The sequence below is a fragment of the Lampetra planeri genome, chromosome 29 (assembly GCF_965212315.1).
Source record: "Lampetra planeri chromosome 29, kcLamPlan1.2.h2, whole genome shotgun sequence".
NCBI classification, from domain to species: domain Eukaryota; kingdom Metazoa; phylum Chordata; class Hyperoartia; order Petromyzontiformes; family Petromyzontidae; genus Lampetra; species Lampetra planeri.
The window spans coordinates 3,062,904-3,351,261 of NC_136135.1; the positions used below are offsets into that span (position 1 = coordinate 3,062,904).

At 51.1% G+C, this 288,358-nt stretch overlaps 7 protein-coding genes and 1 long non-coding RNA gene across 13 annotated transcripts; 3 read left to right on the forward strand and 5 right to left on the reverse strand.

Annotated features, from left to right (window-relative positions):
* Positions 1-1,335: 1,335 nt before the first annotated feature.
* LOC144728583 (uncharacterized) lies at positions 1,336-5,284 on the reverse strand. The gene is made up of 3 exons (XM_078608113.1): positions 5,210-5,284; positions 2,704-3,134; positions 1,336-1,922 (listed from the first exon to the last, which is right to left on the reverse strand). Exons 1-3 carry the CDS (start codon positions 5,216-5,218, stop codon positions 1,676-1,678), a joined length of 687 nt encoding a protein of 228 aa, XP_078464239.1. The 5' UTR covers positions 5,219-5,284; the 3' UTR covers positions 1,336-1,675.
* Positions 5,285-36,001: 30,717 nt separating this feature from the next.
* On the forward strand, positions 36,002-157,339 carry LOC144728584 (pleckstrin homology-like domain family B member 1). Its single transcript, XM_078608114.1, is given in 28 exon segments — positions 36,002-36,521; positions 36,818-37,001; positions 63,290-63,391; positions 68,119-68,242; positions 70,246-70,431; positions 97,786-97,884; positions 99,317-101,298; positions 114,099-114,282; positions 122,196-122,356; positions 122,671-122,775; positions 122,777-122,986; positions 124,201-124,338; positions 126,385-126,513; positions 128,279-128,434; positions 128,989-129,099; positions 131,170-131,259; positions 132,206-132,346; positions 133,185-133,328; positions 133,592-133,705; positions 137,939-138,085; positions 138,551-138,662; positions 140,064-140,078; positions 143,282-143,441; positions 144,364-144,454; positions 145,295-145,441; positions 146,300-146,519; positions 148,129-148,214; positions 148,816-157,339. Coding segments are annotated over 26 exon segments (5,265 nt in total). The 5' UTR covers positions 36,002-36,521; positions 36,818-37,001; positions 63,290-63,313; the 3' UTR covers positions 148,951-157,339.
* Positions 157,340-160,093: 2,754 nt separating this feature from the next.
* LOC144728585 (dixin-like) lies at positions 160,094-186,514 on the forward strand. 3 transcript variants are annotated; one of them, XM_078608116.1, is made up of 16 exons: positions 160,094-160,459; positions 161,650-161,695; positions 168,644-168,773; positions 170,994-171,116; positions 171,883-172,078; positions 173,553-173,717; positions 175,487-175,620; positions 176,002-176,072; positions 176,264-176,350; positions 176,865-176,918; positions 177,382-177,432; positions 178,002-178,106; positions 178,683-178,736; positions 180,223-180,378; positions 180,772-180,876; positions 181,312-186,514. In XM_078608116.1, the coding sequence occupies exons 2-16, from the start codon at positions 161,663-161,665 to the stop codon at positions 181,441-181,443; spliced, it is 1,596 nt and encodes a 531-aa protein (XP_078464242.1). In that variant the 5' UTR covers positions 160,094-160,459; positions 161,650-161,662; the 3' UTR covers positions 181,444-186,514. The 3 variants fall into 3 exon arrangements, with proteins under 3 accessions (XP_078464242.1, XP_078464241.1, XP_078464243.1); XM_078608115.1 differs by lacking the exons at positions 160,094-160,459; positions 161,650-161,695 and adding an exon at positions 164,088-164,302; XM_078608117.1 differs by lacking the exons at positions 160,094-160,459; positions 161,650-161,695; positions 173,553-173,717 and adding an exon at positions 164,088-164,302.
* On the reverse strand, positions 174,643-177,324 carry LOC144728587 (uncharacterized). The gene is made up of 2 exons (XR_013587539.1): positions 177,114-177,324; positions 174,643-176,337 (listed from the first exon to the last, which is right to left on the reverse strand). It is a non-coding gene; the product is annotated as an uncharacterized LOC144728587 (long non-coding RNA).
* Positions 186,515-186,869: 355 nt separating the features above from the next.
* On the reverse strand, positions 186,870-192,652 carry RPS19 (ribosomal protein S19). Its single transcript, XM_078608119.1, has 6 exons — positions 192,544-192,652; positions 191,361-191,431; positions 190,317-190,417; positions 189,652-189,835; positions 188,076-188,130; positions 186,870-186,957 (listed from the first exon to the last, which is right to left on the reverse strand). The coding sequence occupies exons 2-6, from the start codon at positions 191,429-191,431 to the stop codon at positions 186,928-186,930; spliced, it is 441 nt and encodes a 146-aa protein (XP_078464245.1). The 5' UTR covers positions 192,544-192,652; the 3' UTR covers positions 186,870-186,927.
* Positions 192,653-194,416: 1,764 nt separating this feature from the next.
* Positions 194,417-198,179, reverse strand: LOC144728588 (PIH1 domain-containing protein 2-like). Its single transcript, XM_078608120.1, has 4 exons — positions 198,025-198,179; positions 196,704-197,148; positions 196,184-196,300; positions 194,417-195,789 (listed from the first exon to the last, which is right to left on the reverse strand). Exons 2-4 carry the CDS (start codon positions 197,127-197,129, stop codon positions 195,640-195,642), a joined length of 693 nt encoding a protein of 230 aa, XP_078464246.1. The 5' UTR covers positions 197,130-197,148; positions 198,025-198,179; the 3' UTR covers positions 194,417-195,639.
* A 262-nt stretch (positions 198,180-198,441) lies between these two features.
* Positions 198,442-226,719, forward strand: NKAPD1 (NKAP domain containing 1). Of its 4 annotated transcripts, XM_078608122.1 has the most exons (7): positions 198,442-198,659; positions 201,272-201,422; positions 203,020-203,099; positions 207,218-207,324; positions 209,296-209,433; positions 213,267-213,320; positions 220,590-222,430. In XM_078608122.1, exons 3-7 carry the CDS (start codon positions 203,028-203,030, stop codon positions 221,002-221,004), a joined length of 786 nt encoding a protein of 261 aa, XP_078464248.1. In that variant the 5' UTR covers positions 198,442-198,659; positions 201,272-201,422; positions 203,020-203,027; the 3' UTR covers positions 221,005-222,430. The 4 variants fall into 4 exon arrangements, with proteins under 4 accessions (XP_078464248.1, XP_078464249.1, XP_078464250.1 ...); XM_078608123.1 differs by lacking the exons at positions 201,272-201,422; positions 220,590-222,430 and adding an exon at positions 226,175-226,719; XM_078608121.1 differs by lacking the exon at positions 201,272-201,422 and having other exon boundaries at positions 198,443-198,659.
* Positions 226,720-247,059: 20,340 nt separating this feature from the next.
* Positions 247,060-256,202, reverse strand: LOC144728494 (immunoglobulin superfamily member 11-like). The gene is made up of 8 exons (XM_078607983.1): positions 256,065-256,202; positions 254,563-254,745; positions 253,437-253,725; positions 253,143-253,265; positions 252,368-252,516; positions 250,793-250,927; positions 250,559-250,699; positions 247,060-247,197 (listed from the first exon to the last, which is right to left on the reverse strand). The coding sequence occupies exons 1-8, from the start codon at positions 256,200-256,202 to the stop codon at positions 247,060-247,062; spliced, it is 1,296 nt and encodes a 431-aa protein (XP_078464109.1).
* Between the last annotated feature and the right edge of the window lie 32,156 nt (positions 256,203-288,358).

Consider the following 288,358-nt stretch of genomic DNA (forward strand, 5'->3'; position numbering starts at 1 on the left):
GTTTGGAACCCTTCCCGGAAGGGGCCGCACAGTCGTGCAGTGCCGGATGAAGCGAGTGCGGGGCCTGTAGCATATTATGTTATTAAGGGACCCTAAATAAAAATACACGTAAATATTAAAAACATAAATTTAGAACTTGCTTTGTAAAGTAATTGTATTTTTTCATTTGCTATACGGCTAGATAATACGACAAATCGCTAACCTTAAACACCCGGTCGTTCAAGAAAGTTGAAGGCAGTCTAGTACTATAGTTATTGGGCAAGTGCAGAATTGATAGCTTGAAAGCATTTAGCGCGGGAGCCTTGAAAGTGTCGCATATGTAGCTACTTTTGCTACTAGGATCACCCGGCACTGCAGCCGCGTGTCGCTGTTCGTCACGTGGCGATCTTAACCAAACGTCTGTTCAGTATTTTACACCAAAGATTCGCCCGATGAAATGAGCATCGAATGTAACATCGTGCCTTTATTTCGTGCAGTTCTCAGCGACAAGGCTGAGGATCGTAAAATCACTGCACTTGGGAATCCGGTTTTTAAATAATAATTTTAAAAAAAATTTGCGGCTGGAATAAGAAGAATCAAGATTCAGGATCTGAGTAGGGCCTGCCTGGCATCTCCGACACGGCCATCACGGGCAGCATCTTTGGAGGCACCTTGTCACCCGAAACCTTACATTCCTATTCGAAGATAAATACATCTAGCAATGAAATAAATATGAAGACGGACGTTAATGCTGAGGCGCAACAACTCAGCACCACAGTGATCGTCAACGCAGCGTATAAAATGAGCACCAAGACACGAACTAGATTCAGTGGGCTTTGCTCGCTCAAACTCGGCTGAACGTTCAACAATGCCACGATGGGAATTTCAGGTTCCCCCTATCAGAGCAACGTGGAATTTCCACCTCTTGCTCAGAGCCAGCGGCAAATATGAGCACCAATTATGACTGTTAAGAAAACTGCTCTCATAAAACGAGCAGCTGCATGGATGACGTAACGCCTCCCAAGGTGCGTTCATCGTCGGAGGGATTCGATTCAATGCACGGATGATTACACTGGTCAACACACTTTTTCTGGCATAAGGTATTCTAACGGGTTTAAAGTAATTTTGGGGTGCTGATTCCAAATCTGGCATTAGTTTGTGTCTATCACATCAGGTTTTTGAGATATCAAATATTGCATTTTCAATAAAAACTGCAGAAGAAAAATATTAAATAAATGTGGATATCTACGTAAAATTATATTATAAACACTCTATCCTAAAAATGCAGCACCATATTTTAACGCTAAAGTAGTCACTGACTCGCAACAACTTGCAATCATAAGTGACAGAGTTAATTTCGGGTCAAATCAATGAAAATGGGGTATGCCGACAGCATAAAAATGCGATGTGATAGAGCAAATCTGAGATCAGATTTGGAATCAGCACCCTGAAATTAGTCTAAACCAGCTGCAAAAGTCCAGGCCAGAATTTTTTTTTTGTTGACCAGTGTTATTTAGGACGTGGAAACGTCCAGATTTAGCCAGTTACCCCAGCGAGTTCACGAGGGATATCCGCTGTGAATCGGCCGTACAGATGCTGATGGGTGGTTCTCTGGTAGGGTTAAGACAACCGGTGGTTCTCTGGTAGGGCGAAGACAACCGGTGGTTCCCTGGTAGGGCAGGTTTCTTCGGCAGGACTAAGACGGGGCCGTCTTGGCGACGACGCAGGTGCAGGCGAGCGGCACGTCCACCCAGCGGCGCTCGTAGTCGTAGAGTCGCGACGCGGGGTCGCAGGCGCGCCGGTAGAGGGCGCGCATGCGGTACACGACGGGAACGGAGACGAGGGAGCGCTCGAACGCCCCTTTGCCCGGCTCCACGCAACCCGAGCAGAGGCACTCGGCCATGGCGATGCGCGACGGGTAGCGGTTCGGGTCGTGGTCCACGCTGAGCGATGGATGACGCGCAGGGAGGGAGGGAGGAAGGGAGGGAGGGAGGGGAGAGATTGAGGCATGCGGAGAGAGGTGCGGAAGAACGGAGATGATGCGGTCTCTTTTGCGTTATGTGAATTGGTTACGACGCAATGAATGTATTACGGGGAACGTGTTTTTTTTTATACCGAGAATGCGAATTGGATGCAATGCGGTCGAGCGAACGTAGTAACTACGTCGCGCGAGTAGGAACAAGCGGTCGTACGGCCTGCCTAGTCGTGGCGTCATCACGCGAAGTCGTTGGGATGCTGCTGGATGTTTCTAGATGTTAACCCACGCGCCTCAGTCTTCGTCCAGCCTGCGTTACGCATCTATATTCTATATTGTATTATTTATGATAACGACGTTGACTTATGAGAATGACATGCTTCGTCAGGAACGCAACAACCGCCGCGTTATGGGAGAACAGACGGCACAGATTCCACCGGTGCCCATCAGTTTATCATGTACACCAGGCGAGGTAGTTAACATCTCCTAGCCACCGTGATGATGATGAGAGAGTGAGAGAGAGACACGCAAACTCCAAATACACAGCAGCAAGCGTCAAGGTCGGAATCGAGCCCACGACCTCCTGTACACCAGGCGATGTAGTTAACATCTAGCCACAGTGATGATGAGAGAGAGAGAGAGACACGCAAACTCCAAATACACAGCAGCAGGCGTCAGGGTCGGAATCGAGCCCACGACCTCCTGTACACCAGGCGACGTAGTTAACATCTCGGCGCAACTTTGCTCACCGGATAGTCCACGGTGCCAGCGCCCGGGCCTCCAGCTCAGTGGAGGCGACGAGCCCTTGCCACGAGGGGCAACGCGACCCGCTCCCGTTCCTGCCCGCAACGCCGTGCCCGCGTCCGGCGACCCTGACCCCGGCGGTGAGCGGCGCGTCTGAGCGCGCGGCCTCGGCTTCGCTCAGCCGCTCCACGAGGTGTTCGTTGAGCAGCGCGCGACGTCGTGAGCCTCGGCAGCCGTGCAACTCGCGTCTCAGGAAGCTCTCGGAGCGGTCGCGGCACGCGGAGGCGCGCGGCGATGCCCTGGCGTGGCCAGGCGGGCGGCTACGCGCCTCTGCGGGCACCGTCGCCGCCGTGGTCGCGATGATGATGATGAGGACGGCGGCGAGCAGAAGGCGAGGAAGCCGCGGAGGTCCGCTGGTGCGGAGGGGGGTGCGTGTCTGTGGACGGCGAAGTTTGTGATGAAACACAACAACAACAGCAGCAGCAGAAATGTCACGAGCGAATGAGATGAAATGTGGCTTGGGTCTAACGTTAGGCGTCAGCGTCGCATGAGGACGTGTTGGCCGTGTGAATCGCTCATTTGGTTTCTGATGTATCGATCGAGGTGATGTCGCCTACACGCACATCCACACGGAGGCAGGGCGGACGCGTCAAGCGTTGTCAAGACGAGAAGCAGAAGATTGTATTTGTACTGCAGGAGGAATCCCATAAGCTGTGAAGCTCTTTATCTCGGATGTCCAGGAGGGTACGGGGTCAGAACGTTACAACAACTAATACAAACACACGTTGGGACTGCAGCGTATAGGAAAGGTAAATAAATTACGTTTTAAAAATAAAAATTACGTGTAAAACGAAACAATGTGTTATTATATATTTACGCGATCGAACACCTCCAAAAATCCCCTCTATTAGGACAGATAACAATGATTGTAATAATGTATCTATTTATCTATGTAGCTATGTATCCATGAGAGCCGCACTGAGTGGTAGGGCTCATATGTATTTATTTATTTAGAGGCGTTGTCAGCCACAACGTAGGAAGAATCAGAGAGGAGCAACCGAATGTGAACCCGGAGAAAATCCACGCGACGATCGTCGCCTTCTGCTGGCGAGGCAGGGCACTGCACCCCATCGACGCTCAGCCCACGTGAACAAGGGGAGTTTCGCAACTATTTCATTTTATTTTTTTTACCAGGTAAGCTATGTCGCTCTTTTTCAGAAGCGACCTGGCCACAAACGACAGCTCGACGAAGCGGCTTCTCATCGTGTGGACATTTAGAGCAGCCAGGTCCTCTGCGCACGCGTGATGTCGATACCAAATGTGGGAACACCGGAGGACCCGGAGAAAAAATTCCACGCGACCACGGGGAGAACACGCAAACTCCAAATATACAGCAGGCGTCAAGGTTGGGATCGAATTCACGCCCTCCTGCAGAACAGACTAGGTAGTCAACATCTCCTAGCCACCGTGATGATGATGAGAGAGAGAAACACACAAACTCGAAATATACAGTAAATGTCAGGGTCGGGATCGAACCCACGGCCTCCTGCATACCAGGCGAGGTAGTCAACATCTCCTAGCCACCGTGATGATGATGACAGAGAGGCATGCGCACTCCAAACATACAGCAGGTGTCAGGGTCGGGATCAAACCCACGACATCCTGCATACCAGGCGAGGTAGTCAACATCTCCTAGTCACCGTCATGATGATGAGAGAGAGACATGTACACTCCAAACATACAGCAGGTGTCAGGGTCGGGATCGAATCCACGACCTCCTGCATACCAGGCGAGGTAGTCAACATCTCCTAGCCACCGTGATGATGATGAGAAAGAGAGAAACACACAAACTCCAAATATACAGTAGATGTCAGGGTTGGGATTGAACCCACGTCCTCCTGCATACCAGGCGAGGTAGTCAACATCTCCTAGCCACCGTGATAATGATGAGAGAGAGACATGTACACTCCAAACATACAGCAGGTGTCAGGGTCGGGATCGAACCCACGCCCTCCTGCATAACAGACAAGGTAGTCAACATCTCCTAGCCACCGTGATGATGATGATAGAGAGGCACGCAAACTCCAAATATACAGCAGGCGTCAAGGTCGGGATCGAACCCACGCCCTCCTGCATACCAGGCGAGGTAGTTGACATCTCCTAGCCACCGTGCCCCCCACAAAAAGATGAGTTACGCTGATCCACCAACCCTCGCTTCTGTCTCCACCACAGTGTTGGATTACAGGCGGCAGCCGCGTGCAGAGCCACCGCACAGAGCACACTAAGTGGCGTTAACGTCACCACGACGCTTGTACCAGGCCAGGTGCACTCTGAGGCCACGTGAAGTGTCGAACGCCCGCTGGCAGGAGGTCACGGGGCAGACGCAGGTGCCGTGGGTTGACTGACTGAGATGCCTGGCAGATGCACACCAGCTGTGGCACCACCTTTCCGTACAAGCGCACAGCACACACACACACACCACACTCGCAGGGCGCTCCAATGCGATCTCACCTCTGCCATGGGAGAACGATCCAGGAGCTGGCGGAATTCTTCTCGGAGACTTTGTCGTGCGAGCCCCGTCTCTGTCCGCACGTCTCAACTCTGATTGTTGATCCGCGGCGCTTCGCGTGTTTTATAGCTCGCGCTACGGCGGGCGAACATATCCGCCCGCCCACTCACTCATCGACTCAATCCTCTTGGCCCTCTTTGCTTTAGCCCCAGCCACACACGCATACCACGTGGCTCGCGCCACAACAACAACACAAAATATCCACGACGCCCAAGGTCGTGGTTGGCCAGCTTGCAAATTCACCAACGCGATTTGTAATTTCCAGCCCCGCCTGCTTTTTTGCTGCTTTCCTGCTTGCTGCTGCTGCTGCTGGGGTCACGGGGAAGAGGCGTGGGTCATAAAAAAAATCCCACCACCACCCCCCGTGGTATGAAACCCACATTGAGATAAAAAGACCCCAAAGAGAATATTTTTGTTTGTTTAACAAACAAAACTAAAATATCTAACGGGAATTTTGACTTGTTCCTGAACTTGACTGCGAAGATATCGCAAGCGTTCAAGTATGCGCTTGATGTCACTCGAGGCTTCCTAGTTTCAGAAGCATAGCGAACACACACACAGACACGCGCGCGCGTGCACCCACGACACGCACGCGCGCGCGCGCGATCCGTGGGCTTTACCTCGGTATTTGCATAACGAGAAGGTAGGTTGCAAGTGGAGGTGTCGCCTCGTGACGTGGCCAAAAGGAAACGGTGGAGTGTGCGGGGGATACAAAGGGCACGCGGTGGGCTCCGGCTGAGTGTCCACGTTTATTTTTGGTGCCGTGAAGTGAGAACGACTGCGTGGAGAAGGCGATGGGGGGGTGGAGTGGGGGTAGGAGGGGTTTTCTTGCGCGCAGTCGTAGGAACGACTCTTCGCCTGCACCACGGCGCAGACCTGATCGGGTGTAAGACGAGGAGTTGGCATGGGTTTTGAGAGCGTGAGATGATGGGAGAGAACACGAGATGGACACGCAAAGAGACAGAGAGAGAGAGAGACAGCCAGACACGGAGAGAGACACACAGAGAGAGAGAGGGACACGGAGACACGCGGAGATAGACGCGGGGAGATGTATGCGGGGAGACAGAGACGGAGATTCGGAGATAGAGGGGAAGACAAGGCAGTTACAGAGACACGGAGAGAGAAAGACTAGCGGAGACAGACACGGGGACATGCAGAGAGAGAGAGAGACTAGCGGAGACAGACACGGGGACATGCAGAGAGACAGAGAGAGAGAGGCAGGGACATTGAGATCGTCACGAAGAGACAATTGGAGACATGCAAATACACTTCGATTACTACGGAGATAGAGAGACAGAACGGAGGGCGGACACGAACAGACGGAGAGACACGTGGAGAGAGACACAGAGAGAGAGAGACAGAGAGTGAGAGATTAAAAGGGAGACCTTGTCCTGATCTCGGGAGCTAAGCGGGCTTTCACAGCCTGGTCGGCACTTGGACTGTGCGATCACCAGCCGCGGCTTGCCAGGTGCTGTAGGAGTTGGAGCCGCGAGGTTTGGCCGCGAGGTGGCAGTACGTCAGCGCGTGCCAGTTCCTGCGATGATTGCGTTGGGTTGGGTCTCTCTGTGTGTGTGTGTCTGGGTCGAATCTATCTGTGCGGAGTTTCAGAGCCTCACTCGCTCGTGCGCGATGAGCGTTCACCCTCCCCCCCCAAAAAAACTCAATTTCTTTCGCACCGTACGTAGCCAACCGTGTTAATAGGAGCTGCGGATTGTATGTATGGATGTTGAACTTCTTTCGTACCGTACGTAGCCAACCGTGCTAATCGCGCCAAACTAGCGGAAGGTATCAGGATACGGGTGAAGTTTTTCTCCCTGGCTAAATCCCACGATACACTTGCAGCCCCTTGAGTAATCCACTGCTGGATGAACAAACCATCCCCTCGCTCGCATGAGCGCCTCGGGGATCCGCTTTACCATACTTCACCACGCTGCTCAGTACGGGCTGGTGAAGATGAATGCCGCCGATTTGGGTCACGTGTTCATAGCCGTGGCACAGGAATCAACAACGCAATGCGCTAACCAATGCACCACCGCTCCACCGCCCTGGGTGAATAAGTGGAAAACTTGAATGATTATTCTCAGGTCGTGAGATCACCTAAATGTGGGGATAACGAGTATTAACTCGTGTGAGTTGTGCATTATATTATCTTGCATCGAACTTGGACCCGTGTATTAAAGTGGTGGGTCCTTGTCGATAACATTTTGCGGGCTATACTCGTTTGCTTTTTCGGTAAAGTCACGTAGGTGATTTTTATTTATATAACTAAAGCGAAACGTCGTGATTTAATTTACTGATTTCTATTTTTTCTTTTTATTCTTATTTTTTTTACCTACGTGACTTTACCGAAAGAACCAACGGGTATGCATTGTTGACATGTTCACCACACGTCCTGTGTGTGTGGTTAATGCAGCAACACGATCCCATGCGAAATGTATCATCTAGTTGCTGTTCGACCATCTTAACACAACTCCTGTTTTATTACCAGAAAGGGTAAAAAAAACACCTATTCCTAATGGATCCTTGCAATCACGAAAACCTCAAATCTAGAATTTTGCGGGCTCACCACCGTTGATTCGAGCAAGCCTGACTGCTGATGAGAAACTTGACGTTGAAACCGGTCAAGCGTTTGCTCGCACCGAATCAATGCCTGCTGAAACAATCAAAGCCGCGGGGCCAATCGATAGTGTGAAGAACACTTTAAAAAAGTATTTTTACATTCATATTCTCGCTCACAGCCAACACCAGTAACGATAATTATTTGAACGGGTCGCAGGACCCGGTCCTGGCGATATGATGTGCGGCCGGGCGTGGTGCCGGCCACCCACCCACCCTCTCGTGCGCCGTGCCGGCCTTCAGAGGTGCTACTCGTTCACGGCGCTTGCGCCCAACGATCTGTTCAAAGGCTACACGGGGTCATCTTTCTCTCTGTCGCATCACGGAGAGGCTCGGCACGGCGTAACGCGACGCGGAGGCTGATTTGCATCCAGACGCACCCCGCCCCGCCCTACGCGTGCGGCGCGTCGTCGCCGGATCTCTGACCTCACCGCCGTTTTCTCTATCCCCGTGGGAAACGGAGCAGAGGGCAACTCGAGATGCGCTCATAGGAAACCCACAAACATCCTCACATTGCCCCTCCCCCCGCCTCGCTCTGCCCACCCCCTCATCCCGGTCAGTCACCTCGCTCTCCCCACGCTCTCCCCACGCTCTCCCCACCCTCTACCCTCGCTCTCCCCACCCTCTCCCCCCGCTCTCCCCACGCTCTCCCCTCGCTCTCCCCACGCTCTCCAATCGCTCTCCCCACGCTCTCCCCACGCTCTCCCCACGCTCTCCCCTCGCTCTCCCCACGCTCTTCCCCCTCTCCCCTCGCTCTCCCCCCCCCCTCTCCCCTCGCTCTCCCCACGCTCTCCCCCCCCTCGCTCTGCCCTCGCTCTCCCCACGCTCTCCCCTCGCTCTCCCCACGCTCTCCCCCCGCTCTCCCCACGCTCTCCCCTCTCTCTCCCCCCGCTCTCCCACCCTCTCCCCCCGCTCTCCCCCCGCTCCCCCCACGCTCTCCCGCTCCCCCTCGGCGCGTCATTTGACTAAGGGAGTGGTTCTCATCCGCGTTGGTTAAGGCGACCCTCCTCCCGCCCAACCCCCTCCAATTGGAGCCCCTGATGCACGAATTTCAAAAAAAACTCTCCCAGTAGTGGTTCGACTGTGGTGGTCCAGGACAGACCGTGGTAGAACGTGTAACGATTTCGATTTAAAGCTTTCGTGACTGCAGGGATTCATCTTCTTGGTTCTTTCGGTAAAGTCACGTAAGATGGAAATAATAAAATATTATTTCCATAATAAAATATTCTTTCCATGCTCTATATAAAGTCACGTAGAATGGAAATAATAAAATATTATAATAAAATATTATTTCCATTCTACGTGACTTTACCGATAGAACCAAGAAGATGAACGTGTAACGACGCATTGCCCCGACCGACACAAATAACGACGAGGGAGACATCACAGCGATGATGACACACTGCTACTCCGCAGGCAAAGACCGCCCGAATGTGAAGTTGTAGTCTTTGCTCTGCAACTCCATCATAAGCCGCCATGCGACAAGACGTGACCCTCCCCTCCTCCTCCTCCACCTCTTTTCCAGCCCCCCCTCCACCTCCAAAAAGAAGACGACTGTTACATATTACTCTTTGGTTCTTTCGGTAAAGTCAGGTGGATAAAAATGAAAATAAAGAATAAACATAAAAGCTTTTATTTTAAGTTTTATTTTCCATTTAATAAAATTTCCATTTGTATCTACGTATACTTTACCGTAAGAACCAACGAATATGAATTCCTGCAGTCACGAAAGTTTTAAGTCACGATTGTTACAATGGCTATCAGTTACACGGGGCATCCCAATGCCGTGCTAGTGAGACATCTGCGTCGCGAGCGTGATTCGTCGCCGCAGCGTTTGCGTTAAAGTTCCCCGCACGCTTTCCACGTTTGTCCTGCACGGTGTCCGTGCCTCAGCCTGCGCTGTCTTCCTGAGAGGCTACACGGGGGGCTGTGACTATCCACTGGTTGAGAACCCGCTGGAATTATGTACTGGCCGTGTGAATGTGACGGTGGTTGTGGTGATGATGGCTTCACGGCCAACACCAGTGACGATTATATCTGAACCGTTCCTGGGCCTCCTCTAAGTCGACTCGGCCTCAAATGAGTACCTGGCGCCGTGTGCGAAAACTTTGCCACTGGGGAGACAAAGGCGGCCGGGCGTGGCGCTGGCCACACCACCCCCTTCGTGTGCCGTGCCGGCCTTCATAGGTGATGCTCGCGGACAGCACTTGCCCCAACAGTCTGTTAAGGCTATACGGGGGACCTTTGTCTTTGTGGAGGGGAAATCCCTGCACAGATGGGACTCGTCTAAATCTTCACTCAACACCTCCCCGCCGCCACCGTTTCATGTCACGTGGCCTCATTCGTAGATCTGCGAGGTTCTGAACTTTCCATCGGTGACCTGTCATACAAATACCCGCGGGGCTTTTGTGAATACTCAACCACGAATAGCATTAGCACTTCCCCCCCTCCCCACCCCCCTACTCTCCTCCCCGTGTACTCCCGATGTCCAATAGCAATACCCGCCATTCGCACACGAAGTGACGGTGACATCACCACGGCGCCTGTGCCAGGCCAGGTGCACTATGATGCTATCGCGTGAGGCGTCGAAGGCTCGCTGACAAGAGGTCTCGGGACAGACCCAGCAGGTGCCGTGGGTTGGCTGACTGAGCTGATCGGTAGATGCACCACCAGCTGTATCCCCGACTGTGCCAACTTGCTGTATTTTATCCGCCCGGCGCTGCGCCCGTTGTTGTGAGCGTCGCTCCTCTGCTCTACCGATGTCCACCCACATGTATGCGCTTACACACTCATGAATGGAGTTGGCCGAATATCCAAATATAGGACGCCAGAGCTGTCGGTGCCGGCTCCTCCCACCTCGACATCCCACGGGGAGAAGGGAATTTCCCAGGCCCATCTGTGTGTGATCCACCAACTACAAAACACACATTCGGGTCAAACAATGTAGCAGAGGAGTCTTGCGAAAAACAAAAACACCGTCAGGAAAATGAAACCTAGACTCTCCTGGATTAGACAATAACAAAAGAAGCAAAGTAATCGACTGCTCGGGTGAAAAATGTAGCTTACACGTACATACACATTGGGCAGGTATGTTTTGCTTCACATTGTATGATTGCGTAGCCTGCATACATCACCTTGGGGGGATGATGTAATCCCCCCCCCCACTCCGCTTTATTACCACACGCGCCATCAATTAAATAACCAGGGTGGGGGGGGGGACTTTTCGCGCAAAATGCAAACAATAGAAAAAAAATCCCATTCAAAAGTGTAACGTTAGTCAAACATTGACGCGCTCGGATTCGAGTTCAGCGTTATCGTAATAAAACACAAGCACGCTTGCGCTCGCGGAAGAATGCGCGTGCTATGTTTAGCCGCAGAGAGGGCAAAGTTAAGTGCATGCTAAAAACCGAGAATGGTGCAAAAATATACACGGAGGGGGTGGGGGGGGGGCAAGGGGCGGCCTATTTTTAGGTCCGCTCGAATCGCGGCAGATTCAAACGGCGAGAGGAGCAAGGGGCCGTCCATAAATGACGTCACGCACCTAGAGCGGGGGGGGGGGGGGGGTCAGACATTTGTGACGATGTGTGACGAGGGGGGGGGGTGTGAGAAATGTGACGTCACATCAAAATGCGAAACTTTAAATAAATATAGACAACACGTTCTACTTAATTAAATCGACTTTTTTTTATAAATGTTTTTTCCTACAACATCAGAGTGCAGCGCCACATTAAATACGCAACTACAATGACAATAGTTTAAAGCGATTTGAAGCATGTGTTTTTTTTTTGGGGGGGGGGGGGCAGAGCTTTGTGACGTCATATTTGAGGGGGGGTCTGACTTTTGTGACGTCGTGTGACGAAGGGGGGGGGGGTCAAAAATCGTCAAAAATCGCGTGACGTCATTTATGGACGGCCCCCAAGTGGGTTGCAGTGGAATGCGACCGTGACACTTTTAACGGTGAATCAACTCGAATGGTAATGAAGAGTTGTATTGGCAGTGGGGGGGGGGAGGAGGGGGGGGGGGGAAGATTTTACATGTCAGAGAGCAACAGACACGCTAAGGAGGAGTGCAACAATTTGGTAAAATAATGAGAAAAGAAAGCGGACAAGACAACACTTAATTAAAAGTTAACGTTCTTTTTTTATTTTACCAGGTAAAGCCCGCTGAGCTTTACAGCTATTTTTTCAGAAGCGACCTGGCCACACATTATACCGCAACGAAGTGGGCTTATCGTCACGGGGACATTTATAGCAGCCAAATACTCTGAACGGGTGATGTTGATTCTCAACGTGGACGGGAAAACCCCGAGGACGCGGAGAAAAATCCACGCGACCACGGGGAGAGAGATAGAGAGAGAGAGACACCGCAAACTCCAAATATACAGCAGCAGGCGCCAGGGTTGGGATCGAACCCACGAACCTCCTGCAAACCAGGCGAGGGAGTTAACATCTCCATGCATTGAGACAGTGGAGCACGTTCAGGAGGAGACACACGCAGCTTAAAGACGCCATTCAAACTGAACACCGGATGGGCTTGGGCAGGACACACGTCACGGCCAGAGGGGGCAATCGACGATGATCACGAATCATAACGGAGTTGGTGACCAAGGAGTGCAACGCGTCTCGAGAAGGGCGCACGTCCGGGAGATGGAGCGACGAAAGCGTTTCGTGTGCAGTGGGCGCTCTGTGGATCGTGGCATTGCAGGACCGCTGTAGCTGGCGGCGGCTTTGGGGAGGCGTTCATTCAGCAGTGGACTGACCATGGCTGATGAAGATACTGACATATACGGGGGAGTGTGGTTTCATTTATTTTTTACACGTGTTCGAACTGACCGCCATGAACTTTAATGCACGATGCATGGATTATCTTTTGAAATTAATGTAGGGATTTGTTTTTTAAGGAGGACTTTTTTTTTTAAACATCTAATAAAAAGTCCTACCCGCTCTCCTCAGCATACAAACGAACTGAGCTCGTTTCGTCGTCGGTAAAATTAACTTTCCATCTTAAAATGCCACCTGAATGTGAAGAAGTAAAATTGATATTAATGTTGATAATGGCTAAAACATTAACTTGAAGAATACGCAATTGAAACGTTTCGATGCCAGTGTTAAAATTAAATTAATAACCCTGCATCCTGCCTTTGGGGGCCACCCTGTATACGTATACAAAGTTCTATAAATAGTCGCGTTTGTATTTGCGACTATATTTAGTTTCAAGGGTAATTCCGACTGAATGGAAAGTGCGAATGGCTGTGTATATGAATGGCAGTGTTCAAATGGATGAAGTCGCCCTATGTGGCAAGACTTCAGGGGCCGCCCTCTGTGGGAATACAGAGTTCTATTTATAGCCGCGCTTTTAATTTTTGTCAAATCTTCGGTTATATTCAGGTTCAAGGGTACTCAATGGAAAATACGCGAATGGCTGTTAATTTGAAGAGTTTGTAAACTTCGATTTAAAGCTTTTGTGACCGCATGGGTTCATATTCTTGGTTCTTTCGGTAAAGTCACGTAGAAGGGAAATAATATTAGTTTGTAAACTCACACGCGCGGTTTGTTCCAAACTGCTTTAGAGTTTAGACCGTCCCAAAGTTCGTGCGATGATGATGATGGTGATGACGATTTGCGTGCAAGTCGCGGTAGACGATGACGCCTTGGGTTGTCCCTTGATGGTTCAGGGAGCCGGCAGTCTGTTGCTCAACACATTTGTCAACAACACGGCGTGACCTTAAATGAAGAGAAACAAAAAAACACAGCCGACGTTTTGGAACAATGGCCTACAGGAGTGACGCAGCGAGTTTCCTTTCAATGCCGTCTTCACCTGTGCAGACGCTTATGCAACACTCAACGATGAGCGGACGCGATTAGGTGATCACGTGTACATTATATAGATTCACTCCTCATTACAGAACCAGAATATTAATGTCTACTGGAGGAATCCGATGAGCTAGAAAGCATTTTTTTTCACAGATGTCCAGTAAGGTGCAGGTCAGAACGTTATTGCGCTGGACCAGAGCGTTACTGAGTTGAACACACATCGTAGGCTTTCGCGATCAATATCATCCATAATAGAGGATTTGTTTGAGGTGAGATCGCGTAAATATATAAATGTGTCGCCTGTTGAAGCTAGTTGTAATTACTGGCGAAGCGTCGTACTCAGATTGTAAATGTTGTGGCTTGGCTCTCCAACACACCGGTGTTGCTGTACTAGTGACGAATTGGCACGTTCTGTTTACGTGACAACCCTTATTGTTTTATATTTGTATTATTTTATTGTTTCCCTTCTACGTGACTTTAACGAAAGAACCAAGAATATGAACCCTCACTAGTTGGCCGTGTCGGGTGGTGGCGGGATTTTAGCGACACATTTATATATTTACGCGATTTAAACCCAAAAAAAACCTCTATCACAGAACGCTACTGCACTGAGTCGCAATCCAATCTCGCGTAAAAAAAATGATATCTTACAAGATCGCACTCGCCATCCTCCACTGATGTTATCCGTGAGCGGGAATGAAACTCAGGCGAACATCGCGGAGAGAAGCCATCACGAAGAGGATGGGGCGAAACTCATCACGGCCATCTCCTGGCCACACCTTGCACGCCTACAACACCTGGCAAGCCCTGGTGGTCGCCTGCTCAGGTACATAACCAGGCAGAGACAAAGATCCCCCGTATAGCCTTAACAGACTGTTGGGGCAAGTGCTGTTAGCGAGCACCTATGAAGGCCGGCACAGCACACGAGGGGGTGGGTGGCCAGCCCCACGCCCGGCCGCCTTTGTCTCCCCAGTGGCGATGTTTACACATCGCACCGGGTACTCATTTGAGGCTCAGTCCAGGCTCAACCCTGCACACCTGAAATTGTATTTGACATACTGGAGTGGACATCCTCGTTGCGTTTACACATTCGTACTGTACCCGCCGCACAGCTGGAAAATGTAAAGAACTAATTATATTGCTTGTTTTTTTTTTGTAGTTTATGCTGAGTTCGATCCGGAGCTTATCTGCCCGAGACGATTTGCACTGCAGGGAAATTTTGTTTGCGGTAAAAAAAAATGTCCAATTCCTCGTGTTTTGGCACGGTTGGCTAGATACGGTGCGAAATAAATTCAAGGTGTCATTCTTATCATTTAACTTTTTGACTTTTTTTGTTGGTCACTCTTTGCAAATGAGACTTGGCCTGCTCTCTTGAGTATTGCACTCAACCTGGTTAAACAAAACAAAACAAAAAGCAAATACACCTGCAACTTGAACTGCTTCACCTTCTGAGATCCGACGCGATCGCGGAACGCATTGACAATGATTTAGGGTTGCCATGGGAGCCCCATGCCAACGTGGGCACCGCTGTCCTCTGTCCCACATTGATGCGGCGATTTAAACAATGACACTTTCATTTTATATAGCGTCATTCGTGCTAATGACATCCCATAACGCTGGACATTAATTGCTCATGGTAGAAGGACCAAATCCCATGTACAGTCACTGCCAAGCAAATGAAGACCTTACTACCGGGCCAATACAAACACGAATGGACACATTCAGAAATGGCACCACAACAATAAGCACAAACAGCAATCGAGTTTCGATATAAAGCTTTCGTGACTGCAGGGATTCATCTTCTTGGTTCTTTCGGTAAAGTCACGTAGAATGGAAATAATAAAATAATAAAAATAAAACATAATAAAATTCTTAATTTTATTATTTTATTATGTTTTATTTTTGGAATAATAAAAATAAACATAATAAAAGACTTATTTGAATTATTTTATTACGTGTTATTTTTTATTATTTTACTATTTCCATTCTACGTGACTTTACCGAAAGAACCAAGAAGAGCAATCGAGTTGTCACACCAAATAAATTAGTCCCCTCCCCCCTCCCGCCACCACCATTCGATTAACTGTTGCGATTTGTATTCAATAATCGACGATTTGTATGGCACTGCCGTGAATGTATTGGCCTTATAACGATAGCAGGGGTCACGTGAACCCATAACCAGAGGCTTCAATAACACTGGTCAACACACTTTTTCTGGCATAAGGTATTCCAACGCTTTCAAGGTAATTTTGGGGTGCTGATTCCAAATCTGAAATCAGTTTTTGTCTATCACATCAGGTTTTTGAGATATCAAATATTGCATTTTCAATAAAAACTGCAGAAGAAAAATATTAAATAAATGCGGATATCTACATAAAATGATATTATAAACACACTATCCTAAAAATACAGCACCATATTTTAACACTAAAGCAGTCACTGACTCGCAACAACTTGCAATCATAAGTGACAGAGTTAATTTGGGGTAAAATCTATGAAAATGGGGTATGCCGACAGCATACAAATTTGATGTGATAGAGCAAATCTGAGATCAGATTTGGAATCAGCACCCTGAAATTAGTCTAAAACAGCTGCAAAAGTCCAGGCCAGAAAAAAATGTTTTTTTTTTGTTGACCAGTGTAATTCATGCCCGCCCTGGAGTTTCATTGAATTCGATTCCATTGAATAATACTCTCGATTTGTCGTCGTTGTAGTTTTTGTTGCAGTCTCGTTTGTATTGTTCCTCGCTTATTCTGTCTCGTTTGTAACATGTATTTGCTCACACCCATGCGTCAAACAGTAACGTTAGCACCGTACACCATTTGCATATCATTTGCATACTAGTTCAAATATGACGCATGCATCGTGAGACGCGAGGATGTTTATCAGTCTTCACAATGGATGCATCGTCGCACACCGTAACTACTTAAGACAAAATTACGAATCCGCCAGATTATCTAAACGATGGTTATGTAGCAAGTTTGGTTATACGTAGAAAATCTATTTAATTATATTAATGGCTAGATAAATAAATATTGCTACACGTATACCTATGACATAGAACATATACGAATACTTCGATTGTCTTAACGTCTGCAGTAATCGGGTAGTTACCGAAAAGATAACGAATCGAAGCTATAGTTGATTCCAGGCAAGCTTCCGCGCGCACATCTCTCCGATGAAACGTCGGTTTCAATCCGTGAAATTTCCGTGATTTCTCACGTAGAAAAATACACGGTTTTAAAATCGTGCCGTGCTTGCATGCATCCAAGCATTTGACGACGCGCATGCGACATCGTTTATCCGAATAATCGGCGTTAAGAGATTTGTTCGAAGAGTAGTAACACCCCCACCCACCCTCGCACGAGTTGTCACAGTGATTAGCGATGCGCGCATGTGGGATGAAGAAGGCGGTTCGCGCCCGGCGGCCGCCCTGGTTAACAGTGATTAATACTGCGGAGGCGATGTTGCCCATTGAGACGAGAGATGCTCAAGATCCCGTGACGTCATTCGCAAAAAAAGTAGTTGTCATTGTGTGCGCCGGAGATACCCGGTACAACATTGGTCAAAAGTATTTACGAAAAAAACCCCACGACATTTTCTAAATTGGGAGTTTGGTATAGCAATCGTCGCCCACCCGCGAAAACTTGGCAGGCGTCTCCTGAAAACGAGTCGTGAGACTCAGCGGGGGTTTTCGTCGGTAAATTAGCGTCGTCACCGTCATCATCATACTAATCAATGTTGATCAATACATCGTACACACTGTGGATTAATAGCGTGTCCCGCATGTTGTAATATTGATTCCACCATCACCGTCACCACCACAAGCACCTTGGATTGTGTTGAAGAGGGTAAGGGAAGGGCATGCTCCAGAAGCATTTAAGAGTTTCCACTCTTACGCAATTAACCCCGCAGTCATTTTACGTTTTATCTAATCTCTTCTATAATATAGGGGTTTTTTGGGGGGTTAGATCGCGTAAATATAAATGTGTCGTTGAACCCGCCACAACCCTACACGATCAATTAGTGTGGTTTGTCACGTAAACAGAGCATGGCAATTCGTTACGAGTACAGCACACCGGTGTGTTGGAGAGTAAACCCACGACAACATTTACAATTCGGTGTTGCTGTACTAGCAACGAATTGGCACGTTCTGTTTACGTGATAAACCTCACTAATTTCGATTTAAAGCTTTCGTGACTGCAGGGATTCATCTTCTTGGTTCTTTCGGTAAAGTCACGTAGAAGGGAAGTAATATTTTTTTTTACTACTTCCCTTCTACGTGACTTTTCCCAAATGCACCAAGAAGATAAACCTCACTAATTGGCTGTGTCGGGCGGTGGCGGGTTTAACGACACATTTATATATTAACGCGATCTAACCCCAACAAAACAACCTGTATTACGGATGATATTGGTCGCGACAGCCTACTGCGTGTTAAACATTCGTCTTCTGTTGTTCGGATTATGAGACCCTCTCCCTCCCGTCCCCGCTCATATGAATGTCAAACTAAAAGTTGAATAATGCGTCGTATAACTCGGATGTTGCGCATGTGTGTGTCTGAGATCAGATTTGCATGAGATTATTTTGATTAAGCAGGTGAGGAGAGACCAGGAGTTGACCTGGGAGGTCACCAATAATGAGGAAAGAAACATTCATATTAAAATTAATCTACGACAACAAAGGGAATGTAAATCAGAAACAACAACAAAAAGCCGTACTTTGTGGCAATTGATGCCACGGTGGCTAGGAGATGTTAACTACCTCGCCTGGTGAAACAGTAGGTCGTCGGTTCGATCCCGACCCTGATGTTTGTATACTTGGAGTTTGCGTGTCTCTCTCTCGCTCCCCCTGGTCGCGTCGATTTTCTCCGGGTCCTCTTTTAGAATCAACATCCACGCGTTTAGAGTAATTTGGCTGTTATAAATTTCCACGTGATGATAAGCAACTTCTTTGAGCACTCGTTTGTGGTAAGGTCGCCTCTGAAAAAGAGCTCCATAGCTCAGTGGGCCTTACCTGGTAAAATAAAGAAAATAGTTTAAATAGTTTTCTCGTGGTGCGTCCAATTTTCCGAAGCGTCTAATAATCGGTAGTCGTTGTGTTTTCTTTTTTGGGGGGTGGGGGAGGGGGGGGTGATTAAGGGAGCCGTCAGAATTTCCCAACACACTTCAAAAGGCTCGGTGTGATTCATGGCACAAGTTCGCGGTGATACACAGCCACGGCCCTCCTGTTTCCTGTGCTCGTGTTTAACGGGGGGGGGGGGGAGGAGGGGGGGGGGGAGCCTCCGGTGTGAACATTTACCCGGCTCGAGACGACGCAACGCAGTGAAAATTCCTCCCGCACTCGTAATCCACAGCATCCACGCTCCCCACTCCCCAGAGGTCGCAAACGGGTTTTGATTCCTTACCCGTACCCGGCCGCACCAGGGTCGCAAATGGGTAACCGTACCCGTACCCTGCCGGGTACGGGTACCCGTTCCCCACCCGTACCCTACCCGAAATGAGTGACAAACGGTTACTCACCAGTGACTCACGGCCTACCCGTACCCGGACGCACCAGGGTCGCAAACGGGTACCCGTACCCGGCCGGGTACGGGTAGCCGGGTATCGGGTAGGGTACGGGTATCGGGTACCCGGTTGCGACCTCTGCCACTCCCGACTCCCCCCTCTCCCCCACCCTTACCCCCCCCCCCCGATCCCCTACTCAGGTATGGGATTGTAACTCAGTGACAGTGGCCAAGAGTAACGAGGGAGCGGATGTAGCCGTGGGATGAGACGCGTCTTCGAGCGCGCACATCGGGGAGATGGAGCGATGGAATCACCTCGTGCTGCGCAGGTGCCGTGTGGATTCAGAATCAATAAGAAAATGTATTTGTATGTTTATATTAGTATTTATTTATATTTACACGTATACAATTTTTCCTGGAGGAACCAGATGAGCTATGAAGCTACTTTTTCACAGATTTTTATTAGGGGCAGGTCAGGACGTTATAATGTTTGGCTGCTATGAAATATTAATATATTTGGCTGCTATAGATGTTCACGTGATAAGCCCCTTCGTTGAGCTATCAGCCAGTTTTGCTTCTGAAAAATCAGCTCATAGCTCAGTGGGCTTTACCTGGCAACATGAAAATAGTTAAATTGTATTTTTATTTTTGTGGCAATTTGATTATCTTTGCACTGCTTTCGTGCTTTTGTAGCGGTCGTTGTTGTTGTTTTAACGTTCTGACCCGACCCTGCTGGACATCTGCAAAAAAGAGCTTTATAGCGCATCGGATTCCGCCAATATTAATCAATACTCCGATTGTAATTCTGCATTATTTCATGGCACGACCTATGAGAAACAAGGCCTAGGGAGAACAGACGGTAGTGCCAATTTATTTATTTATTGACCTCAGAGGGGATGATGTACTGAGTCGACACCCGACCTGGATTTGAACTCGAAACTTGCTGAGATTCAAGTACTCACTGCAGTGTCACCCGGACGCAGGGAGAGAGATGACCTTTGGTATCCTCTATAAAATATAAAGTCAGCGTCAAAGGTCAGAGCACTGAGCCGGTACGCATGAGAGCTTGAGTTTTGAATTCTACTTTCGTTCGTCTGCAATTGAAACCGCATTCTCTGGGATGTGACTTAATGTACTCATTTCTCTACCTGTGCTCACTTGTTCGTGCCTTTTATTCTAGTGACATTTCTTCATTTGTGTATTCATTTTCATTTTCTGAGTGGTCTCATTTGCTTGGTAGGTGCCATATATATATCGATGATTTGGCATTTCTATATAATTAACTAGCTTTACTACCCGGCTTTGCCCGAGACTTGGATTATTTTCTTGGATTAATAGACGGCCTACTCTGAGGGTAGGGGGTGCGTGACGTCAGCAGACACACTGCGTGACGCTGCCGCATGCGGGTGACATCACAGATGTGACGTCACCGCTCACTTGCCGTGCACAATATATGCATTATTGCGCCCCCCCCCCCAAAATACAAAAGTCTATTTTTATACATTTTGCATTGTGTACAGTCTGGAAGCTACACACATGCCAAATTTAAAGTTTGTTGCATGTCGAGAAGTATGCTAAACATTTCGAAAAGACACACATATTTAAAAAAATTCCGTTTTATATATATATAAAAGTACAGCTTTGTGGGATGCAATTATATTATTATCATAAATGACGCTACTCTCTAAAATAGAATGATTATTATGATAACGAGCTTATTATCATTAGCAATGAGAACACACAAAAAACTCACTCCAGTTCACGACAGTCGCTCACTTTCAGATGCGCTTCTGCGGCCGTCTGGAACGCTCTTCTTTCCGAAATGAGGAAGCCACTGGAGCCATGCAACTTTTAAATCATCTGGGTTGACAACTCGTTTATTTGGAATTAGATTTGTTTGCGTTTAGTTTGTTGTCCTTCCCGATTAGCCACGGTTGGTTATGCACGGTACGTACGTACATATGAACGCACTTTTCCAAATTTAATTTGGCAAATCCCAACTCTCAGAGTTTTCAATACATTTCGATTTAAAGCTTTCGTGACTGCAGGGATTCATCTTCTTGGTTCTTTCGGTAAAGTCACGTAGAAGGGAAGTAATAAAATAATAAAAATAAAAATAATAAAAATAATGTTTTATTTTTATTATTTTATTACTTCCCTTCTACGTGACTTTACCGAAAGAACCAAGAAGATTTTCAATACATGTTATTGTCACGTGGTGAGGGGGTTGGGGGGGGGGGTGATCCGTGAGAAAGCGTTAAAGGTGTCCAGGCAGTGGAGAGCAGTTGTTACTCTACTCCTGCGTATGATGGCAATGCGTTAAGATATATTCACTCAGGAGCTAAAATGTTAATGCTGAGATGTTACTGCTACGTCTCCTGCGAGCCACGAGAGGGCTTCAGGAGCTCAGTATCAGCGTAGGAATAGATGTTCATCCTTAGGGGCCGTCCATAAGGGGCCGTCCATAAATGACGTCACGCACCTAGGGGGGGGGGTTAGACATTTGTGACGATGTGTGACGAGGGGGGGGGGGTGAGAAATGTGACGTCACATCAAAATGCGCAACTTTAAATCAATATAGATGACACGTTCTACTTAATTAAATAGACGTTTAATAAATGTTTTCTCCTACAACATCAGAGTGCAGCGCCACATTAAATATGCACTACAATGACAATAGTTTAAAGCGATTTTAACCATGTTTTATTTTCTAAATGGAAATATGGTTTGGGGGGGGCAAAGCTTTGTGACGTCATATTTGAGGGGGGGTCTGTCTTTTTATGACGGCGTGTGACGAGGGAGGGGGGGTCAAAAATCGTCAAAAATCGTCCAAAATCGCGTGACGTCATTTATGAACGGCCCCTTACTCGTACTAATACAGGAGGTGTTAAGACGTTCACACACCAAATGGAAACATTTTGCAAGTAATCAAGTCTGCATTAACCCCAAGTACCTGTGCTGAACATGCAAACCAAACATGATAATATACGGGAATTGTCTTTGAAGTTCATTGGCCTACAACAGAGACGACAGCACCAATGTCAGACCAGAAAACGCCAAAAATACGAGCAGCACAAGGACAATGCCACGCGTATCAGATCATTTATAGGTCGGGGTGAGCAGCTGTATCATGGGACACCTTTTTTGCCGAACAGTACAGAGACAATGCACGTATCAGCTCGCTTCGTTTTGCTTTTCTTGCGTTCAAGATGCGCATGCGACAGGGGTTCGCCATATGGCGGTAGATGTAATGAGAGAGGTCATTTGACATGCTGGCCCGTGTGTGCACGTGTTCGCGTGTGGCAAACGTAACGCACACTACGATGGTGAAAGCTAAATATACACATGCCGCATGCGTACATGGTGGTGTGCAGAGGAGCGACGCTCACAACAAGGAGCGGAGCGTCGGGTGGATAAAACGCAGCGAGTTGGCACGGCGGGGAGCACGTGGTGGTGCATCTGCGAGTCATCTCAGTGAGTCAACCCACGGCTCTTGGGTCTGCCCCGTGACCTACCGCCAGCAAGACCTCGACACTTCGCGTGGCCTTAAAGTGCACATAGCCTGGCACAAACGCCGTGGTGGCGTCACCGCCACTTAGTGGCGAATGGCGGTTGTTATTACTGTACACTACACGACTATATACTGCACGATGATAGGTTTTTCCACTTTTTTCTGGCAACAAAACAGGTGTTAAGATGTTAAAACACCAAACTGAAACCTTTATCAAGGAAGTCTGCATTAACCACAATACTTGTGGTCAGAATGCAAAGATAAAACATATTCTGATAATATATGCATTGTCTTTGAAACTGATTGGTCCGCACCAGAGACAGCTTTCTTTTGAGCCTCGTCTCAAAACGGTGTTAGACCAGAGGACGCCTTTTAGTGTGACACGATTCCTTGTAAAAGGTTTTAGTTTGGTGGCGGTCACCGCATCATCATCATCATCATCGTCGTCATCGTCGTCATCATCATCATCTTCATCGTCATCATCATCATCATTGTCATCATCATCATCATCGTCTTCATCGTCGTCATCGTCATCATCATCGTCGTCATCGTCATCATCGTCGTCATCATAGTCATCACCATCATCGTCGTCATCGTCATCGTCATCATCATCGTCGTCATCATCATCATCGTCGTCATCATCATCGTCGTCATCGTCATCATCGTCGTCATCATCGTCATCATCATCATCGTCATCATCATCGTCGTCGTCATCATCATCGTCGTCATCATCATCGTCGTCATCATCGTCATCACCATCATCATCATCGTCGTCATCATCATCGTCGTCATCACGTGGCGCTTTCAGATGCGCTGCATCTGCGGCCGTCTGGAACGCTCTTCCTGTCCGATGTCAGGAAGCCACTGGGGAGCCGTGCTGCACTTTTCGATCGTCATCATCATCATCCAGATTGATGAGCTCATTTCCTTAGAACTGATTTTGTGTGTGTGTGCTTTAGTTTTGTTGTCTTTCCCTCCCCCGCACCTCCGATTAGCACGGTTGGGTACGTGCGGTGTTCGACATACGCACGGTACGCGGTTGGGTACGTGCGGTCACAAGGAGCGGAGTTTTGAAACCTCCTGGATTCACGCGAGACAAGGCGAGGTGACGTCGTGGGAAAGAGAAAACAAAATATCTCGCGTGAGACCCTGGACATCTTGAAAAATATACATGAAGAATACACAAAACAACTTGGAACGCTCTGGATTTTGGAATGGCCGAGGCTGTTAATGAGTTGTTGACACTGGCACCGTTCCAATGTTGCAGTTGTCCAACCCTTACAGGGAATGCTTTAACAAGGCTTAGAGTGTTTAATAATGTTTTCATTTTTAAGTGGTAAGTTACGAGTGACATTACGTCGGCCTCGAGTTCACCCAAATGGCAGCTGTATGCGTTATTTAGCAGTGGCTCAATCTTTACTGTAGCCTTGCACCCCTTCGATACTCAATCGTTAAAAAAATGTACAATTTCGATGTAAAGCTTTCGTGACTGCAGGGATTCATCTTCTTGGTTCTTTCGGTAAAATCACGTAGAAGGGAAATAATAAAATAATACAAATAAAACATAATAAGGGGGGCGTGACCTCGTGTCGGTATATAAGGGCGATGTTGCGGTGGGGGTCTCCGTCTGTGTCACGTGAGCGTGTCTTCAATAAAGTGCCATCTCAAGAGAAGCGTGTCAATTCGTTATTACGCTTGTAACGAATTGGCACGTTTTGTTTACGTGACAAACCTTACTAATTGGCTGTGTCGGGTGGTGGCGGGTTTAAAGACACACTGATGTTTACGCGATCAAACCCCCCCAAAAAAAGCCTCTACTGTGGATGGTCAAACAACCCCCGCACGCGGTGACACGGCATCGAGGGTGGGGGGAGGGGACTTTACGATATCGCAGCTGTGGCTTGACAAGGGGCTGAAAGTTGACGTGTTAATTATGATAATTAGAACAGCAATTAGCTGCTGCTGATGGCTGTTATTATTATTTCTAAACTGGGTGCGGGGATTTCTAAATTATATACGAGAGAGCACTGTGTCTCGAGTCGGTGTTTTTTCTCGTTAGAATGTCCTTGCAACTGTTGTTCATCCATACTCCATACAGCAACGCGTCAGCAGAGTAGACAAACACATTGTTGTCTTGCACTATGCTTCCACGTCTATGCTGCACACTTATTCTAGTCGTATGGCCGATGATAGACGCAGAGCACCGACCACAGTGTCACCACCTTCAGGTGGTCAAGCCAGCAGACAGCTGGCGTCAGGAGTAGGCGGAGGGCATCGTCATCGCCGGAGGAGTTTTGAACTTTCCTTTTTGTGCATCGGGGTTTGTGCGGTGGATCGCGGCTTAGGGGTTGGACCGTGAGCAGCTTTCGTGGGGTGATCAAACCCGTTGGGTCTTTCACGACAGGGTGTTTGTGAATTCTTTAGAACTCCATTCAGCTCTCCAAGCCTCATCGGGGGTTGGACTCGCATCGTTGATGGCAGCACTTCTTGAAAGTGAGTGCTGCACGCGTTCCACTCGTTCAGAGATGTTGGCCGGTTTAACCGATGCCGCTCGAACGCACTGGGATGAAATGCACATTAGGCTGATGGACAAAAACACACTCACGCATACAAACACACGTCTCGCGGTCTAGCTGGTGTGGAGGGAAGTTGATTACGCACTGGCTACAACGACTGCCCTACGAACTCGCCTTATCTGAGTTCAAATCCCGGCCGAGGGAAACACAATTGGCGCGTGATATCTTAACCAGTCTTGGGCAGGGGTTGCCAACTCTGACTGAAGATATTGCGAGAGGTGTCTTATTCAGTTGTCTTCTTAAAATATGCAATTATTAAAATCTCCCGCGTTGCTTTTAACGGTCACCGGGAGATCGATGCCAATTCCGATGGACACTCCTGGCCAATCCGGTTAGCGTTGGCAGTACCTCGCGCTGGGCCTATCGGCATGCTCATCAACTCACCTGAAACTACAAACTACGTTAGCTGCCCAATAGCGCCCTTCACGAGCCTTCTCCACAGAGGCCGATCTTGACACCAATCAGCTCCACGTCCTTCTGTACCACATCACTCCATCTCCTCTCTCGCCCCTGCCGCGCCCTTTTAAGTCCCCTCTGCTCGGCGAAATAGAAGCTGCTTTGGCATGCGGTGGCTGGGCATGCGGTCTGCATGACCCAGCCAACGCAAGCCTGCCCGTACGAGTTAACTGATGGGACCGTGTCCAGATTCTTTCAAGGATCTGTGAGCTCACACAATGCAGTCTGGTTAAACCCAGGATGGATAGTTGGCAGTCACACACACACTGGCACACACACATGCGCAATCTCTATCTGAACAGTAATCGGCGCTTGCCTGCATTGCATGGGCAGTACGTGCCAGCTATTGAACGCGTGTGCCACTTTCTTGCAACGACTGTGATGTGTGCGCTTGATTGGAGAGGTTTGGGGAACGTCAGTCTTCTCTGCTGCCCCAAAGCAGACTCCGCCCGCCCCTCTCCCTGACCCAAGAGTCCAGCCCCAATGCTCAATGCCCTCCCCATTGCTTCTTGCTGGCCGTCGATAAATGACGTCACGCGATTTTGGACTATTTTTGACCCCCCCCCCCCATAGCCACACGGCGTCACAAAAAGTCAGACCCCCCCCTCAAATATGACGTCACAAAGCTCTGCCCCCCCCCCAAAAAAAAACATGCTTCAAATCGCTTTAAACTATTGTCATTGTAGTGCGTATTTAATGTGGCGCTGCACTCTGATGTTGTAGGAGGAAACATTTATTAAAAAGTCTATTTGATTAAGTAGAACGTGTTGTTCATATTTATTTAAAGTTGCGCATTTTGATGTGACGTCACATTTCTCAAACATAAATGTCTGACCCCTCCCCCCCCACAGGTGCGTGACGTCATTTATGGACGGCCCCTTGCCGGTGACAGGCCGCGCTGTTCCTTCGGACGCCACACAGACCCCGCGTGGTGTCGTACACTGGTCAACAGCTGCCCCCTTTCTCCCGTGACATTTCGCGAATCGCGTTGATGAAATCGCCGAGGATGTACACAGCACAGCCCCCGTGTATCTCCCCTAGATCCCCTCTGGCCGGAGAAACCTCAATCGCAGCCTCCACAGCCACATTCTCTACGCGCCGTTCATCAGGAACTCGTAAACACACACTGTATGGATTTTTTTTCTCCCTCCTGTTTCCCTACACAGTCGAATGACCTTCCCAACTTCCCCATTCCAACAAAGACAAAGAAACCCCGTATAGCCTTCACTGGCTGTTGTTGGGGGCAAGTGCCGTTAGCGATGAGCACCTATAAAGGCCGGCTCTGTTGCACACGAGGAGGCGGAGATGGGTGGCAAGCACCACACCCGGCAGCCTTTGTCTCCCCAGTGGTGATGTTTACAACACACCGCACCCCAGGTACTCGCTTGGGTCTGAGTCGACCTAGAGGAGGAGGCTAATCGGACAATGGTCACCGGCGTCGACCGTGAGCGGGAATCGGACTCGGGTCGACGGTGTCCGTAGGGCAGCGCGCTCACCGCTGCACCGCCGCTCAACCAATTCCACGCCAACCCCCTTGGACCGACAATTATCGTGGGCCCCCCGCCCGCCCGCCCACCCCGTGTCCTCCTTCGCCCGACAAACGCCGCAGCCACAACTCGCGGGCAACCCCGCCACGTGACCACCCCCCTCGAGCATGACCGACGCTCACGGCAAATCTGACCCCCCCCCCACGCATCGCGGGAAGCAACGGCAATGCGGAATCAACGCGAGACGTTTGCGAAGCGGCAAAGTTACGGACTGAAAAAAATTAGGCGAACGCAAGTTTCACTTCAGGGTCGAGAGGAGGTCACATCTTCCAAGAAGTTCTTCTTGGTTCTTTCGGGAAAGTCACGTAGAAGGGAAATAATAAAATAATAAAAATAAAACATGATAAAATAATTCTCACGACGTGGCGGCCACAACGCAAGCAGCCGTCCTCAGGTGAAGAACAGGTCTGTTTTATTTTTTATTATTTTATTATTTCCCTTCTACGTGACTTTACCGAAAGAACCAAGAAGATGAATCCCTGCAGTCACGAAAGCTTTAAATCAAAATTCCAAGAAGTTGTTGTACCTACACGTGACATTCGCCTCTGACAATCTTGGGAACAAACAACCGCGTCGGTTACCCCGAAAGTCTACGAGTTTGACCCAACACGCCCTTGCCAAATACCCGCAACGCACTTTCCAGATAGGCAAGAGCACACTTGCAGGATACCCACAGTGCACCTGTGCACACACCCTGGCCTCAGTCTCTAACCACGTGCCCCGCTAAACCCCCCCCCCCCCCACCTAGGTTATGCTGTTTCAAGTTTTGGACATGATCTCTTCGGCTGCCATGCAACCCAGACTGACCTTCTGACCTTGAGTTGCAACACTAAACCCAGCTCACTTAAAACGTAGGTTTTCGTAGCCGATGCATCGATCCGTATTGATTATTTTGGTAAAGCCAAATGGTAGTGTTACGCCGACATCCTTGCCATTGATTATTCACCAGCTGACTAGATTGTCAGATTTTATACTTACAAGTGCAGATACAGCTGATGAGACCCGCTCAATTTGACGCGTTTGCTAATCAATGTCTGCTAAAAGGAAACTAGTCAGGTCAACTTCTTGGTTCTTTCGGTAAAGTCACGTAGAATGCAAATAATACAATGATAAAATATAACATTAGAAAATAATTCTCACGACGTTTCGGCCACAACGCAATTTGAGTACTCAAATTGTAAATGTTGTGGCTTCAACACACCGGTGGGCTAAAGCAGTGAACTATTTGTCTTTTGTCAACGTGACACATTTTTACTGATTTGCCTTGTCGGGTGGTGGAGGGTTACGACACATTTATAAATAACGCGATCTAAACCCAAAAACGTTGAAGATGAATCCCTGCAGTCACGAAAGCTTTAAATCGAAATTTAGTCAGGTCAACTCAAAACTATTGAGTTGGGGTGCCACGGTGGCGAGATGTTAACTCCATCGCCAGGTATGCAATGAGGACGTGGGTTCCATCCCGGCCCAGACGCCTGTATAATTTGAAATTTGCGGTGTCTCTCTCCCCGCGGTCGCGTGGATTTTTCTCCGGGTCCTCCCGGTTTTGCCCTACACACTCAAAATCAACACGCGTTCAGAGTGTTTGGCTGGCTAGAAATGTCCACGTGATAAGCCACTCCTGTGAGATTTCATTTATGATAGCCAGATCGCTTCTGAAAAAAAGAGCTTTGTAGCTGAATGGAGCCTTACCTGGTAAAATAAAATAAAAAGTTTCGTTCAAAGTTAATAGTTGTTTCTCAACCTTCTGAACACCCAGTGCAATCTCTAACTCCGAATCGGTCTCCGTGCCCTCTCTACTCTGAAAAAGGACCATCGCCCGAAACGTCAGCCCATTATTTATATATGCATTCTCTTATAAGGCAGTGGTGCTAACGGTGAGATTGCTCAGGTTTTGTTTTCGCCTGCGCACCGCAACCCAACGCAGTCCCATGTATTCGTTGATATGTTTGTTGTTGTAGTTGTTGTTGTAGATTGTCTTCCTCTGTGACCTTGGCGCGCGGTCTCGTTGCCACAGCTGCGCCCGTATCTTAGCCTTGTCCAATCATCAGACGCACAATATTTATTTATACTGTAGGAGGAGGAGGAATCCGATGAGCTAGAAAGCTCTTTTATTTTTCAAAGATGTGACCATCCACACGCTCCACGCGTTGCTTACAAACAGCCACCACCGTGTCAAGGGGTAACTTTTTAAAAATGTGTTTGACCCTTTCTGACAATAAAAAAAAACCAATTATCATTTTTCATGCTTTGATACAGCTGCTCATCCCGAGCTGTCAATGCTCTGATGCGTGTGGCATTGTCCTTGTGCTGTTCGCGTTTTGGCGTTGTCGTCTGGTCTGACACTGGTGGTGAGACTTGGCCCTAATGAAGACTGGTGAAGGCCAATCCGTTTCAAAGACAATACATCATTTTTTTATCAGAGCATTGTTTGCATCTAGATTTGAAGTTTTCGTGACTGCAAGGTTCCATACTCTTTTGGTTCTTTCGGTAAAGTCACGTAGGTAGAAAATAAAATAAAATTAACTCACGACGTTTCGGGCGCAACACAAGCGTCCGTCATCAGGTGGGACCCCCCCCCCCTCTCTATCTCTCCCCCTTGCTCCTCCCCCCTCTCTTACCTATATAGCCTCTTGCCACGGCAGCTCCTTTGCCCACTTCAGCAATTGTTTCTTGCTGTGGTTGTCCCACCTGATGACGGACGCTTGTGTTGCGCCCGAAACGTCGTGAGTTAATTTTATTTTCTACCTACGTGACTTTACCGAAAGAACAAAAGAGTATGCATTGTTTACATGTTCACCACACGTCCTGTGTGTGTGGTTAATGCAGCAACACGATTCCATGCGAAAGGTATCATCTATTTGGTGTTCGACCATCTTAACACAGCTCCTGTTTTATTTCGATTTAAAGCTTTCTTGACTGCAGGGATTCATCTTCTTGGTTCTTTCGGTAAAGTCACGTAGAAGGGAAATAATAAAATAATCAAAATAAAACATAATACAATAATTCTCACGACGTGTCGGCCACAACGCAAGCAGCCGTCCTCAGGTGAGTGGTAGTAAGAGACTTGCAGCGGAGCAAAGAATCCATTCCCTGCGGAGAATACAGGATATATAGTCAATGCCAGTGAGGGCATTGACTATACTGCTTATCGCAGTCCACTGACTGGCATTGACTATATGTCCTGTTCTAGATTTGAAGCTTTCGTGACTGCAAGGAATCATATTCTTAGGTTGTTTCGGTAAAGTCACGTAGGTAAAACATCAAAATGAATGAAAATAAAATAAAACATTTTGTTTTTGCTTTTATTTTATTTTATTTTCATTAATTTTGATGTTTTACCTACGTGACTTTACCGAAAAAACCTAAGAATATATATCCTGTTTTATTGCCAGAAAGGGTTAAAAAAACACCTATTCTTAATTCTTTGTCGTAGCCACTGCCGTGTTCTGCATTCCAAGTGGCAGCGATTAGAGGCACACTTTTTAGGGTCCTTGCAGCCCAGAGTTAAGTGCTTCCTCTCTCTTACTTCGGGGGCCGCTCATTGACCACGCGCGCGCCTACTCGTGGTTTTCTTGTTCAACGTCTGCCGACGGCATTTCTTTAAGTACAGTGCGTTATTGAGTTGTTTATTTTGGTTTTGTTAATTAATGTTACGGACGGTTTTTTTGTGGGGGGGGGGAGGTTGGGGGTTGAGAATTTAAACGTGGCGCTCACTGGGCCATGGAGTGAAATTATCCCAACTACGCAGCAAAAGCTTCCCTGCATTTTTTCCTTTGCTTTGTCCGTTTAAATTCACTTCTCTTTAAGGTCAATGTAAGGAATAAGAGTATTACACTAAGCATGAATGGTGTGTGTCAGTGAGGAGCGGTGGTGCAGAGGTAAGCACGCTGCGCTACGAGCCTGCCGATCCGGGTTCGATTCTCGTTAACAGCCAACACCAGCGACGATTATATGAAGCGGTCCTGGACCTCCCCTAGGTCGACTCAGCATCAAATGAGTACCTGGTACGGTGTGTAAACATTGCTACCGGGGAGACAAATGCGGCCGGGCGTGGTGCTGGCTACCCACCCCCTCGTGTGCCGTGCCGTGCCGGCCTTCATAGGCTGCTTGCTAACAGCACTTGCCCCAGCAGTCTGTTAAGGCTATGCGGGGGATCTTTGTCTTTTGTGTGTGTGGGTTCCCAGCCTGTGGAATGCACACTTAAGAAGCGAATAAGTTAAATTCCGAAGTGTTGCATGAAATACCTTTGGCGTCCTGTGTCAATTCGGAGACATACCGAGATGTGTGAATGCGGTGGAATTCTTTTTGACCGGGGCAAGTCGGGCGACCTGGAGAAAGGTCAACTCTGTGGTCAACTGAGTACCTGGTGGAGTAAAGGAGTCGGTCGGCCGGCTCTATCGCAGGTGAGAGAGAAAGCCAGGTGAGCTGGATCGGCGTCGCTGAGATCCTGGGTTTGATGCCGGGTTTAAGCCGCCCGTGTCAGCGAGATGATGGGATCAGGGCGGTCACTGATGACAAACAAAGACAAAGATCCCCCGTATAGCCTGAACATACTGTTGGGGCAAGTGCTGTCAGCGAGCACATATGAAGGCCGGCATGGCACACGAGGGGGTGGGTTGCCAGCACCACGCCCGGCCGCCTTTGTCTCCCCCAGTGGCGATGTTTACACATCGCACCAGGTACTCATTTGAGGCTTAGTCGACCTAGGGGAGGCCCAGGGCCAGTTCAGATAATCGTCATCAGTGTTGGTCGTGAGCGGGAATCGAACCCGGGTCGCCGGGTTCATAGCGCAGCGTAGCGCTAACCGCTACACCACCGCTCCCCTCACTGCTGAACACCAACACACAAACCACGATGACTTTAAAAGAAAATTACAAAAATCACCTAATTGTATTAATAAATTAATGTCCTCAGTATAATTCACGTAGGCATTTACCAACACGCTCTGAACGTTACTGGCGATTCCAGCGAGTGTGGGACAGTGAAAGCACCCCCCCCAGCCCCCTCCCCCCAGCTAGCCGGAGGCTGCAGGTGATTGAGATATCTACGGCACTCGCCCAGAGCTGGCTTCACCGTGAGAAATGAATCACTCCCCCCGCCCCCCTCGACAGAGCTGAGTGGGGGTATAGTCTGAGTGTGACCCACACTCATCCCCGTGTGAATATCCAGCCCGCGTGTGCGTGTCAGCGCCTGCCAAAGTCTGCCCTTGCCACGGCATTTATTTACTTGTGGCCAAATGGAACATCGATGTGTGTCTGTGTGGTGGCTTCGTTCGATGTGGTTTTTTTTCGTGGTTTAGTAGTACTTGGCATAGTAGGGGGCGCAGGTGGTGCATCGGCCGGTCATCTCAGTCAGTCGACCCGTGGCACCAGGGTCTGACCCGTGACCTCCTGCCAGCGGGCGTTCGACACTTCACGTGGCCTCAACGTGCACGTAGCCTGGCACAAGCGTCGTGGTGACGTCACCGCCACTTAGTGGCGAAAGGCGCTTGTTGTTGTTGTTGGTGTTGTTGTTGTTGTGTGGTGGCGAGGTGGTTGACGTGCTGCGCTACGAACCCGGCGACCCGAGTTCGATTTACGCTCACGGCTAACACCAATTGACGATGATCTGAACTGGTCATGGGCCTCCCCTATTTATCTCGACGGATATCTATGCAACTCTATAGACTCTCTGCAACTCTATGGATGTCTATGAGTCTTTATGTAACTCTATGGGTCACTCTCTGACTATGGATCTCTAGGAGTATTTAAGTAACTCAATGGGTCTCTATCTAATTCTATGTGTCTCTCTGAGTCTCTATGTAACTCTATGGGTCTCTATGAGCCTCTCTGTAAACTCTATGGATCTCTCTGAGGCTCTATGTAACTCTATGGATCTCTCTGAGTCTCTCTGTAAACTCTATGGATCTCTCTGAGTCTCTATGTAACTCTATGGATCTCTATGAGCCTCTCTGTAAACTCTATGGATCTCTCTGAGTCTCTATGTAACTCTATGGATCTCTCTGAGTCTCTCTGTAAACTCTATGAGTATCTATGGGTATCTCTGTAACCCTGTCTCTCAGTAACTCTATGGATCTCTGTGAGTCTCTATGTAACTATGTTGATCTCTGTGAGTCTCTATGCATCTCTGTGGCAACTCTATGGATCTCTACGAGTCTCTGTGTAAGTGCGATGCTCTCGTAACTGCGTGGTTTGCTGAAAGCCAGTCCGGCTTGCTTCATCAGCCGTGAATTGAAAGTTTCATTTTTTTTATTTTCCCAGCCCAGTGGCCCAGTTTTAGTGCAACGTGGCATCTGGAGGAGAAATAAAGAAAGGGGAATAAGAAGAAGAATAAAAATCGTGGTGAAAAAAATTATTTGCGAGAGGGAGTGTGTGAAAGGAGAGAGAGAGAAAGCTACAGAGAGAGAGTGTGTGCGCGTGTGTCAGCTGACTTTGTCCGGAGGGCATTCGCTTCAGACGGGTGGCTCCGCTGTGCGTGAGTGCTGCAGCAGCAGCAGCAGAGGCGGCGCTGCGTGGAGGTGGTGGCGGGGGGAGCATTCCAGGCGCGGAGAGTTGAGCAACGACTTCCCCGTCCGTCTCGTGCGTTCCTGCGTGAGTGGAGCGTTGCTCTCTACACACTCACTCACTGCTCTCTTACACACTCACTCACTGCTCTCTTACACACTCACTCACTGCTCTCTTACACACTCACTCACTGCTCTCTTACACACTCACTCACTGCTCTCTTACACACTCACTCACTGATCTCTGGCGCACTCACTCACTGCTCTCTACACACTCACTCACTGCTCTCTTACACACTCACTCACTGCTCTCTTACACACTCACTCACTGATCTCTTACACACTCACTCACTGCTCTCTTACACACTCACTCACTGCTCTCTTACACACTCACTCACTGCTCTCTAACACACTCACTCACTGCTCTCTTACACACTCACTCACTGCTCTCTTACACACTCACTCACTGCTCTCTTACACACTCACTCACTGCTCTCTTACACACTCACTCACTGCTCTCTTACACACTCACTCACTGATCTCTTACACACTCACTCACTGCTCTCTTACACACTCACTCACTGCTCTCTTACACACTCACTCACTGCTCTCTAACACACTCACTCACTGCTCTCTTACACACTCACTCACTGCTCTCTTACACACTCACTCACTGCTCTCTTACACACTCACTCACTGCTCTCTTACACACTCACTCACTGCTCTCTTACACACTCACTCACTGCTCTCTTACACACTCACTCACTGCTCTCTACACACTCACTCACTGCTCTCTTACACACTCACTCACTGCTCTCTAACACACTCACTCACTGCTCTCTTACACACTCACTCACTGCTCTCTTACACACTCACTCACTGCTCTCTTACACACTCACTCACTGCTCTCTTACACACTCACTCACTGCTCTCTTACACACTCACTCACTGATCTCTTACACACTCACTCACTGCTCTCTTACACACTCACTCACTGCTCTCTTACACACTCACTCACTGCTCTCTTACACACTCACTCACTGCTCTCTTACACACTCACTCACTGCTCTCTTACACACTCACTCACTGCTCTCTTACACACTCACTCACTGCTCTCTTACACACTCACTCACTGCTCTCTTACACACTCACTCACTGCTCTCTTACACACTCACTCACTGCTCTCTTACACACTCACTCACTGCTCTCTTACACACTCACTCACTGATCTCTGGCGCACTCACTCACTGCTCTCTTACACACTCACTCACTGCTCTCTGGAGCACTCACTCACTGTTCTCTTACACACTCACTCACTGCTCTCTTACACACTCACTCACTGCTCTCTTACACACTCACTCACTGCTCTCTTACACACTCACTCACTGCTCTCTTACACACTCACTCACTGCTCTCTTACACACTCACTCACTGCTCTCTTACACACTCACTCACTGCTCTCTTACACACTCACTCACTGATCTCTGGCGCACTCACTCACTGCTCTCTTACACACTCACTCACTGCTCTCTTACACACTCACTCACTGCTCTCTGGAGCACTCACTCACTGATCTCTGGCGCACTCACTCACTGCTCTCTTACACACTCACTCACTGCTCTCTTACACACTCACTCACTGCTCTCTACACACTCACTCACTGTTCTCTTACACACTCACTCACTGCTCTCTTACACACTCACTCACTGCTCTCTTACACACTCACTCACTGCTCTCTTACACACTCACTCACTGCTCTCTCACACACTCACTCACTGCTCTCTTACACACTCACTCACTGCTCTCTTACACACTCACTCACTGCTCTTTTACACACTCACTCACTGCTCTCTTACACACTCACTCACTGCTCTCTTACACACTCACTCATTGCTCTCTTACACACTCACTCACTGCTCTCTTACACACTCACTCACTGTTCACTTACACACTCACTCACTGCTCTCTTACACACTCACTCACTGATATCTGGCGCACTCACTCACTGCTCTCTTACACACTCACTCACTGCTCTCTGGAGCACTCACTCACTGCTCTCTTACACACTCACTCACTGCTCTCTTACACACTCACTCACTGCTTTCTTACACACTCACTCACTGCTCTCTTACACACTCACTCACTGCTCTCTTACACACTCACTCACTGCTCTCTTACACACTCACTCACTGCTCTCTTACACACTCACTCACTGCTCTCTTACACACTCACTCACTGCTCTCTTACACACTCACTCACGACCCCCTACCCACTGTCCACTCACGCACTGCCCACTCATTGCCCACTCACGCACTGCCCACTCACTCACTGCCCCCTGCCCACTCACTACCCCCTGCCCACTCACTCACTACCCACTGCCCACTCACTGCCCACTCACTCACTGCCCACTCACTGCCCACTCACTACCCACTGCCCACTCACTGCCCACTCACTCACTGCCCACTCACTACCCACTGCCCACTCACTGCCCACTCACTCACTGCCCACTCACTACCCACTGCCCACTCACTGCCCACTCACTCACTGCCCACTCACTACCCCCTGCCCATTCACGCACTGCCCTCTGCCTCCTCGCCTGTCTCTCCTCCTCCTTCTCGAGCGACGCTCCTCGGCACCCGCCTCTCATCTTTACCGCCGGACGCGAGAGTTGACGCCGAGTGGATCACGTCAAGGCAGACAAGACTCCCCGCACCACGGCAAAGTGTACGACCGAAAACAGTTTATAAATATGTGATGTATATTGACGTAAACGTATAGGGCTCCTCTAGCAACGTGGAACAGTCAAGACTAAAATGCGTCGTTGTTAGAAGATGCTAAATTGATTTGCCAACTTGTTGTTGTTGTTGTTCCTGGCCTCCGCGTTGCCACTGCTGTCTTCTCAAATCTACAGCGTCCTTGACCATCATCTGCGCCGATGCCCACGGCAGTTGCCTCCGTGAGCTCTGCTGTTGTGTTTTTGTCAGAAGCCGGCTGAGGGATTTCCCGTTGTCGCCTCGCAGTGACTTTGCCCTCGCTGCTGCTGCTGCTGCTGTTTGAGCCACATGGCCAAACGCCACCGCCGATTGGCGCGGTCGGCTACGTGCGGCGCGATTGAAGTTCAACGTCTTGGCCGAGATCGTCCGCGGATATAACCCCGGAGTCGCCTTGCGCGGATTCCTTCCTGCGTCCCGCGACCGCTCCGAGGTGAGTGGTCTTCCTCTGCTCGCCGTCACGCGTCACCCACCAAGTCGCGACGAATGAAAAAAAGCAACAACCGGCTCGGCGAGTTCACTTTCGCACGCGGTTTTTTTTGTGTGCGCACAGAGTGTGCGCTCAAACAACAGGGTCAGGCTTTGCAATGCGGCGGCGTTTCGTTCGCAAATCCCCGGCGTCCCGAGTTCGATTCGCGCTCACGGCCGACACCCACTGACGATTATCTGAACCGCTCCTTGGGCCTCCCCTAGGTCGACTCAGCCTCACATGAGTACCTGGTGCGGTGTGTAGTAAACATCGCCACTCGGGAGACAAAGGCGGTCGGGCGTGGTGCTGGCCATCCACCCCCTCGCGTGCCGTGCTGCCCTGCAAAGGTGCTACTCGCTAACAGCACTTGCCCAAACAGTCTGTTAAAACTATACGGGGGATCTTTGTCTTTTCTTTTTGGTGGAAAGTGGGGAGCGGCAGCGTGGCGGGAATGGAACCCGGCGACCCGAGTTCGCTTCCCGCTCACGGCCAACACCCAGTGGCGATTAGTTGCACCGGTCCTGGGCCTCCCCTAGGTCGACTCAGCCTCAAACGAGTACCCGGTGCGGTGTGTAAACATCGCCACTGGGGAGACAAAGGCGGCCGGGTGTGGTGTTAGCCACGAACCCGGCCACCGGAGTTCGTTCCGGCTCACGGCCAACACCGCTACGCGATCATCTGAATCGCTCCTGGGCCTCCTCCCCTAGGTCGACTCAGCCTCAAAATTAGTAGCTGTTGCGACGTGTAGTGAACATCGCCACTGGGGAGACAAAGGCGGCCGGGCGTGGTGTTTGCCACAAACCCCCTCGCGTGCCGTGCCGGCCTTCATAGCTGCTGCTCGCGAACGGCGCTTGCGCCCAACGGTTCGTTCAGGCTTTAGGGGGTGGATATCGTGTCTTTGATGGTGACGACAGCTTGACAAGAGAGGAGTTGTCCACCTTCAATGGGAAATCTCCGGCCGTGGCCCTCCACGGCTTGTCCTGACAGGGCCCATTCGCGTTCGCCCTCCGCTCTGTGGCTCAGAGTGGTGGCATTCTGCTCGAGCGGCGCTCGCGAGAGAAACTCGCCGACACCATACGCACAAAGGGTTCCCTTTATCGAGTCGTCGTGCGGCTAGCGGTGTAATTATCTACTTACTCTGCAATGTGCGTGCGTACGTACATCACTCGCCGGGGGTCTTAGGATAGAAACGCTCGTGCTTTTTATGAAATTCAAATCGGTTGTCGGTGCGTAACAAGATATTCTTTGGGGTGAGTTTTTTTTTTGATGGTCGAAAAGTTAATTTCACAGCCGGGTCGCGTTGACTTAATCAACTCTATCCCACGATGACAACTTGGAAAACTTGCTTAAAGTAGAATTGTTATCGTGGATAAAGGAGATGCTGCTGCTGCTGATGATGATAGTAACTTTCTTGTTGTTCCACGCGGCATCGCTAGCTCGAGGAAACTGTTCCCGTGAGCCCCAGGCATTGAAATTGAGCCTTGTGCATTGACACCTCCGATTAGCACGTTGGGCTCCGCACTGTGCAAAGGAATCTCAACGTACATGCACACGGAGCACGCACACGTGTGTCTGAGGCTCTCTGTGATGTCACTCGGTATCAGTGTGTGCTCGCGGATGGATTGCTCTTCAAAAAGCGCGTGCTCCTTTAAAATGTGAACGTCAGCTACAAGTGTATAAATGTGACTGTATTATAACGTGTTGTATTACGTACGCATGTTGACATTCTTTCGCACGCAGCCTACGTAGCCAGTCGGAGATGTTCACGGGGGTGTGTCAACGAAGGTCATAAAGAAGTCAGGAGTCAATGACTTCATCTGTTTGAATGCGTCGCGTCTATCGTGGGACGTTCAACGGCGGGAGGGGTGTTAAATTAAAACAGATGAAGGTCGTTGCCTATTTATTTATTTATCTAATCACCTGTCCAGGGAAGCCTCGAAACTTTGCACATTGACGGTCCCGCATCACCATCGGGCACGTTTGACCAATTCATCCTCACGAGGAATTGTCATCTTCTTGGTTCTTTCGGTAAAGTCACGTAGAATGGAAATAATAAAATAATACAGATAAAACATAATAAAATAATTCTCACGACGTTTCGGCCACAACGCAAGCAGCCGGCTACTTTCGTTGTGGCCGAAACGTCGTGAGAATTATTTTATTATGTTTTATTTTGATTATTTTATTATTTCCATTCTACGTGACTTTTCCGAAAGAACCAAGAAGATGAATCCCTGCAGTCACGAAAGCCTTAAATAGAGGAATTGTAATTTTATATATATATATTTTTAAATTATTTAAAATGTAGCGTCGCCGGAGCGAACGGCGACCTGAGCGAGGCCGCCCCCCCCTCCTTCTCGTTTCTGTAAGAGCCTGGCGAGTCGATGAGACGGAGGCCAGGGGGCTAGGGGGCCACTCTCTGCCTCGCGCGCCACTCGTGATTGCTCCCAGCAGGGCCACGTTGTTGTGACTTCGTGAATTCCGCATGCGGTGATTTGTTTTCTTTGAGGGTGGGGGGGGGTGTGCATGGGGGGGGGGCTGGATGAAGGTGAGAGCCGAGGCAAAGCCTCCAACCTTCCTTCCGCCCCACCCACCGCCCTCACACAGACAACAAAGACAAAGATCACCCGTGTAGCCTTAATAAACTGTTGGGGCAAGTGCTGTGAGCGAGCAGCACCTATGAATGCCGGTACGGCGCACGAGGGGGTTGGTGGCCAACACCACGCCCGGCTAATTTAAGGCTGAGTCGACCTAGAGGAGGCCCACGACCAATTCAGATATTTGTCACCGCTCGCAGCCAATATTCGTTACCGAATATTGGCTGTGAGCGGGAATCGAACTCGGGTCCTCGAGGTTCGCAAAGCAGCCTGCTAGCAACTACACTGCCCACACCCACGCATGCACACGCATATGCAGGCGCATGCGTATGGGGAGCGGTAGTGTAGCGGTTAGCGCGCTGCGCTACGAACCAAGCAGCCCCGATTCGATTCCCGATCACGGCTAACACCGGCGACGATTATCTGAACCGGTCCTGGGCTTCCCCTAGGTCGACTCAGCCTCAAATGAGTACCTGGTGCGGTGTGTAAACATCACCACTGGGGAGACAAAGGCGGACCGGGCGTGGTGCTGGCCACCCACCACATTTGTGTGTCGTTGCCGGCCTTCATAGGGTGGTGCTCGCTAACAGCACTTGCCCCAACATACTGTTCAGGCTATACTGGGGATCTTTGTCATTCCACGTGTGCGCACGACTGTATCCGTTGTTTTATACCCAGCCCAAAACTGTACCAAAAGGGGCCCCTTTTTCTGGTTGTTATTTTTTTCTCTCTCTCCCTCTCGTGCTCTGTTGGCAGCAGCGTGCTCCGCAGAGAATCACTGCGGCGTGGTGGAGGTGCGTTCGCCCCCCCTCACCCTTGTGAGCGGAGGCCGGTTCCTTAGCCCAGTAGCAAAACAAGAAGTCGGCTGCGAGAGAGAAAACTTCAGCCGCGGATTATTTTTTTGTACGCCACGAAAACGTGATGGAATTTTTTTTTTGGGAGGTCAACTAAAAAAATATTAAGCCGTGATGTCACGACGCAGAGGAGAACTGAGAGGTTTATTTAATACGAAACAAAAATACGGGCTATGTGGAGCTGGCCGGATGATTCAGACGTTGCAGGCGGCTGCTTAAATGTCCCAATTCAGGACTCGAATAAGATTTCTTGAGGCTCAGTGAGGCTCTCAAATCGAAATAAATGACACAATTGTAATCTTGATTTGAAGCTTTCGTGACTGCAGGAGTCCATACTCTTTGGTTCCATTATTATTTTTCAACCTACGTGACTTCACCGACATAATAGTAATTATATTATTATTATTTTAAAATCGGCAACGTCTTTATGGTGTCACCGCTGCTAATGCATTTGCGGAGAGCGCTGGTGGCCAGGTGGAACACGGGGCCAGAGCGTTGAGCCGGCGCTGATGAGAACCTGGGTTCGAATCCAGGTTTCAGCCGCCTCGGAGTAAGCTGAGTTCTCAGGCGTAGCGAGTTGGTGTCCCACTATTTGGTTCTGCACTTACCTTAACTAACCTGTCCAGCTCCCAAGCTTTGGAACGTTTTTGCCTTTGCAAATAAGATACAATCAGAATCGTCAGATATGTATGTAAGTCCATCTTGAAAACTCACCTCTTTACACCGACCTTTACCCCCCACCTAGTTCTTAGCCGTTTACCTTCGTTCTGAGTGAGCGAGTGAGTGGGTGGGTGCGTGAGTCGCTGAGTGAGTGGGTGGGTGAGTGAGCGAGCGAGTGGGTGAGTAAGTAGCTGAGTGAGCGAGTGGGTGAGCGAGTGGATTAGTGAGTGAGCCATGAGTGAGTGGCTGAGTGAGCGAGTGGGTGTGTGAGCGAGCACGTGGGTGAGTGGGTGAGTGAGTGGGTTAGTGAGTGGCTGACCGGGTGGGTGAGTGAGTGGGTAAGTGAGCGAGTGGGTGAGTGGCTGAGTGAGCGAGTGGGTGATTGAGCGAGCGAGTGGGTGGGTGAGCATATCTGTCAACCCCTTGTCAGTGCCTACCTTGTTACAGACCAATTCACACCTTATTGGTTACCCCATGCCCTTATACATCTCAACGTTCATCTTACAAAGTCCCATCACACGGGAGAAACACAAACAAATAGACCAGAAAATGTTTACTCAAATCCCCTGTACAAAAATACGGGTAAACCGTATGGGTTCACAGGTATGGGAAAGTGAGCGAGTGGATTCGTGGGTGGGTGGGTAGGTAGGTGAGTGAGTGGCTAGGTGAGTGAGTTTGGAAGTGAATGGCTGAGCGGGTGAGTGCATGAGTGGGTGAGCGAGTGCGTAAGTGGGTGAGCGAGTGGGTGAGTGAGTGAATGGCTGAGCGGGTGAGTGGGTGCGTGAGTGGGTGAGCGAGTGCGTGAGCGAGTGGGTGAGCAAGTGAGCTACCGAGTGGCTTAGTGAGCGAGTGGGTGAGTTGCTGGATGGGTGAGTGGCTAGGTAAGTGATTGGCTGAGCAGGTAAGTGGGTGCGTGAGTGAGTGGGTTAGTGAGTGGCTGAGCGAGTGGGTGAGTGGCTGAGCGAGTGGGTGAGTGAGCGAGTGGGTGGGTGGATGAGTGAATGGCTGAGCGGGTGAGTGGGTGCGTGAGTGGGTGAGCGAGTTTGTGAGTGTGTGAGCGAGTGGGTGAGCAAGTGAGCTACTGAGTGGCTGAGTGAGCGAGTGGGTGAGTTGCTGGATGGGTGAGTGTCTAGGTAAGTGATTGGCTGAGCAGGTGAGTGGGTGCGTGAGTGAGTGGGTTAGTGAGTGGCTGAGCGAGTGGGTGAGTGAGTGAGCGAGTGGGTGGGTGGATGAGTGAATGGCTGAGCAGGTGAGTTGGTGCGTGAGTGAGTGGGTTAGTGAGTGGCTGAGCGAGTGGGTGAGTGAGTGAGCGAGTGGGTGGGTGGATGAGTGAATGGCTGAGCAGGTGAGTGGGTGCGTGAGTGAGTGGGTTAGTGAGTGGCTGAGCGAGTGGGTGAGTGGCTGAGCGAGTGGGTGAGTGAGTGAGCGAGTGGGTGAGTTGCTGGATGGGTGAGTGTCTAGGTAAGTGATTGGCTGAGCGAGTGGGTGAGTGGCTGAGCGAGTGGGTGAGTGGCTGAGCGAGTGAGTGAGTGAGTGAGCGAGTGGGTGAGTGAGTGAGCGAGTGGGTGAGTTGCTGGATGGGTGAGTGTCTAGGTAAGTGATTGGCTGAGCGAGTGGGTGAGTGGCTGAGCGAGTGGGTGAGTGGCTGAGCGAGTGGGTGAGTGAGCGAGTGGGTGAGTGGCTGAGCGAGTGGGTGAGTGAGTGGGTAAATGGGCCTTTACCCTGCAGGTTCTGTTTATTTCCAGCTTTGCATACACGGTGGCCCTTTGGGATCTATGGATGAAATGCGCCTTTACAAATGCATATTGTTGTTAAATACACTTCATGCTCACTAGGCAAGGGTTCGCATCTGCACGCTATTTTTTTACTCCCAGATGACGCCTTTTGGCCAACCCATGTGAGACTAGGCTCTAAGGAAAGCTGTCTCGTGTGTGGACCAATCGACTTCAAGGACAGTGCATATATTATCAGAGTTATGTTTTTTGTTTGCATTATGGCTGCAGGTATTGTGGTCTATGCAAACATGACTCCTTGTAAAAAAAGGTGTCAGTTTTGTTGCCAGATAGAAGGGTAAAAAAACAATTATCATATTTTTTACTGGCAAATGAGGTTCCATTGGCAGTACGGTACATTTCATAAAAGCGTGTTTAAATTTTTTTTATATTACTAATTTGTTACACATCCCATCGGCCATAGATCCACCTGGGAGCGCGTAATTCATTGCTTCGACGCACGCAAACTCTGGGCAGACTTTCGACGTTCAGTTTCTCATCGGCAGAGCCAGGCGTGCGTGCATCAATGCTGGTTAGCTGCCCGACGTTTGTGGGCAAAGATGTTCCATTCAAATCATGGATCACAGTTCGACAACAAAAATATTCAGTGAGAAACGAATCTCTGTGGCGACATTGATGAGTGTAGATTATTGATTCGCGTGGCGATGAGGCTAATGAACTGAACTGAGCTGTAACAATACGAGTCAAAATTCACGAGACACAATACAAAAGAGATGAAATAGGTGAGAGAGAAAACACACTCTTACCATGCACAATACCAATTAACCCTGGAGGCCCCGCGTGCCTCCCTTCGGTTGACTCAGCCGTAAGTAAATCCCTGGCGCGGTGTGTAAATATGAACAATGGTTGTGGACAAAGGTGGTTGGGCGTGTACCGCTCTGATCCTCGGTAGGTGCTCGGCTAGCAGCACTTGCCCCTGGGGAGATCGTGGCTGTGCGTCTGTTACTGCTCTCCGTTCAAGGTCCCAGCGTGAGCGCTCAGGGACGCTTGCACACAAAGATTCCCATTGAACCATGGGTGGAAAAAACCCGATTTTTCCAGCGGCAGGCATCGGGGTTTTTCTTGAATACTGTACAATTAAACCCGATTTCGGGGGATTAAAACCTGGTTTAATGAATACGAAACTCTGATCCAAGGCTTAGGCTGCTTCCTCGTCGGTGCTGCTATCATCGTACTCGGGGGGCCGTCGGGCACGGGGTAGTCGTAGAATGCGGTGGGCAGGTTGGTCTTGATGAACACGAGCTTCTCCTCCACAATCGTGGGCGCCAGTGAGTTCCTTAGCTTGGAATGGATGAAGCCCATCGTTGAGAAGTGCGGTTCTGCAATTAGAACCAATTAAACCGGATTTCTCCCAATCTCAGATGATCGGGTTTAATATAAAAAGACAATTAAACCCGATTGTAAAAAACCCGACTGTGCCACCCTGGCATTGAGCACGGCAGCACATCTGGCAATGCCCGATGCGGACGGGAGATGACAGATAACAACACGCGCCTGCACACATAGAAAGATGCCCCGTATAGCCCTTTAACAGACCGTTCGGGGCAAGTGCTGTTCGCGAGCAGACACATGTGAAGGCCGGTACGGCACGCGAAGGGGGGGGGGGGGTTGTGGCAGGGACCACGCCCGGCCGCCTTTGTCTCCCCAGTCGGGTTCGTGGCGCGGCGTAGCGCTAACCGCCACACCACCACACATTCGCACGCATTCTCTCACACATTCTTACAGGGAAAATTCCCACACACATTATCGCACACGTTATCACACACACACATATTTTCACGCACGCATCCTCACACGCACGTTCTCACAGCAAGAATCGACATTCGCCACCACGTTGCGGTGACGTCACCACGGCGCTTGTGCCAGTCTAGGTGCACTTAGAGGCCGTGTGAAGTGTCGAAGGCTCGCTGCCTGGCACTTTCACACGCAAAAAAGACGAAGATCCCCCGCATAGATTTAACCAGACTGTTGGGACAAGTGCTGTTAGTGAGCACCTATGAAGGCCGGCACGGCACACGAAGGGGTGGGTGGCCAGCACCACGTCCGGCCGCCTTTGTCTCCCGTAGTTACGATGTTATAACACCGAACCAGATACTCATTTGAGGCTGAGTCGATCTAGAGGAGGCCCAGGACCGGTTCAGATAATCGTCACCGGTATTGGCCGTGAGCGGGAATCGAACCCGGGTCAGCGTAGCGCAAACCGCTACGCTACCGCACCCCACACGCCCACACAGACACACATTCACACTCGCGCACACACACACTCATTCACACTCGCACACACACATTCACACTCGCACACACACATTCACACTCGCACACCACACACACACTCATTCACACATACACACACATTCACACTCGCACACACACACACGCATTTACACACACACACTCATTCACACACACTCACACACACACACGCACTCATTCACACTCAGACACACTCACTCACACTCGCACACACACATGCATTCGCCCACACACACACACCCATTCACACTCCCTCAACAACTCAACAACCGCCATTCGCCACTAAGTGGCGGTGACGTCACCACGACGCTTGTGCCAGGCCATGTGCACCCTGAGGCCACGTGAAGTGTCGAACGCCCGCTGGCAGGAGGTCACGGGGCAGACCCAGGTGACACGGGTCGACTGACCGAGATGACCGAGATGACTGGCTGATGCACCACCTGTGCCCCCTACTGTGCCGACTTGCTGTGCTTTAGCCACCCGGCGCTCCGCTCGTTGTTGTGAGCGTCGCTCCTCCGCCCTCCGTTGTTGTTGGAGGGCGACTGCCTCCAACTGCCCAGTAGCGTCCTTCACGAGCCTCCTCCACTGAGGCCGATCTTGACACCGCTGGTACCAGTCATAGGCAAGTCCACTCAGCTCCACGTCCTCCTGTACCACATCACTCCATCTCTTCTCTAGCCCGTGCCGCGCCCGTTTAGCCCCCTGGATCCGGCCGAACAAAAGCTGTTTAGGCATGCGGTGGCTGGGCATGCGGGCTACATGACCCAGCCAACGCAGCCTTGCCTGCCGGAGGAGCTCACTGATGGGACTTTGCCCAGATCTTTCAAGGACTTGTGAGCTCCTCACACAATCCAGCCTGGTTAAACCCAGGATGGATCGTAGGCAGGCCAGCCTAAATGTTTCCAACCGGCGAAGATGCTCCACTAGGGGGGTCCACGTTTCGCAAGCGTAGAGAAGGGAGGGAATGACCGTGGCCGAGAAGACCTGAAGCTTCGTGCGGAGCGACAGACCAGGTAGCTTCCACACAGCGTTACGCAACCGATGAAAAGATATTGCCTCTCGACTGATTCGGAGTGAGACCTCTGCTGATAAACTGGAGCCGGTCATGAGCACACTGCCCAGGTATGGGAAACTCTCCACTCTCTCCACTACTGCCCCATCACCGATTGGGAGTTGTGGGGGTGGAGTGTCCGATGGTACAAAATACCCAGGCAGGTGCTTAGTTTTGGTGGGGCTGATGGTAAGGCCCCACCTCTTAGTGGCACACTCCAGTCTCAGCAGCAGCGTCTCCAACTCCTCTTCTGAATGAGCAGCTATTACCAAATCATCGGCATACATAACGTGGTTGACCAATAGGGAGCCATCCCTTGATCGCACCGGGCGTCGATCAGCCTCCCATTATATCTGTACCAAATGGTAATTCCCCCGGTACAGCTATTGAAGGCTTCACGAACTACGCAGTCGAAATAGATGTTAAATAATGTGGGAGCCAGAGGACATCCCTGTCGCACCCCAAGGTGTACAGGGAAAGGCTCCGACTCCCGGCCAAGAAGTTTTACCCGGGCCCGCTCACCATCATGAAGGTCCTTAATGATCGTGAGCAGAGGGTCAGGGACTCCGAAAGCACGAAGAACAACCCAGAGCCCAGTCCTACTGATGGTATCATAGGCCTTGACCAGGTCAATAAAGCAGAGATGTAGGTCTTTTTGGAATTCCCTACACCTCTGCTGTAGCAAACGGACAGAAAATATGGCATCTGTGCAGGACCGCCCTTTCCTGAAACCGCATTGGGGCTCCGCAAGCCTCTCCTCAGCATGCCTAGCAAGGCGATGATGAATAATCCTTGCCAGGACCTTACCCGGCACACTGAGGAGTGAGATGCCCCTGTAGTTGTTACAGTCGGTACGGTCCCCCTTCTTAAAGAGGGGGACCACCAGGGCATCCTTCCAGTCCTGCGGAACCCGTCCAGTGGTCCAGACTGTTGTTATGATGTCATATAGGGCAGTCTGTGCACAAACGCCACCCTCCCTCAGCATTTCGCTTGGGAGATCATCTCTGCCCGGTGCCTTCCCTGGTCTCAGACTCCGGATCGCCCTCAGTACTTCCTCAACAGCTGGTACCTCAGCCAGCCACTCACAGGGGGTGACCTCTTCCAATATTTGAGGCACCGCAGCCTCAGCAGGGTTATCCCCACTTTGTGCCATGATGTTTTCCTGGCTGAGAGATTTTCCCTCCCCCAGGACCTCACAGAAATGCTCAGCAAATCTGCAAACCTGTTCCTGGGGGTCGGAGATTGGATCACCGTTTTTTCCTCTAATGATGGTAATAGGTGTGGCGCTACAGGTTACTTTTTTGATGGAGTTAAATAGTGATTTGTGATCGCGGGCTACTGAGGCAGACTCCATCTCCTCAGCAACCCGCGACCACCACCCATCCTTGCAGCGCCTCACGGCTCTCCGAACCTCCGAGCGAAGACTGCGGTAAACCTCCTCATTCTCTGACGTGGGATGCTGTAGGCGATGAGAGTGGGCCTGTCGCTTTTTCTCAATTAACCTGAACACCTCCTCCGTCAGCCAGGGTTCCCGGGGAGGTCTGGACCGCGTACCCAAAGCAGCCATTGCAGCTGCATGAGTCACAGTCTTAAACCTCGCCCATTTACCCTCGACATCAGGTGGAGTGGGGGACGATGCCAACCCCAGCTGCAAGCGATGATGAAATTCTCGCTTGCAACTGTCATCAGCTAACTTAGACCAGGCCACTTTTGGTTGGAATGGGATCCTGGGTGTACACCCACCACCGGAGTGGAAGAATGGCAGGCGCATCTTACAGATGACTAGTCGATGGTCAGAGGTCAGATCAGCTCCACGGTAGGTCCTGGTGTCAAGGACATGGGCTCGCATCCGCTGGTCCGTCACTATGTAGTCCAGCAGATGTTCTTGCTTAGACCCGGCATGCATCCATGATGTTGTGTGGATGCGCCGATGCCGGAAGAGCGTGTTGGTAATTACAAGCCCATGGGCTGCACAAAAATCTAGCAGCCTCCTACCGTTATTATTGAGCTGATCTGGCCCATGCCTTCCAATCACTCCAGACCAGGTGCCAGCATCATGACCAACTCGGGCATTGAAGTCACCCAACAAGATGACTCTGTCCCGAGTGGCCACTTTAGCCAGCACCTGTGACAGGAGGTCATAGAAAGCGGCTTTGCCTGCATCCCTCCACGGATGTTCGTCTTCGGTGGGGGCATAAGTAACCACGACCACCATTCCTCGCCTCTGGTTGATGGGAAGGCGAGCCCAAAGTATCCTGGGGCTTACAGCTTCCCACACCTCACCGCCACGCTCCCACGCCCCCTTCATTCTTTTGTTCAGAAGAAGAGCCACACCCTGTTGTTTGGCAGTCTCCTGCCCCGAGTAGAGGACTGTCCACCCCTCATGGTGGCAGGAGCCAGAACCGGTCCACCGGACCTCCTGAATGCCACAGAGATCCAGGGGGTACCGGTCCAGCTCCCGACAGAGGAGTGGCAGCCTCTCCTCCGCAGTGAGCGTTCGAACATTCCACGTGGCCATCCGCAATGGTTTTTCGTTGTTTCTCACACACTCACTCACACACACACGCACACACTCACACACACTCACACACACACTCACACACACACACCCATTCACACTCACTCACACACACATTCACACTCGTACACACCCATGCACACTCGCACACACACACACCCATTCACACTCGCACACACACACACCCATTCACACTCGCACACACACACCCATTCACACTCGCACACACACACACTGACTCACACACACACGCACACATTCACTCACACACACATTCACTCACACACACACTCATTCACACTCGAACACACACACCCATTCACACTCGCACACACACACACACCCATTCACACTCACACGCACGCATCTGCCCACCACTTGCCACGCCAGGCTAGAGCGGCTGCTGCTGCTGTTGCCGCTTGCGAAGTTTTTTTTTGTAGCCGCAGCGGCCAACAGCCGACCTCCCACGCAGCTCCCCCCCCCCCTTCAAAGCGTCGCATCCGACAGGACGTTCCCGTGGAAGCCCCCCGCTGCCCCGGGCACATCGCCTTGAAAGAGAGGCGAGGAGGAGGAAGAAGAGGGAAGGAAATGGGTTGGGGGTGGTGATGCAAAGTTAAAGTTCTAGATTTGAAGTTTTCGTGACTGCAAGGATTTATACTCTTTGTTTTTTTCGGTAAAGTCACGTAGGTGATTTTTTAAAAAATCAATTAAATCACGACGTTTCGGGCGCAACACAAGCGTCCATCTTCAGGTGGGGACAACTTAGCGAAAGCACAACTGCTTAAAAGTGTGTTATTTAATTTGTTTACCTACGTGACTTTACTGATAAAACCAAAAAGTATAAAGTTGCAGCTGGCTAGACTGTGACAAAGAATAACAAGAAGAAACGAAAAAGAAGAAGAAGATACATGATGACATCTTCTTGATCCTAAATCCTGACCACCTTGATGAAAACAGGTGTTACCCTTGATGGCAGTCAAACAGGCGGTGTCAAGATGTTCAAACACCAAGCGGAGACCTTTTGCAATTAACCACACGCGCTTGCGGCAAAAAACATGTGAACAAACATGCTCTGATCATGTGGCACTGTTTTTGGCACTGATATAACTGCTCACCCCGAGCTTGAAATGCTTGCATCGTCTGTGTACTGTTTGCCTCGACGTTCTCTGCTCTGTCGCTCCGAGCTTTGCTTAGAGCGACAGACCAGGTAGCTTCCACACAGCGTTACGCAGCTGATGGAAAGATAATGCCGCTCGGCTTATTCGGAGTGAGACCTCTGCTGTCAATCCGGAGCCGGTCATGAGCAACACTGCCCAGGTATGAGAAACTCTCCACTCTCTCCACAACTGTCCCATCACCGATTGGGAGTTGTGAGGGTGGAGTGTCCGATGGTACAAAATACCCAGGCAGATGCTTTGTTTTGGTGGGGCTGATGGTTAGGCCCCACCTCTTAGTGGCAAGCTCCAGGTTCAGAAGCAGCGCCTCCAAATCCTCATCTGAGTGAGCAGAAATCACCAAATCATCGGCATACATAACGTGGTTGACCAATAGGGAGCCATCCCTTGACCGCACCCGGGCATCGATCAGCCTCCGATTGTATCTGTACCAGATGGAAATTCCTCCGGTACAGCCGTCGCAGGCTTCACGAACTATGTGGTCGAAATAGACGTTAAATAATTCGGGAGCCAGAGGACATCCCTCTCGCACCCCAAGGTGAACATGGCATGGCTCCGACTCCACATTTCACACACCCACACACATTCACACACGTCCGCACACAAAACCACACACACACATCCAATCGCAGTTGATGCTCCTTCCATCCAATCCGCCCACCGGATCGGTGCCCGCGATCTCAGACGAGTTGGCGGCGAAATTTCGATTTAAAGCTTTCGTGACGGCAGGGATTCATCTTCTTGGTTCTTTCGGTAAAGTCACGTAGAATGGAAACAATAAAAAATAATAAAATAAAACATAATATAATAATTCTCACGACGTTTCGGTCACAACGCAAGCAGCCGTCATCAGGTGATGGCTGCTTGCGTTGTGGCCGAAACGTCATCAGGTGATGGCTGCTTGCGTTGTGGCCGAAACGTCGTGAGAATTATTTTATTATGTTTTATTTTATTATTTTTATTCTTTCCATTCTACGTGACTTTACCGAAAGAACCAAGAAGAGTTGGCGGCGGTCTCACGCGATGGTTCCAGAAAGCCGTGCCAACGGACCCAGCGACCCGAATTTCGATCGCTCCGTTGGGCGGTCAACATTGATGACGGGTATCTCAAATCTCTCCCTGCGCGTCCAACCCTACCCCCGATGCGCCGTTTTGGAGAAACAAAACAAATATATAAATCGGCGACGGGGAGAGACAAAGGCGGCCGCGGCGTCGTCCTGATCGCATCAACGTCTCCCTGGACTTGTGCCAACAGTCTTGCGTCTAATCTGGGATCTGCGTGTTGTGTGTGTTGTGTGTGTTGTGTGGGTGTCTGCAGGCGTCTGTGTCGTTTATAGCGGGAGATGCAGACCGGTGATAAGCGGCTCCCTTTGATGCGCGGGTGATTGTGGGTTGTCCCCTTGGCAGCTTGCACGCCAATGTTTGTTATTCTACCGTGGGTTAGTGAGCTGCAGTTTTAACACGTGGCAGGCTTTCGCGACCAATGTTATTCATAGTCAAGGTTTGTTTGGGTTGGATCGCGTAAGTATGAATGTTGTGTCGTAACCCTCCACCACCCGACACAGCCAATTAGTAAGGGATTTGTGACGTAAACATAACGCCAATTAGTTACTACTTCAGCCCACCGGTGTGTTGGAGAGTAAATCCACAACATTTACAATTTGAGTAGAACGACGTTTCGCTGGTAACTACACGCAGCATCATCGGGCGATTTGCCAGAATAGTGGACGATAATTGGGTTGTTATGTTTTTTGTTCCCCATATTTTGACTGAACGATGCTTTGTGTCTGAAGACTGAGTCATTCAGACTCTGTCTTCTCGACAGACCTGTTCTTCACCTGAGGACGGCTGCTTGCGTTGTGGCCGAAACGTCGTGAGAATTATTTTATTATGTTTTATTTGTATTATTTTATTATTTCCATTCTACGTGACTTTACCGAAATAACCAAGAAGATGAATCCCTGCAGTCACGAAAGCTTTAAATCGAAATTTAGTTTTAACTTGTATAAACTAGATTTTTTAAAATATTATTTGGGTCTTTCGGTAAAGCCACCTTAGATAGAAAAATAATAATAACAAATAAAAAAAAATCACGACGTTTCGATCGCAATATTTGTTTCCTGCCTCAGCAGCTCTCCCGCTATATTTTTTTCACCTGATGACGATTGCTTGTGTTGCGATCGAAACGTCGTGATATTTTTTATTAAAAATGTTCTTCTATCTACGTGGCTTTACCGAAAGACCCAAAAAATGTGAATTCCTGCAGTCACGAAAGCTTTAAGTCAAGATTTAGAATTGTTTATTTTACCAGGTAATGCCCCACTGAGCTATGTAGCTTTTTTTAAAGAAGCGACCCAGCCACAAATGATAGCCCATCGACAAGACTTATCATCGTCCACCACCATCATCATCATCATCTCGTGGAAATGTCTAGCAGCAGCCGAACACTCTGAACGCGTGACGTTGATTTTGAATGTGGAGGGAGAAATAACCGGAGGAGTAGAAAAATCCACGCGACCACGGGGAGGGAGATCATGCAAACTCCGACATTTCATCCTACATTTAAAGCAGCTAAATACTCGAAATGCGTGATGTTGATTCTAGATGTGGAGGGGAAAACCGGAGGACCAGGATAAAACTTTAAACGGAGAGAGAATATGCAAACTCCAACATTTATAGCAGCAAAATGCTCTAAACGGAGGATGTTGATTCTAAATGTGGAGGGGAAAACCGGAGGACCAGGATAAAGCTTTAAACGCGGAGAGAACATGCAAACTCCAACATTTATAGCAGCCAAAGACTCTAAAACGAAGGATGTTGGTTCTAAATGTGGAGGGAAAACCCAGCGCTGTAGAGAAGGAAGGGCGGTATGAGTGATGACGTGGGGGCTTGAGAGGCGGGGTGGAGGGTGGAGGGGCGGGGTGGAGGGTGGGGGTGGAGGAGGGGGTTGGGGTGGAGGGGCGGGGTGGAGGGTGGAAGAGGTGGTGGGGGGGGGAGTGCACAGACGTCGTGAGCTTTTTGCTTTAAATTTTGATTTTAGTTTTCTATCTCCGTGACTTTGCCCAAAGAACCAGGAACATGAACGAGACGCGATGTCCCCACGTGTGGCTGTCACAGTTCCACTGTGTTCTACCTTCACTCGCTGTCGACGATCCGCTGACCTTACCTGCGCCCGAGCGAGTGACCCCGAAACGAGGCGCTGCTGACGTTGAGCGAATGCGCGTGGCATGCAGAGGCCGTCCATAAATGACGTCACGCACCTAGGGGGTGGGGGGGCGTCCAACATTTGTGACGATGTGTGACGAGGGGGTGGGGGGGGGGGAGAAATGTGACGTCACATCGAAATACGCAACTTTAAGTTAATATAGAATTAATTCTAGATTTGAAGCTTTCGTGACTGCAAGGATTCATACTCTTAGGGTTTTTCGGTAAAGTCACGTGTTTACAAACCGCAACAGGTATCCATTTCAGGCTGAGTCGACCTAGGGGAGGCCCAGGACCGGTTCAGATAATCGTCACTGGTGATGGCCGTGAGCGGGAATCGAACCTGGGTCGCCGGGTTCATAGCGCAGCGCGCTAACCGCTACACTACCGCTCCCCACAGGGCCACACTCACTCACGCACACACACACATTTTTAGCCAATTGTCAGACCGTGCGTCGATAAAAAAAATATATAATCGCACGTTCGCTGGGTAACTTCATCCCACACGCAAACCACAATCATATTTAAAGACTGGGCCAAGTTGAGCTCCGATTGCATTCCCCGAGACCCGGCTAGCGTTCGGAGCACGAGCTTGGACAGGGGAGAGACTCACTTTCATACTCTTAGTACTTTCGGTAAAGTCACGTAGGTAAAAAATGAAATAAAAATTCTTTGTATTAAATTTTTATTAATTTTATTAATTTTAATTTCATTTTTTACCTACGTGACTTTACCGAAAGTACTAAGAGTATGAATCCTTGCAGTCACGAAAGCTTCAAATCTAGACCCACTTTCGTTTCTTTTTAAAATCAGACCCAGGCGACTGTTTCCACCTCCTCCACCCGTTACGGGTTTGTGCCCCTGTAGACTCTGGCCCTGTAGACTCTGGCCCTGTAGACTCTGGCCCTGGCCCTCGTGTGTTTAGTCTGCGGGTCGCAGCTGTTGTCGTTGCGATGTCCGTGCTCGGAGCGCGTCGTTTAGAACTCGGCGAGCGCCACACGTGGAGCCGCCGTCACTCGCTCACAAAGCGCCGGCAGAGTTTTTCCGCTACCCCTCTCTCCACCCCCCTCCACCTGCAGACGTCTGGAATTTTAAATAAAACATTTTCTCTCTCTTTTTCGGTGCCTTCTGGAGCCATAAATAAAGAGGTGGAGAGGTAGCTGGTGAGACACGCAGGAAGAGAGAGACAGAATAAGAGAGACACAGAGTCAGAGAGACTTTTGACTTTTAAACAACTTTTATTGCCGCCAGCGGCAACAGCACTGGAGGCGATTCCGATACGAAATACACAAAGTCACCAGCAAACACAAATAACAAACACTATAAATCCACGCGCTGTGGCGCTAATGCACCGCGCACAACACAATATAAAAGCCACGTGGTGGTGGTTGTGGTGGTGGTTGTGGTGGTGGTGGTCATCGCGCACGCCACGGTGACGAGCGAGCGCTTCAGAAGGTGAACACCACGAGGGTGCCGTGCACGCTGGTGCTGAGAGGGGCTTGTCCGGCTCCCCAGCGTTCGAAGAAGACGTGCACATCACCGACATGTGTGTGGTACATGGCGTGCTCCAGCCGGAGCCGTGCCTTGAGCAGGCCCCTGAACACTGGAAGCACAGAGCAGCCGTCAGTGTCACCTTCTAACAGGCGAAGTTGGCGAGGTCACAAGAGAGAGAGAGAGAGACGCACACAGAGTAAGAGAAATACACAGTTAGAGAAAGACACAGAGAGACAGAGTAAGACAAAGCCACACCCAGAGTAAGACACACAGAGATAGAGACACAGTAAGAGTCACACAGAGGAAGAGAGTGATTGAGGATCGGACAATTACGCAGTGGAAGTTTTAATTCTTTTTGGATGGAAATCATCGCTCCTACACCGCCAACCCAACCCCGGGGTGGAGTGGGGGTTGGAGTGGGAGGGTGGGGGGTGGAGTGGGGGGGGGGTGGAGGGGGGTAATGGAAATCATCGCCCTCCTCAAAAACGGCCGCGGCTCGTTCCACTGTTTTAGGAAACAATCGCAGGCGGTGCCAGTGGAGGTGGCGCTGCGCTAGAAAGTCTCTCTGGGGGGCTGGAGGGGTTAGGAGGTTGAGGGGGGTAGGGGGGGCTGGGGGTTAGGGGGGGGTTGGAGGGGTTGAGGGGGGTATGGGGGGCTGATCTCCCCACCAAAAACAAAGACCCCCCCCCCAGTATAGCCTCAGCAAGTGCTGTTAGCGAGTAGAAACACCTACGAAGGCCAGAACGGTACATTGAGGGGGTGGGTGGCCAGCACCACGCCCGGACGCCTTTGTCTCTCCCCCAGTGGCGATGTTTACACACCGCACCGCCTACTCATTTTGAGGCTGCAGTCGACCTGGGGGAGGCCCAGGACCGGTTCAGATAATCGTCACTGGTGGTGTTGGTGGCCGTGAGCAGGAATCGAACTTGGGTAGCCTGGTTTGTTGCACAGCGTAGCGCTAACCGCTGCACCACCGCTCCCCAAAGACAAAGCTCCCCCGTGTAGCCTTAACAGAATGTAGGGGCAAGTGCTGTTAGCGAGCACCTATAAAGGCCGACACGGCACACGAGGAGGTGGGTGGCCAACACCGATTATCTGAACCGGCTCTGGGCCTCCCCTAGGTCGACTCAGCCTCAAATGAGTACCTGGTGCGGTGTGTAGTAAACTACGCCACTGAGTAGACAAAGGCGGCCGGGCGTGGCCCACCCACCCCCTCGTGTGCCGTTGCCGGCCTTCATATGCGCTACTCGCTGACAGCACTTGCCCCTGCAGTCTGTTGCAGGCTACACGGGGTGAGGTCTTTTTGTCTTTGTGTTTTTTTGTTGTTGTAACGCGACGTCGTTGATGCGAACCGCGAGTCCACGACGCCGGTTTATCAAAAACCCGGAGAAAAATCAGCGTCTGGGCTCGAGGGGGGACAAAACTGCTGTGATTCCCCGGACAACAGAGGTGGGGAACCATTTTTCTGCCAAGGGCCATTTGGATATGTATAACATCATTCGCGGGCCATACAAAATCATCAACTTAAAAATTAGCCCGTTATATTTGGTCAAACATTTAATTAACTCGCCCCTAATGCGATGGGCTGGGACTGCTTCTCTTTGGTGAGGCGTGTGATGTGAGCTGGTATTGATGATGTTGCTACTCGCAACTGCTTTTCCAGGTTTGCGCCTAGATTTATTGAATTTCGAGTCCCGCCTGCGGTTGCCTTGGCAGGGCCACACCAAATGATTTCGCGGGCCTTATATGGCCTCGCGGGCCGGACGTTCCCCACCCCTGCCGTACAAGAAGGGGCCGATGTAAAGTCGCACTCTGCCGTACCGCCGTCTCCTGGCAAGCCTGGGTAATGGCACTCTCCATCGCCTTCATCACCTCCATCTCATCCATCTCGACGGCATCTCCGCGAGGAAGTTTCGCAACGCTCGTGCCATCCAACAAACCCTCGCCTCCACGAGCGCGCACACACACACACGTACTGTGATCACGCGTGTGTGTGTGTGTGTGTGCGCGTATATATTTGAATCCATTAAATAAAAATAAATATCGTGACGTAAATCTTTCGTGACTGCAGGAATTCATATACTTTGGTTCTTTCGGCAAAGTCACGGAGATGATGACGATCGCTTGTGTTGTGATCGAAACGTCGTAGTTTTGATTTGATTTACTTTCATGTTTCCTATTTACGTGACTTTACCGAAAGAACCAAAACATATAATATATATCATTTAAATAAACAATATACATCAATCAACGCACGCACACCACGTTAGGTGTCACGTGTCTGTGTGTGTGTGCGTAGAAGCTCACGAAGCGGGCCGCGTGATACGAGTGCGTTGCGTAGCGCGCCCGGTGGCCCCAGGGCGAGCCTCGTTTCAATCGATCGACCCAACACCTCCTTATTACTCCTCCGGCTACTGCTGCTGCTCATGTAGTCTCTCTCTCCCCCCTGGTATGCGTGAACTTTTTTCGCACCGTACGTAGCCAACCGTGTTGACCGGAGGATGCGTGGCTGTTGAAAATGGGCATAGGTGGGCAGACGTGACAGGGTTACTCGCACAAAGCGTCGCTCCGCGTGTGCGTGGGTGTTATTGCAATGATCAGCAGCAGCAGTTGTGCTATCATCATTATTACTGATGTCATCATCAATGTCATCAACAGCATCGTCATTAGCAGCAACAGCAGCAGGTATTAACAGTGGCAGCGTTAACAATTGCCATTGCCATCACAATCACAGTTTTGGCGTCATCATCGTTAGCAGTAGCACCAGCGGCAGGGGTATCATTGTCATCGTGATCGTCTCCCTCTGCGTTCCTCCTGTGTTCTCCCGTTTCCTCCTGGACGAAGCACACACTCAACATGTGTTCTTGAAACGAATTGACCGAACGTCCCAATGTAGCAGGACCCTTTTGAAAACATTTTTTTTAAAAACCCACACAAGACCTCGAGACTCATTGAGACTTTGCTGCATTAAAAAAAAATTAACCCGTAAAAACAAAGTTTTTCACTATAAATCCTTTATATGCGTGGCGGCTAAAGTCCTCTCGTCCTCTGGCTTGAGATGGCTGCCACCTATGGGTCAGATGATTGCCTCTGGCTTGAGATGGCTGCCACCTATGGGTCAGATGATTGCCTGCCACCATTAAGCAATTGGTAATTAAATATAAAAAAAAATCCTAAAAAGTGTAAAGTTATGGAAAAAAATTTTCACGAAAATACATTGTCACGCACAACGAGTCTGTGTGCAAAATGTCAGCTCGATTGGATCACGGGAAGTGGGTTAAAAAACGACCGAAAGATTTGCACGGTCGTAAGCGTGCAAGCAAGCAAGCAAATGAACTTAATATAAAGGATTTAAAAAGGAAACACGACAAGGCACCGCTGAGCGTGCTGCACAGCGCATTCGCGTCACATTTCTTCTTTCCTGGACGACGACGACGCACATCAGAGCAGATGGGCCACTTACCGCTCGCTGCACGTGTTAGCAGGGCGCTTGGCTCGCCATCCAGAGGTCGCCGGTTCCATTCCGCCTCCTGGGAGTCGCACTTCCGACACGGGCACGTTTCTCAATCGCCCCCTCTCCCTTCCAGCCTCTGTCCACCCACGAGTAGTAGTAGAGTTTGCTCGAGTGGAGGGATGCCCTTCCGCCAGCAGTGGCATGAGCAAGCAATTGCAGGGCTGCCCCCTTTATCTCTACAGATGGTGAAATTTTAACTAACTCGCCTCATATACAGGGGGTTCGTGAGTTCGATTCTGACCTTTGATCCCTGTATGCATGCAGTTTTTGGTGTCTCCCGCTCTCCCCGTGGTAACGTGGATTTTTCTCTGGGTCCTCTGGTTTTTCCCTCCACGTTAAGTATCAACATCAGCCGCTCAGAGTCTCTGGCTGCTATAGATGTCCACACGATGGAGCACTTCGTTGAGCTATCTTCGTGGCAAGGTCGCTTTATGAAAAAGAGCTATGTAGCTCAGTGGGGCTTACCTGGAAAAATACAAATAATATATATAAGTTTCGTTATTTGGTTTTACTCAGAGGGTGTTCTCATCCCCCACTGAACACTGTGGTGAATGGCTCCGTGACGGTGATTGTGCCCTCCACAAGGCATATCAAAACAGCCATTTGTGTGGCACCGACCGGGCTGATCAAATTTTCAGATTTCGTTTTCAACGCTCCACAGTAACCCACGCACACGCAGAGCCGCAAAGGCAGCCACTCTCCCGCGTCGGTGTGCAGAGCGAGCGACTCACGGCTGGCGAGACACGGTGTCACCAACTCCTTAAGATCCTCACAAACGTCACGAGATGCGCAACTTCTAAATTTGTCCCAAAAACAATTGTCACGAGGCAATGTAGCGAGTGTCACGCAGAATCCACCGACATAGAGCCCGTTCGCACCAAACCTGCGACCGCCGATAAATCCGCATTTTCTTCTCGTGCCAGAAACTCGCTCGACGTTGGGTTCCGTGGCGTGTCCGGCACGAGCCCCTGGCGAGAGGCATGTAAATGCCCTCTCTCCCTAACCTGGCACCTGGGCCACGCCAACGCATGGTGTCACTGCCGATGTAACTCAACAGCCACTCAAACCGCTTCCCCCCTTTGGGCAAATTGCGTGTGCCCATTTCTCGCCATCAGCAACGATGTTTGCTGCAGACGTGGCGTGTTTTGGCTTTTCCCGCAAGATTTAAAAAACTTTTGTGGCCGTTAGCGTGCACATGTGAAGGTTGGCACGGCACACGATGGAGTGGGGGGGGGGGTCAGCACCACGCCCGGCCGTCTTTGTTTTTCCCGATGCTGATGTTCATACACCGCAGCAGGCGCTAAAATTAAAGGGAGGCCCAGGACCGTTTAGAATTAGATGTTTGTCGTCGATGTTGGCTGTGAGTGGGAATCGAACTCGTGTCGCCGGGTTCCTATCAACAATGCAAAACTCACACGCGCATACACAAACACACATCGAAAACTCGCACGTACACACACTCACACACGCGCTGACGCGACACATACTCCACTTTTAAATTCCAGGCCTGTCAACAGCTGTCCTATTCAAAATCAAGGTCACATTCTGGCGGAAGCCAGAACCACGCGTCCCCGTCCTGTTGTTGTTCAGTGTTGCCCAATATATTTTAAAAACTGAAAGCACGTTGGAATATAATTTGCATAATTTACAGCCGGGTTGAATGCTGGCGCAGTGGTTTGCACATTGGGTCCGTGCACCACGGATAGCACTGTTGGAGGGTAACATCTAATAAAATAATAAAAATAAAACATAATAAAATACAATTCTCACGACGTTTCGGCCACAACGCAAGCAGCCGTCCTCAGGTGAAGAACAGGTCATCAGACGCTGTCTTTCCGACAGACCTGTTCTTCACCTGAGGACGGCTGCTTGCGTTGTGGCCGAAACGTCGTGAGAATTGTATTTTATTATGTTTTATTTTTATTCTTTTAATATTCCCCTTCTACGTGACTTTACCGAAATAACCAAGAAGACGAATCCCCGCAGTCACGAAAGCTTTAAATCGAAATTTGTATCACCCTCCCCCAGCCCTGCCCTTCACCAAACCCCCGGTGAGGTATGGTCAAACAACCCCCCCATGACCAACACGGCATGGGGAGGCCTTCATCCAGAAGTGGACTCACAAATTATTGTCAATGATGTTTGCATTATTAACATACAGAGCACTACAGAGAACACACCAGCCTGCATAGACTGCAGGCTAAACGGGTGTGTTTGCGAGCACCTATTAAGGCCGGCACAACGCTTGTATGAATAGGCGAGTACCATGGATGTCCAGCCACCTTTGTCTCCCCAGCTGCTGACGATAACACTGCTTTACCGAGTGCTTGTTTTAGGCTGAGTTAACCTCGGGGAGACCAGAATTGACCTTAGATATCATTTGACAGTGCAATCCGCAAGTTCAGCAAAAACATATTCCCCAATAGCAAAAAATATATTTTAAACTACAAATATCTCCCTTGTAGCCATTCAAACCACAAGGGCCAGTGCTGTTAGCGAGTGCTGACGTCCCCTATGCACCACACCAGGTTCTCATTTAAGGCTGAGTCGACCTAGGGGGGAAGCCTACGGCTGGTTCAGATTATTGTCACCGATGTTGGTCGTGAGTGCAAATCAAACCCAGGTGGCCGGGGTGCGTAGCGCAGTGCGCTACACACTGTGCGTGCCGCTCCCCAGACACAAAGACAAAGCTCAACCCGGATAGCCTTTGACATACTGTTTAGGGCAAGTGCTGTTAGCGAGCACTGATGAAGGCTGGAACGGCGCACGAGGGGGTGGGTGGGCCAGCAACCACGTCCGGCCGCCTTTGTCTCCCCAGTGGCGATGTTTACACACCGCACTAGGGGACTCATTTGCAGCTGAGTCGACCTAGGGGAGGCCCAGGACCGGTTTCGAACAATCTTCATTGATGTTGATCGTGAGTCGAAGTCAAACCCAGGTGGCTTGGGTGTGCGGAGCAGTGCGCTAACCGCAACGCTACCGCTCCCCATGCACACACACACGCACACGAGTACAGTACACACATCCACAGAGTCCTGCTCGTGTGATTGATCCAGCTATGTGCACAATATATCCTCCCACTTGTGTCTCCGCTAACAGGAAATTACTTCCACATTTATTTCCGAATGGACATCGTTCAACCAACCAACCAACGTATCCCCCCCCCAGTTCTCCACTGGGGCCCTCATTCGGTTAAAGTTTTTGGTCAGCAACCCGTTTCAAATTCGAGACGCCCCCATGCAAGCTGGGGATATTTTCCTAATTGTTTTGGGAAAGAAATAATATTTAACTTTCCACACCACCACCCAAAAAAAAATATTTACGCGATGGAAAACAGTTTGTAACGTCGGTCTAATTTGTTTATAAGTCGCCGTCCATAAATGACGTCACGCACCTAGGGGGGGGGGTCAGACATTTGTGACGATGTGTGATGAGAGGGGGGGGGGGTTGATAAATGTGACGTCACATCAAAATGCGCAACTTTAAATAAATATAGACAACACGTTCTAATTAATTAAATAGACTTTTTAATAAAGGCAGCGCCACATTAAATACGCACCACAATGACAATAGTTTAAAGCGATTTGAAGCATGTTTTATTTTCGGGGGGCGGGGGGCAGAGCTTTGTGACGTCATATTTGAGGGGGGGGGTCTGACTTTTTGTGACGCCGTGTGACGTGGGGGGGGGGGGAGTGAAAAATCCTCCAAAATCGCGTGACGTCATTTATGGACGATCCCCTAAGATACAGCACGTGCTTTTGGTAGCTCGCTGGCACAAGAGGTCAGAGCGTTGAGCCGGCGGCGCTGAGAATTCGCGGATTCGTGTCCACGTGTCAGCCACTGCTCGTTGTTAAACGGGGTTGTCGATTTTGGTGAGTTTGATGGGTCTCGGCCAGGCCGTGTAACAACGCACGCGAAAGATATCATTACATTCGGTTTAACGATAACTTTGGCTCAACGTCCGGTTCTGAGAATTACAATAATGCCCTCTACGGGGAGGAATTCCACCTATCTGTTACAGTTTTTAACAGACAAAGAGACAAGAAGTCACAGCTTCTCGAGACGCTGGCCTTCCTAAAGAGATGCCGAGATAACAAGGTAATACCCATCGCTTTCACACTCACATCCGCTGCTGTGTCCTCTTTTAAGGGATTACATCTTGAATCATTGCCTCACTTGATACAGCTAATCTGGCTGTGACGGTCCCACCTGATGACGGAGACTTGTGTTGCCTCCGAAACGTCGTGATTTTTGTTTTTATTTTATTTTACTTTCTACGTGACTTTACCGAAAAAACCTAAGAAGAAGAATTACAAAAACGTCCGTGTGTCATGCGGTGCCAAATGTCTCGCCGTAGCAGGGCGTGAGAGAAAGTGAATCTGATCAAGTGGCCTCTGCTCTCAGATGTGAGAAGGGATCTCAAAAGTGGCTCTGTGAAATCCACTTCCGAGGGCCCTTCTTTCACGTGCAGTGATGCGCTGCTTCCTCAGGGAGATTGATTCTTTATCTCACGCCTGACGCTCATAGCACAATCGTGATTATATTTGGGGAAAACACGCAGTCGAATGACTGGGCCATCGCCCGGCTATTTATAGGTGTGCGCGTGTGCGCACACGATTCTTTTGTCATTCCAATTCTGGAGGAGGGCCTGACGGTTGGGGTTTTTTTTCCCCCCCACATACTTCACCATGACGTGGACCCACAGAAGTATAATACAACAATTCGCTCGGATCTACTGGACCGCCCTCTGATGCCCACCCACCACGTAGCATCGCAGCCGCCCGCAGCAGTGCGGCGGTGAGCGAGCGCAGCGCTAATAACCAGGTGGCCCGAGTTTTATTCAGCGACCGATATCTCAACCGGTCCTGAGCCTTCCCTAGGTCGACTCAGCCGTAAGTGTGCTGTGTAAATATCAACAGCACTGGGGGAGGCAAAGGCGGTCCGGGCGTGGTGCTGACCTACTTACCCCCATTTGTGTGCCACGCCGGCCTTCATAGGTGCTCACTAACATCACTCGCCCCAAAAAGTCTGTTAAGGCTATACGGGGAATCCTTGTCTTTGTCACGAGTATACGTAATGTACGTGCGTGTGCTTACACGTGTGTGTGTGCGCGCGCGTGTTTGTTTTACTTCCACTCAGCCTGACTCTCCAGGCCTGCGGAGGATGGACGGGGTTGCCATGGACACCACGGAGAGTGTCAGCACCGTCCAGAAGAAATCGCAGCAAGTGGTTCAGATGCAGGTACCCAGGCACGGCACGAGCAAGGCAAAGACCCCCCCCTCTCCCCCGTAGCCTTCGGCAGACCGCCGAGGCAAGAGGTCGCGCGAAGGGTCAAAGCGGCACGCGACAGGGTGTTGGGGTGGTCAGCAACCACGCCCAACCGCACTTGCCCCAACAGCCCGTCTCAGACTATACAGGGCATCTTTGTTGTGTGTGTATGTGTGTGACTGTGTGTGTATGTGTGTGGGGAGCGGTGGTGTAGCGGTTAGCGTGCTGCGCTTTAAACCCGGCAGCCCGAGTTTGATTCCCGCTCACGGCCAACACCAGCCCATTCGCACTGCAGGCTGACTCCCCTGCCATTACCTCCCGCGGCCACCATTCCACTCACACTGCAGGCTGACTCCTCTGTCATTACCTCCCGTGGCCATTAGTCCATTCGCACTGCAGGCTGACTCCTCTGTCATTACCTCCCGTGGCCACCAGTCCACTCACACTGCAGGCTGACTCCTCCGTCATTACACTAGTACAGCACACCGGTGTGTTGGAGAGCAAATCCGCAACATTTACCATCTGAGTACGACGTTGCACGTGCAATGTACATACAGTAGGTGCCTGTGTATGTCGACGAATCCTGCAACAACAACAAACCTTCTGTGAAGGGTGCGTGCGCCAGGCTAGGTTCACAAACACCGTTTGCCACTTTGTTTGCGTGGCCAAGAGCGAGACGCGTGGATCGGCTTGCCAGGATTGCGACACGGGCCCCCGTGCTCCGAGCCTCCCTGTTCAGGGCTAAAAATGGGATCTTTGTGTGACGCTGACCGCAGCTCGTACAACTTCGTTCCAAAAACACGCAATGACTCAGGGTGGCTTCAGTTGAACCGCCAAACAAGGTGGTGAATGTTAGAACGTAGAATCAACATTTTTTTTTTTACCGAAAATTTAGTGGCCGTGGTGGTGGGAGGGGAGGGAGGGTTCCACAGTCGTTTAGAGGCACAGTAAATCATTGATGATGATGACCAGATTTTTGTAAATCCACTGCTGGATGTACACAACCTCTTTCACGCCGTGTCGGTCAAAGGGGTTGTTTGACCATACTTCACCTCACTGGTCAGGGGGAGGAGCCCAGGACAAGTTAGTTAACGTATGTCCCACCACGTCTTCGCAAATGTATTGTATTTATTTTAATATAACGGGATGATGTGCTTCTCTCGCGCTGTTACACGTGTCGTGTTGCTGTGACCAAACAGATCATCATCCCCCAGCCATTCTCTATCAACTGGCACTGTGCCCCCTGCCAGGTGAATGTCACACACACAGAAAGACAAAGATCCCCCGTATAGCCTTCAACAGACTCTTGGGGCAAGTGCTGTTAGCGAGCACACACACCAGTCAACAGCAGAAACTAAATGAACCGCTCTCTCTTCTCTCTCAATTGAAGCTAATTTCAGCTCGCTCACCGCCTCTTGCTTTCGTCTCCTTTCATCCTCCCCTCGGTGAAATATATTTGAATCCATTTAAATAAACAATATACATCAATCAACACACGCACACCACGTGCTGCTGGTGTCACGTGTCTGTGTGTGTGTGCGTAGAAGCTCACGAAGCGGGCCGCGTGATACGAGTGCGGTGCGTAGCGCACCCGGCGACCCCAGGGCGAACCTCGTTTCGATCGATCGACCCAACACCTCTTTCGTACTCCTCCTCCGGCTACTGCTGCTGCTCATGTAGTCTCTCTCGCTCTCTCTCCCCTGGTATGCATGTACGTTGAATTTCTTTCTCACCGTACGTGGCCAACCGTGCTGATCGGAGGTGCGGTTTGTATGATAATTTCTTTTTTTAAACTCCGTTCGCAACATACAGTAACCAGCTGTAATAACAACAACGACGGTACGATTAAACACATCAACAAAAGCTAGCGGGGGGGGGGGGGTGTGGGATGGGGTGGGGTTGGTAGCAAAGGTTAATCATGGTGCAGGTTTTTTTTTCTCTCAAAAGCTTTAATAAAGCCCAGAGACCCCATTGCCCGGGCAATTAGAAGAGATTTAATGAATTCATTACCACGCTGGCTGAGGTCACAATCAGAGAGCCTCCATTGGGGCCACGAAAGAGGCCCCCGAGAGAGAGCGAGAGAGCGGCCAGGGAGAGCAGATGGCCGAATGGGGGAAAAAAAACAACGGCACGTGCCACGTGGCAGATTTCGCACGCAATTTGGATCAAAGGCATTTATTGTAGCTGCCCCCAAAGGGGGTTGGAACCACGTGAGTTTCGTCTCTTGGCCATCTCCATTCTGGGTCTCTGTGTGGGTCTCTGTGGGAGTCTAGGGCTCTCTGAGTCTATGGGTCTCTGTGTGAGTATATGGGTCTCTGTGTGAGTCTATGACTCTCTGTGTGAGTCTAGGGCTCTCTGAGTCTATGGGTCTTTGTGTGAGTTTATGGGTATCTGTGTGAGTCTATGGGTCTCTGTGTGAGTCTATGACTCTCTGTGTGAGTCTAGGGCTCTCTGAGTCTATGGGTCTCTGTGTGAGTTTATGGGTATCTGTGTGAGTCTATGGCTCTCTGTGTGGGTCTATGTGTCTCCGTGTGAGTCTATGGCTCTCTGTGTGAGCCTAGGGCTCTCTAAGTCTTTGGGTCTCTATGTGAGTCTATGAGTCTCTGTGTGAGTCTTTGGGTCTCTGTGTGAGTCTATGGCTCTCTGTGTGAGTCTTTGGGTCTCTGTGTGAGTCTATGGGTCTCTGTGTGAGCCTAGGGCTCTCTGAGTCTATGCGTCTCTGTGTGAGTCTATGAGTCTCTGTGTGAGTCTATGAGTCTCTGTGTGAGTCTATGGCTCTCTGTGTGAGCCTAGTTCTCTTTGAGTCTATGGGTCTCTGTGTGAGTCTATGAGTCTCTGTGTGAGATTTTGGGTCTCTGTGAGTCTAGGGCTCTCTGAGTCTATGGGTCTCTGTGTGAGTTTATGGGTCTCTGTATGGGTCTATGGGTCTCTGCGTGTGCCTATGGCTATCTGTCCTCATTTAAACTGACTCTGTTATTAACATCACTTAAGTTGAAGTGTCAATGTCATTTAGCAACATAATTGCTCGGACTTTTAAGTTTGTTTTTCAAATCCCTAATTGTGGAATGCTTTCATGATGTCTCCTGGCCGAGTCGCCCACTTGTTAACAGAGCTTCTTAGCTCAATGGGTTTTACTCGCTGGGAGGGGGGGGGGTAGAGGGGTTAGGGGGGGCTCCATCGGACACTGGTGGGCATGACAACAGCGTGGTGGTGCAGTAGACTCGGGGTTTAATCTCTTACACCTATTTTGAACTTTACCAGGTAAGGCCCACTGAGCTATGTAACTCTTTTTTCAGAAGCGACTTGGCCACAAATGATAGCCCAATGAAGTGGCAAATCACGTGGAAAGGTATAGTAGCCAGATATTGTAAAACGAGTGATGCTGGGAGAGAGAGAAACATGCAAACTCCAAATATACAGCAGGCGTCAGTGTCGGGATCGAACCCACGACCTCCTGCATACCAGGCGAGGTAGTAAACATCTCACCACGGAGAGAGAGAGACACGCAAACTCCAAATATATAGCAGGTGTCAAGGTCGAGATGGAACCCATGACCTGTATACCAGGCGAGGTAGTTAACATCTCACCATGGAGCGAGAGAGACACGCAAACTCCAAATATACAGCAGCAGGCGTCAGGTTCGGGGATCGAACCCACGACCTCCTGCATACCAGGCGAGGCAGTAAACATCTCCCAGCCACCGTGGGACCCTGAAAATCCAGCTGCCCCTCTAAATGCCGCGCGACAAGCAGTGGGGCGCGCGCACTGCAGGTCAGCGGCACGAAGACTCCGTCCGTCCGTCTGTAGACTTCAGGTTCAAGGTTCCTCGGATGTTTTAATGGACGGAGAAAGTCCACTAAACACCGCTCTCGGGTGTCATCTCATGCCCGCGGCTCGGATGACGACGCCAACGATCGGTGGTGGAAGAAAGCCACCCCCGACCCTCCAACCACCCTCGGTTGGGAAGAGGGTGACAGGCTCCATGCGTGTGCGTGATTGTTCTTCCTTGTGTGTGTTTTGTTTTCTAGGCGCAGCGATGGCACCCCTAGCGCCGATTTTTTTTGTTTTCATATCCTTTGAACAATTTGGCCGGTTATCTGAAAGGGGTAATCCCCCGGAACTGCTCTTCCAAATGTTTACTACAACAACAACAGCAACACACACCAAGAAACTGCATCAAATCATTTCTCTTGGGTTGTCTTCCGGGCGATTCTGTCGGCCAAACCTCCACCTTGTACTTTTTCTCCGCCATGTACTTTGAGATTAATTTACTTTGAGCGACTTTGCTTAATTCTTCTTGGTTCTTTCGGTAAAGTCACGTAGAAGGGAAGTAATAAAATAATAAAAATAAAACATAATAAAAAGAAGGGAAGTAATAAAATAATGAACATAATAAAATAATGATTATGTTTTATTTTTATTATTGTATTACTTCCCTTCTACGTGACTTTACCGAAAGAACCAAGAAGATGAATCCCTGCAGTCACGAAAGCTTTAAATCGAAATTTAATTTGCGTAACTCGTTCTCTGACTCGCAGTTGTTCATTGTCACGGCGTCACCGTCCAATGCTTAGGATCCTGGCTCGTGATGAAACCGCACCTCCGATCGGCACGGTTGGCTATTGTACGGTGCGAAAGAAGTCCAGCGTACGTGGCCTCCAGCCTGCGCTTTCCTAGTGTTTGTTTGTGTTTGTCATCAGAGCACGTCTCTGGACGTGAGCGAGGTGGGCAAGGGGCTCAAGGTGCAGACGGAGAAGCCTCACCTGGTGAGCCTCGGCGGAGGGCGATGGAGCGTGGCAGTTACCCTGCTGCCCCTGGACCAAGGTGAGCAGCGTCAACAACAACAACAACAATGATTATAACAAGTGGCAACACGCGACAATAGTGACGACGGCAAGGAAGAACAACAACAACAACAACAACAACTAATGGCAACACACAACAACAATGAACAATAAACAGCAACACAACAACAACATTCACGACAACAATGAACAACAACAAACAACAACACGCGACAACAATGATCACGACAACGAACAACAAACTAATGACAACACAACAACAATGAACAACAACAATTTACAACACACGACAACAATGACTATGACAACGAAGAACAGAAACAAACGACAACACAACAACAACAACAAACAGCGCGAGGTCTCCATGAATATGTGAATATGTTACTAGTTTTACAATCTATGTAAGCGAGGTCGTATTAAGTAGTTGCCCACTGAACGAGGCATGGCCCTGGTGCGGTGATGGGCGTTGAATTCTTCACTGAATATTTTCCGGGTCAGCGTGCGCGACTATCGGCCACAGCGAGAGTAAGAGCCACACTCCATGTGGCGTGCAGAAGCAAGTGGACTTATCGGAATGTGTTTCGCCGTCTGTACGGGGATCGAGCGTTGCCCCCTCGCATAAGGCAGTGTGGGTTTTCGGTTTCCTCCCCACGTGCACAATAGCTCTCATCAATTCGCTGAAAGCACCTTGACACGCTGTTTGTTCTCCATCGTAAGGCCCCGCGGGACACTGCCGACCCTCTTTGGTGGCATTCACGGAAGTAATAAATGCGTCGTTAACCCTCCAGCACCCTAGATTGTCAATTAGTAAGGGTTGTCACGTAAACACAACGCGCCAATTAGTGCAACTACTTCTGCCCATCGCTGTGTTGGAGAGTAAATCCACAACATTCACAATTTGAGTAGAACGACGCTTCGCTGGTAACTACATCCAACATCATCGACCGATTTTTCCAGTGCTGTCAGGTGGCGGCGGGTTCACGACGACACGTTTATACTTACGCGATCTAACCCAAACAACCTTTATTAGGAATACTATTGGGGCGCGAAAGCCCTACGCGAGAAACAGCTGTATAGCTCAGTGGGGCCTCACCTGGTGAAATACATTTTAAACAAAAATCCTTCAGTAATTAGTTTAAATTTCGATTTAAAGCTTTCGTGACTGCAGGGATTCATCTTCTTGGTTCTTTCGGTAAAGTCACGTAGAAGGGAAATAATAAAATAATAAAAATTAAACATAATAAGATACAATTCTCACGACATTTCGGCCACAACGCAAGCAGCCGTCCTCAGTTGAAGAACAGGGCTATCGGAAAGACAGCATCTGAATGAGACGCTGTCTTTCCGACAGACCTGTTCATCTGAATGAGACGCTGTCTTTCCGACAGCCCTGTTCTTCCCTGTTCTTCACCTGAGGACGGCTGCTTGCGTTGTGGCCGAAACGTCGTGAGAATTGTACTTTATTATGTTTAATTTTTATTATTTTATCATTTCCCTTCTACGTGACTTTACCGAAAGAACCAAGATGATTATTTGGTTGACTCAAAATAGGATGATCTCACCCACCCCCACCACACCCCACTGGACACCCTGGTAAACCCTGCTCCCGTTGCTTGTCTCCGTGTCTGGAGATCTTTTTGGCCACGCCTGCAACGTGATAGTTTTTATCCGAGTTTCAAGTGGCTGTTTCTGTATGATGGGAGAAACAGCTTGGCGGATGGTGCAGTCATAGAGTATCCGTTCATCATGAGGGCCCGATGTACATGTCTTAATTCACTGGCCAGGTGGTGTTGGTCACAAATGCCATGAGCTCTGCGGTATAGTCTTTTGATGAGAGAATTATTTTGAGACGGGTGGTGGTGGAAATCAGGTTTCAAGTAGGAATCTGTGTGGGTGGCTTTCCTGTAGACAGAATGTCCCAAAGATCCATCAGGTCTCCTCTCAAACAGAATATCTAAGAATGGTAGTTTGCCATCTTTTTCCACTTCCATGTTTGTCTCCGTGTGTGCCTGGTGGCGTCAGCCCGCACCACGTTCGGCCGGCCGGGCGGTCAGCCCGCCGTCGACGTCGCTCTGCACGGCCGCGGGGTGGCGGCCGACCACTGCCACATCGAGAACAGCGCCGGCAGCACCTTCACGCTGCACCCACAGGGGAACGCCTGCTCCGTGGACGGGCAGGACATCTCCAAGCCCACCGTGCTGTCCCAGGGTGAGTGCGCGATGACACCCCCCCACTCACCCAATGTGACCCATGTAAAGGTCATTAGCAAACACAAAATATATACAGCACACACAGCACACGCACGCACACATCAATCAATGCATTGTTAAACGTTTGTAGTCACTTGCCAAGGCTTGGTTTACTTGGCACAATCATCAAAATGTACACGCAATATATTCGCATGAAACATTATCGAGCGAGCGCCACTGGCCTCACAAACATCGCATCTGCGCTGCGATGCCCCCAACGTGGTTTAACGCACCGCTTATGCATGAATGATCAAACAGGCCGAACGTTCAGTGCGATAAAGCGACACACTTTCTCCCTAAAAAGCCACTTGACCGCCCTTTGAGCGCAAGCTATATTTACGACGCGTACCAGACAGGAAAATGAAGGGGGGGGGGGGGAGGAATAAAAAGGCCACACTTGTTCGCGTGCCCTGGGATGAAAGGGTCGTTTTGAGATGTACATCTCTAAGCACGGGGATGACGTCTCGGCCTCAAAGAAGAAGTAATTCACTACTGCCCCGCCGGATCCCGGGTCCGTGACCCGTGCCGCCGCTGGTCGTGGGACGAGACGAGATGCATCTTCTTGGTTCTTTCGGTAAAGTCACGTAGAAGGGAAATAATAAAATAAAAAAAATAAAACATCATAAAATACAATTCTCACGACGTCTCGGCCACAACGCAAGCAGCCGTCCTCAGGTGAAGAACAGGTCTGTCGGAAAGACAGCGTCTGAATGAACACCACCAAGCTTGGCAGCGTATATTTAAGCTGGGTTAGGGGAGGAGGGGCGCCTTGACAAAGGAATTTGCAACCCAGCTTAAATATACGCTGCCAAGCTTGGTGGTGTTCATTCAGACGCTGTCTTTCCGACAGACCTGTTCTTCACCTGAGGACGGCTGCTTGCGTTGTGGCCGAAACGTCGTGAGAATTGTATTTTATGATGTTTTATTTTTATTATTTCATTATTTCCCTTCTACGTGATGACTTTACCGAAAGAACCAAGAAGATTAATCCCTGCAGTCACGAAAGCTTTAAATCGAGACGAGATGCGTCAACTCGCGCCGCCACGCGTCCGCGACCCTGATCCGTGGCTTTTAAAGTTTATTTTCCACCTCTGTGACGCTGCACCGCATGTGCGTTGAACTTCTTTCGCGCCGTACGCAGCCAGCCGTGCTAATCGGAGGTGCTGGATAACACCCTCTGGAAGGTGATATCATAGAACTACTTTTTAGATACATTTATCGACACGGTGAGGTGGGGGTGCGGGGGGAAGCTGCACTCTCCCGCGCGTTTCGCTGCCTCGCTGTCGATGTTCATGGCATGGCAATGCGAACCGAAAAATAAAAAAAACTTTTTTTTCTAGATTTGAAGCTTTCGTGACTGCAAGGATTCATACTCTTAGTTTTTTCGGTAAAGTCACGTAGGTAGAAAATGAAATTAAAATTATTTTATTTTTATTAATTTAAATTTAAATTTTTACCTACGTGACTTTACCAAAAAAACTAAGAGTATTTTTTTTTAAGATCCACTCAATTTAGTAAAATGTTTCTTACATTGCACACGGGGTTATGGGGACCTACTTTCTCTACTGCCATCTCCTCGGGCTCCCCTCAGCAGGCACGGGAATTTCACAAGCCTGCGTGACCCGTCAGCCTCTCCCCTGCGGGGAAAAATGCGGACCTCTGGTTGGCGCGCGCTAACACGCCCGGCCGCGAAGATTTTGGAGAAATGCAACGACGCCGTTGGCGATGTCTGACAAAAAAATAATGTGCGCCCACGAGACGCTTTACGGCCGAGTAAATTGAGTGAATCCCAGAATTTATTGCTGCAGCGTGGATTTTAATTGCATAGTTAGTGTGCACCATAGGCCAGCTTAGGTCACGGCCAAAAAACAAAAGCGGGCTATGAGAGTTTCGCAGTTTTTTCCCAATATCAAACGCGTCGTATATGCAAGGCTTTATAATCGGTGGGTGGTGTCTGTCTGGACCGGAGCAGGTGCTGTTGATCAGTGGTCTACCAACCAGTGCCGGAATCTCTTAGTAGCCAAAGTAGCTACTACATATGTAGGAGCTACTACGACATATGTAGCTACTTTTGTAGTAGCTACATATGTAGTAGTAGCTACGACTACATATGTAGCTACTTTTTGCTACTAGTAGTGGCTACGGGCCCCGCACTAAATGCTTTCAAGCTAGCAATCAGGTGAGACTGTGTTGATCTCACCTGGTGACGGTTGCTTGTGTTGCGATTGAAACGTCGTGATCTATTATTTTCTACCCACGTGACTTTACCGAAATAACCAAAGAGTATCGATTTAAAGCTTTCGTGACTGCAGGGATTCATCTTCTTGGTTCTTTCGGTAAAGTCACGTAGAAAGGAAATAATAAAATAATAAAAATAAAACATAATAATATAATAATATTTGTAATTATTATTATTTCCATTCTACGTGACTTTACCGAAAGAACCAAGAAGAACCAAAGAGTACACAACAAATTCCTCGTCATCACCCCACCCACCACCACCCCGCGTCTCCACCACTCCATCCCGGGAAGCCCTCTGACCGCCGGCCACTGACTGCGTTGGGCAACGCTGCGACGCGCGCAAGCCTTGCCGCCCGTTGCCAATGGGCGGACGGACGGCTGCCCGCGAGACAAAGGGGCCCCTTTGAGAGTGGCCACGTGGGCACGAAGCCCCGGGACGGACCGCGGTGAACCGGCCACGGGACTCGCGCGGAAGAGAGCCGCCAACCCGTCTCGCTCGCGCGACCTCTGGCACTGAATTGAAATGCGTTCGTCGGCGATGGAGCGAGTGGGTGTTGCGGTGATGGGTGGCGGAGAGCGGTGGTGCAGCAGTTAGCGCGCTACGCTGGGCTACGAACCCAGCGACCCGAGTTGGATTGCCTGCTCACGGCCAACACCGGTGACGATTATCTGAACCGGTCCTGGGCCTCTCCCTAGGTCGACTCAGCCTCAAATGAGTACATGGTGCGGTGTGTAAACATCGCCACTAGGGGAGGCAAAGGCGGTCGGGCGTGGTGCTGGCCACCCACCCCCTCGTGTGCCGTGCCGGTCTTCATAAGTGCTCGCTGACAGCACTTGCCCCTACAGTCTGTTAAGGCTATACGGGGGATCTTTGCCTTTTTTGGTGTGGGGTATGAGCGGTTAGCACCAGTGACGGTTTTATCTGAGTCGGTCGTTGGGCCTCCGCTAGGTCGACTCAGCCTCAAATGAGTGCCCGGTGCGATGTGTTAAACAATCGACGCTGGGGAAGACAAAGGCGGCCGGGCGTGGTTGCTGGCCACCCCCACCTCGTGTGCCGTGAGCGTCTCTCGCTGACAGCTCTTGCCCCAATAGTCTGTTCCAGGCTACGGGCGTGCTGGGGGAGGCTGTGTGCGTGAAGGCTGCACGATTTGACGACCACATTCTCCGTAGTAAACGCGCACCCTCGTTCCGTCTCACCTCCCCCCACCGCCGCCTGCTCGCCTCTCTCTCTCTCCACGTTAACACAATTTTCTTGACGTTCTGGCAACGTTGTTTTTTCTCAACGACAAAAAAAACCCAGATTCGATTTTGTGATTTAAATAAGAGTACAGTACATTTATTCATTCCCTTCACCTCTGTCCTTGGGTTTGTTTGGCTGCAGACATTTGCACGATCTGAATGCCACTGTTTGCTGTGTACATTCAAATTGGTAATTGTGGTCGCTGTTAAACTGTTGTCAGCATTGCATTATTATAATGGGCAGCCACGCTAGGGCCCCGAGTGATCATCGCTCCATCTCCACAGTGACCGTGCCTCTTGGACTTTCCCCCCACTGGTCTGCCTTGCCACTCGCATCACCGCAGGCTATACAGCAGCGCCCACAAATGTCCGTCTCTCTCTCTCTCTCCTAATGCGTCGTTTCGCATATGCGTCGATGCTTCGATGCTTCGCGACTCGATGTGCGTCTCCCAAAGTCACCCAAGCGCGCGTTCCTTTCTCGTGATCCGTCGCTTCGCCACCACCGCCGCAGCCACCACCCACCACCACCCACCACCCACCGCCACCGCCACCCACCACCACCACCCACCGCCACCGCCACCACCCACCGCCACCACCACCCACCGCCACCACCACCATCACCACCCACCACCACCACCCCACCCACCACCACCCCACCCACCACCACCACCACCCCACCCACCGCCACCGCCACCCACCGCCACCACCACCATCATCACCACCCATCACCACCCACCATCACCACCACCACCACCACTACCCACCACCCACCACCACCATCACCCACTACCACCACCGCCACTACCCACCACCCACCACCACCCACCACCACCATCACCCACCGCCACCACCATCACCCACCACCACCGCCACCACCCACCACCACCTACCCCGTAAACCGCTTCGATTTTTTTACGTTATCCTCGACGTAAACCGAGGTATTGCTGTGTGTGCCTATGTTATGCTTACAACGAATGCATTGGTTTAGATAGATATATATATGCTAATGTATGTGTTCCATTCATAATTTATTTTTGTGACAGGTCACCCAATGGTCTGGCCTAATTTGCATCCTTAATTAGGGCAGACATTTTACCACGTAAATGCAAAAATCGAATATGAATCATATTGGCTGCGCAAATTCTACGTGTTAACTTATGTATGACTACATATGTGTGTGTGTATATGTATCTTGTGTCTGGTATGTGTTTATGAATGAATGTGTGTGTGTGTGTTTTGAAACAATCATTAACGCGTGGATTTTATCTCGGCAATAATGCAATGATGTAATCTCGTGCGTGCAGCGGCGTGTGTGTCGGGTAATACGTGGTGTGATGTAGTGGTAATTCAACAATGTACCGTCAGTTATCACTCCAGCTCAGGATTAAGGTCTTCCCATGGCGTGCCAGGGGCTATTTGACCATACTTCACCACAATAATCAGTGAAGATGCGAACCTCACTCGGCTCAGATCTCACTCGCCGCTGATGTGCAGTGGTGCTGCCAATATCAGATACAGTATTCTTTCTTAACACAGAGACACATTCTAGATTTGAAGCTTTCGTGACTGCAAGGATTCATATTCTGAGGTTTTTTCGGTAAAGTCACGTAGGTAAAAAATGTAAATTAATAAAAGTAAAATAAAATAAAAATCACGACGTTTCGGAGGCAACACAAGCTTCCGTCTTCAGGTGGACCCGTCACAGCACGATAGCTGCATCAAGTATCAAGTGAGATACAGCTATCGTGCTGTGACGGTTCCACCTGAAGACGGAAGCTTGTGTTGCCTCCGAAACGTCGTGATTTTTATTTTATTTTTGTTTTACTTTTATTAATTTAATTTTTTTACCTACGTGACTTTTTCCGAAAAAACCTAAGAATACAGACACACATTGCCAGTTGACTTTTAAATGCTATGCATTGAAGCAGAAACTATCCATATGTAAACAAAGATCACCTGCTCAGCCTTTAGCTTGTGAGAGCCAGTGACTGTTACGAAGCACACATTAAGGCCAGCACTGAGTCCAGTACCGCTCTCATTGCTGATAGACTCACACACCACACCGGCTACTCATTCAAGGCTGAGTCGAGCTAGAGGTGGCCCAAACCGGGCTCACGCAGCACGTCTCCCACCGATGTTATCCAACGCCGATCGGCGCAGGCTTGCGGCGCAATTACACAAGCTACTGTTGCACACCCACCCACCCCAATCCGCACACACACACTGCGCGTTCGCTAAAAGCCAGTGGGTATCAACGTTGACATTATTGCAAGGCGCACGAATCTGGGAGTATATGCGCGTCTGGCGGGGCCATTGTACATCAGTGAATAGGGTAACAGTCTCCACCCCCACCACTCCTCCTCCTCCTCTCTCGCTCACTGCTCCGGCAACATGAGCCAACCCCCGTCGCCGTCACCCCCACCACCGCCGCCGCCGCTGCCACATACTTTCCACGCAGACTCATTCTGCGAGATTCTTTTTTCTGCCACCAAAGATGTGAGCCAGACAAAGAGTGGCGCGCGGTCTCTCTCTGCCTCTCTCTCTCCCTTATCGCTCTCCCTCTCTCTCGTCTCTGTGCCTGGCCCTGCCTGCCGCCAATGTGCTGCGTGGCTCATTCAGAAAGCGGCGTCTTTCGTCTAGGTTTTTTTTTGGAGGGGTCGGGGGGGTGATCTGGGGTATTTCTCTGGACCGGTCCGCTTACCGACGCAACACCAACCTAGCCAACAATCCTTCTTCCCCCGTCTCTCCGCGGATTTCATCAACGCTTGCCCAGCGGGAGACGTGTGGGGTTGAACACTGCCCCCCCCCGCCCCCCCTGGACTCAGCTCACCTCTGAAGGGGAGGAAAACAACAACTCCAACCTCAACCCCGGACCGGCCCGCTCATCCACCACCTCCACCCCCAACCATCCTCCAACCCCAACCACCTCCTCCTGGAAGCATTTCCACTGCATCTCCGCCCGTCGTGACGTCTCGGGGTCTCCGAAGACGCGGAAGACGCTCCGGGGAAGGGAATCAAGCGAAACAAAGAATGCGTTCTCGTTGCATCAACGGCGGCGCTGAGACCCCCGCGGGGACAACCCAGAACGTGATTCGGTTCTCCCGAGGTGCTGTTTGATTTTGTTCGCCCTACCGAGGGGTGGGAGGAAGTAGGAAGAGAAGAACGAGACAAGAGTTTCCAGTCGCCGATCGATTTTGGCGTGCGGGCTTCCGTGCAGGTAAGCGCTCCCGCTCTCACTCACCCCCTCTCTTTCTTACTCACTCTCACTCAGTCACTCTCACTACCTCTCTGTTTTTTTTACGATCAGAGGATACAAGAAGATGCTCGGTGTAGTCGGCACTTTGCTTCGTTCATCATTTCGTTGTTTTAGTTTTTTTTTCAATGCTTTTTTAAACGAAAGATTTCACGAAAGATTTCTACCTCCCTCTCTCTCTCTCACCCGCTCACTCTCTCTCTCTCACTACCTCTCTCACGACCTCTCCCCGCCGTGTTGCCCGTTTGTTTTACCGGTGGCAATTGGGAAGCGACACGTCGTCACTGCCGCGCGGATTTGTTCCGGCAGACGGAAGGGCGGGCGGGTTGATTTCCACCAGAACCGCCCGCCACCAACTCACTCCACCCCCTGGCACCGTGACCCAAGTCCACGCGCTGCAACGTGGCCAAGAGGCCTCGTGATTTATAAAGTGACAGCGTAGATCGGCGGGCAATGCGCCCCCCGTCACGCGTCGTCCGTCCGTCTCGTCTGTCTCCTGTGCAGGATGAAGCTAGTGCGGGGCCTGTAGCAATATGTTATAAAGGGGCCCTAAATAAAAAAAACACGTAAATATTAAAACACAAATGTTTTACTTGCATAGTAAAGTAATTGTATTTTTTTCATTTGCCAGATAATACGACAAATCGCTAACCTTAAACCCCCGGTCGTTCGTAAAAGTTGAAGGCGGTATAGTACTGTAGTAATAGAGCAAGTGCAGAATCACTGAAGCGGAATTGATAGCTTGAAAGCATTTAGCGCGGGGCCCTTGAAAGTGCGGGGCCCGTAGCATATGTAGCTACTTTTGCTCCTAGGTTAATCCGGCACTGTCTGTCTCCACGCGATAAATTAAAGTATCCCTTCCAACGCAACCCTGAGCGCGCACACGCGGCCCTGTGGAAGCGAATTAGTCGAGGAGCTTTTTGATATCGGTGCATGAGAAAAAAACCCATCCGGAGCCGGTTTTTCGACACGCAGCGGTCTCTCCATCTTCACTGAAATCGATGCTGGTGATAACTGCCAGATGCCATCGGCTAAAGGGCCCTCTCTCTCTCTCTTTAAGACGTCGCTCCTCGTTCGATGCGGAATGATGACATCGACCTGTACATATTATTTGTTTATATTACTGCAACGGTCAAATCTTTTTTAAATTAACATTTCGATCATTATTTCAATGATGCGGCGGCCTCTCTCCGTGCAGCAGATCGGCCTCTGCGATGGGATGTCCAGCTGGGACGGGTGGGGAGGTGTCGTGAGAGTGAAATTTGGGTGGAATTTTTCCTCCAGTGGAGGAGGCGTTAATGAACGCAAGCTGCGGGGTGAAATGAGGTTCCCTTCCTCCCCCGCCACCCCGCGATTTAAATAATAATAATGTAACATCCGTGATGCAGCTGTTGTCACTCGCGAAATTTGTATTCTCTCATCTGTCACTCCCTCGGCCTACATCGTGTTGATGTTGGCTACGTAAGCACGGTTAGCTACGTGCAGCGTGCTCGTCGGGGCCCACATCATCGCGGTGATCTCTCTCCACCACCGCTCGGTCCCTCTCTGCGGCCTTCAACTGAAGACGGCTTCCATCCTCGGTCCAGCGTTTTGACCTTTTACGTCCGTCCACTTCGCGCCGCCCTTTCCTCTTTGATCTTCCCCGAGGCACCTCTGGCCGTCGCCTCCGTCGCCCTCCGCTCCTGCCGCAGAACGATCCCTGGGCCTTTTTGATCTTCCGCAAAAAACCGCATTCGCCGCACAAACCACGGCAGCGGATGCGGGCGGATGCCCGATGCACAAAATTTTAAGTAAAAACTCCGGCGGTGTGCGACTGCTGCGGTCATCCAGAAGAGAGACCGTAACGCCGTTTCAATTTCAATTTCATTTATTTGGTATAGCCCTGTGAGCCATGTGGCTCTTGACTCGGGTGCAACCGCAACAAACAAAAACACGAACAAAGAACATCTTAAAGTCACTACGCGCAACAGAAAAATCCAGAAAAAACCCGCAAAGTAACGACGCAACGGCCCCGATCCACAAACACGAAGGAGACATCGCGACGATGATGCACTCCGCTCACTCCTGACGCCGGCTGTCTGCTGGCTTGACCACGTGAACGTGAAATTGTAGTTCGTCGCTCTGCATCTACCATCAGCAGCCCCGCGGAGGAACGACCGCCGCGGTCACCATTTATCGCCGGGTTGATTTGGCGGCTTCATTTCGCCAGATCTTTGTCAGAAGAGAGGCAGCCTGCAAGCCCTTGGTCGTTTAACCCCCGCCTACAACCCCAGCAAGGCCTACGCGTGAGATGATCAGACCACGCCGTACACACGTTAGACTTCTTTCGCACCGTACGTGGCCAACCGTGCTAATCGGAGGTGCGGTGTTGGCCGCGTAGCGAACGTTTTGGCGGACGTTTTCTTTTTTGCCGTACGAGCATCGGACCCGTTGTGCGCCAGTATTCTCGCTCACGTGACACAACCCCGCTCTCTCTCTAATAGAGGGGGGTCGCTTCTTCTCCTCTGCTGCCCTCGTCCAATGGAGCTCCCGTTCCCCCAGCCGTCCATGCTGCCGACTCCATGCAACCCCTGTTGGGAGTCCACTCCACTTCGACCGTGACGGGAGTGCCTTGTTTGAAAACCCGTTCTCACGTTGCGCGACAGCCCCCCGGTTATACTCTTAATTCTTTCGGTAAAGTCACGTGGGTAAAAAATGAAATCAAAATTAATAAAAAAAACAATAAAATCGCTTATTAATTTCATTTTTTTACCTACGTGACTTTTACCGAAAGAACTAAGAGTATGAATCCTTGCAGTCACGAAATGCTTCAAATCTAGAAGCCACCGGTTAGCCATTGCTGGATGAAGGCCTTCGTCGGCCACGAGGGTTAAATTAACCATCCTTCACCGTGCCGGTCGGTGAAGGGGGAGCCGAGAACGCAGTTGTATTTCGCTCGCCGCCGACGTTAAGAATCCGTGAGCGAGAATTGACCCCGGGTCGGGCCGTGGTTCATCGTGCAGTGCAGCGCTAACCCAGTCCACCGCCGCTCACCACTGTTGCATTGCAGATGCCCTGTTCATCCAACTGTAATCGATTTGAAACGCGCGTGCGGTCACGGGGGAGTTACTGCAGTCGGCTCGAGGAGTCGGGGCTTTTTCTTCGCTAGAAGGCCAGTTAAAACAACAACAACAACGGATTGTTATTGTTTTGGGAGGCAGGGTGACGCGGTGGTGGCACCCGTGCCCCACGATAATAAGGGCATGTGTTCGATTCCCGACTCGGGTGACTTTCTGTGCGGAGTTTGTATGTTCTCTCGCTGGTCTGCAGAGTGTGAGTGCAGTTTGTATGATCGCCCTCTGTTCTGCAGAGTGTGAGTGAGTGGAGTTTGTTTGTTCTCACTCTGTTCTGCAGAGTGAGTGGAGTTTGTATGATCTCCCCCTGTTCTACAGGCTGAGTGAGTGAAGTTTGTATGTTCTGCCTCTGTTCTGCAGAGTGTGAGTGAGTGGAGTTTGTATGATCTTCCCCTGTTCTGCAGAGTGAGTAAGTGAGTGGAGTTTGTATGTTTTCCCTCTGTTCTGCAGAATGAGTGGAGTTTGTATGATCTCACCCAGTTCTACGGACTGAGTGAGTGAAGCTGGTATGTTCTCCCACTGTTCTGCAGAGTGAGTGAGTGAGTGGAGTTTGTATGTTCTCCCTCTGTTCTGCAGAGTGAGTGGAGTTTGTATGATCTCCCCCTGTTCTACAGACTGAGTGAGTGAAGTTTGTATGTTCTCCCACTGTTCTGCAGAGTGAGTGAGTGAGTGGAGTTTGTATGTTGGATATGTAACGGTCCTGGGCCTCCCTGAGGCTCGACGCAGTCATTTTGTGAAATGTTCCTCAGTTCAGTTGGCTTTCATTAGAGTTTAATTTCATACGCCAGCTCTTTGGCACTCACTCTCTCCTCACCAGTGAAATAGCTCTTCTAACCCTGAACCTCCAACATGAACAAATTACTGTTCTTATGGGAGTTCAAATAATAATGGGGGGGGGGACAAATGTTGCACCGGCAGTAGGAACATTTATTCAAATTAAGAACGAAAACGCGAAACTATTTTTATTTTAACAGGCAAGGCCCTACTGAGCTGTGTAGATTTTATCAGAAGGAACCAAGCCATCGAAAATGATAGCCCAACGAAGTGGCTTATCATCGTGTGGAAATGTACAGCTTGCCAAATACTCTGAACGCGTGATGTTGATTGGAAATGAGGAGGGGAAAAAACCGGAGGACCCGGAGCAAAAATCCACGCGACCACCACGGTGAGAGAGAGAGAGACACCGTGATGATGATGATGAGATAGAGACACGCAAACTCCAAATATACAGCAGCAGGCGTCAGGGTCGGGATTGAACCCACGACTTACTGCATACCAGGCGAGGTAGTCAACATCTCCTCGCCACCGTGATGATGATGAGAGAGAGAGAAACACGCAAACTCCAAATATACAGCAGCAGGCGTCAGGGTCGGGATTGAACCCACGACTTACTGCATACCAGGCGAGGTAGTTAACATCTCCTCGCCACCGTGATGATGATGAGAGAGAGAGAGACACGCAAACTCCAAATATACAGCAGCAGGCGTCAGGGTCGGGATTGAACCCACGACTTACTGCATACCAGGCGAGGTAGTTAACATCTCCTCGCCACCGTGATGATGATGAGAGAGAGAGAGACACGCAAACTCCAAATATACAGCAGCAGGCGTCAGGGTCGGTTTTGAACCCACGACTTACTGCATACCAGGCGAGGTAGTCAACATCTCATAGCCACCGTGATGATAATGAGAGAGACACCGCAAACGCCAAATATACAGCAGGCGTCAGAGTCGGTTTTGAACCCACGACTTACTGCATACCATGAGAGGTAGTTAACATCTCATAGCCACCGTGATGATGATGAGAGAGAGAGACACGCAAACTCCAAATATACAGCAGTAGGCGTCAGGGTCTGGATTGAACCCACGACTTACTGCATACCAGGCGAGGTAGTTAACATCTCATAGCCACCGTGATGATAATGAGAGAGACACCGCAAATTCAAAATATACAGCAGGCGTCAGGGTCGGTTTTGAACCCACGACTTACTGCATACCAGGCGAGGTAGTTAACACCTCCTAGCCACCGTGGCACCCTCGTGGGCGTGGGAGGGTTGTTGGGGGGGGGTGGAGGGAGGGCGGCTACAAATATTTACCCAATGTCTCTTCCTGCTTGTGTCGGCAACATCGTTTACTCCGCCAGGAATCATGAGCCATCTGGCCAGCTGGGCCAGACCCGGTTGCGCTGGGATTGCTTGAAATTGTTTAAAACGTTGTACATCCACTTGTACACAGAATCAACCTGGCCACAATACACCAGTCAGTCACAGAGCCAGGCCCAGACGCATTTGTATCGCTCTTGCTCGGGCTAAAACTGGGATTTGGCCCAAGAAAGGATGACACGGAACGGCTGGAGACAAACAGCGCTGTCGCTCACAAGCGAGGAGGTTTAATTGCATTGAGGGAGGGGTGGGGGGGTGCCACACGAACAATGTTTGCTGACGCTGCTTCCTAAAAGGGAAGGAATCGGGGAAGAAACGTCCTTTTGAGTGTGTTTGCCGCGTGTCTTGTGTCTGTGTGTGTCACCGTGTGTGTGTGTGTCTCTGTGTGTGGGGAGCGGTCGTGTAGCGGTTAGCGCGCTGCGCTACGAACTTGGCGACCCGGGTTCGATTCCCGCTAACGGCAAACACCAGTGACGATTATCTGAACCGGTCCTGGGCCTCCCCTAGGTCGACTCAGCATCAAATGAGTACCTGGTGCGGTGTGTAAACATCGCCGCTAGGGAGACAAAGGCGGTCGGGCGTGGTGCTGGTCACCCACCCCCTCATGTACCGTTCCGACCTTCATAGGTGCTCGCTAACAGCACTTGCACCTACAGTCTATTAAGGCTATACGGGGGATCTTTGTCTTTGTCTCTCTGTGCTACGAACCTGGCCACCAGGGTTCGATTCCCACTCAAGGCCACCAACACCAGCGACGATTATCCGAACCGGTTCTGGGCCTCCCCTAGGTCGACTCAGCCTCAAATGACTAATTGGTGCAGTGGTGTGTAAACATCGCCACGAGGGAGACAAAGGCGGTCGGGCGTTTTGCTGACCCCCCCCCCCCCCTAGGTGCTGCTCACGAAACAGCACTTGACCCAACAATCCGTGAAGGCTACACCGGGGGAAGGGGGGTATTTGTCTTTGTGCGCCCTCGTGGTGCCTTGCCCGTGCGTGTGCAATAGCCCAGTTCACTGCGAGGTGCTCACTAAACAACACTTGCCTCCGACCAGTCAATGAAGCCCCTTTGTCTCTCTGTGTGTGTGTGCAACCTATTAAGCTCTGCTTGGAGGGATGGCGTGGTCAGTACAGTGCCCATTCATTGTCTTGGCCTCTCTGCTACCGATCATTATCATGACAAAGACAAAGATCCCCCGTGTAGCCTCAACAGACTGTAGGGGCAAGTGCCGTTAGAAAGCACCTACGAAGGCCGGAACGGCACACGAGGGGGTGGGTGGCCAGCAACCACGCCCGACCGCCTTTGTCTCCCGAGTGGCGATGTTTACACACCGCAGCAGGGGGTACTCATTTGAGGCTGAGTCGACCTAGGGGAGGCCCAGGACCGGGTCAGATAATCGTCACCGGTGTTGGCCGTGAGCGGGATTCGAACTCGGGTCGTCGGGTTCATAGCTACGACCACCACCACCAGCACAGCGTAACGCCACCTTGGATTGGTTAATGCAGTGAGTGCATTTATCGGCTGCACCACTGCCACTCCCTTCTGCGCTGATTAAAAGCAGGCCCGCGCGGGGAACCCGTTGGTGCTTTGTGGATCAAATGGAACGCGCTCAGAAGCTTCCAAGTGAAAGCATCAGAAAGGCCCTCGTGGGTATCTCAGTGGTGCACTGTGCACGCACGCCTCACCGTGTGCGTACGGCGGATTTATTTTTCTATACATTTATGGTAAAAAAAATTGTCAGTAAATTATCAAATATGTGAGAGGGGAAAAAAAGAAATCGAACTTACACATCGTCTGTGTTTTTTTTGCATTCTGACCAAAAGTGTTGTGGTTAATGCAGACATGATTCCTTGTAAAAGGTTTCAGTTTGGTGTTTTAACATCTTAACACAGCTGTTTTGTTGCCAGAAAAAAGGGGAAAAACTATTCTCATCGTCTGTATTTCTTCATTTTTTTTTTACGTGAACTGTGAGGGCGATTTTTTTTGTTTTGACTCCGGTACATGTTGAGACGAGTGCAGACCCAAAGCCCCAAACACAGCAACCCAGTGGATACGTTGGCAACGTCACGCCAACGTTGGCCAACGTTGCACCCGGGCTAGGCGCAACGTTTACAGGCCATCAGCGTAATCGATGAGAGTGAACGCGACTCTTGAACCGAGCCAGGCCACAAAGAGCTGGGGGGACGAGGGGACGCATTGGAGGGAATTCCAAAGTGGGGCAAGTTGGAGGGGTCGACTTACAAAAGGCAAAGGTCCCCCGTGTAGCTGCTTGACAGGAGTGTTGGGGCAAGTGCTGTTCACAAACAGCACCTTAGAAGGCCGCCACGGCACACGAGGGGGGTTGGGTGGCCAGCAACCACGCCCGGCCGCCTTTGTCTCACCCGGTACCGCACCGGGTACTCAATTTTGAGGCTGAGTCGACCTAGGGCAGGCCCATCGACCGGTTCAGATCATCGTCACCGGTGTTGACCGTGAGCAGGGAATCGAACCCGGGTCGCCCGAACGCCACACGGGGGTGGGGTGGCCAGCACCACGACACGCACCCACCGGCGGTGCCATCTCTACGTGATCCGTCAACCCCTGTCTCAGGGCTGCGTCGGTTCGCTATGCACCAGGGAGCGCCGCTCGCTCGCCCCGCGTCTGTAAGTCATTAGCGATGAGAGACGCTTTCCATGACTGGCACGAAGAGAGATGGGGGAGGGAAAGGGGAGGGAGTGGGGAATGGGAGGGGGAGAGAGGACAGTGAGACTCGACAATTTTACAGGGTGCGCCAGATGTCTTGTGACACCCCCCCCCACCCATTTAATTATCTAAAACCTTATGGTTTTTTTGAGTAAGGTTTATTTCCAACATAACTTAATATGCAAAGGGAAAAAACGATTTGGGGGTAAATTATAACTGAGGGGGCACAAGACATCTGGACCACCCTGAATATTGACCCAAATCGTTGCAAGATTCCTTTTTCCAGCGGTGTTACAAGTTGTCAGTCCCACGGTATTGCATCTTAACACTTCAGGCACTTTGAAGATGTGGGTAGTGTGAGCAGTCATTGCTACAATCGTGATGTGGCTTTTTTTGTTTGCTTGGGCATGTCGGGACATTGAACTAAAAACGATGAAAGTATTTCAACTTTTTTCTTTTTAAGGCCCCACTGATCTATGTAGCTCTTTTTCAGAAGCGACCTGGCCACAAATGATAGCTCAACGAAGTGCCTTGTCATCATGCGGAAATTGATAGCAGCCAAATACTCTAAACGCGTCACGTTGATTCTAAATGTGGAGGGGGGGGAAAAAACCGTAGGACCTGGTGAAAAAATCCACGCGACCACGGGGAGAGAGAGACACCGCAAATTCCAAATATACAGCAACCAGGCGTCAAAGGGTCGGGATCGAACCCACGACCTCCTGCACACCAGGCGAGGGAGATGACATCTCCTAGCCACCTCGTTGACCAATTGGGGGACGTGATTCAAGCACCCTTGGGCATTCCAGGACGTCGTCGACGCTTGGGGTGACGACGCTGGACTCGGATTTGCGTCCGCATCAACCCATTTAATGACTCCGTAAATCAGCCGTTGGTTTATAAACAGAATATTTACGTGTGTCTACCTTCCAAGGCCGTAGCCATGGAGTCAACATTGGGGGCCACCAAATCTTCCAGGGTGTCTGGTGGTCCCCCCCCCAGAAAAAAAAAATTCGCTAACACATGGGATGGACTTTTTATTTTATTTTTTACAATAATGTCTAATCGTGTGTTGTATTACATTGCTCTGTGTTTTCTTCAATGTAGATTTCTGTTTTTTCTGTTTTACCTTTTCTTGTTTCATTGTTTGTAATGGCAGAGATTAGGGATTAATAAAGTACAACCATAATCACAATAATATAAACAGAAATCTATTTTATAGCAATATATTGGGGGGGGGGGGGCATTTTGAGCGTATTTGAATATTTGGGGGGATATGTGCCCCCCCCCAATATGTATTATAATTACGGCCTTGCTCCCTTCACACGGGTACCAACTGCGTTCCGTTGTTATTCGTGTTGACGGACGGTCCTCCATAACGGGGAGGATGACTCTGAACTTCGGACCACGTGGGTTGCCCCACATCTGTAGATGTTTCCAAGCAAAAAAACAGACCACACGTGGTCGCCACGTTCCTCTTTCATACGGCGCAGCGGTGAAGTTGAGCAACGTAATTACCAGCGAAGCCTCGTACGCAAAAAATTGCAAATGTTGTGGATTCACTCTTCAACACACCGGTGGGCTGAAGTAGTGAACTATTTTGTCTTTTGTCAACGTGACACGTTTTTTTACTGATTGGCCGTGTCAGGTGGTGGAGGGTTACGACACATTTATAAATAACGCGATCTAACCCCAAAACATTTATTATGAACTCTCTGTCTGCGTGGATATCGCAGTGAGGGAAGAGCTATTGCGCTGGGCTCAGCGTTGGCTCGGTGGATTGCCGGTGAATTGCCCGCAAATCGACGGCCCGGGGCACCGTTAGATGCAAATGTTGTCATTGACGTCCCACCTGACGACGGGGACGAGCGCAGCAAGCGGCTGACGTTTTGGGCAATGGTCCTTTTTCAGCGCGTAGAGAGGGTGGAGATTAACCTACTCTCTTTTAAAAATGAAACGTTATTTCACTCTTCCTTTTAAGATTTGTCTCTCAGCAGTGACGACACTCGGGAGACAAAGGCGGTCGGGCGTGGTGTTGGCCACGCACCAATTCGTGTGCAGTTCCCGGCCTTCATAGGTGCTCGCTAACAGCACTTGCCCCAACAGTGTGTTGAGGCTATACGGGGAATCGTTGTTCTTTGTGTGTGCTCGCTAACAGCGCTTGCCCCAACAGTCCTGTTAAAGCTATACGGGGGTGGAGGAGGGGATCTTTGTTCTTAGTCAAGACACACAGACGGAGGTGGTGGTGGTGCATGCAGCACGTTGGCTGTGGGTCTGTGGGCAGGGTGATGTTTGTCTCTCCGAGGCTCTGTGTCTCCTCTGTCCTCAGCCTGGTTGATGGTCGCACGCGTTTCCCTCCGGAGCAAGCTGCTGCTCGAGTGTGAACCGAAATACGTACAATTTAGAATTGATGGAAACCGAATATGAGAGTGGCGATGCTGATGAGGTTCTTGGAATCCCATTGATGAGGATGATGATGATGGTAACAGCGAGCCGAAACATTCTCACGGTAACGATTACGACGACAAGAAAACAGCCCCAATGTGGACCATTAAACAACGACGCTCGTGACCAGCGGCGGTGTTGCCGCACCCGTGACCTCCCGTGGCGAAGTTTTTCAAGCGCGAAATGAGAAAAGCAAAAATAAAAAAAAACACAATTGGGGAGTACGGCTAGGATGCAAGTTCGGTAGTCGAAATTCAAGAGGCGAAGCAAACGCGTCACGTGACAAATGGGAAATATTGCAACAATGACATCAAGCCAATGGTCGAAAATTAATTCCCCAATAGCGCCTCCGATTAGCACGGTTCGCTACGTACGGTGCGAGAGAAGATCAACATACATAGCTATGTAAGTCTGCTCGGCGAGATTAGGATTTTTTTTTAAGGCTCACTTCACTCACCGACTACGCTTGGCCCAGCTTGCTTTTTCCGTCAGCACGGGCCGGTGCGTTCTGGGGCTAGATGACCCCAGTAACTTAACGACGCTCACTGCAGCGCGTGCTTTCCGATGTGCTGCGGCCGTCTGGAACGCTCTTTCTTCCGATGTGAGGAAGCCGCTGGAGAGATGCAACTTTGAATCGTCCAGATCGAAAACTCATTTCGTGAGGACTGCTTTTTGTGTGTCAGTTTGTTGTCCTTTCCCCGCACTTACAATGAACGAGCGCGGTTGGCTACGTACGGAGCGAAAGAGAGAGAGGGGGTAGAGAGGGAGGGGGGGGTAGAGAGGTGGGGGGGGTAGAGAGGTGGGGGTAGAGAGGGGGGGGGGATAGGGAGAGAGGGGGTAGAGAGGGGGGGGGTAGGGAGAGAGGGGGTAGAGAGGGAGGGGGGGTAGAGAGAGAGGGGGTAGAGAGGGAGGGGGGGGGTAGAGAGAGAGGGGGTAGAGAGGGGGGGGGAGAGAGGGGGTAGAGAGGGGGGGGGGTAGGGAGAGAGGGGGAAGGGGTAAGAAAGAGGAGCAGAGAGCATTCATCTTGATGTTTGTGTCTACGAAAGAAAGTAGCACAGATTGATTTTGTTTCACAAGTGGAAAATGCGTAAAATATTTCATTAAAAAAGGGGGGGAGGACATAAAGCAAAGCAATGGAAATTTTTTTAAATGATGAACGAAGCAAAGTGCCGACTAAACCAAGCATCTTCTTGTTTCCTCTGATCCTAAAGAGCAGCATCGGAGGCCGTCGGACTGCAAGAAGGGCTGCGTGCAGAACGAGAGAGAGAACGAGAGAGAGAGCGAGAGAGTGAGCGAGAGAGTGAGCGAGAGGTGGGGGTTTTACATAAAGCTAAGTTTACAAAAAAAAATTACGAAATGATGAACGAAGCAAAGGGCCGAATACACCGAGCATCTTCTTGTTTCCACTGATCCTAGAGACTAGAGAAGGAACGAAGGAGAGAGCGAGAGGAGGGGGGGGATCGAGTGGAGCGGTGTGGCCACGTGGGGGCGTGGACCCCCCCCCACCCACCCCCCCGGGTATTGCCTCGGAGCGCCTCCGTGGGTTATTTTAGGCAGCTTATTGAGTCGTGTCGTTGGCTCTCCCCTCTCCTCTCTCTCCACTCTCCCCTCTCTCCTCCCCTCTATCCTCTCTCTCCCCTCTCTCTCCCTTCTCTCTCTCTTTTTTACGATCAGTGGAAACAAGAAGATGCTCGGTGTAGTCGGCACTTTGCTTCGTTCATCATTGCGTAATTTTATTTTTTACATTTTTAAACTGCTGCTGCTGCTGCTGAGGCTGCTGCTGCTGCTGAGGCTGCTGCTGCTGCTGAGGCTGCTGCTGCTGCTGCTGAGGCTGCTGCTGCTGCTGCTGAGGCTGCTGCTGCTGCTGCTGATGCTGCTGCTGCTGAGGCTGCTGCTGCTGCTGCTGCTGAGGCTGCTGCTGCTGCTGAGGCTGCTGCTGCTGCTGCTGAGGCTGCTGCTGCTGCTGCTGAGGCTGCTGCTGCTGCTGCTGAGGCTGCTGCTGCTGCTGAGGCTGCTGCTGCTGCTGCTGAGGCTGCTGCTGCTGCTGCTGAGGCTGCTGCTGCTGAGGCTGCTGCTGCTGCTGAGGCTGCTGCTGAGGCTGCTGCTGCTGTGGCTGCTGCTGCTGCTGAGGCTGCTGCTGAGGCTGCTGCTGCTGCTGCTGAGGCTGCTGCTGCTGCTGCTGAGGCTGCTGCTGCTGCTGCTGAGGCTGCTGCTGCTGAGGCTGCTGCTGCTGAGGCTGCTGCTGCTGCTGCTGAGGCTGCTGCTGCTGAGGCTGCTGCTGCTGCTGATGCTGCACGCTGCTGCTGCTGGACGCTGTTGCTGCTGCGGATGCTGCTGATGATGCTGCTACTGCTGCTGCACACTGCTGCTGCTGCTGCTACTGCTGCTGCTGCAGATGCTGATGGACGCTGCTGCACGCTGCTGCTGTGGCTACTGCTGCTGCTGCTACTGCTGCTACTGCTGCAGATGCTGCTGCAGATGCTGCTGCTTCTACAGCTGCTGCTGCTACTGCTGCTGCTGCACGCTGCTACAGCTGCTGCTGCAGCTGCATGCTGCTGCTCATGCTGCTGCTGATGCTGCTGCTGCTCACTGCTGCAGATGCTGGCCGCTGCTGCTGCTGCTCAATGCTGCTGCTGCTGCTGATGCACGCTGCTGCTGCTGCACGCTGCTGCTGCTCCAATCAAGGGGTCAATGTCTCGTTCGGTGAAAGGTTGGGGGTGTTGCCATGTTACGTGTGTTGAACTTTTTTCGCAAATTACGTAGCCAACGGTGCAAAAATCGGCAGGTGCTAATTGCAATTGGCAGAAATAACCTGTCGGTGATGTTCATTGCAATAGGTCGATTGTACACCTACTGCACGCGTTTGCAATAATGTGGTGTGCGTGTGTGTTAGTCGGGAGCGGTGGTGCAGTGGCAAATATCTCAATCTGCCCTGGGTCTCCTCTAGATCGACTCAGCCTTAAATGAATACCTTCTGCTGTGTGTATGTGAACATACAGCAGTGGGAAGACAAAGGTGGTCGGGCATGGTGTTCATGTGCTGTTTCAAGCCTTCACAGGCACTTGCGAAAAGCACTTGCCCCAACAGTCTGGTGAAGGCTGCACGGGAGATTCTAGATTTGAAATTTTCGTGACTGCAAGGATCCATACTCTTTGTTTTTTTCGGTAAAGTCACGTAGGTAAAAAATAAAATAAAATAAAAATATTATTTTTTTTGTGATTTTATTTTATTTAGTTTTCACCTACGTGACTTTACCGAATAAAAAAAAAACCAAAGAGTATGCACGGGAGATCTTTGTCTTTTGGGGTTTGTTTTTATGTTGTCAAGCAGATTGAGGGCAATTAACACTTCTAATGAAGTCAACGTCTGCAGAAATTCTGAGAAAAAAGTTTGTAAGAAACTATTTCTTGAATAATTCTGGACATCATTATTCACCAGCGGAACATCACGTTACTCGAATTGCAAACGTTGCGGATTTACACTCCAACACACCGGTGTGACTAATTCACGCGTTTTGTTTAAGTGACAAACCTTACTAATTGGCTGTGTGTCCGGTGGTGGTGGTGGTTGCGGGTCGAACGACACGTTTCTATTTACGCGATCTAATCCAGAAAATACGTGTTTTTTTGTCAGCCTCTGCCATCTCCCTTGCGAGAAGAACTCCTGATCTCAATGAGCTCTCACCTGATGCATTGCAGAGATCATCAATGAGTCGATGATGACGATGTCGGTGGTGGGGAGGTTGTTTTAGCCAATGCAATGAATTCACTATGGGCGCCAAAGGTGGCGAGATGTTAACCACCTCGCCTGGTATACAGGAGGTCATGGATTCGATCCCGACTCTGATGCCTGATATATATTTGGAGTTTGCATGTCTCTCTCTCTCCGTGGTCAGATGTTAACTACCTCGCCTGGTATGCAGGAGGTCGTGGGTTCGATCCCGACCCTGACGCCTGCCGTATATTTGGAGTTTGCGTGTCTCTCTTCCCGTGGTCACGTGGATTTTTATCCGGGTCCTTCAGTTTTCCCCTCCACATTTAGAATCGACATCACGCGTTGCAGAGTATTTGGCTGCTAGAAATGTCCACGCAATGATAAACCACTTCGTTGAGCTATCATTTGTGGCATGGTCCCTTCTGAAAAAAGAGCTACACAGCTCAGTGGGTCTTACCTGGCGAAATAAAAAAAAATAGATCGTTATTTCGCAGAACGTGGCAGTTGTGGTGGCTGCTGGGTTATTTGGATGCCCACATTTCACTCCGCGCGCAGTCGCTCCCACCTCTTCCCATTGTCTTGCACTCCCACCTCTTCCCATTGTCTTGTATTCCCAATTTGGGCCTCGCGCTGAGCGTTTCCACCCTCCGCGGGCGTTGCTAAAACACAAAACATAGCCACGGAGGACTTCGTAGGTTGTTGCGATCGTATCCGATTCAGCGTTTACATGGTCCATTCGAAAATAAAGAAACCCCCTTTTGTCTGGCCATTGTCGTCCCACGCACGCAAAGACAAAGGCCCTTTCCTTAAAAGTCCCGAGCCAGAGCTGGACACGTAGCCCCAGGCAGAGGTCGCAAATGGGTTTTGATTCCGTACCCGTACCTGGCCGCACCAGGGTCGCAAACGGGTACCCGTACCCGGCCGTACCCGTACCCTACCCATACCCGGCCGGGTATGGGTAGGGTACGGGTATCGGGTACCTGATTGCGACCTCTGGGATGAAGCCATGTTGCAGGCGCGGGTGGGTTGATTCTAGGAACTTGAATTGTGAGAAGAGACAAGACGTTGGGAAATGAGTGACAAACGGTTACTCACCAGTGACTCACGGCCTACCCGTACCCGTACCCGGCCGCACCAGGGTCGCAAACGGGTACCCGTACCCAGCCGGGTACGGGTAGCCGGGTATCGGGTAGGGTACGGGTATCGGGTACCCGGTTGCGACCTCTGGCCCCAGGATTCCGAGGCACCGAGGTAGCACCGCTGAGACCCTGGGCTGACATCCAGGTATCGGCCACGCGTTATTGAACTGGGTCCACGTGTTTTGTGAGTTGATGGCTTCAACCCAGTCGTCGTCAGTGGACGCACAGAAGAATCGTAAAATTTGGTCTTGAATTTTTTTTTACAATTTGGTGAAAATTCCCTCGAAATGAGAATCGCCGACGCCTGTTTGGCTACTGCGTGACACATTCTTCTAAAGTGGGTGCACATGGGAAAGTGCAGTGAGTGCAGTGTGGATGAGGGTTAATCGAAGGGACTTCACAATGTCATCTTCCACAGGTCATTTCTCTAACAGTGTGGGATGGAAGGGGGGGGGGGGTGATGTTACTAATCTGACAAATTGCTTAAACATTATTATAGACTGGTGGGATTCTACTGAATATATAACTGTGCTTCTCAAGGAAGACTTGAGTGACAAATTAAATAAAAACACACAGCACGATTTAATTCAGCTTCTCTCAATGCCTTTTAGGTTTTCCTTGAAAACGAGACTCCTGCTTTCATTCCGTCGTTAAGTCTCGCTCACCGTCCATCATACCTTCGAGCGACACGCCCTGCCCTAGCCCACGTTCACTTCCCTTCACAATCGGCACGATGTCTGTCACTTTGCGTGCGTCCTCTCCTCCATACACAACCCGTTCTGTCTAACGGTGCAAATTCTGCGCTTCTTTGCAGACTTTCGTGACTAGCATTACATTGTCTTTGTCAACGCCCGCGCCTCTGATCCGCATGTCATCGCGGGTCATATGCACCGATTAAACACATTCCTCCGTAGGCAACGTTGCGTGGTAGGCTTACATCAGAGTACGCATACCACGGGCGGCTATTGAAGGCGGACCACGATCAAATGATCAATGGGCGAGGCAAACAATTGGAATAGTTGTGCAAAAAATATAAAATATTAATTCCATGCCAAATGCGTTTAGGCGGGGCCTATCTCAAGGCTGGCACGTCCCAAATGTTGGCCTGGCTTTGTAGCCGGCACCAACGCAAGCCCACCGTCGCTACCGTCACCGCACCAAGCGATCGATTTCTGGCTGAGTCCACCGAGATGGAGGTCCACACGCCGCGCTCGATCGCCAATCCTGCTACCGCCGCCGCTACCGCTACCGCGGCTGCCGCTGCTGCTGATGATGACGGCGATGATAATGCGTGCGGGCAGGAATCGAGCTGTGGGGGGGCTGCTTGTGCGTAAGTGGCGACCGGCGTTCCGTCGAATCTGCCGTCCGGTAATGTGACCATTAGCGCCGCGCGCACTCTGCCAATTCCGCAATTGACCCACGTGGCGAGATTGCCCTGACTCGGCTCTCTCGCGCTCTCCAGGCAGGCAAATTGACGCACGTGCCCAGGGCCGCGCTTTTTTGTCTGACCGCAGAGTCAGCCGGCGCGGGGGGTTTCTGGGAAAAGCGCCCGAAAGCCGCCGCTGTTGGTTAGTACCGCGTGCGGTGTGGCGCGGTTGGCATTGGTCCCCGCTGCAAGGAATGGAATGTGCCCGCGCATGCCCCCCCCTCCTCTGCCCTCAGCCAAGCTCCTGCCCAGTGAAGCGTCCAACGTCGAGCCCCAACGTTGGCCCGACGTAATGTGTTCACTGGGCCGGGGTGGGGGGGTTCTTGGGCTGTCTGCAACGCTTGGAAGCTACGCCGCCAATTGCTGCTCGCCGCCACTCAGACAAACGGAGACAAAGACCCCCCCCCCCCGCCCCCCGCGTAGCCTGTGACAGACTGTCTGTCAAGTGCTGTTAGCGAGCGCCTATGAAGGCCGTCACGGCGCACGAGGGGGTGGGTGGCCAGCACCACGCGCGGCCGCCTTTGTCTCCCCAGTGGCGATGTTTACACACCGCACCGGGTACTCATTTGAGGCTGAGTCGACCTAGGGGAGGCCCAGGACCGGTACAGATAATTATCACCACTGGGTGTTGGTGGCCGTGAGCGGGAATCGAACTCGGGTCGACGGATTCGTAGCGCAGCGCGCTAACCGTTACACTGCCGCTCCCCACTCAGACACGCGCATAGACACACACATTATAAATGTTGGTTTTTTACCCTTTTATCTGGCAACAAAACTGACACCTTTTTTACAAGGAGTCATGTTTGCATTGACCACAATACCTGCGGTCGGAATGCAAACAAAAAACATAACTCTGATAATGTATGCACTGTCCTTGAAATTGATTGGTCCACATCCGAGACAGCTTTCCTTAGAGCCTAGTCTCACATGGTGTTGGACCAGATGACGCCAAAAGGCGCACTGCTACTGGCAAAGGAGGTTCCAATTATGATCATTGTTTTGATTTGTTTGTTGCTCTTTGTTTTGGTGCCATTTCTTCATTTGTCAATCCATGTTTTATTTTACTTGGCGTAGTAGGGTTTTTATTTGCCTGGTGAGCGTGGGTGTGTTGGGCTTCTGTCGCTCCGTGCATAGCCAATCGCATATATGGGATATGGTCCTCATATATATAATCAACATACAGCGTTGTGGGATGCTGTTGGTATATATAAAATGAAAAGATTATTATAATCTACCACTCATAGCGCGCCGAAATGCGATCAAAATGGACTGCGGCCAAATCACCAATCGCCCACAAGGCCATATGCCAGCAGCTCCACGCCTTCTTTCTTCCACATATGGCCGACGGCTGATCAGTGATTTTAACCGCTGCCCGATGTTACTGGAGTGTTACAGCGCCGCCACCGCCGTGCGGCATTCGCTCGCCCTCTTAGGGAGAGAGGCGCGAGCGGGAGGCACAGAAAGTGCTCGCCACGAATGAACCACGATACCTCGCCGGTGTCGTCAACGAGCGTAGACCATCGCGCGACACTCCGGTCATCCTCGCAGCAGCAGCATCAGCGGTGGCGGCGGCGGCTGTTGGCTAGACAATCGAACCAAAAGGACGATCGCCGTGCCGTGCGCTTTCGGATGCACGTCTGCGGCCCACTGGAACGCTCTTCCTCCCGACATTGGGAAGCCACTTGGGAGCTACGTTCTTTTAAAGCATCGTCCAGATGGACAAACTCGTTTCTCTAGAACGGCCTTTTTATTGTGTTTGGTTCGTTGTCCTTACCCACCCGCGCCTCCGATTTAGCCCGGTTGGCTACGTACGGTGCGAAAGAAGTTCAACGTGCACACGTGCCGCTGGCGAGCGGGGTAGGCAGCGCCGACCGTGCGTTCGCATGGTCGGCCACTTCCCCGCTTGCGTGTGGGAGGGAGGGAAAACAGAGGGCCCAGGGGATACCCCGTGCATGCGAAGGGGTGGGCGGCTCTCAATAGGGGCCGCACAGATGGATTCACCACGAAATGCCGCCTCCATCTCCCTCGTGGGTTTGGCCGCACCGCGGTTCTCTGCTGCGATACGCCAACCCTTTGCCTCGCCGAGCACCGGATTACCAGATTACAACCTGCAGGGGGTGGCGTGGATGCTTACAATACCCCATGCGCTCTTGACTGCCCGGTGCTGATATTTGCACAATAAGCCAAGCGCTTATTTTAGGCTGCGTCAACCTAGAGAAAACCAAGAACACCCTGAAATGTCACCTATTTTTTTAAGGCCACAGTTTCATTGGTGAATGTGTTTGCGCCTTTTGTTATTCGTATCCTTAAAAGGCTGTTGGAGCAATTGCCGTTAGCGAGTAGCACCCATGAAGGCCGGCACGGCGCACGAGGGGGTGGGTGGCCAGCACCGCGCCCGACCGCCTTTGTCTCCCCCAGTGGCGATGTTTACACACCGCACCAGGGGGTACTCATTTGAGACTGAGTGGACCTCGGGGAGGTCCAGGACCGGTTCAGACAATCGTCACCGGTGTTGGTGGCCGTGAGCGGGAATCGAACTCGGGCCGCCGGGTCCGTAGCTCGGTGCGCTCTAACCGCTGCACCACCGCTCCCCATCACACACACACACCATGCACCAGCCCTTGGATCCCCACTAAACCAGGCCATTGTGTTCCCTCCTTCACTGATTGTATGGCTCTCACTAACCCCCACCCCTCCCCTCCCCTCCCCACTGGACCCGGCACCCCCCAGCCCAGCCCCCCAGCCCCCCAGCTCCCCAGCCCCCCAGCCCCCCAGCCCCCCAGCCACCCAGCCCCCCAGCTCCCCAGCCCCCCAGCCAAGTGGAAATGACTCAGAAGCTTCACACGGATGGGGGCTCCCTTTGTTAAAGGTCGTCGTCATGGCAACGGGCAAAATAATTCCTACGGCGGCGGCAGAGGAGGAGGCTGTTATTAGAAAGGGATTTCGCCTCCCTTACCCCAGGTGGTGTGCGGAGGAATACGACGATGATGATTGTGATTATTTTATTTGTGCGTCGGATTAGGCCGTGAGCTGGGCTATTGTTTGTTTTTGGTGACCCGTGTATCATAGATCCATTGCGGGAGTGTGTCTCTGTGTGTGTGTGTGGTGTATTTATCAGGAACCGGTCTTGGGCCTCCCCTAGGTCGACTCAGCCTCAAATGAGTACCCGGTTGCGGTGTGTAAACATCGCCACTGGGGGGAGACAAAGGCGGCCGGGCGTGGTGTGTTGGCCACCCACCCCCTCGTGTGCCGTGCCGGCCTTCTAAGGTGCTGCTCGCTAACAGCACTTGCCCCAACGGTCTGTTAAGGCTACACGGGGGATCTTTGTCTTTGTGCATGCCAAGGGAAGCCAAAAAATCTGCGCGGACGTACAAAGGAACGAGTGAACACGCTGGTTTACATTAATAATAGCAGCAAGCCGCTCTTACGCTACGAGTTGTCTTTCACGACGTCTCAAGGCATCGACCGGGCACGCAAAAAGAACAAAGGGTAATAAAGTCGGTGCCAAAGTGAAAGCAGGGGAGAAACGAAGCTGATTATAGAAGAAAGATCTTTCCCCAGAGCCTGATCTCCAGTGGTAGGGGTGGTACCACAATATGGGTGGGGGGGGTCCCACAACCTCGTGGGGGTTAGTGGTAGGGCTGGACTCTTCTCAGCTGGTGTGGTTGGTGTTAGTGGTAGGGCTGGACTCTTCTCAGCTGGTGTGGTTGGTGTTAGTGGTGGGGCTGGGATCTTCTCTGAGTTGGTGTGGTCGGGGTTACAGGTCCAGCTAGCGACAGGCTCACGCTGCCAATGACCGAACTTTGCTCTCTTTCCCCAACCGCCAGGTGTGGCCTCTTCCCCCACCGTTCTCCGTGTGTGCTCACGTCTCCCCGCTCTGTGCGCCCACTGTGTGCCCGCAGGGTGTATGCTGTGCCTGGGGGAGTCGAACTTCTTCCGGTTCAACCACCCGGCGCAAGCGATCCGTCTGCGAAGTGGACTGCAGCCCGCTGTCGCACAGGGTGAGCAGAGACCGGCCTACCGGTATCTAAATCATCACGAATACACGTCTAGCGGTACTGCACGTGATGCAATAGCATCTTATTACATATCCATGGTTTTTTTTAACAGGTAAGGCCCACTGAGCTACGTAGCCATTTTTTCAGAAGATACCTGGCCACAAAAGATAGCTCAACGAAGTGGCTCGTCATCACGTGGACATTTGGAGCGGCCACATACTCCGAACGCGCGGACGTCGATTCTAAATGTGGAGGGAAAAACCGGAGGACCCGGAGTAAAATCCACGTGGACCACGGGGGAGAGAGACACGCGGACTTCAAATATACAGCAGGCATCATCAGGGTCGGGATCGAACCCACGAACTCCTGTATACCAGGCGAGGTAGTCAACCTCGCCTGGTATACAGGCTGACATGAAATAGAAGCGGGAACTTTGGAAGTCAGCGTGTCTTTGCCCATGTATGGTGTCATGGCGGTGAAGGTGGCGTGTTTCAGGCGTTTTGGATCGCTAATTGGACACTTTAATACACGAACGGACATCAAATAAAGCGAAAAGCAAGTACTTAGACTTGTTTTATACCTGTGTAAGAGCAGGAAAGTATTTCAATCCATAATAGAGTTTTTTTTTGGGGTTATTGGTCGGTAGAGCCTATGTGTCCAAAGTATTTAAACTTATAATATATATGTGTATAAGAGCAAGAGTTTTTTAATTTGCATGTCATCAGTGCGAACGAATCATTTGTGGATCGTGGTCAAGCGGCACGCCCCCCTGAACTCCCTTCCCTGGGATTGGCTAAGGCGCCGTTTTCTTTGACGCCGTTATATGGGCAAAGACACACGCCCGCTTCCAAGTGTCCGCTTTTATTTCGTGTCACGGCTTTTATCGTGTTACAGCGCGTCACCTCCCCCCCTCCCCCCACCAGCCGTGGGGTAATGGTGAGCAGCCCTACTGGACTTGCAATCCAGAGGTTGCCGGTCCGATTCTATCTCCCGGTGCGGCAGTTGAAACAACGGTGCAACCAACCGCCCCGCTCGCCGCCACTGTCCGCCGTACAGTGTAAAATGGGTACAGCACAGTCGATCGGCAGGGTGTAAACTACGGGTTAGGGCCCACCTCTTCCGACACCTCTGGTCAACATGGAAGAGTAGAACAGTTATCATCTAGAATTCTCCCTGTTGGAGGTCCTTCCACGGACAGAGGCGTGCGTGCGTGTGTTCAATTTCCTTCGCGTCGTACGTAGCCGACCGTGCTAATCGGAGGTGCGGGATTAGAAGAGCATTAAAATGATTAGAATTGCACCGTGCTCGTATGAGAATCGCACCGCGCGCTCACGTGTAAGCATGTTGGAGAACACGAGCGGCCACGTGCCTTTTAAAACCACCACGGTGTCGTAAATGCCACGGATGTCTGTTTGTGTTCCTTGTGCCGCGGCAGATTTAAGCAACATGATGAATGGCAACCACAAGTCTAAGCCCAAGAGCCAGACTACCTCACCCGGCGTCCTAGCGGGTACCAAAGCCAGTTCCTCGCCCGGCCGCTCCTTCATGTGCCCTCCCACTGTCCCTCCATCACCCGGCGTCGACTCGAGCCCCTCCCCCGCCGTCCACCGGGGGCCAACGACCGCGTCCAACGCGCAGTACCAGACGAACCTCAAGCTGTACATGGGCTCGCTGGGCAAGCACTCGCCGGCCGCCAACTCTCCCGTGACCAAGTCGGCGCCGGCCGACGCGACTCCCGGCGTCGCGGGCAACTCGCGCTTCTCCTCCTCGTCCTCCTCCTCCTTCGCGACGGTCGCCACGACGACGGCCGCGACGCCGTCTCCCACGAGCCCCGGCAACATGTCGGTGGGCTCCTCCAGCTTCCGCGGGGACCCCGACAACTCCGCCTCGCCGCTCTCGACCGCCTCCCCGCTCTCGTCGCCGTCGGCGACCGGCAGCTCCAACGGCCGCTCGGACGCCGTCCCCGTGCCGGCCCCGCGGTCGTCGAGCTACTCCCACGGCGTCGCCGCGCCGCCAGCAGCGGCGGCGTACGGCGCGAGTGGAACGCCCTCGGCCCTCGCAGGGTACGGGGACGACGACGAGGAGGAGGAGGAGGCGTCGCGGTCGAGGGGCGCCGGAGGCCGAGCGGGCGGCAGGGGCTCGTCCGATGGTTACTGGAGCAAGAGCGGCCGCGACTCGGACTCGTACGGCTTGACTGCCGCCGGAGGAGGAGGAGGCGGAGGATCCCAGTACCTCCCCCCATCCTCTTACGACGGCGGGAGGTACGAGCGCGGCCGCAAAGAGCCGTGGGATGTCCTCTCTCCGGGCGACCGTGACGGCCGTCGGGACGCGTGGGAGGGCTGCCCCTCGTCGGACGGCGGTGGCCGGCGTGCCTGGGACCACCGCCTGCTCGCCGGCGCGGGCGGCGACTTCGACCTGGCGTCGCTCCGCGGCGGCCCGCTGGGCTCCTCCAGCGTCGACGTGAGCCGCTTCAGCCCCGTCGGGCCGTGCCGCCAATCTTCGAGCGTCCCCTCCAGCCCTCGCCTGCCGTCCAAATTCCAGCACCAGCAGCAGCAGCAGCAGCAGCCTCCGACGCCGGGCCAGAGGTCCAGGGCCCTGCAGGAGTACTCCCAGAACCAGTGGCGCGAGCAGTACCTGCAGGACGCGAGCGTGCTGGCGCGCTACGGCATCGCCATGAGCGACTTCGGCGACGGGCACGCGCTCGCGAGCTACGGCGGCCGCCGCTCGCCCGCGGGGCCGGGCCGGGCGGCCGACAACTGCCGCGGCGCGAGGGAGCCCCCGCCGGCAAGCCCCTCGTCCGCCCGCCGTGCCCTCGCCTACCACTCGCCGCTCAAGCCCACGCAGTCGACGCCCGCGCTCAACTGGCTGCCCTCCTCCGCCGCCTACCCGCCGGACGTCACGGCGCCGCCGTCGGGACACCACTACCACAAGCGGATGGGCCGCGCCGGCGGCGGCGGCCTCGACAGCCCGCTGCTCTCCCGCCGGGCCCAGCAGGCGGGCGCGTTCGAGCGGAGCCCCTCCCCCGGCTCACCCTCCGACGCCCGCCGCGGCCGCCCCTACGACCCCGAGCCTCCGCCGTCGCCGTCCGTCCTGGGCGCCCTCCCTCCCAGGCCGAGGCCTCAGCCCCGGGCAGGCGCCGGCAGGAGCCCGAGCCCGGCGCAGGCGTACGCGCCGGCGGCGCCGCAGCCGCGGCAGAGGACGAGCTCGCTGGGTGGGCAGGGAGTGTCGCGGGCGCTCGCCAGGGCCGCCGCCGCCTCCTCCCCGGGCGTCGCGCCGGCGCTGTCGCCGCTGATGGGGGGGGGGTTCCGCCCACGCAAAAACAGCATCTCGGAGATCGGCGCGGACGAGGGAGAGCTGATGGACTACCACCGGCGCCAGCGCGAGGAGCGGCTGCGCGAGCAGGAGATGGAGCGGCTGGTGAGTGAGTGCGTGCGTGCGTGGGCGGGCGGGTGGGTGCGTCGGTGAGTGGGTGAGTGGGTAGCTCGGTCAGTGGGTGTGTGGGTGAGTGGGTGGGTGGGTGGGTAGCTGGGTTAGTGGGTGCGTGGGTGAGTGGGTGAGTGGGTAGCTCGGTCAGTGGGTGTGTAGGTGAGTGGGTGGGTGGGTGGGTAGCTGGGTTAGTGGGTGCGTGGGTGAATGGACGCGTGGGTGAGTGCGTGCGTGCGCGGGCGGGCGGGTGCGTCGGTGAGTAGGTAAGTGGGTAGCTCGGTCAGTGGGTGTGTAGGTGAGTGGGTGGGTAGCTGGATTAGTGGGTGCGTGGGTGAGTGGGTGAGTAGCTGGGTCAGTGGGTGCGTGGTTGAGTGGGTCGGTGGGAAACTGGGTGGGTGTGTGGGTGGGTGAGTGGGTGGGTGAGTGCGTGGGCTAGATTAAGCAGGACGATGAAGCAAGTAGAAATCTGCGCAAAAACAGCTGCGTCAAAAGTGATAAATCGAAAACATTGAGTGTAATGAATTCCCCGAAGCACAAGTCGGCTCAGGCAGATTATTTACAGTATGATCAGAGCACGATTACAGCTAAGTAACAGAAACATTAAACAGTTACAGCGTGGCGATTGTACTAATTTTTTTTTTACCAGGTAAGGCCCACTGGGCTATATAGCTCTTTGTCAGAAGCAACCTGGCCACAAATGAGAGCTTAACGAAGTTATTACGGGCAAATACTCGAAACGCTTGTTATTTATAAATGTGGAGGGAAAAACTGGAGAACCCGGAGAAAAATCCACGCGACCACGGGGAGAACGTGCACATTCCAAATATACAGCAGGCGTCAGCGTCGGGATCGAACCCACAACCTCCTGTATAGCAGGCGAGGGAGTTATCATCCTGCCACCGTGGTGCCCCGGTCAGCCACAGGCAGAGGAGAGGGGGAGGGTCACCCTGATCCGGCCTTGGCCAGGGCCAGGGAGCCAACAGCGTGGATGGCCAGGAGGGATGAGAGGGCCATTCCACACACACGGAGGCAGCGGATGACCTCCCTCCCGTTGGTCAGGCGAGTAGCGTGAGCGGTCAAGCAAGCGCGCTGTCACCCGTGCCGTGGACCCCTCTATGCGGGATTACGTTGCTCGACAATGGACGTTCGGTGTGAAAACCAAAAAAAACACATCCTGCCGAGCTTCCGAAATAGCCGCTTGGGGGCACTTGGGGACACGGACGATGGGGTCGCTCGGAAGTCGTCGCCGGTGCGCGGTGCTCCGGTGCGCGGCTCGCATTACGGGCGCACGCGCACGGTGGCGGCGGGGGGGGGGGCAGCGACTCGTCACACGCGTGACCCTGTCCCGTGTGGCCCTAACAACTATGAGCTATTTTTACTTGAACCAGGTAAGGCCCACTGAGCTGTACAGATCTTTTTTCAGAAGCGACGTGGCCACTAATGATAGCTCAACGAAGCGTGGGTGCGTGTATGTTGAACTTCAATTCGCACCGTACGTTGCCGACGTGCCAATCGGAGGTGCGGGTGAAGGACGACAAACTTAAACACAAAAGTCAGTTTTAAAGAAATGCGTTTTCAATCTAGATTTGAAAGTGCATAGCTCCGGACAGACGATGCGGCGACACACACACACACACACACGTCAGTACGTGTGTACTTAGGTGTGTGTGTGCGTACGTGCGTACAGACGCGCACAGGCCGAGGGTGTGTGAGACAGCTGCTGCCCGGCCAGTATCAGCTTCGCGGGATAAATAATGCATCGGAATTGGCAGCGGATGTGCGCACGTGTCCGCTCTCGCTTTCCTTGAGCTGGGATTTCTCTCCCCTCGCTCGCTCGCTCGCTCTCCCTCTCTCTCTCTCACCGGTGCTGTAATGTGCGATCTGTTTATTTGTGAAGGTAATGTTGCTGCGGAGAGACCGACCGGTCTGTCTGTCAGTCCGTGATCATTATTGTTGACTCGACATTCCATCACAGATCTGTTATCTACAACATCCCATCAGATCGAGGTTCTGACAGTCTGCTCTCCTGAGACCCCATCATCATCAGTGACCGGTCTGCCTGGCCGTTCTCTAAATTTCAGCTGTGTAGCCCATCTAGAACACCGTAACATTGTACATCGGTGAGTCAGGCCGGCCAGCCACGATGCTCTACAAAAACAAACACCGAGACCACGGCGTCCACGGAGCAACACAAACCCCTCGGCTTCCGATTCCGGGAGAGAGAGAGAGAGCCCAGAGCTGCGCGCAGTATTCCGGCTCGGATGTCCGCAACCCGGGGGGTGGGTGGCTCGCGTAGTCTGCCCCCGTCCCTGGCGTGCCGCTGCTGCCCGACCCCCCCCACCCACCACCCCCCCTCCCTCCTTCTTCGATTCGCGAGCACCGATCCGCCGCGCGACGCTCCACGGCTCCACGGCTCGCCGCGTCAACGAGCCGCCTCGGCGTCGAGTGGCGACGACTCCTGTACACGGAGCGAGCGAGCGTCGGTCAGCGCTCGTTTCTGTTGGCCGCTGGCGGAAATTCCACGTTCCTATGGAGGGAGCTGAGGCTAAGCGCCCCCCGGTACAGGAGTTAACTCGGCTGTGGAGTATTCCGCGCATGTCCTCTGTCAATCCGCTGCTGGATGAGAGAGTTCCGATGTTGTGTGGGTCATGGGAGGTTTGTTGACCACGTAAGAATGGGTTTTACCCTTTCTGGCAATACAACCGTTGTGTTAAGATGTTAAAACGCCAAACAGAAACCGTTTTCCAAGGAATCATGTCTGCATTAACCACACGTACTTGTGGTGAACATGCAAACAAAAACAAACCCATGCTCTGATAGTATATGATGATGCATTGTCTTTGAAACTGATTGGTCCACACCAGAGACGGCTTTCTTCAGAGCCTAGACTCACACAGTGTTAGAACCAGAGGACGCGAAAAAGCGAATCGCATTTTGTCTGTCCGGCTGGCTAGGGAGGTTCCGTGATGAAGTTGACCATACTTCACCACGCTGCTCACTGTGGGATGCTGTGGAGGCAGGGAAGCGTAGATGTGGGAAGGAATAGAAGTGCAGTACAACGGTGGATTTGTGCGATCTCTGCTGCCGGCTGTCGTGGCACACGATGAGATGGCGCCACCATCGGGGGCGGGGGGGGCTTGCACCGCGCAGCGAATGGTCGCTCCTCTAGTGGCTGCAGGCCTCACGCAAACCAATTATGTCCACAACATAGAAATCAATAAAAATTATTTACAGCCCTGTTTCACGCCAACGGATGAACGCCTCCCATCGCCACGTCGATCACGGGAGTTGTTTTGACCAAGCGGGTTGGTGAAGTTGGTTGGAGCGTCGGGGATGTGTAGGCCCAGTTCAAATATCACTCGCCACCGACGTCGGCCGTGGTCGGGAATCGAACTCGGGCAGCGCGCCGTGGTCATGGCATGGCACGCTGACCACTGCGCCACCGCTCCGTACGAATCGACAAACACCGGTGCTCGCTCGCGCAATCCGATCCATGATCCGTGAGCTCAGCGAATCGATATCAATTGGCAAAAGCGGGGCATCGTAAGGCCTCTTGCTGGGTAAGGCGGAGTTATCAGCGTGTGGATTAAACACCCCGGCCAGTGTAAATTACTTCACATACATCCTCCTCCCTCCCTCCCCCGGGCGGGAGCGGGTAAGCGATGAGGGTCGCTCGATGCGCCGCTAACCTGGAGAGCCGAGATGAAGTCCGAGCCACGGCGAGCGATTCTCTGCATCGATCCTCGGCTCCAGCCTCAGCAACCCCATCACCAGAGGTCGCAACCGGGTACCCGATACCCGTACCCTACCCGATACCCGGCTACCCGTACCCGACCGGGTACGGGTACGGGTACCCGTTTGCGACCCTGGTGCGGCCGGGTACGGGTACGGGTAGGCCGTGAGTCACTGGTGAGTCACCATTTGTCACTCATTTCCCAACGTCTTGTCTCTTCTCACAATTCACGTTTCTAGAATCAACCCACCCGCGCCTGCAACATGGCGTCATCCCAGAGGTCGCAATCGGGTACTCGATACCCGTACCCTACCCGTACCCGGCCGGGTATCGGGTAGGGTACGGGTACGGCCGGGTACGGGTACGGGTACCCGTTTGCGACCCTGGTGCGGCCGGGTACGGGTAAGGAATCAAAACCCGTTTGCGACCTCTGCCCGTCACTGAGCAGCCTGTTGAAGTATGGTCAAATGACCGGCACCGCAATCGAGCATGAAGTCTATTTTGTTTAATGGGGAGAGAACTCAAAGAGAGCGGGGACAGTCTCATGCGCAAGAGTGACCTGGGAGGCCTCCGTCCAGCAGTGGAGAAACAAATTACTGCAGGGATTCCACAGTTAAATAACTATTTTTATTTTAACGAGGTAAGGCCCACTGAGCTATGTAGCTCTTTTCAGAAGCGCCCTGGCTATCACAAATTATAGCTCAACGAAGTGGCTCATCGCGTGGAAATGTATAGCAGCCAAATACTCTAAATGTGGAGAGTAAAACCGGAGGGCCCGGAGAAAAATCCTAGCGATCACGGGGAGAGAGAGACATGCAAACTCCAAATATACAGCAGGCATCGTCAGGGTCGGGATCGAACCCACGACCTCCTGTGTACCAGGCGAGGTAGTCAACACCTCCTAGCCACCGTGGTGATGACAATGATGAGAGAGAGAAATACGTAAACTCCAAATACACAGCAGGCATCGTCAGGGTCGGGCTCGAACCCACGACCTCCTGTACACCAGGCGAGGTAGTCAACATCTCCTCGCCACCGCGGCTCCCTTTTTAATGAATGAATGTGACGCGACACATCCCCCCGCTTCTAATTGGCGTCCGCGTTGATCTTTGCGACTTTCCTGGAAAACTCCCCAGGGCGCGCGCGGACACCCGGCCCTGTCGGTTTAACTTTTCACCTTCTTCTCTTTAATTATTTCCCCTTGTTTATTTTCCCCCCCCCTCTCGGACGGACCCTCCTGGCCCGCCTCCCGGCGCTCAAGTTTCCCCCTCCGTGGCCCTGGGCTCACAGAGCTCGAGAGCAGCTGTCTTACCACCCCCCCCCCCACGTCTTACCAAGCCCCCCCTCACCCCACCAAGACCCCTGCTCCCCCACACCCGCCCCCACCCCACCTCCTCCACCCACCTCGCTGCACACAGCCCCTGTGAATAAAAGACACTCTGCAACTCGGGAATCGTGCAGCAAACATCTCGGAGGGTCGTCTGCCCCCCTCCGAGCTGTCACCCGTCCCCCTTCGCTCGACGACTTCCCCTCGAGCAACGGACCTTCTTCTTCGACCTCGACGACGACGACGCGGAGTCGCGGCAGTGGCCGTCGTTTCCGCCGTCGTCGTTTTTTTTCCTTTCCCCAAACGGCCCCGGTACCCCCCCCCCCCGCCCCACATGGGCGCGTTCGCCTGGAACGTCACCGTGTCGGCCGCGCGGAAGCTCAACCCGTGCAGCTTTTACCGGCGCTTGCGGCGGTCGCTCGCCATGGTCGTGGTGCTGCCCCACGCGACGCGCCTCTCCGTGGTGAGTCTGGCCGGACGTCGTTCGTTCGTTCGTTCGTCGTTCGTGCTCTAGCCGCTGCTGGATGCGCGTGTGTATGTTGAACTTCTTTCGCGCCGTATGTAGCCAAGCGTGTTGATCGGAGGTGGCGGGGTAATGGAAACAAACTAAACACAAAAAGCAGTTCTGAAGAAATTAGTTTTCAATCTAGACGATGATGATTTAAAAGTTGCATAGCTCCGGTGGCTTCCTAATATCGGAAGGAAGAGCGTTCCAGACGGCCGCAGAAGCTGCATCTGAAAGCGCCGCGCGATGCGGTGACCACCGTCATTGATCGATGCTGAGCTAAAAGCCGCTGCGGCGAGGACGACCGGAGGTCGCGTGACGATGGTTTACGCTGCTTGACGAGATCACCGAGGTATTGTGGTTCACCAGCGGCAAGCACTTTGTGTGTCACGAGCGCGACCGCGTGACGTATTCGTTCGACAACCGGATGCGTCTTTCGCGAGCACTGGACGGACACGGTCGGAGCGCGCGGTGCCCGTCGCCGCTGGGCGCGAGATATAACTCGGAACGCAGCTGGCCTGGGCAAGGGCCGAGAAGAATAGGGGGAGAGCTCCATGGTTCCAGCGAGTCGCAGACACAGAGAGAGAGAGGGGAGAGAAAGTCGACAGCGACGGTAATCGAACGGAGATATCGCGAGTACGGCGGTTGGAGTTTTCCGGTTCGCGTCAACGCTGTGCGGCCACTTCACGTGAAAGGCGATTCGAATTACACTGGTCAACAAAAAAAAAAAAATTTCTGGCCTGGACTTTTGCAGCTGTTCTAGACTAATTTCAGGGTGCTGATTCCAAATCTGATCTCAGATTTGCTCTATCACGTCATTTTTATGCTATCGGCATACCCCATTTTCATTGATTTTACCCGAAATTAACTCTGTCACTTATGATTGCAAGTTGTTGCGAGTCAGTGACTGCTTTAGTGTTAAAATATGGTGCTGTATTTTTAGGATAGTGTGTTTATAATATCATTTTATGTAGATATCCACATTTATTTAATATTTTTCTTCCGCAGTTTTTATTGAAAATGCAATATTTGATATCTCAAAAACCTGATGTAATAGACAAAATCTGAAGCCAGATTTGGAATCAGCACCCCAAAATTACCTTAAAACCGTTGGAATACCTTATGCCAGAAAAAGTGTGTTGAGCAGTGCTATTCGCGCCGTGCCAAACAAAGCGAGGCCGTGGGGGAGTCGACCGAATGTCTTCCGATAACTCGACCAAGCTGCCGGGGTGAGACGCGGAATTGTAACGGGCGATTGGAACGATTTGGGAAGTTTGGCGTCGTGAGTGAGGAATCCGAAGGGCGTCTTTGAGAGCTCACAGCCCGGCGGGGACACGAGCCGAATGAATTCGGTTTCAACGCTTTCGCGAGCAGTGGTATTCATAATAAAGGATTTATTTGGGTAAAGTCACGTAGAAGGGAAATAATAAAATAATAAAAATAAAACATAATAAAATTATTCTTCACCTGAGGACGGCTGCTTGCGTTGTGGCCGAAACGTCGTGAGAATTATTTTATTATGTTTTATTTTCATTATCTTATTATTTCCCTTCTACGTGACTTTACCGAAAGAACCAAGAAGATGAATCCCTGCAGTCACGAAAGCTTTATTTGGATTAGATCGTGTAAGTACAAGCGAGAAGCTCCTCATCAAGCGGGTGAAACTGGTGGCTTATCGCCTGCGAAACGTCGGACTCGAATTGTAAATGTCGTGGGTTTACCCTGCAACACACCGGGTGTGCTGAAGCAGTAGCTAATTGCCACGGCTTGTTTTGCGTGACAAACCTTACTCATTAGCTGTGTCGCATGGTGGTGGTTCTAGCGGGTTTAACGACACATTTGTATTTACGCGACTCCCCCCACCAAAAAAAAACCCTTTGGTACGGCGAATTAATTTTATCTGCTCAGAAGAGAAAATAATCCGCGATGCCATTATGTTACGCGCCATATTCCCACCTGCCCTTTGTCTGCGAGCCTCATCCTCTGGGGAGCGCGGTGGTGTTGCGCTTAGCGCGCCTACGAACCCGGCGACCCCAATTTTATTCCCTCTCATGGCCCACGCCAGTGACGATTATCTGAACCAGTCCCGGGACTCGCTCTAAATGTCGTGGTGCTGTGTACAAAAGAGACAAAGGTAATACGTAATACATGCAAAGACAAAGACCCCCTGCATAGCCTTCACAGACTTGTTGGGGCAAGTGCTGTTGGCGAGCACCTTTGAAGGCCGAAACGGCACACGAGGGGGTGGGTAGCCAGCAACACGCCCGGCCGCCTTTGTCTCCCCAGTGGCGATGCTTACACACCGCACCAGGTACTCATTTGAACACTTTGTTATTCAACACAATCAATTCAATTTGCTCCAGCTGACCGAAACATTAAAGCCCCTTTTGTTGCCGTGAGAAAGTTAATGCCACTATTTATTATCTTTCCTTTGTATTTTCTGCATGTAAGTAAATGTTGCATTTTGCCATGCAGCGATTATGCTCATGATTAATGCACATCAATGCCCTAATGTTTTATTTAAATCCCTCTTGCGAAAGTGCTACGGTATATTTTATCTTCACGGGAGTTTCTTATTTTTTTTAACCCATTTGCAAATTAGCGGTGTGATTGATGATGCATATTTCACATCGTACGGCGAGACGCGATGATATTTAGACGGCCCAGCAACGGGTTCTATTAGCACAGCGCTGTATCACGACCAGAGGTCGCAAACGGATTTTGATTCCTTACCCGTACCCGTACCCGGCCGCACCAGGGTCGCAAATGGGTACCCGTACCCGGCCGGGTACGGGTACCCGTTCCCTACCCGTACCCGTACCCTACCCGAAATGAGTGACAAACGGTTACTCACCAGTGACTCACGGCCTACCCGTACCCGGCCGCACCAGGGTCGCAAACGGGTACCCGTACCCGGCCGGGTACGGCTAGCCGGGTATCGGGTAGGGTACGGGTATCGGATACCCGGTTGCGACCTCTGATCACGACGCATTGTTCTACATTGCCGTCCGAAATTCACACTCTCGCGTTCGGTCTCTTTCGCTACTATCTCAGCCGCTCCGTGGACCGTGAGCTTCGTGGAAGGTCAAACGCGGAAGATCCCTGGGGGGTTTGATCACCCACGGAGCTGTTCACGGTCCACCCCTAAACCGAAATTGTAGTCGTTTCTCTTGCATCTACATCAGCCGCCGTGCGACAAGAGGGAGAATCTCAGCCCCCTAAGGAGGAGGCCCCATTGAGCTGAGCGGCTCTGTCGCCGGGACGATAATAGGCGACGTTTCAAGCCATGGGCCTTGCACTGAAGAAGGGCCATTGCCCGGAACGTCGCCTTTTTTTTTTAAGACCACGGTGTTATTGACGAATGTAACGGGTTTAATTTTTTCTATCAGTAACTAATCGTGATCATTATTAACGTATTATTTTCCAAAATCTTTGTTTCTTTTTACCAGCTGCGACGATTGCATTGTTCTGACGGAGAGCGTCCTCTCCGTGATTGGATGTAATCGATCACGTGCAGACTATGTCACAGAAACCCTGTTTGGTTGGTTCGAATTTGTGGAGATGATGATGATGACGATGCGCTACCTTCGAGTGACCCTTTGAGTCACGATGTTGTGAACTTGACTTTGCCCACAAACACTGCGACAGAGAATTGTTCATCGCATGGAAAAGTGAAATATGTATTTATTCTGATTCCAATTTTAGCATCTCGCCACCGTGTGCGCCAGTGGTAGCTAGGAGATGTTGACTACCTCGCTTGGTATGCAGGAGGTCGTGGGTTCGATCTCGACCCTGATGCCTGCTGTGTATTTGGAGTTTGATTGTCTCTCTCCCCGTGGTCGAGTAGATTTTTATCCAGGTCCACTGACTTTTCCTTCCACATTTAGAAACACGAATGGCTACGTACGGTGAGAAAGAAGTTCAACATACACAGGACAGTTGGACAGTTGAGCTATCATTTGTGGCCAAGTCACTTCTAAAAAAGAGCTACATAGCTTAGTGGGCATTACCTGGTAAAATAATAGTTTTTACATTTATTTTAGTTTACGGGTCTCTATGTGTCTCTACGTGTCTCTATTGGTCTCTATGGGTCTCTCCATTCGTGCGGAGTATTTGGCTGCTATAAATGTCCACGTGATGAGCCACTTCGTCGAGCTATCATTTGTGGCCAGGTTGCTTCTCAAACACAAAAATTAACCCGTAAAAACAACGTTTCTCACTATAAATCCTTTATATGCGTGGCGGCTAGAGTCCTCTCGTCCTCTGGCTTGAGATGGCTGCCACCTATGGGTCAGATGATTGCCTGCCACCATTAAGCAATTGGTAATTAAATATAAAAAAAAAATCCTAAAAAGTGTAAAATTATGGAAAAAAATTTTCACGAAAATAAATTGTCACACACAACGAGTCTGTATGCAAAATGTCAGCTCGATTGGATCACGGGAAGTGGGTTAAAAAACGACCGAAAGATGTGCACGGTCGTAAGCGGGCAAGCAAGCAAGCAAGTGAACTTAATATAAAGGATTTAAAAAAGAGCTACACAGCTCATGGGGCCTTAACTGCGAAAATAAAAGACAATTTTAGTTTAGTTGGCTGCCTCGTCAGACTCAGGGCTCCCTGCGAAAGACTCAAACCCCCTTCCCCCTGAAAACATCGTCGTGTCCCTGACCCCTCTACCCTGCCCTGCCCAGGCGTCGGCTGGGCCACTTCTTGCAACTGAAGTCAAAACACCCGACGCTGTAAACCACACACACACACGCCGCCGCGCTGTAAAAAAAGACTTCTGAGAGATGACATCCCCTTGGAGGGAGGCTCTCTCTCTCACACACACAGCATTGAGAGAGAGGAGAGAGATAGGATTCGGACGCAAGTGAGATTTCCGCTTTGCACGGAAGTGGCAAACAAGGACCCTTTGGAGTTTTGGTATCGTAATCCCCCCCGGCTGCGTGCCCCCCACCCCCTCTCTCACCCCTCAACAGCTCCCCGCCTCCCTCCCCCCACGCTGGGGGTCAGCTTGCCCACGCTGGGGGTCACATGGCTCACAGAGCCATCGGCGCAGGCGGGGTGACGGGTGGCACTCGAGTACAAGCGGAGACGCCGAACTCCCGCCGCGGTGTTGAATTCTCGGTCAGGCGGTTTGGCGGGGGTGACGCTGATTCTGCTGCTGCTGCTGCTGCTGCGTTGGCAGCAGTGCACAAGCGCAGTGGACAACAACAACAACAACAACAAACAAACAACTCAGCCATGTTCCGTGTCAATAACGACTGCTGTGGCCTTATAAGGGGAAACAAATGTGTGTTTATATCAAGGGCAGCGTTCATGAAGAAGATGGGTCATTGCCCGGAACGTCACATGTCATGAATGTTTTGGCTCCCTTTAAGGCCACGGGTGTTATTGACGAATGTGTTGTGTTGTTTGTAGCCTTCTCTAGACTGGTGGGGTGAGTGCTGTTAGCGAGCACCTATTAAGGCACACGGGGGGGTGGGTGGCCAGTACCGCGCCTGGCCACCTTTGTCTCCCAAGTGGCGATGTTTACCCACCGCACCGGGTACTCATTTGAGGCTGAGTCGACCTAGGGGAGGGGCCAGGACCAGTTCAAATAACCATCGCCACTGTTATCGGTCGCGGGCGGGAATCGAACTCGGGCCACCGGGATGCGCGGAGGCAAGCGCGCTCACCGCCCCACTCGCCAAAACCTCACACGAAAGATAACGGAGGGTCCCCCGGTGTAGCCTCAACACGCTGTTGGGGCGAGCAGCAGCAGCACCTATGAAGGCCCGGCACCGTGGCCGCGGGGGGGTTGGTGGCCACAGCGCCACGGCCGCACGCCCACCGCTCGCTCAGGAATAGTTGGTGCCTCCTGCCCTGTCGCGCATTCCACATTCCTTTGGTTCGGGTTACGGGCGGCGGAGCGGGAGGGGAGGCAGTCAACGCAGCTCGTGCCACTGGCGGTGTGGGGTAGAGGGAGGAGGAGGAGGAGGTCTAGTCGCATTTCGGCAGCGACCGCTCCGTCGACCTCTTGAGCCCGTAGCGCTGCACCCGCCGCCCCCGTCGCCTCCTTAAGCAGCGGACCGGCAAATCCAAAGGCGAAATCGTGTTGGTGGAACCTGCGTTCAGGCGCGGCGGTGGAGGTGGTTTTTCTTTCGTTTTTTTGTTTACTTCTTCTGTGAAACGATGATGATGGTGGTGGCGGTGGCGGTGGCGACGACGACGGTGCTTTGTGTAGCTTTGTCACTGCGGTGGAGTTGCCGTTGATGGCGATCGTGGGAAATGCGGCCGGGGACTTTGAGTCGCGACGCAGTAGCAGCTGCGCTCATGTGTGTGCACGCTCGTTGTGTGTGTGTGAGTGTATGCGCGTTGTTGTGTGTGTGTGTGAGTGTATGCGCGTTGTTGTGTGTGTGTGTGAGTGTATGCGCGTTGTTGTGTGTGTGTTTGTCAGTGTGCATGTGTGTGTGCCGTGTCGGCCTTCATAGGTGTTCGCTTACAGCACTTGCCCCCGCAGTCTGTGCAGGCTATACGGGGGATCTTTATCTTTGTGTCTTTGTCTTTTTGCATGTTGGTGTGTCCATGTCCGTTTGTCCATGTGTGTCTGTATACGTGTGTGTGTGTCTGTGTATGTCTGTGTGCTTGTGTTTACGTGAGTCTCAGTGTTCCGCTCACGGCCAACACCATTGGCGATTATCTGAACCGGTCCTGGGCCTCCCCTAGGTCGACTCGGCCTCAAATGAGTACCTGGTGCGGTGTGTGTAAACATCGCCAGTGGGGAGACGAAGGGGGGTCGGGCGCGATGCTGGCCACCCACCCCCTCTTGCGTCGTGCCGGCCTTCATAGGGTGTGCCAGTGGTGAGGTGTAGATTACCTCGCCTGCTATACAGGAGGTCGTGGGCTCGATGCCGACCCTGACGCCGGTATATTTGTGTCTCTCTCCCCGTGGACGTGTGGATATTTATCAGTCTTCCGGTTTTTCCCTCCACGTTTAGAATCAACGTCGCGCGTTCAGAGCATTTGGCTCCTGTCCACACGACGATGATGAGACACTTTCGTCGAGCTATCATTTGCGAACGTCAGCCCGCTTCTGAAAAAAGAGCTACGCAGCTTCAGTGGGTGCTTACCCGGTCGAAATACAAATCGCAGTTTTTATTTAGGCGCTACTCGCGAACAGCACTTGCCCCAACAGTCTGTTACAGCTACGCGTTGAGGGATCTCTGTCGTCTTTGTTGTTGCAGGAACGGGAGAGGCTGGAGACCATCCTGAACCTGTACACGGGCGTGGGCCTGGGCCCTGAGCGCGGAGCCCCCCTCTCGACGGACAGCTCCGCCGGGGGGGGGCCGCAGGCCCACCACGGGGACGGTGCGGGGGCCGCACGCCTCCACGGAGAGATGTCTCGGCTGCGGCTCGGAGACGACGCTCGTGAGATACGCCATCACCACCGCTGTCACCACTGTCACCACCACCGCCACCACCGTCACCGCCACTGCTGCCACCACCACTGTCACCACCACCACCGTCACCACCGCCACCGCCACCGTCACCACTGTCACCACCACCGCCACCACCGTCACCGCCACTGCTGCCACCGCCACCACCACTGTCACCACCACCACCGTCACCACCGCCACCGCCACCGTCACCACCGCCACCACCACCACCACCACCGCTGCCACCACCACCACCGCCGCCACCACCGTCACCGCCACTGCTGCCACCACCGTCACCACCGTCACCACCACCACCACCACCACCACCACCGTCACTACCACCGTCACCACCACCGTCACCACCGTCACCACCACCGCCGCCACCACCGTCACCACCGTCACCACCACCACCACCACCACCGTCACTACCACCGTCACCACCACCGTCACCACCACCACCGCCGCCACCGCCGCCACCACCACCGCCACCACCGTCACCACCACCGCCGCCACCACCGTCGCCACCACCGCCGCCACCGCCGTCACCACCGCTGCCACCGCCGCCAGCACCACTGTTACCACCGTCATTACCACCGCCATCACCACCACCGTCACAACCACCATGACCGCCACCACCACGACAACCGCCCCCCCCCCGCTCCTGAGTCTGCCTCATCATTCGTTCGTTCATTCTCTCACTTATTCAGTCATTCAGTCATTCGGCTCTGATCATTGTCTTGCTCGGCCCGTCACTTGCCTTGTCCACTCATCGCCGTCCGTGGGCAGACAGCCCGTAGCTGACCACTGCACATTTCGTGTCATTTGTTTCCACATTCCTCTCCTTCTTGTGCCAATGTGCTCAAGTACGTCCACTCAGCAACTCGTTAATTCAGTCATTGTCCATGGGACACTCTTTGTCAGTATCAATAGAATGAAAACATAAGAATAGGCTTCAACCGCGATAATACAGGAGGTGTTAAGACGTTCAAACACCACATCGGTACAGTAATGTTCGCAGTTTGGCGTTCTCTGGTCAAATAATGGCGAGGCAATGGCTGCCTCTGGTGTAGGCCAAACAGTATCAGAGATAATGCATCGATTACGAGGGCATGCTGGTTTGCATGTTTTTGCCACGAGTATATGTGGCGAATGCAGACTCAATTTCTTGCAAAAGGTGTCTATTTTTGTTTCTTTTTTTTGGCAGAAAGGGTAAAGTCCATTCTTATTTTTGCAAAATGTATGAATTCAATCACTCGTTTAATTATTCACTCACTCCATCAATCGTGTGCCATCTCATCTTCCCCTTAAACCGCTCACTCACTCAATGAATCATTCATTTTTTTACTCGATCAACCAATCACTTGTTAATAAGTGAAATGCATCAATTAATACATTCCCTTAGTCATTTACTTGCTCAGACGAAGACTCGCTCGCTCACTCAGCAGCCACCCAATCACTCACCGACTCGCTCACTCATCCATCCACTCGTTCACTCACTCACCAGCTACCCACCCACTCACCAAACTCACTCACTCACCGACTCACTCACTCACCCATCCACTCGGTCACTCACTCACCAGCCACCCACTCACTCACTCACCAACTCACTGACTCGCTCACTCACCAGCCACTCACTCACCCACCCACTCATCCACCCACCCACTCACCCACTCACTCACCCATCCACTCAGTCGCTCACTCACCAGCCACCCACTCACTCACCCACTCACTCACCCCACTCACTCACCCACTCACTCACCCCCTCACTCACCCACTCGCTCACTGACTCACTCACTCACCCACTCACTCACTCACCCACCCGCTCACTGACTCTCTCTGTCTCACTCACGCCCTCCATCCATCCCAACGACCCAAGCACGCCCATTCTCTCATCCCCTCGCTTGCCGATACGTTCACATGCGCCCGCGTGTTCAGCCACATTCCGTGCGTACGCAACCACCCCCGTGCACGTACACGCACGGTGGTGGTGGTGGGGGGGGGGTAACAGCTGAGCACATATTGCTTCCAAACACACGCTTGCTCGCGCGCAACACCGCAGACCGTGACGCTTGGTCGGGGATCGCCCGGAGGGACGGTGGAACACGTCTCGGCATAGCCCGCGAATCAGCGGCTCGCGAGGTCCGCAATAGCCGTGTCGGGAGACATTTGTGAAGCGCACGCATCTCGCCGACTTAGCGAAGGGAGCGTCGGCCACTCCGGTGTCACGCTCGCAGCGGCAGCAGCGGCGGCGGCGGCTTTTGGCGAACCATCGAACAAAGACGGTGGTCACCGTATCGCTTGCTTCCGGCACTTGACCGTGTGTAGGTGGGGCGCGAGGAATGCTCGGTGTCCACCCTGAAGGGGTCTTCAGTTTGTGGGAGCTTCCATCAGGGGCGCCGCGGTGGCTAGATGTTAACTACCTCGCCTGGTATACAGGAGGTCGCGAGTTCGATCCCAACCCTGACGTCTGCTGCTGTATATTTGGAGTTTGCGTGTCTCTCCCTCTCATCATCATCACGGTGGCTAGGGGATGTTAACTACCTCGCCTGGCATACAGGAGGTCGCGAGTTCGATCCCAACCCTGATGTCTGCTGCTGTATATTTGGAGTTTGTGTGTCTCTCTCTCTTTCTCTCATCATCATCACGGTGGCTAGGAGATGTTAACTACCTCGCCTGGTATACAGGAGGTCGCGAGTTCGATCCCAGCCCTGACGCCTGCTGCTGTATATTCGGAGTTTGCGTCTCTCGCTCTGCGCGTGGTCGAGAGGATTGTTCTCCGGGGCCTCCGGTTTTTCCTCCACATTTAGAATCGACAAACCTTCAGAGCGCTTGGCAGCAATACATTTCCACGTGACAAGCCACTCCGTTGGGCTATCATTTGTGGCCAGATCGCTTCGGAAAAAGTGCGACATAGCTCAGTGGACTTACCTGGTAAAATAAAAAAAAACTAGTTTAGGTTTAGTTGAGCATTCTAACGGGAGATTTGGTGTGCGAAGATACACACACACACTTGATCGTATTGCAATTGTGTTGTAATAATTTCAGACTCGCCATGCTCACTGGTTGTTGACAGCATCACTACAAACACACAAACAAAATCTTTCTCTCCCGTGTGAAAAAATCGATAGCAGCAGCAGCAGCCGGCACCAGGAAAGCAACACACCATGATGACTCTGTCTCGCGTCTAACCACCAGATGACTCTGTCTCGCGTCTAACCACCAGATGACTCTGTCTCGCGTCTAACCACCAGATGTCCGTGGTTGTTTAAACGCCAAAAAAACGCCCTTCAGATCTCCGCAGGAGACCTTTGATCTGAGTGATGTTGGGCCGCCAGCCTGTCCGCTGCTGTGCCTGGTCTGACGCGCTACTCGCAGGTGCGTGCGTGCGTTTGATCTCGTGGGGAGCGGTGGTGTAGTGGTTAGCGCTACGCTGCGCCATGAACCCGGGGAGCCGAGTTCGATTCCCGCTCGCGGCCAACAACACCGGTGACGATTATTCGAACCGGTCCTGGGCCTCCCCTGGGTCGACTCAGCCTCAAATGAGTACCTGGTGTGGTGTGTGTGTGTGTGAGTGTATGCGCGTTGTTGTGTGTTTGTCAGTGTGTCGGCCTTCATAGGTGTTCGCAGACAGCACTTGCCCCCGCAGTCTGTTCAGGCTATACGGGGGATCTTTGTCTTTGTGTCTTTGTCTGTTTGCATGTTGGTGTGTCCATGTCCGTTTGTCCATGTGTGTCTGTATACATGTGTGTCTGTATGTGTATGTCTGTGTGCTTGTGTTTACGTAAGTCTCAGTGTCCCGCGCTGCGCTACGATCCCGGCGACCCGAGTTCGATTCCCGCTCACGGCCAACACCAGTGGCGATTATCTGAACCGGTCCTGGGCCTCCCCTGGGTCGACTCAGCCTCAAATGAGTACCCTGTGCGGTGTGTAAGCATCGCCATTGGGGAGACAAAGGCGGCCGAGCGTGGTGCTGGCCACCCGCCCCCCTCGTGTGTCGTGCCGGTGCTTTGTAGGTGCTACTCGCTAACAGCGCTTGACCCTACAGACTGTTAAGGCTGAGCAGAAAGATCCACAGGGCTCCAGGCTCCGTTCCCCATCTGGGAGTCTCCGGATCGTATTCTTGTCTTCGCATCGAGGTCTGCGATGTAAAAGCCAATCGGTTGATGATCGTCATTGTCACTCCTAGCGGCGTCGTCGTCGTCGATTTTGCCATCATTATCGTAACAATTATCAATATCATCATTATCATTATTGGGATAAATTACTCTTGTTGTCTTCATTGTTATCATCATTGTAATCATAATTATGCCGTCATCATTATGGTCATAATTATCATGATTGCCATAATTGAAATTATCATTATTGATCTCATCATTGACACGATTATCATAGTTAGTATTGTTGTTATTCGTATTGTTATCATCATTGTCCTCATAATCACGATCATGTCTTTATCATCGGTATCATCATCAATTTGATCATTAACATCACGACTCCCATTTTTATCATCATCATTACCATTGTCATCATCAGCTGTGCTCTCTCCACTGCTGGAGGAAATCCTTTCCATGCCACCGCCATTCATCAAAAAGACACCTTCAATACCACACTCCTGCACGAGAGGGTGGGAGCGTGGGGGGGTGCGGGTGCTGGAACGGTTTCACAAACCTGCCCCATCGTTTCAAGCGCCGTGGTGGGAGATCCCAGAGCCGGCGACCTCTGCACGGGAAGTTTTACCGCGCCGCGCGTTGACGGTGCTGCGACAGCCGGTAACGGGCTGCATGTACCCACAAAGACAGCGCGCTAACCGCTGCACTCCCGCTCCCCGCAAAGAAGGCCCCCCTCCATATAGCCTTCAATAGACTGTTGGGGCAAGTGCTGTTAGCGAGCACCTATTAAGGCCGCAACGGTACACGAGGGGGTGGGTGGCCAGCACCACGGCCAGCCGCCTTTGTCGCCCCAGTGGCGATGTTTACACACCGCACCGGGTACTCATTTGAGGCCGAGTCGACCTAGGGGAGGCCCATGACCGGTTCAGATAATCGTCACCGGTGTTGGCCGTGAGCGGGAATTGATCCCGGGTCACTGGGGTTCGTAACGCAGCGCGCTACCCGCTACACTACCGCTCCCCTCCCGACACATGCGCGCACACACACACACGTGCACGCACGTACGCACACACACACACGTGCACGCACGCACGCACACACAAGCGTGCGCACACGCCGGAGCAAAGCAACGCTCAGCGTAATATTCCCCGCAGGGCTCCGTGGGACTCGTTAAATCAGTTCGTACTATTTTCCGCATTTCGGGTAAACGCTAATTGGAAGCGCTCAGAGCGAACGGTCACGGGGGAGCAGAGAATTCACTTCCCGTTTTATAAAACCCAAAAATAAATAAATCGCACCCACACATCGCACGCACTCTCTCGCTCGCTCTTGCGCCCGCAGCCTTGATTAACGTTCACACGCAAATAGCACAGCCACCGGTTAAGCGCCCGTACGTGGCGCTGTAAGTCGGAAAGCGGTCGTCGCACGCATAATATAAGTGGGCGCCACGGTGGCTAGGAGATGTTAACTACCTCGGCCGGTATGCAGGAGGTCGTGGGTTCGATCCCGACCCTGACACCTGCTGCTGTATATTTGGAGTTTCACGGTGTTTCTCTCTCCCCGTAGTTGCGTGGATTTTTCTCCGGGTCCTCCGGTTTCCCCTCCCCCCCCCTCCTCCACATTTCGAATCAACGCCGCGTGTTTGGTTTGGTGGAAGGGTGAGGGATGGCGGGCACCTCAGGATGGGTCGTCGTCATTTCGCTGTCCACCCGTGGTCGGGTTCAGAGAGCGCAGCGCGCTACTCACTGTGCCACCACTCCCGTCGCTCGCACGCTCACTCGCTCGCTCGTACGCCCAGCTCGCACGCTCGCACACGACACGTGCAACACGCACACGTTACGCGTGTAGCCGGCGCGCGAGGCTCACGTCACGAAAGGCCTCGTCGATGCTCCGGTGCCCAATTGCGCGGCCGGATTTTTCGCGTGAAAATTAATAAGAGCTTTATTGCCCTTTCTCGCAGTCAAAAACAGGAGGTGTCAAGATGTTGAAACGCCAACTAAAGAGAGACCTCTTTCGCATTAACCGCTCGTGCCAACAAACGCGCTCCGACAATGATGCGCGTCGTCGTCTTTCGCAACTGATTGGCCTCCACCAGAGAGGGACTTGCGGCTTCTCCACGGTGTCTCACCGCCGGTGTCACGCCAGAGAACGACGCTGAAGGGCGAACGGTGCGGAGGCAGCGCGCGTTACCGGAGCATTCACAGCTCGGGTTGGGGTTGTAACGCGCGCACGTGCAGCATCTTGGCGGCAGGGGGGAGGTGTGGGTAACTGGGCTCTCTCTCGAAGGCCCCCCCCCAACCCCGCGCCCGCGCGCTCCGGAGTCAATCAATCGCGCTAACGAACCTCTTCCTCGCTCCGCTCCGCAGAGGCGCGAGCCCGAGAGCGTTCTTTATTTTATTTTTTATTATTTTTTGATAGAACATTTCTACCCCGGTTGAGACTCTCGAGGCTTTGAGGAGGGGGGGGGGCACGGAGCACACGGAGCACTCCCCCCCTTCCCCCCCCCCCCCCAAAAACAATCCACACCATGCCCACCGCTGCCGTGCCAGAGAAACCAGCTACGGGAAAAAAAAACTTTTTTTCATTACATTTTTTTTCATTTGCCATGCGGTTTCTCCTAGCGGCTTGGGGGGGGGGTGGTCGCCGCTCGGTTTTCGTCTCAATCTTGCCGGCAGCTGTTGCCGTATTCAGTTGTTTTTGTGCGCGTCTCTCTTGACGGCGCTCTCTCAGGGGTTCGCGTGGCGCGCGGTGGGAACGCGGGAATGGATGACGACGCGAGTCCCAGTCTGTGGTGGTCTCCAGCGGGGCGTGGGGGGACGTTTTCGCACAGCCCAGCGCAGCTGTGGGTCGGTGATGGCCCCCCGGCGTGCGAGGAGTGAAGTGGGGGGCAGGACCCCCCCCCCCTCCTCTTACTAAAACTATTTTTACGTTACTAACTGGAAGCGACCTGGCTATCGCGAACGATGGCTCAAACGAAGTGGCTTATCATCACGCGGACATTTGTAGCGGCCGAATGTTCTCCAGACGCGTGGTGACGTCGATTATAAACGTGGAGGGAAGTGACCGGAGGAGCCGGAGAAAAATCCACGCGACCACGGGGAGAGAGAGAGACGCGCAAACTCGAAATGTACAGCAGCAGGCGTCAGGGTCGGGATTGAACCCACGACCTCCTGTATACCAGGCGAGGTAGTTAACATCTCCTAGCCACCGTGATGATGATGAGAGAGAGAGAGACACGCAAATTCCAGATATACAGCAGCAGGCATCATTAGGGTCAGGATCGAACCCACGACCTTCTGCACACCAGGCGAGGTAGTTAACATCTCCTAGCCACCGTGATGATGAGAGAGAGACGCGCAAACTCGAAATGTACAGCAGCAGGCGTCAGGGTCGGGATCGAACCCACGACCTCCTGTACACCAGGCGAGGTAGTTAACATCTCACCAGCTGGCACCTGCTCCCCGCCCCCGCAGCCAATGCCTGCACACTCGATAGCTACGGTATCGGGGGGGGGGGGTTTCATGAAATTGTCACAGGACTCTTTCCATAGGAATGTGGAATTGACACAACTGGCTCTGGGCTGACAATGAACGTGAATATATATTTTTTTCACCTAGATTTGAAACTAATTTCGCTAGAACTTGCTCTTCGCGTTGAGTTTATTGTCCTTCCTCCGTGCCTCCAATTGCCGCGGTTGCGAAATAATTTCGACATACAGCAACGTCCACGCACGACGCGCGGTGGTCACGATCGCCGTCGTGACGAGCGATCGACCCCTCTCTGCCGCACGGCGCAGGCTCCGCACGGCTGCTGCTGGCGCCGACCGCGGGAGCGGCGCGAGGCTCCGGCGCGGACGGCGCGGAGATGGAACGCTCGGCGGGGCGAGCGACGGAGCGGGAATCCGGCGGGGGCTCCGGCGTGGCCGGGGAGAGCAGCAGCACGGAGAGCGCGCACCTCGTGAGCACGGAAGCCGCACCCCGCAAACCTGCACCCGACTCTTCTAACCTCTCGCCTCGAACCCTGAATCCGTAAAATTGACTCCCCGCCTACCCCCCGCAGCACGAACCCCCAACGCTAATCTTTAACCCTTGACATGAACCCTAACCTCTGAACCTTAACCCTAACCCTCAAACGCCTAAACAACCGACCCTCAACCATCTCGGTCTCTGTCGGCATCGTCGACGCTCGTGTGAGAAGTAACGCCGCTCTCGTTAGCGACGTAACGAAGTGACGCCGCTCTCGTTAACGACGCGACGCCTCTCTCCGCCCAGGACGACGACTCGTCGGAGGAGAACCGCCACCTCCGCTCGCCGCCCGCGCGCCGCGACCCCGGGGGGGAGGGCGACGCGGCGATGTTGCCGCCGCCGCCGCCGCCCCCCCGCCGCGTCTCTGGCGCGAGAGTCCCGCTCCCCCGGCTCGGCGGGGGGGGCCACCCCCCCGCGGGCGACGCGCTCCCCGGGCGACGCCCACGCGCGCCACGAGCTCGGGCGCCTGGGCCGCGAGCGCGCACAGACGCTCGCCAGCGTGGAGGAGCTCAAGCAGCGCTTGGGCGAGATGCAGAGTCAGCTGGACGAGTCGAACCGCGAGGTGGGCAACGCTGACACCCCCCCTCCATCCCTCCTCCCCCCTGCATCCCTCCCCCCCATCCCTCACCCCCCCATCCATCTTCCTCCATCCCCCCCATCCCTCCTCCCCCTCCATCACTTCCCCCCCTATCCCTTCTCCCCCTCCATCCTCTCCCCCCCTATCCCTCCTCCTCCTCCCTCCATCCCTCAGTCAGTGCTGCTGAACTGATGCACTCCCAGAAGGCCGTGGGGCCGGTTGGTTGTGTACATCTCCTAGCCACCGTGATGATGATGAGAGAGAGAGACACACACAAACGCCAAATACACAGCAGCAGGCATCAGGGTTGGTATCGAACCCGCGACCTCCTGTATACCAGGCGAGGTAGTTAACATCTCCTAGCCACTGTGGCGTTGTGGGGGGGGGGGGGTGCTGTACTGTAATGCCGTTATGTGGGGGAGGACACACGTCAAGGGGGACACGTTGGGTGCCCATCGATGTTGATTCTTCAGCACGGGGTATTCACTTCACCTCTTCGCTGGCTGCTGACTCAAAACAGACGCTCACCTCTCTCATTCCTCACCGCAGCTCCACATTTCCCAGTCCGCTGCTGCTGCTGCTTCCACCACTGCCCCTGCTCCTCAACGAATGGACGCACGCACACGCGCACACACACACAAAGATCCCCCATATAGCCTGAACAGACTGTTGGGGCAAGTGCTGTTAGCGAGCACCCTACGAAGGCCGGCACGGCACACGAGTGTTTGGGTGGCTAACACCACGCCCGGCCGCCTTTGTCTCCCCAGTGTTTACACACCACACCAGGTACTCATTTGAGGCTGAGTCAACCTCGGGGAGGCCCATGACCGGTTCAGATAATCGTCGCCGGTCTTGGCCATGAGCGGGAATCGAACTCGGGTTTGCCGGGTTCGTAGCGCAGCGCGCACACCGCTACAACAAAAACAAACGCCATTCGCCACTAAGTGGCGGTGACATCACCACGATGTTTGTGCCAGGCCATGTGCACCTTGAGCCCACGTGAAGTGTCGAACGCCCACTGGCAGAAGATCACGGGGCAGACTCAGGTGCCACGGATCGACTGACTGAGATGACTAACGATGCTAACCGCTACACTACCGCACACGCACGCACACACACGCACGCATGCACGCACGCACACACGCGCACGCACACATGCACGGACCTTCCCCTCTGCCTCTCTCCGTGTGGACGGGCAGCTGGAGCTGGAGAGAGCTCTGCTACAGGGCGAGAGGGACTCGGAGCTCTCCCTGCAGGCGCAGGAGGAGCGAGCGGTGATGCAGCTGCGAGACCGTGTCTCGCAGCTCGACCTGGGGGTCAAGCTGGACAAGGAGAAGGTGAGGATGGCGCGCCGGAACAAACGGGATGGAACAACTGAGACGGAACTAACGAGATGGAACAACTGAGATGGAACTAACGAGATGGAACAACTGAGATGGAACTAACGAGATGGACCGAAGGAGACGGAACGATGGGCACGTTCCGAACGAGATGCGACAAACGAGACAGGAACTAACGACGCGTTACAAACGAGACGGAACAAACGAGATGGAACAACTGAGACGGAACTAACGAGATGGACCGAACGAGACGGAACGATGGGCACGTTCCCAACGAGATGCGACAAACGAGACAGGAACTAACGACGCGTTACAAACGAGACGCGGCAAACGAGACGGAACTAACGATATGGAACAATTGAGATGGAACTAACGAGATGTAACTAGCCAGACGGAACGACGGACGCGTTCCAAACGAGACGCGGCAAACGAGACGGAACTAACGACGCGTCACAAGCGGCACGGAAACTAACGAGACGGAACTAAGAACCAATTCTGGAACCGAATCGCGCGCGCGTGGCTCCCGACTCGCTGGGGATCCGGAGGCGTCGTCGTTCTGGCCGCGCGAGAGTCGCACGCGACGGAGCTGCGGGGTGCACGGCTTGCGCGCCTACGAGGGCGCCCGCCGGCGCTCTCCGCCGCCCCTGCCTGACCACTTGCGCCCGTGCGGACGTTAACAGACTGGCCCAACTAATCCCGTCGCCGGCTCGGGCCGCAGCGCTTGGGCACCCCCCCCCCACCCCCGGGGTGTGTGCGTGTGAGTGTTGTGCACGTGCGTGCGTGCGTGTGTCCAAGGTGGGGAGCGGTGGTGCAGCGGTTAGCGCTACGCTGCGCTACGAACCCGGCGACCCGAATTCGATTCCCACTCACGGCCAACACCCAGTGACGATTATCAGAACCGGTCCTGGGCCTCCCCTAGGTCGACTCAGCTTCAAATGAGTGCTTGGCGCGGTGTGTAAACGTCGCCACTGGGGAGACAAAGGCGGCCGGGCGTGGTGTTGGCCACCCACCCCCTTGTGTGCCGTGCCAGCCTTCATAGGGTGCTACTCGCTAACAGCACTTGCCCCAACAGTCTGTTAAGGCTACACGGGGGATCTTTGTCAGTTGTGCTTGTGCCTGCGGTGTGCTCGGCCCAGGACCGGGTTCAGATAATCGTCACCGGTGTTGTTGGCCGTGAGCGGGAATCGAACTCGGGGGCCCCACCGGGTTCGTAGCGCAGCGCGCTAACACCGCTGCTCCGCGCACGTTGACACAGACACACACACACGGACTTCTCCGTTATCCAATAATAACAACGCGAAGCACAATGGGACCCGTGCCAATGACAGAAGCGACCGAGAGCGGTGAAATAAGAAACGCGGTGTTGTTTGCCAGGTCGCGGATACCGAGGCCCGCGGGCCTCTATCAAGCGCAGCCATCGCTTACAGTACAGCACCTCCCCCTCCCCCCACAACGCCACAGTGGCTAGGAGATGTTAACTACCTCGCCTGGTGCACAGCAGGTCGTGGGTTCGATACCGACCCTGACGCCTGCTGCATATTTTGAGTTTGTGTGTTTCTCTCTCTCATCATTATCACCGTGGCTAGGAGATGTTAACTACCTCGCCTGGTATACAGGAGGTGGTGGGTTCGCTACCGACCCTGACGCCTGCTGCTGTATATTTGGAGTTTGCGTGTCTCATTCTCTCCCCGTTGTCACGTTTAGAATCGATGTACATTCAGAGTATTCAGCCGCTATAAATTTCCACGCGAAGATAAGCCGCTTCGTCGAGCTGTCATATGTGGCCAGGTCGCTTCTGATTAAAAAAGAAAGAGCTACACAGCTCAGTGGGACCTTACCTGAGTAAAATAAACAAATAGTTGACGGGTTTTTAGTTTCGAATCGTTTGAATTTCGCAGCGGCCTTGCCGCGGAGACTCGCCGTTCAGGAGAGCGATCGCGACGGTGGCTGCAGCTCCTCGCGGTGTCGCCCCCGTCGCCCCCCCACGCTCGCTCACGGCGTGCCCCCCCCCCCTCTCCCCCGCTGTGTCTGCGCCGTGCGCAGGAGAGGGCAATGCTCGCGGCGGCTCGGGAGAAGCTAGAAAGCCTCCGCAGCGCACACCTAGACGCGCGCAGGCAGCTAGACACCTGCCCCGAGGCATTGCGAGAGCACTTGCAGCAGCAGCTGAGAAGGGTCAGTGCTGCCACCTCCCGTCTCCCCCGACCCCTCAACCCCCCCCCCCCCACCGGTCGCTCGCTCCACATTTTCCCCGTTGTCAGAATCCCTTCTCCCTGACCTTCCCCTCGCGTCTTCCCCGTCCCCCTCATTCCCCCATCTTTCCTTTCGTCTTCGATCCCTCAACGTGGCCGCAGCGCCATTTTTACCCGCCCGCGCAATGTCCTCATTGGCTGGGCTGTGATCACGTGACGCTCGCCCCCCGCTTCGTGATTGGCTGGACTAAAACGACTAAAGTACTAACTCCACCGTCACGTGTTGTTTTTTTGTGGTCGCTTGCACGTGGGGCTGCATGTCCAGTCGAGCTTCAGAGTGCACCCAGTGCCGGATTATCCTCGTAGCTACTACATATGTAGCTACTACATATGTAGCTACTACATATGTAGCTACTACATAAGCATATGTAGTAGATACATATGTAGCTACTACATAAGTATCTACTACATATGCTACGGGTCCCGCACTTTCAAGGGCCCCGCGTCAAATGCTTTAAAGCTATCAATTCCGGTTCAGTGATTCTGCACTTGCTCTATTACTATAGTACTATGCCACCTTTTATAAGCGACTGGGTGTTTAAGGTTAGTGGTTTGTCGTATCATTTGACTGTTTAGCAAATGAAAAAATACAATTACTTTACTATGCAAGTCAAAAATGCGCGTGTTTTAATATTTACGTTTTTATTTTATTTAGGGCCCCTTCATAACATATGCTACAGGCCCCGCACTAGCTTAACCCGGCACTGAGTGCACCTAGCATGGCACAGGCACAGCGGTTAACGTCACCGCCACTTGGTGATGAGCGACGGTCGTCGTGTTAGTCAAGCTACCCCCAGGGTTTTCGCTTCGCGTTTTTACGCCATCACGCGACGGGTGTGAAAAGCACGTTTTACTTGCGAACAGAATGAACGTATTTTATCCTTCGTAGGTTTTGTTGAGTACAGCGTAGGCATTTGAGATGCAATGAACCGAGATTTCAGTTGAAACGAGCTATCCAACCACGGTCACGGAGCGGAACGCGGCTGAAATTAACGGTCAGGATGTGAGCGTGCTCGTGATGGTGGAATAAAGGTGGAGGCCAGTTGATCTTTCGGCGCCAGCCATTGTTGCTCTAATTTTGAGAGGTCGATTTTTTAGACGGACAGGCGACGTAGGGATCACGCACAATTCGGTGCGCGTAGGGAATAACCATCGGGGAAGTTATTTGATTAAATTTCGCTTTTCGTCGCAGGCTCTTGAGAACAAAGGAATAACAAACAAACAAAACAGCAGGCCGCTCTCTCCTGATGCGCAGTCGTGCAAAGCCACCGCCCGATCTTTGATCACGTGATCGGCCTGCCATCGAAAAGCAAAGCCTGGCGAGAGAGAGAAGCACAAAAACACCAGTGAGCAGAGTGATGCAGTTTTTCGGGAGGTTTTTTTGAAACCGAAAGCTGTGCTGACGTTGGTTTCAGAATTATTATGAAGCCACCCGGTGGTGAAATTGAAAAAAATGATACTAAGAAAAAAATTATATATGAAAAATATTTTAAAAATTGTAATATAAAAATATAAAATAACGTCAATATATCATGTAAAAAGTAACTAAGAAATATAAAAAAAATTATAAAAACATTCATATCAAGATATAAAAATAATCATATAAAAACACGTAAAAAAATTCAACCAAACAAAAAAACCTCTTGTATTTAGCGTAACTTTGCCCGCCCCCTGGCCCGGCACGACAGGAAGCCGAGCGTCTCGAGATTGAGACGAAGACCTTCGAGGACCTGGAGTTCCAGCAGCTGGAGGGGGAGAGCCGCGCTGAGGAGGAGAGGGAGGCCTCGAGCCAGCGGCTCCTGGCTGACGTCAGGGACCTCCAGACCAGCATCGCCACGCGAAAGGTGACGTCCGCAACGGCGAACCGGACCCTTGCCGGGCGATTCGTGCGAACCGCGGCCCGGAATCTCAATTACGATTCCTGCAATTGAGCGCAATGCAGTGGGCTCCGTACGGTGTGAATGAAGTTGAACATACATAGATTCCTGTGAACCCTTCCCCAGAATCTCGATGTGATTATTGGAATCATTGCATTGCATGCACGACTTTGCTGGACGATTTCTATGATTTCTGGCCTGGAATCTCAATGTGATTATTGGAATGACTGCATTGCATGCGTTATATTGCTTCGTGATTTCTGTGATGCCTGGCCCAGATATCTCATTATGATTCTTTTAATTCATTGCATCACGTGCCCGCAACATGTAGCCTATAACCCTCCAGTATACCAGGCGAGGGAGTTAACATCTCGCACACCGTGCGCCCACCCCGCTCCCCAGGAGAAGGTGGCGGCACTGGATGGGGAGGGGCGGCAGCTATCCCAGCAGGCCTATAACCCTCCAGTATACCAGGCGAGGGAGTTAACATCTCGCACACCGTGCGCCCCCCCGCTCCCCAGGAGAAGGTGGCGGCACTGGATGGGGAGGGGCGGCAGCTATCCCAGCAGGCCTTGCAGGAGCAGGAGCGCCTCCACCGGGAGAAGAACCAACTGGCCCACCGTCTCCACCGGGTAAGTTCGACGGTGCTCAGTAAACCTAGTCAACAAAGCGAAGATGAATTTCGATTCAAAGCTTTCGTGACTGCAGGGATTCATCTTCTTGGTCACGTAGAAGGGAAATAATAAAATAATACAATTTAAACATGATAAAATACAATTCTCACGACGTTTCGGCCACAACGCAAGCAGCCGTCCTCAGGTGAAGGACAGGGCTGTCGGAAAGACAGCGTCTGAATGAACACCACCAAGCTTGGCAGCGTATATTTAAGCTGGGTTAGAGGAGGAAGGGCGCCTTGACAAAGGAATTTGCATATCAACAGAGGAATTTAGCATATTTATGGCAAATGCAGGTATGGGATTAGTCACTACTTGTGGAATGCGTAGGAGGTGGGGGGGGAGGTCTCAAAGTCATATTATGCCCGTGCATTATGTAGTATTAGCAGCAACACAGGGAGGAAGTAGGATTAGCAGTAATAAAGGGAAGTAATTTTAATAGTAAGGAGCTGCAGCAGCCAAACCACCACGCAAAAAACTAAAATATAAACTACATCAATATCATCAATATACTAAATATACTCTCCAATAAGCTGAACTACTAACAGTAAGTCATACATTACAATTCTATGTCGCAAAAAATATAATATGCCTCCAGCTAAACTAAACAAGCGAAGATGATTTTAATTTTGCCAGGTGTAATAAAGTCCACTGAGCTGCATGGATTATATGGCTGTTTTTTGAAGAAGCGACCTGGCCGTCACAAATGATAGCCCAACGAAGCGGGCTTATCATCGTGCGGAAATGTTGAGAGCAGCCATATTCTCTAGTAAACGCGTGAACGTTGATTCTAAACGTGGGGGGGGGCAAAAAACGGAGGAGCCGGAGAAAAATCTACGGGACCGCTGGGGAGAGAGACACCGCAAAAATTCTAAAAATAGGCGTTAGGCTCGGGATCGAACCCACGACCTCCTGTATACCATGCGAGGTAGTCAACATCTCACCACCGCCGCAACCCATGTGACTTGCGGGCGTGGAAATACGTGTTTCACGTGAAGTCAGTACATTTCTGATAGACTAGATGCACATCGAATTCAATAATGTCTAATAACTAGAGAGCACCTCCTCATATTCTTGGTTCTTTCGGTAAAGTGACGTAGAAGAGAAATAATAAATAAGAAAGAACCAAGAATATGAATCCGTGCAGTCACGAAAGCTTTAAATCGAAAAAGCAGCTCCTCTCTCAAGGCCTCATCTCTGCTCCCTCGCCCATTCCCTTCCTCGTCCCTCCCCTCGCCCCTCCACTCCTTCCCGTCCCTCCCCTAAGCGCCCCTCCATCGCTGCTGCCACTCGTTCCTCGACACCTTTGTATCACCCCCCTGTCAACTACGACATCGTTACATTCAGTGTCACCGTTCTGTAAGCTACGTCACAGAGCACCTTAAGTGAAGGCGTTCCGTATAAATGCATACCTGTCAACCCCTTATCAGTGCCCTACCTTATTACAGAACAATTCAGATGTTATTGGTCACCCCGTGCCCTTAAAAATCTCAACGTTCATCCTACAAAGTCCCATCAGCCTGTATTGAAATGGCTGTAGGGCGTTTGGACCTCAAAACTCAATTTCCCCGTATAAGAATACGGGGTTAAACCGTACGGGTTGACAGCTGTGTAAATATCAACTGAGACGAGCCTGACAATCGGTGAGCCCGTGGCCTTGGATGTCTCAATCTCCCAACGTGCCCTGCCAGCGGGCGACCGAGCGCACTGTCTCACCGAGCGTCTGAATCGGAATCGTTCAAGTTCAAGTTCATTTATTAGGTATCGCCCTGTGAGCCATTCGGCTCTTGAATCGGGTGCAACCGCAACAAACAAAAAACAAAAACATGATTGAGACCGGAGGAATCTGATGAGCTGCGAAGCCCTGATTCTCTCCGGACGTCCAGAAATGCCACTTTTGGTGGGATGTCGGCAGCGTACGAACGCGGGCATTTAAATTAAAAACATTTCCCGCCGCTGACTCAGCGGCCGTGTGGGCAAGCGCGTGTTTAGTTGAGACGCCGTCGCCGCGTGGTTCTGTGTCGGCAGGAGAGGGCATGGCTCTCCGAGCTGGACGAGCGCTACGCTCTGCTCACGGGGGGCAAGCGACTGCCCATCGCCCCAGCGCCGCCCACGCAGGTCGGTGCCGCTGCACAACCCCCCACCCCACCCCACCCCCCGCGCTGCACGACTCACGCACGTGCCACAACACGCGGCTGCACGCCTCTGCGCTGCACCACCGATGTGTCACAACACGCCTTGCACAACCCAATGCCACACCCACGTGGTGCTACACACCCATGCTGTGCCCACCGAGGTTCAAATCGAAGCAGCTGCCTTTGATCAAATTTTATTCTCGAATGTTCGTGAGTTGATGGTCTCAGCCCGGGTCACTGTCGACCGCACAACAAAAACCCATCACATTGCGATCGATTTTTCCAATTAGTTTAGATAATTTCCAGCTGTTGAGACATTCAGATACATTCGTTTAATTTTCACTGCCTGCGTCGGGACACGTGGGAAGGCGCTGCCCTCTAGTGGGAGCGCCAGTGAGTCACCGTGGATCTCGGACGTAGCTCTGCGGTGTCCGCTTCCGCGTGCCCGCTCCCTTTGACGCGGAGGGTCTCGTTGCTCCAACTCCGCGTTTACAAACTGATTCCCTCCACCTCTGACAGCACGATCGGAATTCGACAAAACGTAAAACGAAAAAAGATGCACGAGCGCTCCAAACCACACCGTGTAACAACAACAACAACAAAACTCTTTGGTTTTTTCGGTAAAGTTACGTAGGTGAAAATAAAAATAATAATAAAAATTTAAATAACTAAATTAAATCACGACGTTTCGGGCGCAACACAAGCGTCCGTTATTATTTATATTTTCATCTACGTGACTTTACCGAAAGAACCAAAGAGTATGGATCCTTGCAGTCACGAAAACTTCAAATCGAGAAACAACAAGAACAACGCATTCACGTGCAGACGCGCGGCAGAGCCTGTCCGGAAGCGATGCCCCATGTGTGATGCCCACACGCGATTCCCGCGCGCGATCCCCCGTGTGTGTGTGCATTCCCTCCTCGCGCCAGGGCTACTGGCAGCTCTCTGACATCTACCGCTTCTACTGCGAGCCCGCGGGCACGGAGGCGTGCGAGCCGTGCGTGGCACCCACTGCCGCTGCCTCCCCCTCCCCTCCGAGTTCTCTCTCTCTCACTCCGCCTCTCAGCCAGGTACCTCGCCGCTCCTCTCTCCTCTCTCTCTGCCGCAACTCCCCCCCCCCCTACCCACTTGCCCCCCTCCCTGCGCGCATTCGCGCCTCTCTCTCTTGCTGTGGGCAGGCGTGCGAGCGTCCTCTAACACACAGCGCGATGCACTGCTAGCGCTCCGCGTGGATGCTTCGTGCCCGTAGCTTGACGGTAACCGTACGAGTGGACAAACATTCGGAAAGTGACCAAAGTGATGTGTTAATTTTCAATCATATTTGTGTACGTTATTGGTCCATCGCCAACCCGCAGCCAGTATAGGTCCCCCCCCACGCACCACAGTGAGACAGAAATGAATCTGTTCTTGAATTTGTCACCCGGAATTTGACCTTTTGAATGAATCGTTACGTGCCTGTCTTTGCATTCATGTCTTCACTGTTTTCCATTCTGCTTCCGTATTCTTCCTAACGTTGTCTCTGCTGTGCGACAACGTCAGCCGCGGAGTCCCTGCGCTCAAATGACAGTTGAGCGGCACTCACCTCCATTGGCAGCCCTGAGCCAGCAGCGGACATTCCATATTCCCATGGCAAGGGCCGGTATATCTTTACAACGACCGCCGATTTATTTTTTCGTGATGGGATGAGTTGACCGCCACTCTCTCGCCCCCCCCCCCCCGGCCCCGTTCCCCAGCTGGCATTTAAGCTCATGATAAAAATGTGACGTCGATCCATTTGGTATGATTCTCATTCTATCATCGTTTAATTTACCGGTACTCGTGAATGTTGTCATTCTGAACACGAAACAGTGCTGAGTGTGATCGTGCGAAGTGACCGTGAACCGTCTTGGGTTGGTGCTCCCGTGTCAGCCGCAGGAGTACATCACACTGGACCAAATCTATGAGCTGTACGGCTCCCCTCTCATCTCCGCGGAAACGCCCCTTGACCCCACTCCCATCGCCATGCCAACCCCTCCCGTCACCGTGCCGACGTCCCCTCTGCCTGAACTGGAGGTGCGTCAGCCCTTGCCCAAATAATCAGTACCCCCCCCCCCACCACCATCGCCCCTCCTCCCCCCACACATTTTAACACGCCTTCACCTGCCTCCACTTGAATTCTGACGGCCGCGTCGCGAGCTCCCGTTTCCACGTTTTCCTGACACCGTTCTTCTCCTTTTCTCTCCTGCCCCCCCCCCCCCCCGCTCGTCGCTCTGCTGCACCTCTCCCCCTGCCCTGTCGCTTCCGCCGCTCGCTTTCCCTTCGGGACATACCCCCAGAATGCTCTGGGCACTGAGCACATGATTAGGCGGTTCCTGTCACCTGACCAAGAAGCCCCTTGCCAAGTGCCGCCCCCTCTGCCGGTCAAAATGCGCTTCACGCTGGGGGCCCAGGTAAAGCGCGTGCAAGCGCGTTGTCGGCTGCGTTGTAATTAACCCCTTCCCGTTGCGATGACGTACGTGGCGACGTACGTGCACGCCATCGGTTTTTCTTCAGATTTCCATTCCGATGACGTGCGTACGTACATCGTGACGAAACCGGAAGAAAAACCAGAGTAAAATAACTTTATCGTTACCGAGGCTCCCACGAGGCCATGCGGGAGGTCGCGTGGCGCAATTTTGCTTCCGTGGAGTGCGGTCGTGTAGCTTATGGTTCACTGCGGTGAGTGCAATGGCTTTCAAGACAGCGGCGCTACTACGCCTGAATAAAAATGAACGCCAAGCCCCTTGCGCGTTCCGAGATTCAGCGGCGAATGTCACCCACACCCTGCGACTTGCACACGTCTCGGAACGGCAAAGGGTTAAACCTGCTACGGTCATACAACCCGACTTACGTCTTCCCCTTTTTTGACGTCGTTTCTGCAAAATACGTCGTCGTTTAATCGCGACCCGATTAGCGTCGTCTGGTTACCCCACGCGCTCACATCGTGGACGGCATCATCCGTCCTTTCTCGTTATCTTTCGCATCTCAGCTTTCGCCACCACCACCATCACCACCACTACCACCACCCTGTACATCGCTTCGATTGACGTCGTTTCGATATTCGTCGTCGCACCTTTCAGGAACGCATCACGTGACGTAAACCGGGGTCACCACCCTATTGACCTGCAAGTTCACTCGAGAAGCATCGTACTAGCGTGCGTGCAGCGCGTGCGCACAGCGCGTGCGTGTGTCGGGAGTGACGCTACGAACCTGGCACCCGAGTTCGATTCCCGCTCACGGCCACCAACACCAGTGGCGATTATCTGAACCGGTGCTGGGACTCTACTAGGTCGACTCAGCCTTGAATGAGTACCTGACGTGGTGTGTAAACATCAGCACTGGGGAGACAAAGGTGGTCGAGCTGGCTTACCCACCCCCTCGCCTGTCGTCCCGGTCTTCATAGGTGCTTGCGAACAGCACTTGCCTCAACAGTCTCATTATGGCTATATGGAGAATCTTTGTCTTTGGTTTTGGACATGCATAAGTGTGTGTGTGTCCGCGCATGCAGGTTCACAAATATACATACACGTGTGTGCATGCCTAAGTGTTCGTCTGTGCATGTATGTACATGTGCATATGTGCATGTACATGTATTTGCATGTGTACACGCCTCCGCGTCGTGTGCCATGCCGACCTTAATAGGTGCTCACCTACAACACTCGCCCCAAAGGTTTGTATGGTTATGTGGGTGATCCTTGCGTGTGCGTGTGCGTGTCTACACATATTCGTGTGCCCATGCATGTACTTCCACGTACGTGTATCTACATGTGTGCATATACATGCATGCGTGTGTGCCAGAATTTAATGATCTTGAAGCTGCGGGGAGCGGTGGCGGATTGGTTATCGCGCTCCACTAGGAACCCAGTCGCCCAAGTTCGATTCCCGCTCAGCTTTAAATGAGTACCTGGTGCGGTGTGTAAACATCGCCGCCGGGGAGACAAAGGCGGCCGGGCGTGGTGCTGGCCACATATGCCGCGTTGGCCTTAATAGGTGCTCACTAACAGCACTTGCCCCCAACAGCCGGTAAAGGTTACGGATGACAAAAACCTCAACACATTCACAAACAACATCGTGGTCTAAAGAGGAAACACTGGTCAACAAAAAAATAACAATTCTGGCCTGGACTTTTGCAGCTGTTTTAGACTAATTTCAGGGTGCTGATTCCAAATCTGATCTCAGATTTGCTCTATCACATCTCATTTTTATGCTGTCGGCATACCCAATTTTCATTGATTTTACCCGAAATTAACTCTGTCACTTATGATTGCAAGTTGTTGCGAGTCAGTGACTGCTTTAGTGTTAAAATATGGTGCTGTATTTTTAGGATAGTATGTTTATAAGATAATTTTATGTAGATATCCACATTTATTTAATATTCTTCTTCTGCAGTTTTTATTGAAAATGCAATATTTGATATCTCAAAAACCTGATGTGATAGACAAAAACTGATGCCAGATTTGGAATCAGCACCCCAAAATTACATTAAAACCGTTGGAATACCTTATGCCAGAAAAAGTGTGTTGACCAGTGTAATAGGTAACGTTTCAGGCAATGACCCTCGGTCATGATGTGCTGCGAAGAAGGGCAATTGCCCAAACCGTCACCTATGGTACAGGGTGGCCCACAGGACACACAGGGTTGTTTTGTTTATTTCAACAAATCAGAGGCTTATTTAGCTTATTTTAACGGATGTTTTAACTGGCTTCTACTGTTATGCTTCAGTTGTTTCAATTCATTCAGTGGCTCTTCGTGGTCGTCGAGTTTGTAAACAGATAATAATGATAACAGATACAAATATTAACTTAATAATAACGTATACAAGTATTATCTTAATAATATTCATAATGGTAATGATAATTCAAACAACAGAAACATATTATTAATGCTAACAGATACAAATATTAACTTATTCATATTAATAATGCTCAGAAAAACAACAAGATATTCATAATGATAACAGATACAAATATGAACTTATTCATATTAGTAATGATAACAGATACAAATTGAATTTTTAATAATATAAACTTATACAAATATTAACGTCTTAATAATGATAATAATGATAAGGAAAAAAACACGATATTAATAATGATAACAGACACAAATGTTAACTTAAGGACTAAACAATAAAAATAAATAAAAAATACGCCAGTGTTAAAGCAAATGAAATAACCCTATGTGCCCTGACTGTTGGGCCAAGGCTGTATATCAGTTCTAGATTTGAAGCTTTCGTGACTGCAAGGATTCATACTCTTAGTTTTTTCGGTAAAGTCACGTAGGTAAAAAATGAAATAAAAATTAATAAAAATAAAATAATAAAAATCACGACGTTTCGGAGGCAACACAAGTCTCCGTCATCAGGTGGGACCGTCACAGCCAGATTCACTTGATGCAGCAAATCTGGCTATGACGGTCCCACCTGATGACCGAGACTTGTGTTGCCTCCGAAACGTCGTGATTTTTATTATTTTATTTTTATTAATTTTAATTTCATGTTTTACCTGTATATGAGTGTTCGTCATTGCAAGGCCCACCGCAGGCCACTGGTGGCCCCAGACATGCGGCACCCCGACAATACACAAACGTGAAAACATCCCCCATCATCATCGTGCTGCTGTCACGATGATGGCGGTGATGATGATGATGATGTTAGGAGGTGTGTTATTGGCAAAAATGGTGACTACCCTCCCACCCGCTCTGAAAAAGGGTGAAGAACACTGCGAATGTCATTCTCTCTCTCGGAAGGCCACACACAGGCGTTGTTATTGACGAGCGTGCCCAGTTCACCGTCGCTGGCCGTGCTTGTGCACCACTGCCAACGCGGTTAGCAGCGGCAGCGTCGCCAGCTAATTCGTTGAGGCTGAAGGGAACCTTACAGAGCCACGCCAGTGTCGGGGTGGAAAAATGTTAATTACCCCGCCTGGTATACAGGAGGTCGTGGGTTCGATCGCGACCCTGACGCCTGCTGCTGTATATTTGGAGTTTGCGTGTCTCTCTCACCGTTGTCGCGTGGATTTTTCTCCGGGTCCTCCGGTTTTTCCCTCCTCATTTACAATGAACGTGCGTTCACAGTATTTGGCTTGCTGTACATTTCCACGTGATGATAAGCCACCTCCTTGAGCCATCATTTGTGATTGCCAGGTCGCTTCCGATAAAAAGCTGTATAGCTCAGTGGGGCCCTTACCTGCTGAAATACAAAGTTTAATAATTGTTTTTTTACCCTTCTGTCTGGCAACAAAACTGACACCTTTTTACAAGGAGTCATGTTTGCATAGACCACAATACCTGTAGTCATAATGCAATCAAAAAACATAACTCTGATAATGTATGCACTGTCCTTGAAGTTGATTGGTCCACACCCGAGACAGCTTTCCTTAGAGCCTAGTCTCACATGGGTTGGACCAGATGACGCCAAAAGGCGCACAACTCAAAGACAATGCACCATCAGAGTATGAGAGCTCAGGGTAAGCATTTACCCTTCTATCTGGCAACAAAACTGACAAAAAGGTGTCAGTTTTGTTGCCAGATAGAAGGGTAAAAAACCAATTATCATATTTTTACTGGCAAATGAGGTTCCAATGGTGATACAAAGTTTAGTTTCACTTTATCTTCCCCTCGACCGCGCACGTGCGCCCGAGCAGGGCGGCCGGACGAGCGGCGACAAGCGGCGCCTGCAGCGGGAGACATCCACGCAGAGCGACATCATCACCTCGTCGTCGTCACGGCAACCCGCTTGCGGCGCTCCCGAGCATCACGCGTCGCCGTCCGGCGCCGCGCACGGGAAGAGGGTGAGCCGCTCCGAGCGCTCCGAGCGCGTGCCACGTGGCCCCGTTTGTCTGCTGCCATTCCGCCGTGACGGGCGACGCGGCCTTCGCGAGTGGCGGGGGACGCACGTGCGGGGAGGGGGGCGGAGGCGCCGCGGTTTGGCGCGCTGCCCTACGAACTCGGCGGCCAGAGTTTAGAATCGTGCCCGCGGCCACCGGGCGCCAATTGTGGCTGGCGCGGCAGCGCAAAGTGGGTGGTGCGAGTGGCCAGCACCACGCCTGCGTGGACCTAGGGGAGGCCCAGGACCGGTTCGGGATATTCGTCACAGGTGCCAGTAGCCGTGAGCGGGAATCGAAACGGGGTCGCCGGGTTCGCAGCGCAGTGCGGCGCTAAACCGTCGCGCTAAACCGTCGCGCCACCGCTCCCCCGCACACTTGACCCACACGCTCCGTGGCGTCCGCACGTGTGGCTCTCCCATCCCTCAGCAGGTGGGCGGCTTGGCTCTTGGGAGCAGCACGCTGCCCCGCAACCTGCGCAGCTCCCATGAGGAGGGCATCGCCATGGCCTCCAAGCGGCCCCCCACGGGCCCTCCACCACGAGGTGCGTCTCCCGTCTCACACGCCAACCGCACCCCCTGCCCGCCCGCCCGCCCGCCCCCACCCTGACCCCCCCGTGCAGTGGCGTAGTGACTACATTAACAGCTCGGGGGGTGGGGGGGTGCGGCAATCGGTAGAGGTGGGCCCCCCCCAAATGTTTTAAACGTCTCGCGCCGTCGCCAGATGTTACTGGTCACCTGGTTCCTAGCGCAGAGAGCTAACCGATATGCGACCACTCCCAAGCCCGACACGCAAACACTCCTGCCACATGGAACACTTTCTCCTTTGAGTCTCAGCCTCACACTGTGATACTCTGTATCCGGTCAACTCTTCAACATCTGTGCCGAGTTCATTCTGCGGGGCAATTGGTCGGAGGATAATGCAAAACACACATATATTAGACTGCGAAAGAAAATTTGTTATTGCTTAGCTACGCAGAATGGGGGTGGTATTACAGCAAGAAATCATCGCCATCCCTACTGCCAAGACTAATGCTCGTGTGCAGGCCAGGTTCTGGGATCACCGTGTGCCACACAGGGACAGCTGCCGCTGGGTGGGGGGCGGGGACCCTGGCAAATGTGTTGAGGTGAAATGAGGTGTAAAGTGCTCTTGAGACACCCAGGTGGATTGGAGGGCAGCTGTATCAGAAACAAATAATAATGATGATCATACTACACTTGAAAAAAGAGTTTTGCTGGCTCTATTTCATGGCAGCCTGGCTGGATTCCTTGCTGGCTGGCACGAAGGTGACGTCACCCGCATCCCACGGCGTAGAGCCTCCACCAGGGATGCGTGTCCCACACAAATGGGATGGAGTAGAGAGAGAGGTAGAAGGTGAGAGAGGGAGGAGGACAGAGGGAGGGAGGAAGTAACAGAGAGGAGAGGGGCGGAGAGAGAGAGAGAGAGTGAAAGGGCCTGAAAGGGAGAAACAAGGAGAGAGAGCAAAACGAAGAGAGGAGAGCGAGGGAACGTGACAAGCAGTGGGAGAGAGGATTGGGGAGAGGCAAGAGTGATTGAGACGGTGAAGGGAGAGCTGGGAATAGGGAGAGCGAGGGTGAGAGGTGAGAGAGATAAACGGGGAGAGAGGTAGGGGCAGGGAAATTGGTGAGCGGGGGGAGGAGAGGGGACGGAGGAATGGAGAAACAGAGACAAAGCGAGATATTGAGATACGTTGCGAGACATAGCACAGAGAGAAGGAAAGAGAAATGTGGAGAGAGACAGGGCTCTATATAAGTTTTGCTGGCTGGCTGGGAGGGTCAGCCGGACGGTCACGTCCAAAGGACGTGCGGGTTGTTTGTTATTGCTAAGAAACGGATCTTTAAAATGAATCTCGGTGATGAACGCCACCCCTAACTCGTTCACCTTATCTTGTTTTTCCTCTTCGTCCTGACACTTCCTCTGGCAGGTAAACACAGGAAAGGTGTGTAGCCGTGCACCTGTGTCCCGAAACGCACGCTCACCCGGTTCAACGCGGCGAACAAAGTTGGAGAACACTTTTGACGCGGCGTTGAAAGTCCAATACAAGGCGTCCATAAAACATATTATCCATTATCAAAGAATTATAGTCGCGCTGAAATTCAAATGGTGCAGTTGAAATGTTGATAGCATATTCCTTATGCAGTGAGTTCTTATATAACGCAGTAGTTGTTGTGTTTCTGAAGAACATCGCGTTATGGAAAAATCGCGTTAGACTAAATAATAATATAGGGCGAAGCACAGATAACACGTGAGATGCGTACGCAGGCCGAACAAAACTGAGATGCGTGGGTAACATCTAGTAGCATCTAGCAGCATCCCACCTTGTGTGACGCTACGCCGAGGCAGCCGTACAAACGCTTGTTCCTACTCGTGCGACGTATTTTTTTTCTCGACCGCATTATATGCAATTTGCATCCGCGTTTTAAAAAATGCATTCCCCTAATTTATCGCGTTTATATCCGATTCGCGTTATGAAAACAACACTCAGCGTTATAGGAGAACGGGCTGTACTTATTTGCTACTCGGAGTCAGATGAGTACCTCCCTTACGAGAGAAATCTAAGCGCCTGACGAAGTATGTGAAGTCCACAAGCAGTGTGGAGTGGTGGCGTAACAGTTGGCGCGCTGCATTACGAAACCAGGCGGCCCGAGTTCGACTTCCACTCTTTCCGTGATATTTACTCAAAAGCTTTGCATCGGATTCTCCTCCCAGCGGCATCCGATTGCTCGAGTTGTCCACGGTGAAACCTATTTCGCCGCCTTCCCCAACTTCTCGCGGTACCGATGTTTCCCGGTCAAAGCCACATTCATACCGAGTCACTTTGTTTACACATTACATGCCCAAGAAATCTAACTTGTCTACTGTCTATTCGTTTAATAATGGATGACACCTTTATGGACCCTCACCCCACACACACACACCCCACCACCTCCGTAGAACATTGAGATAGTTTTCATTATCATTGAGATGTTTTTTTTGCGCGCGTGTATTTTGCCTCGATTTGATATTCGTTAAACGTTGGAGGTTTTGTCGGCTTGTTTCCGTTTGACACGCGCTGAAGACACACGTGCCACTCTATTCTGTCTGTGTGCGCCAGGCACTGGGAAGGGCTTGCGTAAGAAAGGTAGGCCGAGTGGAGGGTGGGGAGGAAACCTCCCGGCGCGTTTGTTATTTGATCTGAGGGGGGGGGGGGGGGACCAAAACACACGCGCGGGGTTTTTTGTCAGGGCTTTTTTTTTACTTCACAAAAAAAGCCCGGGCCTAGCATGAGGAGTGAAGCTTGCTGAGCATGTGAATCATACAAGTGGGTGGGTTCACACTGGAGTGTAATTTTACCTCAAGTGAACGTGTTTCAGTATTCTATTCTGTCACGATGGGTTTCTCGCATCGTACTCAGAGTCGCGAGCCTTGCAGTGGTCACGCGCGGTGTGGCGATACCCGCTGGGGCAACAGCGAGTTCTATCCCCACTCACGGCCACCGACAACTTAGTGACGATTATCTTCGGCGTCTCCTAGGGTGACTCAGCCTCAAATGAGTACCTGGTGCGGTGTGTAAACATCGCCACTGGGGGGACAAAGGTTGGCCGGGCGTGGTGCTGGCCACCCACCCCTTCGTGTGCCATGCCGGCCTTCATAGGGTGCTACTCGCTAACAGCACTTGCCCCAACTGTCTGTCAAGGCTACACAGGGGATCTTTGTCTTTGATGACTGCTGAAGAGGTTTTTGCTCCCAATCCCCTTCGTGCCACCCGAACTCCGATTCGGTTGCCCGGTTCACTGGACGTTTTATGTAACGTTCCAAAGTTCAACGTAGCGGCCCGTTAGCTTCACACCCCCCCGTGCGACGTTCACTTACTGTGGGGGCTCATTGAGTGGCCGTCGCGTTAAGCCATGGGGCGTTCAAAGTGGCCCAGCGTGAACCCAACCAGAACGCTTCAAGCCGCTGCCGGCTATCACACCGACACACCGGGCAGTGCGAGACCACCAGTCGCGCCGGGGCAGCAACGACTCAGAAAGTCTAGCGTAGGCCACATTCATCAAGGATTTACGTTACCACACCTGTCAACCCCTTATCAGTGCCTACCTTATTACAGACCAATTCAGACCTTATTGGTCACCCCGTGCCCTTATAAATCTCAATGTTCCTCCTACAAAGTCCCATCACACTAATATAGTATACTACTATACAACACTACTCAACTACTACACTACCATACCTGTCAACCCCTTGTCAGTGCCTACCTTATTACAGACCAATTCAGACCTTATTGGTCACCCCGTGCCCTTATAAATCTCAATGTTCATCTTACAAAGTCCCATCACACTACTATAGCATACTACTATACGACACTACTCAACAACTACATTACCATACCTGTCAACCCCTTGTCAGTGCCTACCTTATTACAGACCAATTCAGACCTTCACAAGGGAAAAACGCAAACAGACGAAAAAAAATGTGCTCGTATTGAAACGGCTGTATGCCGTACGGACCTGAAAACTCAATTTCCCTGTACAAGAATATGGGGTAAACCCTCATGGGTTGACAGGTATGCATTATCCACATCCAGCAGCATCATCTCTAATGCCTACACATCTGGGTTAACTCCATGGAGGTCGGGGGTGGGGGGGGGCAGCACTTTCCCTGCCACGGTGACAGTTACTTGTTGCGTGACAGTCAAACTATATGTTTTAAATTCTAAGAGGTGGAATGTCACCAAGTGAAATTTAAAACCAAAATCTAGTACGGCGAGTTTTTTTTCTTTTCGAAGCAGTTGGTGACTGGGTTGAGACCGTCAATGCAGTTAAGAACCCATACTTAATGGAAGCCAGGATCTAGGCGGAAAAAAATTTAATTGTTGGTTTGACTGCTACGCGATAAGCCTCCCTCGCTATAGCAGGGCACTTGCAAAAGTGCATTTCTGCTGAATCCCGGTGTGAGCTCACTAGGAGGGATCTCAGAACTAGCTCTGTGATGTCTGCTTCCAAGGGTAATTGTCTAACACAGAGTCATATACTGATATCTGCGAGAATTCCAAACAGACACTTTATCTGATTACATTACACCGATAGTGCAATTGAGGGGAAGAAAAGAGCCAAAAGTATTTCAAATGTCCCCTCACGCTCACGCCCCGTGCTTCCACAGGTCAAGCCAGGCGAGGAATGGATGTGGGAGAGATCGGGCCCGAGCCGCCATGGCACAGGGACGGTCACCGTGGCAACACGGCCGAGCGGTCATGTGACTCCATCAGCCTGGGCAGCTCGGACAGCCTGGACACCAACGCTTCACCCGACGACATCTCCAGGTGCTCGCGCAAGGCCAGAGTCAACTAAACTATTTTTTATGTTTACCAGGTAAGGCCCACTGAGTTATATAGCTCGTTTTCAGAAGTGACCTGGCCACAAACTAAAATATTTTTTATCAACAGGGAAGGCTCACTGAGCCATATAACTCATTTTCATAAGCGATCTGGCTATCACAAATGATAGCTCGACGAAGTGGCTTATCGTCATCACGTGGACATTTATAGCAGCCAAAATTCTCTAAACGCGAGGACCTGGGGGAAAATCCACGCGACCACGGGGAGAGAGAGAGAGACACGCAAACTGCAAATATACAGCAGGCGTCAGGGTCGGGATCGAACCCACGACCTGCATACCAGGCGAGGCAGTTAACGTGGCGCCCTCGAGGAGGAAGTACAGCAAGTAGGTGTATTTATTAATAACGGTGATTGAGGTGTGAGAGTGGTTTAGTGGTCAGAGACACTAAGCCAGCACTGATGAGATCCTGGGTTTGAATCTGGGGTTTAGTCACCCGCGATTAAAAAACCTGGCTCTCAAATGTGTTCACATGATGGTCTCGGCCTGGTCACCAGTGTTTGCATGCACACACACAGACACATTCCGATCTTGACTTATTGCCCTCTGCAATATTGAGAAAGATTGTGCCATAATTAACGACAACGGAGTTCATTAAAATTCTCAATTTGAAATGACTCCTCATTAAAATGATGCCAGTAGCACAATCAGAACAAATTTTGTCAGGCCTTTCTGAACAAACAATTTCAGGGCTCATCCTTTACCGAATGTAGCAAAGAGTCTTGAGGCTCAGTTGTTAGGCTCAAACTTGTTTGTACCACCAGCGGTTAGTTATCGGCGCGCAACGTTAACGCCTGTCGTTGATTCTCTTGTCGTCTCCGCGTCTCCCCTGCCTCCCTGCCGCTAAAGCGCCAGTGGGCCGGACAGTGCGCGGTTTGAGGAAATGGAGAGGCTTCTCCGAGAAGCTCAAGCCGAAAAGTCCCACCTCCTTCAGACCAAGGTTTGTCATTCACAGCCACTGCGAGACACAGGCCTCCCCACACATTCGCGCTCGCATAGCTGCCAACCCCTTGTCAGTGCCCTACCTTGTTACAGACCAGCTCAGACCTTGTTGGCCACCCCGTGCCCCTTAGGGGGCCGTCCATAAATGGCGTCACGCGATTTTGGACGATTTTTGACCCCCCCCCCCCCGTCGTCACACGGCGTTGCAAAAAGTCAGACCCACCCTCAGATATGACGTCACAAAGCTCTGCCCCCCCCCCCCGCCGCAAACCATATTTCCATTTTTAAAATAAAACATACTTCAAATCGTTTTAAACTATTGTCATTGTAGTTGCGTATTTAATTTGGCGCTGCACTCTGATGTTGTAGGAGAAAACATTTATTAAAACGTCTATTTAATTAAGTAGAACGTGTTGTCTATATTTATTTAAAGTTGCGCATTTTGATGTGACGTCACATTTCTCAAATCACCCCCCCCCCCTCGTCACACATCGTAACAAATGTCTGACCCCCCCCCCCTAGGTGCATGACGTCATTTATGGACGGCCCCTTATGAATCTCAACGTTCATCCTACAAAGTCTCACCACAAGGGAGAAACACAAATAGACAATTTAGTTTTTGCCCCGTATTGAAACGGCTGCACGCCGTCTGGACCTGAAAACGCAATTTCCCTGTACAGGAATACGGGGTAAACCGTATGGGTTGACAGATATGCGCTCATGGGGGTTGTTTGACCATACTTCACCACGCTGGTTCAGTGCAACTCGCTCGCAGCACTTGCCTCAACGGTCTGTTAAGCCTGCACGGGGGACCTTCATCGTTTGTGCATGCGAGCAGGACCGCGAGATGGAGATGGAGCGCCAGGCGCTGGAGGAGGAGCGGAGGCTGCGGGAGGCGCTGGAGGAGCGGCTCGCCGAGGAGACGCACCGGCGCCAGCTGCTCATCGAGAAGGAAGTGCGGCTGCGCGAGCGCCACAAGGCACAGGTGCCGCTCCTCGCTCCACTCCCCACTTCTCGCTCCGCTCCACGCTTCTCGTTCCGCTCCACGCTCCACGCTTCTCGCTCCACTCCACGCTCCTCGTTCCGCACCACGCTCTGCTCCACTCCCCGCTCCTCGTTCCGCTCCACGGTCCACTTCGCTCCACGCTCCGCTGCTTGCTCCGCTCCACGCTCCGCACTCTGCTCCCCGCTCCGCTCCCTGTTCTATTCCTCTCCACTCCGCTCCGCTCTCCACTCCGCTCCTCTCTTCTCCGCGCTCCGCTCCATTCCATACCGCAATGCCTTGCTGCCTCACTGCCCTCTGCTGGCGACGTAGCCCCCGCAGCAGCCTCCAACTCCGGTGTGTGCAAGGCGGTCGCTCATCCAGGCACTGCCCAGGCTCAACCCCCCGTTTAGCTTCTGACGACATTGGGTGCATTCCTGGTGATTGACCCGCCCCTAGTGGATGTCTGTGACAGAGAGCTTCATAGACTCATCGGATTCCTCCACCTTAAATAAATATTCTGATTCTGATTTGGTCATAGGCCCGTCCCGTCTGTCAATGTTTATGTCAATTTGGGTGTTCTTTTTTTTCTTTTGTCCACGAGTCCGCTTGGTCACGTGACTGTCTGTTCGTACGTCTGGCTGTCCAATCGTCTGTCCGTCCGCCTCTCCTTCCGTACAGTCTGCTCCGTTTGCCTGCGAATCCGCCCACCCACCAACCCACCCACCAACCAACCCACCCACCCACCAATCAACCCACCCACCAATCGATCCATCTGTGAATCTGCCTTTCTCCCCCCCCTCTATCCAAAACCCACCCCCCCGTCCCACTCCACCCCCCCGCCACCCCCGGTCCACCCAGGCACGACCGCTCACGCGCTACCTCCCCAACCGCAAGGAGGACTTTGACCTGCGCGCGCACGTGGAGGGCGCGGGCCACAGCGTGGAGACGTGCTACCACGTGACGGTGACGGGGAAGACCTGCCGCGGCTTCCTCACCAAGATGGGCGGCAAGATCCGCACGTGGCGCAAGCGCTGGTTCCTCTTCGACCGCAACAAGCGCACGTTCTCGTACTACGCCGGTGCGTCGACCGGCACCCGCACCCGCCTCCCATCCCCCCGTGTCGCTCGCTCTGCCTCCTAAAGTCAAGATGATCGTTTTTTTGTTTTGTTTCGTTTCAAAATCGCGCTTTGGGAAGCGCTCCTGCGGCCGTCTGGAACCGATTGCAAAAAAAAATCATGGTTGGTAAACAGATTGAGTGTGGGATCGAATTACGATGGCGGAATGATCCAGGGTGGATCGGCACGCGGTTACTCGAGGCGAGCGGTGGCACAGCGGTTCACACCCACACCACGCTATGAACCCCCGACCCACCAGAGTTCCCGACCACGTTTGCTAGCAACAAAGACGGTCGCCGCATCGTGCGCTTTCCTGACGCACTTATGCGGCCATCTGGAACGCTCTTCCTCACGATATTAGGAAACCACAATGGAGCTTTGCACTTAGAACTGATTTTTGTGCTTAGTTTGTTGTCATATTCTCAGGTTTTTTCGGTAAAGTCACGTAGGTAAAACATTAAAAGTAATGAAAGTAAAATAAAACAAAACAAAAATAAAATTCACGACGTTTCGGAGGCAACACAAGTCTCCGTCATCAGGTGGGACCGTCACAGCCAGATTAGCTGCATCAAGTGAAGCAATGATTCAAGATTCAAGATTACATCTTGATTCAAGATTACATCTTGAATCATTGCTTCACTTGATGCAGCTAATCTGGCTGTGACGGTCCCACCTGATGACGGAGACTTGTGTTGCCTCCGAAACGTCGTGAATTTTATTTTTGTTTTGTTTTATTTTACTTTCATTACTTTTAATGTTTTACCTACGTGACTTTACCGAAAAAACCTGAGAATATGAATCATTGCAGTCACGAAAGCTTCAAATCTAGAAATTAGTTTGTTGTCCTTCCCCGCACCTCCAATTAGCACGGTTGGCTATGTACGGTGTGAAAGAAGTTCAGCATACACACATACATTCAACGTGGGTGGCTGGGTAGGTCAGCGGCCGGAGACGCTAAGCCCACACTGCTGAGTTAAACCTGGGTTCGAATGCAAGTTGTGTCCGCTCGTGGTTAAACTAAAGTAAAACTATTTTCTATTTTAGACGGGCAAGGCCCCACTGAGCTACGTCGCTCTTTTTCTGAAGCGACCTGGCTGCCACAAATGATAGCTCAATGAAGTGAATTATCATCATCGTGTGGAAATTTATGTTGATTCTAATGTTGATTCTAAAATAAAAATCCATGTGACCACGGGAAGAGAGACACACGCAAACTCCAAATATACAGCAGGTGTCAGGGTTGGGATCAAACCCACGACGTCCTGTATACCAGGGGAGGTAGTTAACATCTCTCCACCATGGCGCCTCCAAACCAGGTTCCTGTGCACATGAGAATGTAAGCAGGGCTGGATGAAGGCCTCTCCACGGCAGACGGATCGCATTGGGATGTTTTGACAATACCTCTCCACGCTGAAACGGGAGCATAGAAGTACATTACAACAGCGGATTTTACTGCGCCGCCCGCAACGTAGCGCTGCGGCCTCTAACGCGTTTTCTGCACCGCGGCGCATTGTCTACGTGTGTATTTATCGAGGGTGAGTCAATGTGCAACGTGTCTTTCCGACGTGACAGACAAACACGAGACGAAGCTGAAGGGGCTCATTTACTTCCAAGCCATTGAGGAGGTTTACTACGACCACCTGAAGAGCGCCCACAAGGTGAGGGCGACTGACGTGCGCTTCCACGCGGCGCGTGAGTAACCCCCGTCGTTGCCGCCGCCGCCGTCGTCGTCAGCCATGATCTCTCCGCTGCTGGGTGACGGTCCACCCCCCCGAGAGCGGTCGTCGTCTCTGAGCTCGCGTCGCGACGAGGCAGAGACGGCGGCGGCGCGGACAGAGGGGCCTTCATCCAGCAGTGGATTGATCACGGTAGACGTTGGTTTAAACGAGCTTAAACGAGTGCATGCTCGTTTAAACGAGCGTGCACGTTCATATGTGGGGGAGGGGCAGCATAGCGATGAGCCACGAACCCGGCGGCCCAGGTTCGATTCCCGCTCACGGCCAACACCGGTGACGAATATCTGAACCGGTCGTGGGCCTCCCCTAGGTCGACGCAGCCTCAAAAGAGTACCTGGTGCGGTGTGTAAAAACATCGCCACTGGGAAGACAAATGCGGCCGGGCGTGGTGTTGGCCACCCACCCCCTCGTGTGCCGTGCAGGCCTTCATAGGCGCGACTCGCTAACAGCACTTGCCCCGACAGTCTTCTAAGGCCACAGGGGGAATCTTTGTCTTTGTCTCGTCGGCTCCGCGCGTGCCCAGAGCCCCAGCCCGTCGCTGACGTTCTGCCTCAAGACGAACGAGCGGGTCTTCTACCTGGTGGCGCCCTCGCCGGAGGCCATGCGCATCTGGATGGACGTCCTGGTGACGGGCGCCGAGGGGTACACGGGCTTTTGACGCACGGGGCCTCAATTCTGCTCGTGACCACGGGGTGGGGGGGGTGGGGGGGGCGACGAGCGACCCTCGGGATGACGACACCGTGGACGCTCGCCCCGGCGTCACGTCACGGACGCTTGCGACGCCACTCGGAAAGTCGTGGACGGGCCGCGACATCGCGACATCTCGCTCGCCGACGATCGCTTCACCGAGGTGGCCGATCGCGACGTGGCGAGCGTGCGCCCTCCTTGGCCCGATCTGTCGCCCGCGACACCGCAGACACTCGCCGCTGTCGACTGACTCCCTGTTGCCCATGCAAGTACCAAGCTCAAGCCTTGCCATTGCTCCTCCGCCTACGACGACTCGCGTTGTCGCTCTGCACGCCGGGAGATCCGATGATCGATGTTCGGTCGCCGCGTTGATGGCGTCCGTCGTGATTTCTCACTCAGCTGAGCGTGAAGGCTGCCATCCTCCACTCCTGCCAATCACTGACTGACCGCCTCTCGCTATATATATACAAAATAAGTAATTATGCTCAGTTTCTAATACGGCGTCTGGAGAGACCGTTGCACATAGCTGCTTTATACATCCGAATGGTATTGTATCGCGTTAATTGGTGCGTAGCGAGTACGCACACCTGTTCCCCCAGCCGTCCATGCTGTCGACTGCCTGCGCCAGTTCTAGTCAAAGCCCTTGGCCTGGTTTATTTTTCCTCTGCGCGCGACCGCCTGATTGGCCCGTGTCTACTCTTTAATAATAATAAAAAATAAAATACAGCCCACCGCTTCCGCACGGAGTCTCTGGACGCAGCCGCGTTCGGACGCCGTCCGTGAAGCCGCGTTGCGTTCAATTCGCTGACCGTAGCGCGCAGACGCCAGCGACGGACTTCGAGAAGCCATTCCTGACGAGGGCGCTTGCGCACGGCGGCTCGACGGGGCGTCACCACCCGCCTTGCCTTTTCGCAAACAAACACACGAAAACGGAGGCTCGCGCGTAACGGACCTTGTTGCGTGCGTACGGCGCACGTTGTGCGAGCGGTGCGCGTGTGGAGTTGCAACGGGCCCCCGAATGACACGCGGAACGTCGGCAGCCAGGGTCGCCGGACGGTGACGAACGCGCAAACTGGTGCTCGCAGATTTGCACACGTGTGCCTCCTGCCCTGCCCGCCTGCCTGCATTGCTGTGGCTGCGGTTGGGGTTGGTGGTGCCGGGGGGAGGGGAGGGAGGGCGGTCAGGACCTAAGGACAATTTCTGCACTGGACCTCCCACCCCCCCCGCCCACATGCCCCCGCACGAACTTAATGCTGCCTGGAGTCTTCCCCATGGAAATAGCCGTTGGTGCTTTATTAAGGGAATACAAGGCCAAAATATCATTCGGAAATTCTCTGACAGTTTTTTTTCCCCTCCTTTCAAATAGCTCATCTGTGCGTACGTGCGTGGTGTGTGTGCTAGGTTTGTGAGAGGTTGACTCCTTTGCGATTCGATTCGTCTATTGGTGTCCTCTCTTTCGATCGCGGTTAAAGGTAGCGCTCCCGAGTGGCAGCGAGGTGACCGCCTGAACCCAGCGGGTGGGCGTCTGGCGGGCGCGCGCCTCGAGCCTGAGAATCGACGTCAATCGACAATTCGGGTCGCGCGGTCGGCGCAACTTCTGCCACGTCCTTCTTGAGACGCGGCGGCATTTCGCCACGAGTGGTCAATCATCGGGCCACGGTCGATCCACTGCTGGATGGATCGGGGCCTCCCCCCCCCTGCCTGTCGCCATCTCGCGTTGCTGCGACGTGAGCGCCTTTACGTTTGGATGCCCACGTCCAAGATTGTGTCGTGTTCGCCGTGCTCCCAGCATGCACAGCACACACACACACCGCGCACGAACAGGGCGGGGGGCTGAGACATTTTGAGAGCGAGATGCTCGATAAATGTTACAGTAGTAGAACAAGTTACGTTTATTGCTGTGTATGTCTCTGTCGAGACACGGATGTTGCCGGTACATTAAACACCAACTGGTTCGCACAACATAGTTCGCGCTCGCTCTAACATGTATATGGTACGATGTACGCATCTTAATGATGCGTATTCATCACCTAAGCACATAGCATATTCGTTTTTAACACGTAAGTTTTTATTTCTTTTGTGGGCCCAAAATCTTAATGTACCTTGTGGTGGCCGGACAGGCGAGTGGTCAGCACTTTAGGTACTGTTTCCTGATCCCCACCCCAAACCACCGACAACGATTCGATGATTCAAGGTCACGATTCGATTTGAGAATCGCACCTTTAAACGCTGCGGTGAATGTGAGCGGCCACTAGTGGCTGCGAGGGGTTGGGGGGGGGGGCGGTCGTGGGAATCCATTTACACGAAGTGCACGCGATTCCGTGCGCGGACCGCAAGCTTGAAGATTCTATAAAGTAACCCTTTCCCGTTCCGAGAAGGTCTGCAAGTTGCAGGGTTGTGGGTCCCGTTCACTGCCGAATTTCGGAACGCTCAAGCGGCTCGGCCTTGATTTTATTAAGAGAGGCGCAGCGCCGTTGTTTTTAAAGACATTGCACTCACCGCAGAGAAGCGTAGCGACACGACCGCACTTCTACGATGGTGAAGTTCATTATGCGGTACCCAGAGCCATCGGAACGGAATCGGGAGAAAAACTGATGACGTACGTACGAGTACGTCATCAGTACGTCATAGGAAAGGGTTAAATCGATGCGTCGTCGCACCCCTGAGTCCAGCACTCTCGCCCGGTGGTTCTCAGAGTGTGACCCCCGGTGCCACCACCAGGTGGCCCCCGACGCTCCACCAGGTGCTTCGGCGTGGCCGTGATGCAAACCGCAGGTTGGTCCGCAAATAATAATGTGCACATATAGCTTTTGTTTGGGACGTGAATGAATATTTTACTCGTGATATTTCACTTAAAAAAAATGAAGTTAGGTCAACTACCCTGATTAAACTCCCCTAAAACCTAAGATCGAAAAAAACCTTGGAGGTGTAAAAAAAAAAGTATGTTTTATTCGTTCGTTCTGACTCCGCTTGTCCTGGCCAGGGTCGCGGCGGCAGCGTGTTGAGTAGGTCGGTCCAAACCTCCCTTTCCCTGGCGACAGACTCGAGCTCTACACTACTATACACTACACTACTATACACTACACGACTATACACTGCACTACTATACACTATTATACACTACTATACACTGTACACTACACTACTATACACTACTATACACTATACACTACACGACTATACACTGCACTACTATACACTACTTTACGCTATACACTACTATACACTATACACTACACTACTATACACTATACACTACACGACTATACACTGCACTACTATACGCTACTATACACCAGAGGTGTGGACTCGAGTCATGTGACTTGGACTCGAGTCAGACTCGAGTCATGAATTTGATGACTTGCGACTCGACTTGGACTTGCATAACAATGACTTTGTCCCACCTCTGCTATACACTATACACTACTATACACTACACTACTTTACGCTATACACTACTATACACTACACTACTATTACCCAAATTACCCAAACGTCTCCTCGCGTGCCTCGACGCGGACATTCACGACCTCGGGAACGTTTTACTTCCCGGAGCGGGCGGCCCTACACGCGCCGTTTCCATTTGCTCGCGTTCATACATTTTTACCCGAAGTTAGGTTGAAGGAAAACAAATGTATCTATTTATCTACGTATAGGTAATATATCGATTCTTCTATTTATAGATTTTTTTTTCTTAAATGTGCGCGCCCTAACGCCAGCTTTTGCAAGATGGCCCAAGGTGCGTTGTCCCACGCCAGCAACCCGGCAGCGTTGTGGGGGGGTCACGGGGTTGACGGATCGCAACGAGATTCGCAAAACTCCCGAACCTGTTGGGCTGTTGGGTCGCCGGAACGTGACGGTACAGCACGTGGGTTGTGAGCTCGTGTGTGTGGCTCAGAGGTCGCAACCGGGTACCCGATACCCGTACCCTACCCGATACCCGGCTACCCGTACCCGGCCGGGTACGGGTTCGGGTAGCCGTTTGCAACCCTGGTGTGGCCGGGTACGGGTAAGGAATCAAAACCCGTTTGCGACCTCTGGTGTGGCTGTTTTTTTAGCGTTATACCAGCCCGCGTGTGCCTGCTGAGGCTGTTAGGGTTCTCTGGTTATTCCTCGTACAGTGCAGGCAAATACGTTCGGAAATGTAATTGTCCAAACATCCCAATGTAGCCGAGCCCTCCTGAGATAACAGTAAGGCTTTCACAGGTAAATTAATGGCATTTGCCTACGAAAAGAAATGGCAATAGCGGTCATTGTAATAGAAATGGACTCTGGCCTGGTAAAACAAACACATTTTTACTGTTCAGATCGATTGACATGTTCACATTGCTGTGTGCTGGGCACAAGAGATCTTAGTTCTGCCATCAGAGACTTCCCGTAGGTGGCAGAGAAATATGAACGCAAAGGGGGCAGCCCTGAGGTCACATGATGGCCTTGTGGTCACGTGACAGCCTTGAGGCCACATGGACTTCCTCTGTTACATCTTCAATCACCTGCTTAATTTTGACCTCGGCGAGAATTTTTTTCCGCGTGGGACACGCATGTTTGGATTGAACGTTTTAGTGGAACGATTCTCACGTTTAACTGCCGTAGTTTTAGATGTTTTCCTTCAGTTATTTGCCCAAGGACAGGGTCCACGGCTGAAGCCTCCATCCCCGCCCACCTGATTCCATTGCCTCCCTTCACCTCGCAACCCCAAAGTCCCTCCGTCGTTGAGCCATGGCCAGGGTCACATGGTGGAGGTGATTTAACGTCTCCTTTCCTCAACAAGTGTCGGGTATCTTTTTTAGGTGGCGCCATCACCTTGACACGGAACTTCTTTCGCACCGTACGTAGCCAACCGTGCTAATCGGAGGTGCGGGGCGGAAGGACAACAAACTGAACACAGAGCAGTTCTAAAGAAATGACAATAGCCAGGAAAAAAACTTGCGTATTTTAAACTCAAAGGCTATGTGTGCAGAGGTTGAACGAATTAAAACTAGGTGAAAATGGAAAATTATTTTCTCTAAGAAATGAAATCGTTTCAACTTGTTCCCATCGTCATTATCAATTTCTTGCCTGTTCTGTGCCTTCCCTGTCAGAATGTTTTGTACTTTTAAAAGTTGTTTTACCGACAGTATTTTTCAATTTTCTTACTCCATTATAGTTATTATTACAACTACTACTATGAGTATTTGTATTATATACAGTACATATAAAGCCATAATATTAGTCACTGCCTTTATGAATAAAAACATGTTTTTGTAAAAGATGTTATCGTATGATAAAAGGCTTGGAACATTGCAACTTCGGAGTGGAACGGTTGTCGCAATTCAGGGTCGCGATCCGATAAAAAAAAATATCGATCCCATCCTAACACGTTGCGGTGAATGGCAGCACCTCTCGTGGCCTCGGGGGTGATGTGAACCCATTGTACACGCAACACGCACCCAATTAAAAAACGAAATACGCCAACAGCAGAACGTGCAATTTCGTGATTGCGTCCCGAGCTTGAGAATCAATATGAACCGTCGAATCGGCGCACCTCGACACGCCTGACCGCATCGCAGACGAACAGCGTTTTTGCTGCCGGGAAGCGCGTTTTATCATCCGTGCGTCGAAAGTGCCACGTCGTAGCGTAGCGGTTGGGCCACACTTCCCAGTTAAAAACGGACAACGATGGGCCAACGATGGCACGTGTGTGGAGCCTTTGGACTAACATTGGCCCAACGTTGGGCCGACATTCCACGCTTGGCGGTTTTCTGGCCCGACGAGCCGGACGTGCCAGACTCCCCATATGGCCGAGACCTACCAGGCCCCCAGCGCTGGCAACGGGTCATCTGGAGCGGTCACGTGGCTGGATCAACCGGCGCTGGTTGGTTGTGAATGTTTGTATTTGTTTTAAGTCTGCAGGAGCAGCACCGAGAGAGTGATCGTGCTTGGCTTGCGCACTGCCAGGGGTGGGTGGCTGCCACTCCACTATTCGTCTTGACCATGGGTCCCATCGTCCTACATTGACGTGTCCTGTGCAAGGCCACTTGCTTAACGGTTTGAACAATGTCGTGAGCCCGGTATGTTCTCTCATCCATGTGATCCTCTTTCTGTCTCTCGGTGTAGTTGCCAACATCAATCTCTCCGCGCTTCTTTGGGTTACTTTTCAGTTTAGGTTCAACATTGTTCATGAATGACCGTGTTTCTGAGCCGTGTCCACAGCAGGTGGGACGCATTGATTAAAGTTTTCTTCTTTTTGGGTTTTTTTTTTTTTTAGCACTGATTAATCACACGTTGGTGTGTGTTACTTTTGATTATTAAGTTGGGATTGCACTTCAACTCTTTAGTTCTGAAGGGCTCGCAAGGTTCTTCGCCACATCAAGTCGGTGCCCCCGTTGCGTAAACTGTCTCACTTTCAATCTATGAGTCTCTACATCACCATAGCCCTTCTCCTTCCATGTATGTTTGTATGTACGTCGAACCTCTTTCGCACCGTACGTAGCAAACCGTGATAACCGGAGGTGCGGGGGAAGGAGGATAACATCTGCTTTGTCTCTTCTCGTCGCATGGCCCAATCCACCTGAGTCTAGCCTCCCTGACCTCCTCAGACTCGCATTCAGACTTTTACTTTATTTTAGCCTGTCAGCGGCTCTTTTGAAAGAATCAGATCAGAATCTGTATGTGGACTTCAGGAGGATTCAGATGACCTCTGGAGCTCTTTTTCACAGAGGTCCAGTATGGGTGGGTCAGCGACTTCCAACAGCAAACAATGCAAACAAACGATAGGAGTGCAAAGTAGAGAAAAAGGTAAACAAGTCGCTGGTTATTCTTGTTTTTTTTCGGAAAAGTCACGTAGAAGGGAAATAATAAAATTGGAAAAATTAAAAACAATAGAATTATCACGACGTTTAGACTGCAACACAAGCAATCATCATCAGGTGTGAAATCCACACCGAAAGAACCAAGAATATGAATCCCTGCAGTCACGAAAGCTTTAAATCAAAGTCACTAATTGTAAATAAATCAATCGATTCATTATACAAGTTCGATTTATCAAGCTTGGGGAAAGCAGCATAAACACCAACAAGACAGACCCAGACCGCACCAGCATAACAGACAGTCCCTCAATAAAATGGCACATTAACATCGAACTATCGATACACAGGTGAGGATCAAAGTTGCGAAATCACGTTCGCAAAATGTGACTGCTGTATCCAGCACTGATCTTCTGCTTCAGGATATTCCACGGACGACCACGGCCACTGAACCGTGGGCAGTGACGGCGGTCTCGGGCTGTTCGTCTTCCCTGCTGCTCGTGACGCGAGCGTGATTTTTTTTGTGTCCAGTTTCAATGGTATCGGCTCCGTATTCACTCTGCCCTGAAGATGGCCCAACGTGAGGCTTTTATTCGGAACCTCAACATAACTAAAAAATCAGTCTTCGATTGACTCACGCGTACCACACGAGCTATGTCCTCCTCCGCTCGATCCGATTTAGCCACGGTGGATTGGGATTCATGGAGAGGCTCTTCCTAAAGGTGCCAATGACTTTTGATATGAATAGTGTTATTTAATTGCGTTTTTCAACCCCAAAATGGCTGAAGTTACGACATTGGCATAGCCTGGTTGGCACGCGCCCTGGTGCAAGGAATGCAATGCCCCCCCCCTCCCTTCTTCGCAGCCCACCGTGTGGGCTCCTTCGAACCGAGTGCCCATGTGCAGCTGCACCGCCTGCACACTCAACAGTTACGCCGCCGAGTTTTATGTGCGGTATTCCCCCGTTGTTCACGAACTTGCCAACCGCGATTTTGGCTATCGGCGAATCCATGACGAGAGAGAATGCGATGCGAGAAAGGGATGAGAAATAGAGAGTGATGAGATAAAAACGGTGAGATGTATTTATTTAAGGTAATTCGTAAGCCAATATCATTATCCGCGAAATGTGTTATTCGCGAGCATCGCCGGAACGTACCCCTCGCGAATAACGAGGGAATGCTGTCCTCCACAGGATGCACGTAGTCTTAATTGTACGGTACTCAATCCCCTTTTTTAAAAGAGAAAATGCACAATTGAGGCAGTGTTTCGTTCGTGTTGGTTTTTGTAACACAAAAGACAACGATAATACAATTTATAGTCGGTGCCTAAGAATATATCTGTCAAGTTTTTATAACCAAGGGTGTTAAAATTCTACTCTTTTTTGTCCCCAATGAAAAGGGCACTGCTGTGATGAGAGTGCATATATTTGCCAATACCCTGGCAGTAATCGCAATTTCTGGGTTTTTTGTCCCCTAAGGTGCGTTACTTGACAAGTCAACGATGATTATTTTATATTTCTATATTTGTGTAAAATATTATTGTACGTAATAAATATATGGCATGATGATATTGAAAGTCTGTCTCTGAGTTCTCTGTTGTTATTATTATTGTCTCGTATTGCTCTCGTTCATGGCACTAGCCGTTTGCTTCATTTTGCACAAACCACAAATCATCACGTACTTTTTAGCTGTTTCTTAAATTCCATTGTTGTCATTGTGTGCGCGTGCGTGTCATATGTTCAGTGGCGGCTCGTGACATGTCCACTAGGTGGGGCTGCCGTGAGTGACCTCTGAAAATGTGGTGTTATAATTAAGAAAAACCTCGTCATGTTATTGGCCTTCCCGTAAAAGTGTTACAATTGTGTAATCTACAAACGGTAGACATTGCTAAACAATGCGAAACAAAACAACAGAGCACTCAAATGCTGTCCACATGACCCTCAGCTCCACACTACACAACCCCTTTGACACTGCTAAAGGCCTAAAGAACAATGAAAGATCAGATTACACGACTCAACAAATTAGCCAAGGCAACCAAGACACCGCCTGCTTTATACAATAACCACCCAACCTACGTGTAGACCGTGACCTGCTATATTTGCACAGTGCAACCTCGCGTTGTGACATCGTCTCATTACACTATGACAGCCATAGGCGCCATTTTTACCGTCCTGAATGGGTCTCTAACGGCGTGGCTAACATGCGAAGCTGATCGCAATGAATGAAGGGGAAATATCTCACTCGGACGCCTTCACAGCCACAACGATACCTCCACGACGCGTTGCAGCGGTTTCTAATATGAACAACTTAAAATGGTACCTTCATTAGCCAATTCACCCATAAAACAGGTTTTTTTAAATATGTTAGATCGCGTAAATATATAAATGTGTCGTTAAACCCGCCACGACCCGACACAGCCAATTAGTAAGGTTTGTCAAGTGAACAGAAAGTAACAATTTGTTACTAGAACAGCACACCGGTGTGTTGGAGAGCCAAGCCACAACATTTACAGATTGTACAGATTGGAAATGTTGTGGCTTGGTCGCGAAAGCCTACGTGTTAAACTCGGCAATTCACGATGAAGCAATAATTTATCTATCAACACAACAAAACAATTTATAGAAAAGTATTTTTTTATTACAGAAATCATTTCTCATCTCCAGCTGCTTGGTGGGACGACGCCTCATCGCCCCTAGTGGTCGAACCACACCTGCATATGTTTATGCTTTTCCGCTAACGAGACTGCACCAAGGTGGCAAATACAGAAACATGATTCTTGCATCCATCTGTGGGGAGTTTTTAGCGTCACCTGTCTGTCTGCTTGGTGGGTGTTCTCCGGGTTCTCCGGTTCCCGCTTGAAGCCAAACTCTCGTTACTGGAACTGGCCAAGCATCCCATTCAATGCAAGCCCCCCCCCCCCCCCCCCCCTTCAAGGTAGTTTCAGTCATGGCCAAGATAGAAATATGCCAAAATATATCGGCAGACGAAATCTCCTTCACATACTGTATGTCTCTACACGTAAACATATTTTTTTTCTCACAACCAACCCATCGACCATCACGGCATTCTGGGAGTGCACACTTTCAGCAGCATTGATTCAGCACAAGCAAACCCTGGATAGTTTTTTGACATTTCAGTATTTCATCGGCAGTCAGCCTTGCTTGGATAATGACCGAAATTTTACCCCAAGCCAAAGTGCAGCCTAACGGCCATTTAAAAATCAACATATGAGTCTCCGATTGGAGGAAATAAGCCTCCATGACGATTGGTTCGGAGGGCAGACTTTTAAAGGGATTGGAGAATAAGGGTTTGAACGGGACAACAGAAAGGATTCCGTGAAAAGGAACGGACAGTGATTGGCTAGTGGTAAAAAAACAAGGACAAGAAGGTTCGAGAAAGGGGGCTGAGGGAGATATAAGGGGCGAGCACGAGGAGTGGGGGACGCTCGGAGGAAGATACAAGCGGGAAAACGAGAACGAACAAAGCCTATGATCCCTCGTTGTGGTAGTCTTTAGTATAGGGTGCCTTATTGTGGAAATCTTTAAATAAAAAGACCAGAGGACGCCTTTTGGTCTAACACCGTTTTGAGACTAGGCTCAAAAGAAAGCTGTCTCTGGTGTGGACCAATCCGTTTCAAAGACAATGCATATATTATCAGGGTGCTTTTTGTTTGCATTCTGACCACAGGTATTGTGGTTAATGCAGACATGATTCCTTGTAAAAGGTTTCAGTTTGGTATTTTAACATCTTAACAACAGTTTTTTGCCGGGGAAAAAGGGGAAAACCTATTCTCACTCGGTCGTTCGTAAAAGTTGTAGGCGGTATAGTACTATAGTAATAGAGCAAGTGCAGAATCACTGAACCGGAATTGATAGCTCTGAAGCATTTAGCGCGGGGCAATTGAAAGTGCGGGGCCCGTAGCATATGTAGTAGCTACTACATATGTAGTAGTATGTAGTAGCTACTACATATGTAGTAGCATGTAGTAGCTACTACTACATTTGTAGTAGTAGCTACTACACATGTAGCTACTTTTGCTCCTAGGAGAATCCGGCACTGTTGCTTCCCACACGCATCTATTGCTAAACAATGAACACTTAAGCCCCAACAGTCTGTCCAGGCTATACGGGAGGGGCGGGTGAGGAATCTTTGTCTTCACTGTGTTCATTTTTTACCTACGTGACTTTACCGAAAAAACCTAAGAATAATCACTGTGTGTTTGTCGTCTTCGATGGGGGTGGAGAGGTTGGGACACGTGACGCGGGGGCTGTGGGCGTGGCGCGAGGGCTGTGGGCGTGGCGCCGTGACGCAGGGAGGCCGTCGCCATGGAGACGGAGATGGGGCCGTTTGTTTATCGTCACCACCACCAACCACCATCACTGCCACCACCACCAACCACCACGATCGCCACCAACCATCGCCACAACCACCATTACCCACCAACAATCACCACCACCGTAACTAATCACCACCACCAACCACCACCACTGCCACCACCAACCACCACCACCAACCACCACCGTGGTGATGATGACGATGAGGTAACGAGCGAGAAGGAGGAAGAGGAAGGGGGCCTGGTCGAGTCGTGTGGTTGACAAACATTTCAACAACAACAACAACAAACCATTCAAACAACAACAACCCATTCAAACAACAACAAACCATTCAAACAACAACGGCGGCAGCAACAACAACGGTAACAGACAGCGTCCGAGTTCGTTTGTGTTGTTTTGTGTTATCCGAAGCGTGTCCTGGGCCTCAACCTAGGTCGACTCAGCCTCAAATGAGAACCTGCTGCGGCGTGTAGTAAAACATCGCCAGTGGGAGAGACAAAGGCGGCCGGGCGTGGTTGCTGCCCCCTCCACCCCTCCCTTCGTGCGCTGCGCCGGCCTTCATAGCGTGCTACTCGCTAGCGGCACTTGCCCCGACTATGTTAGAGGCTACACGGGGGTCGTTTGTGTTGTTGTTGGTGGGGGGAGCGGTGGCGCAGTGGTTAGCGCGCGTTGTGCTGCAGGCGATTGACCGGGTGAACAGTGGACGGCCAATGTCCCGAACCGGTCCTGATCTTCATAACAAGGCCGTAAGCTCCATATATATAAAAGGCAAAGTTGTGAATGTGTACTCTTAGGTTTTTTCGGTAAAGTCACGTAGGGAACAAATAATAATAGAAATCAAATAAAATTGTGAATGTGTGGCTGTTCAAAATGTTTAGCGTACTTCCCGACATGCAACAAACTTGAAATTTACCAAGTGGGTACTTTCCAGACTGTACACCATGCAAAAATAATGAAAATACACTTATTTTTTTTTTTTGGGGGGGGGGGGGGCTCAATAATGCATTCATTTTTTGCACGGCTCGTGAGCTGTGACGTCACATTTGTCACGTGACCCGCGCACGTGGAAGCGTAACGCGTTGTAGTGTAGTGGGTAGCGCGCTGCGCTACGAACCCAGCGACCCGAGTTCGATTCCCGCTCATGGCCACCACCGGTGACGATTATTTGAACTGCTCCTGGGCCCTCCCCTAGGTCGACTCAGCCTGACATGAGTATCTGGTGTTTTTGTTCGAATTCGGTAGTAAGTTAAACAAAAAAACTCTACTGTATTTCAAGAGCCGCAATGCATGTAAATTACGAGACGGTCTTTAATTCATAACGTCCCCAATCAGTAGTGAAGGAGCCGCATACAGCTCTAGAGCCGCATGTTCCTGAACCCTGATCTAGACCCAAAAGGCAGTAAGCCCATACCCGTGGTCAAGGCAGTGGGTATATTCCATACCGAGGGCTAATGAACTTTGTATGTACCGCATTGGAATTATAAGTGAGTACGCAGCAACTGCATTGCTCTCACACACAAACGAATGACGTTTTTGTGTTTCTATTTTTCAGAGAGGAGCTTCAGATGACGCACCTTCCGACGTCCACGGAGTCCTCCGTAAGGGATCTTTCGCTGCGTGGCACACAAGACATTCGTATACAAATGCCCATGAATACATTTCCATACATACAGATGCACAACAACAAGAGCGACCATTTTCCACTAGTTGATTGTGACATCCCCACAGCGCCTGTATTTTAAGTCCACGGGAAGTTTGGAAGGCTTACTGGCCAAAGGTCCCGGGGAAAACCCAGGCCTTGTGAGGTAACTAACTTAGATGACTGGCAGATGCACCATCCACCTGTGCTCATCACAGAGGTCGCAAACGGGTTTTGATTCCTTACCCGTACCCGGCCGCACCAGGGTCGCAAATGGGTACCCGTGGCCTGGTACGGGTACCCGTTCCCTACCCGTACTCTACCCGAAATGAGTGACAATCGGTTACTCACCAGTGACTCACGGCCTACCCGTACCCGTACCCGGCCGCACCAGGGTCGCAAACGGGTACCCGTACCCGTACCTGGCCGGGTACGGGTAGCCGGATATCGGGTAGGGTACGGGTATCGGGTACCTGGTTGCGACCTCTGGCTCATCACTGTGCCAACTTGCTGTGTTTTAGTCACCCGGTGCTCTGCCCATTGTGAGTAATGCCTCTCCTTTTGTTGTTGGTGGGCGACTGTCTCCAAAATCCTTCACGAGGCTCCTCTACAGAGGCGGATCTTGACACCGCTGGTAGGTAGCAGTCTTCTGCAAGTCCAATCAGCTCCAAATCCTTGCAGTCAGCCCATTCCCTCTCTCAGCCTGTGCACCACTGCGGGAGCGAGAGGAAGACCTTAACAGAGAGTGGCTTGACGACGACATCGTAAGAGATCGGTTGCAAGAAAGACGTGGCCACTACTTGAGCATATTGGCACAAGACAGAGGAAGGTGGAAACAAATGACGAAATGTGGCAGTGGATTCTTGATGATGATGATGTATATTATGGCGTAATGGTGAGCACACTGGATTTGCGATCCAGATGTCAGTTCGATTCCATCTCCCGGTGTGGCAGTCGAAAGAGAGGGGCAGGTTTCTGTAAACCTCCACCGCCTCGGTCCACCCAGAAGTATGAATAGCGACATCGCCGATAATCGATTGGCAAGTGATGCGTGGTGGGGTAAAGTGTGGGTACTCCTACTTGTTTCATGCCGTCTGGCCAGTGTGGAAGGGTAGGCAGAAAATACTCTCTTGTGGAGCTCAGCGAGAGCCCGCCCTCTAGTGGAGGTCAGAGGGAAATGGCAGGGCTGCTGCTTTATCTGTGCGCATGATGTATATTGGTGTGTACATTTTTGCTCGGAAAAAAAGCGTAACCGAGATTTTTTTTTTCACAAAAGAACACTAGAAACAATACCAACGGGACGGTAAAGATGAGCCAAAACAAAAACAACTCTAGAATCAATTCCCGGCCGTGGGTCATGACGATTCGTAGAATCGTTACGTGCCTTGGTCAGAGAGAGAGAGACACGAGTGGTTGAGTGGGTGGAACACAAAGGGGGAGACTTTGACTTTCAAACAACTTTTATTGCCGCCAGCAGCAACAGCACTGGAGGCGATTCCGATATGAAATACACAGCCACCAGCAAACAAATAATCGCTCTAAGTCCACGCGCTGTGAGACAGGAGTGAGAGTGCGAGCGAGAGAGAGAGTAACGGAGATCCATAGAAAAATTCACCCGTAAAAACAAAGTTTTTCACTATAAATCCTTTATATGCGTGGCGGCTAGAGTCCTCTCGTCCTCTGGCTTGAGATGGCTGCCACCTATGGGTCAGATGATTGTCTGCCACCATTAAGCAATTGGTAATTAAATATTTAAATTTTTTCCTGAACAGTGTAAAATGTTTGGAAATTATTTTTCACGAAAATTAATTGTCACGCACAACGAGTCTGTGTGCAAAAATGTCAGCTCGATTGGATCACGGGAAGTGGGTTAAAAACGACCGAAAGATTTGCACGGTCGTATGCAAGCAAGCATGCAAGCAAGCAAGCAAGTGACCTTAATATAAAGGATTTAAAAAAGGCCAGGGCACACGACCCATCCTGGTGTGTTTTTAGTTAACGGGGAAGAGAGACAGACAGCTGGAGGGACAGGTGCAGTCAGAGAGGTCCAACACCATCTCTGCGTCTCTTGGGCTTTCGTGCCTCCCATCAGTGGGCGCGGGCAGATCCTGGGGACAAGCGGCGTCTTTGCAGAGCCGGCTGACTGCCATGTGTTTTCACTTCTCAGGGGGTGCCACTTCTAGAAAAATAAAGAAACAAAACCCAACACGAATGAGGAAGGGAGGGCGAGGGAGGGAGAGAGAGCGATGGGGGAAGGAAGGAGGGAGGAAGTGATGTTCTGAGAATGTGGCTGGGAAAGGGGCCCTTGCGATTGGTGGATGCTCGCACGGGAGGGAGAGAGGGTGGGAGTGAGAGCGACAGGGAGAAGAGAGAGAGGGAGGGCAAGTTCCTTCATCTGATGAGAGGGCAGCGCTGCACAGTGACGAAGGGTCGAAGGGGAAGCCACCACGCCGTCCGTCCGTCGCGACGATAACGACATCCGCCGGGTTCTGCCGGGCGTAGCAAGCGAGCGAGCGAAATGCATCCACGCTCTAAGAGCGTGTCCGTCGAGGGCGAGATTACGGAGGTACGGAGCCCACTTACACCGTGTTGTCCTCTTAATTGGGGAAGTGGCACGTACGTTGAACTTCTTTCGCACCGTACTTAGCCAACCGTGCTAATCGTGGGTGCGGGGAAGGAGAAGAAGACGAAGTGGTGTTTGTGACACTGCACGCGTGCATGTTATATAATCAGAGTGATGCAATTGGATGGCAAAAGTGAATTGGGAGCGTAGCGGACAAAATTTGCCGAGAGCTGTTGCGAATGTAAGTAGGAATCTCTGAGATTGGCGAGCGTTTGACAGCAGACGATAACGACGCTGCGAGTTTTGCTCGGGGTGGAAGACCATAGAGGAGGTGGAGGATGAGGTGGAGGACGAGGGTGATGAACTGTGGGGTTTGGGTGTCCAGGGCATGAAGGGCTTTGTGTGGCAGGGTCTTTAAGGAAACGATTTCAACTTGAACACAAGCGAGGGCATGTGTATGTATGCGTGCGTAGCCAGGCGTGCTAATCGGAGGTGCGGAAAGTGAGCACTCGTAACAACAATGTTGGTGGGCACGAAGTGGTCTGTGAGTAATTGAGATGTTTCGACTGCAGCAGCTTTAGCCGCAACGCCGTGGTCTTCCTTTCCAGCGAAAGAAAGAAACCCATTCTTTATTTTAAATTAACATTGTTTATTGTCCTAGTTCACTGAAGTGGAAACCTATGAATACATTTAGAGGGGTGACTGGTAATGCTTAATCACAATGTCGTAACGCTTCAAGAGCCATGGCTGATTATAATGTTGGGGGAAACGTATACTTAGCGGCTGTCTGTTTTGAATGACAGTATCGGATGGCAGTATAATTAGAAATTACAGCAGCAACGCTAATGCTTAAACCAACGATTGTTAGAGGCCTGCAAGACTTGACATTTGGCTTTTTACAATCGTCAACGGATGCTGGTGCATTGACAGTGGACTGGTGCACAAGTACAATTAACATACTCGGCACGTTCCTCAATAACAACAACAGCACTTGTGTGTGTGTGTTTGTGGTCTCAAAAAGTATATAATATACGACGTTTCGGGCATGGCCCTTCTTCACAGCACGTAGAGAGGCCAAAGAGGTGGAGTGCTGCTGTGTGGAGTGCTGACCTCACGACATGGGCGTCTCGGTGGCTAGGAGATGTTAACTACCTCGCTTGGTATGCGGGAGGTCGTGGGTTCGACCCCGACCCTGACGCCTGCTGTATATTTGGAGTTTGCGGTGTCTCTCTCTCCCCGTGGTTGCATGGATTTTTCTCCGGGTCCTCCAGTTTTTCCCTCCACATTTATAATCATGCACTTATAGTATATGGCTGCTATAAATTTACCCAAGATAAGCGACTCTGTGGAGTTATCATTTGTGGACAGGTCGCTTCAGAAAAAGAGCTATGTAGCTCAGTGAGCTTGACCTGGTAAACTAGAACATCGTTACGTGAAGAATGCCCAAAATAATAGTCAACGTTGCCCAAAATGTTGTCTATCTCCATATACAGTATATATAAAAAGCAAAGTTGTGATTATGTGTATCTGTTCAAAATGTTTAGCGTACTTCCCGACATGCCATGTGGGTACTTTCCAGACTGTACACCATGCAAAAAATATAAAAATACACTTTTGTGGGTTTTTTTGGGGGGGGGAGCTCAATAATGCAGAGATTTTTTGCACGGCAAGTGAGCTGTGACGTCACATCTGTCATGTGACCCGCGCACGTGGAAGCGTAACGCATTGTAGTGTAGCGGTTAGCGCGCCGCGCTACGAACCTGGCGACTCGTACCTCAAACGAGTAACTGGTCTTCTTGGTTCTTTCGGTAAAGTCACGTAGAAGGGAAGTAATAAAATAATAAAAATAAAACATAATATTATTTTATTACTTCCCTTCTACGTGACTTTACCGAAAGAACCAAGAAGATGAATCCCTGCAGTCACGAAAGCTTTAAATCGAGTAACTGGTGTGGAGTGTGAACATCGCCACTGGGGAGACAAAGGCGGCCGGGCGTGGTGAATGCAAGTCTCGGGCGAAGCCGGGTAGTAAAGCTAGTTGTTATATATTTTGGATTTTCAAGGCCACAGTGTTATGGGCGAACGTGTTGAATATTTAGTTGTTGTAAAAGTTGCTCAAACGTGAGCGGGGCAGTGCTCACATCCATAAGTGGCCAGTGTTGGAAATTCCACATTCCTATGGAAATATATTTTGGATGCAAATGTTTGAAAGGAATGCTGCACTGCAGATGTATTAACTCGTGTGTGAGAAAGTTTCCCTCAAGAGGTATGTCATGTATCGATGCACAGGTTATAATTGACTTATATTCATAATGCATTTAATCGTCTGTTAATTGCTTACAATTTTTGCGGTTCATAAGCTTAACGATACATTTAGAGTAATGAAGTGAGCTAAACTGCACAAGCGGCAAACCTATAGACTTACATACAACCCCGTATCTTACATAGAGACACGTACATAAACATATACATACGTACATGGAGACCCATACACTTACAAAGATATCCGTAAACAAGCATTGGAAAAATTACTTTTGTAAACAGTTCTGAGCTCATTGAGACCCGGAGCCTGTTGCAAGCGAGAGAAGTGCGACCAGGGAAACTCAGGTTCTAACTTAGCGCAGTAACGTGACTTCTCCAGCCATTCGGGAGCTTGCGTGATATGCAGAACGTTAAGCCGTGCTGTAAGTAGGCTGGTTTAATTTTCGATTTAAACCTTTCGTGACTGCATGGATTCATCTTCTTGGTTCTTTCGGTAAAGTCACGTAGAAGGGAAGTAATAAAATAATAAAGCGGTCTTCACCTGAGGACGGCTGCTTGCGTTGTGGCCGAAACGTCGTGAGAATTATTTTATTATGTTTTATTTTTATTATTTTATTACTTCCCTTCTACGTGACTTTACCGAATGAACCAAGAAGATAGGCTGGTTTGTTACGTTATACACAATTAATGCCCTTTATCAGAGGGTGGCGGTGGCGCAGTGGCTAGCGCACCGTGCCATGAATTCGGCTGGCCGAGTTGGATTTGGGCCCACGGCTAGCGTCGGTGGCGTGCGATACCTGAGCCGGACTTGAGCATTCCCACACCACCGACCCTCGCTGAGCAGCATGGGGAAGTATGGCAAGATGACCTCCATAATTGACACGGTGTGGGGGAGGCATTTATCCAGCAGTGGGTTGACAGAGCTGTACATTATGATGATTATTAGTTGTCTAAAGGCTTTTTATCAGGAGGATCCTGCTGCGTTCAGATGTTTGGCCAATACCATTAATGAGCGTTTGGCTTCGTGTGGGAGGGAAACTGGACATGACACGTGCACAATCTCTCCCAAAAATGAACAAATTCTGAATCAAGGAAACCGAAGTGATCGGAGGAAACCCCACGCACAGGAGGAGACAGCAACTCCACACAGATGGATTCATATAAAAGTCAGCCAGCTGCTTGCCTAGCCTCTAAGAGCCCCGTGATCGTAGTCCTGTACATCGAAAGTATCCAACCTTTAAGAGTCCCATACTCTTGGTCCTGTATGGCGTAAGTATCGAGCCTTTTAAAATAACTTCCGTATGAAATGGCTCATGGTCAGGCAGATAACAGCTGCGGCTGTTTTGGCTAATCACCTTCCTGCCCTGGCACCACACCACCACCCCCTCCTCCCCCCAACCTTCTACCAACTCCAGCTACCCGCCCGCACCCCCATGTGACCAGTTACCATGGTTACCATCTGGTCCCAATTTCCCTTGCCTCGAATGTCACCACCACCACCCCCGCCACAGCCACTGCCACCGTTATGCCTCGTGCAGGCAGGGTTAGGGCCTCGAAGCCCAGGGTCGGGTTGGTGTCATTCGACACCAAATCCATAGCACTCAACGTCTGTGGGAGTCACTCTCTGAGGAGGTCAGGGTCAATGGAACGTCAATCAATGGAGGTGTGCGATCGTTTGAGCCGACGAGATGGGAGGCTGGGTTCGATTCCTAGCCAAGTATATGCCCACGTATGTGTGTGTGTGTGAGTATGGTTGTGTTTGAAGAAGAGTCTGTTGAAGGGGTGCCTTAGTGCCGTGGTTACGAACCCAGCGCCCCAATTCCTTCTCACGGTCAACACCAGTGACGATTATCTGAACTGGTCCTGGGCCGCTCCTAGATCGACTCGACCTCAACTGAGTACCTGGTGCGGTGTGTAAACATCGCCACTGGGAAGACAAAGGCGGTCGGGTGTGGTGCTGGCCACCCACCCACTCGTGCGCCGTACCTGGCCTGCATAGGTGCTATTCGCGAACAACGCTTTCCCTAAACGTTTGCTAAAAATGCAATACGGGGGGGGATCTTCGTCTTTGTGTGCATGCAGTCCCAGCTGCAGGCGTACGTGTGCTGGGTGAACGGGCAGCTGCGCCGCGTGCCAGGAGCGGCGCCCATCCGAGAGTTGCGAGCAGACATGAGGGATGGCACGGCGCTCGCCAACCTTCTACTGGCGCTACGTACGGGGACACGGGGACACACGGGGACACTGACATAGAGACACAGGGACATGGGGACCGCAGGGACACACGGGGACACAGACATAGAGACACAGGGATATTGGGACCGCAGGGACACATGGACACTGACATAGAGACACAGGGACATGGGGACACACGGGGACACACAGGGACACTGACATAGAGACACAGGGACATGGGGACACACGGGGACACACGGGGACACTGACAGAGAGACACAGGGATATGGGGACCGCAGGGACACACGGACACTGACATAGAGACACAGGGACATGGGGACACACGGGGACACACGGGGACACTGACATAGAGACACAGGGATATGGGGACCGCAGGGACACACGGGGACACTAACAGAGAGACACAGGGATATGGGGACCGCAGGGACACACGGGGACACTGACATAGAGACACAGGGATATGGGGACCGCAGGGACACACGGGGACACTAACAGAGAGACACAGGGATATGGGGACCGCAGGGACACACGGGGACACTGACATAGAGACACAGGGATATGGGGACCGCAGGGACACACGGACACTGACATAGAGACACAGGGATATGGGGACACGCGAGACACGCGGCGACATGGGGACACAGAGACAGGGACATGGGGTACTGTTATGAAGATATGTGGACATGGGGACACAGGGACATGGGGACACGGAGGTCGACTCAGCCTGACATGAGTATCTGGTGCAGTGTGTAAAAATCGCCACTGGGGAGACAAAGGCAGCCGGGCGTGGTGCTGGCCACCCACCCCCTCGTGTGCCTTTTCAGCCTCCATAGGTGTTCGCGAACAACACTTGCCCCAACAGTCTTTTAAGGGTACACAGGGGATCTTTGTCTATTTTCGTGCGTGCTCGTGTTATCTCGTGCCGATGAGGTTTTTGCCAGCCGTAGCATCACATGATCGAGGTGGCGCTGGTGGAACAAAGGCCGTCCTATGTTCAGCGGCATGCGGAGGAGGCCAATGGGAATGCTTTCATTGAGACTCTTAATGCACGGCACCTGCTAAATGTGAGAGCAAGGGGAGGAGGAGGTGATGGTGCCTCGATGTTTCAAAGGCGTTTGAAATGCCCGTGTCATGGCACCGCTCGCTACATTCTTAAATTGGAATACAAGTTTGAGTTACCCGTTTTTAAACGTGAGTTGTCACACGCAGTGAGTTGACGATCTCAGCTCGGTCGCTAATGACTGCCCATCGAGTCAACTTTGGTCCTCTTTGCCAAATGATACGTATCCCAGCTGCGAGGCCCTAACCCTTTTCGGTTGTATTGTCATGCGACAAACACTCTTCTGGGGGGCCAGTCGCAACACGTGCTCCCCCGTGCGGCCGTGGGGCTCGCTCGGGTCACCTCAGGCGGTAGTTCCGCGACGTCTTCTTCCCAGGCCGTTCTCTTGGCGCAGGGCGAGGCCACTTCCGAAGTGAAGTGTCGTCGTCCCGTGGCGACGCGATGCCTTGTAGCACAAACGTTCAGTGGCTCCTGCACGCCACAGAGCTGCTTTTGTGGCACGTAAGTCGTAGAGCGATGCGTAATCGCACTGAGAAGATGACGGCGGCTTGGCTTGGTGCCATGCCGGCTTTAATAGACGCTCGCTATCGCCAGCACTTTCCCCGCCGGTCTCTTTGGGTCGCACGGAGAATCCTCAGGGCTCTTGACGTCGGAGGGGAGAGAGGCCGAAAAACAACGACAGTCACACCCGGCATGCATCCTTTCCATGTGAACGGCAGTCATAGCGAGAGTTGATTGGATATCTCCTCGACGCGGGAAAGCAGTAAGGTTTCGAGATTTGTTTTTTATCGCCAGGTGGTGGTGGCGATCATGCACGTGGCCTATGATCCAACGCTGAAGGCAGTGAGGGTTGGTGGATCACCGCACAAATTTTGGGATGCTCCCTTCCCTGTGGGCGTCAAGGAGGAGCCGTACCTTGGCTCTGCAGGAGAAAGCAGCACAGCAAAAATGTGCACTCCACCTGTCTGGGATAGAGAGCTTTTCCCTCGCATACGTGGGTTTGCTTTGGGTGTTCCGGTTTCCACCCACATGTAAACACTCATTAAATGGCCGATAACACCTTAATATATAGAGGATCGCAGAACTCAGGCAATTGTTGGTAGCGTAGGCTCACAGCGTGGCTGCTGCTGCCTTCCCCGCTCGTCCGTGGTTCCTCCCCCCCCCCGCCCTTCCCCATAGTGGGCGTGCGCGTGCACGTCCATGAGACGCCGAGCACCGCGGACGAGGCGAGGGACAACGTGGAGGCCGTTCTGGGCTTCATCGCCAGCCGCGGCGTGCGTCTGCACCAGACGTCTGCGCAAGGTGAGCGGGGCAGTGGCGCGGCGATGACGCTGGCGCGCCAACAATAGCGCTGTAGCAGCAGCAGCGGCGGCACCGTGAGTCCGCGCGACGACGCGGCCGTCTGCGAAGATAGAAGAAGGGGGCGGCTGCGATAGCAAAATATTTCAGCGCATCGATCCACACCCACCTACTTCTGTTGTCTCGTTCGCATGAGCGTGAGAACACGGGGAGCAGGACAGAGCGGGGCGATGGAGGCAAGCTGTACACTGTGCATCCCCTCAATGTATAGTAGCCTAGGGGTGCCCAGGATCTCATCAGTGCTGGCTTGGTGTCTCTGACCACTAAACCACTCTCACACCTCAATCACCGTTATTAATAAATACACCTACTTGCTGTACTTCCTCCTCGAGGGCGCCACGTTAACTACCTCGCCTGGTATACAGGAGGTCGTGGGTTCGGTCCCAACCCTGACACCTGCACATTTGGAGTTTGCGTGTCTCTGTCTCTGTGGGCATGTGGATTTTTCTCTGTGTCTATATTATTTGGCTGCTATAAATTCCCGCACGTGATCAGCCGCTTCGTTGAGCTGTTATTTGTGGCCAGGTCGCTTCTGAAAATGAGCTAATAGTTCAGTGGGCCTTACCTGCTAAATAAAATAGTAAAGCAATGGAAGGGCTATTGACCAAAACGTCACCTATTATACATTGTTCCTTTTAAGGCTACACTATTATTTGCGAATGTGTTGAGTTTTCAACCACCCACTCCCCCCTCCTACCCACCTCCACAGACATCATCGACGGCAACCTGAAGCCAATCATGCGCGTCGTCCTTGCGCTGGCCGCCCACTTCAAGCCGATCAATCACAGGCGCCGATACTCGGGCTCCGGCGTGGATGAGGCCTCGTCGCCGACGGCGATGGCCAATCGCGCGCCGCGCTCCGCCATTGCCATGGCGCAGAGCGCGGCTGCCATCTGCGAGGCCCGGTGAGAGGACGCGCAGGCGGTGTCGTCGTCGACATCCGGGCTCCGTGGCGAACGGGGGGAGGCGACGTTGCAGTCTGCTCCCCCCTTGCGGCCAGATATTTTAGGCGCCGTGGTGGCGAGATGTTGACTACCTCGCCTGGTATGCGGGAGGACGTGGGTTCGATCCCGACCCTGACACCTGCTGTATGTTTGGGGTTTGCGGTGTCTCTGTCTGCGGTGTCTCTGCCCGTGGTCGCGAATAATTTTCTCCGGGTCCACTATAAATGTCCACGTGATGAGCCACTTCGTTGAGCTATCATTTGTGGCCAGGTCGTTTCTTAAAAAGAGCTAAATAGCTCAGTGGGGCCTTACCTGGTAGAAATAAAATAATTTTTTGTGAAAAACTTCGGTTCTCGTGGCCCGCGACAGCATGCCTCTCTCCGCGTTTACCGATATTCACCGTAAAAAATATGTACTCTCGATTTTCATGCTGCGCGTGCCTGGTGATTGGTGAAGAGTTTTTATTTTTTTTTGCCGTAAAGAGTGCTGCTGATTCGGTATAAGCTGGAGACCTTGTGTGTTTTATGTGCGTGCGTAGCACAGTAATGGGGAGCGATGGCGTCGCAGTTATCGCGCTGCGCTACAAACCCGGCGACCTGAGTTCGATTCCCGCTCATGCCCCCAACACCGGTGATGATGATCCGAACTGGTCCTGGTCCTCCCCTAGGTCGACTCGGCCTCAAATGAGTACCTGGTGTGGTGTCTAAACAAAGACGGCCTGGCGTGGTGTTGGCCACCTCACTCGTTAGTGTGCCGTTCCGGCCTTCATAGGTGCTCACGAATAGCACTGGGACATGTTTAGTGATCATTAGGTGCGTGTGGCATTTCACAACTTAGTTTGTATTTGTACGGACACAATTAGAGAAAAGACATTTAAGTCAAAGTCGAGTCACTTCAATTAGATTCAAATAGTCAATATCGTGACGTAGGTATAGTGTTATGACTGAGTGACCGACTGAGGTTAAAGTCTTTTAGTCTCATTAATCAAGCTTCAAACTCACTTTGGACACCCCAGGGAACCCGGCTGAGATGCATAAGATTCATGTACCCGTGCAAAATAAAATCATATTGAAGAAGGAATGAGTTCAGGACCTTGACCCTATCATCCACTTAGCCATATAGCTCTTGTTCAGAAGCGACATGGCCACAAATGATAGCTAAACGAAGTGGCTCATCACGCGGAAATTTATAGCAGCCAAATACTCTTAAACACTTGATGTTGATTCCAAATGTGAAAAGGAAAAACCTGAGGTCCCCGGAGGAAAATTCACGTGACCACGGGGAGAACGTGCAAACTCAATTTCCAGGTATCGTCAACAGTGTCAGGATCGAACCCACGGCCTCCTGCGAACCAAGCGAGGGAGATAGCATCTCGCCACCGTGGCGCCTTAAAAAAAGAGAGGACATTCTTCCACAGCTGTCTTTGTTCCCTCAGGGTCCCCCCATGCCCCCCACAAAGTGAGGACTCCGCACCCCCCGGACTTCCCGAGACTCCCAGTTCCCCCAGCGCCGTGACCTTCCGCAGCGTCCGTGATCGCGTGCGTCACTACGAGGGTCAGCGGGGTCACGGGGTCACCGGGGACACGCCCGCGTCGCCACGGTAACCACAGGGGGAGCGCTGTAGGGGGGTTGCCACCTGTCCGGGGATTGGCATCTGTGAGTGGGGCGGCAGGAATTGATTTGTACAGAGATCCGATACCGGTGTTGTGTCGAACTTTGTTACGGTATCACTGCGCAGGTTTGACAGCAGACCTCGTGATGGCTGAGAAAATATGTCGGGGTTCGGTCTGCAGTGGAAAAGATGACGGCTCCAAGTGCAGTGGAGGTGGAACTTTTGATTGGTTGAGCATTTTTATTGACGCTTTCCAACTGAAGGGTGAAAGCATTGACGCAGACTTCCGCTCGAAAAAGTTTCTGCCAGTTTGATTGCTGGGGTGCCCATAATCCAGAGATGTAAACCACACAAAAAGAACTGCTCGCAAGCGTGCACGCACACGCGCGCGCGCTCACTGTGCCCCGACTTCTCTCAACGTCACATTCTGATCTTCTCAATAAATAATTTCAGAAGACGAAGGCTCATTCGGACACGTCAGATAAGCCACCCATTCCTACAACGCATGGACTATGAATGGCCTGCAATCCCCAACTCCCTCTGTTCGACTTGGCCAAGCACTCACTGTTGTGCACACTCCCGTATTCGCAAACTGGCTTTTGATTTTTTCGACTCGCAGATGGCAGTGAGGTGGCGGTCGCTGAGCCGGGTTATCTCTCTCTCCATATAAACATTGTTGCTCGCTCTCCAGGTCGGGTCATGCTCTTTCAAAAAAGACAAACTTGGATTTTGAGAGAGGGATTGTTTTGTTATGTTTTTTTTGTATTCTTTTCTCAATTTATAAGGTGTGCGTTTCAAAAACATCTTCCAGTTAATGAATAGTAGTATGACGGCGACGATTATGATGGTGATCTTGATTAAGGGTGTAGCATTGCATTATGTAATCCATCGTTAAGTTCACGACACCTGCATCGAAGATTATACGTTTTATTATTATTCATATTTGTTGTCAGCAAGGTGTAAGAGATGACCTTGACCCCTGCAGTCAGCAGTGGCTGCTACACTCACCGCAGTGTCAAAAAAATCAATTGATTCCTGAATCGAACCGAGATCTTGAATCGTCTCAAATCACCGAAATGCCAGGGGGAAGGATCGCTCCGGCTCTGTCGAGGGTGCGTGCGTATCCTGTACACGTACACGTGCACAAGGCACGCACGTGTTACATTGCACAATCTGTGAGCAAAATAAGTCATGAAGTCCGATCAGTTTGCTGAACGGTTTTCAAGCTATCTGTCGGAGGGAGAGAACTGCACTGCTGAATACAGCATTGGAGCACAAGTGACAAAAAACCTCAACGCGTTTCTTAATATGAAAAGTATACAAGAGGTGGCATTCGAAGCGGTGCCCTTTTTATTTGATGTGCTGGAAAAGAGGGTGCCATTTCCCCGAAACGTCGCCCGTTCATTTGCTTTTCCTTTCAAGGCCGCGAAATGCAGTGGAGCGTGTATACCGAGGCCATTGTTACGGTGGACTGAGATCGAACCAGTGGAAAGCTGCTTTGGAGTGCTTGTGAAAGTCTGAATATAGTGCCATTCAACAAAGCGACGTGTCTGAAAGAATATGGTTTATTTTAATCGGTATGTACCACCTGCTGTGTATGACACCTGGGCCCAGTGAAACAAGCTGAAGAGAGTCCATACAGGAAAAGGTGGAGAGTTTGCTGCGTGGAATTACGTCGAGACACGGGAAGAATTGGCTTGTATTTTACCCGCAAACGTGCGTACTTAACCGTGGGGCCGTCCGTCTCTATGCCTCAGGTCACAATGCGATGCCACGTCAGTGAAGCCAATCGCCGTGGCCCCGGCGGATCACATGACCGACACGTCCGGCCAATCGGAGCAAGGCCGAACAACGCTGAAGGAGCGGTTGCGCATTTACTCCGAGGATGGCGGTAAGACGATCGCAGTCGTGCGACAATTCATGTATCGCAAATGTGAATTTGAACAGTGCAGGCCAGCTCCCTCGTGTACGCATTAACGCGTGGTGGGTGGGTCGGGGGATGGTGGGGTCCTGATTATCGACATTTATTAATTAATTCGTCCCAAACGTTTCATCATCGTCAGGTGTTGACAAAAGCTCTGCTCTCGCGTGGAATAACTTCCTCATCCGGGCCCTTAAGTGGGTGCCATGATGTCATCATGGCATCAACTTGAGGCCCAAAAGTTATACGGTTACTGGCATAATACCCGATGACAAAATCCGAGATGAGCAGTTCAAGAAGCGGCAGGGAGTGTCCACGTGCGTCATGATGTTGCCTGGCGTCTTGTTGCAGGGGGTTTTCTGGAGGCTGTGGGCTGGGAGGCTGATGTGAGAGGCGTGCAGAACCTGCTCAACTCTCTGCAGGTAACTGGCGCCGGGGCTGCGATGCGAACGTTGAAGTAAACCGATGATGCTACCGATCGTCGGTTCTATCGCTCCGCCGCCGCTGATCAGATGACGCGAAAATTATTTTGAACCAAAAAAAAAAGGTCTCGCGATCGTTCCTGCGTGTGTGCTGCTGGACGGGGGATCTTCGTCTTTGTGTGACCCACCAGGCCGTGCTGCTCAACGGAATTCTCTCCGAGGAGGAGGAAGAGGAGCTTCAGCTGCAGCTGTCCGAGGAAAACGCCTGGGAAAAGACGGTGAGGGGAGAGACATCGGCACCCGCCCGCGAAAAACAACGGCAGAGAGCTCATGCCGGGAGTGGATAGCGAAGAGGCTCGGGCTCCTTGAAGATTCCCCGGGGGCTGGGCTTGGGGCTCGTTGTTGCTGTTGTATTGTCGCTGTGTTGTTATTGTATTGTGTAGTTGTTGCCACGTTGTTGTTGTCGTCTCTTCATCCCACGCTGCGCCGCAATGTCTCTCTCTCTCTCACCTCTCCCTCGTGTCCCCGCCCTGATCCTAACCCCTAACCCCACCGCCATTCCACCCTCACGTAGATTTTTACCGTCGTGTTGCAATGTGCATGTTGAACGCTTTTCACACCGTACGTAGCCAGCCTTGCTAATCGGAGGTGCGGGGGGAGGACAAGAAACTAAACGCGCGCAAAAAAATCTGCCGGGGATTGAGACGTCCTGCAGATTGAAATTGTTGTCGTTGCTTTTTGCTGTCGGTGGGGATTTAATCGTGAACTGACGTGGGCCTCCTCTTCCTGCAGATCATCCTACAGGGCCGACTGCATCAGGCCACTGAGGAATGCCACCTCCTGAAGGTGGGCGGGCGTCTCTCCAAGGCTATCCTCTCACCGAGATAATTATAATTATGATGAATATAATTCCAGCCTCTTGTCAATCCACTGCTGCATGAAGCCCCCGCGCCAGAGTCGTGTCAGTCATGGGGGTCGTTTGACCATACTTCACGCTGGCGAGTTGGTGAGCTTGGGGTGGTGGGTGCAGAGATCACTCACCGCCGATGTTGGCCAAGACTCGGAATAGAACCCGGGCCGCTCGGTGTGAGAGCTGGCCAACGGACAATGCTGCGTGGGTAGCCGGCTGGCTTCGAAGTCAGAGTGCTCAGCCGGCAGCAATCTCTTACCTCGTTCTAAAAGAGAAAGGGTGCAATACGGTAGTGTCAACAGGATAATGTCAACCGAGATGAATCCACTGCTGGATGAGATGTATTTGTTCTCCTAAAACTATTGCCCCCCCTCCCGTTCCCTCCCCCCCCCCCTCCAGCAAGACGTCTTGAAGTGGAAACAAGAGAGCGTGCACACGAAGGGCGTCGTGGTGAGGCCGCTCACGGTGGCGCTTTCTCCGTTCGAATCCAGCAGGCTGCCCTGGTTACTACTGCGGGTGTTATTACCGTAATCATACTGCGGGTGTGATAACCATAATCATACTGCCGGTGTGATAACCGTAATGATACTGTGGGTGTGATAAGCGTAATGATACTGTGGGTGTTATAACTTTAATCATACTGCGGATGTGATAGCCATAATCATACTGCCGGTGTAATAACCGTAATGCTACTGTGGGTGTGATAACCGTAATTATACTGCCGGTGTGATAACCGTAATGATACTGTGGGTGTAATAACCGTAATGATACTGGGGGTGCGATAACCGTAACGAAAAGCATTCCCTAACGTTACAACCGCGTTTCCAGTGAAAACGCTTTGTGTGAACGGACTTGGCATATTACCGTATGCCCCTTCACGCATTGGTGAATGCAAGAACAGAACAGAACGGTGGTACGTGAAGACGTTATTCGCAATAGTGAGCCGTTGCGTGCCGGCATCGCGGTGGTCGTTAGTGGGTGATGGGGGATGTTTATTTTGTTTTCCTGCCGGCACACAGGATGGCCTGCGGAGCTGTCTGACGCAGCAGGAGGCCACGCTGTTGCAGGCGAAGCAGGAGCTGCTGCGGGCCAACATAGAGAGGGAGAGCGCCGTGCATCACAACGTAAGGGCCCCCCCCTCACGCGCTCCCCACTGCTCGCTATCTGGAAGCTTCATCCGCGTTTGTTTTTTTTCGTTCGGGCGAGGCCACGTAATCGTTTTCAAGTGCTGCAATTCTTGCCGTTAACACTTCTGCCCGGTGTATGTATTCACGATGAAGGTTTTTAATAAAGGTTAGAGTGCGTAAATATGAATGCGTCGTTAACCCACCGTCACCCGACACGCAGCCAATGAATAAGGTTAGTCAAGTAAATAAAACGTGCCAATTAGTTACGACTTCAGCACACACCAGTGTGTCGGAGAGTAAACGCCACGACATTTACAGTTCGAGTACCGTGACGTTTCGCTGGCTATTACTTCTTTCGCACCGTTACGTAGCCCAAACCGTGCTAATCGGAGGCGCGCGGCACGAAGCCAAACACAGATATACTGGATCGCAGCAATTGGCTACGATAAACCAGCGAACAGGAAGCGTGCGTGCGCGCGTGGTTTTTATTTCGTCCGGCGTTCTTGAGCCGCTGCCGTTGTCACGTCGACGGTCATGCTCGCCCCAAAGCGTTGTCGCGTTTTTTTGTTGCAGGCCGAATTGCAAAAGAAGTTGGAAGAGAAATCCGCCCTCATCTCCGAGCTCAGGGTAAGAGACGTTTTTGGCCCCAGCCAGCGGCTGCCATGGTGAGCCAGCGCCCCCCCCCCCCCCCCCCCCCCCCCCCCCGTGCGTTGATGTGACCGCGGTTACGCTGGCGTTACAGCGTTCCATCTTTCTGTCTTTAGAGAGACGGGGGGGGAGGTGCCCTTGCCGATAACATCTGGCGGTTCACCAATCCATCCTTGGTCTTGACCACTGGCAATAATCCCTCATTACGAAGTGTCCTGTCCAAGCCCATTTACTAGACTAAACTATTTTTTTATTTTACCAGGTAAGGCCCACTGAGCTCCATAGCTCTTTTTTCAGAAGCGACCTGGCCACAGCTCAAAGAAGTGGCTTATCATGTGGAAATGTAAAGCAGCCAAATGCTTTTAAACGCATGTTGATGTCTAAACGTGGAGGGAAAAAACGGAGAACCCGGAGAAAAATCCACACGACCACGGGGAGAACGTGCAAACTCCAAATATACAGGCATCGTCAGGGTCGGGATCAAACTCACGACCTCCTGCGTACCAGGCGAGGCAGTTAACATTTCGCTACCGTGGTGCCCTATTTACTTTTCCTAACGATCTAACCCAGTGGTCGGCAATCTGTGGCTCCAGAGTTTTGTACCGAATTCGAAAAAATGCGTTTCCCTTCCTGTCTCTCAGTGTTATTTCCAAGCGTGCGCCTCTCAACAACAAACTAAACACAAAACGCATATGTCAAGAAATTAGTTGTCAATCTATATTTAAATGTGCATAGCTCCAGTGGCTTCCTAATATCGGAAGGAAGAGCATTCCAGACGGCCGTAGAGGCGCATCTGAAGGCGCGATGCAGCGAAGCCTTTGTTCGATGGCTGAGCCAAAAGCCGGTGCTGCGAGGACGACCGAAATTTGCGTGATGGTTTATGCTCCTTGACGAGATCAGTAACGTCTTCTTGGTTCTTTCGGTAAAGTCACGTAGAATGGAAACAATAAAAATAATAAAATGTAACATAATAAAATAATTCTCACGACGTTTCGGCCACAACGCAAGCAGCCGTCATCAGGTGAAGACCAGGTCTGTCGGGGAGACAGCGTCTGAATGAAACAGCACCATGCTTGGAGCGTATATTTAAGCTGGGTTTGAAGGGGGGGGGAAGGGCGCCTTGACAAAATAATTTGCATATCAAGAGGAATTTTGCATATTTATGGGCATATTTATTGGCATATTTATGGGAAATGCTGGTATGTGATTAGTACTACTTATGCCCGTGCATTATGCAGGACTAGCAGCATCAAAGGGAGGGGATAGGGGTAGCACTAATATTTTACTTGTTTTACTTTTATTAATTTTAATGTTTTACCTACGTGACTTTACCGAAAATACCTAAGAATATAAAGGGAAGGAGTATGTAGCTGCCGCAACTAGAAACCGTCACGACGCGTGCCAACGAATTTCGTTCATGCTGCCGCTTGGTAATGATTTTGCCAATGTTTTGTGTGTTTGTCAGAGGGAGGCAACGCTGCGGAGGAGGGAGGGGGAGGAGGGACGCTCGCAGAGGAGAAGTTTCTCCAACGGGGCAGCCCGCCCCTCCGGCCTCACCTCGCCCGGCCACAATCCCGGACATACCTCGGCAAGCCACAGCTACGTCCATGCCAACCACTCGGTGAGTGACGTCACAACAACCTTTTGCTGGTCAAACGGTTGGCTACATACATACGTATGTTGAACTTCTTCTTTGTTCTTTCGGTAAAGGCACGTAGAATGGAAATAATAAATTAATAAAAATAAAACATAATAAAATGGAAATAATAAAATAATAAAAATAAAACATAATAAAATATTTCCATTCTACGTGACTTTACCGAAAGAACCAAGAAGACGAATCCCTGCAGTCACGAAAGCTTTAAATCGAAATTAATGTTGAACTTCTTTCGTACGTAGCCAACCGTGCTAATCAGCTTTCCAGACGACACCATTGCGTGATTTTTCTTCCCCTTTTTGGGAAAGGGGGGACAATAATGAAACCCACCCGCGTACACGCCCCTCGCGTCCACAGCTGATCCGCGAGTCTCTGGGCAGCCTGAGGCGAGGGCTCTCTTCCCACGACCCGCGGCAGCACACCCTGGACACGCTCGAGCAAAGCATCCTGGTCCTCCTGGAGGTGAGGTGATGGTCACTTCCTGACCCCCAGCTCGCAAAGCATGCCTACGCACGCGTGAGTGTCGTTAGGGTGCAAAACACCACCACATTGACTTGTGTATGTCGGACAGCTCTACCAGCAGAAGTGACAAACGCTCGACACATCGTGTGCTCTGAAGAAGGGCCATTACCTGAAACGTCGCACATTGGACATTTTTCCTTTTAAGGCCACGGTGTTATTGGCGAATGTGAGTTTGTATTATTTATAATACAGGAATAATAATGATCGTCACATGCCTATAGACATGTTGCCCACGCGTCTGACTTTGCATCTGCCCATGTGTCTGGCCGTGCGTCTGTTCGTGCATCCGCCCGTGTGTCTGCCCGTGCGTCTGAACGCACGTCTGCCCGTGCGTCTGTCCGTGCGTCTGCCCGTGCGTCTGCCCGCGCGTCACAGTCGTCAGGGAGGGCGTCGCACGCGCGGGACGCTCGCGCGGGAACCAAGCCGACCTCGGCAGGCCCCCGCGCCCCCCTCGCCGTGGCCGCCCCCCCACACGCAGCCAGCGCCAGCAACTCGCCCGCCTCCTGATGCCAGCGTGCGCCAAAGCCTCCTCTCCTCGGTGTTCGTTCGTTCCGAGCCTCCGATCGACCTCCCGATCAGAGCACTTGTTTCACCCGAGGTTGCACAACTTGAGTGACATTCGATAATTTTCACGGTTCACAGTAGTTAGCCACGTGAAGAAAATGGCACGGCTAAAAGCTTTTCGCCAACCGTATGATGTGCCAATTTCTGCCGTGGCCCACGGACTTCAAGGGCATTTGTGGTGCGTGCAAGGCACGCCGGTGCTTTTGGGGATCCCGAACACATTGCTGTTTGGAGTTCGAGATGTAGACGTTGTAGGGAATTGTAAGATTAGAAGAGCGTTAATCGATCTCCACTCCTCACATCTCACCACCACCACCACCACGGGGCCTTCCTTTCCATGCTCACCAGTCTCCTCCATTCCAATTCAACTCAAGTAGTTACGCACCTCCGATTAGCGCAGTTGGCTACGTACGGTGCGAAAGGAGTTCAACATACATACACGCTGCATGCGCCTGTTTATTGCTAAACAGTGGCCCCATTTAATGTGCAGTGCCGGTTCAATTGAAATTTAAGATGTGTGCGCATGCATTACAACGTGCTTGATAACAGCACTTGACCCTACAGTTTGTAACGGCTATACAGCGGATCGTTGTCTTGATCCCATGTTTGGGTGGCGCACCTACCCATCATAGCTGGGTCTGTCCCGTGACCTCCTGCCAGCAGCAAGCCTTCCTCACTTCAAGTGGCCTCAAAATAGTGCACCTAGCCTGGCACAAGCCCTGTGGTGACCTCACTGCCGCCCAGTCATCGCATATGACGTACACGGGCTGATTCAAACAACCATTGCTCGCTACGTCACATGGGACGGAGTTTCGCAATCGTCTGGCGTGTGCAGCTCGTTACCAACCCATTTTTGGATTGGCACGAAGGAAAATTGGTCAAATTGGAAAAAAACATGAGGAGTGGAGTTTTGAGAATCCCTGGGTTACATGGGCATTAGAGGTTGCAGTTAACACGGGTCAGCAGTCTAGCGCTAGGGCCGTGAGGGCTGCTTGCAGATCAGCCATGCAACGCCTGAAGTGGCGTTGTCCTCTGAAATTACAAGTTAGAGGGTGAAATCCGCTCTGTCGTGTTTTGCGTCACCGGCCATGAATTTGAGGGTTCCAAATGAAAGAAGCGTTTTGTTCTCGATTTGTTGATTTTAATCGATTGGGCACATCGATCGCGTCGCGCGCACAAGATGCGATTCGTGTAGGTCGTATACGATTGGTTTACGTGACGCCCCCCCCGCCCATACAGCCACTAGAGGCCGCTACATTCTCCAGTGTTGAATATAATTCGATTCTTGAGGTGGCCGGGTGGCTCAAGTGGTCAGGGCGCTGCTGCTAAGCTAAGCCGGCGTCGCTGAGGACCTGGGTTTGAATCCCAGGCCTGTTACTAAACTGGCTTTTCAAGTGTAGATCATCTCAGACCGATCAACAAAGACTGCACACACACAAAAAAAACATCGCATTAAAGTGGGTTCTACACTCTTTTATTTGGCCTTATTCCAGCTCTGAGAATAAAAAAAACGTTACTAGTTTCACGGTCATGTGACGCTCTCACAGCACAGCGTGTGGGAAATTTGCGCCCCCTGCTGTGTAGAGGGTGCAAATGCCACGGGTGTAGAGATGCTGAGTGTAGCGGCCTCTAGTGGCTGCAGGGGTGACTTCAATCCCATTGCATGCAACATGTATGGATCCAGAGCCCATCGATGAACGTATCGTGACGAGAGTGCATTCGTGGATGCATCGTCACTCCCCTACCCAGCCACTGCCTCCTCCTCCTTCACCCACGTGTGAAGGCAGAGCGATTCCGTGACTTAAGTGCTGAAATTCTAGATTTGAAGCTTTCGTGACTGCAAGGATTCATGCTCTTAGGTTTTTTTCGGTAAAGTCACGTAGGTAGAAAAATAAAAATAAATAATAGAAGTAATAATAGATTTATAATTTTATTTCTATTATTACTTCTATTATTTTTATTATTTATTATAATTTTTCTACTTACGTGACTTTACCGAAAAAACCTAAGAGTATTAAGTGCTGAAACCTAGACCGTGTTTAGATAATTCCTTTTTTCAGCAAGAATGATTGCCGTTTTTACTTAACTTTACATTATTTGGAAGCTCAACGGGACGGATAAAACATACGATTTCAACTTGTAGCGTGTGCAGGCATTGGCTCGCTCTGGAAGAGAGGGAACGACTCAGAGGCACGCGAAGCCAGACAAGCGGGAAGACAGCTACGCGACGAGCCGGCGTCAACAATTGCCAAAAGCTCTGCGATCCGCCATATCTTAACTTGTGTCATCGGCCAATTAACGAGCGTTTACACGTGGGAGGACAACCGGAGTGCCCGGAGAAAGCCGACGCGTGCGAGGGGGAAACGTTTGATCCCATACAGACGGAAGAGGCGGAGTCCACATTTTGGCTGGACAGCCTCCTGGCGAGCCAGGGTATGGCTTGTCAGCGCCGAGCACGGTTGGCTACGCACGGTGCAAACTCCCGTTGTATGTAAGTATATATTTACATATATTTAAATACAAGGCAGTTTCGCTACATTTGTGCGGACCACCAACCCTCACCTCCGCAGTGCTGGATTACAGGCGGGCGTCACCATCGCCCGGCTAAATCTAAACCCTTCCAGAAAAGTGCCCTACTGGCGGACAGGATAAAAGTGTTTACTGCCTTATACATTTGTCTTGCTGATAAATGCCTTCGGTAGGCTGTGAATGATGAAGATTGTAAAAGTAAGCCGCACGTCATGAATTCCATGCAATCGGACAACTGTTTGGAGCCGATAGTGAACGCGATGTTATGAGTCACAGGATTTTTACGCCATTGGGCTGTTGAGAAACAATTTCACAAATACTGCCACGTCACCTTAAGTGTTCCCATATCACGTGCATGCAATTGCAGGTTCATACTTTGAGGGGTTCGCCTGGATTTTTTATGAACTTAAAAAACACATTTTAGTAATACAGTGCTGTACTTGACGTTAAAGGTTACATCGTTAAGATTGCCCATTATTTGCCGTTTGCTTAAAAGTGCCGAACAGCCGTATGCCAAAAGACGCCGGTGTTTGTGGGGGTTTAAGGACGAACATGTCCTATGCGTGCCAGCCTTGTCACGCAAATCGTAAAATATTTGAGCGCATCATGCGTCGGAGCGTCTAACAGCTACCATCGGCCCTCGCTTGTCCTTTCGTGCCATCGCAGAGCCGGCTTATGGACGTGGTACCGCGCCAACTCCGTGTTCTTGCACAGGGGAATTGAGTGTTCAGGTTCATACGGTGTACAGCCGTTTCAATACGGGCGAACACGTGTTTTTGTTGTCTATTTGTTTGTGTTTCTCCCTTGTGATGGGACCTTGCGGGATGAACGTTGAGATTTATAAGGTGGTCAATAAGTGTCTGGATCGGTCTCTATTAAGGTCGGCACTGATAAGGGGTTGACGTTGAAGTTCCCGTTTTGCCAAAGCGCTAACGAGATGGCGTGATAAGCAGTCGGACTCTTAAATTATCCGGGGCCAATGGATGAATTAAAAATAAGGATAATACTTACGGAAATTTGGCTTTTAAAAAAAATTCAGAATTGGGGTTGAAGTCATGATGGCGTGTGGTCGTGTTTTGGTTTTGTTTATCGGTTCTTAAAGGGACTTTGTGGAGTCGTGGGCATCAGCAGCAGTGTCTTTTACGGGAGTTTCTCGCCTTCGGATATTGGGCGTGGGAACGGCCACAGCGAAAGGAGGCCGATTAATTGATCACAAAAAAGTAGATTTTTAAGCCGAATAATCAACTATTCCCGGCTCTACCATTAAACCAGAATCCACGTACGATAACATTTTTTCGCAACCCGTGAATAATCGAGTTAACTATGGATCTATGTTTACAAATGTTGCAATGAGTTATAATGCATAGCTTGGCTATTTCACACCGGTTTTCAAAATTTCTGCATTACAATCGGGTCCCTGCTCTGCACCAGACCATCCAACGCGGTTTTGCAAATTTGTAATGGCCATAATTGGGCTACAGCGAGTGCCTCTTGGAAGCCAACTTTCATTCCCGCATTGTCCATTTGTTACACTGCCATTGAGATGCCTGGTTTGTTCCTGTTACAAGCCTAAGCGTTGTCAATAACGCAATTTCTCGGAAAGCATTGAGTCTCGGAGACTTTCAGGATAGCAGATTGAGCTATTTGGAAAATTCCTCTTCAAGGAGCAACACCCAGAGAAAACCCCGAGGATGATGGGGGTTAAACGGATCTCCGCCAAGGTCGGTTTGAACGCAGAATTTTCTGCGCTGTGCATCTCTGGCCACCTTGGAACCGCGTCGGTTTGAGAGTTTGACAAATCTTTGGCGTGATCCAGCAACCCTCACGAGACCACCACCACACGCAGGCTCGACACAAGGCTCACCCCTCTGCTCAATTGCGCCGTTCGACGTTGCGCGCGTTTTGCGAATGCAGTCCCAAGCAACCTTCGTCACCTCGCAAATTTTGTACATTGAAAATTGTGGCATTTCGGTAACCGGATGGGGAAATGGGATCAGTGTTATGTATTTATTGTTCGGGATTTTCTCCCAACGGTTGGGCTTGCAGTTCCATGCGTACCGTCCAAGCAGTGTTAAAATGCGCCAAGTTTTTTCTGCAGACTTGCACGTAAATATATACGGACTTTAAAATGGTTGTGCTAAAACTGCCCCGTTTCACGTTCTTTCCATTTTCAGCGAGTGCATACGTTCTCGTGTAACGTTTCACGTGTGGGATGCTTTCATCGTTAGTGTACGCAATGTATAAATGATGACCAGTCTTATGGGCCCACTCATCAGGCCCAAGAGGTTTCCTTGATGGGTAAGGCTAAGAACCAGTAAACTCACGTTGGCCCAATTTCTCTCAGTTGGCTACGAGTGGCAATTCTGTGACTGTCCACATTACTTGGGAGTCTTGGCACACAGTGGGCAGTAGTTGCCTTCAAATACTTGCAAGGCAAAAGCCAGGAAGCGGGCTGCTGACAAATTAAAACGTCGCGTCAAATTTTCGTCCCGCCTACGTTTTTGATTGCAATGTGTGAAACCAAATTTTGAAAAAGGGGAAACTCCATACCCGTCAACCCATATTCTTGTACAGTTAAATTGAGTCCAGGTCCATGTGACGTACAGCCGTTTCAATAAGGGCAATATTTTTTGGTCTATTTGTGTTTCTCCCTTGTAATGGAACTTTGTAGGTTGAACTTTGAGATTTATAACGGCACGGAGTGCCCAATAAGTGTCTGAATTGGTCTAATAAGGTAGGGCACTGATAAGGGGTTGCCAGGTATAGGAATCGTGGCCGAGACCGGCCCACAACAATCTACAAATGCGACCACGAGATTTTACCAACACAAGACGACAGCATTGTGAGAATGTGGATTTTATTTATCTGGTTTCCATGCGAGTGAACAGGTGCGCGCACTCAGTGCTTCTTTGGCGTTGCTCCGGCAACCTGCATCATGCACACACCAGAGTACAAAAAGCACACGCAGTTTCACTTGAATTCAGTGTCAATGGGCAACCAGTGCAACTGAGCCCCGCCCAGAGAAACCATCAACGGACTGCGCCAGTAAACAATTAGACAAGTCGACAACACGCCTCTCCCTTATCCGTTCCTCCACGATAGCAGAATTTTTTTCCCACATCTCAGACACACGGCATTCTGGTCGTTGATTTTTTTTTCAGCTATTCAGTATAATTTCCAACATGCACCTCGCTCTGCCCTTCTTCGCACACTTTTCAGATCATGTTCTGCTTTCTTTGTCAACGCCCCGGTTCATGATCAACGTCATGCCAGCAGGTCACGCACAGCGGTATGTAGCAAACCAAGGACATGACTGCACCAGTAGAGGTTCCTTCTCCACACAGGAACAGCATGAAGGTGTATTTATTTAATCAAGAAGTCATTTAACTCAAAGCAGGCAAATACAAAAGGACAAATGCATGCTTAAGTTTATATGTAGAGCAGTGAGGTGCCATTGAAGATGGTTAAACTACGGCATGGATTGGTGAATAAATAATGTGTAAATAAAGGCTATCATTGACATAGATTCACCGTCTATAGTTTTGCTCATGCCCTCCAGGGTCACCCAGATCGGTAATTTTCCACTTATGTTTGTGGGTATATCTAGCTAAATGAACATTCATGTGTATTATGCATACGCAATTATTTGTATACACGTTTGCGTGTACAAACACGTTTACAGTAAAACCTCAATATAACAGTCCCAATTTTCCCCCGAAGATGCAACATTCACTATTCCCGCACACCTGGTGATCAATTTAACCAGCCCCCCCCCCCCCCCTTAAGAGCACGCGAGTGAGGTTTTACTAGAATGTACTCGTTGCATGTATGTGTGCACAATAGCTCCCAACAAGCAAGAGCACTGGGTGGATAACACGTATCAAGGTGCCGCCAGTCACCGCACAGTCAATTAACCCTGGCACAGGTGCCGTGGGGACGTCACTGCCACCATTTAAGTGGCGCATGTCCAACTTTAGCACCGTACGTGGCCAAACGTGCTAATCGGAGGTGTGAACGGTGGTTGTCGCGTGTGCGAATGTGCGTACCTGTCCAGCGATTCTGTCGAGGTCCCTCTGCCCTGTGGGTGTCAGCCTCCTTCCCCTGTAAAGAACACACAAACGGCACCGAGTCAGCAACACAGTTCCCGCTCCCCCGAACCCCAGCGTGCGGATAAACCACCACATCTGCTGCCCATCTACCCCCCCCCCAATGCAAAGTGTGAAATAACAAAAAACCACCCTACACTTCCGCACTCTTACAAACATACAAATGTGGCACACTGCGCTGCGAGGTGGTCGGAAGCCCGTAAAGGGATGGATTTTCAAATCTACCCGAGCAGAGCTTTGAGTGTAATGCTCTCAAATGGGTGAGATTTCTCCGGGTTGCCGAGTTTCCTCCCACATGAAGCCAAATGCTCATTTGAGGCAAATGGTGCCAAACATCTCGATGCAGAACCCTCGTGAGAGTCTTGAGACTCGGTGAGTATTTCCTGAGTTAAGATATTGTGAGTGTGACTTCGAATGATCCATTGACTCTCAACAGGCAACTGAATATTATGAAAGTGATACTTTACAGAGAATGTTATTGACATAGACTTCCTAAAATTAGATTTTCTTTGCGATCTCTCCCTATTTAGTGCAGTATCTGTAAATGGTATCACCCAATCTTAGACGGAATCAGATATACGCACTTCATCTAAACTCTGGAGGACGCGCTTGGCGCAAGCTGTTAGTGCAATGCCCTATGAACCCTGCATCCCGAGTACATTTCAGGCCACGGCTAATATCTCCGAAACAATGGTGTAAAGTGATCATTATATGCCGAGGAGACCTAAGGGAGGCCCAGACTACGTAGAAACATCAATTGCCAAGAATAATCACAGCCTGGTGTGGAGAACGGGTAAGCCAAATCTCGCAGCACATCACAGTTGCCACAGCACCCCTACCCACAGACACTTGCATAAACAAACGTCCCCTGGTACTCAATTTTAAGGCAGAGTTAATGCAGTAGAGGCCTAGAACTGTTAACGGTTATCGATACCAATTTCCACTGATGTGATCTTGCAGCAGCAATTTAACCCAACCTTTTCGGATCATAGTCCAGTGTGCGAGCCACTACGCCCCTTGTACACTCGTAGCTAAGCAAAGTGGCCAATCTGAAAAGTAAAAATGTATAATTCGCCCCAATACGTACAGGGTGTCATTTCTTGACAATCTGGGCTTAAGCCTGGAACACACCAATAATTTTACACGTAGAAGGAAATGAATGCACACGTCCAAAACCGTAAGCATTACTCCCTTGCCAAGAAAGGTGGACAAAAGTATGTCTATCGGAAGCACAGTCCCAATTGGTTGAAACCTATGCCCGCACTTTCTTTAGACGTGTCCATCCATCCGTCGCCTCCCTCAATCCGTCCCACCAGCCAGCCAGCAAAACTTTTCAACCGAAGCATGATAGAATGACGGCGTATCTCGGGCAATTACGGCTGAGGTGGCAGGCGATTTTGGCAGGCAGGCGTGACGCGCAAACCCAGCTCGACGCCGTGGGGGATGCGGGTGACCGTGTCGCCATGCAGATGTGCGCGGTGGCGTAACGTGCGGTTACTGGAGTTGGGCTTCTCACCCGGTGGGATCCTTCTCCACCATCTTGAGGCTCTCGAGGGACTGCAGGACCTTGCGAGCGACGTTCTTGGAGCCGCGCGAGAAGTGGCTCGGCTTGGTGCCGTTGCGCTGCCGACCGCCGTAGATCTTGGTCATGGCGCCGACCCCGACGCCGCCGCGCAGGTACAGGTGTCTCACCACCGAGGCTGGTGGGGAGGGGCACGGGGCACGGGGGAGGGAGAGGGGGAAAGAGTCAGTGATTGGGTCATGATAAGAATCGTGAATCAAATCGATACAATGGATTGTGGCGATCGAACCGCTGGGTTTAGGGATACTCAATTACATGCCAACTAGTTTATACGGCTTGACCCGCGAGGTTGGCGGGGAGCACGTGGCACGGGGGGGGGAGTGGAGTGGCAAGAGTCAGTGATTGGGCCCTAAAAGAATCTTAAATCGAAATGATACACTGAATTGTGGCGATCGAACCCCTGGGCTTAGGTAGTCATCACCTCTGCACCTCTAATTAGCACGGTTGGCTACGTACAGTGTGAAATAAGTTCCACATATGTACATTACATGCCAACTAGTTTATACGGCTTGGAGTGGGGAGGGTGGTGTGTGCGCGTCCACGCCCGCGTGTGTGTGTTCAGTGTACATTCGGTTGCGTGCCCACGATTGTGCTCGTACCAGCGCGCACGTAGTACCAGTCCCCATCGTAGGGCGCCAGCTCCTTGTGTTTGGCCAACTTCACTGTATCCACCCAGTCGGGCTTCTTCAGCTTGCCCGACCTGGAGCACAGGCGAGACACACACCAATCTCTCAATTACGAGCATCGTGGGCGGGGGCTGGTTCTGTCAATAATAAAAACTCAATCCAGCCTGTTTTCCTATGATGCGGTGGTCGTTGCGTTTCTGAAGAACAGCGCGTTGTGGAAAAATCGCGTTATAATAATTATCGGGGGTAAAGCATAGTCCGCGATAACACTTGAGATGCGAACGCAGGCTCAGCAAAGACTGAAGCGCATGGTGGGTAGCATCTAGAAGCATCCAGCAGCATCCCGCCTTGTGTGACGCTACGCCGAGACACACCGTACAACTGCTTGTTCCTACAAAACCATAGCGTAAACCGATGCCCGAGGTAACACGTAAATTTTCCTACGATGCTAGTTGGTTGTTGTTGGAGGCAGCGCGAGACATTCCCTTTCCCCGAAACATCACAGTGTTCAATTTGTAAACGTTGTGGGTTTACTCTCCAACACGCTGGGTGAGCTTCAGTAGTCAACGAATTGGCACGTTTTGGTTACGTGACAAACCTTACTATCTGGATGTGTCGGCTGGTGGCGGGTTTAACAGACACATTTATATTTACGCGACCAAACCCAAAAAAGACTTTAACCATGAATAATATTGGTCGCGAAGGCCTACTACTACTAAATTCAATTAATCTAGGAGCAAACCTGAATAGCAGTTGCGAGTAGCAACATCATCAATACCAGCTAACATCACACGCCTCGCCAAAGAGAAGCAGTTCAAGCCATCACATTAGGAGTTAATTAAATATTTGACCAAATATAACAGGCTCATTTTTACGTTGATGTTGTTGTATGGCCCACAAATGATGTTATAAATATCCAAATGGCCCTTGGTAGAAAACGGTTCCCCGCCCCTGTGTTAAATTAACATTCCCCATTGCCCAGAGAGGCTCGGGGGAGGACGGCGGCAGCCCACTCACTTCTTGAGGAAGGCCGCGAGGGCCTTCACAAACTCCTGCTGATTCACGTCCTTCACGGTGATGCCTGGCATCTGCAGCGAGGGTGGTGGGGGTCGGGGTGGTGGGGGTCGGGGTAGCGGGGCCACAAACACAGCACACAGAGAGGGGACCGGCAGAGTTAGGATACAAGTCAGCTTCAGGGAGTTGTTATATATTTGTACATACAAGCTCTCGCGCGAAGATGTTAAAATGTGTGAATGGTCCTCTCTTCCTGAGCAGAAATCGACACCCACCAAGGGGAGCACAGATCGGTTATTACTGTTCAAGGTGATTGAATGGGTTATATAGGGGGCTAGTGTTGGGATCTCGCCACGAACTTAAACCACCTCACGACTCAGACGTGCGCTCAGTGTTGTTTTGTTGTGTGTTACAAGCGCAATATATTAAACATTAAAGTTATATTCATTAACAGCGTCGCATAAAGAAAGATAAAATGTCTAATGTAGCCAACAAAAAGGTTACATTGTCTACCCAAACTCAACGAGTGTTAAGCTGCACGCTGCCACGTGTTCGCATCGTCTACATACGAAATCTCAAAATGAAAACCACCCAGACAGCCACAACTAAAATAAACCGCAAGACATCAATAAATAAGACAATTAGCATCCATAATACGGCTTTCTTTGGGGTTATATCGCGTAAATGTGTCGTTAAAACCGCCACCGCCAATTTGTAAGGTTTGTCACGTAAACAGAATATACCAATTCGTTACTAGTACAGCACACCGGTGCATTGGGAGAGTAAATCCACACTCACAATCTGTCAAGAAAAAAATCAGCCCACCACACAATTTTAAAAACGTGTTTAAAATTTTAACCGCTCGTATTCACGAGACGGGGATTTGCAAATGCAACCCGCCCCGGGGGCACCGAACCAATGCACGCGAGAGGACGACGACCACGGCCTCAGTGCCCCGAGGGCGAAAAGGCCTCAACAAAGCCTAACCCAGCCATAACCACCGTTACAGTTGGGAGGGGAGCACACACCTTACACGCGATATTTTAACAATTTAAACAATCCTCGCCGAGGCGCTGTGCGAGCGACCGAGGCGCGACGCCGCTCGTCACGAGGGCGATGATCGCAAGGTGGGAAAGAAAACGCGAATACACAACAGGAAACCGGCGGAGCTCCCGACAGAACGAACCGTGATGGCGCGCGGTGCAAGAGGCGAGAGAGAGAGGGGGGAGGGAGGCGCGGGGTTTCCCGGGCTCGCGGGCAAGGGGCGAGATCTCACCCCTCCCAAGATCTCGCGAGAGTATGGCGCACCGCCCACACACCCTGCCCACACTCCCCGCCCCGCCCACAGCCTCTCTCACTCTCGCGAGATCTCCTAACACTTTGCATATTGTCCTTGGTAAATGGGCGGATAATGTATCTAGCCCCGCCCATTTACCCTTGGCCACACCCATCTCAAACCTTTATAAGACCCTGCCTCAGCAGCTCTCCCGACATATTTGTTCACCTGATGACGATTGCTTGTGTTGCAATTGAAAGGTCGTGATATTATTATTATTTTCTTTTTTTCTACGTGGCTTTACCGAAAGACCCAAAGAATATGAATTCCTGGAGTCACGAAAGCTTTAAGTCAAGATTTAGCACTATAGTTAAGCGGCCATCAAGGGGCGCTTATTGTATTTCTGACTATGGTCAAATACATATTCACCGACGCCTAGTTTATACAGGGTGCTTCAAAACACATTCCTGCTGCGGAGGGAGCTGGTAGGAACGTTGGGTTGCTCGGTCAATGGCCAGGGTCAACGGCGGCGCGGTGTATTCCGCAAATATGTCCGACTGTGAGGGCGGGCACAAGCCGGCGTGAGTAGGTTAAACGTTGAGTTTTATAAGGGCACCACGAGGTGAACAGCCCCTCCCTCCCCACCCAGCCCCTCCCTGCCCACCCAGCCCCACCCTGCACGACGAACGGACGGACACAATAATCCGTGGGCTGGTGTAACCAGAGGTTCTACCTGTATAAAGGTTAACACTTATACGGGACTATCGTTTTTAATGGGAAAAATAACGCATAATTCTACACTGTAACACGATAACAAACGTCATGTTAATCGCTTCAAAAAGTCAAAGGGTCTCCCCACTTGTTCGCCATCGTTGTCAACGCGTGCCTGTAATCTCCTCCAGGTGGTCTCCAGGGGCCGGAGGCACAAACATTTGTTGTGGTGTTGTTGCAAATTCTCAGAAGTGTTCACATTTTTTTGAAGCACCCTGTAAATTTACCGTTATTGTTCAGGTCCGTTCACTGGTGCCGGTTGTAAATGTACGCAATGTATTCTCAACTATAGTTCAATGCATAGTTAACTCTTATTCTTGGTTCTTTCGGTAAAATCACGTAGAAGGTCCCCCTTGCAAAAGAGGTTTTTAACCTCAAGGGATTGTTTTTACCTGGTTAAATAAAGGTGAAATCAAATAAAATGATAAACATGCATTCAGAGTATTTGGCTGCTATAAGTTTTCACGTAAGTAATCCACTTCGTTGAGCTATCATTTGTAGCCAGCTGTGCGGGACCCCAGGGTCCCATAAGCCCCCGGCTCTTGCATAAACTGCGTTGCGACGTCATTTTATGTCTGTTAAAGGCGAACGATACGGCAATCTATTCCTCTCGACGAGCTCTACACGATGTGCTAATCAAAGTTTTGTTTCTTCTGCGCATTCGTCCAAGCGAAGCGAGGACGACATGACAACAATGATCTTCGCCAGGTAGGTCGCGGCGTTTATGTGCGAGGTGGGACGGAGTCGCCAAAAATAAATTAATTAGGATTTTGACTTCCGTTTATTCGGGACCCCGTCATAAGGTTCATCTGAAAAATAGCTCTATTGGCTCAGTGGGCCTTACCTAGTAAAATAATAGTTGATAAAATTCACGACGAGCTTATGTCGAGCGAACTCCAGTTGAATACCTTTTTGGTTAAACATTATTTGTGCCTAAAATCCATCGTAGCATAAAAACAAGACGGTAACATGTTGAATATGCGAAATGCAACGACACAGGGAGACATCGCGATAATCGTCATATCGTGATATTTAATTAATCGTACCGTGAAATTAACATCGTGGCAATACCGTACATGGCACCCGATTATATTTCAGAGCAAACGACCTTCATATTCCAGAGTACTATTTCCTAGAATGCTTACAAATATATATTAAACCTCAACGCATTCGTTCAAATGTTATATTTTTAAATACACAACTGTGCTTAAGTTCCCATTAACCAGTTACAATCCGTATTTTCTATACTCCGTTAAATATGTACCCAAGAAAATAGCAACATTGACTCGTCTAGCATCTAGATGGTGCGGTTAGTCGACAGAGCAGAATAGTATTTTCTACATGGAATGTGATGAATTGAGAATCATGCCCTGCCAAATGTGTTTGCATGGTAACATTAACAAGTCTATTATATCCTGTAGAAGTCCCTTTCCGAGTTGAATTATATTTATGATTGCACTAACAGACCAAGCCCTTGCTCAATTGCATGCAGCATAACTGTAATCAATGCAGTCATTTTTCATTTACCATTACATAGCCGACACTTCTGGGAGTCTGAACCAATAGTATCGAATATGCAAACATATTTTGACTTAAAACTTTCGTGACTGCACGAATTCATATTCTTGGTTCTTTCGGTAAAGTCACATAAATAGAAAAAAAATACTAATAATAACAATTTATTATTTTAACATTTTCTTATTTATATTTTAATTTTTTGCTTTTTATTTACGTGACTTTACCGAAAGAACCAAGAATATGCAAACACATTTTACCCAGACAGCTAAACATTAGCGTCTGTACAGATTTCCCTCACTGTATGCAGGTTCGGTTTATGCGATTTCGCATATACGTGACTAATCTATTTCGACGACAAATTCGCTGCATGCGATTTGAATTCACTAATATATTGCTATGCAGTCGGACGTGGGACAATATTGCTTGTGTACTGTGTGCGCTACTTGGCAGGCAGATAGTTGTCCTGTCTGGTGCATTGTGGGCTGGATGACTGTCTGGACTATGCTTGCCAATTTTGCTTTGTGTGCCCTTTCTTTTCAACGCATCACTCGCATAAACAGCACTGCTAACTGTATACTTCTGAGAATTGATTGCATGTTAGAAAGTGTTACATAATCTACGAATATTTCTTCCAAACTTGTGTAATTTTGCGCATCTAGCAATGCTGTCGCTGTCTTCCTGCTATGAGCAGCTTGGGCCGGAAGCGGCGGTCATTTCTCAGGTGGTTGTTGTCGTGGCAACGGGCAACGACACGGTGAGCGTCCGCGTTCTGGCCGAGAACCTGGCGGACCCAGCAACGTCAACGACTGGTCGAGAGAAGGTCACGTGCAAGCGGTATTTTCCTGGCACCTCCAGTAGCAGGTCGTCCTAACGTGGATCCCAAAAACACAGCCAACGCAAACGATCATTGCTATACAATTACAATGTGGATATATATAGAATCTGAAATAAACCACGTATCAAGATGCTGTAATTAAATATGTAATACGTTATTTGTTATTTATATTGCACTGCCTATATTGATCAGCAGCGCATCACATTATAGTATTAGAAATAGTGGGCATATTTATCTCATAAAGAAGCTGCCACTCATAGACACCCCATACACAAAAGCCGAGACACACATACTTAAGAAATCCATAGACTAACATCCAAGAGACCCAAAAACTCACATAGAGGCTCGAAGACTTACAACATAAACCTATCGACTTGCATACAGTGCAATGGGAGAGAATTGTGAAATGAAACGTCAGGTGCTCACAAAGCTGATGCCAAGGTTGCAGTCGTTGATGGTGGTGACATCCGGGAGGGAGACGGTCACTATGTATCGAGGAGCACAGTCCTCGCTTTCCTCCAGATGCACAGTGTGCTTGGGTTCCTTCAGAGACATCATGGGCAGGAATCAAAAAGGCATGCATGCGTACACAAACATACCCTAACTCACTCGCAGAAACATACACAAAAAGGCAAACACGCATCAAAATTCTAGATTTGAAGCTTTCGTGACTGCAACGAATCATCTTCTTAGGTTTTTTCGGTAAAGTCACGTAGGTCAAAATTAATGAAAATAAAATAAAATAAAAAACAAAAATCACGACGTTCCTCCGAAACGTCGTGATTTTTGTTTTTTATTTTATTTTCATAAATTTTGACCTACGTGACTTTACCGAAAAAACCTAAGAAGACGCATCAAAATATCGCAGATAAATGCGCGATGATCGCTATTACTGCTATCAGAACGAGATGGCGTGCGCGAGTCTCATAGCCAAGCCCTTGGTCACCTGCAGCCTTTCCTTCGCAAGCCCGCCTTCCGTGCAATCAATTGGCGTGGGTTCTGGCCTCTCCGGCGGAGATGTGGGCAGTTCCTCAATCAGCAGTTTCCCATTGTTCCTCCTCTTACATGCGGGCGAAGCGGTGAGCTTCAGTGCCAACCGGGAGCCATCCTCGCCGTCGCTGATGCCCTCCTCCTCTTCTTCGCCAGGCGGTCGCGTGAGAATCGTTGCTGGAAATGTCCCACGCGGGGCTGCGACTGCCCGGAGCTTCTCGACGGCTGGTTGCCGGGGATCAGGTATGGCTGCGGAGGAAGGGATGCGAGCTCCTTTCAGCTGGTGCTGGATGAAATTTTTGTAGGCGGTGGGGTCAGAGATGGCTAGCTCATCCAGTGCTCCCCAAATGTGTTCCGCCTGGCGCATCAGTCCCTTGTCCATTCTTGTGAGGGGCAATCGACTGCAATATATCATTATCATCATTAAACAAATTATTGGCAGTGGTGCACAAGAAAAATGTACGAATGTGTTAAGTTTTTATTTCATCATCTCAATAAACAGCATCATCATAAACAACACGTTTTTGAATGACTTAATTTCAATCTGCATCACTATCGTTATCATAATCGTGAACATTATTAAACAGGGTGGCCCAGATGTCTTATAACCCCCGTTTAATTCTCTAAAAGTTTTTTTAAAAGTAAGATTTATTTAAACATCTGGACCACCCAGTACAATTGTTTTTAGGATGTTTTTGTTGACGTTTTTATTTGCTGTAACCAGGTCCCCATCGAAAAGAAGCAGTTATTGCCCAATTGGTTTTACCTGAACCAAAATAAAACTTAAAATTATCATCACTAACATCACCGTCAGAAGTGTCACTGAAACGATCACCACCACCGTCATCGTCGTCACCACCACCATCAACAACACCCACATTACCATGGTGTTCACGATTATAAAAACTTCGAAGTACGACTTCCTCGCAACATACCTTTGCAAGGGTAACTCTTAGAACCGTTGCGATTAAAATTTAAGTTTTAAGTTTAATTGATTTGGTACTAGCTTCGCCCGGGACTTGGATTCACCACGCCCGGCCGCCTTTGTCACCCCAGTGACGATGTTCACACAGCACACCAGTTACTCGTTTGAGGCTGAGTCGACCTAGGGGAGGCCCAGAACCGGTTGAAATAATCGTCACCGGTGTTGGCCGTGAGCGGGAATCGAACTCGGGTCGCCGGGTTCGTAGCGCTAACCGCTGCACCACCGCTCCCCACACGATGCAGTTACGAATCAATGACAGACACTCAAAACACCGCCGCAATTCTCAACTCGCCTCGCTTCGAAAACGTCCCGTAACAAAGCGCGCGATGTTGAATCTTCTACTCGAAATCTTCACTCGCAACGACTAAAAAAACCTCACGAATTACTGCAGCACTGCAATGGCGTCTCTCGGGTGGCGCCGTCTCCATGGCGACCCGCGCGTGCCCTTTGACCCCTCCCCGCTGTAACTTTCACCCCCCCCCCGCCCAATTTATCTTGGACCCCCCCCCGCTTCCTCTTTGACCCCCACCCCTTCCGTGTGCCCTTTGACCCCCCCCCCACCCACTTTATCTTGGCCCCCCCACCGCTTCCTCTTTGACCCCTCCCCCCGCTTCCGCTTGAACCCCCCCCGCTTCCTCTTTGACCCCCCCTTCCGCGTGCCCTTTAACCCCACGCCCTCCCCCGCCGCCTCTTCCACACCCCCCCCGCCCGCCGCGTCACGTGACGTGACGTCACCACAACGAGTTACCTTGAGTGGTACAGTAGAGTACTGTAGTCGTGTTTCGCTCCCCCGCTGTTATAATCTGAATCAAGATTCCGTTGTCGTGTTACGAATGTAATAAACAAACACTTATAATTATTAAAGACCCACTGTCGGCACGCGTGGGCGAGAGCGAGTGGCGGCGTCCGTTTGGAACACCCGTCAAGGTTGGTACAAGACGGAACGATGCACACACACACACTCGGGCCTTCGTTTACTTGGGGAATCAACTACTCTACTACCATCGCTTTACAAACAACAACAGCTACAACAACAAGACTTGATTACTTATTAAAGCTGCTGTTTGTCAACAAACTTCGCCGTTGGTTTATGTATCTTGCAATCTGCGGTTGACCAAGCATCGCTAACGACATGAAAATAAATATTCTCATGGGACTTGATTTTTGTTGTTGCCGGTATCAAAGTATGAAAACTGAGAAGAGGTTTTACTCTCTCTGGCAATGATACAGCTGCCCATCCCGAGCTATAAATGCCCTGATAGTGACATTATCTCTGTATTGTTGGACTTTTGGCGTTCTCTGGTCTGACACTGGTGGGACTGGGCCATAAATAAGGCTATGGTGTAGGCCAGGGGTCGGCAACCTAAATAACAAGAAGAGCCATTTCTTTCCAATTCGGTACAAAATTCAGTATTTCAAGAGCCGCAATGCATCTGAGTACATACTGTACATACGTACATATTGTCAAGAAGCAGCCCGTAAAGAGCCGTATGCGGCTCCGGAGCCGTAGGTTGCCGACCCATGGTGTAGGCCAGGGGTCTGCAACCTTTAAGACATAAAGAGCCACTTGGACCCGTTTCCGAAGGAAAAAATAAACTGGGAGCCGCAAAACCATTGCAACATTTAAAACAAATATAACACTGCATATATTGTTTCTTACCTTATTGCTATATATATAGGATCGTGCAGTCAGCTGTCAATCTGAATAAAAAAAGGACTTTTTCACTTAACAATGTAAAATATATTTTTGCAAATTAATAGCTAAATTACCTGGTTAATGGGATTTTTGCTCCTGAACCTCAGTGCACAGTGTCTGCACATCAGGGCTGTAAGACGTCACCTTCATTTTCACACAGGCTTGCAAGCTGTCATCTGTGAGGCGTGATCGATGTTTGTTTTTAATATAGTTCATGTTAGAGAAGACCTGCTCACATACATATGTGGAGCCGAAGATCGACAGGACTCCAAATGCATACTTTTTCATGTTTATATAAGTGTTGGGGATGGCATTCCATGTTTCGAATACAAGTTTGTCCTGTTTGGGAAGGTTTTCAATATCACTCCATTTATGATTCTGAGCCAGAATGGCCTTCTGACGGGCAACATCCTCAAGAGTAGCGGTCAAGCATTTGAACTTGGACACCCATATATCTTTGTCGGCTATATCGGCCAGTTCCATCTCAAGATCAGGTTGACTTACACCTGCAAATGCAGTCATATTCAATAGGGATGGATCGATCGCCAGGGGAGTGACAGGGAAGGATAATGTCGTTTTTTCCTCTCTGAACTCACAGAATCGTTTCCCAAACGAACTTTGCATTGTGGTGATTGCAGACTTGAAATATTCCAAATTTATCGTATCATGACTTTGTTTGAACTCTCTCAAAGAGGGAAAGTGAGACAGTGTACCTCTCTGTAAATCTTTGACAAACACTGTCAACTTGCGCTCGAATGCCAAAACCTCCTCCAGCATGTGCAGGGCTGTGCCTCCTTTCCCCTGAAGGGTTGTATTTAGCGTGTTTAGATGTGCTGTCATGTCTACCATAAAATGTAAATTTTCCAGCCACTCTGGCTGTTCCAGCTCAGCAAAGGTGAGCTCTTTGCTGCCCAGGAAGGTTTTTACTTCTTCCAAACATGTGACAAAGCAACGGCAACGTTATTGCCTGTCACCGGGCGGGCAGTGTGGAGCGGAGCGGCGACCTGTCAGCAGCGGCAACGCCAGAGCAGGTGTCACAGTGCGCCTCCTCCCCTCGCTAGCATCCGCCCCGGAGCCGCGGTCAAGGTTCAAAAGAGCCGCATGCGGCTCCGGAGCCGCAGGTTGCCGACCCCTGGTGTAGGCCAATGAACTTCAAAGACAATGCTCATTTATTATCATGTTTGGTTTGCATGTTCACCATAAGTACTTGGGGTTAATGCAGACTTGATGCCTCGCAAAATGTTTCTAATTGGTGTTTGAACATCTTAGCACACCTGTGTTATTGCCAGAAAGGGTAAACACCTATTCATATTTTGATATTGGCAAAAAAGGTCCCATTTTGTAGCTGTTCACTCCGAGCTATAAATGCTCTGATAGTGGCATTGTCTCTGTACTGGTCGCCTTTTGGCGTTCTCTGGTCTGACACCGGTGAGACAAGGCCCTAAAGAAGGCTGCTGTCTATGTTGTATGCCAATCAGTTTCAAAGACAATGCCCATATAACACATTCCTGCGGAGGGAGCTGGTAGGAACGTTGGGTTGCTCGGTCAATGGCCAGGGTATCCATGTCTCGGGGTCTGTACATTAATGAATCACACTGTTACACAAGGTTCCTCTCTAAAGAGTCTGAGATTTGTAACACTTGTAAAACATATTTCGTGTCTTTAATCTTCGCAAATAGTTTTTTTTAAATGTAACCCGTCAATAAACCGTATCCGATATCCGCCCGATTCAGGTACTTAGTGAACAGTTTGGCCAAATTCTAGCAATTCCAATCTAACAAAAATAACTGGCTGCATTGGCACCTGCTGTAACATGTGCTTCTCTTTCTACATCCATTGCTAGATCAGGGCCTCCTACTGCCGTGTATATTCCGTGGGTTATTTCACCAAACTGCACCACGCTGGTCAATGTGGGTTGGTGAAGTTGGCGAGCCCAGCGGCATTTCAGATCTCACTCGCCACTGGTGTTTGCCGTGGCTGGCAATCGAACTCAGGTTGGTCGGGTTCACGGCTCAGTGCGGGAACCACTTGTACCACACCACTTGAGTTGTCTTCGTTTCCTCATACAGTATCCATTCCAACACATCGGTTACATATAAACTCCAAGCAGCAGAGGGCGTACTGCCTACATCACTTCTTGTACACCTCCACAAGCGTGCGCAGACTTTCAATTAGCCCTTGAATCTCGCTTGCGCAGCACTTTGTACAGCACGGATCATTATAATTTAGTGGGTGCGAGGTTTTTCTAATCTTCAGTGCTGGCAGTGAGCATTTCACCTTCCCCCAGTGTTACTTGTTTTCCTGGAACATGTCTAGATAGGGAGGGTGGCCGATGTTCGAGACCGGTGATGGATTGCAAAGGAGACGATGCGTCCAAGAAGACGACCACCGTGGAGATAAAGCGATGAGATCCGTTCATGTGCAGGAGTCGCGATCAGAATCAGTAATTCAACCTGGAGAAATCCGATGAGCTGTGAAGCTCTTTTTCACAGACGTCCAATATGGTCTGGTCAGAAAGATACAACGTCAAAGAATACAAAAAAAAACTATAGGAGTGCAAAGTATAGGAAAGGTTTAGTGAAGTGAGATTGATGGGAGCGAAACGGGATTGCGAGGGATAGCAACGGCTTGGGGATGCCCTAATCCAGCAGTAGATCGACTGTGGTGTTTTATGTTGGATCATCGAGCCGTCTACGAAAATAAGTTCTTGCAATCACGATGCACTCTTTGAATTGTGAGAGTTGATTATGATTAAATCAAATAAACACAACGGACATATTTGCAGGTAGCGTAACGATGCTTCTTACATCCAAAATACAGCCAAATGTAATTTGTTAAATCAGAGCATGACCACCAAATCGTGACCACTCAGAATCGCTTGAAGGCATGTAATTGCCCTGCGCGGAGTCACATGAAGTTATTCAGTCAGAGCATGTAAAAAGGTCACTGCTAAAGATCTAAACACATCTCACTACTCCTACGATTACAAGAAGCCATCCCGGGGTGGAGTTGACACGAAGGCTGGCACACCACAAATGCTGAATTTATCACCGTGGATTTTGCGATTATGCTTCTGATTAGAGCATGAGCCACTGCGAGCTAAATGCTTCTTTGTGATGCCTTACATATCTGTTCCATAATTTACACAAGGTGATGGTCGTTCTATAGTTTATTTGCAGACACAAGTGTTTATGTGTATGTGTTTATGCATGCACTCATTTACGTGTGCGTTTTTTTATCGTGGGAAGTGGTGTAGCAGTAGTTTGCACACTGCACTAGAGTCCCTGAAACTTCGCTTCAGTTAGCATCCATTCTAATTTAAATAACATCAATTGGTGTCTGAACCGGTCATGGGCCTTTTTTAGGTCAACTCAGCCTCATGCAAGTACCTTTTGCAAAGTGTAAAACATCACCAATTGGGAGAGCGAGGGGGCCGGGCGTGGTGCTAGCTTAACAACCCCCCACATGTACCATGTCGCCCTTGGCAGGCGCTCGCTAACGGCACTTGCCCCAACAGTCTGTCAAGGCTGCAGAAAACCCCTTGTCTTTGTGTTGTGTGTACGTTGTCCTTGCCTGCGTGCGTGTAAGCAGATCTCAGGATGTCTCGCCTGCCGTGCATTGACAAGCGTCTGCTGAGGAACGTAATCCGGCACACGGACGCTCACAACAAGGTAACGCAGCAGCAGCAGCCGCAGCAGCAGCAGCGATCGATGGGAACGGAGGGTGGAGGGGGGTAGGCGGTGGAGGGGCTATGCAAGGGGACGTGGGGACCCTCCGGCAATTGCTCCTCAGGGATTGCGTTATCCTGCTGCATGGCAAGGGTGGAGGATAAGCAGCTTGGAGAGTAATTGATAATAATTTTAACGTCTGGGGGTGGAGTGATTGGTGCAGTGGTCAAAGCACTGCACCGTGTCGGTGGCGTGTAAACATCTGAAACGGTTCCCCGGGAATCCTTCCCATCACTTGATCACGGCTGTCAACCCATACGGTTTACTCGTATTCTTGTACAGGGAAATAGAGTTTTCAGTTTCATACGACATACAGCCGTTTCAATATGGGCAAAAATAGAATAATACGGTAAAAAAAAAAATCGTGGGATAGCTTTTCTTTTTACTCTGGAGAATCGCGATCCCCGTAACAGCCGACAAATTTGATCCGGAATTATGACGCTCTCGGGTACAGATCATGCGCAAGGCTACACTTCCACATCCAATTTGCCAAACAAGCCACGCCACAGCTCAGCGACACTGGCAGAGTTACCTCCTGCGGCGAAGAAAGCGACATTAGCGACGCCGACAGGCAGACATTTGAAAGAGTGGGAGAGCCCGACCTATGTTCAAGGGCAGTACGCAGGATGGGTGCGGTCATTTGTTTGTGTTTCCCCCTTGTGATGGGATCTTGTAGGATGAACGTTGAGATTTATAAGGGCATGCGGTGACTTATAAGGTCTGAATTTGTCTGTAATATTGTAGACACTGATAAGGGGTTGACGGGTATGCGTAATGCATGCGGACCAGTGTGGTGAAATATGGTCAAACGGACCCAATGACGAACAGAGCGTTGAACGGCAATTATCCGGCGGTGATTTGACAACGTTCTGTAATTTTTATGATAATTTGCAGTGCTTTGTTAATTTGTGTCGGTCATGGGGGTTGTTTGACTATACTTCATGCTGGGTGACCAGGAATTTAAATGAAGAGTTTGGTGCACTAACAACTGGGCCATGACTCCACCCCGATAATAATCATGCCCTTTATTTACCCAGAAAAACCTCAATGTGTCTGATGACTGCTTCAAGATGATTATGATGTTTGACCACTTCCATTGATGAGCATGTGGGAGGAAAGCGGAGTACCTGGAGAAAACCCACCATGAACAAAAGTGGGGGGGAGGGCGGGTTACACTCAAAGCTCCACACAGATGGGTTCAAAGCTCATCGGATTTCTCCATGGTAAATACATATTCTGATTTTAAATAAAGATTCAACATACTTAATTTGGAGCTTTCGTGACTGCAGGAATTACTCTTTGGTTCTCTCGGTAAAGTGACGTATAAAGAGAAAATAATAAATTAAATACTAGCAGACGACGTTCCGATTGCAACACAAGCAATCATCATCAGGTATAAATGAAATAGAAACACAAATCTAGTATACTTAGAAATGTAATGTAATACAACAGAGAGTCGGATAACATAACAGTCAACCCCCTACCTGGTTGATTACGTTCTTCCTGTGAATGCTAAATTTGAGAGAGAGATAAAACACAGAACCAGAGACATAGACAGACATATAAGTAGAGACAGATATCACAGAGCATTCTCAGGAAGAACGTAATCAACCAGGTAGGGTGTTGACTGTTATGTTATCCGACTCTCTGTTGTATTATATTACATTTCTAAGCATACTAGATTTGTGTTTCTGTTTCATTTATACCTGATGATGATTGCTTGTGTTGCAATCGAAACGTCGTATGCTAGTATTTAATTTATTATTTTCTCTTTATACGTGACTTTACCGAAAGAACCAAAGAGTAAAGATTCAACAATCCATTGCTCTGCACCCATTTCCTGGCCACTTGACAGCCTGAGCCTACATTGCCAGCGACTATTTCCAAGCAGTCTTCCATCCAGCCACTCGGCCGGCTCACGCCTGCCTAGCTTTCCGAGATCGAGCGCATTTACGGAGTGATTTGGTTGTGGGAAAGAGGGTATTAATTCTAGATTTGAAGCTTTCGTGACTGCAAGGATTCATACTCTTAGGTTTTTTCGGTAAAGTCACGTAGGTAAAAAATAATAAAATTAATAAAAGTAATAACTGAAATAAAATAATAAATCACGACGTTTCAGAGGCAACACAAGTCTCCGTCATCAGGTGGACCGTCACTTGATACAGTAAATTTAGCTGTGACGGTCCCACCTGATGACAGAGACTTGTGTTGCCTCCGAAACGTCGTGATTTGTTATTTTATTTGTATTATTACTTTTATTAATTTTAATTTTATTATTTTTTACCTACGTTAATTTAACCGAAAAAACCTAAGAGTCTGTGGGAAAGAGGTCGGGGAGGGGAGCGATGACGGCAGGGATAGCGGCGGCAGTGACGTCTGCCGATGTCAGGGCTGGGGAATGATGCAACACAAGAAAATAAATCAAGCGTCGGCCACGCAGGCCAAGCGTGGCGTCCTTAGAGGCAGCAGAGCCACACCAGGTCAAGAGGTCGGGGGCATTTGTGTGGAATGATTCATTTTTGGGGGCAGCGTGGCATGGCGGCAATGCTGTTGCGTCGCAGCAAGCAGGGCCTGGGTTCGATTCCTGACTTGGATGCTTTTCTGCGTGGAGTTTGTATGTTCTCTCTCCCCCTGTGCCCTGTGGGTTGCCCCTCATCCAGTTTCTTCCCATAGCTAAAAACAAAAATCGATGTAACTGTAATTGCCAAACATCACAATGCTGAAAATGACCTTGTAAATTACTCAATTAGAATTACACGTTAGCAACATCGCCCGGTCCTAAAATAGTTTTAACACTTGAATGATAAATCTTGACTTAAAGCTTTCGTGACTGCAGGAATTCATATTCTTTGGGTCTTTCGGTAAAGTCACGTAGATAGGTTCAAAGAAAATAACAAAAAATTACGACGTTTCGATCGCAACACAAGCGTTCGTCAACGTCGTAGTTTTTTGTTATTTTTTGTTATTTTCTTTGAACCTATCTACGTGACTTTACCGAACGACCCAAAGGACTTGAATGATGCCTTGCTGGATCAACAAGGTGTTGTACCATGTGGATCAGAGGAAGCTTCAATCCCTCGTGATCTCCGATCAGAATGAAACAGGTTTGGTGAACCGTGCAGATGGATGTAGCAAATTGAGATCTGAAAGAAAAAGAGACTGGAATTTTCATAGGGGGTGAGACCGATTTTGAGATGCGAGACAGTGGAATGATGTTCATTCAGGCCTGGCGTCGCTGTTGAGCAGGCAGAATGGATATGCCGGACGGTAGTGGCTATCTACGTGGCCTGTGATCCAGCACTGGAGGTTGTGAAACTCCCTTCCCGTCTTCGTAGAGGTGCCATACCCTGGCTCGACAGCAGATGGCAGTAGAGCAAGTGGAGACATCGCCATCTGTTTCCTGCTGTATAGGCATTGAGTGTCACCCACTGATGCGTGCGAGTTTTCTCCGGGTGCTCCTGTTTCCTCGCACGTGTATAAAAACTCATAATTGATTGGCTGAAAACATCTTAAAATAAAAACATACAGTAAGGTGGACCCTCTTGCAGAAGAGTCATTGTACTCGGTGTGGCATTCCTGGATACATAATTATTACAAGCGAAGAAGGGATTTTAAGAAGTGTTTTGCATGTCGGACGGAAACCAGACTACCTTTCAGAATTCCCGCGTACAAGCAATAATATTCAGAGGCCTATATGGAAAGGTTTGCAAACCCAATTGCTGTTCTGCAATCTCCAACTCGCAGCCCCATCGGGTTTGAGAGTCTCACAGATCTCTACGTGATCTACCTCCCCGCGCTTCTAAAGTACTGGGGTCACAGGCGCACATAGCCACCGCGCCTGGCTGTCAAAGAGCGTCCCAGTCCCAAGGCTTGAATCCAGGATCTCGGCCGTGATGACTCAGTACTTGGACACGGCCATTATGAGACCCCCCCGATTGACCTGGCCACCTCGTAATGCCTGGGCGTGTGCTGCTCGGGCTACGTGACGATGCGTACGTGCTTTTGCGCGTGTGTGCGTCCCTGCGCGTGCGTCTTTGTGTGCTTGCGCGCGCGCATTCCAGATGCAGGAAGTGAGCGTCATGTGGAAGCAGCGGCAGATGCAGACGTTCACCGAGGACGGCGGCGTCCGACGGAAACGGAGGCGCATGGCCTCTCCCGTCCTTGGAAGGTCGGCGGGGGGTGGTGGGTGGAGTGTGTGGAGGGGGGCGGGGGGGGGGGCAGAGTGGCGGTGGCTAGGAGATGTTATCTCCCTCGCCTGGTATGCAGGAGGTTGTGGGTTCGATCCCGGCCCTGATGCCTCCGGTTTTGCCCTCCGCATTTAGAATCGACGTGCGTTTGGATTATTTGGCTGATATAAATTTCCACATGATAAGTAAGCCACTTGGTTGAGCTATCATTCGTGGCTAGGTTGCTTCTGATAAAGAGCTATATAGCTCCGTGAGCCTTACCTGGTAAAATTAAAAATAATTTGTAGTTATCCTTACAGCGGAAAGTCACTCAAGGTCATCAAACGGTACTCGATGAGCATCATAAACTGGCACAGGATTCTTAACACACACCTGGAATCACTTGTAAATTCTCGTCGCAGAAACTCGCGATGACAACATTTCGTTGCTAGGGAAACCGAAAAAGTCTCTAAATCTCGTGACAAAACCACTAAGATTGCGCAGTCTTTATTGAAATTACTCTGAGCAATTACAGGCGGTGGTGACTGGGAATGTGACTAGCTATCAACTCGCTACACCTTTGGGTAATTCCAATAAACACCCCGCACAAGTACACATTGCTCTCACGGTGTTGACATGGCAGAGTAAGTTACTTGAAGCCTCCGGGGCCTCCTCTCGAGCGCTGGGCGGTGTGTACACTGCACACTGTGGCCACTCTGCCGGGAGCACGCGCGTTGTTTGCGCTGGACTTGTCGCACAGGTGGCTCGGGAACAAGAGCGCTGAGTCAGCACAGCGGGGGGTTTGAATCCTGCTTTCGGGCGCCCGTGATTAAACCGGGTTGCCAAGTGTAGCGCGTTGATTGTCACAGGCCCATTCAACCCTGCGTGTTAAAGTAACAAAAACATTTTTTTAAAATCATCGTGAAATTTTGATTCACCGTCGCCTCTCTGTCGATGTGATGTATAATTCGCTCGTTAAAGAAGCGGCAAACGCGGCCTTGGCAACTCTATCAACGCTATTGCTGTGGCTTTCATTAAAGGGTGGGGGGGGGGGGTAGGGGCAATGCATGACACAGTTTCTTTAAAAAAATCTTTAAATGAAAAAGTATAGAAGGGGGGCTTAGCCTTCAGCAGGGGAGCTGAGCACTCTATTGATCAGGATCTCTTGGAAGCCCCCTGATTGGCCAGGCTGGTGTATAAATTGATGCCGGTGATCGTGGCTGTGTATAAATTGAGGCCTGCGATTGTAACGGTTTATTAATCGCGGCTGTGCGAAAACAGGAAGCGGATACGGAAAGGCTCGACGATGGGATCGAGGCTGTGAGGCAGATCCCGATCCATGTCTGAGCCGCATCATTTAGAATGTGTCTCGTCGCTCTGTGAGTCTGGCAACGAGCTGCCGACCTGCTCCGGGAGAGCCACTTTATCCTACTTAAAGAGCCGCTTGTTTTTTTTACATGGTCACAAACGATGACGATGATGACGACGATGATGAAGACCCTGTAAGTTGAGCGATGTGAGGCAGCGTTCCCCAAGAGGACGCTCACCAGGGAGATGGAGCAATCTAGGGGCGCCGCGGTGGCAAGAGGTTAACTCCATTGCCATGGTGTGCAAGAGGTCGTGGGTTTGATCCTGACCCTGACGATGCCTGTTGTATAATTTAAGTTTGCGTGTTCTCCCCGTGGTCGCGTGGATTTTTCTCCAGGTCCTCCAACACATTGAGAATGAACATGCGCTTAGAGAGTATTTGGCTGCTATAAATTTCTACGCGACGACATTCCACTTCATTGAGCTATCATTTGTGAGCAGGTCGCTTCTGAAAAAGAACTATATAGTTCAATGGGCGTTACCTGGTTGAAATAAAAACACTAGTTTTATTTTTTCCTTTTGAGGAGTAAAGAACCGCCCTCCCCCCCGCAACCGTCGATCTGACGGAGCGACTTGCCGCCGCGCGTTCCTCTCATCCCCCGCAGAAGCCACATGCGGTGCGACGGCTACGACGACGACGACGACGATGCGGTGGCGGTGGCGACTACGGCGGCGGAGGCGAGCGACGATGGAAGAAGGTGGCGTCGGAGACTCCACGAGGCGGAGGCACCAAACCCCGACCGGTGAGAGACGAGGCCGGCGTGGGAGGTGAGGGCGCCACGGTGGCTAGGAGATGTTAACTACCTCGCCTGGTATACAGGAGGTTCGTGGGTTCGATCCCGACCCTGACGCCTGCTGCTGTATATTTGGAGTTTGCGTGTCTCTCTCTCTCTCATCATCATCACGGTGGCTAGGATATGTTGACTACCTCGCCTGGTATACAGGAGGGCGTGGGTTCGATCCCGACCCTGACGCCTGCTGCTGTATATTTGGAGTTTGCGTGTCTCTCTCTCTCTCATCATCATCACGGTGGCTAGGAGATGTTGACTACCTCGCCTGGTATACAGGAGGGCGTGGGTTCGTTCCCGACCCTGACGCCTGCTGCTGTATATTTGGAGTTTGCGTGTCTCTCTCTTTCTCATCATCATCACGGTGGCTAGGATATGTTGACTACCTCGCCTGGTATACAGGAGGGCGTGGGTTCGATCCCGACCCTGACGCCTGCTGCTGTATATTTGGAGTTTGCGTGTCTCTCTCTCTCTCATCATCATCACGGTGGCTAGGAGATGTTGACTACCTCGCCTGGTATACAGGAGGGCGTGGGTTCGTTCCCGACCCTGACGCCTGCTGCTGTATATTTGGAGTTTGCGTGTCTCTCTCTTTCTCATCATCATCACGGTGGCTAGGATATGTTGACTACCTCGCCTGGTATACAGGAGGGCGTGGGTTCGATCCCGACCCTGACGCCTGCTGCTGTATATTTGGAGTTTGCGTGTCTCTCTCTCTCTCATCATCATCACGGTGGCTAGGAGATGTTGACTACCTCGCCTGGTATACAGGAGGGCGTGGGTTCGATCCCGACCCTGACGCCTGCTGCTGTATATTTGGAGTTTGCGTGTCTCTCTCTCTCTCATCATCATCACGGTGGCTAGGATATGTTGACTACCTCGCCTGGTATACAGGAGGGCGTGGGTTCGATCCCGACCCTGACGCCTGCTGCTGTATATTTGGAGTTTGCGTGTCTCTCTCTCTCTCATCATCATCACGGTGGCTAGGAGATGTTGACTACCTCGCCTGGTATACAGGAGGGCGTGGGTTCGTTCCCGACCCTGACGCCTGCTGCTGTATATTTGGAGTTTGCGTGTCTCTCTCTTTCTCATCATCATCACGGTGGCTAGGATATGTTGACTACCTCGCCTGGTATACAGGAGGGCGTGGGTTCGATCCCGACCCTGACGCCTGCTGCTGTATATTTGGAGTTTGCGTGTCTCTCTCTCTCTCATCATCATCACGGTGGCTAGGAGATGTTGACTACCTCGCCTGGTATACAGGAGGGCGTGGGTTCGATCCCGACCCTGACGCCTGCTGCTGTATATTTGGAGTTTGCGTGTCTCTCTCTCTCTCATCATCATCACGGTGGCTAGGAGATGTTAACTACCTCGCCTGGTATACAGGAGGGCGTGGGTTCGATCCCGACCCTGACGCCTGCTGCTGTATATTTGGAGTTTGCGTGTCTCTCTCTCATCATCATCACGGTGGCTAGGAGATGTTAACTACCTCGCCTGGTATACAGGAGGGCGTGGGTTCGATCCCGACCCTGACGCCTGCTGCTGTATATTTGGGAGTTTGTGTGTCTCTCATCATCATCACGGTGGCTAGGAGATGTTAACTACCTCGCCTGGTATACAGGAGGTTCGTGGGTGTCGATCCCGACCCTGACGATGCCGGTATGTATATTTGGAGTTTGCGGTGTGTCTCTCTCTCCGTGGTCGCGTGGATTTTTCTCCGGGTGCTCCGGTTTTTCCTTCCGCATTTTGATATCAACATCACGCGTTTAGAGTATTTGGCCGCTATAAATTTCCACACGATGATAAGCCACTTCGTTGGGCCATCACTTGTTGTTAGGTCGCTTCTGAAAAATAGTTTTATAGCTCAGTGGGCCTTACCCGGTCAAATAAAAATAGTTTAGTTTCGGTGACCGTGTGGCATAATGGCTCACAATGGCCGCGTCAAATACACCGAATTGGCGTAAATTCACATTCGTTCACTTGAATATTTATTCCACTCGGAACATAGACGGGCAATGTTTTATTTCCAACGGGAAACAGATATTTGTTCCAACCAAGTCAATATTTGTTTCACTACTAATCAGTACCTTCAAATTAACGTTATACGTTAGGATCAGGCGCGGTATGTTGATTCGGACAAAGTGTGGGCCGAAGAGACGGCATGAAAAGTCAAACCGTGCTGAAAGCAAACCCCGAGTGGCCGTTCACAAATCAGTTGAGAAATGTTCTTAAAAATTCTATTTTAGTTGAAAATGCATGGAATTAGACTCGCATGCATATAGAGATTACCTCGTCACAGACAAATGTAACTGTAATTGCCAAACATGCTGTCAAAAAGCATGCTGTCAAGGTCATATCAAGGTTAATGCCCTCCGTCATTGCTATAAGGCAATTAAAGAGGGTGAGTGACATCATCTCTTGGGCGGTGTTGGCTTTCCACCATGCCTGTAACCCAGCACGAGGATTGGTGATTCACACTTATTGTTGCGAAAATTCCCTTCCATGTGAGCATGTCAAGGTGCCAAACCTTGGCTTGCCAGGGGAAGGCTGTACATCTGTCCCAGCTGTACGGGATAGAGAGTTGCCCCCTCGCTAAGCGTGTGTTATCTGCGGGGTGATTCGGTTTCCTGCCACGTGTATAAGCGCTCAGAAATTGGCTGAAAACATCGTCTAAATATATATGCACCTCCGTGTGTTGTGGATTGTGTCAAGTTGTGAAATGCACTTTGTGAGATGAATGAGGCTTATTATGATTATCCTCAACGAGGAGATGCACTATTCACTGTGAAAACTCCGAACGGGAAGTCCCATAGTCTCGCGTACATGATTCCGATCAGCGGCGGCAAGGAGTCCAACATAATTGTGGCGTTAAAAAACTAAAAAAAAGATAAAAATAAATGTGTATATTAAAAACATAAATAAATACGGCAATCCCCATTTTGAGCATTTCCCAGAATCTGGGAGGAAAAAACACATTTAGGAGGAGTAACGAGCTGGGTGTCCCGAGAGACGCTTCCCCCAGCGATGTCCGTTGCCTTGCTCGCGATAAGCGGCATCGCAAATGGAGCGGCCGCAATTAAATATCCTCCGGCGTTTACCGGTCTTTGCGCTCATTACCGCGTCTGATCTCCCCCCCATCTCCTCTCTAATTCGGGGGGAGTTCCAAAGTTATTTTTTTTTTGTTCTTTCTCGCACGTTGAACGCTTCTTTTTCCCCACCGCATACCCCTCCCCCGGTTCCTTCTCGCTGTTAAAAATGGAATTTTAATAAGCAAGCGCACACATTCGTCTTACTCTGACTGTTGTTATTATGGGTGGGCTTTCGCAGAGGCCATGATAACTGTCGCGAAGATGATGAAGGTTTAAAAGCTCAGTGGGCCTTCCTGCTGTATAGTTTATAGTTTTGTTTGTAGATCTTATTGGCGAAAAAACTGATGGAAATCTCTGCATGGTTGTACAGTCAGGGTTATTCAACATGAATTGCATTTTATTGCAATTAGGGAACATCGGCTGCTAGATGAAGGCTTATCCACGTTGTTGCCATCCTTCGCTGTTTTGTCCTTCCCCCGCACCTCCGATTAGCACGGTTGGCTACGTACGGTGCGAAAGAAGTTTGAAGCAAACATGTACATTGCGATGCAGCGGTCCATCCAGCACCTGTGCACGAGCTGGTCGGAGGATGTCCCCTGCTCGGCGTGAGAGTGGCTCGGCTGATGTTGTGTCAGCCGTCGCGCGATGACCCGTGCCCTCTAACCTCTCGCCCCACCGACCTCTCCTCCTCCCCGGTAGGTGGGGGCATGCTGGATTCTGGGAGCTCTACCCCAGCGATTACCGCCCACCGCTGTAAGTACGGCAGCCCAACCAGATTGTTAGGGCAAGTTCTGTTAGCGAGCACCTGTTAAGGCCGGCATGGCTCACGATGCAGATGTCTGGTCAGTGCCATGCCCAGCCACCGTTGTCTCCTCAGCGCCGATATGTAAACACCGCACCAGGTACTCTCACCTATCGCAATGCCGGCACGAGTGTTGGGGGGCAGGTGTGTGGCCACAGCTCCACGCCCGGCCGCTGTTGTCTCCCTCATGGCGATGTTCACACACCGCACCAGTTATAATGTTCATTTGACGCTGAGTCGACCTAGGGGAGACCTGGGACCGATTCCGATATCTGCCCCTGATGTTGGTCGTGAGTGAGAACCGAACCTGGGTTCATAGGGCTGCGCCACGGCTCCCCACGCGGCATGCGCACACACACGCACACACACAACAACAACCGCCATTCGCCACTAAGTGGCGGTGACGTCACCACGACGCTTGTGCCAGGCCATGTGCACCTTGAGGCCACGTGAAGTGTCGAACGCCCGCTGGCAGGAGGTCACGGGGCAGACCCAGCAGGTGCCACGGGTCGACTGACCGAGATGACCGAGATGACTGGCTGATGCACCACCTGTGCCCCCTACTGTGCCAACTTGCTGTGCTTTAGCCACCCGGCGCTCCGCTCGTTGTTGTGAGCGTCGCTCCTCCGCCCTCCGTTGTTGTTGGAGGGCGACTGCCTCCAACTGCCCAGTAGCGTCCTTCACGAGCCTCCTCCACTGAGGCCGATCTTGACACCGCTGGTACCAGTCATCGGCAAGTCCACTCAGCTCCACGTCCTCCTGTACCACATCACTCCATCTCTTCTCTAGCCCGTGCCGCGCCCGTTTAGCCCCCTCGATCCGGCCGAACAAAAGCTGTTTAGGCATGCGGTGGCTGGGCATGCGGGCTACATGACCCAGCCAACGCAGCCTTGCCTGCCGGAGGAGCTCACTGATGGGACTTTGCCCAGATCTTTCAAGGACTTGTGAGCTCCTCACACAATCCAGCCTGGTTAAACCCAGGATGGATCGTAGGCAGGCCAGCCTAAATGTTTCCAACCGGCGAAGATGCTCCACTAGGGGGGTCCACGTTTCGCAAGCATAGAGAAGGGAGGGAATGACCGTGGCCGAGAAGACCTGAAGCTTCGTGCGGAGCGACAGACCAGGTAGCTTCCACACAGCGTTACGCAACCGATGAAAAGATATTGCCGCTCGACTGATTCGGAGTGAGACCTCTGCTGATAAACTGGAGCCGGTCATGAGCACACTGCCCAGGTATGGGAAACTCTCTACTCTCTCCACAACTGCCCCATCACCGATTGGGAGTTGTGGGGGTGGAGTGCCCGATGGTACAAAATACCCAGGCAGGTGCTTAGTTTTGGTGGGGCTGATGGTAAGGCCCCACCTCTTAGTGGCACGCTCCAGTCTCAGCAGCAGCGTCTCCAACTCCTCTTCTGAATGAGCAGCTATTACCAAATCATCGGCATACATAACGTGGTTGACCAATAGGGAGCCATCCCTTGATCGCACCCGGGCGTCGATCAGCCTCCCATTGTATCTGTACCAAATGGTAATTCCCCCGGTACAGCTATTGAAGGCTTCACGAACTACGCAGTCGAAATAGATGTTAAATAATGTGGGAGCCAGAGGACATCCCTGTCGCACCCCAAGGTGTACAGGGAAAGGCTCCGACTCCCGGCCACGTAGTTTTACCCGGGCCCGCTCACCATCATGAAGGTCCTTAATGATCGTGAGCAGAGGGTCAGGGACTCCGAAAGCACGAAGAACAACCCAGAGCCCAGTCCTACTGATGGTATCATAGGCCTTGACCAGGTCAATAAAGCAGAGATGTAGGTCTTTTTGGAATTCCCTACACCTCTGCTGTAGCAGACGGACAGAAAATATGGCATCTGTGCAGGACCGCCCTTTCCTGAAACCACATTGGGGCTCCGCAAGCCTCTCCTCAGCATGCCTAGCAAGGCGATGTTGAATAATCCTTGCCAGGACCTTACCCGGCACACTGAGGAGTGAGATGCCCCTGTAGTTGTTACAGTCGGTACGGTCCCCCTTCTTAAAGAGGGGGACCACCAGGGCATCCTTCCAGTCCTGCGGAACCCGTCCAGTGGTCCAGACTGTTGTTATGATGTCATATAGGGCAGTCTGTGCACAAACGCCACCCTCCCTCAGCATTTCGCCTGGGAGATCATCTCTGCCCGGTGCCTTCCCTGGTCTCAGACTCCGGATCGCCCTCAGTACTTCCTCAACAGCCGGTACCTCAGCCAGCCACTCACAGGGGGTGACCTCTTCCAATATTTGAGGCACCGCAGCCTCAGCAGGGTTATCCCCACTTTGTGCCATGATGTTTTCCTGGCTGAGAGATTTTCCCTCCCCCAGGACCTCACAGAAATGCTCAGCAAATCTGCAAACCTGTTCCTGGGGGTCGGAGATTGGATCACCGTTTTTTCCTCTAATGATGGTAATAGGTGTGGCGCTGCAGGTTACTTTTTTGATGGAGTTAAATAGTGATTTGTGATCGCGGGCTACTGAGGCAGACTCCATCTCCTCAGCAACCCGCGACCACCACCCATCCTTACAGCGCCTCACGGCTCTCCGAACCTCCGAGCGAAGACTGCGGTAAACCTCCTCATTCTCTGACGTGGGATGCTGTAGGCGATGAGAGTGGGCCTGTCGCTTTTTCTCAATTAACCTGAACACCTCCTCCGTCAGCCAGGGTTCCCGGGGAGGTCTGGACCGCGTACCCAAAGCAGCCATTGCAGCTGCATGAGTCACAGTCTTAAACCTCGCCCATTTACCCTCGACATCAGGTGGAGTGGGGGACGATGCCAACCCCAGCTGCAAGCGATGATGAAATTCTCGCTTGCAACTTTCATCAGCTAACTTAGACCAGGCCACTTTTGGTTGGAATGGGATCCTGGGTGTACACCCACCACCGGAGTGGAAGAATGGCAGGCGCATCTTACAGATGACTAGTCGATGGTCAGAGGGCAGATCAGCTCCACGGTAGGTCCTGGTGTCAAGGACATGGGCTCGCATCCGCTGGTCCGTCACTACGTAGTCCAGCAGATGTTCTTGCTTGGACCCGGCATGCATCCATGATGTTGTGTGGATGCGCCGATGCCGGAAGAGCGTGTTGGTAATTACAAGCCCATGGGCTGCACAGAAATCTAGCAGCCTCCTACCGTTATTATTGAGCTGATCTGGCCCATGCCTTCCAATCACTCCAGACCAGGTGCCAGCATCATGACCAACTCGGGCATTGAAGTCACCCAACAAGATGACTCTGTCCCGAGTGGCCACTTTAGCCAGCACCTGTGACAGGAGGTCATAGAAAGCGTCCGACTCATCGGCTTTGCCTGCATCCCTCCACAGATGTTCGTCTTCGGTGGGGGCATAAGTAACCACGACCACCACTCCTCGCCTCTGGTTGATGGGAAGGCGAGCCCAAAGTATCCTGGGGCTTACAGCTTCCCACACCTCACCGCCACGCTCCCACGCCCCCTTCATTCTTTTGTTCAGAAGAAGAGCCACACCCTGTTGTTTGGCAGTCTCCTGCCCCGAGTAGAGGACTGTCCACCCCTCATGGTGGCAGGAGCCAGAACCGGTCCACCGGACCTCCTGAATGCCACAGAGATCCAGGCGGTACCGGTCCAGCTCCCGACAGAGGAGTGGCAGCCTCACACACACACACGCACACACACACACACGCACACACACGCACACACACACACACGCATAGAGCACTGCTGGCGTGGCACACCTTGAAGTCCACCACCTCGTGTGGATGAGAGGCCGCAGAAGGCATCTCAGCAGTTTGTTTTGAGGCGTCGTCTCTGTCCGGAGCCGCCGCGATGTCCCGCTGCTCCCTCTGCATGAGCTTCGAGTCGAAGTGCCTTCACCTCGTGGCGGCGTGACGCTGACGGTTGCGCCAGTTTCACGTAATTGCGAAACAAAAGGTAAAAGAACAGCAAGGACGAGGCCGCGTTGATAACGACGACGACGGCGGCGGTGACGGCGGCGGCGAGGTTATTCTTTAAACGTCCCCTCTTGGTCACCAGCTGCACGCACTCGTGAGCCCCCAGCGAGAGGCCACAGACAGAATCGAGCCAACGAACCACTGTACAGCCTTAACAGAATGTCGGAGCAAGTGCCGCTAGCGACCGTAGCCTTAACAGAATGTCGGGGGCGGGCGCTTTTCAGCGCGCAAACCGTGAAGGCCGACATCGTACACGAGGGGGTGGTGTTGACAGCACCCACCCCTGGTCGCCTTTGTCTCCCCCTGTGCTGATGTTTATGAGCCGCATCGGCTCCTTGTTCATGGCAGAGTTGAGCTGGGGGGGGGGGGAGACCCAAGGACCGCTTCGGATATTCGTCACCGGTGTTGCCGCAAGCGGGAATCAAACACTGGTCGCCGGGTTCTTAGCACAGTGAGCTAACCGCAGCGCCACCGTTCCACGCGCACGCGCGCACATGAGTCAATTGCATGGAAACACAAGCAGGGAGGGACTCTGTGGAGCCCGCGGAGTTTGCTGTAATCATCCCTCTCCTGTGGGGAATCCAGCAGCAAGCAATTAAACACAAGCACACACCCACACACACTCACATCCACACACACACCCACATCCACACATCCACATCCACACACCCACATCCACACACATCCACACACACACATCGACACACATCCACACACCCACATCCACACACAACAACAACAACCGCCATTCGCCACTAAGTGGCGGTGACGTCACCATGACGCTTGTGCCAGTCTATGTGCACCTTGAGGCAACGTGAAGTGTCGAACGCCCGCTGGCAGGAGGTCACGGGGCAGACCCAGGTGCCACGGGTCGACTGACTGAGATGACTGGCTGATGCACCACCTGTGCCCCCTACTGTACCAACTTGCTGTGCTTTCGCCACCCGGTGATCCGCTCGTTGTTGTGAGCATCGCTCCTCCCCCCTCTGTTGTTGTTGGAGGTGCGATTGCCTCCAACTGCCCAGTAGCGTCCTTCACAAGCCTCCTCCACAGAGGCCGATCTTGACACCGCTGGTACCAGTCATCGGCAAGTCCACTCAGCTCCACGTCCTCCTGTACCACATCAGCTCCATCTCTTCTCTAGCCCGTGCCGTGCCTGTTTAGCCCTCTCGATCCAGCCGAACAAAAGCTGTTTAGGCATGCGGTGGCTGGGCATGCGGGCTACATGGCCCAGCCAACGCAGCCTTGCCTGCCACAAAGATAGAAAAGACAAAGATCCTCCGAATAGCCTTAAAAGACTAGGGGCAAGTGCTGTTAGCGAGCACCTATGAAGGCCGGAACGGTACACGAGGGGGTGGGTGGCCAGCACCATGCCCGACCGCCTTTGTCTCCCCAGTGGTGATGTTTACACACCGAACCAGGTACTCATTTCAGGCTGAGTCGACCTAGGGGAGGCCCAGGACCGGTTCAGATAATCGTCACTGGTGTTGGCCGTGAGTGGGAATCGAACCCGGGTCGCCTGGTTCATCGCGCAGCGCGCTAACCGCTACACTACCGCTCGCCAGCCTTGCCTGCCACACACACACCCACACACCCACATCCACACACACACATCCACACACACACATCCACACACACCCACACACACACACCCACACACACACACCCACATCCACACACACACATCCACACACCCACAAACACACACCCACATCCACACACACAAACACACCCACACACACATCCACACCGTTTGTAGTTCTATATATTTGGATTTCTTTTTTACGTCCGTTAAACCATACCAATTATAAACGGTAACCTTTGAACCCATACTCTATCGCAATCCATGCGGAATGCGGAATGTTATTTTATATCATTGTCTTGTCTGGCGTGCGGTCGTTTTTGTGCGAGTGCATGCGTGCGTGCCCAGTGCACCTCATTACTCGTCAAGTTCAAAATTATTTTTAAAAATTCGCTAAATGTCTTTTTAATAAGGCCAACCTCACAGACTCATCCTTCTTTAGAAGCGAAGCCTGCCTCCGATACGCACTGCACGAGTTTGCGCATTGGTGCTCCTAATTAAAGGAAAGTCATAAATAACCGTTTAATGATGATTATGATGATTGCTGTGTGTGTGTCCCTCGTGTGTGTGTGCGCGCGTGTGGCCTGGCATGTGCGGAGCGGCAGTGCAGCGTTTAGAGCGAAGCTGCGCTACGAACCCGGCGGCCCGAGTTCGATTCCCGCTCACGGCCAACACCAGTGACGATTATCTGAACCGGTCCTCCCCTAGGTCGACTCAGCCTCAAATGAGTACCTGGTGCGGTGTGCAAACATCGCCACTAGGGAGACAAAGGCGGCCGGGCGTGGTGCTGGCCATCCACCCCCTCGTGTGCTGTGCAGGCCTTCATTGGTGCTCACTAACAGCACTTGCTGTTAAGGGTATGCAGGGGATCTTTGTCTTTGTGGCCTGGCATATAAAAATGTAGAATTGTACATTTGTATGTGTGTACGTACATGTCATTGAACCTAAAACAACCGGGTCTGTCTTGCTTGTGACTTCCATTCAGGGCGTCTTCGCCACTTCACCTGGCCTCAAAGCGCACCTAGCCTGGCACAGGCTGATGTTACATCACAGCCGCCGTGTGCGGAATGGCGGTCGCTGTGTGTTGTTGCACGTGTGTGCATTATTTTAGCGTTTCTCACGTGGCACGGTTGTGTTTGTGCCGATTTATATTTTGCTGCATTGATGTGCTTTTTGTTTTGCTTTTGCCATGTTGGTGCTCCAGGTGAGTCTTGCAAATTAGACTCTCTCCTGGGCCCTCTGAGTTCTCATCCTGGTTACACAAATCAGCTGGAACTGGTACTGTGGGGAGCGTCATCAAACAAACCCCAGCGATCAGTGGCGAGCGATATCTGAATCCGTCCTGGGCCTCCCCTAGATCGACTCAGCCATCGATTCTTAGTCCTACCCGGTACGGTCTGTAAACGTCGGCAGCTGGTGGACAAAGTTGGGCGGGGCGTGATGCCGGCCACACCGACGCCACCACTGCGTGTGCCGTGCTGGCCTCAACATTCGCTCACTTTATGTACACGTACACATATACATGTGTGTGCATGTACACACGAGTGTTTCTGTACGCACGTTCGCTGACGATGTGCAATAGCACGTCAACGCACTTGCGTGCATATGATGTGCACATGCTGTGTGTTCTCACGCGCGCGGCCTTTCTCGCGCGCGTGTGTATTGTGTGCACGCGCGAGGACAAAGTAACAAAAGGATCAAAGCAAGGAACGGTCCACTCCGGCACTTCTCGTCGTCATCGTCGTCCTCATCCTCCTCCTCGTCCGCCACCAATGAAGCGGCCGCGCGCCGCTGCGGTAGCGGCGAGAGACGGACTCGGCAGAAGAAGAAGAAGAGGCGCAAAGAGAAGCGCGGAGAGGAGCGCGGAGATGAGCGACGACGCAAACGCAGGCGGGGCGCCGAGGAGCGCGGAGGAGACGGCGGCGGCGGCGGCGACGAAGAACGCGAGGGCAGAGCGGAGCGCCGTCGCGAGCGCCGAGACAGACGCTCGGGCGAGCGGAGGGACGGCCGCAGCGACGACGGAGAGGGCGGCAAGAAGAAGAAGAAGAAGCGACGGCAGCGGCGGTTCGAGGGGGCCCGGCCTGGGGGTCACGACCCCTAGGGATATTCACTAAACTGTTGGACAGTGGCGGGGTGCTTGACGCATCTGGCACGCGACTTGGTTTTCGCACTGCCCGCGGCCGCACGCTGAGGCCTACGTCCTGACAAAGAGCCCGTGAAAGATTGAAACTGTTTACTTTTATTGAACGATTTTTATTTCACCAGGTAAGACCGACCTGCTTTTTCAGAAGCGACCTGACCACAAATGATAGCTCAACAAAGTGGCTCATCGCGTGGAAATGTACAGCAGCCAATTACTCTAAACGCGTGATGTTGATTCTGAATTTGGAGGTGGGAAAAAACCAGAGGACCCGGAGAAAAATCTACGCGACCGCGGGAAGAGAGGGAGATGCACGCACCCACACTCCAAATATGCAGCAGGCGTCGGGGTCGGGATCGAACCCAGGCGAGGTATACTCTTTGGTTTTTTCGGGAAAGTCACGTAGGTAAAAAATAAAATAAACAATAACTAAATTAAATCACGACGTTTCGGGCGCAACACAAGCGTCCGTCATCAGGTGGGAAAGCATGGTCTACTGCTGATGTTTTTTTACCGAAAAAACCAAAGAGTATGAATCCTTGCAGTCACGAAAGCTTCAAATCTAGAACCAGGCGAGGTAGTTAACATCTCGCCATATATTTATCGGTCACCGGGAGCATCCTGGGAATATTTCTGACGTGACCAACAATGGCTGTGTCCAGAATTTACCCGTCGCTCTCTCCGTACTCGGTCGACGCGCATGTTTTCGGTCGCGTTCTTGCAAAAACGCCAAAACGTTAACGTGCGGTTGTCCGCCAAAAGGTGTTCGACTCGGCCCACACGTCACTCCAGGCGTTTGTGAAAGGAGTACCGCTTTGATGGGGAATTCAACGGTGTGTGTCTTATATATATTGAAATATATATATATATAATCTCACCGCGCGCCGCAAGAACGTTTAATTTCCATCGCGGGCTCGCGGTGCCGTCAGCGGGAGATTTGTTATCCCCCCCCCCCTCCCGAGATGAAAGTTTTATCGTAGAAAAACAAAAACGGCGACTTCTGAAATCTTTCAGTGGCACACAGCGGGGGAGGGGGGGGGGTAATCGTTTCTCAGACCGCCTCACCCCCTTTTCCCCAGCCGATGAGTGTTTTTGTTATCGACCGCAAAGTGCCTCGGGCGTTTCACCGTCATGGAGCAAGACAACCCCCCCCCCCCTCCCCGAGCGGGTTGGAACTACTTTTTAAATCCTGTGCGCGAACCCCCTCGATTATTTTTCTTACATTCGAGTCGTCGTTGCAGCCACTCTAGAGTATTGCGGTGCTTGAGTGCGATGAATGGATAAAAAACGTGTTCGGTTTTTTTTTTGGGGGGGGGGTTCGGTTTTGTACGCCTTGTACGTTTTTGTAAGTTAGTGACGTGTAAAAATAAAACAACCACAACGCTCACCTTCGAATCCTGGTGTGCAGGGAGCGGATCTGTAAGGCGTTAAGAAAAACTCGACAGGTTTGTCACTACTCTTTGGTTCTTTCGGTGACGTCACGGTGGTAGAAAATAAAATAAATAATAAATCACGACGTTTCGATCGCAACACAAGCGGTCGTCCTCAGGCGGAAAAAAAAATCTAGCAGTGGAACTGCTGAACCAGCGAGAGAGCTGTTACAACAAGAGGTTATATATGTGGTGATGGGCAAGCAAGCGTGGTCTGAGCTGGACAGGAATTTCATCCCCGGACGCAAGCACATCAGTTGTGTTAATGGGGGAGATTAGGGAGAGAGAGATTAGCATGAAATGAGCTTCCGTCGCCGCATAAGAGTATCATCCGCACATATGCGCACAACAGCAGTGTTCATGGGAGATTAGCACAATGTTGCTGGGAGAGATTAGGGGGATTAGTAAGTTAATGTTATGTCTATGTGTAACACAAGCTGCGGCGCTGCTAACTGCGCTGCGGGGAAAGCACGTCCACGCAAGAGAACGGTGGTCGCGCCAGTGAGACACAAAGCCCATCACACAGACAGAATCATCGATACATCGAGGCTAAGGGAGCAGAGGTGGCCATGTTAGTGAGACCCCAGCCCGTTAATGCAGAGGGACATAACAGGGCAATGCAACTCGGAGAGTCGGAGATAACAGCCAAACGGCAGGGAAGAATGGAAGCACCACGGCAAGTTACGACTTTGCTTGGTTAATAACGTCCTTCCAATGATTGCTCAGCTTGTACCCATCTTCTCGGTAGAAATTGTCTCTGTGTTTATATATCTGGATGGCTTCATGGACAAATCTTTGATAGTAGTCCGAAGGTTTGCAGAGTACCTTGGTCTTGGAAGAAACAATATCGTGCGAGCCCACTGCGTTAAAACAATGATCAGCCACTGCAGAGGTATTGGTTCTGCCATGTTTCAAATCTGTCTTGTGTTTGCGAACACGGTCCGAGACATGTCGTTTCGTTTCCCCAATGTAACTGCTGCCGCAGACACAACTTAGTTTGTAGACACCAGGGTATTGCATGTTAGGAATGACATCCTTCACAGATGGGATCAAATCACGGATTTTGTGTACTGTATTGAATCGGACCAGGATCTTGTGTTTAAGATTTTGGAAAAATATTTGGTAACACCTGCTATGTATGGCAAGGTGATGGTTTTGATTGGGTCCTCAGATGGTTGTCTCCCCATGGTTGGGGCTACAGCTTTGCGGATTGTGCGGTCTGAGTATCCATTTATCTTGAGGGCTTGGTGTACGTGCTCCAGTTCACTGGCTAGGTGGCGCTGGTTGGAGATGCAACGGGCCCTATGGTGTAGTGTTTTGATGAGGGAGTTCGTCTGGGCCAGATGGTGGTGGGAGTCGGGCTTTAGATAGGAATCCGTGTGGGTGGCTTTCCTGTAGACGGAATGTCCCAACGAGCCATCAGGCATCTTCTAGATCAAAACACTCAGGAATGATAGCTTGCCATCATTTTCCACTTCCATGGTGAATTTGATGATGGGTGTATGGAATTTATGTGGTTGAAAAACTGGTTCAGTGCTGGCTGGCCATGTGGCCGGATGACGAAAGTGTCATCTACGTATCTCTTCCACAGAGAAGGACGTAGGGTGGATGTCAGGATGGCATCTCTTCAAATTTCTCCATGAAAACATTCGCTACCACTGGTGATAAGGGAGAACCCATAGGGGTACCTTCATTTTGTTTGTAGAATGTACCATTCCAGATGAAGTAAGTGTTGGTAAGGCAGTGCCTCACCAGAGATGGTACATCAGGATTCAGTCCCTGTTGGACCAAGTCTTCAATGATTGCTATGGTGTCAGGTACAGGTACCTTGGGGAACAGATATACTACATCGAAGCTGACAAGCAAATAATCTGGAAACAGTGAAATGTCCTTGATTAGAGAAACCAAGTGAGCTGAGTTAAGTACTGCTGAGGTTGTCTTGCCCGTGAATGGAAGCAGGGTCTCAGACAGAAATCGGACCAGTTCGTAGGTAGGCGAGTTGATGGTGGTAACGATAGGACGGAGTGGAGTACCTTCTTTATGGATTTTTGGAAGACCATTAAATCTGGGTGGTCTAGCAGCTGGCGGTTTTAGAGAGAGCTGCTTGATCGATTCGATTAGAGAAGTGGAATTAGTGATGATATTGTTGGTTTTTGTAGCCAGGCTGTCGTTGCAGCCACTCGAGAGTATATATTATTATATTATTTTATTATGTTTTATTATTATTTTATTACTTCCCTTCTACGTGACTTTACCGAAAGAACCAAGAAGAAGTATTTAGGTGCTTGAGTGCGACGAATGGGTAAAAATGTGTTCGGTTTTGTACCACTTGTCCGTTTTTGTAAGTTATGACGCGTAAAAATAACCAACAACAACAACGCTCGTCTTCGAATCCTGGTGTGCAGGGAGCGGATCTGTAAGGGTTTAAGAAAAACTCGACAGGGTTGTCAATACTCTTCGGTTCTTTCGGTGAAGTCACGTCGGTAGAAAATAAAATAAAACAAAAATTAAAATATCACGACGTTTCGATCGCAACACAAGCGGTCGTCGTCACCAAAAGTCGGTACATCAGGATTCGGTCCCTGTTGGACAAATGTGCAGCTCCGCCTGGCACTGCCAGGTAGCGACCTTCACGGGCCTCGTCCACAGAGGCCGAGCTGAACACCGCTCGCACGAGTCATCTGCAAGTTCACTCGGCTGCAAATCCTCACGTACCGCAAAGGGCCCATTTCCTATCGAGCAACTTTATAACGGAGACGAAGATTCCCCCTAAAAGCCTTACCAGACTGTAGGGGGCAAGTGCTGTTAGCGAGCACCTATGAAGGCCGGCACGGCACGCGAGGGGGTGGGTGGCCAGCACCACGCCCGGCCACCTTTGTCTCCTTGGTGGCGATGTTTACACACCGTACTCATTTGAGGCCGAGTCGACCTAAGGGAGGCCCACGACCCATTCAGATAATCGTCACAGGTGTTGGCCGCGAGCGGGAATCGAACTCGGGTTTGCCGGCTTTGTAGCGCGGCGTGGCGCTTACCCGCAAACACACACACGGAACGATGATCGAGACTTGCTGCGGGGGTGGTCTGGGTGGGAGTTTTCTTTTTTCCTGCCGTTTGCGTTTCACAGGGGTGTGGCTGCTGCTGTCTGTTGGGGTTTGCCGTGTAAACAGGCCTCTCCCCGGCATCGGATAGCTGCCCCCCCACTCTCATCGTCTTCGTATCTCAAGTGTGTCGGAAATGTTTCAACGCTTGCCTGCCTGCCGAGATAATACGTGGCGATTTTCTGTAATTACGTGCAATTACTTGATATTTATTTTAGCGTTCGTTTTGCAATGAATGTTGAAATAATTGTCCTGCCAAGTTGGTAATAATTGTGTTTTTATTTGTTTGCCTTCGTGACCGCGGGAAGTGCTTTTTGGTGATTTGTGTCGACGTTGGGAATTCTGAGCACTTGGGCGAGCATTGTGGAGTTCCTGGATTTGAGTTATGCTCTCCCACTTTAATTCTTTTTTTGTATTAGTATCATCATCATCATCCTCGTTTACACACCGCCGATTCCCCAGACTTTTTCAACAGGATCATGATGAGAGAGCGTTGCTGCTACGTGTAATCCTCATTCGGTAGTTTTCAGGTCCTTTTTTACAATTGGGACGTTTGGCCAACACCAGGTTACATTGTTTGGTTTTCATTGTATTTTTCTTTAGCTATGGAAGGACACTCAAGAACCCGGAGAACACCATACAGAAGAGGGGGACAGAATACAAACTCTGCTCAGAAATGCATCCGGAGCGGGGGAATCGAACCCTGGAACTTAATGCACTGTGGTACAAGTGGTACCCCTGCCACCCTGCACCATCCTGCACCACCCTGCACCACGCTGCCCTCACCCTGCCCCACCCTGCACCACGCTGCCCCACCCTGCACCACGCTGCTCCACCCTGCACCACGCTGCCCCACCCTGCACCACGCTGCCCCACCCTGCCACTTAAGCACAGCCAGTTAGTAGCAATGTTTGTGTTGGAGCCAGGGTTGCCTTTCCATAAATTTGCTCGATAGGCTATGGCATGTAATTTTCCGATGATGATGACTTACAAAAGCACGTTCCCATATTACCACAATTTTGTGAATGTATTTTATAAAATCAGATTCCCATAACTCTGTAATTGTTTTGTCAATTTGTATCTTCTTCTGTGCGTGCTATGATGTTATGACAAGTCCGAGTAAACATTAAATATGATATATATGTGAACCTTGTTTGCTTGTATCTATCAAAATGATACCGGCAAAGAGGGCGCTGTAGATAGAACTGCTCAACCCGAGGTGTCAAAGCTTTGATCCGTGCATTGCCTCTGTGCTGTTCGCCTTGTGGCGTGATTCTCCGGGCCTAACACGGGTGGCGAGACGAGGCCATGTAGGAGGATGTCTCTGGTGTAGGCCAATCAGTTTCAAGAACAATGCGTAACATTAGTGCCAAAACGTGTGTGCATGTTTCACCACGAAGTATGTGTGGTTCGTGCAGACTTGACGATGCAGCAGGTATCTGTTTTGTGTTTGAACATCTTCACTCTCTAACACGTAGGCTTTCGCGACCAATATTATTCATAATCAACGTTTTTGGGTTTAGATCGCGTTATTTATAAATGTGTCGTAACCCTCCACCACCCGACACGGCCAATCAGTAAAAAAGTGTCACGTTGACAAAAGATAAAAAGTTCACTGCTTTAGCCCACCGATGTGTTGAAGCATGAAACCACAACATTTACAATTTTTTTGAGTACGACGTGGGCTAAAGCAGTGAACTATTTTGTCTTTTGTCAACGTGACACTTTTTTACTGATTGGCCGTGTCGGGTGGTGGAGGGTTACGACACATTTATAAATAACGCGATCTAAACCCAAAAACGTTGATTATGAATCTTCACTCTCACTATATTCTTTCCGAGTATGGACTATTATTCAGGGTGCTTAAAAAAAATGTGAACACTTCTGAGAATTTGCAACAACACCACGAGAAATGTTTGTGCCTCCGGGTTCTGGAGACCACCTGGAGAAGTTTCCAGGCACGCGTTGACAATGATGGCGAACAAGTGGAGACTCTTTGACTTTTTGAAGCCATTATGTTACTGTGTAGTATCCGTTCTTTTCCCATAAAAAAACGATAGTCCCGTGTAGGTGTTAACATCTTTTTGAAGCACCCTGTTCATTCCATCGTCGTCAAACGTTCGTCAACCGCAGTTCACTCCCAACGTTAACTCGCCGTGAGTAGCTTCCATCATCGCCGCAACTTTAGAATCCGTGTCGCGCTTTGGAGCGCGCGCACACGCGCGTTCCAAAAATTGACGATGGCAGAGAACCGCCAATGCTTCTCTTTCTTCCTGGCGAGCGATTGACACCAATTGAATCGTTTCTTTTGTTGTTGCATTTACTCACCGTGATTATCCGGAATTTTAACAATTGTTTCGTAATTATTTAGTCAGGAAATGGAATATTTAAGGGAAATTCAAACGAGCAACGCTAATGACAAAACACGTTGACGTTTAACAAATTGGACGAGGCGAAACAAATATGGGTCGTAAGTGTACAACTTAAGGCTAGGCAGCCGCCAAATAAAATGCCTTTATTTACGGAAAGTTGTTCTGACTGTAGTTGCTGAGCTGGTACGGCTTAGGGTCCGAGTTCAAATCCGGCTTTCAGCGCGTTAAGAGAATGGTCCGCAGAAGTGGATACGACGAACTAATAATGTCCAAAATATGAGAATACGTTTTCCCCTTTTTTCTGGTAACAAAAGAGGTGTTGAGATATATTCTTGGTTATTTCGGTAAAGTCACGTAGAAGGGAAATAATGAAATGATATGCAACACAAGCAATCATCATCAGGTGTGGATTTCACACCTGATGATGATTGCTTGTGTGGATTTCACACCTGATGATGATTGCTTGTGTTGCAGTCGAAACGCCGTGAGAATTTTTATTGTTTTATATTAATATGATTTTATTATTTTCCTTCTACGTGACTTTACCGAAAGAACCAAGAATATGAATCCCTGCAGTCACGAAAGCTTTAAATCAAAATTTAGGTGTTGAGATGTTAAAACACCAAACTTAAACCTTTTCCAAGGAATCTCAACACCTGTTTTGTTTGCCAGAAAAAAGGGTAAAACTTATACTCAATTCTAAGGTTGCTTCGATGACCTCCGTTCCTCTCAGGAAGGGGAGTGGGGCAGCATTATTTCATTTCCATGATGACGGTGACGCGTTTGCGTGTCTCCCCGCGACCACGGGGAGACACGCAAATGCGTGAGGGTCGGGATCGAACATACGACCTCCTGTATACCGGGCGAGGTTGTTAACACCTCGCCACCGCGGCGCCTTTGATCTTCAGCGGTGGCGTAGCGCTCTGCTCTCTGACCTCTGAGCCACCGATGCCACCTCCCAATCAACGAAACTCTCATCGCGAACGACATCACTCCCATGTCCTCCTCTGCGCCACCTCTTGGGCACGAGATACACTGGCAACTCGGTCAAGCAGAGAAACAGAATAAAAAAGAAACCCTCCGGTTTTTAACATTTTATTTTATTAATGTTCAAGCAAGGTTCATCATTATAATCATCACATTTGCCGTCCTGTTGTTAACTTTTCATCGAATGTTTTTTTTTCTTTTCTCTCGCCACGCATTTTTATTTTTTTTTAAAGAAAATTCTCCCAATACAAACCACACGCTTTGTCAACTTCGGCAATAGAGCAAAGTATACTCTCGTTATTGCAGTGGCGTTGGCTTTTTTCGTCTTACAAAAAGAAAACAAAAATTAAAGCCACTGCTCGATGCTGTTCCCTTTCAAGCAAGGGCTCGTTACGGTGTTATTATTCAGCTTCTTTTTAGTGGTAGCATATTATATTGGTTTTATTTTATTCAAAAGAGAAGTTACTTGGGTCGTGTCGCTTAAAAATGTGTCTGGTTAGTAGCACGGTAGTAGTAGTAGCTTGGAATATCTACAGGATATAGACTTGCTGCATAAAATCATTTTGCACATGCCAAACACATTGACATGCACACACACACATATAGACAGGATAGACTTGTTTGGCCGAGTGGTGTTTGCGAGCACCTATTAAGGCCGGCGTGGCGCATGAAGGGGCGGTATCGCCGGCATGAAACGACACCAGGCCCAGCCGCATTTGTATCTCACCCCCAAACCCCACTGCTCGTTTTAGTCTGAGTCGACTTAGAGGAGGAGGCCCATGACACTGGTGGCGAGGTTCCCTGCGTCGAAGAGTCGAACCCTGATTTGCAGGACTCGGCGCCACGCACGCTGATCGGGGCACGAGGTTATGCCGTGGCCAACACCACACTCGGCCGCCTTTGTCTCCCCAGTGCTAATGTTGACAAATCACACCAGGTACTCGTTTAAGGCTGTGTCAACCTATGGGAGACCTAGGACACGTTCTGACGAAACACGCCACTCATTAACCGCGGCCGGGGAATCGAACTCGGGTCGCCGGGTTTGTGGCACGGTGCGCTAACCGCTGCGCCACCGTTCCACATGACACCACTCCTCGCGGATAGACATACAAAGACAAAGTTCCCCCCCCCCCATAGCCTAAACAGACCGTTGGGGCAAGTGCTCTAAGCGAGCACCAACGCAGTCAGACAGACAGACAGACACACATCCCCTGAACGAGCCTAGATAGACTACTGGGACTGGTCCTGTCAGCGAGCACCTATTAAGGCCACTCCTGCACACACACCGCGGGGTACATGAGCGGTTCCGAACCACGCTCAGGCCGACCGCTTTCACCTCCCTGCCCCAGCGCTTAGGTTTGTTGACACAAAGCAAGCAAGCATCGTTTTGGCTGAGTGGACCTAGAAGAGACCCACACCTTGTCTACACACACAAACGCGCGCGCGCGCGCTCGGTGAGGATTGGCATCAGGAACGGTTTGTGGGGATCACGAAACCAATTATGGCAATGTCCCTCAAGGTTAATTCACATTTCAAAGTAATTGGGAGTCAATTTTCCATTCATTACCCGAGGTTAATCTGGATTCGAACAACAAAAAATATGGATGATGCAACAACAACAACAACAAACAAACAAAAAAACACCCAACCAGTCAAGGGGGTCAAGACACTTCCCAAATGCCGGTCAGGGGTCAGGCCGTGGGTCAGCAACGTTAGACGCGAGAGCCTCCTCCAGTGTGGAGCAGAGATGTGAAACCCAGGCTGGCCTCAGCGGTGAAATGAACTCAAGTTGACTTGAGCAGACACAGCGGAGGTGTGTCGGCATTGTGGTGATTTTCGAACAACAACACAAATCTACCGTCATCTCGTTCGAACTATCTATCCGCGAAGACCTTTAGAAATATGTATTTCTAAGTTTATGCGTATCAAAAAAGATTATTGAACTATATTCTTGGTTCTTTCGGTAAAGTCACGTAGAAGGGAAATCATAAAATAATACAAATATCAAACAATACAAATTTTCACGACGTTTCGAATGCAACACAAGCAATCATCATCAGGTGTGAAATCCACACCTTTGCTTGTGTTGCAGTCGAAACGTCGTGAGAATTTGTATTGTTTTATATTTGTATTATTTTATTATTTCCCTTCTACGCGACTTTACCGAAAGAACCAAGAATACGAATCCCTGCAGTCACGAAAGCTTTAAATAAAAATTTATTGAACTATAGTTTATGTTTTATATATTTTTTACCTGGTAAGACAGCTTTCGATTTAAAGCTTTCGTGACTGCAGGGATTCATCTTCTTGGTTCTTTCGGTAAAGTCACGTAGAAGGGAAGTAATAAAATAATAAAAATAAAACATAATAAAATAATACAATAATATAATAATAAACTAATATAATAATATTTCCTTTATTATGTTTTATTTTTATTATTTTATTACTTCCCTTCTACGTGACTTTACCGAAAGAACCAAGAAGATGGTAAGACAGCTCTTTATCAGAAGCGACCTGGCCACACCACAAATGATAGCCCAACGAAGTGGTTTATCGCGTGGACATTTTATAGCAGCAGTCAAATACTCTAAACGCGTGATGTTGATTCTGAATGTGGAGGGAAAAAAACCGGAGGACCCGGAGACAAAATCCACGCGGCCACAGGCAGAGAGACACGCAAACTCCAAATTTAGAGTCATCGTCAGGGTCGGGATCGAACCCACGACCTCCTGCATACGCGGCGAGGTAGTTAACATCTTCTAGCCCACTCTCCAATCTCTTGCTCCGCAATGGAAGAGGCTCTGACAAACCTGCAACGTGGGCAAATTTCTCACGGAGCTTGATAGCTCATCGGATTCCTCCAGTATAAATTCTGATTCTGACATCTCTCTACAGTGCGGATGACAGCTCGACCATCTGTTGCGTGCACGTCGAGTTACATATTTGCCCGCAATCACCCGGAGAATCCTTCCCACGGGTGAATCGAGAGTTGGCTGTTACTGCCAAGAGCATGCGTGACCTCAAATGAGCATTGCTATGGAATCATCCTCATTGCCTCTCTTGAGCCAAGCTTGCAAAGTCCCCATTCTTGTGGAAGGGATCGGTACTGTGTAACCATAGGATATCAACTCTTGACTTCCCACACGCTTTTTCCTTATTGGTTCTTTCGGTAAAGTCACGTAGAAGGGAAATAATAAAGTAATACAAATTAAACAATAAAATAAAATTCTCACGACGTTTCGGCCACAACACAAGCAGCCGTCCTCCAATTTAGAGCGACAGCTCTGTTTCTTTCGACAGCTCTGTTTCTTCACCTGAGGACGGCTGCTTGTGTTGTGGCCGAAACGTCGTGATAATTTTATTTGATCGTGTTTAATTTGTATTGTTTATTATTTCCCTTCTACGTGACTTTACCGAAAGAACCAAGGAGATGAATCCCTGCAGTCACGAAAAGCTTTAAATCGAAATTTTCCCACACACGATCGGAGCGTTTCGGGTGAGTTCCTGCTCAAACGAACATTGGGAGGTGTTAATCTCTGTTGGCGACCCTGAGCCAGTGCTGGAAATTCCACGTTTATATGGCGGGAGCAAGTCTATATCATATGACAAAAACATGGACTAAATACAGAGTTACACCATTATGAACCACGTTGGAATGATGATGCTGATGATGAGGAGCCAGTTGATAATTCAATGCGGTTGGTTTTGAGTCAGCCTTCCACAGCAGGGCCACAATGCATACGAGGTCGCTCACTCAAAACTCCACGTAGCCGCCTACTCTCAACACATCTCCACTTTGTGGACTACAAGAGCCGTTATCAAGCAGTTCGGGTTTTTTTTCTTCCAGGACACCCTTCAATTGTTACAATGCCCAATGATGATGACAACAATGGTGATGATGATGATGACAATGATGATGGTGATGACAACAATGATGACGATGATGATGGTGATGATGACAATGATGACGTTGATGATGATGTTGATGACAATAATGATGACGGTGATGGTGAGAAGAATGATGATGACAACAATGATGACAGTGGTGATGATGATGATGACAACAATGATGACGGTGATGGTGAGAAGAATGATGACAGTGATGATGATGACAATAATAATGGTGATGAAGATGATAATGATGACAGTGGTGATGATGATGACAACAATGATGACAGTGGTGATGATGATGATGACAACGTTGCACAGTTAATTTGACACCTTGACCACGTTTTGAACCCATGGCGTTCCAACTCCGCTGGAGTCGAAATACTCCCGTCGCAAGAAAGACAACCAACTGCTATTTCAAGAGTGAACCTCTGATCAAGAGGGTTAAGCTGTTAAGAAAACACACGCGGCCAAGATCGATGCTGAGACACGTGGGTGGGTGGGGAGATTCTTACGACCCCGTGTTGGTTGACTTAATAGGGTTGGGGTTAGGGTTGGGTGCCAGGACCAGGGTCAAGGCTTGGATTAGTATTGGGTAAACCCAGCCAATAACTGAATACTCAGGCAGACAAAAAAAGAGCACTACTCAGCAAAATGTTGAACACAAAACTTTTTTGGGATGCAACATAATTACACTATCGCTTTTTTTCAATCTTTCTCCAGAAACGTCTCAAAAGACACGTGTTTTTTTTCACGACGGTCCCTGCTACACTTTGATGTTTCTTGGCCAATTTCTGATGTCTAAAAACAAAAAAAACTCTCACTTTGAAGTTGGCTGAAATTGGAGAGCATTGGGGGAATGGAATAGAGTCGAGGCTCCGCACAGATGGATTGATAATTGGCTGGACCTGCCACCCTCCTGGCCACCTCAACCTACGCGGCGGGGTTTGGGAGTTTTCGCGAATCTCAGTGCGATCCACCAACTCTCGCCACTGCAGTGGACAGCAATTGTCCATGATAAATATATGGCGGTGACAAGAGATTGACACGCGTTATGACTTGAGAAAAGGATTGGCATTTGAATGTGCCGTGCGTTATTAGTAATCCACTGCCGGATGAGGGCCACTCCATCCCACGTGGGTCCCAGTGGGTGTGTGTGGGGGGGGGCTTTTAGGCCATACTTCACCACACTGGTCAATGCGGGTTGTCGAGGGAACGTGGAAGAATAGACGTGGGAGCACAGAAGTGGAGTACAACAGTAGATTTTCCTGCACTCTGATGCCCACCACGGAGCACCGCAGCCTATAACACCTGGTATGCATGGCGTTATTATTTATAATACTTTCTTTTGATTGTATCAGTACATTTAATAAGATACTTGGAAATTATAATCATGAGTTAGACTACAGGGTTGAATGTAATATTATATACATAGGATAAATAATAACACATCTAATGATGCTGGTTAATAAAGCAACTTTTGCACAAAAGCCAGTCCCGTGGGTCTTAAGATATTCATAATACTGTAGTGTAAAGTCTATAATTAACCAAACCTTATATATGGCATCAAACAGTACAATTAAGTTTGTAGTATAACCTCATCGTGCCAATCATTTGCAAATTATTAAAACATTCCGTGTAATAGAGCAATGTACAATGCATTATACACATCATCATCATCATCATACAAAAATAGACAATTTGTAAAAAAAAAAAATGCTAATTCAATTATAATGCCATCATTGATACTGCCATGGCAATGAATACGTGGAGTTTACCATCTCGGCTTCACAAGGTGGGGGGGGTGGGGGAGTTGGATTGTTCCACTCTGGAGATGAGATGGGGGGGGGAAGGGGGGTTATGACCCAACCTTAATCTTATATGAGCAGACAATTCACATCCGTCCCATTATCTGTTCCTCCCCGTAAAAAAGTAACAAAAAATGCAATCATCCCATCAGCCACACGGCCTTCTGCGAGTGCATAATTTCAGCAGCATTGGTTCAGTCCAAGCGAACCTCGGTACCCGTTTTTTTTGACACGCATTGTCTCGTCAGCAGGGTCAGGCTCGCTTAAACCAATCCTGACGAGCTGCGGGGTAGAGCCAGCCGGCACTGCTGCAGCAGCAGCAACTTGCGGCCGACTCATGCTCACCCGAACCCGTTGCGCACAGCGACGATGCAGCCGGGCTTATGCAAAACGGCAGATCGGTGCGGAGAGCGTTCACGCTGTCTCAGCCGAAACTCGGAGTTCTGGATGTGGTGCAAGCAGTTGGTCTCGCATGGGATTCACTCAAACCCCTTCGCTGATTGTGTAACCTGGCAAGCGTTACAACTGTCGCGGATAAAAAAAAACCCCGTTCGAAAACATCGTCACTCATTTATTTGTTTTCACCCTATTAAGGAAGAATAGGATAATAAATGGGGTAGTTTTTATTTAATTTTTAAATTTGAATTGGAAGTTTTACTATCGCCCGCCGCCGTTGTATTCAGCAATGCAGGGCACTGCGTCTTTTCGCGCGAGCATTCTTCACGTTTGAACCTCGGGCTATAACCGCCGCGAAGCGTGCCGCGAACAAACACGGGGAGAGAGAGAAGGGAGAGAAAGAGGAGAGAGAAACGCGCAGGAGCACGGGGGAGCGCATTGGCTTCGAGAACACGAACGGAGATTTTTCGATTTAAAGCTTTCGTGACTGCAGTGATTCATCTTCTTGGTTCTTTCGGTAAAGTCACGTAGAAGGAACCAAGAAGACGAACGGAGATGTCGCGCTGACGACAGTCGTTGCCGGGCCAGGGCGGCGTCACTCGCAGAGAGAGAGAGAGCGGTCGCCGCTGACCGAGGCGAATGATGGAGTGGCGCGTACGGACCCCGCATTTGTTTGTGTCTCGCCCTTGGGACGAAGGCGGCGGCGAGCGCGCGCCGCTCTTCGGAGGCGCTTCTGCGGCGGCCGTCCGGAACGCTCTTCCATCCGATACGAGGAGGCATCCTGGAGGTTATGAACTTTGAACTCACCTAGGATTTGACAAAATCACTCCTTCAGAACCGCTTTTTGTGCCTAGTCTGTTGTCCCCTCCCCCCCCCTCGGCGCAACCTCCGATGAGCGCGGTTGGCTACGTACGGTGCGAAAGAAGTTCAACAACGCACGCGCGCGCACGCACAGGAGGGGATACGCCTGAGAGGACATCCACCGTCACTGCCGAGGGAGCAGCCAGCAGCCAGGGGCCGGGCCCATTGCTACAACCTCGAGAAGTGCGCGGCACGGGGACAGCTTTTGGAGTCCTTCATCCAGCAGTGGACCCATCACGGCCGACGATGACATCCGTACGGTGCACTACACCATTCAGAGTCGCAGCTGGATAGATGGGACGGCATTCATCCAGCAGTGGATTGTCAAAAGGGGGCGGCTGTATATCCAAAGACCCCCTCCTCAGATAGCCTTCATCGATTATTGGGGCAAGTGCCGTTAGCGAGCACCTGTGAAGGCCGGAACGGCACGCGAGGGGGTGGGTGGCCAGCACTATGCTCAGCCGGCTCTGTCTCCCGAGTGGCGATGTTTACGTACCGCACTTGAGGCTGAGTCGACCTAGGGGGAGGCCCGGGACCGGTTCAGATAATCGTTACCGATGTTGATGGCCGTGAGCGGCAATGGAACCAATGGTCGTGGGGTTCCTAGCGCAGTGCGCTGACCGCTGCACCACCGCTCCCCACACACATGCAGTCATGCACGAGCCACGCATTGAGGCACAGATATTCATGCATCCCCTCCTCCACCCCCAAGCACAGCGATCGATCTCAAAAAGCCAATTAGATAATGAAACCGCACTGCCATCGTTCTCTCTTTTCTCTCTCTCTCTACAGACAGTCCCTCGATATACGAACTTTTGGCTGACGAAATGTCGCCTTGAAAGCAAGTGACACGCTCCCGGACACTTTTCGCCTCGAACGAAATCGAATTTCCGCGTGAAACGCAACAAATGTCGCCACCGGCCCAGGCGCGCCGCGAGACCCTCAAACGAGATGCCACCACAGAATGATCATCCCATCCGCGACATCGTCACGGCGCATCTTGGCGTGGTCTTGGGAGTCTTTTGGTGGTGTTATTGTCGACGGTTTTTGCCGCCTTGGCCCAAACTTCATTCATATATATATATTTTTTTAAGTTATCGGAATTATTAAATTCATTCATTTATCACTTATTTATAGTTCGTGACTCGCTTACCATAGTCTCTAATTCTGCACTGCTTGTCGTTTTATTTGCGTGCGCATCGCCTGCTGCTGTTGACTTGACGAGCCGCTCCCTTAACTGGACATCTTTGTTAAAAAAAAAAACCTTCAAAGCTCATCGGATTCCTCCCGTAGTCTAAGTCAAGAACCCGAGTCTTATACTGGTAGGAACCTCCTGGTTACACCAGCCCACAGGGGATTAGTGTGTCCGTCCGTCGTGCAGGGAGGGGCTGGGTGGGGAGGGAGGGGCTGGGTGGGGAGGGGAGGGTGGGGAGGGGCTGGGTGGGGAAGGGCTGGGTGGGGAGGGGCTGGTCACCCCGTGGTGCGCTTTTAAAACTCAACGTTTAACCTACTCACGCCGGCTTGTGCCCGCCCTCACAGTCGGCCATATTTGCGGAATACACCACCGGTGGATGCATGGAATCACGTGAAGGCACTGCAGCACTTTATTACATGCGACAAACGAGTAATCGATACTTACACGCGCGATTTCGATGCATGGTGTCGCAAGACTGAGGATCGATATTAACTCTCCTGCCTTGTCCCTCTCATCTCACTCTACTCCCCTCCACGCACTCTCCTGCCTCTCCCCTCTCATCTCACTCTACTCCCCTACACGCACTCTCCTGCATCTCCCCTCTCATCTCACTCTACTCCCCTCCACGCACTCTACTACCTCTCCCCTATCATCTCACTCTACTCCCCTCCACGCACTCTCCTACCTCTCCCCTCTCATCTCACTCTACTCCCCTCCACGCGCTCCCCTACCTCTCCCCTCTCATCTCACTCTACTCCCCTCCACGCGCTCCCCTACCTCTCCCCTCTCATCTCACTCCACTCCCCTCCACACACTCCCCTGCATCTCCCCTCTCATCTAACTCTATTCCCCTCCACGCACTCTACTACCTCTCCCCTCTCATCTCACTCCACTCCCCTCCACACACTCCCCTGCATCTCCCCTCTCATCTAACTCTATTCCCCTCCACACACTCTCCTGCCTCACCCCTCTCATCTCACTCAACTCCACTCCACGCACTCCCCTGCATCTCTCCTTTCATCTCACTCTACTCCCCTCCAGGCACTCTCCTGCCTCTCCCCTCTCATCTCTCTCTACTCCCCTCCACGCACTCTCCTACCTCTCCCCTCTCATCTCACTCTACTCCCCTCCACGCGCGCCCATCAACCGAAAGTTCTCAACCGCCGCTCAGCGGGAGGTCGCTCGTTCTCCTCTGCTGCCCCCACTGCCTGCTTACCCCCTTCCTCCCCAGCCGCCTGTGCTGTCGACTCCCCTGCCCCTGCTCAAGTCCGCGGCTCCGACACCTCTGCGCCCTCCGCCTGCGTCACCCCACTCCTTCAGGACCGATATTCACGTTCAGTTTCTCTGTCCTTCCCCCCGCACGTGGCTTACGCGCGATGCGAAAGAAGTTCAACGTGCACACGATGCACGCGACCGATTGAGGGCCTCGCTCTACCGCAGCACACTCTGTCCCCCCCTCCCCCCGTTTCGCAGACCACGTCGTGAGACGCAGCCGCAGTTAGACGACGACGCGAGATAACTCCCGTCTCCCTTCGTTCACGCCACCTTTTCTCAGCCCGTGCGTCGGAGCCGCCGAGAAAGCGCGCGTCGATTGCACCGAGGCACCGACCGCTTGTCGAACGGGAAGAGGGCAGTGCCAGGCCAGGCAGAGGGCATCGCCAGCAGGGACAGCGGCGCACGGGACGAGAGGCTGACGATGGAATGGCAGCCGTGAGAGAGAGAGGGGGCAACGGGAGAACGCACCCACGAGGGAGAGCGGGCGCGGGGAAGATCGCACCGCGTGGGCCGCTCCTAGGCCACGTTCGTAGAATGACATCTGACACACCGTGACGTCGAGGCGTAGGGGGTGGTGGTGAGACCCCCTCCCCCCCAAAGCGCGGGGCCCGGGCGGTCGCCCCGAATCGCCGTTACCGTAGAGGGGCGACCGCCCTGGAGATGGAGCGATGAGAGTGACACCAGTGATCCGCTCTGGTGAGTTACAGGGAGGGGAAGAGCTTAGCGCAACGCTCAAGGCGCGTGCCCTGGAGAAGCGATCGCTCACCGGATCGGCGCTAAAGGGGGTCTTGATACCAGTGTGTATGTGGGGATGCGTTCCCGACGACGTTATTTCCTTCGTATGAGCAATGCATGAGAGCTCCATTGGTGTATCGGTAAGAGCGCTGATAATAATACTAGCGATGATAGACATTATTTATGTAGGGTGCTTAAAAAATGTTTTTAACACTTACATGGGACTATCGTTTTTAATGGAAATAGAAGGGATATTACACTGTAACATGATAACAAATGTAATGTTAATAGCTTCAAAAAGTCAAAGGGTCTCCCCAATTGTTCGCCATCGTTGTCAACGCGTGGCCTGGAATCTTCTCCAGGTGGTCTCCAGAGCCCGGAGGAAGCAAACATTGATCGTGGTGTTGTTGCAAATTCTCAGAAATGTAAAAAAAAAGTTTTGAAGCACTCTGTATGTTATGTTTCGTAAAAAAAGAATACTCCAGCACACAGAGCACACCGTAACAAATCAGCGTTGTAGAGGGGCGCGCTAAGCGAGGTCTGCATGTATTGACAGCGTGCGCGCAAGGCGTGTGTAGAGTGGTAGGACGTGGTATCAATGGGGTCAATGTTAACAGGTATGGAATTCACGTATTGATACATTTTTGGAAACTTTCTCGATCAACTTTTGACCCCCCTCCCCCCACGTTATGTAACTTTTTGATTCTGGACTTCTAAAAGGCGCTTGTAGTGCATTTCCCATAAATATGCTAAATTCCTCTTGATATGCAAATTCCTTTGTCAAGGCGCCCCTTCCCTCCCTCCAACCCAGCTTAAATATACGCTGCCAAGCCTGGTGGTGCCCATTCAGACGCTGTCTTTCCGACAGACCTGTTCTTCACCTGAGGACGGCTGCTTGCGTTGTAGCCGAAACGTCGTGAGAATTATTTTATTATGTTTTATTTGTATTATTTTATTATTTCCCTTCTACGTGACTTTACCGAAAGAACCAAGAAGATGAATTCCTGCAGTCACGAAAGCTTTAAATCGAAATAAACAGACAAGCGGAAGGCCGGGCTTACGCAACAGCTTAGTATCTGTGTATGTAGATGTGTTTGTTTTTTAAGAGAAGACGAGTTCTGAAATATATTGTTTACCCCCAGGCAAAGCCGGTTACTTCCTGCGAGTATCTACATAAGTTCTGCATAATTTCATATACACACAAACAAACAACAAAGATTCCCCCGTGTAGCCTTAACAGACTGCTGGGGCAAGTGCTGTTAGCGAGCACCTATGAAGGCCGGTACGGCACACGAGGGGGTGGGTGGCCAGCACCACGCCCAGCCACCTTTGTCTCCCTAGTTTACGCAGGTACTCATGTGAGGCTGAGTCGACCTAGGGGAGGCCCAGGACCCGAGTGGCAGTGTTTTTTACACATCGCACCAGGCACTCGTTTGAGGCTGAGTCGACCTAGGGGAGGCCCAGGACCGGTTCAGATCATCGTCACCGGTGTTGGTGGCCGTGAGCGGGAATCGAACTCGGGTTCACCGGTTTTGGAGCGCAGCGTGCTAACCGCTGCTCCACCGCTCCCCACAATATACACACACACATCTCTAATATCACACACATCTCTAATATCACACACACACACGTAGAAAATGCGCTATTCCGTCAGGATTTTGGCCAAGTATCCCAAGAGCAAAGACTCTCCTGAAAATGAGCGTTGCGACTCACGCGAGGCTTTCATGGATAAAGTGACATTATCACCCTCTCTAAGTAATAATTTATTAATAAAAATAATAATTTAACTTACATCCCTTCGTCAATCCACTGCTGGACGAAGGCTTCCTCATGCCGCGTCAGTCGTGGGGGGGTGAGGGGGTGTTTGACCATACTTCACCAGTTTGGTCAGCGTCGGATGTCACTCGCCACTCGAGTTAAGACGCCGTGGCTGAGAATTGAACAAAGGGTCGCCCGGATTTCGAACGTAGCGCGCTAACCACTGCGCCACCGCTCCCATACATGCACACACATTCACATGCATACACAAACACCCCCCGTGTCGCCTTAACAGTCTGTTGGGGGCAAGTGCTGTTAGCGAGCACCTATGAAGGCTGGCACAGCAATACACGAGGGGGTGGGTGGCCAACACCACGCCCGGCCACCTTTGTCTCCCTAGTTTACGCAGGTACTCATGTGAGGCTGAGTCAACCTAGGGGAGACCCAGGACCGGTTCAGATAACAATGAGCGGAAAATCGAACTCGCGGATGCAGTGTTCGGAGCGAAGCGCTGCGCTAACCACCCACCACACTCACCGCCCCCCCCCCCCACAATGCCACACGCAACAAAAAGACCCCCCCCCCCCCCACCGTTTAGCCTGCACAGGATGTTGGGTGCAAGCGCTCCGAGCGAGCACCTCATGAAGGCCGGCACGGCACGCGAGGGGGTGGGGTGGCCGGCCACCACGCCCGGCCGCATTTTTGTCTCGCCGAGTGGCGATGATTACGCGTCGAGTCAGGCGATCCGTTTGAGGCTGAGTCGACCTAGGCGTGGCCCACGACCGGTTCGGATTGACACACACGCGCGCACGGGACACGCGCGGTCTAAACAAACCATTTCACGACGACGACAACAACAAAAACAACAAGCCCCGGGATGGACAATGGGAATTGTGAGCCGTCTGCTTGGAGACTTCCTGCACGAGATGCAGCAACGCCTTCCTGTCTTTGTGTTGCTCCTAGAATAAGTGGGGGGTCACCCCTCCCCCACCACCAACCTCCCCCCCATACCAACCCCCCCACCAACCCCCCCCCTCCACTAACTTCCACAACATTGACTCTTTTCATTCAATTCACGATCGACAAACCACGATCCATAACCACTGCTGGATGATGACAGGGGGGTGTTTCCAGTGTCGGATTCTCCTAGCAGCAAACGTAGCTACATGTGTAGTAGCTACTATATATGTAGCTACATATGTAGTCGCTACTATATGTAGTAGCTACTACATATGTAGCTACTACATATGCTACGGGCCCCGCACTTTCAAGGGCCAAGCGCTAAATGCTTTCAAGCTATCAATTCAGGTTCGGTGATTCTGCACTTGCTCTATTACTATAGTACTATACCGCCTTCAACTTGTATGAACGACTGGGTGTTTAAGGTTAGCGATTTGTCGTATTATGTAGCTGTATAGCAAATGAAAATGTATTACTATGCAAGTAAAAAACACATTTTTGTCAATATTTACGTCTTTTTTTCGTTTAGGGCCCCTTTATAACATCATGCTACAGGCCCCGAGCTAGCTTCATCCGGCACTGAGTGTTTCCCGCTACAGCCACCGCTGCCACCTCTCGTTCACTGGCGATGGAAGGCAACACTGGTCAGCACCCGTCACCGTCAGTCATGGTCTATCCGCTGCTAGACGAAGGCGCGTTCGCAAGCCGCCACCACCGCCCGCCTCTCACGGCACAGCGATGGGTGAATCTGTCGCGGAGCCCTGCACGGAGCTGATTACATTTTATTTTTGTATTTCGTCAATTAAAGCCAACGCTGAGTTACGCAGCTCTTTGTTCAAAAGCGACCTGGCCGCCACAGGCGATGCTTCGACAAACGTGGCTTGACCATTGTGCGGAAATTTACAGCGGCCCAAAATACTCTGACAAAAAAAGGCGTGATGTCGTTTGTAAATGTGGAGGGAACAATTGGAGGAGCTGGAGAGAGAGAGAAAAAAAACCCACGCGGCCACGGGAAGAGAGACACCGCAAACTCCAAATATACAGCAGCAGGCGTCAGGGTCGGGATCGAACCCACGACCTCCTGCACACCAGGCGGGGGAGTTAACATCTCCTAGCCACCGCGAAGCCTCACATCGCTCAGCTTACAGGGTCTTCGTCGTCGTCGTCATCATCCGATTAGCACGTTTGGCCCCATACGTTGCGAAATAAGTTCAACATTCACCATCGGTCATCATCGCGGTTGCATCAACACCAGTGCTGCTGCTCAGAACGCTGTGACATGAATAGGGGCCACACCTTGCTGACGAGGGGCACAACTAGCGAAACCAGCCTTCAGGATCTGACCCGTACACAGGAGGAGGGCAGTGGGTGACGTGGAATCGAGAGGCCACGCGCTGCTGATAACACTCAACCGAGGTGACGCTGGACTTTGGGACAACACGTCATCCGGTAGCATCGGTTAATGGGACAACAAAGATAAAGATCCCCCGTATAGCCTTAACAGACTGTAGGGGCAAGTGCTGTTAGCGAGCACCTATGAAGGCCGGAACGGTACACGAGGGGGTGGGTGGCCAGCACCACGCCCGACCGCCTTTGTCTTCCTAGCGGAGATGTTTACACACCGCACCAGGTACTCATTTGAGGCTGAGTCGACCTAGGGGAGGCCCAGAACCGGTTCAGATAATCGTCACTGGTGTTTGCGCGGGATTCGAACCCGGGTCGCCAGGTTCGTAGTGCAGCGCGCTAACCGCTACACCACCGCTCCCCACTAATGTGACAACACACACCCACACCCTGCTGATGACAATCACAGCGGTCGAAACTGGCCTAGGGCTTTGACCCAAAACCAGGAATGGAACTTGGACAATAATGAACGACGCCCATTGACGCCGCACTTTAGCTGATGCCATTGCTGCTTCACGATGCAACGCGCTGCTGATGAAACCCACCGACATCGAAGCCATATCCCGTACTCTCTGGCTGATGAGACTATCCACGTCGAAAACCAGTGGTGACATCCCCCACCCAATCAGAGCAATATTAACTATCTTGTACACATTTTACCAACCTATAAATGATGATTTAACGAAGGAAAGATATGTTGATGGCGAGATGTTGACGACTATGATGATGATGGCGATGATACACTATGCCCTGACATACATTGCATATCCATTACAAGGTATGTGTTGCCTTATATAGACTGTTGGGGCAAGTGCTGTTTGCGAGCACCTATTAAGGCCAGCACAGGCACACGACGAGGTGATGTGGCCAGCACAACGCACACACATTTGTCTCCACCGGTGCGAAGTTTAACACAGTTCACCGGGTCTTAATTTAAGGCTAAGTCGACCTAGGGGAGGCCCAGAAGCGGGTAAGGATGTAGGTCCCTGCTGATGTAAACCTTCCCACTGATCACTGTCGGGGATTGAACCCAGGTGCGATACACGCGGTGACCTCACTCTCACGCACAAAGACAAAGGTCGCCCCGTATAGCCTTCGACGGACTGTTGGGGCAAGTGCCGTTAGCGAGCACCTATGAAGGCCGGCACCGCACACGAGGGGGTGGTTGTGGCCAAACACCGCACCCGGCCGCCTTTGTCTCCCCAGTGCTGACGCTTTACCGCACCAGGTACGTACGAACTTAAGGCTGAGTCGACCTAGGGGAAGCCCAGGAGCGGATGAAATATTCACCGTTGTTATTGGCCGTAATGCGGCCGCGGTTAGTAAGCACATCAGCGCGCTAACCACTGCGCCACCGCTCCTCACTACCCACACACATACCATACGCATGCACACACAGGCACACCACACACACGCGCGCACACGTATGCGCATGCATATTCATGAGGATTAATACGAACGGCATTAGCAGAAGCCTGGCGTGTAATCCCTGGGTGTTTGGCAGCGGAGCAACGGGCGTCTGAAGGGTGGAGATGACTCGCCATGCCGTCATCTCGGCGGCTCACACAACCAGCAAGGGCCAAAGGAAGCGCAAGATTGCAGTCACAGGCGCGCCAGGGCGCCCTCCTCCTCCTCCTCCACGTTTGCCCGTGAGCCGTTGCGTGTTACACAAACAAAAGAAGAAATGAAACCCCAGGTAACCCAACGGCGGCATGAACGCGATCAAGACGGCGGAACTTCGCAAGCTCGATTCAAAAGCTGCGCCGCGCCCGAAATGTTTCTTGTGTGACCGCAGGGGGTGGGTGGCGTGGGATCGAGGGGTCCCCCCCCCCTCCCCGTAGGCTGATGGTGACAACAGGAACGCCGTTCCGATGTTGTGTTGTTGTTGTTGTGTTGTTGTTGTGTTGTTGTTGTGTTGTTGTGTTGTTGTTGTGTTGTTGTTGTTGTGTTGTTGTTGTGTTGTTGTTGTTGTGTTGTTGTTGTGTTGTGTTGTTGTGTTGTTGTTGTTTTGTAATCGTCCCAGCGCGTGGAGCCAGGCGAGAAGACGACGATGTTGCCATCTGCGGCGCGCCAGTTGGGGGTGGTGGTGGGGTGGGGTGGGTTGGGTGGGGTTGGGTTATATAGGTTGGGTGGGGTTGGTTGTGGGTGGGGTGGGGTGGCTGGGTTGGGTTGGGTGGGTTGGGTGGGGAGGGGTGGGTGGGGTGGGTGAGTTGGGTGGGGTGGGTGGTGGGGGTGGTTGACTCAGCCCACCACCACCACCTTTGTCGTCATCATCATCAAGTTCGGGGGGTGTGGGGGGGGTCGGTCAAACGAGTAAACGCTTCGCGGGCACTTGACAGCGCTTGATGTACGGGGGCAGAGTGCCCCCCCCCCCCCCCACGATGGGAATGTGGAATTTCCACCGCCGGCTACAGGAGGAGGCGCCTCCCACTTTGTCCTCGACGCGAGAACCACTGGTAAACAAAAACACCGCCGTGCGTCCTTGTTGTTGTTGTTTTTTTCCGGCCGGTCCGACATTTAATCTGCTGCACCGCGTGCCCATAAGCCTCTTACGCTGCTGAAACAAATAACCAACACGTATCTGGGAATGTCACGGGGCCATGTGACCCCAGGTGCCCACCCACCCACCTCGCCCACCCGGGCGAAAGTTGCTCATTTTAAAGGGACACGCGTGGGCACGGTGCCACGTGGCCCCGCGTGCGTCACTATTCCGCGGGCGGGCGGGCGGGCGAGAGGCTTAGATCGACATCAGGGCTACCAGGCACTCATCCACGCCGCCCAGATGGAAGCATGGGGCTTACCGAGAGCCGTGTGGTGAGCCGAATCATGGTGGTGGTTGGGGGGGGAGAGCTGTAGAGGGTGGTGGGGGGGGGGCTGTTTGGCTCAGCGAGTGAAGCGGGAACACCAGCGCACACGCCGTCCGTGCTGCCCCTCTGCAGCGTGCCTCGTGTTTCCGCGCGGCGCCGGGAGCAACACCGAGGGAACGGAGAGAGACGGCCGGAGCGGGCCGGAGCGGGCCACGATCGGCGGGCCCCCCATCGCCTGGCGTCCCACCAACCCCTCCGCCCGGCCGCGCTCCCTTGCGGCACGTGGGCAAAGGAGGCTTCTGCCGGGACCGGCTCCGACGTCGCCGCTCGGTTGGCCCGCCGGCCCCGTCGGCCGTGCGCGCCGGCCCCGTTGAAGGGGCCAACCGCGCCGATGGCAAGAGGGGCACGCTGGTTCCAGGCGCGGTGCCGATGACGACGATGCCCCCCCCCCCCCCCCCAACAAAAAACGCTTCCCTTTTCGCGAGGCATCATCGCGATGGTCCTTTCGGCGAATGGCGCAAAATGCACCGGCGGTGACCCTGTTGCCGCCGCCGTTGAGATCCGATCGGCGTGAACGTCACCTTGGCCTCGGGCGGCGCGGCGGCGATTCGGGGTCGCTGTCGCCAGCGGTCCATGGTCGTCGCGGCAAGAAACGGGGTGGTGGTGGTGGTGGTGGGGGTGGTGGGGGTCTCAGCGACCGCGTCTCTCCACCGGCATTTTGTCCGCGTCCCTTCACCGACGGCGGCCGCATCGTCGACGGGCGGACAGAAGAAATCCTTGAGTCGCACTCGGCGAAGGCGGCGGTTTTTTGGGTGTGGAGATGGGGGTTGGCGGAAGAGAAGGAGTAGGCCGACGGCAGGGACTAGTCGGCACGGGGGAGGGAGGGAGGGAGGGATGGAGGGGAGGGGGAGATGGGGGGGGGTCGAGGTCACGGGTGGAGGGGTCACGAAGGTGGTCAGCGGAAGATGCACAGCAGCCGGTGGCTAGGAGATGTCAGTAGCCGGGCGGTGGCAGTGGTGGCCGGTGGCTGGCCGGGCCCCGTCTAGACCAGGGATCCCGCCCGGCTCTGTGCCGGCACCATGATGGGTACGCCTCCCATGCGCACGAGGTTGCCTGGGGACACCGCGCGGGCCGGAACCGGCGACACTCCAACGCCGAAGTCCATCGGACCGGGCGAAGTCTGAAGAAAACAAAGAGACAAATAATATCGACGGGAATGAAAGCTTTCGTGACTGCAGGGATTCATCTTCTTGGTTCTTTCGGTAAAGTCACGTAGAAGGGAGATAATAAAACAATAAAAATAAAACATAATAAAATACAATTCTCACGACGTTTCGGCCACAACGCAAGCAGCCGTCCTCAGGTGAAGAACATGTCTGTCGGAAAGACAGCGTCTGAATGTCTTCAGACGCTGTTCTTCACCTGAGGACGGCTGCTTGCGTTGTGGCCGAAACGTCGTGAGAATTGTATTTTATTATGTTTTATGTTTATTATTTTATTATTTCCATTCTACGTGACTTCACCGAAAGAACCAAGAAGAATATCGACGGGAGCCATTTTTTGTTGTTTTGTGCCTGCCGGTGTCAAAATTTTACGAGAGAGATATACTTGGAACCAGGATTTTTACCTCTTTCTGGTAACAAAACAGGGGTTCTTGAAATGTCAAAACAAACCTACTGCAAGGCAGCGAGTCTGCATCAACCACATGAACTTGCGGCACAACAAAACAAACATGCAACACGCTCTGATAACAATGCACGCATTGTCTTTGAAATCGATTGACCTAGACCAGAGACAGCCGTCTTTATGGCCTTGTCTCACGAGTGCTCAGGCCAGCGAGCGCCAAAAGGCGAACAACACAAAAGGGCCGTCCATAAATGACGTCACGCGATTTTGGCCGATTTTTGACCCCCCCCCCCTCTCCCCCCCTCGTCACACGGCGTCACAAAAAGTCAGACCCCCCTCAAATATGACGTCACAAAGCTCTGCCCCCCCCCCCCAAAAAAAAAACATAATTCCATTTTGAAAACATGCTTAAAATCGCTGTAAACTGTTGTCATTGTAGTGCGTATTTAATGTGGCGCTGCACTCTGATGTTGTAGGAGAAAACATTTATTAAAAATTAGGCGCTGGAAAGCTGAAATTGAGCATAAAATTAACTTTAAAATATTAAACGTCTAACTAAAACTGCAGATGTTCAGAATATTATATTGAAATTCTCTTCCAATTATACAATATTAAAAGTAATTATAACTAGAAAAAAATACTTGAAACTTTGTAGTAGAACGAAGCAAATTGGAGAGTACAATTATAACAATCCCACAGAATGAAAAGCCCTGGTAGAATCATTAAAATCAAAATGTTTAATAACAATCATATTTTTTTACCAAATGTATGCTTCTCCATTCTCCCATGGAGAAGCAAAATGCTCCTTCATGGAATACATAAAAAAGGTGACCTTAGTAAATTTAAATATTCAATTAGTTAATCATAAAAATTAATCAAAATTAGTGTTGTTATAACAATTCTATTTATAATTATTTAAAGTTCCTCATTTTGAAGTGACGTCATATTTCTCAAACCCCCCCTCCCCCCCTCGTCACGCATCGTCACATATCGTCACAAATGTCTGACCCCCCTCCCCCCCTAGGTGTGTGACGTCATTTATGGACGGCCCCAAAGGCAATGCACGTATCAAAGTATTCATAGCTGGGGTTGAGCAGTTATATCGATGGAACCTTTTTGCCAGAAAGGGTGAAGCCTATTCTTATTGTTTTTGTTTTATCTTAAAGACAAAGACCCCCCATGTAGCCTTATCAGTCTGTCGGGGCAAGTGCTGTTCGCGGGCGCCTATAAAGGGGGTGGGTGGCCAGCACCACGCCCGTGCCACCTTTGTCTCTCCCAAGCGGCGATGTTTACACACCGCACCAGGTACTCATTTGAGGCCGAGCCGACCTAGGGGAGGCCCGGAACCGGTTCAGATAATCGCCACCGGCGATGGTGTGCCGTGAGCGGGAATCGAACTCTGGTGGACGGGGGCTCGTGGCGCAGCGCGCTAACCGCTGCGCCACCGCTCCCCCCCACATTGACACGCGAACCACAAGGGCTGAGCCCCAGTACCATCGGGATTGGAGATGGGGTGGGCCCGTTGCTTGGCGACAGCGGAGACGTCTGATTGGCCAGGGGCTCGAACGGGACCCCCGCCTCGTCGCAGCGGCTTGGGCTGCAGATTCTGCGGGGAGGACCACGTGGGGGGTGGTGGTGGGTGGGGGGGGGTGGGGGGGGTGGGGGGTGGTGGGGGATGGGGGGGGTGGTGGTGGGGGGTGGGGGGTGGTGGGGGGGGTGGTAGGGGGGGTGGAGAGGGTGGTGGGGGTGGTGGTGGGGGGGGTGATGGTGGGGGGTGGTGGTGGGGGGGGGGGTGGTGGTGGGGGGTGGTAGTGGGGGGTGGTGGGGGGGGGGGGTGGTGGGGGGGGTGGGGGTGGTGGGGGGGTGGTGGGGGGGGGATGGGGGGGTGGGGGGGGGTGGGATGGCGGGGTAGTGGGGGTGGGGGGGGGTAGTGGGGGGGGTGGTAGTGGGGGGGTGTTGGGGGGGGGGGGTGGTGGGGGGGGGAACGACACCCGGCCACGTGAAAACCACGGCGACACGTGGAGACGAGAGAGGCGGAGACGAGGGACGATGCAGGCGATCGAGCGCCGCAGTGACCCCAAGTGCCCTGCATTTGCCGAGAGCCTGGGTTCGAGCCCTGGCTCGAGGCGTCGGATTCTTCACGTGGGCTGCTGAGTAAACACGGCCCTGAATGAGGCGCTGAGCTGGCAACACAGAGAGGCCCACAGTTCGAGCCCTGGGGTCTGGGGGTTTTCTCTCCCTGTGCGTCAGGTGTAGACTGCCTGTCACGCTCATAGCGGCAGTGTGCCAGTGCACACTGCCGCTATGACGATTAATTTGAACCGGTCCTGGGCCTCCCCTAGGTCGACTCAGCCACAAATTGAGTAGCTGGCGCGATGCATAAATATCACAACTGGGGAGACAAAGGCGGTCTTCGTAGGTGCTCGCTCACAGCACTTGCCAGCAAATGTGTCAGTGTGCGTGTGTCAGTGTGCGTGTGTCAGAGCGTGTGCCAGTGTGTGTGTGCCAGTGTGCGTGTGTCAGAGCGTGTGCCAGTGTGTGTGTGCCAGTGTGCGTGTGTCAGAGCGTGTGCCAGTGTGTGTATGCCAGTGTGCGTGTGTCAGAGCGTGTGCCAGTGTGCGTGTGTCAGTGTGCGTGTGTCAGAGCGTGTGCGCGTGTCAGTGTGTGTGTGTCAGTTTGCGCGCGTCAGTTTGCGTGTGTCAGTGCGTGCCAGTGCGTGTGCCCGTGTGCGCGCGTGCCCGTGTGCGCGCGTGCCCGTGTGCGCGCGTGCCCCTGTGCGCGCGTGCCCGTGTGCGCGCGTCAGTTTGCGTTTGCCAGTGTGCGCGTGCCAGTGTGCGTGTGTCAGTGTGCGCGTATCAGTGTGCGTGTGTCAGTGCGTGCCAGTGCGCGTGCCCGTGTGCGCGCGTGCCCGTCACCTGGCCGTACGCGTTCTGCCGACCGCTGCCGGGCGCCGGGTTCACGAGCGAGGCGGTCACCACGGAGGGGGCGTTGGCGTCCACCACGGCGAACGCCGGCGCGCGGCCGTGCCCGTTGGCCCCGACGACGTGCGGCGCGTTCTGCTGGTGGAGCGCGTGGTGAGGTTGGTGGTGAGGGTGGTGGTGAGGGTGGTGAGGGTGAGGGTGGTGGTGGTGTCTGTCGGAGCCGCCGGCCCTGTGCGTCGCGGGGCCGTGGGCGGCCGCCCCGTTGGCCGGGTGTTTGTACGGAGGCCCCGGCGCCGAGCTCAGGCTGCTGAGGCCCGAGCCGGGCCTCGGGGTGCTGCCCGCTTTGCTGCCCGACGCGGCGTACTGCGGGGGGGGGGGCGTCCATCCTGGGGGGGGCAACAACGAGGTCGACGACGATGATGATGGCAGTGGCAGCAGCGTCATTGTCACATCACGTGGCGGTGATTATCGGTCGTTGGGCGCTCGTCGATGATGATTCTGATGATGATCACAACCAAAGCAACGATAATCACGTGACAATGATGGACACTTGTCAACCCCTTATCAGTGCCCTACCTTATTACAGACCAATTCAGAGCTTATACTGGTAGGAACCTCCTGGTTACACCAGCCCACAGGGGATTATTGTGTCCGTCCGTCCATCGTGCGGGGAGGGGCTGGGTGGGGAGGGAGGGGCTGGGTGGGGAGGGGAGGGTGGGGAGGGGAGGGTGGAGAGGGGCTGGGTGGGGAGGGTGGGGAGGGGCTGGGTGGGGAATTTGCTGGTCACCCCGTGGTGCCCTTATAAAACTCAACGTTTAACCTACTCACGCCGGCTTGTGCCCGCCCTCACATTCGGGCATATTTGCGGAATACACCACGCAGCCGTTGACCCTGGCCATTGACCGAGCAACCCAACGTTCCTACCAGCTCCCTCCGCAGGATTGTGTTTGGTCACCCCGTGCCCCTTATGAATCTCAACGTTCATCCTACAAAGTCCCATCACGATGGAGAAACACAAACAAATAAAACAAAATCTTCCCGTATTGAAACGGCTGTATGCCGTATGGACCTGAAAACTCAATTTATATGTACAATAATACGGGGTAAACCGTATGGGTTGACAGGTATGTGATTGTGCTGATGACGATGATGATTGTGCTTCCTTTTGCTGATGACAATGATTCTGCTACTGCTGCTACTGCTACTTCGAGCGATGATGTATGGATGTTGAACTTCGTTCGAACTGTAGATAGCCAACCGTGCTAATCGGAGGTGTGGGGTAAGGACAACAAACTAAACACAAAAAGCAGTTCTGAAAAAAAATACTTTGTAATTTAGATTTAAAAGTGCATAGCTCCATGGTGGTGGTAGCGGTGGTGGTGGCTATGGCGGTGGTGGTGGAGGTTGTAGCAGCAGTGGTGGTAGTGGTGGTAGTGGTGGTAGCGTTGGTGGCGGTGGCAGTAGCGTTGATGGCGGTAGTGGCGGTAGTGGTGGTAACGATGCCTGTGGCAGTGATGGCGGTAGTGGTGGTGGCGGTAGCAGTTGTTGTGCCGGTGGTGGCGATGGTGGTGGCAGTGATGGCAGTAGCGGTGATGATGGCTATGGTGGTGATGGTGGTAGTGGTGGCGATGGTGGTGGCAGTGATGGTGGTAGCGTTGGCGATGGCTATGGTGGTGATGGTGGTAGTGGTGGCGATGGTGGTGGCAGTGATGGTGGTAGTGGTGGCCATGGTGGTGGCAGTGATGGTGGTAGCGTTGGCGATGGTGGTGGCAGTGGTGGCAGTAGCAGTGGCGACGGCGCGACCGACCGGATGTCGTTGGGCAGCTCGTCCTCCTTGCCCGTGGCTTTGCGTCTCCGCGCCCACGCGTAGCCCAGCAGCAGCAGCACGAGCGCCACTCCGAGCAGCGAGCCCACCAGCACCCCAGCCACGAGACCCACGTTCACGCTCGGCGCTGCGGGGGAGGGTGGGCACGAGAGACGAGAGGAGGGGAGCGGATCGTCACGCCGTCGCTGTTCGATCTCTCACTCGGAGGTTCGTCGTCGCGGTCCGAGCGCTGTGACCCCCCCCCCCCCCCCCAGGCCCACGTCAACGTCAAAGCGCCGTGATCTCTCTCCCCGCTCCTAATGACGACGCTGGTGGATTACGCGCGACCTTCTGTCGCGACACATGGCTGGCGTTGAATTCTCTCCTGTCCCCTGCTGCCTTCCGGTAACCTCATTGGAGTGGCGTTTGCATCGACGGGGCGTTGCGACGATTCGCGTGCGCGTGCAATGCGAGCCTGCGAACCGACTTCGATCGACGTATCCGATACGGGCCCCGTGATGTACGCACTTTCGTTGAACTTCTGTCGCAACCATACGTGGTGCGCGGGAGGAATAGCACATTGATGCAGCGGGAGAGTGAGCTCAAAGGAGGTTGCACGGTAATGTGATTGGTGGTGTGGTCAGATGTTTGGTGGAGTAGAGTCGTGAGATGATCGATAGTGGAGCTGTGAGATGATCGATGGTGGAGCTGTGAGATAATCGATGGGAGGAGCGTTGGGATGACTGGCGGTGTGGTGAGCGTGCGGGCACGTACGGATCCTGAGCGCCAGTGTGATGGTGCAGTTGCTGCTGCCCACGGAGTTGCGCGCCGTGCACGAGTAGACGCCCTCCGAGTCGGCGCTAACATTCGTCAGGGTGAGCGTGCCCTCCTTCCGGCCTGCACGCGCACGTGATGACAAAGGTCCCCAGCGTAGCCCTTTCAACAGACCGTCGGGGCGAGCGCTGTTAGCGTCCAGCGCCTGTTAAGGCCCAGAAGGGCGCACGATGGCAGTGACGCGGCCTCGTGCCGGTCCCAGAGAATCCTGCGCGAGATTCGGCGAGCTCCTACCCAGCGCGGCGTTGGCCGGCAGCTTCCTGGCCGCCTCGAGGCGGGTCCACAGGTAGGAGGGCGCGGGGTTGCCCTCGGACGAGCTGCAGGTGAGCGTGATGTTGGTGCCCACCGTGGGGTCGCCCTCCATGGTGCACCTGGGCGTCGCGGGAGGAACTGTGTGGGGCGGTAGGAGAGAGCGGAGGGCAGAGGTCGCAAACGGGTTTTGATTCCTTATCCGCACCCGTACCCGGCCGCACCAGGGTCGCAAATGGGTACCCGTACCCGGCCGGGTACGGGTACTCGTTCCCTACCCGTACCCGTACCCTACCCGAAATGAGTGACAAACGGTTACTCACCAGTGACTCACGGCCTACCCGTACCCGGCCGCACCAGGGTCGCAAACGGGTACCCGTACCCGTACCCAGCCGGGTACGGGTAGCCAGGTATCGGGTAGGGTACGGGTATCGGGTACCCGGTTGCGACCTCTGGCGGAGGGAGGCTTTAGGGGGGCCACCTCGTTACAGGGATCTGTGATGAAGTTTTTTTTTGGGGGGGTTGAATCGCGTAAATATAAAACTGCGTCGTTAATCCGGCCGCCAGCCCGACGCAGGCAACCAGTGAGGTCTGGGCCGGTGAATACAACGTGCCGACTCGTCACCGGTGCAGCACGCGGCTCGTGTGCTGGAGAGTGAACTCACAACGTTCACAATTCGAGTTCCGTGACGTTTCGCCGGCATTTAAAACAACCAGCCTCATCAGGCGGCAGTCAGAATCGTCGAGGGGGGGAGAGGTGGTGGTGGGTGGGGAGAGGTGGGGGGATAGGTGGGGGGGGAGAGGTGGGGGGGAGAGGTTGGGTGGGGAGAGGTGGGGGGGAGAGGTGGGTGGGGAGAGGTGGGTGGAGAGAGGTGGGTGGGAGAGGTGGGTGGGGAGAGAGGTAGGTGGGGGGGGGGAGGTGGGAGAGGTGGGTGGGGAGAGGTGGGTGGGGTTAGGTGGGTGGGGGGGGAGAAGTGGGTGGGGGAGAGGTGGTTGGGAGAGGTGGGTGGGGAGAGGTGAGGGGGAAGAGAGGTGGGTGGGCGAGAGAAGTGGTCAGTTTGTGTGGCGCGCGCCGCCCCGCACCCAGCACGGTGAGAGTGACGACGCCGACCCCCCCGGGGGGGTCAGCGATCAGGTTGACGGAGCACGTGTAGGTGCCCGCGTCGCTCTCGCGCGCTCGCTCCACGCGCACCGACACCGCCGATCCCGGCATGGGCGACGTGAAGTCGGCGCGACCCGCGAAGCTCGCAGAGCCGTTCACCACCTGGCCAGCCATGAAGCCCAGCACCTGCTCCTGTGTGGGGGGAGAGGAGGGGGGGGGGAGAGGAGGGAGGGGGTGTCGGTAGGTGGGGTGGGTGGACGAACAAATGGGTAATGTACTCGATGTTTGATGTTCTCTGAGTGGACGTCAGGCCACGTAGCTACAGAGGCGTGCTACAGCCTCCTACAGCCTCCTCCTACAACCTCCTACAGCCTCCTCCTTCTACACCCTCCCCCTACACCCTCCCCCTCCTACAGCCTCCTACAGCCTCCTCCTCCTACAGCCTCCTCCCCCTACACCCTTCTACAGCCTCCTCCTCCTCCCACACACACGCGCACACACCCACACGAGCACACACGCACACACCCACACGAGCACACACGCACATACCCACACACACACACACACGCACACACCCACACGTGCACGCACGCACACAAAGACAACGATTCCCCGTTTAGCATTTAACAGACTGTAGGGTCAAGTTCTGTTAGTGAGTAGCACCTATGAAGGTCGGAACGGCACACGAGGGGGTGGGTGGCCAGAACCACGCCCGTGCCGCCTTTGTCTCTCCCCAGTGGCGATGTTTACACACCGCACCAGGTACTCATTTAAGGCTGAGTCGACCTAGGGGAGGCCCAGGATTGGTTCAAATAATGGTCACTGGTGTTGGATCGCCAGGTTCGTAGCGCAGTGCGCTAACCACTGCACTACCGCTCCGCAAGCACACACCCACACGTGCACACCCACACGTGCACACACACCCACACGCACCCACACCCACACGCACACACACACACACACCCACACGTGCACACGTGCACACATATGCACACGCACACACGTACACACACCCACACACACCCACACGTGCACACCCACCCACACACACCCACACGTGCACACACACCCACACACCCAGACACACGCACACACATCCACACGTGCACACACACCCACACGCACCCACAGACACACCCACACGTGCACACACACCCACACACACCCACACGTGCACACCCACCTACACGTGCACACACGCACACCCACACACACGCACACACACCCACACGTGCACACATACCCACACGCACACCCACAGACACGCACACACGTGCACACACACCCACACGCACACACCCACACGTGCACACACCCACACACACACCCACACACACACACCCACGCACACACACACCCATACCCACACACACACACATCCACACGCACCCACCCACAGCCACACACACACACACACCCACGCACACACACACACACCCACGCACACACACACACACGCACCCACAGACACACACACCCACACGTGCACACCCACACACACACACACGCACCCCTGCGCCGCGCTCCGTGTTGGCGATCCACAGCACGACGAGGTTGTTGAGGGTGGGCGCGTTGGAGCTGACGGAGCACGGCAACTCGGCGGCCTGACCCCTCGCCACCGTGACCTCCGCCGGGTTCACGGTCACCATGACCCCGCGCGCTCCCCCGACGCACGCGCCTGTGAGTGGAGCACGCAACGTATTCAGCATCATCATCATCATCACCACCAGCATCATCATCATCATCACTAGCATCATCTATCAGTCATTTATGTTGTTATCATCACCAGCAGCATCATCATCATCACCACCAGCATCATCATCACCATCAGCTGCACCATAGTCTATCGATCAGTCATTATTCACGTTGTTATCATCAGCATCATCACCACCACCAGCATCATAATCTATCAGTCATTCATGTTGTTATCATCATCATCAGCAGCATCATCATCATCATCACCACCAGCATCATCATTATCACTAGTGTAGTAACGCTTATGACTCGTTCACACCGGAGTTGGAGGCACACTTGTTTATTTAACACCACACGTTGTGACATACACACTGAGGGGGTATCGGCCCCCTCACCCGTCTATCTGAGGACACACCTCTAGGCTAACCCTAGCCTGCCTCTGAGTCCTCCTCTAATGGGCTAGGGGAGGCTATCTTGGCCCGACACTGGTCAGTCGGGCCCGGTACCCAGAGTCCAGACCAGCACTGGCTCTGGCTCTGGTACCACGCCACTGGCTCGAGCCTGCGCGGTCCTGATAAGGACGGCGTGCCAGGGGGAGACCAGGGCTCTATCTAGGACGTCTTCCGTCTCCTCTTCTTAGCTAACACAACACTCCCGAGCCCCTCGATACATTCCCCTTTTATACCCAACCCCTCCCTGAGGGGTGGGGCCCCGGGGGATCATAATGACCGAATCGACCCCCCAGGGTGTCTGGCGCGGACGTCGCAGAGGGCACCTGCTCGTGCACACATGTAGCCCCGCCTACTGTGTTTGTTTACCATAGGCTGCCATGCATAACGGGCTCTCTCTCTAACACCCCTACATCACTCCCCCCCGCATAGCATGCAGCCGTCCCGGCTGCCAACATACAAAAATTTGACAATAAAGGTGCCTTCACCCCCTGACCGCGCGTGTGCCTCACTATTTTTGAACAATAACAGGAACCAGAACAAGAACGCAACAGCAAGATGAGAAAACAACCCGTCGCACCCCCCCCCCGAATAAATACGAATTCCGTAAAAAAAACAGCCTATATACAATCAGCAGGGAACCCACCACGCACACACAACACACGGTGAAGCCAACATATGTACATCCGAGGAGTGGGGAACACACCACCCACACAACATCCAATGAACACAACAGCTATGTACACATTTTCCGGCCTCACAACAGTTTCCGCATTTTAGCGCGCGTCCTTGCAGCGGGCCCCTCACATGGGGTAACCGCGTGTGGCGGACCATCAGGTGGCAATTGTCCGTCTTGGGGTGAGCATTCATCCGACTCCGCGTGACCCTCGGTATCCGCAGGAGGGGTGATTGGGCGTGAGCCCGTCACTCCTGATGCACCTGAAGGTGGCACAGCCGGCAAGGCATTAGGTGAGAGCGACGGAGACGGACCCAGCGAGTCGGCCGACCCCCCACATGCTTGGCCACGCGCGTGTGAAGTGTGATTGTGTACCGCAGAGAAGGGTTTTAACCTAGAGGGGTGCACGAACCATCGCCGCTTCCCCCACTTGATGCGCACGCACTGCGGTCGTAACACCTCCACCACTTCCACAGGGCCCCGCCACGGCCGCACCAGTTTAGAGGAGGTTGCCAGTGGCACCTGGGGGCAGTGCAGCCATGCCTTGTCCCCCGGCTTCCACTGCAGCATGTGCGCTCGACTCAATCTGAGGCGCTCATTCGCCTTCTGACGGAGGTCAGAGTTTTGCATTGCAGCATCCCGTGCCTCGGTCAATTTGTCCAGATTAAATTTAACGTGGTCAGCCAGATTAGTTTTTCCCTGCGGCACGGGGATCTGCAACTGGGCACGAACAGGCGGGTCTGGTTCTCGGCCGTACATGAGGTAAAAGGGAGAAAACCCCGTAGCTGCATGGGGTGCCATCCGGTACGCCGCCAAGACCCCCTGAATTTGTAGGTCCCAATCCGTTTGCGAGTCCGAAACTTGTTGTGATAACATGGACGTGATGGTGCGATGCAACCGTTCGACCATCCCGTCAGTTTGTGGGTGATATGGGGAGGTCCGAATTTTCTTTGTGCCCAGGAGATCACAGACTTGTCTGAGTAGTTTACCGGAAAAATTTCTGCCCTGGTCGGTCAGCAGCCTCTCCGGAGCACCTTTGTCCAGGACATAACCCTGAACAAAGGCCTCCACGATGGCTGCTGCCGACTGGTTGGCCAGAGGCCAGGCCATAGGCCAGCGTGTAAAATACTCGACACCAGTCAACAAATATCTATTCCCCCTGGGGGTGGCGGGGAATGGTCCCAAAATGTCCAGAGCGACCAGCTCGTTTATCCTGGACACTTTGATCGATTGCAAGGGCGGGTTAGACTCCCGTGCCGGCGGTTTGCGTTGTGCACATCGAGGGCATGATCCCAACAAATCCCCAACATCCCTCGTCATGCCAGGCCAATAAAAATCAAGTTGCAGCAAGGCGAGAGTCTTTTGGGTCCCCAGGTGTAGGAGGCGCTCATGAGCGGCCCATACCACCCTGCCCCGCAACCCAGTAGGGACCACCAGCCGATGTCGACGCGACTTCCCGTCCCAATGCATCAGCAGGCCTTGGCACATTTCCCATGCGTCGGAACCACCTCTTTTCCCCCCCGCCGCACCGCCAACGCGACGTCGCCACCCGAGGAGGGACACATCCTCCATCTGGAGGCGCCCCCAGTCAATGACGGGCAACCCCAACAGGGAATCTTTGCCCTGTTGTTCGATCGAATTAGTAACTACTGTATCGTCGTCGTTGGCGGCCGCCAAGACAGGAACCGATGTGTCCCCTGGAGGTCTGCAACGTCCAGACCCCAGGAGGCATGCACACTCGGAGGTGGTTGGCAAGCGCGACAGAGCGTCCGCGTTGGTGTGGCGAACGCCCTTACGGTATGTGGTTTGGAAATCGTAATCCTGGAGGACCTCCAACCATCGGGACAATTGTCCCGATGGCTGTTGAACCCTCAGGGCGTACTGCAGTGCCGCATGATCTGTGCGGACGGTGAAATGCCGACCGTACAGATATGGGCGATACTGTTGGATGAAATGGACAATTGCCAACAGTTCCCTACGGGTGACACAATATCGTTGCTCCGCTGGAGACAACACCCGACTGCCGTACGCAACCACACGTTCCACGCCGTCAACCACCTGGGAGAGCACGCCCCCAATACCCGTGTTGCTCGCATCGGTGTCGAGCAAGAATGGTTTTGAAAAATCAGGGTAAATCAGGGGAGGAGCGTTTACCAAAGCGTCCCGAAGGGAGCAAAAAGCAGCTTCCTCCTCCTGACCCCAGCAGAACCGAACCCCTTTTGATGTTAAAGCGTGTAGGGGTTTTGCTATAGTCGCAAAATTAGCGACGAAGCGTCTATAATACGACGCAAACCCAATAAAACTCCTAACCTCTCCCACTGAGGTGGGAGTCGGCCAGGAGCTTACACACTGCGTTTTGGCGGGATCGGTAGAAATACCTGAGCGTCCCACGATGTGCCCCAAATAACGCACCGACTCGCGTAACAAATGGCATTTTTGGGGCTTAAATTTCAAATTAGCAGCCCGCATCTTTAGGAAAACCGCCCGCAACCTCTGGAGATGTTCATCAAAAGTTTTGCCAAAGACAATAACGTCATCCAAATAAATCAGGCACGACTCCCATTGCAATCCAGCCAAAACCAATTCCATCAACCGCTGGAAAGTTGCCGGCGCTGAGTGTAAGCCCATCGGCAACCGGTTGAATTGAAACAGGCCGTGCGGAGTACGGAAAGCAGTTTTAGGCTTTGAATCATCGTCCAGAGGAAGCTGCCAGAATCCCGAAAGTAAGTCCAATGTGGAGAAGAATCGCGCTCCCGCCAAGGCGTCAAGCGATTCGTCCATCCGTGGGAGCGGGTATGCGTCGGCAACCGTAATTTTGTTAAGGCGCCGAAAGTCAACGCAAAACCGCAACGAACCGTCCTGCTTCTTAACCAGGACGATCGGCGCTCCCCAAGGGCTGTTGGAGGGAGAAATGATGTCGGCGGCTAGCATGTCATCAACAGCCGATTTGACATGGTCCTTTTCGGCGGGACTCAACCGAAAAGGATTCTGGCGTATTGGCGCGCTGTCACCCGTATCAATATGGTGACGCAGCAGATTAGTGCAGCCCAAATCGTATTTATCCCGACTGAAAACGTCGGAAAATTCCCTTAGTAGTGTCTTAAGACGTTGACGCTCTAAATTTGACAGGTCCGTCGATCCCGCACAAAGCGCCTCGAGCCACCCTTCATCGCTGTCCGAATGTGGTCGCGGTGCAGGGACAGCGCCGACATGACTCGCGACGGGTTCCTCACAGGGCACCGGCGTTGCGTGAGCAAGCACGGTCCCCTGTGGGACCACCACCGTCTGCGAGCCCACATTGAGGACCGCGATGAAGGGTTCTCCTTCCCCTCTCACTATGGTCTGGGCCGGGAGTAAATCAGGTCCACTGACCCCGGCCCTAGACGGTCCCAACAGAACCCCTTGAGCCCCAATGCCCTTAGCGAAGGGCCGCCGAAGTTTCAAGGGAATCAACATTTGCGCCCCCGGAGGAACGCGCACCGTTCTATCTACGAACGCCGGCACCGTCGCGAACGCCGTCCGGCTCGTAGCGGGGGATGGCAGAAACGCCATGCGTCGGCCCGATGGGAGCTCAATGCATCCCTGGTCGATTAATATCCTAATCGGCATTTTGGCCAGGAAGTCCGTCCCCAGCAGGCACGGAACCGCCAGCGAGGAGGAAACAAAAATCGGGCCAGACAATTTAATATCCCCGACACAAATTTGGGCACGAATTTGTCCGATGATGCCAAGTGAACCCCCGTTAGCAGCAAAGAATGGCACGTTAACAGGCATCAAAGGACGGCTTTGGGCAGGGAGAATGTTATAAATCAACTCCGAAATAATGGTCGCCGATGCTCCTGTATCGACCAGGATGCGCACCTCGACCCCATCGATGTGGCCCACAACGGCCGACGACCCTGACGACGCGGCTACAACCCGATGGGCCAACACGGACCACTGGCTGGGTTCAATCTGAGTACCCAGAGCGGTGCGTGTTGGTGCCATGGTACGCGATATTGGCCCCCCCTTCGCTGCGGTGTTTGAGTGTGTGACGGGCGTGTGCGTGGGCCAAGCATGAGGGGTGCCGCGACTCGCCGGATTATGATGGTGGAGCTTGTGACGAGGGCCAGCGTCCCGTTGAGGTGTCGTCCTGCGCTGCCCAGGAGAGCGGCACCCCGAGGCGACGTGGCCCCGGATGCCGCAGTTGTAACAGCGTGGAAGCGCTGGTGACGACGATGGATGTTGTAGACGGCTTGAACCGGCCCGGTCCTCCCGTACTCCCGCTCCATGCTGCCGTTGATGGTCGATGGCGCAAACCTCTTCCGCCGGGAGGGTGGCTGCAGCGACGGCACGCCCGCTCGCCGCCTTGCTGGCCTTCCGTCGTTGAGAGGACAGGTTTGCGTGGAGAAGACGGGCCGCTTGGAGGGAGCACATCTCTGCATCGTCCTGTGCGACAATGACGATGTCTAAGTCGTCCGCCAGCAAAAGTATCTTCTCTGTCACCATGGCGTCGACACCCTCGTCATCCATTCGTGGAAAGGCCTCCTTCGCCAGTGCCAGGAGGCTTGTGCGGTACGCCAGGGGCGACTCCTTCGTCCCCCGCTGGCGATCGTAAAAGAGTTGGCGACAGTCCGATGGTGGACCATATACCGCCGACAGCACCTGCATCGCCTTCCGCAGCGTGGAGCGCCTCTCCTTCGAAGCCGATGTTAGAGTGGCGAGGGCGTCGCTGTCGAGAAGTGCTGGCAGCGCGCGGAGAGCCTCGGCGTCTGTCCACTGTGCCATCTCCTGGTGAGCGAGGAAGCGCCGCTGGAAGCCGCCCCAGTCGCCATCCTCGCCCACAAATTCCTTGAGTGGAGGTAGCCGCTGATGTAAGGCAGCGGCTGCAGAGGAAGAACGCACTCCCTCGTCCGCCTCACTCAAGTCAGCATCGGCACGAACCAGCGATGGCATCGCCGGTCGCACCCGTGGTGACGTTCCGCCCGTTGGTGGTGACGCGGCAGGTACTGTACTCCCGCCGTTGGACGCGATGCTTAGAGCGGCCACGCCCTCAACAGCAGCTGCGGCGATGGCGGGAGTTTCAAAATGTTGCTCCGTGGAAATGGCGGGAAGGCGCTGTGATCGTCGGCTGCCGTTGCCCCGTGGCGGTCCCGCAGCCCCCAGCTGCGTGATGGTGTCGAGCATGGCGGCTGCGGCGTACAGCAGCTCGGTCAGCTTCGCGTGCGCCTCCCTCAGCCCCTCCATCGACGGCTCCCCTTCCTCCAGCTGCTGTGGCGTGGATGCGCCCAGCCCCGGCTGGTCGATGGCATCTTCAGCCGTCTCGGGCCCTCCGACTGCAGTGGTGTCTTCTGCCTCTGGTACCCCGACTCGAGTCGTCCGGCGTGTATCCATGTTCGTACTTTGTTTCACTTCTGACGCCAGATGTAGTAACGCTTATGACTCGTTCACACCGGAGTTGGAGGCACACTTGTTTATTTAACACCACACGTTGTGACATACACACTGAGGGGGTATCGGCCCCCTCACCCGTCTATCTGAGGACACACCTCTAGGCTAACCCTAGCCTGCCTCTGAGTCCTCCTCTAATGGGCTAGGGGAGGCTATCTTGGCCCGACACTGGTCAGTCGGGCCCGGTACCCAGAGTCCAGACCAGCACTGGCTCTGGCTCTGGTACCACGCCACTGGCTCGAGCCTGCGCGGTCCTGATAAGGACGGCGTGCCAGGGGGAGACCAGGGCTCTATCTAGGACGTCTTCCGTCTCCTCTTCTTAGCTAACACAACACTCCCGAGCCCCTCGATACATTCCCCTTTTATACCCAACCCCTCCCTGAGGGGTGGGGCCCCGGGGGATCATAATGACCGAATCGACCCCCCAGGGTGTCTGGCGCGGACGTCGCAGAGGGCACCTGCTCGTGCACACATGTAGCCCCGCCTACTGTGTTTGTTTACCATAGGCTGCCATGCATAACGGGCTCTCTCTCTAACACCCCTACACTAGCATCATCTATCAGTCATTCATGTTGTTATCATCATCAGCAGCATCATCATCATCATCACCACCAGCATCATCATTATCACTAGCATCATCTATCAGTCATTCATGTTATCATCATCATCATCAGCATCATCATCATCATCACCACCACCATCATCACTAGCATCATCTATCAGTCATTCATGTTGTTATCATCATCAGTAGCAGCATCAGCATCATCACCACCAGCATCATCATCATCAGCAGCGTTATAATCTGTGAATCGGTCATTATTTATCTTGTCATCAGCATCATCATCACCAGGAGCATCTTCATCATCAATCCCGCAGTGAATGTGTTTTGTGTAAGCAGGGAAGGAAACTGCCACTCTTTGGACGCATGGAGGATGGCCAACAAGAGGTGACATTGAAAGTGTTTTAATTCTAGATTTGAAGCTTTCGTGACTGCAAGGAATCATCTTCTTAGGTTTTTTCGGTAAAGTCACGTAGAAAGTAAAATAAAATAAAAACAAAAATCACGACGTTTCGGAGGCAACACAAGTCTCCGTCATCAGGTGGGACCGTCACAGCCAGATTAGCTGTATCACTTGATTAGCTGTATCACTTGATACAGCTAATCTGGCTGTGACGGTCCCACCTGATGACGGAGACTTGTGTTGCCTCCGAAACGTCGTGATTTTTGTTTTTATTTTATTTTACTTTCTACGTGACTTTACCGAAAAAACCTAAGAAGAAAATTGAAAGTGTTGTTCGGAACAATGGAAGGAACCGGAAAGCGAGGATGACCTCCTGGCAAATGAGGTTCCAATGGTGTTTTGTAACGTTTTGACCCCGTGGTCCCGACTGGACATCTATGAAAAAGAGCTTGATAGCTCATCGGATTCCACCATTCTGATGGAAGGCGGTACAGGAAAAATTGTGGCTCCCCCCCGGCCCCACAGCTATATAACCCCTTGTTACAGCCATCTCTTTGGCACACTTCAGCGATTATTTTCGCTGTGGTGGTCACCACCTGATGAAGGACGCTTGTGTTGTGCCCAAAACGTCGTGATTTAATTTAGTTGTTTTTTTTTAATTTTTATTTTATTATTTTCACCGACGTGACTTTACCGAAAGAACCAAAGAGTACAAACTGTGTGTTTGTGTTTATGCCAAAATTGGTGGTAGGGGGGAGGGGGTGTGAGCATTCGAATGTGTTTTCATTTTGATACGAAAGCTAAATATGGGCACAGCCGAGTCTCTACAGTTCATCAGACACATCGTTTCCAAAATATTTAACCTAACAACAAAAAATGTGGACTGCCCACACTTTGGTGGGGAGGTCATAAATTGTTATCTTTTTTTGTTAGACGTTTCTGAACCGAGGGCTACGGGACGTAGCTTTTAAGGGGTTCTCAGTGCTGGAATAAACACGGATTAAAGATATATAAACAAGATAACAAATTCACGAATGTTTAGTCTCGGGTCCAAGAACATATTCAGGAGCACGTTGTTAATGGTTTTGAGTGTTTAAATTGGGCTTATGAAGGTTTTGTCTCGGGAGACTTTCGAAGATGGCTAAATCTGAATGCAACATTACATTTTAAACTAACTCAAGAACATTTTGTTTTTAACCTTTAACCTTCACCTATATCTGTGCCCATATGTTATGTTTGAACCAAACGTTTGACTTTGCATTTTGGTTGCTCGACCAGGGGTCGGCAATTGAAACAAGAAGAAGATATACATATATATTTCTAAATATCGGTAAACGAAATAAACCCTCAATACTTCAAGAGCCGCAATGCCACCGCGGTGGTGAGTAGGAGACGGTGGTGAGTACGGCACGGTGGTGAGTACGGGACGGTGGTGAGTAGGAGATGGTGGTGAGTACGGCACGGTGGTGAGTACGGCACGGTGGTGAGTAGGAGATGGTGGTGAGTAGGAGATGGTGGTGAGTACGGCACGGTGGTGGGTCTTGAATAAACCACCGTGTCACGAAGCTGCGGTTCCTGAGAGAGCCGACGGCTGAGCTAGACGGACTAAAGTTTGTCTCTGGAGGTGTTGATGGGAACAGGACCCAGATATAGAAACATGTGAATTTACAAAAGTGTTATGTTGCCCTATTTTAGTTTTTTTGTTTTTAACAAATGTGACTCGAAAGCGGCGTCCTTCGTCACAAGGCCCCGCGGGCTACAAAACACAAATGGTGACAACACCCCCCATCATCATCATCATCAGCAGCAGCAGCATCATCATCACTAACATCACCATCATCATTACCAACATCATCATCAGCAGCAGCAGCATCATCATCACCACCATCATCACCATCATCACCACCATCATCACCATCATCACCACCATCATCACCATCAACACCCCCCATCATCACCATCATCATCACCATCATCATCACCATCATAAACATCATCACCATCATCACCACCATCATCATCATCACCACCATCATCACCATCATCATCACCATCATCATCACCATCATCATCACCATCATAAACATCATCACCATCATCACCACCATCATCATCATCACCACCATCATCACCATCATCACCATCATCATCACCATCACCACCATCATCGTCACCGTGCTGCTGCTGTCAAACCCATTGGCCAAATTGCCCCCCCCCCACCACCCTAAGAAAATTGGTGATTACGGATCTAAAGTCTGCAGCAACGTGGCGCGCTGGAGATTGTTTTTGCACGATAGTGCGTTCTTCGTTATCGTCTAATTGCTATTGTTGTTACTATTAAAGGATACAACACGGGCAGAGGCCATTACCGGCAACTTGTACATGAACTCAAACGCATTAATAATAATAATAAAACACACACACACAAACCAAATTACCGTACATGAATGCATACATAAATAAACACACATACATGAATACACAATATATTAAATGTATGTACAAAGTCAAGGACAAAGATGTCCTATATAGCTTTAAGGAAGGTTGGAGCAAGTGCTGTTCGCGAGCATCTATGACGGCCGGCACGGTACACGAGGTGGTGGGTGACCAACACCACGCCCGGCCGCCTTTGTCTCCCTAGTGGCGATGTTTACACACCGTAGCATCTACTCTTTTGATGCTGAGTCGACGTAGGGGAGGCCCAGAACCGGTTCAAATAATCATCACCGGCGTTGGCCGTGAGCGGGACTCGAACTGGTGTCCCTGGGTTCGCAGCACAGCGCAGCTAACCGCTCCACCACCGCTCCCCATTCACACACACACACACAGGGGCGAGTGCACACACACACACAGGGGCGAGTGCACACACACACACACGCGTTCACCCCACGTGCCCGTGAGAGGTGATGACAGGATATTCCGCTAAGCCCCCTGTCTCGCTGCTGGTTTAACTCCTTAATCCACGCTCCCGTGTCTCTCTCTCTCTCTCTGCGCTCGCCATTGTGCGCCCTTCTCTCTGAACGCGACCTTCGTTGCTTTTCGTTCCGTCGTTGTCACATGAATAACGTCACCGCGACGTGATCATTGCTCAGCAGACTGAAACGACGCCGTGCGTAAGCGCATTCACAAAGACAAAGATCCCCCGTGTAGCCTTAACAGACTGTAGGGGGCAAGTGCTGTTAGCGAGCACTCTATGAAGGCCAGAACGGCACACGAGGGGATGGGGTGGCCAGTGGCGATGTTTACACACCGCACCAGGTACTCATTTGAGGCTGAGTCGACCTAGGAGAGGTCCAGAACCGGTTCAGATTAATCGTCACTGGGTGTTGGCCGTGAGCGGGAATCGAACCCGGGTCGTCAGGGTTGTGGTGCAGCGTGCGCTAAAGCAACACACGCGCACATACACACACACACACGTCTCTGGCACGTAGACGGATGATACACACGCACAAAGACAAAGATTCCCCCGTATGGCCCACGAGGACTGTCGGGACAAGTGCTGTTAGCGAGCACCAATGTCGGCTCGGCACGCATGCGGGTGATGTGCGTGCGTTCACGCGGTGTGGTGCCGTGGCTCTAACACCGAGTTGTGAACCCAGAAAACAACCCAGATACCATGTGATTCGATTCCCCCAGACACAGACAACATCAGTGGCAAGTCTGAACCTATTCTGGGCCTCCACTAGGTCCACTCAGCCTTTAAAGAGCACCGAGTGCGCTGTGTGAAAACTGTCTGCGCTGGAGAGACAAATGTGGACAGGCATGGTGCTCGCTACGATGATCATTGGTGTGTGCGGCCGTAATAAGTGCTCGCTAACTTGCACTGGCCCACACAACCTTTATGACTAAATGGTGGCCTCTGTCTTTGGTTTGAAGTTTAATTGTGAGTGACCTCCTCTGGCAGCTTCTGTTTGGCCGGATTGAGGGGGCTAATCGGGCGCGGGTCACGGGCTAGAGAAGAGATGGTCTGACGGGTGAGTTAGTGAGCGAGTGGGCGAGTGAGGGGCACGGGCTAGAGAAGAGATGGTCAATTAGTGAGTGGCCGAGAAAGTGGCTGAGTGAGTGACATGGGCTAGAGAAGAGAAGGGCTGATGGATGAGTGAGTGAGTGAGCGAGCGAGTGGTACTGGCTAGAGAAGAGATGGTCTGATGGGTGAGTTAGTGAGTGAGTGAGTGCGACGGGCTAGAGAAGAGATGGTCTGATGGATGAGTGAGTGGCCGAGAAAGTGGCTGAGTGAGTGACATGGGCTAGAGAAGAGATGGTCTGATGGATGAGTGAGTGAGTGGGCGAGACGGGCTAGATAAAAAGATGGGCTAATGTGGCACAGGATATGGAGCTGAGTGGACTTGCCGAAGACCGCTATCAGGAATGTAGACAAGATCGGCGTCTTTGGAGGAGGCTCGTGAAGGCCGCCGCTACTACTGGGCAGTTGATGGCAGTCGCCCCCCAACAGCAACGAGCAGAACGACCGGCGGATACAATGCAGAGAGGTGGCAGCACGGCAGCACAGGCGACGCATCTGATCATCGCTTTCGTCTGCGAGCCCCTAACATGTACAGGTATGTCCCGTGACCGACCGGCTGCTGCCAGTGGGCCTATTCCGTTCGAAGCGCACCTAGCTTGGCACACGAGCTGTTGTTGTGGTGAGTCGAGATAGACGCCATCGTTGCGCAAGGGGGGGGGGGGTAGTGGTCAAAGTTCAAAGTGCATTTATTAGGTGTAGCCCTGTGAGCCATTCGGCTCTTGAATCGGGTGCAACCGCAACAAACAAAAACATGAACAAGAATTCATTATAAAGTGACTAAGTGCAAACAGAAAATCCAAGAAAAGACAGCAAAACATTGCAGAAATAATCACCGTACACCAACCCTGTGCAAATATCCCAGTGGGATGCAAGTCAAACAACAACAACAACCACATGGTGACGCTCATGATGATTGTGATCAATCAGAGTGCGAGTTCCCTTCTACGTGACTACCGAAAAAACCTAAGAATATGAATCCTTGCAGTCACGAAAGCTTCAAATCTAGAATTCATAGGTGCTCCCTAAGGGGCCGGCCATAAATGACGTCACGCGATTTTGGACGATTTTTGACCCCCACCCCCTTCGTCACACGGCGTCACAAAAAGTCAGACCCCCCCCCTCGAATATGACGTCACAAACCTCTACCACCCCCCCCCCCCCCCGAAATATAAAACATGCTTCAAATCGCTTTAAACTATTGCCATTGTAGTGCGTATTTAATGTGGCGCTGCACTCTGATGTTGTAGGAGAAAACATTTGTTAAAAAGTCTATTTAATTATGTAGAAGGTGTTGTTTACATTTATTTAAAGTTGGACCAGATGACGCCAAAAGGCGTGCTAACACCAATGGAGACTAGGCTCTAAGGAAAGCTGTCTCGGGTGTGGACCAATCAACTTCAAGGATAATGCATATCATTACCATTATCAGAGTTGTTTATTTTTGTTTGCATTTTGACTGCTTGTGTTGCGGTTATTGCAAACATGATGCCTTGTATAAAGGTGTCAGTTTTGTACCAGTTTAAAGGGTAACAACCTACTACTATATTTTGGCACTGGTAAAGGAGGTCTCATAGTGAACCCCCACGGATGTCGCAGGGAGCCGATTTTCCCCAAAGCCTCATCGCTGTGCCCATTTTAGGTGACTGGGCTTACATTGCCCAATCCCCACCCACCGTCTCCCCCCTCACCCCCTCCCCTCCACCCCCCACCCCTCCCACCCCCTCACCCCCTCCCCCTCTCCCAGGGCGTGGGAATTGAATCGTTCCCCAATTCCCCCGAGCGGCGGGGCCAAAGAGGTAGGGGGGCTGGGGGGGGGAATTTGTTTTGTTTTGTTTTTGTATTTTTTTTTGTACATTTAATTTTACGCTCTAAACTCGGTCTGCAAGAGTTAATTATTAAACACATTATGTAGGGGGGGGGGGGGGAGTTGTGTGGTTGCGTGGTGGCATTTAAAGTCAAATGAAATGCACGAATGTCAATGAGTGAGTGAGTGCATAAAAGGGCTTTTCATGAGTGCTTAACAACTCGTATACTGTACCTAGATGCACGAGTCTGTGTACATGCACACGCACCACCACCACCATCATCACCATCACCACCACGATATATACACTGCTGGACGAAGCCATCCTCAAGTACTCGCCATATCTCAAGCTCCCGCGATGCAACACTCGACCCATCGCATGCCAGACGTCTGACTCAATCTTAATTCATCATCCTCACCAAACGCCACCGGAGTCAATCGTCAAGGTCCAGTCCGTCTGAGACCACCCCTCTCCCTGCCGCACCGGCATCCCACCCGCCCTACCAGTCGAGGTGGTCCGTTCACCCCGGCAGGGATGACCCCCACCCACCCACGCAGGTAGACTGCCCCCTGGAACTCGAGCGGGGCAGGCACAGGAGGGCACGCTGCGGGCTGGCCTGGGTACGCCTGGGAATTACCCAGGAAGAGCTAGAAGCTGTGTATAGTAGTGTGGTGTATAGTGTAGTGTATAGTGTGGTGTATAGCAGTGTATAGTGTAGTGTATAGTAGTGTATAGTGTGTAGTAGTGTAGTGTATAGCAGTGTATAGTGTAGTGTATAATGTGTAGTAGTGTAGTGTATAGTGTAGTGTATAGCAGTGTATAGTGTAGTGTATAGTAGTGTATAGTTTAGTGTATAGTAGTTTATAGTGTGTAGTCGTGAAGTGTATAGTAGTGTATAGTGTAGTGTATAGTAGTGTTTCGTGTATTGTATAGTAGTGGAGAGTGTAGTGCATAGCAGTGCATAGTGTAGTGTATAGTGTAGTGTATAGTAGTGTATAGTGTAGTGTATAGTGTAGTGTATAGTGTGGTGTATAGTGCAGTGTATAGTGTAGTGTATAGTGTATAGTAGTGTATAGTGTAGTGTATAGTGTAGAGTATAGTAGTGTATAGTGTAGTGTATAGTGTAGTGTATAGTGTAGAGTATAGTGTAGTGTATAGTGTAGAGTATAGTAGTGTATAGTGTAGTGTATAGTGTAGTGTATAGTGTGGTGTATAGTGCAGTGTATAGTGTAGTGTATAGTGTAGAGTATAGTAGTGTATAGTGTAGAGTATAGTGTAGTGCAGTGGCTCTTAACCTTAACTGCAGCCCTGCATCCCTCGGTTCTCAATCGTAAAACAAATGTACAACGTTAAAACATACATCGCGTTTAAGTAAACAAAGTAGTTGTTGTTGAACGTACGTGCCCGTGCTTAATCTGTGCTTCGTCTCGCACCCCCAGAAAGGGGCATCTCGCATGCCCAAGGGGTGCGCGCACTCCAGCCTAAGAACCACTGCTTTTCAACATGTGTGCATTCCATACATGGAGACCATCGAGTTAGATAGAGACCCATAGATTTACACAGAGAGCCATAGAGTTACACAGAGACTCATATAATTACACGGAGACCCATAGAGTTACATACAAACCCATAGAGTTACATAGAAACCCATAGAGTTACACAGAGAGCCATATAATTACAGAGACCCCTAGAGTTACACAGAGATCCATAGAGTTACACAGAGACCCATAAAGTTACATAGAGACCCACAGAGTTACACAGAGACCCATAGAGTTACACAGAGATCCATAGAGTTACACAGAGACCCATAAAGTTACATAGAGACCCACAGAGTTACACAGAGACCCATAGAGTTACACAGAGACCCATAGAACGCAGTCAAATAGCGTCAGCCGTGGTGGCCGTTACAGGGACATTCCAAGGATGGAGTGCATGGTGGGAATCAGATAAATGCTGAGTCTCAAGACTCATTGAGTCTCAGTCCTGCATCGCCACAGTATTTGTGACCCGGTCGCCTCTCTAAAAAGAAGCTAATAGTTCAATGAGCTCCACTTGGTAAGATAAAAAAAAATTCTGTGATTGTTATATTTTAATTGTTAAAGTGATTATTTTGTTACCGTTCCTGTGCTTTGCACTCCTATCCCCGTGTGTTTGCATTGTTTTGTTGTTCTACCATTCTGACCCGCCCCTATCTGGTCATCTGTGACCAGAAACAAAAGAGCTTTAGAGCTATTCGGATTCCTCCTCCGGTGCGAATAACGACCCCGAGTGTGTTGCACGTGTGGCGCATTCGCCTCTTCTCGGGCGGCGCGCGCGCGTTAAGCCGCACACATTGCAGGGGCCAATGCGAACTTTAAACGCCTTCAATCACCCCCCCCCCCCACAACGAGTCTCTCTCGTCTCGTTTGCGGTCCGTTCGATGTTGGGTTCTTTCACGCTTTCCCACTGCGAGATGTCCTGAACGGATTTCGTGTTTTTTTTATTTTTGGAGCTTTTGACATTCGTGCTTCGACGCAGCCTCCGATGAGCGCGGTTGGCTACACACTACTCATAGACTCAACAACACTACTCATAGACTCAACAACACTACTCATAGACTCAACAACACTACTCATAGACTCAACAACACTACTCATAGACTCAACAACACTACTCATAGACTCAACAACACTACTCATAGACTAAACACTACTCATAGACTCAACACTACTCATAGACTCAACAACACTACCCATAGATAATTGGTTCTTTACCCTTCTATCTGGCAACAAAACTGACACCTTTTTACAAGGAGTCATGTTTGCATAGACCGCAATACCTGCAGTCATAATACAAACAAAAGAACATAACTCTGATAATGTGCACTGTCCTTAAAGTTGATTGATCCACACCCGAGACAGCTTTCCTTAGAGCCTAGTCTCATATGGGTTGGACCAGATGACGCCAAAAGGCGCACAACTCAAAGACAATGCACCATCAGAGTATGAGAGCTCGGGGCAAGCATCTACACTATGGGAACCTCATTTGCCAGTACAAAATATGATAATTGGTTCTTTACCCTTCTATCTGGCAACAAAACTGACACCTTTTTACAAGGAGTCATGTTTGCATAGACCGCAATACCTGCAGTCATAATACAAACAAAAGAACATAACTCTGATAATGTGCACTGTCCTTAAAGTTGATTGATCCACACCCGAGACAGCTTTCCTTAGAGCCTAGTCTCATATGGGTTGGACCAGATGACGCCAAAAGGCGCACAACTCAAAGACAATGCACCATCAGAGTATGAGAGCTCGGGGCAAGCATCTACACTATGGGAACCTCATTTGCCAGTACAAAATATGATAATTGGTTCTTTACCCTTCTATCTGGCAACAAAACTGACACCTTTTTACAAGGAGTCAATCAACTTTAAGGACAGTGCACATTATCAGAGTTATGTTCTTTTGTTTGTATTATGACTGCAGGTATTGCGGTCTATGCAAACATGACTCCTTGTAAAAAGGTGTCAGTTTTGTTGCCAGATAGAAGGGTAAAGAACCAATTATCATATTTTGTACTGGCAAATGAGGTTCCCATAGTGTAGATGCTTGCCCCGAGCTCTCATACTCTGATGGTGCATTGTCTTTGAGTTGTGCGCCTTTTGGCGTCATCTGGTCCAACCCATATGAGACTAGGCTCTAAGGAAAGCTGTCTCGGGTGTGGATCAATCAACTTTAAGGACAGTGCACATTATCAGAGTTATGTTCTTTTGTTTGTATTATGACTGCAGGTATTGCGGTCTATGCAAACATGACTCCTTGTAAAAAGGTGTCAGTTTTGTTGCCAGATAGAAGGGTAAAGAACCAATTATCATATTTTGTACTGGCAAATGAGGTTCCCATAGTGTAGATGCTTGCCCCGAGCTCTCATACTCTGATGGTGCATTGTCTTTGAGTTGTGCGCCTTTTGGCGTCATCTGGTCCAACCCATATGAGACTAGGCTCTAAGGAAAGCTGTCTCGGGTGTGGATCAATCAACTTTAAGGACAGTGCACATTATCAGAGTTATGTTCTTTTGTTTGTATTATGACTGCAGGTATTGCGGTCTATGCAAACATGACTCCTTGTAAAAAGGTGTCAGTTTTGTTGCCAGATAGAAGGGTAAAGAACCAATTATCATATTTTGTACTGGCAAATGAGGTTCCCATAGTGTAGATGCTTGCCCCGAGCTCTCATACTCTGATGGTGCATTGTCTTTGAGTTGTGCGCCTTTTGGCGTCATCTGGTCCAACCCATATGAGACTAGGCTCTAAGGAAAGCTGTCTCGGGTGTGGATCAATCAACTTTAAGGACAGTGCACATTATCAGAGTTATGTTCTTTTGTTTGTATTATGACTGCAGGTATTGCGGTCTATGCAAACATGACTCCTTGTAAAAAGGTGTCAGTTTTGTTGCCAGATAGAAGGGTAAAGAACCAATTATCATATTTTGTACTGGCAAATGAGGTTCCCATAGTGTAGATGCTTGCCCCGAGCTCTCATACTCTGATGGTGCATTGTCTTTGAGTTGTGCGCCTTTTGGCGTCATCTGGTCCAACCCATATGAGACTAGGCTCTAAGGAAAGCTGTCTCGGGTGTGGATCAATCAACTTTAAGGACAGTGCACATTATCAGAGTTATGTTCTTTTGTTTGTATTATGACTGCAGGTATTGCGGTCTATGCAAACATTACTCCTTGTAAAAAGGTGTCAGTTTTGTTGCCAGATAGAAGGGTAAAGAACCAATTATCATATTTTGTACTGGCAAATGAGGTTCCCATAGTGTAGATGCTTGCCCCGAGCTCTCATACTCTGATGGTGCATTGTCTTTGAGTTGTGCGCCTTTTGGCGTCATCTGGTCCAACCCATATGAGACTAGGCTCTAAGGAAAGCTGTCTCGGGTGTGGATCAATCAACTTTAAGGACAGTGCACATTATCAGAGTTATGTTCTTTTGTTTGTATTATGACTGCAGGTATTGCGGTCTATGCAAACATGACTCCTTGTAAAAAGGTGTCAGTTTTGTTGCCAGATAGAAGGGTAAAGAACCAATTATCATATTTTGTACTGGCAAATGAGGTTCCCATAGTGTAGATGCTTGCCCCGAGCTCTCATACTCTGATGGTGCATTGTCTTTGAGTTGTGCGCCTTTTGGCGTCATCTGGTCCAACCCATATGAGACTAGGCTCTAAGGAAAGCTGTCTCGGGTGTGGATCAATCAACTTTAAGGACAGTGCACATTATCAGAGTTATGTTCTTTTGTTTGTATTATGACTGCAGGTATTGCGGTCTATGCAAACATGACTCCTTGTAAAAAGGTGTCAGTTTTGTTGCCAGATAGAAGGGTAAAGAACCAATTATCATATTTTGTACTGGCAAATGAGGTTCCCATAGTGTAGATGCTTGCCCCGAGCTCTCATACTCTGATGGTGCATTGTCTTTGAGTTGTGCGCCTTTTGGCGTCATCTGGTCCAACCCATATGAGACTAGGCTCTAAGGAAAGCTGTCTCGGGTGTGGATCAATCAACTTTAAGGACAGTGCACATTATCAGAGTTATGTTCTTTTGTTTGTATTATGACTGCAGGTATTGCGGTCTATGCAAACATGACTCCTTGTAAAAAGGTGTCAGTTTTGTTGCCAGATAGAAGGGTAAAGAACCAATTATCATATTTTGTACTGGCAAATGAGGTTCCCATAGTGTAGATGCTTGCCCCGAGCTCTCATACTCTGATGGTGCATTGTCTTTGAGTTGTGCGCCTTTTGGCGTCATCTGGTCCAACCCATATGAGACTAGGCTCTAAGGAAAGCTGTCTCGGGTGTGGATCAATCAACTTTAAGGACAGTGCACATTATCAGAGTTATGTTCTTTTGTTTGTATTATGACTGCAGGTATTGCGGTCTATGCAAACATGACTCCTTGTAAAAAGGTGTCAGTTTTGTTGCCAGATAGAAGGGTAAAGAACCAATTATCATATTTTGTACTGGCAAATGAGGTTCCTATAGACTACCCATAGACTCAACACTACTCATAGACTCAACACTACTCATAGACTCAACAACACTACTCATAGACTCAACAACACTACCCATAGACTCAACACTACTCATAGACTCAACAACACTACTCATAGACTCAACAACACTACTCATAGACTCAACAACACTACTCATAGACTCAACAACACTACCCATAGACTCAACACTACTCATAGACTCAACAACACTACTCATAGACTCAACAACACTACTCATAGACTCAACAACACTACTCATAGACTCAACAACACTACTCATAGACTAAACACTACTCATAGACTCAACAACACTACTCATAGACTCAACAACACTACTCATAGACTCAACAACACTACTCATAGACTCAACAACACTACTCATAGACTCAACAACACTACTCATAGACTAAACACTACTCATAGACTCAACAACACTACTCATAGACTCAACAACACTACTCATAGACTCAACAACACTACTCATAGACTCAACAACACTACTCATAGACTCAACAACACTACTCATAGACTCAACAACACTACTCATAGACTCAACAACACTACCCATAGACTCAACACTACTCATAGACTCAACAACACTACTCATAGACTCAACAACACTACTCATAGACTCAACAACACTACTCATAGACTCAACAACACTACTCATAGACTAAACACTACTCATAGACTCAACAACACTACTCATAGACTCAACAACACTACTCATAGACTCAACAACACTACTCATAGACTCAACAACACTACTCATAGACTCAACAACACTACTCATAGACTCAACAACACTACTCATAGACTCAACAACACTACTCATGGACTCAACAACACTACCCATAGACTCAACAACACTACTCATGGACTCAACAACACTACTCATGGACTCAACAACACTACCCATAGACTCAACAACACTACTCATGGACTCAACAACACTACTCATGGACTCAACAACACTACTCATAGACTCAACAACACTACTCATAGACTCAACAACACTACTCATAGACTCAACAACACTACTCATAGACTCAACACTACTCATAGACTCAACAACACTACTCATAGACTCAACAACACTACCCATAGACTCAACACTACTCATAGACTCAACAACACTACTCATAGACTCAACAACACTACTCATAGACTCAACAACACTACTCATAGACTCAACAACACTACTCATAGACTCAACAACACTACTCATGGACTCAACAACACTACCCATAGACTCAACAACACTACTCATGGACTCAACAACACTACTCATGGACTCAACAACACTACTCATAGACTCAACAACACTACTCATAGACTCAACAACACTACTCATAGACTCAACAACACTACTCATAGACTCAACAACACTACTCATAGACTCAACAACACTACTCATAGACTCAACAACACTACTCATAGACTCAACAACACTACTCATAGACTCAACAACACTACTCATAGACTCAACAACACTACTCATAGACTCAACAACACTACTCATAGACTCAACAACACTACCCATAGACTCAACAACACTGCCCATAGACTCAACACTACTCATAGACTCAACACTACCCATAGACTCAACACTACTCATAGACTCAACAACACTGCCCATAGACTCAACACTGCCCATAGACTCAACACTGCCCATAGACTCAACACTGCTCATAGACTAAACACTACCCATAGACTCAACACTGCCCATAGACTCAACACTGCCCATAGACTCAACACTGCCCATAGACTCAACACTACCCATAGACTCAACACTACCCATAGACTCAACACAGCCCATAGACTCAACACTGCACCATAGACTCAACTCTGCCCATATACTCAACACTGCCCATAGACTCAACACTACCCATAGACTCAACACTACCCATAGACTCAACACTACCCATAGACTCAACACTACCCATAGATTTAACACTGCCCATAGACTCAACACTGCCCATAGACTCAACACTGCCCATATATTCAACACTACCCATAGACTCAACACTGCCCATAGACTCAACACTACTCATAGACTCAACACTGCCCATAGACTCAACACTGCCCATAGACTCAACACTACCCATAGATTCAACACTGCCCATAGACTCAACACTGCACCATTGACTCAACACTGCCCATATACCAAACACTACCCATAGACTCAACACTACCCATAGACTCAACACTGCACACAGACACAACACTGCACACATACACAACACTGCACCATAGACTCAACACTGCCCATAGACTCAACACTGCACGCAGACACAACACTGCCCATCGACTCAACACTGCCCATAGACTCAACACTGCACACAGACACAACACTGCCCATAGACTCAACACTGCCCATAGACTCAACTCTGCCCATAGACTCTACACTGCACATCCGATTAGCACGGTCGGCTATGTACCGTGCGAAAGAAGTTCAACATACGTAATGCAACAGTCGGGGCTATTTTTCGCTGCGCTTTCGAACTCATCTGCAACCCAAGGGTTCTCCCTTGAAAAAACAGACTTGGTCCATAACGCCACATGTTTACTCCATGTCTCAGTGTCTCTGTTTAAAAATCCAGGGGTCTCTATCGGCGTGTATGTGGGTCAGCGGAGTCCAATGGGTCTCTAAGTCTATGTATATCCTTCGTTCTTTCGGTAAAGTCACGTAGAAGGGAAATAATAAAATAATAAAAATAAAACATAATAAAATAAAATTCTCACGACGTTTCGGCCATAACGCAAGCAGCCGTCCTCAGGTGAACAAACAGAGCTGTCGGAAAGACAGGACGCAGTTTATATATAAGCTCCTAGCTTGGTAGTGTCTCATTCTTCACCTGAAGACGGCTGCTTGCGTTGTAGCCGAAACGTCGTGAGAATTATTTCATTTTATTATGTTTTATTTGTATTATTTTATTACTTCCCTTCTACGTGACTTTACCGAAAGAACCAAGAAGAAGAAGACAGGACGCTGTTTATTATTTTATTATTACCCTTCTACGTGACTTTACCGAAAGAACCAAGAACATGAATCCCTGCAGTCACGAAAGCTTTAAATCGAAATCTGTGCATATATTTGTGTAAGTTCATGGTGGCTCTGTGTGAGTCTCTGCGTGTCTACGTGTCTTTTCTACATACGTCTAAGTCTATGGGTCTCCGTACATTACCTGTGGCTCGATATGAGTCTACCTAGGTCTATGGATCTCTGTAAACTAGGGTTCTCTGTGTTAAGGTCTCATCTACTGAGGATCTCTAATTCTGTGGGTCTCTATGCGAGCATGTGTATTGACCTGTGTATGACGATCAGTCTGCGAGTCTCAATAAAAGTCCATGCATCTCTCTGTAAGTCGATGGGTCTCTCTATACGTTACTGGTGCTCTATATGAGTCCGTGCAGGTCTATGGGTCTCTCCGTGAGTCTATTAATCTTATTTGTAACGTCAAGATCCTTGACAAACTCCCCCCCCCCCCCTTTTTTAAACGTTGAAAACGATAACAATAATAACAACAACAATTAAGACGGGAATTAAAATTGAAGACTTCTTATTGCATGGCCAAACATCCCCATTTGCAATGGGTGGGCAGTGTGTGTCGGGGGGGGGTAATCGTTTTAAGAGAGGCTATCGGTAGGAGAAACAAAGAATAATTATAATAGTTTAATGCATTCTACGAAAACGATTGTAATCGTGATTCCCAAGCGCAGAGCGAACTCCGTTCCCTTTCCTTCCCCGCTCCCTCCTGAGCGCACAATGGGCCGGACGACGTTGCAGCGGTCGGAACCACAGCGCTCCTGCTCGCGAGCACGTGAGTTCGAATCCGACCCAGGGCTGCTGATGATGATGATAGTGGTGGTTGTGATGCTCGTAATGATGATGGCAACAAACCATCAACTCCGTCGCCAGATTCACCGTACTTATGATCATTCTTATCATCATACCCATCGTCATCATCATCCCTTGCTGATCTCGTCAAGGAGGATAAACTATCATCACGCGACATTCCAGTGTCATCATCGCAGCAGCGGCAGCGGCAGCAGCAGCGGCGGCGGCAGCAGCGGCGGCGGCAGCAGCAGCGGCGGCAGCAGCAGCAGCGGCAGCAGCAGCAGTAGCGGCAGCGGCGGCGGCGGCGGCGGCGGCGGCGGCGGCTGCGGCGGCGGCGGCGGCGGCGGCGGCGGCGGCGGCAGTAGCGGCAGCGGCAGCAGCAGCGGCGGCTTTTGGCTCAGCCATCGAACAAAGGCGGAGGTCACGCATCGCGCGGCTATCAGATGGCGCTGCTTCTGCGGCCGTCTGGAACGCTCTTCCCTTCCGATATTAGGGAGCCACTGTAACTGTGCACTTTTAAATCATCATTGTCTAGATTGACACGCGAATTTCTTTCGAACTGCTGTTTTATGTTTAGTTTGTTGGCGTTCCCCCCGCGCACTTCCGATTGGCGCGTTCGGCTACGTACGGGGCGAAAGAAGTTCAACATAATACACACACACACATACAAGATTGCTGGGAAAAGGTACGGATGCTAGGATGGAAGTCCACAAGACAGACAAGGAGCGGTGGGGGGGGCACGGCTCAGTGTGGAGAGAGGAGGAGCAGTGGCGCAGTAAGGGGTGGAGGAGACGTTGGAGAAGGGATGACCGTGCTAAGATTTAGGGGATGAGGAGGGGGTTATGGTGATGCTAAGAGGGTGATGATGATGAGAGGGTGATGGTGATGATGATTGGGTGATGATGATGATGATGAAAGGGTGATGATGATGAGAGGGTGATGATGATGAGAGGGTGATAATGATGATGATCATGAGAGGGTGATGAGGATGATGAGAGGGTGATGAGGATGATGAGAGGGTGATGATAATGAGAGCGATGATGATGATCATGAGAGGGCGATGATGATGATGATGATTACGGAGAGGGGAGGAGTGAGGAGGTGTGAAGAGAGAGAGAATGAAGGAGCGATCGGAAGTGAGCTGCGCGGAGGAGCAGCGTCTGTTTCCACAGGGGGCGGGGACAGTGGAGAGAGGGGGCGATGGAGAAGTCACGTGATTTATGGGATGCCTCAGCTGATTTAGATATGTAGATGGGCACGAAGATGATGTAAATTGTTAGGATGTTCTAGACCAGGGGTCGGTTACCACAATAAACAAGCAGAGCGATTTCTTTTTTTGAAACAAAAACTCTACATTTCAAGAACCACAATGCACTGCATTTGTGAATACTGAGCACACGTGACGTTGCCAAATAGTCGATTAACAGCCACCACATGCGGATTCGACCCCTGATCTAGAAGGATTAAAGAGCTGCTGAAATTTGGCACAAATACTGCTGAGGCTTTGATAATATTACTCAACCAATCCCCAAAACCCATTTTTTTTGCGAATTTGCGTTCCCTAAAATAAACAAAAAAACCTGAAAGTGCCGAGATTCAGACGCTGTCGCCTCGACAGACCTGGTTTTCACCTGATGACGGCTGCTTGCGTTGTGGCCGAAACGTCGTGAGAATTATTTTATTATGTTTTATTATTATTATTTTATTACTTCCCTTCTACGTGACTTTACCGAAAGAACCAAGACGATGAATCCCTGCAGTCACGAAAGCTTTAAATCGAAAATTAAAGTGCCGAGATTGATTGGGCAGGCTAACCCTAAAGTTCTTCATCGCGTTAAGTCTCGAGATAAACACAAACATAAACGATCTCCACCATCAACTGAGAATCCCTCACCCTCCATCTTCTGATCTATCGATACGCCAGCAGTTCTCCTGCTGTGTTTGCTTCACCTGATGACGATTGCTTGTGTTGCGATCGAAACGTCGTGGTCTTTTAATTTTCTATCTACGTGACTTTACCGAAAGAACCAAAGAGTATGGATAGACCTATTATCCCCAACCGTTGGGAAACACACACACACACACGCAGACTGATATTAATAAACACACACACAGATTCATATCAATAAACACACACACGCAGACTGATATTAATAAACACACACACAGATTCATATCAATAAACACACACACAGATTCATATCAATAACCACACACACACAGATTGATATTAATAAACACACACACGCAGACTGATATTAATAAACACACACAGAGATTCATATCAATAAACACACACACAGATTAATATCAATAAACACACACACACAGATTGATATTAATAAACACACACACAGATTCATATCAATAAACACACACACACACACAGATTAATATCAAGAAGCCAGCGTCTGGGCATTGCACACTGCCCTATGAATCTTGAAGTCTGGGTACAATTCCTGAACATCAAAGACAAGGATCCCCCGTGTAGCCTTCACACACTTTTGGGGCAAGTGCTGTTCGCGAGTAGCACCGATGAAGGCCGGAACGGCACACGAGGGGATGGGGTGGCCAGCACCACGCCCGGCCGCCTTTCTCTCCCCAGTGGCGATGTTTACACAACGCACCGGGTACTCATTTGAAGCTGAGTCTACCTAGGTGAGACCCAGGACAGGTTCAGAAATCGTCACTGGTGTTGGCTGTGAGTGTGAATCGAACTCGGGTCACCGGGTTCGTAGCGCAGCGCGTTAACCACCACACTACCGCTACCCACAATCACGCGATGTCGTTCGCCACTGCGCCTGTGCCAGGCTAGGTGCACTTTGAGGCCACGTGAAGTGTCGAAGGCTCCCAGGTCACGGAACAGACCCAGGTGCCGTGGGTTGACTGACTGAGATGACTGAATAGAGCTGAGACCATCAAACACATCGTCAGCAGAATGGCCATCACCCCAACCTGACCTGTACCTCCCCTAGATCAAGTCAGCATAACATTCCACGTGGGAGTCACGTGACTGGCTATTGTAATGGTAAACATCTAAATCAGCAATTTCGAAATCGTTTGCATGACAATATCCGGCTGTCATTAGCGTTTAAGTCGCCTCATTCATTCATTCATAGCAGCAGTGCTGTCTGGTCAAACAATACATTCGTAGCAAACACACAGATTGGCCGATTATTATTTACATCATTACAGCATATATACACTGCGATCATATTATTTATGCACGTGAACAGTGGCACATGAACAGTGGCACGCGAACAGTGGCACATGAACAGTGGCACGCGAACAGTGGCACACATCGACCCTGCGCGCCATCCCACGCCACCTCCCCGACTTGCAAATCCCCCCTCCACCCTCACCCCTCCCCCCTCCACCCCTCCCCGCTCCACCCCTCCCTCCTTGCCCCTCCCCCCTCCACCCCTCCCCCCTTGCCCCTCCCCCCTCCACCCTCACCCCTCCACCCTCCCCCCCAACCTCCCCTTCAGCCTCCCCCCTCCACCCCTCCCCCTTCACCATCCCCACCGCCCCGCTACGATGGGGGCGATATTAATTTGACCGAGTTGCAATGCTTAGCCGCTCACGCATGCACGCACACATTTGCAGCCCGTGACTTGGGCAGACGCAAAGACAAAGATCCCCCGTATAGCCTCGAACAGCGTGTTTGGGGCAAGTGCTGTTAAGCGAGTTCACACACCGCACCAGTCAAAGCGCATTACTCATTTGAGGCTGAGTCGACCTATGGGAGGCCCGGGACCGGTTCAGATGATCGTCAACGTGGTGGTGTTGGTGGCCGCGAGCGGGAATCGAACCCGGGTTTTCGCTGGGTCCATAGCGCAGTGCGCTAACCGCTGCAATACCGCTCCCCAGACGCACACGCACGCACACACATACCGTCGTTGATGTGCCACGTGTGGTTGAACTCGTGTCATTATATTTACAAAATTATCTCTGTGTGCAGCGTGTGCGTTTGCGTCCCGCTCACGGCCAACACCGGTGACGATTTTCTGAACCGGTCCTGGGCCTCCCCTAGGTCGACTCAGCCTCAAATGAGTACCTGGTGCGGTGTGGAAACATCGCCACTGGGGAGACAAAGGCAGTCGGGCGTGGTGCTGGCCACCCACCCCCTCGTGTACTGTTCCGCCTTCATAGGTGCTGGCTAACAGCACTTGCCCCAACAGTCTGTTGAGGCTATACGGGGGATCTTTGTCTTGTTGTGTGCGTTTGTGCGTGGGGGAACGGTGGCGCCGCAGTTAGCGCTACGCTGCGCAACGAAACCCGGAGATCCGATTTCGATTCTCGCTCACGGCCACCAACACCCAGTGACGATAATCTGAACCGGTCCTGGGTCTCCTCTAGGTCGACTCAGCCTCAATTGGACACCTGGTGCTGTGTGTAGACATCGCCACTGGGGAGACAAAGGCGGTGATGGCCTCCCACCCAATTCGTGTGCCGTTCCGGCTTTCATAGGAGCTCGCAAACAGCACTTGCCCCAAAAGTCTGTTGAGGCTATACGGGAGATCTTTGTCTTTGTGTGTGATTGTGTGCTTGTGTGTATGTCTGCAATATCTGTATATGTTTGTGTGTTTCTGCCTTTGTGTATTTATGTGTTTTGTGTGTTTGTGTGCGGGCGTTCCTCGCTCTCTGTGCTCGCTGACTGCAGTTGCTCCCTCAGCCTGTGCGGTTATCCGTGGATCTTCGTCTGTTGTTCGCGTGCGCGTGTGTGGCTGTGTGTGTGGCTGTGTGGGGGTTATCTGTGCATGTCCGTGTCTATATATATATCACAATCACTCAGCTCAGGCAGACGTCCCACGCAGAACACACGGCTTGCCTGTGTCGCTAACAAGATAAAGGGTCCTTCGTGAGTTACCTGGGGGAGAGTTTGTATTTGTGATAATTATGATTTTACAGCCCTCGATTGACTGCCCGATGAAAGGCCCTCTCCGTGGTGAGTCCGCACTAGAGCCGAGGGGGTTCACCGCGTGTCCAAGGGGTACAGGGTCCCCTGGGGGTCCACGAAGGGGTCCAGCGTTGTGTGTGACAGGAACGTCGACCGTATATTTTGTGACGTCCATCGCGCACGCGCAGAGGTGACGGCCGAAATTCAAACACCGCGTGATCAACTGATGCGCGTAATTGTGCACCGAATGCGATCAGCGAATAATAACGGAATTAAATTGAAATACCATCAAATAAATATGATTAAGAATTAACAGACTTCATTTAATTTTTTCAAATATTTAGGTTCAAAAAAAGAGTATTATACTATTTAAAAAAAGAGTATTATACTATTTAAAAAAAGAGTATTATACTATTTAAAAAAATAGTATTATACTATAAAAAAGAGCATTATACCATTTTTTTTACGCTATGTATTGTCCGACAGCCTTCGGGTCTTCCAGGGCCCTGCTACTCAGCAGCGTGTGGTGGTACATTTATGAATAATAATAATAACAACTATTATTATTTAGCAATAACACATCACACACGATGGTGCGTCACGTGGTTGTGGGAGGGGAGGGTTATTTTCAACACAATGGTGGCTCATTTAGGATTCGTCTGACGGGCAAGGATGCACGAGAGGGCGCTCGTGGGCCTGCCCTGTGCCTTCTGTCCGAGACTAACAGTGGAGTGACAGCCAAAGGCGGGAAACGTGTGCCTAAGAGGACATCCATTAGAGACAGTATATTATTATTATAATAACACTGGTCAATAAAAAAACAATTCTGGCCTGGACTTTTGCAGCTGTTTTAGACTTATTTCAGGGTGCTGATTCCAAACCTGATCTCAGATTTGCTCTATCACATCATTTTTATGCTATCGGCATACCCCATTTTCAGTGATTTTACCCGAAATTAACTCTGTCACTTATGATTGCAAGTTGTTGCGAGTCAGTGACTGCTTTAGTGTTAAAATATGGTGCTGTATTTTTAGGATAGTGTGTTTATAATATCATTTTATGTAGATATCCACATTTATTTAATATTTTTCTTCTGCAGTTTTGATTGAAAATGCAATATTTGATATCTCAAAAAACCTGATGTGATGCCAGATTTGGAATCAGCACCCCAAAATTACCTTAAAACCGTTGGAATATCTTATGCCTGAACAAGTGTGTTGACCAGTGTAATTATTGAAGGCCAAAAAAGGAAATGTGCCGGAGAGGATATCCATTAGAGAGAGAGTCTTATTATTTAAATAATTATTCCACTTAACTTGTAGTTGTTGTTTATGCCTTTTGTTTTCATGCAATGTGTTTACTTAAAATTAACGTCTATTTTTAGAGGGTTTGTCTTGATAGCTTATTGCTATGGGTTTATAATTTAGCTCTTAATGTAATTATCCGCCTATTTCTTATACAGCGTCGTGAAATTACAACTGCCGTGAATGACGCAATATACAACTGAATTATTTTTATTCCAAATTTATAAAATTATGTATTTTCAGAATTGTAACAAAGTCAGCCTCAAGAATCATTTTTCAGGAGAGTCCTGCCAAGTTTCCGCACAGATGTGAAACTATAAACTATTTTTTTATATTCTCAGGTTTTTTCTGTAAAGTCACGTGACTTTACCGAAAAAACCTGAGAATATGAATCATTGCAGTCACGAAAGCTTCAAATCTAGAATTAATTTTTTTTTAGTTTTTTTCTTTTACCAGGTCAGGCCCACTTCGCTACATAGCTCTGTTTCAGTCAGCGACCTGACCAAATGAGAACTCAACGACGCGGCTCACCATCACGTGGTCATTTATCGCAGCCAAATTGCTCCAATCGTGTGATGTTGATTCTAAATGTGGAGGGAAAAGCCTCGAGGACCCGGAGAAAAATCCACGCAGCCACGGGGAGAGAGAGAGACACACACGCAAACTACAAATATACAGCAGCAGGCGTTGTGGTCGGGATCGAACCCACAACCTCCTCCATACCAGGCGAGGTAGTTAACACCTCGCCACCGTGATGATGATGCTGCTGATGCTGCTGCTGCTGTGCCCCTGAGATGTTCGGTGGAGTCTCATTGCCTGCAGGGTTGATGGTGGATTTTGCCGCTTGTGCAGCCATCACAAAGCTTTGGAAACGCTTTGCTTGGGCACGAATTACACCGTGATTATTATTCATCTTCCATCATCATCGTCCTCGCTGTCGTCATCAGTTGCTGCCTCGTGGGCCACCTTTTTGTCCCGTGGAACGCGGATGCCAGGGGCGGTGACGGGAGATAGATTCCGGTTTAGCTCGTGTCACCGATTTTTTCTCTCTTCCTAACACCACAACCCCCCCCGACCCTCCCCGTCCCCTCGTCCCCCTTCCCTACCCCCCCCCGGCTCGTTTCCTCTCATCGCCCTAAATGCGCTCGTTTATGAAATCGAATTCGCCGGCAAGTCGATGGGCACTGGCTGGGGGGGTTGGGGGTAGGTGGATGAGTGGATGAGGCATTGGGATTTTCGTTTTGTTCCAAAGGTCACGACCCATCATCAGAGCCGATGCCTCTAATGTAGGAGCGCCTCGCCGCCTTTGTCTCTCTCCCCCACGCCCTCCCCCAGTTCGGATGTGATCATTAGAATCAGATAATTTATTTAGACCGGAGGAATCCGATGAGCTATGAAGCTCTTTTTTTCACAGATGTACAGCAGGGGCACGGGGTCAGAACGTTACAACAACAAACACGATCGGAGTGCAAATTGTAGGAAACGTAAACAAGTGACTTTAACAAAATGTACAAACAAAACTAAACGACGTTTTTGTTCTCACCAGGTAAGTCCCGCTCAGCTATTAGCTTCTGTTTCAGAAGGAAACTGGCCACAAAATGAAAGCGTGACACGTGGAAATTGATTGTAGCAAAATAATCTAAACGCATGTTGTTGTGTGTGTGCGTGGGGGGGGGGGGGAAGTTCGTTACAACATCAAACAACACAAACACACGATGGGAGTGTAAAGTTCAAGAAAATTCAACGGATAACCCACGAACATACAGATTAAACTAAACCTTCCCCATCCTACCGGGCAAAGCCCACGGGTTGGCGCTCCGTTTAGCCTTTACCAGACTCTCTGTTAGTTAGTGAGAAGTACGCCTGAAGGCCGGCACGGCGAACGAGGCGGTGGGTAGCCAACACCACGCCCGGCCGCCTTTGTCTCCCCAGTGGCGATGTTTACACACCACACCAGGTACTCATTTGAGGCTGAGTCGACCTAGAAGAGGCCCAGGACCAGTGCAGATAATCGTCACTGGTGTTGGCCGTGAGCAGGAATCGAACCCGGGTCGCCAGGTTCGAATCGCAGCGTAGCGCTAACCACTACACTACCGCCCCCCACGCATGCATACAGACACACACACGCATACAGACACACACACGCATACAGACACACACACGCATACAGACACACACACGCGTACAGACACACACACGCATACAGACACACACACGCATACAGACAGACACACGCATACATACACACACACGCATACAGACACACACACGCATACAGACACACACACGCATACAGACACACACACGCGTACAGACACACACACGCATACAGACACATACACGCATACAGACGACACACACACGCATATACTGACACACACACGCATACAGACACACACACGCATACACTGACACACACACGCATACAGACACACACACGCATACAGACACACACACACGCATACACTGACAGACACACGCATACAGACACACACACGCATACACTGACACACACACGCATACTGACACACACGCATACAGACACACACACGCATACACTGATACACACGCATACACTGACACACACACGCATTCAGACACACACACGCATACACTGACACACATGCACACGCCTAAACAAGGCGTCATACATGATCTCAGCTGGCCACTGAGAGCGCACATAC

What these genes read in the sequence shown, in the direction of transcription:
- RPS19 (XM_078608119.1), bottom strand. Translation starts at nt 191,431, where the DNA reads ATGCCAGGCATCACCGTGAAGGACGTGAATCAGCAGGAGTTTGTGAAG. An exon ending in CTGGTACTACGTGCGCGCTG is followed by an intron (nt 189,836 to 190,316) that starts GTACGAGCACAA and finishes CCTCCCCACCAG; the next exon opens with CCTCGGTGGTGAGACACCTG. An exon ending in GTGGAGAAGGATCCCACCGG is followed by an intron (nt 188,131 to 189,651) that starts GTGAGAAGCCCA and finishes TGTTCTTTACAG; the next exon opens with GGGAAGGAGGCTGACACCCA.
- LOC144728588 (XM_078608120.1), bottom strand. Translation starts at nt 197,129, where the DNA reads ATGGACAAGGGACTGATGCGCCAGGCGGAACACATTTGGGGAGCACTG. An exon ending in TTGCGAAGGAAAGGCTGCAG is followed by an intron (nt 196,301 to 196,703) that starts GTGACCAAGGGC and finishes ATGTCTCTGAAG; the next exon opens with GAACCCAAGCACACTGTGCA. An exon ending in GCAACCTTGGCATCAGCTTT is followed by an intron (nt 195,790 to 196,183) that starts GTGAGCACCTGA and finishes GATCCACGTTAG; the next exon opens with GACGACCTGCTACTGGAGGT.
- LOC144728585 (XM_078608115.1), top strand. Translation starts at nt 164,255, where the DNA reads ATGCATCCACGCTCTAAGAGCGTGTCCGTCGAGGGCGAGATTACGGAG. An exon ending in CATTTACTCCGAGGATGGCG is followed by an intron (nt 175,621 to 176,001) that starts GTAAGACGATCG and finishes GTCTTGTTGCAG; the next exon opens with GGGGTTTTCTGGAGGCTGTG. An exon ending in AGAGCGCCGTGCATCACAAC is followed by an intron (nt 178,107 to 178,682) that starts GTAAGGGCCCCC and finishes TTTTTGTTGCAG; the next exon opens with GCCGAATTGCAAAAGAAGTT.
- LOC144728494 (XM_078607983.1), bottom strand. Translation starts at nt 256,202, where the DNA reads ATGGTGACCGTGAACCCGGCGGAGGTCACGGTGGCGAGGGGTCAGGCC. An exon ending in ACACGGAGCGCGGCGCAGGG is followed by an intron (nt 254,746 to 256,064) that starts GTGCGTGTGTGT and finishes CCCCCCACACAG; the next exon opens with GAGCAGGTGCTGGGCTTCAT. An exon ending in GCCGGCCAACGCCGCGCTGG is followed by an intron (nt 253,266 to 253,436) that starts GTAGGAGCTCGC and finishes GTGCGCGTGCAG; the next exon opens with GCCGGAAGGAGGGCACGCTC.
- NKAPD1 (XM_078608122.1), top strand. Translation starts at nt 203,028, where the DNA reads ATGTCTCGCCTGCCGTGCATTGACAAGCGTCTGCTGAGGAACGTAATC. An exon ending in ACACGGACGCTCACAACAAG is followed by an intron (nt 203,100 to 207,217) that starts GTAACGCAGCAG and finishes CGCGCATTCCAG; the next exon opens with ATGCAGGAAGTGAGCGTCAT. An exon ending in AGCGATTACCGCCCACCGCT is followed by an intron (nt 213,321 to 220,589) that starts GTAAGTACGGCA and finishes GCGAGGACAAAG; the next exon opens with TAACAAAAGGATCAAAGCAA.
- LOC144728583 (XM_078608113.1), bottom strand. An exon ending in CTGGCACCGTGGACTATCCG is followed by an intron (nt 1,923 to 2,703) that starts GTGAGCAAAGTT and finishes TCCATCGCTCAG; the next exon opens with CGTGGACCACGACCCGAACC.